General features: G+C 41.0%; 4 protein-coding genes, 3 long non-coding RNA genes and 1 pseudogene across 11 annotated transcripts; 3 read left to right on the forward strand and 5 right to left on the reverse strand.

The window, feature by feature from the left end:
- Positions 1–15851: 15851 nt before the first annotated feature.
- LOC124993126 (uncharacterized) lies at positions 15852–29008 on the reverse strand. The gene is made up of 3 exons (XR_007110253.1): positions 25934–29008; positions 25067–25217; positions 15852–18268 (listed from the first exon to the last, which is right to left on the reverse strand). It is a non-coding gene; the product is annotated as an uncharacterized LOC124993126 (long non-coding RNA).
- A 9064-nt stretch (positions 29009–38072) lies between these two features.
- Positions 38073–47335, reverse strand: Psmg1 (proteasome assembly chaperone 1). 2 transcript variants are annotated; one of them, XM_047564357.1, is made up of 8 exons: positions 47161–47284; positions 46770–46922; positions 46052–46158; positions 44802–44953; positions 44072–44134; positions 41020–41218; positions 39808–39944; positions 38073–38312 (listed from the first exon to the last, which is right to left on the reverse strand). In XM_047564357.1, the coding sequence occupies exons 4-8, from the start codon at positions 44931–44933 to the stop codon at positions 38238–38240; spliced, it is 606 nt and encodes a 201-aa protein (XP_047420313.1). In that variant the 5' UTR covers positions 44934–44953; positions 46052–46158; positions 46770–46922; positions 47161–47284; the 3' UTR covers positions 38073–38237. The 2 variants fall into 2 exon arrangements, with proteins under 2 accessions (XP_047420313.1, XP_047420312.1); XM_047564356.1 differs by lacking the exon at positions 46770–46922 and having other exon boundaries at positions 47161–47335.
- A 514-nt stretch (positions 47336–47849) lies between these two features.
- Positions 47850–167665, reverse strand: Brwd1 (bromodomain and WD repeat domain containing 1). 3 transcript variants are annotated; one of them, XM_047563871.1, is made up of 42 exons: positions 167270–167665; positions 167137–167195; positions 167022–167051; positions 166839–166898; positions 158458–158608; positions 156333–156431; positions 155634–155794; positions 153784–154005; positions 144111–144211; positions 143101–143171; positions 142172–142272; positions 140345–140385; positions 139133–139231; positions 136309–136459; positions 135925–136059; positions 133107–133235; positions 132718–132943; positions 127520–127705; positions 123417–123600; positions 118911–119004; positions 108014–108145; positions 100116–100210; positions 97689–97878; positions 96542–96667; positions 96345–96452; positions 91933–92057; positions 91005–91087; positions 87654–87765; positions 86988–87049; positions 82351–82506; positions 82058–82178; positions 81066–81191; positions 78965–79037; positions 78047–78088; positions 76784–76930; positions 76032–76184; positions 72836–73002; positions 66160–66383; positions 63510–63677; positions 62435–63316; positions 60602–61516; positions 47850–50939 (listed from the first exon to the last, which is right to left on the reverse strand). In XM_047563871.1, the coding sequence occupies exons 1-42, from the start codon at positions 167316–167318 to the stop codon at positions 50548–50550; spliced, it is 6948 nt and encodes a 2315-aa protein (XP_047419827.1). In that variant the 5' UTR covers positions 167319–167665; the 3' UTR covers positions 47850–50547. The 3 variants fall into 3 exon arrangements, with proteins under 3 accessions (XP_047419827.1, XP_047419826.1, XP_047419828.1); XM_047563870.1 differs by having other exon boundaries at positions 108005–108145; XM_047563872.1 differs by lacking the exon at positions 76784–76930 and having other exon boundaries at positions 108005–108145.
- LOC124992704 (dihydrofolate reductase-like) lies at positions 101608–102376 on the forward strand. The gene is made up of 2 exons (XM_047563873.1): positions 101608–101615; positions 101810–102376. The coding sequence occupies exon 2, from the start codon at positions 101835–101837 to the stop codon at positions 102285–102287; it is 453 nt and encodes a 150-aa protein (XP_047419829.1). The 5' UTR covers positions 101608–101615; positions 101810–101834; the 3' UTR covers positions 102288–102376.
- On the forward strand, positions 124683–125129 carry LOC124992790 (60S ribosomal protein L24-like; annotated as a pseudogene).
- Positions 167666–169456: 1791 nt separating the features above from the next.
- Positions 169457–175619, forward strand: LOC124992705 (uncharacterized). Its single transcript, XR_007110175.1, has 3 exons — positions 169457–170906; positions 174873–175020; positions 175390–175619. It is a non-coding gene; the product is annotated as an uncharacterized LOC124992705 (long non-coding RNA).
- Positions 175620–188207: 12588 nt separating this feature from the next.
- Positions 188208–193400, reverse strand: LOC124992893 (uncharacterized). Its single transcript, XR_007110208.1, has 2 exons — positions 188880–193400; positions 188208–188459 (listed from the first exon to the last, which is right to left on the reverse strand). It is a non-coding gene; the product is annotated as an uncharacterized LOC124992893 (long non-coding RNA).
- Positions 193401–198274: 4874 nt separating this feature from the next.
- On the reverse strand, positions 198275–204150 carry Hmgn1 (high mobility group nucleosome binding domain 1). 2 transcript variants are annotated; one of them, XM_047564225.1, is made up of 6 exons: positions 203901–204073; positions 203664–203696; positions 203553–203582; positions 203432–203482; positions 200765–200893; positions 198275–198661 (listed from the first exon to the last, which is right to left on the reverse strand). In XM_047564225.1, the coding sequence occupies exons 1-6, from the start codon at positions 203913–203915 to the stop codon at positions 198614–198616; spliced, it is 306 nt and encodes a 101-aa protein (XP_047420181.1). In that variant the 5' UTR covers positions 203916–204073; the 3' UTR covers positions 198275–198613. The 2 variants fall into 2 exon arrangements, 1 of the variants encoding a protein (XP_047420181.1); XR_007110207.1 differs by lacking the exon at positions 198275–198661 and adding an exon at positions 201328–201451 and having other exon boundaries at positions 200859–200893; positions 203901–204150.
- Between the last annotated feature and the right edge of the window lie 14097 nt (positions 204151–218247).

Raw genomic sequence — 218247 nt, forward strand, 5'->3', positions numbered from 1 at the left:
CGCCACTATTATCTGAATGATAAAGACAAGGACTCACTCAGCTGCTGGGTTGAGTGAGTTCCCGGGGCTCTAAACCTTGAAGACCAGAAGCTCAGGGCAAGACTCTGTGGCAGCCTCAGAGATGGCCCCACTTCTTCCCTTGACTTTGGTAGCACTGAGTTCAAGGTGCCAGTGAGACGCCCAGATCCCTTACAAGCAGCCCTGTCTTGTTGGAGATGAAGAAGCCGGAGGAGGGCTGAGGGGCAGCCTGCCCGCAGGGGTCCCTCTGTGGATGGGGAAAGACGAGGATCATCTACAAATACTCGGTGTATCCCATTTTAAGAAAGTGGAACCGACTCGTTTCCAGCACAGGTGGACGGTTCTTAATGGAGTCATCCATTCGTCTGGCAAAGCTGAAGACATCAGAGAAACATAAGACCCCAGGCGGTGCATGACGATTCAGCCTGCGTCACGTCAGTGCCATCATCAACTAAAAAGCCAGGGGCTCGGGTGGCTCAGTGGTGGAGTGCTTGCCTGATCTGCAAGAGGTCCTGGGTTCTGTCCCCAGCACTGCAGAAGAAGAATGAACTGGGGAGCGCCTTCCTTCCCTGCCCGGCCTACAGTGACTGGTTCTCAGCATCATTCCCAAAAAAGGTATCAGACCTTTAAATGCGCGCACACACGCACATGCACACACCCAGCTCTGTATTCCTGGGAGAGTTTGCTCCACTCAAGTCCCATAGGTACAGAGCTGTAAACAGAGACCTTGACTGTATAAGGGAATTCTTTTTGAAGGAATCCATCCAAATCTGTAAATAGCCAGCCCCAGAGTGAATGCCAAAGGAAACGCTCATGTGTGCGCACGCGAGCCCTTCGGTGCGTGGGGAGTGAGAGAACTGGCCTTCAGACTTCCCTCTTCCCTTCCACAGCAAGAAGAAAGCATCCCTGGCCTGAGAGGCCTGCAGGCCCAGTGAAGCCCAGCCCTGGACCCCTCTCCCCAACCAGTGACGACAAGAGAGATCACTCAAGGGCATATTCTGTCTCCCTGAGTTTTGACATTCCCACCGCAGGAAAGAAACAGAAGAAGCTGGGACAGAGTGGAAGGGACCCTTGCTTTTACACCTTGAGCTTCTTTACGCCTTTTGGATTTTGTACTTGAACGGTAAGTTTTGTCAGAGTCCTGCTGGCAAGCTAGGTCTTCTAAGAGTCCCTGGGACGACTTCCTAATGTCCAGCGAGGCCCCTCGTTCAGGAGGACAGCACGCCCTTCGCTCCCCACCCAGCCCAAGACGCACCCACACAGGTGCACGCACACACAGGTGTCAGGGAAGGTCTGTCACCACCGCACGAGCCCTAAGACACCTCAGCCCAGGCACAGGGCAGGGCTTAGTCTGCCCGGCAGCTCAGCCTCCCTCACCACAGCCCAGTGGGCACTGGAACCGCCAGGCCTCTCAACCTCAGGACTCAGCGCCACCTAGAGGCTGCTCCATGACACTACTGCTGCAGTCACATGGGGAGAGGGCCCCAGGTCAACAACGCACCAGGAAGGTGCCTATGGTGACCTGCGAGACCGTCCGGGTGCTGGCCAGGGCCCCGAGACAGATGGACACACGCAGCAGCCCTCTGCAATGTCGCTGTTCTGCCTTTTGTAGACGTCTGTGACGCCTTGCCCCCCGACACACACACACACATGCACACGCACTCTATTTCCCTCTAGTTAAAGCACTTGAAAAGATGCAGGACTCCATTAGTCATCAGAAAATGCCACTTGAGATCACACGCACGCCCCAGAATGCCAACGTCAGTCTCACGAAGCCCCCTCGGCAGGGCCCTTGGCCTCACAGGGAAAGGTCATAGGGGGTGGTTGGAGGGAGGTCCAGGAGCCCAGTGGCACTGCAGATGTGGACAGTCACCTCCTCCCTGCCCACCCTCCACACAGGTCCTTAAAGCGGTGATCCCCAGCCAGGGGCAGTTCACCCCCAGGGGGCACTTGGCACAACTGGAGGAGGAGGTGCTACTGGCATCTCGCAGGTAGAGGCCTGGAAGTTCCTCGGAGTCCTAGAGTGCCCAGGACAGCCCCCACCATAAAGGAGAGCCTGGTCCAAAGTGCCAGTAGGGGCCACATTGAGAAATCCTGCTGAGCACTCCATGATGGATTCAAAATGATCGAGCATGTTAGCTGAATATTCAGAATAGACGATTCTCTCGAAGGAGACCCCGGCTCTAAGAACACTTATGCTGTATGTATTTAAAAGAACAAAGCTGCATGGTTAAAAACAGCAACGAAGACATCAGACATCCCGTCCAGTCTCTGCACCAGCCAGGGGCTGCCCTGCCTCTGGCCAACAACAGCCGCTCCTTCTTGGACTCGTGAGACATACACAGCCAGTGTTTTTATGCAGAACCACTTGAGGAGATAAAAATACATTTCTGCTTATTCTTTCCTCTCCTGAAGGCAATAGGTTGTTTAATATTATTCTTATCTAACTGAGTAATTGAATTATTTTTAACTCTGAGATTGATGACCAAAAGGTCAGCACAGTCAAAATGAACTAGTCATGTGAGGTACAATAATCCACCCTGGCTGTGAAAATTGCTTATGAACCACGCTCTGCCCAACACCACCATTAAGATTTACTTAATAAATGCCTAGCTGAGCACAGTGGCATATGCCTGTAATCCCAGCAGCTCAGGAGGCTGAGACAGGAGGATCTTAAGTTCAGAACCGGCCTCAGCAACTCAGCAAGACCCTGTCTCTATACAGCCACATCAATGTTCATAGCTGCTCAATTCACAATAGCCAGACTGTGGAACCAACCTAGATGTCCTTCAATTGATGAATGGATAAAGAAACTGTGGTGTATATATATACAATGGAATATTACTCAGCTATAAAGAATAATAAAATTATGGCATTTGCAGGCAAATGGATGAAATTGGAGAATATCATGCTAAGTGAGATAAGCCAATCATTACCCTATGTAAATGTATGATTATGCAAGTGGTATGCCGTTACTCCACGTACAAACAGAAACAACATGTATCCCATTTGTTTACAATAAAAATAAAGTTAAAAAAAAAAAAACCCTGTCTCTAAACAAAATATTTTTAATATTTGTAAAAGGGCTGGGCATGTGGCTCAGAAGTCAAGTGCCTCTGGGTTCAACCCCTGGTACCAAAAAAATAAAATGTAAAAAAAAAAAAAAATGCCTAGACTTTCCTGGATGCCACAGGAAGCACTAAATAAGTAGAAGACACAGTCTTGTACCCCCCTGCATTTGTCATTTGCCAAGTACTCTCTAGATTGTTGCACTATTTATTATTTTAGGAAAACTGAAGACTCTTTTACTGCTTTATATACTAAAGCAAGTCATTCAACTTCAATCCAACCAAATTTTAAAATTTATCCTGGCTATTCTGCTTTTAAAGAATTAAGTATTATCCTTTAAAAAACAAAGTTTTATTAGAAGATGTCAAACCCAACAGCTCAAATCATCTCAGCAGAGGCCAACGTAAGGAATCAGTATAATCCTCAATGGCCATCCCAGAGGATTTAGGGCATCCAGGCAATTCAGGCAGGCAGAAAGACACTTGAGAGTTTGTTTGACATTTAAAAAGTAAGACCTGCACAGTGAAAAGTTCTGCTCCCTCTCATCTGACTTCCAGTCTCCCTGCTGTCGACTGTCCATACAGCAAACACATGTTCGTACAAACGGCAGTGGTTATTGTGAGCTTGGTTTCCTTCAATACCTTTACTGTGATGGACACCTAACATGTAGTTTACCATCTCGGCCATTTTCAAGTGCTCAGCTCAGTAGTATTAAGAACATTCCTATCACTGCACAGTCATCGCCACCAGCATCTCCAGAACATCCTCCTCTTGCAAAACTGGAACTCGGCTCCGATTACACAATGACTCCCCATGCCCCTCCTTCCTAGCCCCTGGCAACCAACCATCTGCTTTCTATTTTTTACTTTAAATATTTTTTTAGACGTTGATGGACCTTTTTTTTTTATTATTATTTATGTTAGCACAAAAAAGAGAGACTGGAACAAGTGCAAACTCCACGGATCAGCTCTTTTATTCAGGAACGAAGTCTCACAGAGGAACGGGGGTGCAGGGGTGAAATGGCATCATGGAACTCAGGTTCCTGGTGGAAAGTGAGCCCCTGAACAGAGAAAAGGCCTGGGTTTACATAGCTGATTTTGAGGGGTGGTCTGGTGAACATATGTCGGTTTTGCTGAGTCAGGAATGTGGCCCTTTTGGTCAAGGTCTGTGGATGGGCTAAAAAGGATCTTGCTTTGGAGAACAGCACCTCCTGGAGACTGTTTCTTTCGGGGATGATAGAGCCCCCTCTGCAGGAGAGCGCCTCCTGGAGACTGTTTCTTTCGGGGATGATAGAGCCCCCTCTGCAGGAGAGTGCCTCCTGGAGACTGTTTCTTTCGGGAATGATAGATCCCCCTCTGCAGGAGAGCGCCTCCTGGAGAATGTTTCTTTCGGGGATGAAAGAACCTCCTCTGCAGGAGAGCGCCTCCTGGAGAATGTTTCTTTTGGGGATGACAGAACCCTCTGCCTGCAGCAGCATCTGGGAACACTCGTCTTGGGAGATGAAAGCTGTCGATGCACGGCTTCATCTTTACTCCCTTTTCTTGTCCCTAGTTTCCATATCTTGGGAATTTTTATTCTCCATATCCGTTGATTTATATGTGGTGCTGAGAATTGAACCCAGTGCCTCACACATGCTGGGCAAGCGCTCTACCACTGAGCCCCAGCCCCAGCCCCCAACCTTCTGCTTTGTATCTCTACGACTCTGACAGGTCTGTGCACCTGTGTAAGTGGAATCAGACCACATGGGCCTTTCCTTCCGTGCCTGGCTTCTTTCACTTAGCACTATGACCTCGGAATGCATCCAGGTTGCAGCATATGTCTGAATTTCTTTCCTTTTTAAGGCTGAATGATATTCGTTGCATGGACATGCCACACCTTGCTCATCCACTCCTGCTTCGACACATGCTCAGATTACTTTCACCCTTTAGCCAAGGGGAGTAACGCTGCTATGAACACAGATGTACAAATGTCTCAAGACTTGGTTTTGGACCCCTCCATGCACGTGGCCCGCAGTGGACTGGATGGATTGTGTGGTCATTCACAGTTGGCATTTTGAGGAGCTATCACACTGTTTTCCACAATGGCATATCATTACCTTCCCACAACAGCGCTCAGGAGTTCCAGTTTCCTCAGATGCTCACTAATGCTTGCTGCTTTTTATTTTTGTAGGCACTGCCTGATGGGTGTAAGGAGATGTCCCACTGTGACTCTGACAGGCATTTCCCTAGTGACAAGTGATGAGCATCTTCCCATGTGCTCCTCAGCCATCCAGTACCTTCCCTGTGGATGTGTCTACTCGAGTCCTTTGTCTATTTGCGAATGCTCCTGCCGCTTGCCCCTGACCAGCAGGACAAACGACACGTACTCTTCAGAAGTTCATGAAGCAGCTTCCGCTTTATTCGGATAACACTCTCAATGTATAAGCAGTCTCATGCATAAGCAATTGTAATCAGATATGTCCATCCAATCCTATTAAAGGTCAAGCGATCACGAGCTCAAGCATACACATAAGATATATCTGTCCACCGCTAGGCGGCTGAACTAATTATCATACAGCCAATGGCAAACACTTCCTGTTTTTCTCAAGGTGCATTCAGCACGCCTTTGGCTCTCTGCCAGTGGCCATCTTTGGATGCACGTGGCGTAACCCTGGGCCCTGGTCTCGCCCGTCACAGCTCCCTTTGCTGAGTTGTAGGAGTCCTCTATACATTCTGGATATATTACTTAGCAGTTTTGCACATATTTTCTCCAATTCTGTGGGCTGCTTTCCACTGTGATGATTGTGTCTTTGGTAACACAAGCTTTTAATTTTCATAAAGCCCTATTTGTCTGTTCTCCTTTCATGGCCCATGCCTTTGTATCAGATCCAAGAACTCACTGTCAAAGCTAGTCCTGAAGCTCCGCCCTTCATTTGCTCCTGTGAGTTTTAGAGGCCAAGCTCTTGGCTCTTTAATCAGTTGGAGTCCATTTTTATGTCTCGGGTTAAGTAAGAGCCTGGCTTCATTCTCCTGCATCTAAGACCGGTGTTCCCAGCACCATTTGTTGAGAAGACCGTCCTCTCCGTTGTCCTGTTTCTCTCTGCACCAACGCAGAACCCATGGCCTCCTGCTTTCCACGGCGCCACAGGGTCCCACCACCTGGAGGGCCTTTCAACCATCTCCTGCTGCAAGACACCGAATGGGCCTCTGCTGGTCGGCGGCTGGAGTGCCCCCAGAGTGCACACTCTTACAGATGCGTGTGTAGGTGTGCACACAAGGAAGAATGGTCATGGTGCAATCCCAGCAGGAAAATCCTTTGCTCAGAAGGCAGAACCGTACAAATCACCACCGATAATCCATGTGCTTTTTTTAAATAAAAATTCACGGTCATGAAACTTGAACACTTAAGAGCCTTCACCTCAGCCCCAGTCCTTCTACCCTCTGGTTAAACAGTTCCTTGTAATTTGCATCCAGAAAAAAAAATGGTCATGCATATACTCAGAAACATGTAATCACATTATATTTGCATATGAGTGAACAGACTATAGACATTGCTATTTATTTATATACCACATATGTGTGTGTGTGTGTGTGTGTGTGTGTGTGTGTGTGTTCCAGAAGTTACACAGATTGCACTCCTAACAACAGAGGGGTGTCTAAGAGGAAACTTCCCTTACAACAATGTCAAACTCAGGAATCATCAGCATTTTAACATGGCTGCTCAGACAGGTGCAAAGCAGGTCTCAGAGAAGACAGACACTACTTACCCTAAGAATCAGGAGATCCAAGATGGTGGACTAGAGGGAGGCTGCATTCCCTGTCCCTCCATAACTCGGGTTTCAAGCAGAGGAAATCTGTTTCTCTATGAGGCAGTCTTCGCTGCTTATCGATCACCTGCTGTTTTCCCCATTTGTCCACCTCAATCATGCATCGTCCGCCAGCATATCAACTAACTTTTGAGTACAGATCGCTCACTGACTGCCACCTGTCATCCATCATTTGCCTGTATGCCTGCCTTTTGCCTGCCCATCGCCTGCCTTTCACCTACCCAGCCACCACCCGAGGTCCACCTGCCAATCATCTGCAGATAGCCTGCAGACTGCCCACAGACCACCAGCAGATTGCCAGCTGCCTGCTGTCGCCTGGAAGTCCACTGGCACAGTCCCTGCAGGTTTGTTTACATATGGCTGCTGCCATTTGGGGACAACATCCAGGACCTGCAGGAACCCTCAGCCTGACTGCACCCCGCCTCCAGGATCCCCAGCCCCACCGACCATGCCCCACCTTCAGGACCCCTGTCCTGACCAACAGCAACCCACATGACTCGGCACCCACAACCTCTGTTGCAATTCCATATTTGTCAACAAGTTTGGAAGCCAGTGCAGCCATCTTGGATTATCCTGGAAGTAGAAGCTCCCATCTATAGGCGGGGCAAATACCATCCTGCGACACCTGATGGAGACTGGAAGCTCATTGTCAGATACCTCTCTCATGCATCAGGCTATTGAACACTGGGAGGTTTCATTACTATATGACTGTTATAGTGTAGATTTTCTTTTTTCTCCTTATTGAACAATTTTAAGTTTTTATTTCTTTACTTTTCTTGCTCTCTTTTCCTTTTGTTTACCTGTTCCCTCAGAGAATCTTTCTCCTTTTTGCATGCTAACAACCAATTTCTTTTTATTACACTCTCACCCTTTCTATTATCTAGAACTTCTGTATATTCTTTTCTCATCCCATTAACAGCTACATCCTACATCCCTCTGCATCCTCTTTGTCCTCCATTAGAAACTGCAGACCTTATTGCAAATCTGTTTGTTATACTGAAGATAATAATTGAACTCATTCTGTTTATTATGACAATATTGTTAATGTCCTCATAGGAGCTATTTGGTCTAGGATTGCATAGTGTCTGAAGTTGGCACTGCTAATATTGATCTCCCCCTTAAAAAAAACATTTAGGAAACCTATAGGGCAACTATAAGCCTATAGGGGGGAATCTGCAAAACCCCAGATCTGCACTGCTAGAAGGGAAGATACATGAACAACATGAAAAAAAAAGGGAAGAAAATGATCCAAACAAATCTAGATTCTATATAAATAGAATCCAATGACAGTATGTTAGAAGAAATGTCAGAAAAGGACTTCAGATTATACATGATTAAGATGATTCACGAAGCAAAGGACAAGATAAGAGAACAAATGCAGGCAATGAATGATAATACCAATAAGCAGTTGAAAGAGCAACTGCAGGAAGCAAAAGATCATTTCAACAAAAAGATTGAGATTCTTGAAAAAAAAGCAAATGGAAATCCTTGAAATGAAGGAAACAATAAACCAAATAAAAAACTCAATGGAAAGCATCACCAACAGACTAGACCACTTGGAAGACAGAACCTCAGACAATGAAGACAAATTTTTTTTTTTTTTTTTTTTTTTTTTTTTGCAGTGCTGGGGATCGAACACAGGGCCTTGTGCTTGCAAGGCAAGCACTCTACCAACTGAGCTATCTCCCCAGCCCCTAAGACAAAATATTTAATCTTGAAAATAAAGTTGTCCAAACAGAGAAGATGGTAAGAAATCATGAACAGAATCTCCAAGAACTATGGGACATCGTGAAAAGACCAAATTTAAGAATTATTGGGATTGAGGAAGGCACAGAGATACAAACCAAAGGAATGAACAACCTATTCAATGAAATAATAGCAGAAAATTTCCCAAGCCTGAAGAATGAAATGGAAAATCAGCTACAAGAGGCTTACAGAACACCAAATGCACAATCACAACAGATCCACACCAAGGCACATTATAATGAAAATGTCTAACATTCAAAATAAAGATGGAATTTTGAAGACTGCGAGAGAAAAGCATCAGATTACATATGGGGGAAACCAATACAGATAGCAGCAGATTTCTCAGCCCAGACTCTAAAAGCTAGAAGGGCCTGGAACAACATATTTCAAGCTCTGAAAGAACATGATTGCCAACCAAGAATCTTATATCCAGAAAAACTAACCTTCAGATTTGAAGATGAAATAAAATCCTTCCATGATAAACAAAAGTTAAAAGAATTTACAAATAGAAAGCTTGCACTACTGAATGTTCTCAACAAAATATTCCATGAGGAGGAAATGAAAAACAACGATGTAGGTCAGCAAAGGGAGGAACTACCTTAGAATAAAATCCACTCAAAGGAGAAACCAAGTCAAGTTAAAAATCAAAAATAAGACCAAATGACTGGGAATACAAATCATATCTCAGTAATAACCCTGAATGTTAATGGCCTAAACTCATCAATCACAAGACATAGACTAGCAGAATGAATTAAAAAGAAAGACCCAACAATATGCTGCCTGAAAGAGACTCATCTCATAGAAAAAGACATCCACAGACTAAAGGTGAAAGGATGGGAAGAAATCTACCATGCACATGGACTCAGTAAAAAAGTGGGGGTTTCCATCCTTATATCAGATAAAGTGGACATCAAGCCAAAGTTAGAAGGAATAAAGAAGGACATTTCATACTGTTTAAGGGAACCATAAATCAGGAAGACATAATGATAGTAAATATTTATGCCCCAAACAACGGTGCATCCCTGTACATCAAACAAATCCTTCTCAATTTCAGGAATCAAATAGACCACAACACAATAATTCTGGGTGACTTTAACACACCACTGTCACCACTGGATAGATTTTCCAAACAAAAACTAAACAAAGAAACCACAGAACTCCATAATACAATCAATGATTTAGGCTCAACAGACATATATAGAATATTCCATCCATCAACAAGCGAATTCACTTTCTTCTCTGCAGCACGTGGAACCTTCTCAAATAGACCATATGTTATGCCACAAAGCAGCCCTTAAAAAATGCAAAAAAATAGAGATACTGTCTTGTGTTCTATCAGATCATAATGGAATGAGAGTAGAAATCAATGACAAAATAAAAAAGAGAAATTACTCCAACACCTGGAGACTAAATAATATGCTAGTGAATGAAAGATGGATAACAGAAAACATCAGGGAGGAGATAAAAAAAATTCTTAGAGGTCAATGAGAACGACAACACAGCATATCAAAATTTCTGGGACACTATGAAAGCAGTAGTAAGAGGAAAATTCATTGCATGGAACACATTCCAAAAGAATGAAAAGTCAACAACTAAATGACCTAACATTACAGCACAAAGTCCTAGAAAAAGAAGAACAGAATAACAGCAAAAGTAGTAGAAGACAGGAAATAATTAAAATCAGAGCTGAAATCAATGAAATTGAAACAAAAGAATTCAAAAAATTGACAAAACAAAAAGTTGGTTCTTTGAAAAAGTAAACAAAATAGACAAACCCTTAGCCACACTAACAAAGAGAAGAAGAGAAAAAACTCAAATTACCAAAATTTGTGATAAAAAAGGAAACATCACAACAGACACCACTGAGATACATAACACAATGAGAAGCTACTTTGAAAATCTGTATTCTAACAAAATAGAAACTACCAAAGACATTGAGAAATTTCTAGAGACATATGCTCCTCACAAACTGAACCAGGAGGATATACACAATTTAAACAGATCAATATCAAGCAATGAAATAGAAGAAGCCATTAAAAACCTACCATCCAAGAAAAGCCCAGGACCAGATGGATTCTCAGCCGAGTTCTACAAGACCTTCAAAGAAGAACTCATTCCAATACTTCTCAAAGTATTCCAGGAGGGTACCCTACCAATAGAAAAGGAGGGTACCCTACCAAACTCAATCTATGAAGCTAATAACACCCTCATACCCAAACCAGGCAAAGACACATCAAGGAAAGAAAATTTTAGACCAATATCCTTGATGAATATAGATGCTAGAACAAATTACTGACAAACCATATCCTAAAACATATTAAAAAAATTGTGCACTACGATCAAGTGGGGTTCATCCCTGGAATGCAAGGATGGTTTAACATCTGTAAATCAAAAAACATAATCCATCATGTCAATAGACTTAAGGATAAGAATCATATGGTTATTTCAATTGACGCAGAAAAAGTGTTCGACAAAATATAACATCCCTTCATGCTCAAAACACTAGAAAAAATAGGGATAGGAGGAACATACCTGAACATTGTAAAGGCTATTTATGCTAAGCCCATGGCCAACATCATTCTTAATGGAGAAAAACTGAAAGCATTCCCTTTAAAAACGGGAACAAGACAGGGATGCCCTCTTTCACCACTTCTAGTCAACATCATTCTTAAAATACTAGCCAGAGCAATTAGACAGACCAAAGAAATTAAAGGGATATGAATAGGAAAAGAGTCACTATTTGCTGATGACATGATTCTCTGTCAGAGTTTTTGTTTGTTTGTTTGTTTGTTGCGGTGGTAGGTATTGAACCCAGGGCCTTGTGCTTGCAAGGCAAGCACTCTACCAACTGAGCTATATCCCCAGCCCCAATTCTATATTTAGAGGATTCAAAAAACTCCTCCAGAAAACTTCTAGACCTCATCAATGAATTCAGCAAAAAGCAGGCTATAAAATCAACACACATAAATCTAAAGCATTTTTATACACAAGGGATGAAACATCTGAAAGGGAAATGAGGAAAACAACTCCATTTGCAATAGCCTCAAAAAAAAAAAAAAAATACTTGGGAATCAATCTAACCAAAGAGGTAAAAGGTCTCTACTATGAAAACTACAAAACATTGAAGAAAGAAATTGAGGAAGACCTTAGAAGATGCAAAGATCTCCCATGTTCTTGGATAGGCAGAATTAATATTGTCAAAATGGCCATACTACCAAAAGTGCTATACAGATTCAATGCAATTCCAATTAAAATTCAATGATGTACCTTACGGAAATAGAGCAAGCAATCATGAAATTCATCTGGAAGAAAAAGAAACCCAGAATAGCTAAAACAATCCTTAGCAGGAAGAATGAAGCAGGGGGTATCGCAATACCAGAACTTCAACTATACTACAAAGCAGTAGTAACAAAAACGGCATGGTATTGGCACCAAAATAGACAGGTAGATCAATGGTACAGAATAGAGGACATGGACACAAACCCAAATAAATACAATTTTCTCATACTAGACAAAGGTGCCAAAATATGCAATGGAGAAAAGATAGCCTCTTCAACAAATGATGCTGGGAAAACTGGAAATCCATATGCAGCAAAATGAAACTAAACCCCTATTTCTCACCCTGCACAAAACTCAACTCAAAATGGATCAAGGACCTTGGAATCAGATAGGAGACCCTTCATCTTATAGAAGAAAAAGTAGGTCCAAATTTTCAACATGTCAGCTTAGGACCAGACTTCTTTAACAGGACTCCCATAGCACAAGAAATAAAAGCAAGAATCAATAACTGGTATAGATTCAAACTAAAAAGCTTTCTCTCAGCAAAGGAAACTATCAGCAATGTGAAGAGAGAACCTACAGAGTGGGAGAAAAATCTTTGCCACTCATACTTCAGATAGAGCACGAATTTCCAGAATCTATAAAGACCTCAAAAAACTCTACACCAAGAATACAAATAATCCAATCAACAAATAAGCTAAGGAAATGAACAGACACTTCATAGAAGATCTACAAACAATCAACAGATACATGAAAAAATGTTCAACATCTCTAGTAATAAGAGAAATGCAAATCAAAACTACCCTAAGATTCCGTCTCACCCCAATTAGAATGGCGATTATCAAGAATACAAGCAACGATAGGTGTTGGCGAGGATGTGGGGAAAAAGGTACACTCATACATTGCTGGTGGGGTTGCAAAATTGTGCAGCCACTCTGGAAAGCAGTGTGGAGATTCCTCAGAAAGCTTGGAATGGAAACACCATTTGACCCAGCTATCCCACTCCTTGGCCTATACCCAAAGGACTTAAAATCAGCATACTACAGAGATGCAGCCACATCAATGTTCATAACTGCTCAATTCACAATAGCCAGATTGTGGAACCAACCTAGATGTCCTTCAATTGATGAAGAAACTGTGGTATATATATATAATGGAATATTACTCAGCCATAAAGAATAATAAAATTATGGCATTTGCAGGCAAATGGATGAAATTGGAGAATATGCTAAGTGAGATAAGCCAATCTCAAAAATCCAAAGGACAAATGATCTCGTTGATAAGCGGATGATGACACCTATGGGGGTTGGGGGGGGAAGAATGGAGGAAGGAGGGACTGTATAGAGGGAAAAAAGGGGTGGGAGGGGTGGGGGGAAGGAAAAATAACAGAATGAATCAAACACCATTACCCTATGTAAATGTATGATTACACAAATGGTATGCCTATACTTCATGTACAAACAGAAACAACATGTATCCTATTTGTTTACAATAAAAATAAATTAAAAAAAAAGAAAGTGTTCCAAACAAACCAAGATTCTATATTAATAGAATCTAATGATAGCTGGTAGAAAAATGTCAGAAAAGGAGTTCAGAATATACTTAATTAAAATAATTTGTGAAGCAAAGGATGAGATAAGAGAACAAATGCAGGCAATGAATGATCACTCCAATAAACAGTTGAAAGAGCAACTGCAGGGAGCAAAAGATCATTTCAACAAAGAGATTGAGATTCTGAAAAAAAAAATCAGAAATCCTTGAAATGAAGGAAACAATAAACCAAATTAAAAGCTCAATGGAAAGCATCACCAATAGACTAGATTACTTGGAAGACAGAACCTCAGACAATGAAGACAAAATACTTAATCTTGAAAATAAAGTTGACCACACAGAGAAGATGGTAAGAAATCATGAATGGAACCTGCAATAAGTATGGGACATCATGAAAAGACCAGATTTAAGAATTATCAGGATTGAGGAAGGTGTGGAGATACAAACCAAAGGGATGAACAATCTATTCAATGAAATAATATCAGAAAATTTCCCAAGCCTGAAGAACGAAATGGAAAATCAGCTACAAGAGGCTTACAGAACACCAAATGCACAAAATTACAACAGATTCACACCAAGGCACATAATAATAAAAATGCCTAATATCCAAAATAAAAATAGAATTTTAAAGGCTTAGAGAGAAAAGCATCAGATTACAAATAGGGGGAAACCAATATGGATAGCAGCAGATTTCTCCGCCCAGACCCTAAAAGTTAGAAGGGCCTGAAACAACATATTTCAAGCACTGAAAGAATATGGTTGTCAACCAAGAATCTTATATCCAGAAAAACTAACCTTCAGATTTGAAGATGAAATAAAATCCTTCCATGATAAACAAAAGTTAAAAGAATTTACAAATAGAAAGCCTACACTACACATCATTCTCAGCAAAATATTCCATGAGGAGGAAATGAAAAACGACGAGGTAGATCAGCAAAGGGAGGTACTACCTTAAAGGAAAAACCAATCAAAGGAGAAACCAAGTCAAGTTAAAAACCAAAAATAAGTCAAAATGACAAGGAATACAAATCATATCTCAATAAAAACACTGAATGTTATTGGCCTAAACTCATCAATCAAAAGACATAGACTGGCAGAATGGATTAAAAAGAAAGACCCAACAATATGCTGCCTGGAAGAGACTCATCTCATAAAAAAGGACATACACAGACTAAAAGTTAAAGGATGGGAAAAAACCTACCACACATAAGGACCCAGTAAAAAAGCAGGGGTTTCCATCCTTATATCAGATAAAGTGGACTTCAAGCCAAAGTTAGTCAGAAGGGATAAAGAAGGACATTTCATACTGCTTAAGGGAGCCATAAATCAGGAAGACATAATGATAGTAAATATTTATGCCCCAAACAACGGTGCATCCCTGTACATCAAACAAATCCTTCTCAATTCCAGGAATCAGATAGACCACAACACAATAATTCTGGGTGACTTTAACAAAACACTCCTGTCAGAATGCATGAGAAAATGCTTCCCTCTCCAGAGTCCTATCAACAGAGTATATTAACTTTGCATTTGCCAATGGAGAGAAAATGGTCTTTCATCCATAGTTTTAATTTACATTTCTCTTTTGTAATGAGTGAAGTTAACTATCTTGTTGTTTGTTAATAGCAAATTTTATTTCCTTTTTCTGTTTCAAAAGAGTTATGATTTTGTCAATTTACATGCTCTTTGTGATATGAGCTGTAAATATCTCCCTTAGTTGTCTTTTCTTAAAGTTTGTTTATGATGCTTCTTTCCATAAAAAATTGATTTTTATGTAACAAAAAGTACCAGTGAAATATAATTTATGACTTGGGGTGTTTGAGTCATGAAAGGTTAGATAGTTCTTGCTAACTACAGATTTGTAAAGAAAAAATTTCAAGTATTCTTCTTATTATTTAATGGTTGCATTATTTTTAAAATATCTTTGGTACATATGGGAGTTACCATGCTTTATGACATAAGGCAGGGATATTACTTTTCTTATCCCTAAAACGTTTCTTGACTACTTCTTTCTCCCAGTGATTTGAGATGATGTCCTCTTTACGCATTCAATTTCTATATGTACCTAAGTGTACTTACTTCTGGGCATTGTGTTTTGCTAGTAGACCAGTATGATACTCTTAAATTATTTAGGCTTCTAAAAATGCCTTCATGTGTTTGAGTGCTGGTCCCACTTCTGGGTTTTTTTTTTTTTCCCACTAAATTGAGCATCAGATAATATAGCTTAAAACTGTTTTCATTAAGATTTTGTTAAATTTACAAATTAATTTACACAAAAATATGGTCCTATTTGTAGAAAGGCTATTTTTTTGCCTTCAGTAACATTTTAATCTTTATTTTTAATAGGCCTCACATTTTTATTGACAAACATATTAATATATTTTTGCTATTGTTATATACAAAATCTTTTCTTCCATTAAACATTCCAAAAGATTAAAAACAAGAATCAGGTGGAGCAACTTTCCATCTTTTGGTAGCCTATTATATTCCTCTTCTTGTGAAGAGCCCTTGTCTTTTGCCTATTTTTCTAGTAGGCTGGTTTTTATTTTCTTCTTGAATTGTGTTTTATTTCTAAGGGAACTAGTGAGGCTAGCTGCTATAACAAAAAGCCCTAACACCCTTCCGTGTACATGACTTATATGGTTGCTCCTCTCACCTGTAACAGTCCACAGAACAGTGTGAATGTTCTGGGATACACAGTGGCCAGGCTCCTTACACATGGTCACTCCCACAGTAAACTGCAACACATCAGGGCAGTGCTGTGGTTAAAGTGTCCTCCGTAAGTTCGTGTGTTGGAAACGTGGTCCCCAATGCTGAAAGGGAGGACCTCGGGAGGCGAGTGGGTTTGAGGGCTCTGCCTTCGTGATTGGGTTCATCCATCCATGGGCAGTGGGCGACGGGTCACTGCAGGTGTGGACTTGTCATAAGGCAAGCTCGCTCCAGCACACCTGCTGTCCCCGTGGGATGCCCTCCGTCACGCTATGCTGCAGCACCACGTTTTGGGCTTCCAGCCTCCAGAACCAGGGCATGAAAAACCCTCTCCTTACAAATGACCCAGTCTGGACAATTCAGATAAAACAGTGGAACGAACTAAGGCAGAGGCCCAATTCCTTCCGGCTGGTTTCCCTGCCATGAGCTAGGACGTCGTCCTCCTCTGCAGTATCCGTGCTGGTCCACATATTCCAGCTGTGAGGATGGGGGGAGCCCAGTGGGAGGCACCCCCTCCCAGACCCTGACCTGGCTCTGTTGAACTCTGCAGATAAGAGCTGAACCCGTGGCCACGTCCAAGTGCAGCGTAGTAGAGCACGTACTAGCTCTAGGTTCTGCCCAGTGATGCTGCCACTCTCTTGATGGCTCAGGAGTAAACATTTCCTACCTCACACTTCCTGTGGGCCAAGAGCTTGGTGTGCCTTACCTTTGCCGCAGCAAGGTTATACCTAATCAAGGTGCTGGCCAGGGGCCCAGTCACGTCATCGGGTTCTGTGTCCTATTCTGGTCCTCTTGCCACATGTACCGCCTGGGCATTTCCTTCTCCACTGAAGTCCTGAACCCCAGTCACCCATGAGGGTTGGAATCAACTTCTTTTATTATTTTTTAAAAAATTTTTTAGTTGTCAACGGGCCTTTATTGTATTTATTTATGTGTGGTGCTGAGAATTGAACCCAGTGCATGCAAGGCAAGCGCTCCCCACTGAGCTACAACCCCAGCTGCTGGAATCAACTTCTTGTTAACGTTGGTACCTCGTCCTCCTCCCGTGAACCACGGATGTTCTTCCTGGCATCTAGAATGGGATCCCTCCAGCAGGGTTTCAGTTTGCCTCGCCCAGATCAGAGGACTCGCCATCAATGGCACCCATGTCCCTACAGAATGCACTTCCTAAACAACAAGACTTGAAGTCAAAACGACACCTCGGTCCTGGGGGCAGCGGGTGCTGTGCCAGCAGGCGCAGGACACCCTGGGTCCTGCGTCCACCTCCGTCAGAGCTCATGGGGATCACGTGCGCGGCCGGTGAGCAGTAAGATTTTGAAAGTGATCTTGTTTCTGAGCAGCAAATCTCAACAGTGGACTTAAAATGTGGACCCCGTCGGAAGCAGAGGCCTGTGGTCCAGGCCTTGCTGCTCCATTCCCAGAGCAAGACGTGGTGGGTCCACTGCCAACCCCAAGGGCCTCGATTTCCAGGTGGTCAGTGAGCGCTGGCCTTCAGTTACAGTCACCCACGCATCAGCCCCAACAAGAGTGGGCCTGTCCTTTGAAGCTTGGAAGCCAGGCCCAGACCCCTCCCGAGCATGGAAGTCCTCAGCAGCCTCTTCCGACCTTGGCCTGTGTGTCCACATGAGAACTGTTGTTCAGTGCGGCCACCTCGCCGCCTGGCTCAGCTGATCTGCTGGACAGTGCATTGCCTCCCCTGTGTGGGGACACTGCGCAGCCCACGTCCTTCCTCAGCCTCTGGGCAGCCTCCAGGGCCAACCCAACCTCAGTTTCCTGACCTGCATCTTCAGAGAATGGAGAGAGCTGACTATTGGCTTTCTGACCCTCCATGCCCCCTGCAGAGTGCCCTTGACTTCCCTCAAGAACGTTCCCTCCGCATTTGCAGCTTGGAGCCGTGGGGAGTGCACAAGAGACCGGGCATTCGGTGCACAGAGGCCTGGTGTCTGTCTGTCTGGCTGTCACTCACCTTCCTCTCCAGGCCTTGGCATCTCTAGCTTTTGATTTAAAGTGAAATGTGCGTGATCCTCACACCTGAATGCTTCCAGCCACTGTGGGATCATTTTCTGGCCTCGTGTGCTGTGTCTTGGGTACCTAGGAGGAGAGATGGAGAACGGCCAGTCAGTGGGGCAGTTGGGACACAAGCAACACTGGGGATTGAGCTCGCTGGTGGTCTTATGTGAGCACAGTCCGTGCACCCCAAAACAATCACAACAGCACACGACTGTCATCCTAGTAGCTCAGGAGGCTGAGGCAGGAGGATTGCAAGTTCCAGGCCAGGCTCAGCAATTTAGCGAGGTCATAAGCAATTTAGTGAGACCCTGTCTCAAAATGTTAAAAAAATAATAACAAGAAAGGCTGGGAATGTGGGGAGTGTGGCTCAGTGGCAAAGCATCCCTGGGATCAATCCCTGGTACCAAAAAGAAGGGCGGGGGATGTTCGAGCACAGTCGCCACGTCAAAGCTGCGACTACCGTAAGAATCGCGGGACCATGACGCCGACACACAGGTAAGCACGCGCTGCTGGGACGGCTGGCCGGCTTGCTCAGATCTCAGACCGGGCTCCCATCCCCTCCCGCCTGCCAAGAGGAGGCCCGCCGTACCTGGCGGTGCAGCGAGGCGAGGTCCGCTGGACGGATCGCAAGCAGGCACCACGACGCCCGCTGTCGACCAGACACCGCAGGGCAGAGGCAAGCCCGGGAGACCGCCAGGCCGCAGAGCCGCAGGGCCGGGTCCTACCTTGTCCTCCCTAAGTCCACTGCAGTTCTAGAAGCAAGCCGATGGCCGAGGAGGGCTCCGGGCCAGCTGCCCCGCAGCGTGCAGCAAACCCACCTCCCCGCAGTGGAAAGCCACCAGGTGGAAGAGGCCCGTGCTGGGGTCGCAGGCTTACGCTGGGGTTTGCACTTAGGCATGATCACGAGTGTGCCGGTGGCAGTCAGAGCATTACTCTTTCCCTTGGCAGCTACTGGGCGGTGGTGTGACTCCTGACGCTGCGAAAGACCTTCCCCTCCGGCTTACAGAGAGATCCATCCCCGTTGTCTCCCACGTAACTCGCATTAGGATGGCAAACCATTCCACCTTCCAGAACATCTTCCTCACTTCCAGGGCAATTTGTTTATATAAACTACTTTGCTGCTGACTTGCTTGAAAGCTATTTGTTTACAATTTTGCTCATCAGTGACTTTTTAAGAGGAAGAAGTGAGATTTCAGCAAATTATTTTCACCCTTTAATATGCAATTTTTAGCATGGCTCTAAGAGAAGCAATAAAATTTCATGGAAAGCTGGGTTTGGGCGCAACATCAGCATAGTTCACGGGTAGTCAATGGTACACTCTGTTCCAGCTCTTGTGGCCTTTTTCACACAGGGAATGTTGTGTGGTCTCAGGTGTTTGACCTCGGGGGTCTCTGATGTTGCCCATGCATTTGCTTCCAGATAGGAAAAACCATGGCTATGCCAAGCGATCCACTCACTTCATAAGTCACCCCTTGCAAACAAAGGCTAAGGCACTGGGAAGTCCCAAGGAAGCCTAGTGTCCTCCTTCAGCTGACATGCCATGCACCCCTACTCTGGGCACAGCACTCTGTGACAAGGGCTTGCTAGCAAAAAGCACTCAGAGATCGTGGGTGACCTGGTGAGGTCTCTACAGACTCTGCATCTGTGATGATATTGCAAGCGTCCCACATTCTTCAGACAAGCAAGCATCAGGACCTTCCAACATGGTCACTTAGGGCCCTGGTGGCAGAACCAGAGGTTACAGGATGGAAGAGGGATGAAGCTCCTGCGTCTTTGCACCTGCAACTTCTCTTTGAGTCTTCCGGTCATGGGTGTCGTGAGTGTGCACGCCACTGGGCCCAGTGTGTGACCAGGCCCAGCAGTGACATCCACAAGTGCTTGGGTAGTAGATGCAAATCTATCAATGAAGGCGACGTGTGAGAAACAGAATCCCATTCATTCCTCCGTAGCTCACCTTAATTTCCACCACTCTGTCGACAGCAGAAACCAGAGGGTAGCCCAATCCAGCCCGGCGCAGCTGAGCTCTCGAGGACTTGCCTGGCTCCTGATGCTGGGGCTGAGGGACCATCTATCCAGGATGGCCCTGTGGGGTGACCTCATCCCAACATCACCCAACACCTGCCTCCCCAGCCAGCGTCGGTGAACAGCTGACGCCCCGACTTTGAGACTCAAAGGCCAGCACTGACTCCAGCTCCTTCTCTTTCTGCCGCCCATCTCTTCTCCTAGACTATGACAGGCACCCGAGTAGCCAGAAACAATGATTTATAAGCAGTTTGCCCAAACTGGAGAGCAGCAGCTGGGTCACTCTCTTCGCGGGTCCCCGGAAGCCGCTGCAACTTCCAGAAACAAAGGCCGCCGATGCTCAAGTGCAGAAGTAACTGGTTGTGCTGGCCGGAGAACATGGCCAGCGCCACGCCAGGGCAGTGGGTAGCTGTCATTCTCAGAATGAAGAAGTTAGGAGCCACAAAAACCTACCCAAGGCAAGTGTCAGAGGACGAAAAGCATCAGTTTCCAAATACTCTCCCTTGAGAGTGTTGTCACAGAGTGCTGTACCCAGAGAAGGGGTGCATGGCTAGTAACTGATATTTAATTAATATTTCCAAATGCCATCCCACCACACAGAATTAATTAATGCTTCCAAATGCTCTCCTACCTGTCACATAGACCAGCAGGCAACAGGGAGCAAATCAGACCGTTAGTCAATCATAACACACAGAAAATGCCTCCAGAAGGAGGCGTGCCTGACTCCTGGGCCCCGCAGGGCAGGTAAGCGCAGGTCTCAACAGTGAGATGCTCAAGTTGACTGGTCACAACACAGGCTCATATTAACAAAGCTCCAACCACAGTCACAGGGGTGGGGACAAGAGTCACACCCAGGTTGGGTTCCGTCCCTACTCCCCACTGTGACTCTGCCACACAGGCAGAGTGAGGGGGCGCCCCAAGCTGCAGCAAGCTCCCTGGCCTCTCCCGCTGCACCCGGCTGCAAGGGAAGCTGTTGGGGGCTGTGCCAGCCAGAACGGCGCCTGATCACAACGGCAGCGAGGAGGTTAATTAACACAAGTGCACTCAGGTGATTTATCACTGGCCGTATTCAGTTAAGTCCACGCGCACAACACGTGCACAGGTGTTCCCGACGCGCCTGCTCGGGCCTGCTCATTTTGACCCTTGCCGTGATGGGGCAGCTGGCTCCTCGCCTGATCGCAGCTGGCGTGGCCCCACCCTCCGCCTCCTGGAGGGAATATAAGCGGGCAGTGGGTGGGGGTGCGACAGTAAGAGCAGCAGCTAGCAGAAAGAAGCGGAGTAGAAGCCACTAGCAGAAAGGAAGAAGAAGCGGCAAGCAGACAGAAGTAGCTCACAGAGAGAAGTAAAGGCAGCGGTGGAGGGCAGATCGCAGAGTGGAGAACTGGGAACACATCTTTAGGTTGCATATCACAGACAGGCAGATCGCGGTACGTGGGACGCATCACTAGGAAGCACCTTAGGTAGACGCACCCTTGGTTCACAGGATGCAGGACGCACCTTTAAGAAGAAGCAGCAGAACTAAGAAGAAATAGATCTCTGATAAGCGTAGAAGCCTCTTTCTCTAAAACGTTCTCTCTAAGCAAAGTTTCTCTTCTTCTAAGCAAAGTTTCTCTTCCTCTAAGCAAAGCCTATCTTTCTCTCAGGGTCTCTCTTCCTCTATGAATTAGTGAATATAGGAAAAATAGTTTATTTCCAGGCCCCTCCGATAAATACCTGCGCAATTGTTGCCGTGGGCGGTGACAGGAAGCTGGGAAAGGCAGGACTTGCAGCCCAAAGCCGGGGCTGCCCTTGCTCCAGAAGATGGACAGAGGGATGCTGAAGGACCATCAGACATCTCTGATGTTCTCAGATACTAACAGGGACTTAAAAATATTCCACCCCCCTCAGTGCCCAGCCACACGCGTCCTGTCATCACTTCTCAGACTCACGTGACACCTTCCCGCTCCACACCATCCAGGTGGCAAGTAACCTCCACTGGCCTCTTGCCCCAGACTGAGCCCTGGGCGGCATCTGGCATGGCCACACCCTCCTCTGCTTAGATGCCCCCAGGGCGGTGGGCCCACCTTTCCTGACCAGCCAGGTCCTCCTCTCACCAGCAAAATGGTCTTTGTATTGAGCTTCGCAGCCAATGGCCACCTTCGCTACCTACCCACCACCCGTTCAATGCACACGCATGGACACACTCACACGCACACTCACACATTTCTCTGCTAGGAGACCCGCTTTGTGTCCCAAGGCAGTCAGGGGTCAACCCCTCCCCAGAGTGAGGGAGCCACGATGGGTCCAGCAAGAGGTGGCCACTGGGATGCAAGCACACGTTCCCTGTGGGTGCCCTTTAGGAAACCTTTAGGTTTTCTGCAGCTTTGGCTGCAACACCCTGCCCTCCTCCTGTGGGACCTCAGAGTCACCCAGGGGTGGCTGCCCTGCAGCTTTCAGTGGGAAAGCAGCCTGCCGAGGAGGGTGGGCCATAGGAGCCCCTGAACCTAGAACTTGACGTCCTTGCTGGGCCCAGGTCTGCCCTGCTCTGGACTTCCTGAGAAAGAGGACTATTGAGTTATTCAATGCTACAAAAGGAAATGAACACCAAGCCATGAGAAGACACAGAGGAACCTTAAGTGCATATCGCTTAGTGAAAGAAGCCATTGGAAAAGGTCACACACTGCAGGATTCCAACCATGTGACCTTCTGGAAAAGGCAAAATTGCAGAACCAGAAAAGAGCACTGGTGACCAGCGGTTAGGAAGATGGCAAATCAATGTAGCACAGAGCGTCTGGAGGCAGTGAAGCCCCTCTGCACGACACCACAGTGGTGGGTACAAACCTCCCACATCTGTCCAACGCGCAGACGGCCAACACCAGAGTGAACCCTAAAGTGGGCTGTGCACTCCTGGTGACAGTAATGCGTCCGTGTGAGCCCATGGATGGTGGCACACGGATACTGGTGGGGACAGCGATAGTGGGGAGGCTACTGGGTAGGAGCAGGAGGTACAGAAATCTCGCGCCTTCCCCTCGGCTCTGCTGTGAGCCTAGCACTACTGAAAAACATTAAGTCATTCAGTTGAAGACATATATGCAGCTACTCATCCCTGCACTCCCAAGGGGCAACACCTGCTGAGCCTGTGCCTCTGGCAGACATGCCCTGCCCTGCATCCTCCTGCAGCAGCTCTCAGCTGTTCTGGACGTGGCGGTGCAGTTCCCGGCCAGCCGGAGGTCTAGGAAGCAGGGCCCCTGGGCCTCAAGCAGCCACGCCACCTGGGGACACAGGAGGACTTGGTGTGGTGACGCTGGGAGTCGGGCCCCCAGGCTGCGTCAGGAGCACAGCCTGTGAAGGCCCTGCTCTCTCCTCTCCAGGCCTCCTGGTCACCACCTCGGAACCCACCACACCAAGCCCAAGCGGGTGCAGCAGGCTGTCATAGGGTAGTAGGGGCCAGTCCATCTGGAGTCTCTGTGGGCCTCGGGGAATGGCACGGGCCTGGCCCCTCCTGGGAACTCCCTCAGAGAAACAGCAGGAAGCCCAGTGACCTCTTCCCATGGTCCTCCCGGCACCTTGACGTCAAGGGTCTTTCTGTGGACACTACGTCCAGCCTCTCCTGGAGTCTAGCTCCCAGCTCTCCATGGGAACCCAGGCAGCTTTGGGCCTCAGTCCAAAAAATCAGGTGCCACAGACTAAATGGAAGCACCAGAGAGAACCCTGGGCTGCCATCTCCCCGGCCACAGGCCCATCCTCTGCTGACTGGGTCACAGGCAACTGGAGAAGGGCCTGGAAGGAAATCCAGACTTGCCAGGAGCTGATGGGTCCAGCGAGGACAGCAGGAGCCAGCCTCTTCAAAGGCCCAGGGGTCACATCTGGAACCCATTTCTGTGGAGGGGAAGCGGAACTCGGCGAGTGAGGCGTCAGAGGCTCCGGCTCCCACATGAAGGAAATGTCCTTGCAGGGGACACACGGCAGACACGGCGCCGAGGCACGGAGCAAGCCCTCGCACGCCCAGGTGAGATGCCACAGAGCCGCGAGACACCCAGGCGGCCCAGGCCAATCGGCGTGACACGTGGCAGGCTCCTCCGGACCAGGCAGGCCTGTGCACCGTGCGACAGTGGGCACAGAAAATTGGTAGTGCGACCCCAAAGGGCCCCCTAACACGCAAAAGGGCCCCTTGGAAGTCACCAAGGCAGCAGCCCTGAATCCCTAATTCAACGGGCTTCCACCCGGCAATCTCCCCTCAGAGATGGAACCTCCTGGATCCGGAGAACATTCCATCTCCAGGGCGGAATGTTCCAGCACTGCTGATAAAGAGCAGCCTCTTCCAGGAAAGGGTCACTTTCTTATCCGTGGTAATAATAGGGTCTCATAAAAACCGTGGGAGAAAAAAAGGAAGTCCTTAAAAATGTATTTTTTAAAAACAATATACAGACATTTTAAAGGCCTGATGCACGCAGATCTCCAGGGCGCGTGAACAGCTTGCGGGTCTTCATAGGGAGAAGGACGCTACCATCTGTGCACATGCGCGTTTAGAAGGACCCGCCTCCTCCAGGTTCCCCCGCAGCCGCGTCTTTGTGGAGCAATACTGCCCCCTTGTGGCCATTAGATACGCTAATTAAAGCTGCCCGATGCTTCGTTCTGCAAAGGTACATGACTTGGGTATTTTGCACCCCTTTAACACTCCTGCATTCCATAATGGAACATGCACACACCACACTACTTCTAAGTGAGGATAGAAACTTGATTTAAGAACACTGTCATCAAGGGCTGGGGAGATAGCTCAGTTGGTAGAGTGCTTGCCTTGCAAGCACAAGGCCCTGGGTTCAATCCCCAGCACCACCACCAAAAAAAAAAAAAAGAACACTGTCATCAAATACTCACGATGGCGTTCACAGTGGCACTAAGGAAAATGTGGCTGGTGGATGTGAAGCCTGCTTGGAGCCATCCCGAGTTTGGCGTCCCCCGAGTCAGTGAACCGCAACATCCAAGGCAGTCAAAGTGCAAATTCTCTCCGGCTCCCATAACTTCCCTGCTGGGTTTTTTGCAGTAACAAAAGAGTCTGTTGAAAGCATGTCCAGCGACTGGCGAGGCGATTTATAAAGAGATGTTCGCACAGGTCGTTTTAACCCTGTTGATGACAGGTTATCCTATCCTTCATCCCACCTTGTCCTAATCCTCACATTCACTGAATATTCATCCAACTCAACAGCACTTACTAAGCACCTACTGTACGCCACGTGGCTAGCTGGGACCTGTCAGAATTGACTGTTCACGGAGGTCCTCTCCCCATCAGCGGAGCTGCTCCTGAGGCTTGTTAGAAATGCAGATCTCAGCCCCACTCCAGACCCACGAGGTTTGAATGTGCATTAAAGTCTGAGTTCTGTTGTGGTTCCCAGACTCACCTGGAGCAGGTGTTAAAACACATATCGATGGACCCCACCTGGAGGGTCTGATCCCCTGGATCCAAAATGAGCCCCCAAAACATGCATGTCTAACAAGTTCCCACTGGTTCTCAAACTTAGTCACACAGTGACACTATGGTTTTAATATGCCCCCCCCCCTCCTTAAGAAACCGTGTGTGCACACCTGAAATCCCAGTGGCTCGGGAGACTGAGGCAGGAGGACCACAAGGTCATGGCCAGCCTTTCAAGACCCCATCTCAAAATTAGAAAGTCTGGGGATGTAGCATTGGTAGAGCACCCCTGGATTCGATCCCCAGTACCAAAAAAGAAAAAGCATTTAAAATACCTCAAGTACGTGGCGGTGAGGATGAGCTGAGCTGCAGGCAGAGCAGAACCTTGGAAAGGCTTTGAGCCAGAAAATGGAAGGCCAGGCTCAGCCCACCTCGTTGCATGCCCATCAAGTCCCATGGAAACTTTGACTCGATGACCTGTAAAGTAGGGTCAAGAATGATGGCCTGCATCCCTGGGTAGGGGGTTGTGGAAACATGGAAATGTCCTCAGAAGCATTCTGGAAATCATAAATCTCAATAAGAGGTTTTCTTACCATCCAATGTGCACTTAAGTAAGACAAATTAGCACATGAAATAGAGCCATTTGATTAACTAAAAAAAGGGGGACGTTATAGTAAACACTACATATTTTCTTATATTTCCTTTATCTTTTTTTTTTTTTGTCCTTAAAATTTAGGACTTTTTGAGAAATCATTCAATGGTCAGGTTTTCTGAAGGTTGCCCAAGAGAATTTGCTTTACTCATTTCTTCATTCACTGAAGCTGCATTGAATGGCACAATGGCACCTAGGTGCCAGCTGAGGTGATGTTTCCTTCTTCATGACAATAAAATGTGAAATATTTGTGAATGATATAGCAAGTTCTGCAAAAAATAGAGAAAAAACATGAATGAGGAAATAAGCACAGGAGTTCTGTATAAAACAAGACAGTAGATTGAGCATGAGCTTTTTCTCTCCCTTCTAAGAATGCATTAAAGCAAAAGCAAAAACTGGGCCCTGTGGTCCCAGCTACTCGGGAGTCTGAGGCAGGAGGATGGCTTCAGCCAAACTGGGCAACAGCAAGAACCACCTCAAAAAAAAGAGAGAGAGAGAAATTAATTAATCAATTAAATGAAAACAAAAGATGGTTGAAAGCAAAAGCCTATCAAAGCAGAGGGATAAGTGTCACAAGGGAGGCTCCCTCCATGTGAAGCTGAGGCCGCTCGATGTAGGAACAGAGCAGGTGCCAACCATTTTCCTCCCCAGCAGACCCAAATTCAAAGGAATTCTTAGAAATATACATCAGGTGGAAGGAAAGTGATTTCAGACAGAAGGTCTAAGAGAGGCAGCAAGGACGCAAGAGGACGTGGGGAAATGTGTGGGCAAACTGCAATGACCGTCAGTCACAGGAGGGGCAGGGGAATGTCTCCTGGGGCTGAGTGTTCAGATCGACCTGGAGTCCCAGGCAATTCATCTAAGGCAGGAGAGTGACCAGACTGAACGTTTTCCAAATCTCGGTATTGTCCAGGAGGAGGGTAAAGGTTTCAGTTGACGGTTTCCTATGCTTTAGCTTCTGAAGGAACCCCTAAAAAGATGTAAACAGATGGTATAACTTGCAAATGTGGGAATGAGGGGGGAAATGAAATGATAGAAGGAAAAACTGAGTAGATTTCAAAAACAGACCAAAACAATAGAACATTGACAGCACGAAATAAGGTCGTAGAAATTAATCCAAACACAACAATGGCAATAAGTATAAATGGATGAAATACCTCACTAAAAAGGTAAAGATCCATTTTTTAAGTATTTTTTAGTTGTTGATGGGCCTTTATTGTATTTATTTATTTATATGTGGTGCTGAAAATCGAACCCAGTGCCTCACACATGCTAGGCAAACCCTGTACCACTGAGCTACAATCCCAGCCCAAAAAAATCCACTCTTAAAAAATCCAGTTGCAGACTGCTTACAAGAGACACAGGAAAAATAAGTACATTCAGCAAACACTAAACACAGAGCTGGTATCCCTGGCAAGGTCACTGACACCCTTTCCCTTGACTCTTATTTCTGAAATCTTCCATAGCTACCTGCTCTGTCGCTCTCCCTGAATTATGTTTGCTGTGGCCAGCCAATAAAGCTGCAGACTTTCCCCACCCAAATGGGCAGGATCAAAAGACCAAAGGAACAACAAAATCTATTTTCTCAAACTCCAAGTACTTCTGACACCAAGTATGTGGGCATTTTTCCCATACGAAGTGTCCAAGCCATGGTGGACACCAACTCTCTGTCCTACAAGATAACTCAATACTGATGCTAACTGCCTGGAGCTCGTGCAGAACCCAAGGTTGAGAGTTCAGCCCCAAAAGACCAGTCCCACTTCAGACATCGACCACAAGTGCAGCCCTCCGCAACTTCTGAGCAACTGGCTACAGAGCAGGGGCCCCCACCATCCCCTTCTTGGCTCATTCACATGATGGCTCACGAAACCCAGGGAAACATTTACTCTTGTTACACATTTATTATAAAGGATACAACCCAGAACAGCCAGAAGGAAGAGACACAAAGAGGCAGGGGTCGGGAGGGGCCCAGGCACAGGGTGCCCTGCCCTCTCCAGGTGCCCCTCGCTACCTTCTCCTCTGCAGGTCCACCACCACAAGTCCTGTGGATATTTTTTTACGGGGGCTTCACTTAAGCCTGATGGCTTATTAACCCGATCCTCATTCCTTTCTCCTTCCCTGAGCAGGGATATGGAGCTGAAATTTCCAAGCATCCCATCCTGGCATGGTCTTCTGGTGACAGCCCTCCAAGTCGCCTCATCAGAAGAAAAGGCACTCCCATCAGCAAGGGATGGAGGGGCTGTCAGGAACTGGGAGGGGGATCAAACGTGGGTCACGTCTCACACCCAAGTCTCACGGTGCCTCCTAGCACCTCCGGACACATCCCTGTGTGCTACAGTGGCAGAAGTCCTGCAGCTGGCGCTCAGAATGTGGGTCAGAAGAGAGGAGACAGAGAGGAGAAGAGAAGCTGCCTTTGCATCACCATAGGATAGTTCTCTGTGCACACCTGCCATGTGCTCTGCTCTTTCTAAGTCCACCTCACCGATAAGCTCCTGGTGATCCTGAGCTATTATGGCTGAAGTTCTGCTTCCACGTTGCAGGAAGCACACGAGCCCTGACTCACCATCCAGAGATCTCTGTTTGTTTGTTTGGTCAAGGCAAAGTCTTCCCGGGCTGAGTGTTACTCCTGTGACTCTTGCAGACTGCTGCCCAGCCAGTCCTCCGAGATCCTGACAGAGCGCCAACCACATCCTTGAGGCCACTCTGTGCAGACATCACCAGTGTCCGCCAAGGGCTGTTTCTCGGTGGACATGCACATGCCGTGTGGACCTGTGAAAATCCAAAGACAGTACAAGTTGGCCTGGGCTGAGCGGCTGAGCACTGAAGAAAGGTGGGAGCAGGGGTGAGGACAGACTAGACTTGGACCATCCAGGGCCAGAATATGGGGTTAGGTGTCTGCAGAGACAGTGGCTCTCTACAGTGTTTTTAGGGGAATTTAGTCAAGAATAAGCAGAGACGTGCACTCCACATCCTGCGTGTTGCGGTGGACGTGGGCCCGTTAGGGAGGCAAAGGAAGACACAGGTTCTTAAAGATTAAGGAAGAGGGCTGCATAAGTTGTTGTGAGACAATTATCCTTGGCTGCCGGGATCAGTAACAAGAGCGGCATCAGCTGGAGCCTGAAGAGACAGTTGCTGGGCCCACATCCTCGCAGGAGTGGCTTTACGAAGGCTGCGGTGGCTTGTGTGCACACAGCGGTGTTTGGAGTCCTGACCGGAGCTTTTCCATGGTCACGTGCCTGAGAGCCCTACCTGGGTGGTCTCCTGGCTCCACTGTTTAGGGTTGGCATAAATGGCTCCATTTTGATTCTGACAATGTTCACAACGGTTTCTGATAAGTAACAGGAATCGCATGATCACCCTGCTCTTTTGGTGAGGGTTCCACACATAGCAAAGAGGGAGAGGACCAGGAAAGACAGGCTCTGAGGCCGACGAGAAGATCCACGTGACTGAAGAAGTCAAGAAACAAGGAGGGAAGTTCATGGAGGTGAAGAACCCGCCTCTGCCCACCTGAGACCTGATTCTCCAGGACGCTGCTGATCTAGGCCACGCGAGGGGACCTGAGGAGCTGGACTCCAGTGGGCTGAAGCGCACCGTGCACCCAGGAGTGTCAGAGGAGTGCGTCCAGAGGCGGGGCGGCAGCTTCAGGGAGTAACAGGGCTGATGGGGTCAGAGATTTCTAGAACAGGAAAGAGGCCTGTTGGCTGACGCAGCACAGAATCCAATGGCAAGAAGCAGTGGGCTGGGGAGATGGCTCAGTTGGCAGAGTGCTTGCCTGTCAAAAACAAGGCCCTGGGTTCGATCCCCAGCACCGCAAAAAAAAAAAAAAAAAAAAAAAAAAAAAAGAAGCAGCAGAATGAAGACTCTGTCAGCAACCCAAACAACTGCAGCTCAAACAGTAGAGGAGCCATGGGGTTTGTGAACAGCACTCAGGTCTCCGCAGGTCATGATCGCTTCGTCCCTTGAAAGTCCAAGTGTCTCTTTGAACCTGAAACACGACCCGCATCCCCTCCCCGCTTTCCTCAGGACAGCCTTTAGAGCTCATAGCAGCTAGGAGCATTCAAATAAAACCCAAGTATTTCTTTTTAAACAGACCCACGTTGAGCTATTCTGGTCAGTCCTGTGTGGCATTGGTATCGTGATCTTTCCCATGAACGTATGAACAATCTCACATTTTAATACTGAGAGATTGGGCAGGATTACTGACATGTTTGAATCCAGCACTCCAGCTTTGGAGAACGCGCCCTGGAATTCCTGAGTAATCCGTAGCCACAGGCGGCCATGACAACCAGGAAGAATGGTGCTTGTTATTAACATCCCAGCTCCACCTTTGCCCCACGGAGACACATGTACAGCCAGCCCACCACACAGGCTCTGAGCCTAGCCCCAGGAGAGGCTTGGAGGTACATGTGCCCTGCTGGACTTGTGCCCCATAGACAGGGTGGGCAGGGGTGTCCACTCATTCTGGGGTCTCTGCTTAGGCCCACTGTCGCCTGACGTTGAAGGCATTCTGCAGCCAAAGATAGGAACTCGTCTTCTCCTGAGGTGAACCAGAAGCCAGCCTGCCTAAGCGCAGGGTTTTTCTTAGCTGGGTGGGAGCCTGGCGGGTGAAGTGGCTGGGTTCTAACATTGTGGCAGGTGCACACCACAGGCCTAGGACCACTGCCCTGGCACTCTGGCCGCTGCTGGGGGACCCTGCATGAATGTGGCTCAAGTCTCTCCTGCCATCTAAGGAGTTGCACTGCCTGCTCTCCAGCCGACAGCATCTTCTTCTTAAAGAAATATGTGCCCAGATCCTCCTCCACCTCGCTTCTGAGCCACACCAGGCCCTCAAATCTCCTTCCTAGGATGACTTGATGGTGGAAGCTTGCAGCTTGCTTTGCTGGGTCTCCTGCCCACAGCTATGGAGTCTGCACAGCAGGAAACAGGTTCTGGACAGATGCCAAACCTGCTGGCCGACCGTGGTGGGCTGGCTCCATTGTGGCCTGAGAGAGGCAGTGGTGGAAAGGACGGCAGAGGAGAGCTCCTCTGCTCCTGGTGGCCGGAAGCAGGGACAGGGGACCAGCACTGCCTTCCAGGACACATCCCAGGGGCCCACTTCCTTCCTCCAGGTCCTGCCTCCCTCAGCCTCCCCCGCCTCCCGCAGCCCACTCAGGGCTCAGTGGAGTAACCCATTGAGGAGATCAGGGTCCTCTGATCCAATCAGTTCCCAAAGCCCCACCTCTGGACATGGCTACACTGAGGACCAGCTTTCAACACAAGTCTCTGGGAGACATTCTAGATCCAAACCATAGTCAGTTTTCTATTTCTGCAAATAGATACATCGACTTAAAAGGGGGAAAGGTGCATTCTGGAGGTTTTGGCCACAGCCAGCCAACCTACTGCCCTGGGGCCTATGCTGGACAGTACATCCTGGTGGAAGCACATGGTGGGAAAGGCTCCTCACCTCACAGCAGAGGGAGAGAGGAAGCGGCCAGGGTCCCAATATCCCCTTCCAGGGCACGTCCCCAGTGACCTCATTTCCTTCCAGAAGTTTCCACCACCTCCCAATAGCATCACAGGGTGGGGACAAACCTGCAACTCATGGGCCCTCGGGGACAGTCCTCCAAACCATAACACTGCCCAGCTACCTGTCAGTTCCTGTTCCACAACGGCCTCTCTCTGGTCAGCCCAGGGTTAAGCACCAGGGTCTTGCTACCTCTCTGGGTCTCACTCTCCCATGGGGAAATGCCCAGGGCACAGGTAAAGTTCTCGGCTTTCTTCCTGCAGATCCTTCTTATGTCAATTTCATTTCCAGGCCCAGCCAAGGCCCCCAAGAGGGCAGAGCTAAAGTCAAGCCAACAAATCAAGCTGTCTGGACACCACATCTGGCACCCTGCTGTGTTGACAGTGATGGTCCCCTTCTCTGGTGCACCGCGGTGACCTCTTCAGGACGAGTACAGGTGCAAGGAGCCAACATATGGAAAGGGGCTGTGAAGATGCAGGAGGAAGGTGTTTCATGACATTTGTCCCTTTTCCAAAAGAGCCAGAGTGAAGCTCCTGGGTTCTGGGTTATCACTTCCTACAAGCAACCATACTGGTTGACTTCACTAAAAACCTTTCCCATCGCTGTCTTCTAATCTCTTGGAGAGAACCCAGAGACAGCACACGTCAGTCTTCAGGTAACCCCAGCTTGCTTCTCTGAGATGCGTTAGCAATGATCCATTGATTCCACTCACCTCTCCCTTCTTTCCTTTTCCAAGGTGCCAATGAGAAGCTACTGGTCCGAAGTTTCACTAAAAATATAATTTTCCAAGAATACTGGGACCAGCCTTCTATTTGTGGTTGTAATGGAGTTTGTTTAAGCAGCTTCAGAGAGTTCTTGAGTTAAATAGGTCACCAGAGAGGGGTGGTGACATTTTCCATCTTCAGAAGCATTGACATGACAGACGTGGACCCCAGGCTGCAGAACAGCACAGAGGTTTTCTAAAGCTGGATTATTAAATGAGAAGCTACACAGAATAGGTGGCATGGCACACAAATGAGCTGCTCCTCCTCTCATCGGAGTCTCCTGACCCAGTTCAGTCAAAGCTTTTTTGAAGCCTCAATTTATCTGGAGAGGCCCAATTAGAAATCCATCCCTCATCCCTGTAAAACTGGAATTCCGGGTAGTTATCAATGCACACCTTCACTTCCTCCTTTCATCTTTCTCTACATCCTTCTTCTTGAACACAATTCAGAAATGAGTCTCCATTAGCAAGAAAAAGAAATCAAAACTTAAAAGTCTCCATTTGTTTCGTGCTGCTATAATAAAATACCTGAGACTGGGTAATTCATAATGAATAGAAATTCGCTGGCTCATAGTTTTGGAACCTGGGAAGTTCACGGTCAAGACACCAGCAGGTTTAGCATCTGGTAACTGCTATCTCCACTTCCAAGATGGCACCTCAAACACAGCAGCCTCCAGAGGTCAGGAACACTGTTCCTCACCTGGCAGAAGAGGGGACCAAACTCGACATCAACTCCACCTAAGAGGGTACAGCTCTCGTGGCCTAACCACCTCTTAAAGAACTACCTCCTTTTTTTGAATATTTTTATTGGTGCATTATTAACTATACACAATAATGGGATTCACTGTTGTTACATATTCATACGAGCACACAATGTAACAATACAATTTGGTCAATATTATTCCCCAGCATCTCCCTCCCCACCCCCACCCCATCTCCTTTCCATTTTCACGAAATCCTCCTCTCCACCTTTCTTTACCCTTTTCCTTTCTAGCTTCCATGTGAAAAAGAACACAGGTCCCATGACTTTCTGAATTTGGCTTATTTTGCTTATCATAATGCTCTCAAGTTCCATCCATTTTCCTGCTAATGACATAGTTTTATTCTTCTTTATGGCTGAATAAAACTCCACTATTTATATATGCCACATTTTCTTCACTCACTCATCCACTGATGGACATCTAGGCTAGTTTCATAGTTTGGTTATTATGAACTGTGCTGTTATAAACATGGATGTGCATGTATATTCCAATAGTTTGATGGCTTTAGTTATTTAGGATAAATACCTAGGGGTGGTATGGCTGGGTCTTATGGTGCCTCCATTCCTAGTCTTTTGAGGAACTGCCATACCGATTTCCATAGTGGTCGTACTTGATTTACAATCCCACCAACAGTGTAATGGTGTTCCTTTTTTTCCGCATCCACTACAGTATTTATTATTGTTTGTACTTGTGATGGTTGTCCTTCTGACTAGTGTGAGATGACATCTCAGTGTAATTTTTTTGGCATTTCCCTAACTGCTAAAGATGCTGAACATTTTTTCATGTACCTGTTGGCCATTTGTATTTCTTGAGAGATATCTGTTTTGTTCATTTGCCCATTTGTTAGGGTTTTTTTTTTTTGAGGTAAATTTTTTTAATTCTTCATATATTTTGGACATTAATCCTCAATTATGGTTTGGATGTGAGGTGGCCCCCAAAAGCTCACGTGAGACAATGCAGGAAGGGACTAAATGAAATAGTAGGATGTGGCTAGAGGAGGTGGGAATTGGGGTGTGGCTTTGGGAATATACTTTGTGTCTGGAGTAAGGGATAGGTCTCCCGCTCTATCTCTGCTTCCTGATGATGTGAGCTGCTTCTCTCTGCCGTACTCTTCCTCTGTGATGTTCTGCCTCACCTGAAGCCCTGAGGAATGGAGCTGGCCTTATATGGACTAAGACCTCTGAAACCGTGAACCCCCAAATGGGTCATTTAGTCACAGTAGTGAATAAGCTAAAACATCCTCTATCAGAAAAGTAGCTAACAAAGATTTTTCTCCCATTCTAGAGGTTCCCTCTTCACATTCTTAACTGCTTCTTTTGCTCTGCAGAAGCTTTTTTGGGGGGAACTGAACCCAGGGCCTTGTGCATGCTAGGCAAGCACTCTACTGAGCTATATCCCCAGCACTCCCTGCAGGAGATTTTTAATTCCTATTTATTAATTTGTTCCCTCTTTTCATTCTTAACTGTTTCCTTTGCCCTTCAGAGGTTTCTTAATTCCCATTTACCAGTTCTTGGTATTTTCTGAGCTTTAGAGTCCTGTTGAGGAAGTCATTCCCTGCACCTCTAAGTTGCAATATTGACCCAATGTTTCCTTCCAGGAGTTGCAAGATCTCTCATTTCCTAGGTTTTTGAGTTATTTTATGAAGGGCGAGCAGATCCTCCTCTCATTTATACGAGAATAATGAGTTTTCCCGGTTGGTCTGAAAGGCTCTTTCCTCCAACATGTTTGCGATGCCTCTGTCAAGGATCAGATGCCTGTGGGAGGGGGGGTCCTCTCTCTGTCTTGTTTTGTTCCACTGAGGACTCACCTCTTAATACCATCACAATGGCAATTAAATTCCCACATGAGTTTTGGGAAGGACACACACTCAAACCACATCCCATTTCAGTTCTTTTGCTACTTTTCTTCAGAAACTACCAGCATTCAAATAAGTGATTCATTGGCATAAATAAATTACAAATTCTACGTCTCCAAATTGACCTGATACTCTTAATCTCAGCACAAGCAGGCAATATGCCACTCAACCAGCCAGCACATGTGCTAGACGGGTCAAGTCAGCACGGGTCCTCATTCTCCCTGGTGTATGAGCATCACTAAACTGGACAGGCTGTCCTTTCTGCTCCAAGGACTTTCTTTTCCAGGTGCCCAGGAAACCATGCACCCATGGGAACCACGGTTTTACCACCCCCACTTCGGGTGCTTTGCTCTGCATTCCGCCACCACCCTGGCCACTGGACATGCCAGGACCCAGGAAGCATTCTCCAGTTCCCCCTGCTTTTCCACCCGTACGCGATGCCTGATGAGCTCACCCAGGCCAAGTGCACCAGTCTCTCTGCCAATGACTCCCACCTCTCTCCGACTGGGACCTCCCTCCCAGAGGCAAGACTGTGTCCACTGCCTACTCAGTATCTCTGCTGGAATGCCTAGCTGACATCTCAAACTTGACATAGCCTAGGTTTCTCTTCACCGGCAGCATCCCCTATCTCAGCATATATAACTCTAGTTGCTCAGACCACAAACCTGAGATTCATCCTGGGCAGATCCTTCATACCTACAAGCTGTTAGCAAATCCTACTGGTCATATTTGAGTGGCTAATGATGCCATGTAGATATAGTGAATGTTATTAGATGAGTCTTCCTGAGCCTCTCGCATTTCTGTACTTAAGAGCAGAGACTCTTTTCCAGGCTGTTCATATAGCCAAAGTTTTAGAAGAGAAACATGCTACCTCTCAGAGCAAAGGGTAGATATGCTTAAAGTCTAATGAAAATACAGGCTGTTTGCTTGCAGCCCATCCTAAGATTTGAATTCCCTAAGCTCAAGGGTTCAGCTGTCCCATAATCCCACTGCATGCACAGCGCCTGCCTGGACTGCTCTGCCTCCTTCTGGTGGTACTTGGGGGACAAGGGACGCTAACAAACACCAGGTACATGCTTCTTGCTGTGCTGGAATAAGGGATCTTGTCTCTAATCCAAGAGTTTCACATCTTATACTAGGATGCAATTATGACAGGCTTACCTGCCAGGTTTTGTTTTGATACCAGAGACTGATCCCAGGGGTGCTTAACCTCCGAGTCACATCCCTACCCACTCCCCCCCCCCTTTTTTTTGATACAGGAGCCCAGTTCTCGCTAAGTTGCCGAGGCTGGTCTCAAACTTAAGATCCTCCGTCAGCCTCCTGAGTGCCTGGGATTACAGGCATGCACCACCAAGCCTGGCTGATCTGTCAGTTGTTGGACAGTTCAAACCCCAGACCCTTTAGATCTTTGACAGTGTGGCTGCTGGAGCTGGGGTGGACTAGTTAGATCTATGAAGCCCATGTGCTGTATTTCATGCTCTTTTCTATGGATTAAAAAAAAACTACCCAGTTTTTAACAAGCCATTTCTTGGTAAGTGGGCAAGACATGATTAAAATGGACAAAGGCAAGATGAAGAGCCAGCCAGAGAAGAGGCTGTGCCTGGTCAATCAAGGAATATTCCTTGCTTCCAGAGGGACTGGCAACACGTTTGATGGACTGCAGAACTGTTACAGCCCAGCTGTCCGTCCTACTCTCCCCTTCTCTGCAGAGTGTACAGGACACGTGACCTGCCCGTCTCACCATGGCACACTAGATATGAAGCAGCAGGAAACTTGTCCCTTTCATGTGTAGGTCTCTGTAACCACAGAAGCTGCATCTGGGCCTGACACAGATGACAGATGACTGGACCCTGGGCTGCCGGTCTGATGTCATGACTGTATAGCACCTGGGCTGCCCAGGGAGCACATTTTGCATGTGCAGAGGCAGCAAAGAGCAGACAGTGGCAGGGGACTTTTTAAGTGCACTGACCATGTTTCATGGCACCCTCCCATGCTGCCTCTGGAGGGGACCATGTGACCTACTTAGTCTGTTGGGATGGTGGCAAATGACGCAGATGCTTGAAAACAGCCCTGAATGCTTGGAGACAGCCATAACCAGGCCATGTTGCCTTGCGCCTGCAGAGCCCCATCCCTGCTACCCTGGCCTGTGTTCACGACAGAAGTGGCTGGGGAGAGAAGCTGGCTGACACCCACAGCTTAGCCTGTGGTTCTGTGAGGCAGTGCAGCTGCCTCAGGTTCATGATTCAATTCACATTCTGGTAACATAGAATGTGTGGAGCTGGTGATGTTCCAGAGACCAACCTTGCAAAGAGCCCTGGGAAGGTCTGGGTGAAGAGGCAATCTGTCAGGCAGCACTGAAAAGAGAGCACATACAAATTTGTTTCATTTTGAATAAATGTGACTTTGTTACTTTATCATCAATTATTATCCAAAAAACAAAAAAAACAAAAACCTAGATCTCATAAAATATCTTAGAAGTTTCCATATGTTAAGAATCACTAGCAGGCACAGTGGCACGTGACTATAATCCCAGCAGCTTGGGAGTTTGAGGCAGGAGAAAGCAAGTTTGAGGCCAGGCTCAGCAACTAAGCAAGGCCCTAAGCAACTTGGTGAGACCTGTCTTAAGAAATTAAAGAAAAAAAAAAAGGTGGGGGGGCTGGGTATGTAGCTCAGTGGTAAAGCTCCTCTGGATTCAATCCCCAGGACCCACACACCACACCACCCCCACCACAAAAAAAAATCATCACTAAGAAGTCAACTTTCAGATTTTTTGCACCCAAGTATGTGCTCAATTTAATACAACCCGCTGACTACAGTTTTTCAAAACCTTAACATTACCTTGAAGTTTCAAATAAAATACTCCCACCTGGTGGATAAAAGAATGTCTGCTCATGTCAGTTTTGAACAGTATCACCATGAAGAAGGAATTAAACCACAATAAACTTTTTAAAGTTTATTCCATTTTATCACCCTCAGAACACAGCACCTCCAGAGTAGCCCTCAAAGCAGTGCGCACTGCTCCCCTGGAAGGACTGGATGCTTCTGGAGCCTGGGGTGGCTACAGTTAGACACAGTGTAGAAGACATTACAGAACAATCTTTGGGATCACGTATAAATGTTACTCTGAATCTCATTTGTTGTCATCAATTTCTTCAGTATCTCTGTGCCCTGCGGGATATTCTGGAAGAAGAGAAAAAGCTGTCAAGGCTTCAGTGAGAGGCAACTTGCACACCCCGCCTGAGGCTCTTGAGAAGTCATAAGCAGGACCCTGAGCAGTGGCACTGCTTTCCAGCACCTCTTTCCAAGGGAACAGCTCGAGCGGAGGAAAGCTCAGTGGGTCCTTCCCCAGCCCAAACCTCAGGGTGCACCTGCCCCTTCACCCTACTCTCCCTGCCCACCGCAACCTTCATGGCACCCAGCCTTCCTCCTCCCATGCCCCACTGAGGCTCTTCCATCTTGCAAAGCCAGCCATGGGGCCGCTTCCTGCCTGCCCTTTGGCCCACCTCAGTGAGAGGCTGTCCCACCTAGTGGGACACTGGCACTGGCACCGCGCCTGCTGGGGTGGGCTCTGGAGTGGGGCTGCTAACTCCTGTTAACTACTGCTGGACAAATCCCACTCTGCGTGGACAGAAACCTTGCACTAACTCAAATGACCTCACTGGGTCATTAAGAAAACAGAACTTGGGCTGGGGCTGGGGCTCAGCTAGCAGGTGTGAGGTACTGGGTTCAAACCTCAATACCACATAAAATAAAGGTACTGTGTCCATCTACAACTAAAAAAAATTGAAAAAAAACAGCACTCTTCACAGCAACCATCTCACCCTTCCACAGATCAGTATCTTCAAAGCAAGAAATGAAAATGTTTAGATGCACGTGACACACACCAAATCAGAGCTTTACAGTTTTACTCTTCACCAATCAACAAAGGGTTACTGAAGGCTTTCTTCTACACGCCAGGTGTGTGGTAAACCAGGGACACTAAAATGAAGAAACATGCTCCCCTACCACTGGAGCTGAGGAAGAAACAATCTTAGGAGACCTGTGAAATGAGCTAACTCCAAGACAAGTGCCATGGGTTTTAACCCTGACAGCTACAGATAAGACAGGGTCATGAACAATGCTGTTACACCCCCTTTCCTCTGACGTACTCTCAACCAGGCACTGTGCACTCGTTACAAATCTCTTTAAGAGAAAGTCGGGGAGTCCCTAAGTGGCCTGAAATGCTAGGCAAATGTTGCTGTGTATGTGTTCTGGTATGTATTTTTCTAGTAAACGAACCCACAGACCTAAGGGTGGGACAAAGGTTCATTAATAATTCTTACGGGGTCCCCAGGCCAGGGCACCCTGTGTTCTGAGCTTGCATCTTCACATATCCAGTGCCCTCAAAATTAGGTGAACACATGTTGTTAAGTTGATACATACTATACTCAAAAGTTACATCCTTCCAAGTGAGTTACACACAGACACGTGGGATGTAAGGGCAACGCACTTGTCTACACATAAGTTACAGAAGTTAATCCAGAAAAGAGGGTGACAAGTTCATTCCATGGACAAACCAGGAAACTGGGCATGGAGAAGACAGGCTCTCCAAGTACTGCCTAGAGTTCACACTGACCCTGTACACTCAGGTTCATTCTAACAACTCAGCTGTTAAATTAAGTGAGTAAAACCTTACCTTAGCCAAGCCTTTCAAGCTTCTGGAAGAAAGTATAGGCTTAAAAGCTTCCACGGTAATGAGGTCTAATTTCATCACATCAGTATAACACAAATACAGAATGGCAGGGATTTTCCATACTTGACAGTAACTTAGAACTATGACCAAAGGAAAAACCATTTATGTTTTCTGTTATATGATTTCTAAATTAACCACCTTTAAATAATAAAGGTTGCTTTAAAAAGTAAGCTCTGGGGCTGGGGATATAGCTCAATTGGTAGAGTGCCTGCCTCGCAAGCACAAGGCCCTGGGTTCAATTCCCAGCACCGCAAAAAAAAAAAAAAAAAAAAAAAAAAAAAGTAAGCTCTGTTGCCTCTTTGAATCAAGACATTTACTGCTATACTAAATCAATTATAATGTGTATTTTCTTTCAAAAATCAACTTATTTTCCTAATAATCTTTTTTTTTTTTGGTGCTGGGGATTGAACCCAGAGCCTCGTGCATGCGAGACAAGCACTGTATCAACTGAGCCACATCCCCAGCCCCATTTTCCTAATAATCTTTTGCTTTTGTAAATATTATCTTTATTTTACAATTTCTAAACATTCTGCTCAATTTTAAGTAGTGTGAAAGTTAAAATTTTAGTCACTATAATAAACAAAGCAAGTTACATGTAACAAATAAATATATGATGCACACTACCAAAACTTTAGTCACTTCTTATTCTAATAAACTTAACATGGAGAAAAAAAAACTTTTTCCTTTAATACAATATATTTAACAAATAACAATCGTATACAATAAAAGATAAACTGCTGAAAAGTAAATGGCAATCTGACAACAAAATATAATTATAGTAATAAAAGATATTAAAGCAAAACACATTAAAGTAACTATCAAACTTCAATATCACTGTTTTGATAATTAAAATATACTTTACCAACTTTTCATACAATTTACAACTAACATTGACTTGCATTCTGAGTTGTCAGAGACCAAAAAGAAACTAATTCTGAAGCAGAACACTTAAGCCATCTGATCTGCTCTCATAAGATAACTGTGTCTAGAAAATTTTAAAACTCAAACCAAATATACTATACTTGTAAGTATAGATACTGAAGATTAATAGCAATATAATAGTTTTGACCATCAAAAAATTACCTCAAAAAGTTCTCTAATGTGAAAATAATAATTAGCAGTAAGATAAAATGTAAATATGAATTTTGATACCACCTGCCGCAGGAAGGCCATGCACGATGTTCGGCTGTTCTAGCAGTGAGCAACAGACAGTGTCCTTGCAATTCTGAGTTTTTAGGGCTTTCAGGAAAGGAGAAGGAAGGCTGCCAGTAGATTCTGAGGTTTTATAGTCAGTGACATGCCGACATGTGAGAATAGTTATCTGCATGTTCCTCCTTGGACAAGAGCCAAAAACCTGACACAAAATTGATTTAAAATTAAACAAGGGTAAGCATGTTAGGGAACAGAAACGCTGCTCTAGCTGTTCACCCAACAGCATGGAGGGCAGCTCCACACCTTGCAGGGGCACACTGCACCTGGAGAGCAGCGTGCAGGCTTAACTGTCCCCCTGGGTTTGACCTGCACTCTGCACTCTGCTGGGCACTCTTTCTCAAGGTGCATTCCTGTCCCTTAACTCAAGACAGTATGACCTCAGGGCAGTAAGAGACTGATGGGTAGTGAACACAACCACGGATTGACAGTGCCCAAGTAGCTGCCACAGGAGCGCTGACCTGAGAAAGCGAGTCCCAAGAGCACACCCCACCATCGGCTCATCCTCACCCACCAATAATGACACCTGGAAAATGGCTCTCACTGAACTCGCTCTTGGGTTCCTACAATTGTGGGCAAGTTTCAAGTGCTCTAGAGCTCAGTGTCCTCTTCCATAACTCGAAGAGTGGATCTGGCAGCTCTCCAAGAACCCTTCTACCTCCTAATAAAATCCATGCTGACACAAACAAAGCAAGCAACTATTTTTTAAAGAAAAAAGAATAGTTTTTATGTTACCACACTTATTTTAAAATATTCTGTGAAGAAAACAGCTATTTCCAATAATAAAAACAGAAATGAAGATTTTATATTTAGTGCCATAATTCATACAACTAATTTTATTATATCATAACTTTGTAAATAAATACAAAAAAAGTCAACACAATTCAAGTTTGTTTTCAGGTACATCTCACTTAAGAAAAAATAAAACATTACTCACAGGCTCAATTTATTTTCCTTCTTAGAACACTTAAAAGTCTGAATCTACAATAACTAAGAACTGTTAGATTGCATTTAATTATCAGGATGATTTGAAAAAAATAGTCGAGTGACCCAAAGAATACCCCTAAAGGACAAAATGATTAAAAAATTTTATTTTAGAATTGCATGATTTTGGGCTGGGAATACAGCTCAGTGAGTAGAGAGTTTGCCTTGCAAGCACATAGGCCCTGGATTCAATCCCCAGCACCACAAACAAACAAACAAAAAAAAAACAAAAAACAAAAGAAATGCATGATTTTATTTTTTTTTCAAGTCTAGAATATGTTCATCTGTTCCACAGTGCAAAATCAATTATTTTTGAAATAATAATCACCCTAAATAATAAAAAAATACAAATAAAGAATAATTTCCTAACATTCTTTGCTCTGACCCTCTTCCCCAGAAGATACACATAAGCAAAGATCTTTTTAAACAACTTTTCTTTTAATAAAATGCATTTACTAACTTTAAGCAAATTCTTCTAAGTATGCCAACTGGTTTAAAGTAAGTAGAAAAGGAAATTCTTACTTCTAATAAATTTAATTTTAATATCAAGTTAAAATACACCTGAGATTTAAGCTGAGATATTGCTAAGAAGTACACAAGGCCTGAAGGGCCTACTTCATTTACAAATACAGGGGAAACAGAAATGACAAATGCCTTTACGCCATGTACAAACAGAGAAACAACATGTATCCCATTTGTTTACAATAAAAAAAAAAAAAAGAAAGAAATGACAAATGACCAGGGTGAAGACTATACCATGGATTTCCATGTGTATACTGAAATACCACGCTGCACCCCATAAATAAGTACAATTTTGTATCTATTAAAAATAAAAATAAGGGGCTGGGATCATGGCTCAGTAGTAGAGCACTTGCCTCTCACGTGTGAGGCACAGGGTTTGATCCTCAGCACCACATAAAATGACTAAAATAAAATAAAGGTATTGTGTCCATCTACAACTAAAAATTTTTTTAATAATAAAGATAAAAATAGGCTGGGCATGGTGGTGCACACCTGTAATCCCAGCTACTCAGGAGTCTAAGGCTAGAGGATGGCAAGTTCAAGGCCAGCCTTGGAAACCTAGGGAGACCCTGGCTAACTAGGGCTGGAGATGTAGCTCAGTGTTAGAGAGCCCCTGGGTTCAATGCTCAATATCACACACACACATGAAAATAAGGATTCGTCAAGAGTTAAAAGTCAGTCTCAGCAACTCAGCAAGACCCTGTCTCTAAATAAAATATAAAAATGGGCTGGGGAGGTGATTTAGTGGTAAAGCACCCCTGGGTTCAATCCCTGGTACATTAAAAAAAAAAAAAAAAAAAAAAAAATTGAAACATAAAGATAGAAAAACAGATATATATGAAAAATATATGTACATTTAGCATCCCTAATCCAAAAACCTAAACTCTGATATGCTTAAAAATCCAAAAACTTTTGAGTACCTACATAAAAACACAAGTGGAAAATTCTACACCAAGAATTTGTTTCATACCCAAAGTCATCAAAAACTTTGTACAGTTATCTTCAGGCTATGCGAATAAGATGTATTTGAAACAACAAATCTGTGTTTATACCTGGTTCCCATCTCCAAGATATGTCATTATGTATATGCAAACATATCAAAATCTGAAAAAAATACTAGATCTGAAACACTCTGTCCCAGACATTTGAGATAAGGGATACTCAACCTATAATATAAAACTGACAAAAATTATGGTTTCCTTTAAAATTTCTAGATGAGTTCAATTCTTCACTCAAAAACTTATTTCATTGTGCACATACCATGTGCACAAATTTCCAACAAAATGAAGAAAATCTATGTACACCCTACTGCAAAGAAAAAGAGATGTCATATTTTGGAGCCTGCAGTGAATGTTTATTTATTTGAGAAAATAAAAACAAAATCCTTTCCTGTATAATATCTGACTGCATAAGTCTAAATGAAAAGATACTGAACTTAAAAAATAGCAACTTCTATAGTCTACAGATTCACAGGGTCTCATTTCTCTCTTACCTTTTCCAGCCACTGATACTGCTGATCTTCAGCAACATAGCAACTGCACTGACAGACAAACACCTGAAAAATAAAATTCCAAGTTTTTTGTCAAGGTAAATAAATTTTATACACACCCAGACTGCCACCATATAGGTATCATGTGAATATCAATGTCTACAATCTGGATCTGGAATGTCTGCAAAAGGCCCGGTATTTCTTCGTTTCTAAAACTTGTCAAAGTCTATATCACCTGGCACTATTGGGAGGTGGTAGAAACTTGAAGTGGGGGGCCTAACAGGAGGTCTTTGGGTCACTGGGGGTTGTGGCCTTGAAGGCGACATTGGGATTTGGTCTTCCTTCTCTTTTGCTTCCTGGTCATGAGGTAAGCAGTTTTGCTAGCCATGTGCTCATACCATGACATACTGTCCCCCAGAAGTCTTAAAGGAATGTGTCTGCCTGATCATGAAGGACCTCCAAAACTGTGAGCTGATTATCTCACACACTTGTTACAGTGACAGAAAGCTAACACAAACACTTAGACAAACTTGTTTTCCTGACTCTATTACGGACGCATTTACTTCTTTTAAAATTTAGTAAGAGTTAAGTTATTATTGGCAACTGGTATCAAAATAAGAACACACTGAAAGGGCAGTTCAGAGACGTGCCTGTGAGATTCTGGGGTACTAACAGAAAAGACTGTGATGCTTACAAGACTAACTTTTAAACATACAAGTCAAGTCCCACATACCAAGGGATTTGATTTTAGGTGATAAAACACACAAAAAGCCTCTGAAGGGGACAGGTGTGCAGTGTCCACTGTTCTACACCATTCATTCCAGAGTTTAGCACAACCAACTTCTTCCCAGACGCCTGAATTCATAACAAACGATGACAAAAATGCTGTAAGAGAACAATTCAAACAAGTTAGTGCTTAGAACTCTGCATGTTATATTTTCTATTCAATAAAGAATTAAAATTAAATTAAAGGGCTGGGGATATAGCTCAGTTAGTAGAGTGCCTGCCTCCTAAGCACAAGGCCCTCGGTTCAATCCCTAGCACTGCCAAAAAAAAAAAAAAGAGTTAAAATTACTCTAGAATTTCAAAGCTGAAAAAGTCATCAAGACCATCTAAGGCCACCACTTTGCAAGAGCACAACCTGGGCTTCACATGAAAGGCCACACTGACTAAGACAAGACTACAGCCAGGATGGAGAAGACAGGCTCACTGACAGACAGACTTGTTATTGTACTCTTACAGTGAAACACTCCCCTAAAAATATGAGACCAGAAATTCATACAAATGAGTCATAGTAATATATACTTAATCTGTTCTATAAGGTCTAGGAGTGCTTTATATGGCGAGGGAGCATTTTTTTAAAATAAATATATATTTTTAGGTGGACACAATTCCTATATTTTTCATTTTTATGTGGTGTTTCACATGTGCTAGGTGAGCGCTCTACTACTGAAGCCCGAGGCAAGGGATCTTAATGGGATTCCCAATGCTCCCAATACCTGTTATTCCCCTAAAATTATAAGGTCTTTGTGTGCTGTACACAGACATTGTTCAGGATGAACTCTACACTTTTCTACCTTTAACGCACCAAGTGAATCAATACAAAGACATCAGAACTAAATTGCTCAAAAATGCTAGTGATGATTCTTACTCTTAGAGTTCTCATTGTTTTCAAAAGTCTATTAACTCAAAAACATTTGCATAAACCTGACTACAACACATCAGAAATAGTTCCTTGAGTTTTAAGTTCCTGAAGACAAAAATATTTCTTTTAAATCCTATTTTTTACTTTGATTTTTAAAAAAAGAAGGTACACATGAGTAGGTGATGTATTTAATCCCCTCTCAGAAACAAAGTTACTCTACCAAGACTTTTCTTTTTTTTAAGTAACCAAAATCTGAAGTCTTTTAGGATGGAAAGAAGTAAGTAACTTCATATTTTATTCTTTCAAAAAAATCTCTAGTCGTCTGCATTTTCACTTACCTACTGCATTATTTCCTATAGCAATTATAAACTTGGAACAAGGATATTTTTCTAGCAGAGAAACTTCCAGAGATGTTTTTGTCTGTCTTCGAAGAAGCCGCACCTCCCTAACACAAGAAACAAGATAAGACCAAAACAACTTAAACACAGTATTCTACTTTGGAAAAACAACATTATAAGGTATGATTGAAGAGCCCTTCCTAATAGGTAAAACTGACACTTGCATTTTTTGAAGACCATAATTAGAATCCTAAATAAAGCACAGATTCAGGCACTGATAATCGACAGATAAAACTACTGCAAGCAAGTTTCATGTCCATCCGACCCCTGGTCAACCTTGGCATCCTTAAAGTGAGAAAACTGGGCAGTATGCAATAAGAAATAGAAAGCACCACTTCAAAGCACTCTCGTCAAAGAATGTGAATTTGACCCAAGTTTCAAAATGAAGTTCATTTGCAGGAAATGTAGGTGATGAGCACATGTGTTAAATGCCTCCAGGAGGAGCGACCAGGCAAACCCCGAGCTCTCAGCAGGAGTGACCGGGAAGGTGGACTGCTCCAAACGAAATGCACCTCCAAATGTGAGATGCGGACCTCGTCGGATCCCGATTTACCCAAGCCACCGGAAAACCTCATGTCTGATCAAACTAGGTAAATCTGACCTTGGACGATTAAACGACATGGGAAAATTACTATTAACAGCGTACGTAATAAAATACCTAAGTCGTCTGAGACGCACTCTGCCGAGGTGGAAGGCCGTACTGGGCCGTGCCTAGGGGCGGGAGGAGGGGAAACCACCGTGGCACCGTCTTCACAACTGCCGATTTACGTGGTGGGTGGGCGTCCGGGGTCACTTAACTTTTCTCCCATTTCTGTGTTAGGAAGTAACTGTCGAGAAAGCGCCCACCTGCTACCGACGCAGGCCAGCGGGGTGTGGGGCAGGGAGAGCGGCGCGGGCGCAGCGCGACCCCGCAGGGCGCGCGCAGACCCACCCCGGGCCGGGCAGCGGGGCCGGGCGGCCGGGCGGGCAGAGCCGACCGCGCCCCGCCGGCCCCTCGCGGTGCGGGCCAGCGCGCTCCCACCCCCGCGCCGCCCGCGCCGGCGCCTCACCTCTTCCGCGCCAGCTGCCGCCGGACTTCCCTGTCCTCGGGAGTCTCCCTCCTGCCCGCCTCCTCCTCCTCCTCCTCATCCTCCGTCCCGGCTCGGCACGGCGCCTTCACCACCTCTCCAAAGAAAGTGGCTGCCATGGCCTCCCCGAGACCGACCGCCGCACAACCGCGGCGCCGCGGGACGGCGCACGCGCACGTGCGCGCGACCACGCCCCCCACACGGCCCTACGCTTGGCCACGCCCCTTGCGCAGCGCTCCTCCGCCCGGCCCCGACTTCGTACCGCCCCTGAGCGTAGCCTCGCCCCCTGTGCCGCCCGCGCGCGCCGACACGCCCCTCCCGCGCCAGTGGCACTATTCGATGCTCCCCAGGCGCTTGAAGCTCCGCGCGTTTACCTTCTGCTGCCGAGCCACGCGGGGAGACCGAGACACTGGAGGACTGCGGGCTAGAGGGGCAGAAAGTGAGCCGGACGGCGGGGCCCACGGACGGCTTCCTGCCAGTCAGGTAACGGTCCCGTCCCCTGCAAAGAGCTTCACCGAGAGCGCTGCCCGCAGGCCTTTCCTTCCTCCAGACCCTTCCCCTTCCCCTCCAGTAGGCGCGACGGGGCGGAACGCTGAGCGCTGCTCCACACCTGGGCGCCCCTGTGGGCCGTGGTGAGGACGGAGGCCCGGGACGGCGGGCAGAAGAAATACAGTGCTTCGCGGTTGTAGAAATGAGACCTTTACTCTGGCTTAGGAATTCACATTTCAAAAGCTGATGATTGTCAAGCCGACCTAAAAACCGTTTTTTTATGAGAATGCAAAAATAGTTCTTAAAACTTGGCCACTTGTAAACTTTTTCATTTTAAATAGTCTTTCACTGTTAAGTATTGAAATGGTTCTTTATTAGCTTGTGCTGGAAGACAAAGCTCACAGAGCACTGTTCCACGCGAGAGAAAAAGGGGACAACTCGTGGCTGCATCTATTACTACAATGAAACGCGCAACACCGATCCTGGGTGTAGTCGTGCTGAAATGGATGTCACTGCCTGCATCTCGGAACCTTTTCAGTGAGTGGTCACAATACATTGGGGTCAGAGGGAGTCTTTTGAGATTAACCCAAAATATCCCCAAGTTGCCAGAAACATCTTAAGATGTAGGAAAATAAAAATATCATTTACATAAAATCACCGCAACAATTTTACACATCTGGGGGGAAAGAACCTGAACATTTAAGAGTAAACAGACCAAGTTGCTAGCAATAAGCGCTTAGGAAACTGGGTATCGGTATCGTCTATGAGAGAGAATATACAAGATTACCAATATAACATTTTAAAACATGAAGACTCCTAGGTTAGTTGGATAGTAAAATGAGTGAATTGCAGAATGAAAAGGCTGTTTGGGCATCACTGTCTTAGTCCTTTTGTTAAGTAATTGTCATTTTACAAGTAGAATATTCAATTTGATTTTTCAATTACATTATGAAATCTTTTCTGACAGTCTGACTAAAGTTATTGTAGAGTAATGATAATACATTTGGCTATGATTTAAATTCTGCATACATCTCAAAACAGTTTTACAAGAATGTTAAGTTTCAAACAAATGCTTATTTCATGCAGTTACAATAAACTTAGACCAAGCACTTTTAAAAAGGCAAATGTGTGTTTGAATTAAATACTAAACCAGTAAAGGAATTCCATTATGAAAGGATGACCATACAATCTCAGATACTGACAAAAACCAAAGATTACAAACTCAAAACTTAATTACATTGAATTGTTGAAAATTTTGCATAATAGTCTTCACTGAGACTTAAATATTTTATTTAGTGGCACTTTTTGAGGATATCCCAAATAAGAAATTTGAAATTAAGTGTAAATTTAGGACTAGGAAATAAGTTTTAGCATTTAATTAAAGATCAAAAGTTAAATCCCATGCACCTAAAAATAGCAGTTTATTAGGAATTCTTCCCTTTCTCAACTATTCTAAATAACAAGATATTGGAGATCATATTTAAAATTAAAGTATACTACAAAAAGAACAAAGGACACACATTGTAGGTTAGACTACTCTGGCTTACACTAAAAAAACCAAAAGCCTTTTCAAAAACAGACATGCAACCACAAGTTTCTCAAGTAAGCTAAACACTTGGTCCATCTGTACAACAACAACAACAAAAAAAAAAAAAGAAGCATTAGTCTTAAGAAGAAATAGAAACGCTTAGGTTTCTATACTTTACTTTTTCATTTATACATGCAGATCATATACTGATATTCACAGATATTTTTAAATGGGAAAACAAATTGCTTATGACAATTTTTCCAGTAACATCTTACTAAGTTAAAAAGATCTGACCATACATTCATTTAATCTGATGATCTTAATTTCAACAAATACCTACTAGTAAATGAAGCCCCATTACAAATAAATTATTTGTAGTACCATGATCAGATTTTCTTATCCTAGCAAAGGCCACAACAAATAATCCAGACGTGCTGCCGTAAGTTTCTGATGAGATTGTAATAAATTTTCCCATTGTTCAACTTCAAAGGTGCTGAAGATAAAGGTGATACTTCACTCTGTAATCTAAAACTATGACTGCTTTGATCATAAGCTCTACTTTTTATTTTCTGATTAAAACTAAGCCTGCCTCTTAATTTTTGCTGCTACATAAAACAAGGAAAAGTGAGAGTCACATTCAGAACTTTCATAGAAAAATATATATTCCCTGAATTAGTCATACCAAGTGGTCATATCATTCAGTATGAATTCCAATGTTTTAAACAAAATAAGACATCAGTGGACTTTCTCTCCCTGCCTATTTCCAACACTACTTCTGAACTCAGCAACACCAGCAGCATTGAATTCCCTGGTCCTTTTGTTTTCAACCTTTGGATGTGAATTTTAGGAATTAGATCTGGTTTAAGTTTTTGCTTCACTCAAATGTCAAATAAGCTCACCAGCACTTTACTTTGAAAATGAGCCCATTTTTTTTCCAGCTTCAGTAATGACACCATAATCATGGTGGCTTAAATTTTTATACTCAAAAGACCTTAAAATTAGCATCAGGTTGAGATGTTGAAAGTTTTTTTCAATCCTTCCTACATATCATGTACTTAGCATCTTAAGGACCTTGCTCTCTGTAAAGGAACTGCAATCTTAAAGGTCCACTATCTTTTCTTTCCACCTCTCCAACATCTACTTCCTCCTCAGAACCCCCCTGTATTGTGTTGGTTTAAGAGCTGGCTGGGAGGACACCTCCATCCCACTCTGACCCACTGAAGTATGGCTTTTAGAAAATTCCTCAGAAGATGCCAGGAAGGGATTAGGGTTGGGGCTTACAGCAGAATGTAACTGCAAGCTTCCGTGAGGTCCCTGCTTGTTTTCAGATACCACTTCTACATTCTCAGTCACTATTGTGCTTTTTCTTTCCAGGATCTGAACCGCCTAAAAAAAATCACTTTGCTATTAATATCTTCTAGCTCCTTTTCACTTTCAGAATTTATGGTTGTATCATCCTCTTTATAAACATTCAGTAATTTTTTCTTAGCCGCAGCAGAAGCATTTCGATGGGGCAGTTTTCTGCTACTCTTCCTAATCCAGACATTTTCTGGTCCTGAAATCGTTTCTTTTAGATTACTCATTATCTTTATTTTATTTGCAGCAACAGTAGCACATCTGCGGGGAACTTTCTCAGGTACCATTTTTGGTTTCAGAGTTTCACTAGGCATTTGCACTGCATCCTTCTGATTATGCATACATGCTGGCATTTTTGTTTTGGGTTCTCTGTCTCTAGGAACAGATTCTGAAAAATGAGTGAAAGTTCATGTAAATGCAAGAATCTTGTAACACAAGATTTTACTACTACATTCCTCAACAACACTCATTCCTAAACAACGAATTTAAGACTTATATTGCTTCAACAGTTAAAAAGGTAATGCCATTTTGACATGTGTAACCATATATTTTCCTTATCTACCATCTGAGTATAACTGTCAACACAATAGCAGACTTTCAAGAGGTTAAAAATACCTTTTAGCATCATAAAGCCACTCACATAAAAACCCTCTTTAAAATCCAGATTTTTAAAATAGAACCATGTGATTTTTTATTTCTTGGGGTTTTTTTTTTTTTTTTTTTGCCATCATTTCTAATCCTCCATTAAACTTCTTTAAAATACTTAATGGAAGTTCTGAAATTATTTTACTAGAACCTAAACAAGAAAAGCCATCAGGATTATATGACAGTGATGCATTTAGCGCTGTCTTCAAGAGCCTTAAGGTTTTATTTGCAGATCAGGATTTTCTTTACTCAAAAAATTAAAATTGGTAAATGGTGGATGAAAAACATCTATACACTGATCTTATGTAACTGAAGTGTGGCTTAAACCCTAGATTCATTTTTCAAATATTGAAACATTTTTACATAGATAGAATTAAATCTTATTCAAATATTGTCTCATCTAGATATGTTCCATAAGATTATGATAAAGATCCTAAAAATAATTACATATATGTAATTGCTTTAAGGAACGTCCAATGCAGGGTGCTGGTGTAAGGGGCAAAAGGCAGGCTTCCTTTTTGAGGAAGTGTTATTTTAAATGAACTTAAACTTGTGAAGGAATTGGCCAAACCCAAAATCTAAGCTCCCTGTAAAGGGAGCCCCTCACTCAGACCCCAGGAGTGTTCTGAGGGTGACTGCAGATCGTATCTGCTACTCCACACGTAGCAAAGTGAGGTGGGCTCAAACCTTATTTCTGCCAGTGTCTCAAAGTTGGATTTTTCAGACTGAAGTCTAATATTTTCCTAGGGCGGTAGTGTTTTTTGGGCATGTCTTTTGTGAATCTGATATTCATTAGCCTCTGAATTTTAGGCCTTATTTTTTGGCAAGCTAGTCAAGTTTCCAGGCTTTGAGCAGTCAAGTAAGGACAGGCTTTAAATCACTAAAATAACACAATTATCCTACATTCACACAACTTCTGGAAGGCTCTACAATATTCTGTACTACCAAATCCTAGAAAATATGCAGTTTGGTCAGGTACTTTCAAGTAACACTATTATTCTGTAGCAGTGAACTACCACCTACCACCTTCCTTAGTTTTTCCCATCAGCAAGCTGATGAAAACACCAGTGAATACAGGGGAGACCTGCTTCTCTGAATGGTCACCTTCACACTGCCAGCATTACAAGGAATAGTCCTCTGCCCTTGTAGCGAAAGCCCTTCCGTTTCCCTTAAGTCTGTGAAACGGATCTTCCCACTGTGCTTTCTCTGAGACCCCTAAGAGTTCTCCCAAACTGGGCTTGGAGATCCTGCCCTCACAGCCACCTTGAGACACTAGTCCCTTCTGCTAATGAAATTAGCAATTCTCATGGTTTTTAAGTGCAATTTTATTTGTAAAGACAGCACACTCTGTTCAGTGTAACCGTTAACAGGAAGACAACAACGTCCATATCGTCATTCCCTGAAGCAAGCGTGCCCATCTCACCTCCTCTAGGTCACTCTGCCGGAAAATAAAGCAGTGTTTTCAACCTTCAAGCAACTTTAAATGTCTACATTATGAACTGTTATTCCAGTAAATCAATCCTATGTCCAAAATGAATCCTTAACACAAATGAGTTAAATGCTAGACTATAAACAGATAACAAAAGTTTTAGATATATAGGAAAATTAAGGTGAAATGTATACTTTGACAGGATAAAGAAATACTAGTATCACTCGACTACCTGCATCCATTTGCATGTTGACAACTGGTTTATTGGTTCATTCCCAACAATATATTCAAATAGTGTAAAATTCTGTTATAACTAAAAAAATTTTTTGGTATCGGGGATTGAACCACTGACCCACATCCCCAGACCCCACCCCTTTTAAAAAAATTTTACCTGAGACAGTCTCCCTGAGTTGCTGAGGCTGGCTTTCAGCCTCCAGAGCCACTGAGATTACAGATGTGCACCACACTGGGCATTACTTTCTTTTTTGACGTGTAAGTATACCAACAATTTAGGAAACTGATAAATGCTTATTTTAATGTTTACTTCATATCAGAAGGGAAAAATTTAAAGATTGTGCAGGGAAAAACTAAAATCAGTTCTGAAAAAAACACTTCTTAAAGAAAATTTGAAGGGCTGGGGTTGTGGCTTAGTGGTGGAGCTGCTGGCCTGGCATGTGTGAGGCCCGGGGTTCTATCCTCGGCACCACATATAAATACGTAAAATAAAAACTACTAAAGAAAAATGTTTAAAAAACAAAAAGAAAATTTGAACTTGAAATAAAGAATATGCCCTATGAGTTATACTGTATAAACCAACTCCGGTTTGATGAAGCTATGTATCTAAAGTCTGAGATGACAAAAATGGGAATTTCATGAAATAATAAAAACATGAGGAAGACAGAAGAGTAACCATAGGGGAATTTTTCCCCAAAATATACTTGTGTTGATTTTATAACTGAGAATAAAGTGGTTTACTCTCCTTGAAGAAACTATTTTTAGAAATATATACAGAATAATGTAGGTTAAAGGGAAGTCAGGTCTGTGTTAGGGTACAAGCTTAAAGACTTCTGAGGATGCTGCCTGAACACCCCATTTGTAGCAGTGTCCTCTGGCACAAGGCAGTACAACCCCCAGTCCTGCTGCCCTGTTTTTGTGCCAGTCATGTGTCAGGGCTGTCTGAGTGTTTGAGGCCTTGCTGCTCTTGCTGCAGGGCCAAATCACAGTAGTACTGTGAATCCATGTCTGCAGGATCATCCACGCTTTACCCGGATGCCCCCTCTAAGTGATGACACTCAGCCCTACGTGTGTTCTAAGATGGCCCTCTGATGAACGAAAAATTGGATATAGACATGACAGGCTTATTCAAAACATTAACCTCTAGTTCCCACATTTTAAGTATTTATGTTCCAATTAATCAAATTTTCATAAGCCCAAAGTGAATGTTCAAAGATTAATAAAGAAACGTTAAAAATGTTTTATCTGTTTTGGTTGGGTTACTGGGGACTGAACCCAAGGATGATCAACCACTGAGCCACATCCCCAGGCTATTATTTTACTATTTTGAAACAGGGTCTCACAAAGTTGCCCAAGATGGACTTGAACTTGGGATCTTTCTGCCCCAGCCTCTCAAGTAGCTGGGATTACAGGTGTACACCACAATGCCCTGCCTGATTCAGCATTTTCTAATAGGAGCACTTAAAACAAGTGTGAGGGTGAAAAAAAGGGGTAACCAAAAAAAAAAAAAAAAGTCTGACTCAAAAATTACCTATTTCCGAATATACTTTTCTACAGTACTGACATTACTGGCTGGCGAATGGTGAACCTTCACCAGATGATGGTAAACCTTCTAGTTACAATCATGGCTTCCCTCAAGCCAGCCTTGAGTCAGAACTGGCTAGAAGTGTGTCCTCTTCTTTGCCCTCTACTTGTAAGCAATGAAAGACCCAAATCTCAAAAAACCAATAACACTTCCAATGACTTTCATCCTTTCCATAATCCAAGTTTCCAAAAGGATCCCATAAATTCAAGTCTATGAAAGCAAGTGTTTTCAAATAATTTGTTAATGAGGGGTCTGCTTTAACACTGCAGTATTAACTTCTACAGTGCGGCAGTGTCAGATCAAGACTCAAATAATTCAGTTAACGTGAATTGTTCATTACTAGTTTAGTCACTGTTAGGGTACAATTTACTCAACGAGGGGTAGGTACCACACAACCTTCATCTCTACCTCCCCCCCCCACCACCAGATAATTATAGCTCATCACAACGCAGTTTTCTCTTCATTCCTCAGAAAACAGCTGGTTAACATTAGTCATGATTCCTGTAAGATTTATGGTGGCTATTGTAATTGTATCAAAATCTTTAAAACTTTACGAAGTATGAGTTCAGGTGCCTTCTATCAGCTTACCTTTTTGGAATATCTCAGTATTTCAAACTAAACATAGGAGAAACTATCAAAAGTAAATACTGAGCTGGTCATGGTGACACATGCCTGTAATCCCAGTGGCTCAGGAGACTAGGCAGGAGAATCCCAAGTTCAAAGCCAGCCTCAGAAAAAGTGATGCACTAAGCAAAAAGTGACCCAGTCTCTAAATAAATACAAGATAGGGCTGGGGATGTGGCTCAGTGGTCTAGTACCCCCAAATTCAATCCCTGATACCCCCTCCCCCGCCAAAAAAAAAGTAAGTACTATGTTTTCAGTTGACCTGATTTCCTAAAGAGCAGCAGGGTCGCAAAAAATCCCACACCACATTTCTTTCAACATGGCTCCCCTCAAGTTCCCTGGGCTCAAACCTACAATTTGCAGGTGTTTAATCTGCATTAACAAGAAAGCAGCCAAAGGCTGGGAAACAACTCAGGACAAAAGGCACACATGAGCTTCAAGGGACACTGACTACACTACCACAGAACCGTCTGGCTTGGAAAAGATTCAAAATCCAAACTGCTTGTAGGGATGACAGCTACATTTGTTTTACTTTACCATTTTGGTCACTGACTAAAAACTGCTTCAATTACTTTAGAAAGAATTGCTTTAGATGGATTACTTTAGAATGATACCACCTTATGACGGAGTGGAAAAGTGAACGATTTGCTTTTTGACAGGATTTTATAACAATGTGGTTATGATTCTGCAGGTGAACCCAGGCACAGTGGCACACACGTGTAATCCCAGAGCCTTGAGAGGCACAGACAGGAGGAAGCTACGTTCCAGGTCAGCCGGAGCAAGTTAGCAAGACCCCGTCTCAAAAACATAAGTAAAAGTTTGAGGGGGTGTGCACTGGAGATGCAGCTCTGGTAAACCCCCCTGGGTCAATCCTCAGTACAGGGGGCTGGGGAAAAGGATTCTGCAGGTAAACTGAATGAGCTGATGCAGTCCAAGACTGATCCATACTTAGAAAATTAACATCGGCATATTAAAAATCAAAGATTCCTTCAGCTTTTAACCACTGATCAGAAAGGGTAATTTCTAAACCAAAGGAAAGACTGCTATAATTCATGATATTAACTCTTCCTTTGGCAGTATGGATTTCCATTTAGACGTTTTAATGATAAAACTTACCTTAAAATTAAAAATTAAAGTATGACCAGGAAGTATTGAAGCACTGGTAAATAAGTTCAATGAACTATGAATCAGTCTTGCCATACTTGAGAAAGTAGTAGTCTGTGGTTACTTACATGCTTAAAGACAAAGGCTGCAGATTTGTAGGATCCAAATATTTTGACTCCCCGCACCCCACCATCAAATCCAGAAAAACAATTCTTGAGAAGACACCAATTATGAATCTTGATATTTTGCTACCAGGTTGACAACATATTAGAAAATAGCTTGCAGATTATGAAAGACTGGTAAAAACTCTCCATTTTGAGAATACCCATGTATCCTTAAGCATTTGGAAAAGCTTTAAATTTCTTAAAATGTAAGAAAAACCAATACAGCCCTCAGAATTACATTCTTTATCCAGTCCTTTCCATTAATACATAGTTTGAGCTACTAGTAGGACTAATATTTACTAATCTAGTTGGATTCTACCTTTGTTCCCGATTGTACCATTTTCTCCCTAGCTTTGACAGTTTATTTGGTTTGGTCCTTATTCTCCAGTACGAGGATGAGAGACAGACTTAAAGGGTTTCTGCTTTATTATTTCCTGGTATCCAGAGCAGAAGTTTAGCAGTGTAATTTAAATAATAATTAACAAGTGAAAATGTCCTTCCACAATGCTACTGTGCTCAATCATACTAGAATAACTAATTTCTATACAAAACAATGATTTGACAAGTATACCAGCTATTAATGGGAAGTACGGAGCTTGTTATTTGTTATAAAAGGGCAAAGCAAAAAGACCATTTTCTAGCCATTTTAAAAAGTTACTTGAAAAAAATAGTGGAATAGAAAGGAAAAATAAAGTTCTGTGTCCCTTTAACAATGCTTTTGCATTCTCCTGATAAACCTAATTTTTTTCAGTTGACACAAATTCAACTTGTACTGACAGAAGAGATTAAAATTCTTCCAATTTTGTCCAGTGTCAGTAGAATTAAGTTGTGTTCTTATTCTAAAGAGACAATAAAAGGTTGGAAGAGAGCAGGAAGGTTGTGTGGACCCAGTGTCGTCCTGTGTGGAGTGTCACCAGCAAGTCCGGAGGGCTTCATCACGCCTCTGAACGTCGGGACAGTGCTGCCCTAGGACAGTGTTTTCAATGGTTTGTTTTATAACCCCTTTTCCCATTTGTGCTTGTAGGTTTTCAAGCTTTTTCCTAAAACTAAGTCTTTCCCTCCATTTTCTTATTAAAAACCATTTCCTTTTTAGGTACAACTCTCTATTATTTGGAAAATATACTTGTTATAACTTTTCAGCTTCTGAAAATAACTAATATCATTCTTTCCAAGGATTACTACATTAAACAAAAGATTTAATCAGATTTTTCACTTAAAAAAAAAAAATAGAACGACCACCCTAGGAATTATCTGAAAACGGGATAAATTTTCCTTTTATTCATAAGTTACTACACATTGTCAACACACCCTTTTAATGTAAGAATATGGGGGAAAACACCTTTAAACCTCACCTTTAAATGTTTGCAACTTTTTTTTCTTATTATGCTTGGTATAGTTAATCTTTCAACGGAAGTAAAAACCAAATCTCAATACTTAAAAATCCTTTTTTTAAAAAAAAATCCATAAATGAATCAAATCATATGACTTTGGACATACACAACCAGGTTTTTTAAGTTATTTTTCACATATACCATCAAGATACTTCAAGTGCAATAATGGAAAGCTACAGCACTTCTTCCTGGACCAGTTCACATTCTCTCTGTGCCTTTGTCTCTTCCTCAAGAGAAATACAGACCGATCCTAAACATTAAAGTACATCTGTGCATTAAGTCCCTGCGCATTCTGCATAAAGTAGAAAAAAGTCAAACATATTCTAGTGCTCAATGTAAACATTTTAACTATTATTTATTAATTTTCCTTAAAGGTACTTAGGAGTGTGTATGTTATGTATTTAAAGTTAACCTTAGGAATAGCACCATAACCCAAAACCCCGTAAGAACACTTTTCTCCATAAGCCCTTGGATTTACTTCAGAAGTTGAGAAGCCACCATTGTCAACCTCCCTTTTAAAGTCACCAGGTTCATTCTTGCCTTTTCTGTTAAAACAATATACTATTAAACCAAAATACTAAATCTATACCCATGGGTCTAACCATTTGGGACAAAAAGAAAAATTACATTAGTTGACCAGCCACTCGCTCAGTGATGACCAGTTAATTCGAAGAACGAAAACAGTTCTATTAATGAAGCTGAAACTGTCAATGTGTTGTTTTACCAAAAGAATTTATGTGTTTATGAATATTTAATATTTATTTATGGATCTTTTGGTACCTTTTTGCAGATGATGGTAAACATGGAGTTATAACCCTGAGAACAGATATAAAACAGGAGAGGCTTTGGAAGAGTTTAAATAAATAAATGGATCTAAGGACTATCCCAGTTCTTGAAGTTGGGGATATAAAAGGCATCCCAATAATTCTTTCATGTCAACAAAGACAACTATCCTGTCTCCTGTACACTTAACAGGAGCTCTAAGAAGAAAAGCATTATCCTTTGTGGTGACAGAGTTCTCTAAACCAAATGAAAGGCAGGTATCCACCTGTCTCAGATGTCATGTCCAAAATCATCCTTCCCCTTGCATCAGAGTAGAAAGGAAAAGTACCTCCTAACATGTCAAATGGAATAGACCAACTAAGATGTAGGAACATTTAAGAACATCCTCTAACACTGATACCAGAGTCAGATACTTTTCCTGTCTGCCACCTCAAGGAAACATAGGAGAAGGAGGTTAATTTTGTCTAAAACCAAACACAATTAGTGCCAATAAGTAACTTAAAAGGTACAATACTGTAAGAGACCTTTTAACTGCTAAAAATGTAAACCATTTCAGGCACGAGTGCTCTAGGAATGGCCGCCTACACTGTTTGGAGCAGTATAACCTATCAAGTAAAAAGTATTTGGCTCAAAAATAAGTATACTGTGGTATTTGGGATGTGATAAAAGTTTCAACTTTAAATGGATTCAAAGATCATTTCCTCGCAAAACATGACAGTTTCTTATATTCAGACTAGAGGTCACTAATAGAGACTTAGTTGCTCCAGAGAAGAACCCACAGGGTGGCACCTGGCAGCAGCCAGCGACAACAGAGCTGGAGAATGGCACTTCTGTTCTCACACAGACACCATCCGCAACTGCACTCGGCAAAACTCAGCGCTGAAGTTTTAATGTGATGGGGAGATCTCCATAGAACTTAAATACTCTTTCAGCTCTGTACACTGCTAAAGAACATACTTTCCCTAATTCTAAGGCACACAAACTCCTCTATTTCAGAGTAAGATTATGGAAGAGCAAGATTTTGGTTAAATCCCTTACAATGGAAACCAACAGATCTGGGACAGAAGACAAATTATATAAATTTTGTTAGTGCACAATTAAAAAAAAAAAAATACATCAACTATGCTCTGGCCTTAGAGGTTTAAAATATGCACTCAAAACATTAAAAAATAATTTACCAGCACTTTATAAGTTCAAGTTTATAAAAGTGATTATGCTTTCCTTAAAAAGAAAAAAAAAAAAAAAAAAAAGAATAGCATTTAAAAAGAAAACTGGAAACCATTTCAATGAAAAGGACCAAATCTGGTATAATGCATTCTACTCAAGTAGCCAGAGAAAGCGGGGAGGGGGAAAGTGGTAGGTACCTTGCCTACTAATCATGGTTATACTTTCCATGATTATAACGTCAGTATGCACATAATAATTATGAAGAATTTGTAAACATAGGTCATGTGAAATTGTTCTATAGGATGGGATAGAAACTACCACCTCTGGACAAATTTCAGAATCTAACTGCATGACACTTGCTACCATGAAAGTAATGCTCATCGGGTTTGGTGACCAGGATGTCTAGTGTTCAACGTCTTTCAGACTCTTGCTATATGTAGTCAAATACTGTCAAAGTAGATCTGCCCCCAGAATGAAGCATATCTTGGCACCTGTGCTGAATGCTGCTACAAAGACCAGCAAGTGCAAACGAAAATAACAGTCATGATTGAGTCACATTCATAACTTTTCATAGAAAAATATAAATATATTCCCTGAATTGTAAGAAAAAAATAATTTCAACAGCCAGCTTTCACCATCGATTCCAGTCCATTTCCTCCTTAAATGAACTGGTTCTCCCTCAAGGTCATAAGGTGCGATCATTGAACTCTAACACATTTTCTAAGCTTTTATCATCATCCCCATCATGGTATCTCACGGTCCTTCTACCCTGATTCCTCGTTTTTATTTTTGAACGTCGAAGAACTCTTTTAGATTTTGCATAGTCCAAATCCTCCCAGTCATTATCATCCACATTTAACCTAGGGCGTTTGCTTTGTCTTTGCCGTCTCACAGTTTTAGATACATTAGTTGTAAAAGCTTTACCTTTTCTAACTACTTTTGCTTTTCCTTTCGTTTTCCTCTTTTTGGTTTTTGTATTACCAGTACAGTCAACATCTGATTCAGTTACAGATCCCAAATCTGAGGATTTGGGACTGGTGTCAGGTCCACATTTTGTACTCCCAGTTGCTTCAGCGGTTTTCACATTTTCCGATTCAGGATGCAGTCTCTTTCTTTTTATTTCTGTCTCTGCTGTTGCATGTGAATCATGAATCACTTTTGTCTTACTGAAAGGTGCCTTTCCATATGTTCTGAGTCTTCTGCCATTCCACCTGCGTAGCCCATAATTCAATTCCTCTTCAAAGTTATTTTCTGTGGTCATTTTTTGTGCAAAAGTTGACTCAGAAGAAAAGTTTCTACTAATCTCACTCCCTGGAACGTGGTTTTTTGAATCCCCTTCCGAAGACCCTACAGAGGAATTCTTTGTCTTAGAAGGTACGCTTGTGTTGTGATTGTTGATATGTCTGCTGTGCTCTGAATTCCAAATACCTTCAGAGTCCGAGTCCCCATTTAAAGACCGACTACAACTTCCTGCACTCCCTTCTGTGTCAGGCTCAGGTGGCTCACCGCCACAAGCATACTGCTCATTTGGCACTTCACAGGGTACCTCTTCCTCACAGTCACTCGGTACCTTCCTAGCTGTGGTACAAGCTGGACGGGGAGGCTGTTTCCTTCCCCGTTTGCTTCTGGTGCACACACTTCCTGAACAGACGTCTTCTGCATCACTCCTGAGCCTGAGCGTACTGGCAGTCGTAGACATACTGCTCCGTGTAATCCTTAGGGAACCTGTTCTGGCTTTGGAGGACTTCTTAATCACCTTTGAGTTGTTCTCCGAGTCACTGGAGCAGACCCTTTTTCTGGAAACTTTTCTGCTTTGCCCATTGTCTTGTGGTGCAGAATCTAAAAATTAAAGAGTATTTGTTTCATCTTTAGTAAGAGTAAACAATTCTAAAGGAATTAAGTGTTCAGTGTTTGAAACAAATCCAGAATTCTTAATAACTTGGATGTGGGGATGTCAGTGAAAGGGATGGCCCCATACATCTTAATACTTTAAAGTGACTTTTTCAGGCTCAGCCCATTCACAAGCACAGCATAGCCCATGCCCTTGAACTTGCAGTATTAACGTGAATACAGGCTCTTTTTTTTTTTTTTCCTTTGCAGTACTGGGTGTTGAACCCAGGGTCTTGTGCTTGCAAGGCAAGCATTCTACCAATTGAGCTATAGCCCCAGTCCTAGACTAACTCTTGTTACCACTGTACAAGTTTCAATCATACTACCTTAATCTTAGCTTTAGCTGTCTTCTGCTTTTTTACTTTATCAATCCCCATTTTCTACAGGTATGATCTTTATTCAGCAGTTATTTCACTACTACCAGTTATTATCCATAAAATGAACAATGATAATAGAACCTACCTAATAGAAGATGTTAGTACTAAACATTTTTTAGTTTAATATTGAGAAGTTCTTAGGAAAATCTAGTAACTGTTTTCTTAGCTACTATCATTACTATTTACAGTTCAACCAGTCCTACCCCTTTTCTTCCTCCTCTGAGGCGGTCCCTACCATGGATTATACACAGGATAGCTCCTACTATTCTCAAGGTCTTCTCCAAAATATCTCATCAGCAACAGAAATGGTGATATCGTAACAGGTATGCAACAAACTGTTATGCAAATGCATAAAGACTATAAAGATGAACAGAATGCATGGGGTAGGCAGAAACAGCACAGAGAGGTTTCAAGAGGAAAAATAAGCAAGGTGCGCAACAGGGAAAGAAGACTAATAAATCAGTAAACCAAAACAAACATTCTCAATTACCATTTGTGACAGTGTTTGGCTTTCCCTCTGTTTGGTCATCATCAGAATCTAAATCAGTTTCAGATACATGATCAGACAAACACTGAGGCACAGCAAGAGATTCACACTTCAAGTTTCCTGAAACTGGACTCATTTCCATTTTGTGACATCTGCCATCTTCTCTATCTTTTTCTTCAGATTCTGAGTCTTCAGAATCACTTAAGATCTTTGCTTTCTTAAAGAAATTCGCATTCTTGCGAAATGCATTGTTTCCTGGTTCAGAGTCTGCTTCTTCTGAGATGCTCTCTGCCTGAAGTTTCTGCCCAGATATTGAAGGGCCAGCAGTTCTATGTCCATCATCTGAATCATGACTTTTAGAATCTTCCTCAGAAGACTCTATTTTAAGAAATTTTGTTTTAGAAGTTGCTGGAATATGGGACTTATAACCATTAGTGTGCCAATTTTTCCGGGCTACCCGCAAATCACTTTCTGACTCTGAATCTCCATTTTCAGAATCATTGACAGTATTCTTGGCAGCATGAGAACTGGACGCTGGTAATGACTGACCTTGATCTTTTAGCTCCTCCTCCTCAATTTCTGACTTGAGGCTCTGATCATCATCAGAATTATGTAGTAACTTTTTTCTAGCTACAGCAGAAGCATTGCGGTGAGGCAGCTTCCGACCAGAGCACATGCTTTCAGAACTAGAATTTTCTTCTACATCACTCATTAGCTTTATCTTATTGGCAGCCACAGCAGCACACTTCCGTAGGACTTTTCGGTTATTTCCAGCTCTGGCTTTTAGAATTTCACTGGTCTCTAATGAATTGTTATCAGAATCACTCAAATAAACTCTCTTTCGAGTGGCTTTTCTGCCACATCCATTTTCTAAATAAACAGGACCTAGAAATAAAACAATAAAATTAGAAAGGATTTCGTATTTGAACATTTTAAGTGACTATTATTTCCGTGATTTTCCTTGTTTTTTAGTGCCAAAATTGATCTTTCTGAATTCCAAAAGTCCAATGAACATTTCACAGGTAGATTCATTAAATCAATAATGCAACCACTATGCAAATCTGCTTAAATCTCTTACCAGATTTTCTTCGAGCAGCTCTATTTCTGGTCACCCTGAGATTGCTGCCTCTGGACAGTCCGCTACGCAAGGAGGATTCATGAGCTCTTGAACTCTCTTTGCTTTCCTCTGAACTATTTGAAGCTGAAGAGGATGAAGAGGTAGCTAAAGAATATTCCATTTCACTTTCTAAGAAATATAAAGTATAAATAATTAATTACATATATTCTCTTTATCTGTACACACATAAGCAAGCCATTATTCCCTAACTTACTAAAAATAGTCTCAGAATATATTTTAAGAACATTTCAAAGAGACCCTAATACAATTTTGATAACAAAAGCTTTTCTTTGAGGGGCTGGAGTTGTGGCTCAATAGTGGAGCACTTACCTAGCACATGTGAGGCACTGGGTTTGATCCTCAACACCACATAAAAATAAGTAAAATAAAGGTATTGTGTTCATCTACAACTAAAAAAATTTTTTTAAAAAGGTTTTCTTTGAAATAGTTCTTAAAAATCAGTATCCAAATCAAGTTTATGTTTGTATTTCAAAGAGATAAAACTATTTTTGTACTAGACTGAGAAATTTCTTCAGAAACACTATTTACAAACTTTAATTTAAAAACTCAATTAGTACATTAGTATAACCAATTCATTTCAGAAAATATCATTTTAAGTTCTAACGACCCTTCCTGACAACATGCCTGCACCATACATGAACTCAGATCCAAAAAGTTGGTTTTTACATGCTAGCCACAAGGTATAGGTCAAGATAAAGAACTAACTTAAACAGCATGGGCAATTCTCACCACCAGTCTACTTCATTAAGTACACACACCAGTGTGAGCACAAGACAGGAACTCCTAATTTCCTGTTCCTTCTGCCACTCATTTCTTTGATGAAATAAAAATTTCATCAATTAGCATAGTTAAAAAAACAGTATTTTGGTCCACAGTCAGCCCAACTCTATTTCAGAGAAGAAAGTGAGTATCAGAAGGATATCAGACACTAAATTGTGAAACTGCTGTTTGCCCACCTCAAATGTTTCTCCTCATCTCCACCAACAAACCACCTGCCTCCCTATGTCCAGACCCTTGCCTTCTCCAAACTGGTTATCTTCCTGAAACAATTCATCAGGCGACTCCTCACTCACAAGGGACCCAATGAAGTACGGACTGGCAGTCTCTAGAATGTGCATGAATCCCAGTATTTAATTCTACTTTCTTCCATTTCCCAAAAGGTAGTCTGTTCATATGCTCCAACTGCCTCCTCTTTTCCCTTGATGCTTTCCTCCTAATTGATCCCTGATTGAAAAGTATTCCCTTATTCTTGGTCCCATTCTCAGTTAACCCAGCACACTCTGATTGGACACTATATTCTAAATGTATTCCTTAAGATACTGTGTAGAGCCAACATGGTATATACATCAGCTTGTTTACCTGACCTTCTCCCTGAATATCACTGCCAAATTGATTAATCCATAGCATTTTACCCCAGCACAATTCCATTCCAAAATTTCATCTGTAGCTGTATTTTTTCAATACCATCAATACCACTTAATGAAATACTGGATGATATAAGATATGCAGAAGGCACTAAATTATAATAGTATCATAAGTCACCAAAATCACTCACCACAGTACACAAGTACATGAACACCACAGTCTCATTCGCACACTGTTCTTTTTCCCCTGTATTTTTTAATTGGCACATTATAATAATTGTATAAAGGTGGGATTTGTTGTTACACATTCATACATGCACACAACAATACAATTTGGCAAATATCATTCCCCAGTATTTCCCCTTTCCTTTTCCTCATCTATTGGTCTCCCTTTGATTTTCATGAGATTCCCACACATACACCTTTTTCCTTTTTCTCTTTAGTTCCCATATATGAGAAAACATCTGACCCTTGACTGAGTTTGTCTTTACACAATGCTATTAAATCACAGGCATCAGCTACAGTTACTGCTACCAAGTGGCAATGGCATAAAGGTTAGAATTTACTAGGTCAGCTTTGAAACTACATGACTATTAACACTATTTTTTAAATTAAAGATACAGAAATGTCAAGTTGGGGGCTGGGTGTGGTGGGTCACACCTGTAATCCCAGCAGCTTGGGAGGCTGAGGCAGGAGGATCATGAGTTCAAAGCTAGCCTCAGCAACTTAGTGTGACCCTGTCTCTAAATAAAACAAAAAGGGATGGAGATGTGGCTCAGTGGTAAAGTCAAATTTTGAACACGAAGTGTGAATATTTATACTGCAATATTTAAAATTTGGAGGATTCAAATTTGCATAAAATGTTGCTGCACCATTTGCAAAGCACAGTTCTCATCAAAAATTCTAATTGTGGGCTGGGGTTGTGGCTCAGTGGTGGAGCACTCACCTTGCCTGCGTAAGGCCCTGGGTATGATCCTTAGCACCACATAAAAATTTCTAAAAAAATAAAGGTATTGTGCCCTCCTACAACTAAAGTAAAAAAAAAAAAAAAAAAAAAAAAAAAAATTCTAATTGTTCCATTTATTACTTCTGTTTTGACTACTAAACTGTTAAGTACCTTCAGTTTCAAGGTCATGCTTTTATTACTTTTTCCTCTAAACCCAGAGTAACTGGCAATGTTACACTAGGTGCTCAGCAGTTGAACAACATGATGTTCTGCATCTTACCCGATAGCACAGAATTGTTTCTTAGAGATACAGGTCTACTTCTTCTCATTCTTTTCGATGATTCTGCTGAATCTGAAGAGTCTCCTGAAGTGAGACCAGAAGAGACACCAGCACTTGCCTTGTGAGCCGCAGAGTAAGCTGCCCTACTTGAGGTAGACTGAGCAGAACCTACCAACTCGGGAATTACTTTTGTCTGAGATTTTAACTGCTTCTGCTTGACATTTCTGGTGAAAGATATAAACAGAAGAAGCAATACTAATAAATCAAAAAGGAAACTGTTCAAAAAATATCTAAATAATAGTATATTATTTCTTAATCTGAGAATAATTTTATGATCAAAATATTAAAATATTTACTACTAACATCTTATTCTGTCACGAATTATTATTAGTATTTTCTTACTCTAATTCTGACAAGTTGTATTCAAATGAGTAACTGTGAACAAATAATCCAAGTAATAGTTATATAATGAATACCTTAGGTTCTCTGGATAAAATAATAACACGAACCAATATTTACATAGCAACAACAGGCATTCATTTATACTATAAATTCTGGTTTATATTTTTGGCAGGATTAGGGATTGAACCCAGGGGCACTCTCCCACTAAGTTACTTCCCCAGCCCTTTTTATTTTTCATTTTGAAACAGGGTCTTGCTAAATTGAGTTCCTCCTGTCTCAGCCTCCCAAAACTCTGGAATTACAGGGGTGCACCATTGCGCCTGGCTATAACTATGAATATAAAGCCTAAAAGCAAGACAAAACCTTCTCTCTAGTCTTATTACATGTTCTAAGGACAGTATAAAGAAAGAGCAGAAGCTAACAAAATACAAATAGATGGGAAATTGTTTTAAAAGATCAAACCAAGACAGGTTTTTATTTCCAAGACCAGACTGTTTGCAACCTAAGCACCTGTTCACCAAGGTTGCCTCCTGAGCCATGGATTATGGGGAAAAGTGAAGTTTAAGACAAGTTTCAAAGTTGGGTAATATTCACATTCAAACAGTCTTATTTTCTTTCAAATAAAAGTATTTTAAGGAAGAATCTAAATAAACAGGTGAACTTATAATCACATTTCTTTAAAGCAATGTTTCTATGATAATAAAGACATATTATAAACCTGTGTTTTGTTGTTTGGTATTGAGGATTGAACACAGGGATGTTTAACCACTGAGCTATGCCTCGCCCTCTTTTATTTTTTACTGTGAGACAGGGCAATCTTGCTGAGGGCCTTGCTAAATTGCTGAGGCTGGCCTCAAACATGCAATCCTACTGCCTCAGTCTCCCAAAGTCACACGTGAGTGCCACCATGCCCAACTAAAGATTTTTAACAAAATATCTGAGGTACAGTGGTAATACAAGAGTCAAAGCTTGCTTTCCCTTTTTGATCTTACATCCTTCTGAACTATTATACCTTTCTTTAGTATAATCAGAACATGCTTTTTCAATAAAACATATATATATATATATATAAACTATGTACAAAAACAGTCAAATCCAAATTGAGATTCACTTTATAAATGGATGACTCTTCACAAATACCTATCAAGAAAATAAAGAAATGACTGAAAACAATATTCCAGACTAAAAGACACTGAACAGATACAGCACCTAAATGTGATGTGTGCTCTTGGATTGGACCTGGAGTGGGATGGGAGAGAGAGGTGGCTACCCTAACGACATTACTGAATCAACAGTAGAAAGACAAAGTATTTGGGTTATAACTTGAATGTCATTCTTAGCAAATACACAGCAAGTACTGACAGGTAAAGGAATATGTTAAAAAGTATTTTTTAATGATTCAAAAGAAAAAATACACATACATAATAAAGAAAATACAGCACTGCACAATGACACTTCAGTCAATGATGGGTCACATATACAATGGTGATCCCGTATTACCTAAGTGATGTCACGACCATCTTAGTCTGTGTAAGCACACTGTAAAATGACAAAAATCATCCGATGATGCGTTTCTCACAATGGATCCTACAGTTAAGCAAAGCATAATTGTATTAAACCAAAAATAAAGCAAATGTGGCATAATGTGAACAACTGGTGAGTCTAAGAATATATAGAAGCTCTTTGAATTATTCTTGCCATTTTTCTGTAATTCTGAATTTCAAAATGAAAAGTTAAAAAAAAAAAAAAAACAGGTGAGTGAAGATTTACACAGTACTCCACATAGAATGTGTGTATATAAACTACAAGTTGCAAATTAGCTGAACGAGAACTGAGTCGCTGACCTAATGGGTATGCTTATGTGTCCTAATGTGCTCTGTAACTTTACACATGGAGAACCAAGGATGTATATCACCAAATCATCTCACTCAAAAAGCAAAAACTGGGCTGGGGTATAGCTCAGTTATAGAGAGGTACAGAGTAGAATGCATGCCTGCTCGTGCATGCTCGAGGCCCGGGATTCAAACCCCAAAACCACCAAAAAAAAAAAAAAAAAAAAAAAAAAAAAAAAAGGATGAGAGCAGGACATCCAGCTTCTGAGCAGGAACCTTCACTGCATAATGAAAAAGAAGAAATTAAAATTGGGCAATTTGAGAAAGGCAAGAAGAGTTTTGTTTAGAAGTATGCTCAGCACTGCAAGCACAAGACTAGGCTGAATCTCCAGGGAGTGTTTGGGCAGAAGACAGGTCAGGCTGCTGGACTCTCTTACACAGATGCCAACAAGAACAAAGGCAGAACCTGGGGAGAGGATATGCTGATGGAGTATTTGGAGAATCCCAAAAAGGACATCCCTGTCACAAAAAATGATCTTCACTGGCATTAAGAAGGGAAAAAGGCCAGACCTAATAGCATGCCTTAAAATAGCTACTAATGAGGTGTGGCCACTGCCTTATTACCAAACAGAAATGTCTTGTGGCTTTTTTATGTGCACCATAATTTAATTGATGTAATATACCAGAATTCAGATCATGAATGACTGACAGAATATTTCTATTGGATAGTCCTGATTTAAGTAAAATTGACTTATAGTTAAATATATATTTTGATTATAATCCCAGTTCATAAAGTTCTATAAATGTTTTCCCTTTTTAAAGTTATGGTTGGACTTAGTAAGTAATGTTTAATATTTCACAAAAATGGTGAATGTCATCTCAAAATTGGTTTTATGTTTAGGTTTATATAACTTATTATAAGAATACGTTTATGAGGAAAATCCCTTCACTATCTCAAAACCAAGCAAGGTTCACATGTGTTTCAATTTGTGTTCATTAGCCCATTAGAGGCAATGGCTGCAGGAAGCAGTGTCTATATTTTTGCTAACCATGGCAATTTAATTAGAATTCCCTGTATCTAAAACACTGTATTTCCTTATGGAAAGGCATTTTAGTGTGATTTGAATATTTAACACTTCTCACAAAATAAAATTTTTTTTAAATGGCTAAATTATCAGGGGGCTGGGGAGATAGCTCAGTTGGTAGAGTGCTTGCCTCGCAAGTGCAAGGCCCTGGGTTCAAATCCCCAACACCGCAAAAAAAAAAAAAAAAAAAAAAAAGGGGTTGAATTATCAAAACAACCAATTCAGAGCTCCGGAAATTAAACAAAGGCATAAAACAAAGCACTTACTCATGAAAACTTCTGAACTTAAGATTAGAGCACAGGGATCTACAGCACCAACTTGGGGCAGCGCTCCCCAACAAAAAGACACACACACACATACACCCCAATTCTCCGGGCATGAGGGCTGAGGACCAGTGAGGGAGGCCCACGCCTGATCTGGCATCTCCACAGAAAAGCCCTGTGCCTGAGAGCACTGAAAACACTCAGGCCTACGGCAAGGCAGCAGGGACCACAGCACTCTGCCTCAGGCTGCGACGCTGTCGAAGCCAGCAAGAATTCAACCAAGTGCAAAACGGAGATTGAAGAACAGCTGCCACTGCAAAAAAGTAAAAATGAAAAGAAGGGCTAGGGAATGAGATGCCAGAAGAGTCTGTGAAAAGTTTCCTCATTCCCCAATAGGATCCAGAAGAATGCACACATATGCAATAAGCCCAGTTTATTTACTCAGGTTGGCTGCTCTCGAAATCCTGGAGTCTGGAAAAACAGAAGCAGAAAGTGAAAGCCAAGGCTACCTTGGCTGACCTGTGAGGTTGGCCCTATCATGCACGTGGACCTCAGAATATTTATGGAAAATTTTCTGACCACTAAGCTAAGCTCACTGACCCAAGGAAGACATCTAAGAAGGCAAACTTGAAAAGTCAAGTCTTTCAAAGAAGGGTGGGTGGTGGCAGTTACAATGGGGAGAGTAGAGGCAGGCAACAACTTCAGCAACTGTGCCCTCCAGGGAGGACAGACTGTACAGGACAAGTCCAGGAAGTCACTGAACAAAACCATCACCACTATAATTTCTTAGCAACAGTAAAACACAGTTTTCCAGAACTGCCATATCACCTCGTTTGATATGCCCCGTTTAACAAAAAAGTGAGACATACAAATAAACAGGAAATGGCAGCCCATTCACAAGTACTAACATTTAAATCAATTACTATAAAAATATTCAAGGGGCTGGGAATATAGCTCAGTTGGTGGAGTGCCTGCCTGGCACGCATAACGCCCTGGGTTCAATACCCAGCACAGAAAAAAAAAAAAAAAAAAAAATTCAAAGAACTAAATCATGTTTACAGAAGTAAATTGTAACGACTCATCAAACACAAATTAGAGATAACAAAAAAAAAAAAAAAAAAACAAACAGAAATCCCAGAGTTGAAAAGTATAATAAATAAATGAAATAAACATTCAGAGCTGGCAGAAGCAATCAGTGAACTTGAAGACACGTAACTACATATTATCCAGTCCGAAGACGTTGGGGGGTGGGGGGGGGGGGGGGCGCCCACATGGTGAAGAGAGTCTTGGAGACCTGTGGGATACCAACATGTGTGTAATGGGACTCCCAAAAAGAGCAAAAAGAAAGAGGCAGAAAAAACTACTTAAAGCAATACTGATTAGAGCTGTGACACACGCCTGTAATCCCACCAACCTGGGAAGCTAAGACAGGAGGATGTCAAGTCTGAAGTCAACATGAGCAATTTAGTAACACCGTCTCAAAATAAATTAAAAGGGCTGGAGATGTAGCTCAGTGGTAAAGGACGCCTGAGAGTTCAATCTCCAGTACCAAAAAGGAAAAAGAAATATTGGCTGGAAAAAAAAAAAAATACATTCACAGAGCTGGAGAAATTCCAAGTAGGACATATTCAAAGACATCCAAACCTACACTATCATGGTCAGCTGAAAGAAAAGGACAAAGAGAAAATACTGACACAATATGTCAAAATACATTCTGCTATCATATTAAATAAATAACAAAGCCAAAAAGAAAAAGGAGAAAATACTGAAAATGACAAGAGAAAAACACTTCAATATGAACAGGAAGGAAAAACCTCAGTAAGATTATTACCTAACTTCTTTTTCAGAAACAACAGAGGCCAGCAGGCATTAAAATGAAACATTCGAAATGCTTACAGTAAAATGTCAAGAATTCTATATGCATCAAAACTTTTCTTCAATAATGAAGGTAAAATGAAGACACTGCCAGATATGCCAAGGCCGAGATAATTCACTGCTAGGACACCTACCTTAAGAAATTTTTAAAGGAAGTTCTTAGATCTACATTTTCATATGTGGGAAGGGTAATGACATAGGTAAATACAAAAGGCAGTATAAATGATTTTTTATTCTTGACTAAAGAGAAAACTGCATAAAACATGGCGTAAAAATGTCATCTATATGCCCACAATAGCACAAAGGAGGGAGGATGGATGGGAGCTGTACTACAGCAAAGATACTTTAAGTACCGGGATTAAAAAACAGTATTAATTTGAAATAGGACATTCTGAATTGAGATGTACAGTATAATTCTCAAAGAAATCCCATCGAGGATATACTGCATTCAAAAAATGGAAGGAAGCAAACTGAACACTGCACGACTCAACTTTCATACTGCAACACCCTAAAGTACCTGAAATTTGATCCTAATGCAGGCACTGTAGTCCAATAACCTAGAATATAAAATTACCGACAAAAGAAAAACACGCCCATTTCATTCCTTTACAACTAATCCTCCCCAATAATGAGGTGCAATATATCCAATAACATTTTCTCTTACACAATCCAATGCTCAAAGGCCATAAGTAGTCACTTCATATTAAAAAGCCATTTCTTGCTGGGGACATAGCTCAGTCGGTAAAGTGCTTGCCTTGCAAGCACAAGGCCATGGGTTCGATTCCCAGCACCCAAAAAAAAAAAAAAAAAAGTCATTTCTTATGCAAAAGACATACTTTAAACACTTGATAAAATTTTTTTTACATCTGTCATTTTCATTAAATGCTTAAAAATTTACCCAATTACAAATCAGTGTGACAACTGAATACTCACAGAAATGCTTTCAAGTTATAAAAATCTATGTCTTTTCTGAATATACAGTACTCTAAAAAATTAAAAATTTTTAGCAAAGTCAAAGAAATATCACAACTCTTAAAAATCACCTGCAGCCAGGCAGAGTGACACATGCCTATAATAATAATAATTTTAAAGGGGGGTGGGGAGGCTGGGGATGTGTCTCTGTGGTTAAGAGACCCTGGGTTCAATCCTTGGTACCAATAAATTAATTAATTAAAAAAAATAAATAAACTGCATACAAAGTTTGCTATAACTAATTCACCTGATACTTTTGTTAGCTTGAACGACACCATTAGCATTTTGTCTTTGCTTGAACCTCTGGCTTCGTCTAAGTTTTTCATTGAACTTTTGACCAATTTTAAAATCAGAAGAGATTTTCTTCATTTTTTCTTCAAACAAGGCTGACAGCCTCAAGGTCATACTATAAATCTGCAAGGATATAAAAGCAAAACTAGAATTATAAACTATTTTTAAGTATTTTTCTTTAAATATAATTATTAAAAGTATCTGTAATATCACTAAGTATAGATAATGGTTTATGTTTCCAATTTGCTCCTTCCATGACATCTAAAAGAAACAGGAAATATCAAACATATACTTCTCAGATAATAAAGTTTTAAATCAAGCAACTCTCTAGGATCTAGAATCCAAGATACGTAAAACTCTAAGAACACACAGGACAAATCTTTAGGGTGTTGTATTTGGCAATGATTTCTTAAGATATGAAAGCAAAAACATTTTGAAAATAAAGAAAAATTATACTTCACCGAAAATGAAAATTTTTGTGAATCAAAAGACATCAAACTAAGTGAAAAGACAACCTACAAAATAGAAGAAAAGGTTTGGAAATCATGTATCAAAAGGATGATCCAATTTAAACATGAGCAAGGACTTGAATAGACAGTTCTCAAACAATGACACACAGTCAATAAGAATGAGAAGAGATGCTGAACACTATTAGCTTACTGATTACACACTTTCTCATGTTCTGGATTGTTAATTCTCTGGCACTTAGGACAATGATACTACCTGCCTCCCAGAGCCAAATAATTTCTAGAGAGAACAAATGATCCCTCTGCAAGTATATTGCCTGATACATATTAGAGCCCATACCCTTGCCCCCCAACCATCACCTTCCTCTATCAAACTTTCACATAAGAAGTCAATATGTTGGGCTGGGGCTGTAGCTCAGTGGCAGAGTGCTTGCCTAACATGTATGAAGCACTAGGTTCAATCCTTAGCACTACATAAAAACAAACAAATAAAGCATTTTGTCCATCAACAACTACAAATTTTTTTTTAAAGTCAATTTTGTTACTCCTGTCTTAAATCACCTCAAAGTCAGCTATCAAAAAATTAGAGATCATCTCTGAAGCTCCAAATCCTGCTGAAATGATTACAACTAGTCATTTCTAAACTGTCTGATCTGCCCTGCCCTGCCCTACTCTGCTTCCCCATCAAGGACTCTCCTACCTCCTGAACAGCCCTGGTCTTCCCTCCAAGATCCTGCATGGTGTGCCACACCTCCTGTTTGTAGGCATCTCAGAGTATAAACATCTTCAGGACAATCATTCTGCATCTGCATCTTATTCACAAAACAAATCCTGGGTGCACTTTTTAACTTAATAAATCATATGAAAATCAAAACTACAATCAGATTACACTTTGCACACCCAAGAAACTGCCTATTGGGGGGTAGAAGAACTCCCTAAATAGTAAGCGTTGGTAAGGATTTGGAAAAATCAGAACAGACAAGTGCTAATGCCATTATGGAAGGCAGTCTAGTGGTTACTGACAGGTCACAGAATCATCCTGTAACCTATTAAGGTTACTCTTACATATACACTCAAGCGAACTGAAAGCAGGTACTCAAAACAGATATTTGTCTTTCAAATTCACTGTGGCATTATTCAAAGTGGCCAAAAAGCAGAAAGAGCCCAATTGCCCATTAATAGATGAAAGAACAAATAAAATGTGTTATTCTCATACAATTAAATTTTATTTGGCCACAAAAAGGAATAAAGTTTCAATACATGCTACAAGTCTTTAAGACATTATAGTAAGTGAAATTAGCTGGATGCAAAAGGACAAATATGATACAAGAAATGAGGTTTATATGACCATTTTGACAACCACATTTCACCACATGATCACAGTTTTCATGCCAACTTTTTCCACAAAAAAGTGGGGTGCAACCTTTATGTGAACCTTAAAAAAACATTGTACCAAGTTTTACTTACAAATCATTTATGACTGAATTGTTTCTGCTGCAAGATTAGGTTGCAAGGAACACACTAATGCGTGGCTATAATTACATGGTGAAATAAAGTAGTTAAATCCACAGAAACAAAACATAGACCAGAGGATTCCAAGGGGAGGAAGAGGACTGGTGACAGAATTTCTGCTTCAGGTGATGAAAACATTTTAGAAATACTGTGACTGTAACTAATGCCACTGAGCTGTAGACTAAAAATGATTAAAATGTCAAACTATCAATAAATATTTAACCACAATATTGAAAATTTGATTAATATACCAAAAAACTCCCAAACTATACACTTTATAATATGCATTCCTTTAAAAAGGAAAAAGGATGAAGTTTTTTTTCTTCCTGGAAAGGAATAGTCCCACATACAACGAATATGACAAAAACCCAAGCCTGAAAAAAAGATAAGACTTGCATATTTAAGTTGATCCAACAAGTAAATGGATATCAACTACAACAAAGTTCTCAAATTGAGACTAGATGCAGTAATAAAGAGAGTCTGATGTTAAGTAATGAGGGCAAAGTGGAGTTAAGGAAAAAACAGTTCATTACCAGTGATTATCACTGATTGTAGTCACAGGAATACTTAATAAATTATCAAACAAGTGTTTAAGCTTTGTTTTGTAGTATTTTTTTATTATATAGCACATTGGCTGCAAAAGTGGATATTTGTGAAAATTTACTGAGAATATGTCAACTTTTGATATTTATTAAACCTCACCAAGAACTGAAAAATTATCCAACATTTAACAAGAATGGAGGAATGTGCTATGTTCTTAAATAATGAGATGGCACAGATGTCACTTCTCTAGATTGAAAATCATAGTATTGCAAGTAGTCCCAGTCTCCACTTGGTGTTTTCTTTTTATCACCTGTAATAGACTAAGGATGTTGAAAAGCTCTAGATGATTATACAAAGTGACAAAGCAGACTGTTCTCATTCTACACGTTTGTTCACTTTCTCCTGGTATCTTCTTCTCGCCAGTCTTCATCTGGTCAGTAAACTTTAGGAAATTATGACCAACAGCAGCTGTTAGAAGGGCGGAGACTGAAGCTCTGGGCAGCAGCAGCAGCAGTCCTGTTCCTCACAGTATTCCTACTCTATTCACTTACTGTAATGCTCCAACCTCTACCAACAAGTGGGAAACACAGATCATGCATGATTTTTATAAAATACCCCATTAAAATTTACCTTTGATCTTTTGTTTGGTGTATATGCTTTTGCATTGCTAAATATCAATCGGATGTCTTTGCAAAATTCCAAAGGGCTGTCATAATTTCCAGCTTCTAGAGTTTCCCTTACTGTTCCAAAATCCATTGGAGTATCTATAATATCTCGGTAGTCCTAGGTTTTAAAAATAGTAAGTTCACAGATGCACTTTCTGCTTTTAAAAATGAAAAGTGGATTAGATATCTACAATATTCAAAATGATGAAGAGGGAGGGAATGTTAGAAGGATCTTAAGAATTTTATTAATGTTTTTTAAAAGGTCCAAACACAAAGACAAGATAGAAATAGATCAAAACATAAATGTTTCTTGCTAGTGGGTCAAGGGATGGTTTTATGTCCTACTTTACACTCTTCTGTAATTTCCAAGCTTTCTACAGTAAATCAGTTGTTTTAATCTTTTATTATTTTTTTTAGGTCATCTATCCTCCATGCATGGAGTGAAATTTTACCCAAGTTTTCCTGGGGTTTCTGTGACTCTTAGATAACACACAACCATGTAAGGATCTCCTGTTACTATATAATACTGGTTAACTAAGTCTAAATCCTTCAGTGAGTAACAAGAGTATCTCTACTACTACAGCTAACTTAGTGGTAAGAGAAAATGTTAACATGAAGCCTAGACATCTTACTCTTTAAGGTTTAATTTAAATACCCTACCCAAACCTCCTTTCCCCCAAAACAAGAAAACCCAAACATTCAAAAATGGAAACTTACTGGATACTCAACCAAATCAACAGGTTGTCTAAATGGTTCAGAATCTTCACACTGAAAAATTAAGTTCACTAGTTCCTTACACTGTTTCTTCCAGTTGCTTTCAACATAACTGGCAGCTGTGTTGCTCCTTACTTTCCAACCATGGGCCTAAAAATACATTTTATGATATTGAATTTTTTTTTTTAGTCTGAGGAAAATAATAATCACACTATGGTATATGACTGTGATAAAAATCCAACTGAGCTGTTTACTATTTTCTGTATTGTACACAAGAATTGTGGTGCAGAGAGATGCACACCTGTGATCTCAGAGACTTGGGAGGCTCAGGCAAGAAGATCCCAAGTTCAAGGCCAGTCTCAGCAATTTAGCAAGACTCTGTCTCAAAATAAAAAAATAGAAAGAGCTGGGGATGTAGCGCAGTGGTAGAGTGCCCCTAGGCTAAATCCTCAGTAATAGCAATAATAAAATTTTAAAAGCAAAAAATACTAAAAAAATACTAGCTACTAAACATCTGGGAGTCAATTGAGAAATTATAAACTATATGAAAATGACAAATCAGAAGAGACTGACAGGTCTCACATCTCAAAATTATTTGGAGCAAACATACTATAAAACAAAATAACATTTGATTTTAAGATGCTTCAATTTAAGGAGCACTTGAAATTTTAAATGATGTGGGTTAAGATGTTTTAATCATTTTTTATGAATGACTGTTACTTTTAGTTAACCTGTCACATCAAAATTTTGAGAAGTGTCTAGGTTCCTATGCTTCATGCTATAGTCTCAAAATGAACTAACTCATCTCCTTTAATGCCTATCTTATTAACCTTCAAATTCTATTCATCCATTTAGGGCTATGCAATCGATTCCCTGCTTTAAATTTAAATGAAACCCTTTGGTTTCAGTATCGCCCTTATCTGTTACTAACTAATGGGCATCCAGTCAAGTTACTCACGCCCACATTCAAACTCTATGCCAGTTAGGCAGTACCCATGAACACAGACATGTCCCAGTTTTTGTCTTCGCTCTAGCATCCTCCGTGTCTTTGACTATCCTTATCTCATTCTGAGAACAGTTCAAATCACAGCTCTTAAATTTAAGATTTCCTAACTGATGTTCAGTGACTTTTCCCATTTCTCAAAACATTCAATTTCTGTATCAATCTAACTTTTCAAAGACAAAACCTAAAATCTGAAGGTGAAAATTCAATTTTAAAGTAAAGAACAAACAAACCACAAAAGTCAATCACGCAGAGTAACTTACTCTCCTTCGTCCAGAAGACGTTTTAGGAAGATCACTATCATCCTAGGAACAAAATCAAAGCACCCTTAAGTGTTTTGATTCTAATGAAATACAAATAAAACACTGCTATAAAAAGTCACTGTGCATTTCCTAACCACAAAATGGACAAGGCAGTTTCACCCTTGCGTTTTTTTAATCTCTACCTATAAAACCCAGAAACACACAGCTTCTTACAGTTCCTGCATTTTGTTTTGAGTTTTCTTGTTCCCTAAATCACTTATTAGTAGGCCCATTTTTATTCTTATGTTACAGTAAACCATAATGAGAGTTCGTGTAGAAATTAACATTATCATTAAAGAACATCCTTCCTGGGCTGGGGATATAGCTCAGTTGGTAGAGCGTGTGTCTCGCAAGCACAAGGCCTTGGGTTTGATCCCCAGCACCGACAAAAAAAAAAAAAAAAAAAGAGCATCCTTCCTGCAACTCCACTCCGAAACTGAAATATCTATGAAGTCAAAGTACATACAGAGTTGCTATTTGTCCCCATAATTACTTTCCCATCATCTTGAGGAAATGGTGTCCAGGCACTCGAGCATGGCCACTAATTTTTAATTATGATTAAAATCAATACTCGAATAATGGTCTTATTGAAAAAGACTTCCAAGGTATTTTTTACAACATACCTTTCACTAGCTAAAATTTGCAAAGAGAAATATACACCTAAAATGACTCAATTTACATGTATTTTGACTGATATTACTCACTGGCTAACAAAATTATACCAACCGATCTTCTAGATAATTAAAATTAAATGCCCTATTTTCATAGTGTATTGGAATACAGGAAAAATCACAATTAGTAACTAACATTCTACTTCACTCATTTTTAAATTATCATTTGAAATTAATAAAACCATTATAAAATTAAAGAACTTCATACCAAATCCTCAGCATTTTGCTCATCATTTTCAGATGTGTTAGACAGTTCTGAGATATTTGTACAGTCTTGATTCCTAAAGAAAAAAAAAAAAAATCACATTAATAGTATGTACATCTAGTTACTGGTATCAAAGTTTCACACTACACATTAAATAGAAACAGCTCCCAAACTTTGTGTACCTAATTTCAAAAAGAACAATACCAGATTTTGACCCAATCCTCTGTGGAAAAAAACTTGTCATCTTAAAATCCTAATTTAGAATTGTCAAAGTGCTTCTCCTTCCATTTAAATGTGTATGTAAATTAAGCTAGTAATCCAGAAACAATATGTATGGCCTCATTTGGCAGAATGCATGGATAAGTCTTTCTAGGTATCAGCACTAGAGGTATTCACACAGTTAGTACAGGAATGTAGGTGATTTGAGGTAAAAGCTAAGGAAAAAGGAAGCAGAAAGTAAAACTATATCAAAACCTCACTAAAAAAAAAAAAAAAAAAAAAAAAAAAAAAAAAAAAAAAAAAAAAAAAAAACAGAAGAATACATTGTTAAAGCATGGTTAGGACTAGGTATGAAGACGGTAAAAATGGGTATGTTATTTTTCTTAAGCAGTAAAAGTGATCCTGAGGAAGAGTTAAGTGAGTCTGGGTACCCAAGACTCAGGACACAATTAACCCTGGAAAACTGAAAGCAGTTTGTTATCCTCTAGCTTTTAGCAATGTTGAAAATGATGGCACTGTCTATAAATTATTTTCTCCAATATCTGAATCTTCCAAAGTATTTTAATAGCTATATGAAGAAGATTAAGATCATAAGAACAATGAAGTTGACTTATTTGTCCAATGTACCAAAGAATGCACAGGAAAACATATATTAGAACCTGGGTTGCAATTTCTATTTCAGTTTTCATTCTTTCATTCCAAACTGATTTCCCAATGAAATAAAATGTATGGAAGTACACAAGTACAAACACTTTCACAGAACATAATCCCATTCAACCTAATCATTTACACACACACACACACACACACACACACACACACACACACACACACGGAGAGCAGTGACTGAGATTGGGAGTTATCTGATGAGCTCATGGCTGTGGTGTGTCCAGTGCCTGGAAATGTTCCTATGTAAGGGCTCAGGATGCCTAGCTGCTGTGGCAATGCCCTGCATGAGGTTCTGTGCAAGAGTCCAGTCAGCTCTGACCCTGATCTCAGGCACACAACTCCTGAGAAGGAAGGAACTCTTGCTAGACAATCACAGTGTTTCACCAGCTCCCTTCTATGCTTCCTGCCTGCCTTACAGAAACTTTTAACAATGGGCTTTTCTGAGAGCTACACAGAGCTCCTAACACTGCACTTTACAACTGTGGAAAAGCTATACAGATGTCCTAATTTCTGTAACTTTCCTGAATACAAAGAATAATGCTTGCATAGTCTTTAACATGATAATGAGACTTATATAAATGAAGATTGCAGGCATAACTCTTCAGGTCTGCATCGCCATCAGAGAACAGAACTCCATCTGATCCCAGCTTAATCTTCAAAATCTGTGTTTGAAAATCTTTATTTTCCAATTCCCCTTCGCCCCTCGCCAGACCTGAGAGTTTGGTCATACTGGTTTCCATACACACACACACAAACCCAAATTAAGTATACTCTATAAAGTAAGTAACCAACATTCATAAAAATGACAAGGTCATGAGAGAAAAGGGAGCAGGCTGAAGACTACTAAGAAAACATTAAATGCAAAGGGGAGTCCAAGTTGGATTGTGAAACAACAGGATATTGGTGTAATAGTAAGTAAAATCCAAATAAATTCTACATTTCATCAATACTAATGTTAACATCTTAAACATTTTATAAGTATACCATAGTTCAGTAAAATGTTAACAAAGGGGTACATGGCATCTCTCTGTGGTATAAAATTACCTCAAGATGTTTTTAAAACGTAGAAAAAAATTGCTCCATTTCTCTTTCCTTTACTGAATTTATAATGAATATATAAAGAAATGTCATCTATAACATTAAAGAAAAAATTCAGTGTTATAAAAACTAGATCACCATCTGCAGTTATTTTTACTCAACATATGAGATCACTTACTTAATAAATTTTAAAAGCTGGTCAGTTATCTTCTTAGCTGATCTTGCAATCACACTTTCAGGTTCATTAAATGTTCTGGCATTATGTTCTATATATCGAACTTCCCAAATTAATGCAGATAGCCTCCTTCAAAACAAAGTAGGCAATTTAGGGCTTAGAAAATGAAAAGACAGAAATCTAGTATAAAATATTTTGCATGTTAATTAAATTAGCATGACAAATTAATGAAATCATTAAGTGCACATTTATAATGAGTAACCTTCTAACACTACCAATTTGACCACAATGATAAGGAAATATACTAGATAACAAATTCAAAGTAATTTAGGGATCAAAAGACCACTTAATCACATAGAGAAAACCAACCCCATGTCTAGTTACCTTTTGAAGCTGTTACAAATCAATGAAGAAAATGTGTTAGAGAACACTGACAGTGTTGGTTTCACTGTAACTAGCAACATGGTTTCTTACTCAGATACACATTACAGTATATGACTACAGAAATAAATTGCACCAACTGTGGACACAAGATGACTTTTATGTAATGGTAATTCCTCAAAAAGAGGACTCCCCAAAAATAAAAATCATACAACTGCTACAAAAGTCGTTATGAAGAGAAAATCTTATAATTATCACATTATATACAAGTCAAAGATAAAAAGTTAATGCTTCCATGGAATAAGCTTTCATCAAAGATCAAAGTCTAATTAACACATTTTTAAATGAAGCAATTAAATAGGAATTTTAAAACACAGTATCTAGCTACTTAACTATTTCTAAGAAAAACACAACTAACGACTGAAGGAAACATAGTATTTAATCTTATGCCTGACCATACCCACAGCTGTCCAAAGGCAACCTCTTAGTCAAAGAGAAGAATGAAGCAAAATCATGTTAATTAGTTCTCAAAACCAAAGTCACTGTCAACTACCCACTATCTTTTTCTTAACCTCAGTGTGGCCAAAGAACTTTTAAAGTAGTTTTCAACTAACCTGTAAAATCGATTAACAAGTCTCATTCGAATTGTGTAAAGATCAGTTGGATAAGCGATTACAGTGCAGTACTTTGGGTATGTACACAGATCAACCGGGCCTGCAAAAGCTGCTGCTATATCTGTGAGGAAAGGCAGAGGAGTTTGATCATGAAGTCCATTACCCTAAGTAACATTTTTCTATAAACCAACAAGTAACAGACAGACACTAGTTTAAGAACATAACCTCAATTAGGCTGAAACACTTTCATGGTCAACTTGAAAATGAAACTTTTCATCCTACAAAAAACTTACCAAGATTCAAAAGCTGATCTATACCACTGATAATCCGATCACATTCTTCATCTCTCGATTTCTGACCCCATTCTCCAACCTGTGGTTTATACAGCAATCTCTCTAGCTCATCTGCTGTGACAGAAATACTTGCTCCTAATTCTTCAGGTGGATCAACTATGAAACCCATTAAAAGAGAGAGAAAAACAAAAAGGGGGTAGAAGTCACCCAAAAAAATGAATGCATTCCATGTTGAATTCAATTTTCGAAGTTCATAAACTAGATTACTTCCATAGTCAAAAATAAGAGTTAAAGGGTAAATACTGGGGGGTGTAACTGCAGCAAATTATACTCCTGCATTTATAATTATGTCAAAACAAATCCTAGTATTATTTATACCTACTATGAACCAGTAAAAAAATTTTTTAAAGTTCAAATTCACAACTTTTTAAAATTTATTGAGACTAGAAAGCTACTTAAATTCAGGTACACATACAACCTACCCACCCTAATGAAACTTAAAATAGAGTGCTATTATCACAGTCTCAGTCTTTTCTTCGAAGACAGATACCTGACCACTGAAAACAGAAAATGAATCTGACGACATTAAAGTCTTAAAACTTATATAGTCAAAATTTAATTTTTAAAAACAATCAAGACAAAACCAGGTTTAAGTTCAAAACAAACATGCCTCTAGTTCATCTTAAACATTCAACAAAAAAGTTTACTGTGAATTAAGAAAGAGCAAAGTGGGTAAACAATTTCAACATGACAAATGGCTAATTTCCTTAATTTAAAGGAGTACAAATGAAGCAGAGAGAGTTTTTTTAAACTCCTGGTCGGCTCATTAAACCCGTCCCCTCAGTTAAGGAGTCCCTCTCCTACTGGGTGCAGCCACTGGGTTTACTCAGAACACTTCTCCTGGCAGACAGGGGACTCTGGAAAAACACGGCAGGTTTCAAACCACACAGTGAGCAGAATGTTACAAGTTGTTTTCTAGAAATGCAGCAGTTAAAATTCCTACAAACACACTTTGTACAGCACCAGCTGCTTCATTTCTTTGTTAATACTCTTCACTTCAAAGTTTTGATCTCTAAGAATTTTTATATATTCTTACTAGTAGTAACTACAGGAAGGAAAATTTAAAATGTATAAAATTGGTAAACGATTCCTGTAAGCTTGTAATTCACGTTCTTACAATGAAAAAAAAATTGTTTTCTTCAAGAACAAGAAACAGGTTGGAATGAATATTTCAGTGATCTAAACCAAAATTTTTTGTATTTTACAATCAATTCCAGAATAATCCCTCAATATTTTATTTATGCAAAAGGAAAGCCAAAGAGGCTATATAAGCAGAAAATCTAATGAAGTGCTTAAAAAACAGTGATTCACCAAAGCCAGAATGTGAATTTGAAACACATCTATACTACCCAAAAACCATGATGCTAGGCAAGTGTTTAACCTCTATCTCAATTTACTCACTTGCTAAACAGTGACAGCAAAAAGTTGCTACCTCAGTGTTATTCAATACGATGCCTAGCATGGAGTAGGGGCTAAGGAGTTAGCTGCGTTGCTTTGGTTTTGTTTTTTGGTTTGTTTGGTTTTTGTTTTTTAATTTATATGCAGTGCTGCGAATTGAACCCAGTGCCTCACACATGCTAGGCAAGTATGCTACCACTGAGCTAAAACCAGACCCTTAGCTACAATGTTTGTGGTTTGTTTCTGGACAGATGGAATAACAGGACTGAATATATCATACACACTAAAACAAAAACCCAAGGTATTAAAAACAATGGTCTTCAAGACAAAGAACATTAGACAAAGGACAGGAATATCATGGAAAATAAAACAAAGGAGGTAAACCCTACAATTACACCATCTTGCCTTGAGAGCAAGAACCAAGGTATGGCCAGCAGGATTATCTGCAGCCAACAGACAGAACTGGGAGTCTAGAGAAAACAAGGAAGTGAGAGTTCACAGAACAGAACCAGGAGAGGAGAGATGAAAGGGTTCCCTGGCAAGTGTTCTTTTTCATACTGATCAGCCTATGTATGTACAGAGGGGGAAAAAGGGCAGGAGACCAGGAAAAGAAACAAATGAAGGAATAAGAAATAATGAGGCACGACTCTCAAAACGGCCAGAAACCACACCTGGTTCTTAAAAGCTACACTGAAAAACTTCATGATTCAGAACAATGGATTGACTACATGACAGTAGTGGGAAATAGTAAGTTCTAGGTAGAGCACTGCTCCATTCTCACCTAACAAATTTAAGAATGAAATTGTTTTCAACTAAGCTGTCACAGAACAAAATATATCTTTCTCCTTCTGTGTACTATGTGTCAAAATGCATTCTACTGTCATGTATAACCACTTAGGATAAAAAAAAATTTTTTGACAATAATTTTAGGAATACAAAAAAATACACAACTCAAAAATGTAAAATTCAAAATGTGTGGCATCAATTCAAAAATCATAAGGCACAAAAAATAAATAAATAAAATAAAAACAGGAATTATCCAGTATGAGGAGAAATACTAGTTAACCAACAGGGACTGTCAAAAATGTTAAAATAAACTTGAACACTCTTATATTTTTCATATCATAGAAAGTATGAACAACAAAAAAACCACCCAAGTCTAACTTCCAGAGATGAAAACAATATGTGACATGCAAACTACACTGGATGGTAATAAAATGAAGAAAACATTTGTAAACTTGAGGATACAGCAATAGAAACTATCCAAAATAAACAGCAAAAAGACAATACAGCAAGAAAAAAAAAGAAATCCTATAGACACAGACTATGTAGAAGAAATCATGATAAGAAAAAAAGCAATGAATAACCCAATTAAAAAGTAACCAACAGATAACAGAAATGACAAGCAAATGAAGAGACATCAAGAAATTCAAGTCAAGACTGCATTAATACCTTATACTCATTAGGCAGGTATAATTTAAAGAAGGAAAAAAAACAGAGCTGCCCAGGATGTAGAGAAATTGGAACCTACATACACTGCTGTTCAGGAATATAAAATGGTACAGCTGCTTTGGAAAACAGTTTGACAGTTCATCAAAAGGTTAAATACAGGTTAAATAGAGTTGGCACATGACTCGGTAATGCCATTCCCAAGAGATGTAAGAACTTGTACATGATATTCACAGCAGCATTATTTATAACCCAAAGTAGAAACAACCCAAATGTTCTTGAACTGAAGAATGGATAAATAAAATTGTGGTATGTCCATACAATGGAATATTATTCATCAATAAAAAGTAGTATCTTGGTTTCTACATACCATTCTTCAATAAAATGAACCACAGTACATGCAATAATGACTGACTCCACAGCTGGAACAAGGAAAGTACAAGGTGAGTCTTAAACACATCACTGTGTCAGAAAGTAAAGAAATGTTCAAAATGATGAAACAAAGGCCAAAAGACATGAGTCAAGTAGAAGACATCCCCAATGGTCAATATTTTTTAGTGTAGTGACAAAATAAATAAGGATAGCAACTGAATATAAACTTCATTTTATTTTAAAAACTATACAGTAGTATAAACAAATGGGAAAGGAGAAGATGTACCTTAGAATTTCAACTATTATTATGTAAAAGAAACAATGAAACACCATCATGATTACAACAGGCAATAATGTCAATAATGGAGGGGCTGGGGTTGTGGCTCAGTGACAGAGCGCTCACCTAGCATGAGTGAGGCCCAAGGTGAGGCCCTGGGTTCCATCCTCAGCACCACATGAAAATAAAGATACTGTGTCCATCTACAACTAAAAAATGTATACTTAAAAAAAAAAAGAAGAAGAAGAAGAAGAAGAAGAAGAATCAATGAGGGTGGGTGCAAAGGCACACACCTGTGATCCTAGTGGCTCAGGAGGCTGAGGCAGGAGAATCACAAGTTCAAAGTCAGCCTCAGGAAAAGCGAGGCACTAAGCAACTCAGTGAGACCCTGTCTCTAAATAAAATACAAAATAGCACTGAGGATGTGGCTCAGTGGTTGAGGGCACCACCACCACCAAAAAAAGAACGTGGTAGGTAAGAACATTAGATAAGAGATACACAGCACACTTCCCAAAGGTTAAGCAAGAGAGAAATAATTCGCTAGCTAAAATGTTCAATAAAGTCAAATGAAAAGTACAAGAGACATATTCAAACCAGACCAGAGAAATGAAGGAGGAAATTAAAATGACTGAAGGAAATGAGCTATGAAAAAGTACCAGGTCTTTCAGAAGGGGCAGCAGTGAGACAGCACAGCTGGAGGAAGGCTAGCTTTCACAAAGGAACACTCGATCCATAAAGGTTGAGGGAAAGCAGAAGACAGGGAAATGAAATCCGATCTTTCACTGGGCAGAGTAAGGGTCAGGAAAAGGAAGGGGAGGCTGCATGAAAGAAGTCACTGAGGTTTAAAGCAGGGCTGCATGAGCAATGACAGGAGGCTACCAAGACAGTGTCAAGCTGGAACCTGGGACCAAGGGTGAATGAGAGAGATCCACATTAATTCTATTGTCTCAGTAAAGTCTTGAGCAATAATTTGAATATACTGAAAATTAATACAGACATGCTCTACCTAGTGTGTGCATCAGCAAGATAAACTGCAGTCAATATAAAGATAAAATGCTTTCATTGTTTAATAAATATATACCATTATCAGGAATTGGTTCCATGTCCCATGGGCTAAGTTTTTCAATTTCAGTATTGTCCCACCTATTTAAAAAACAACAAAACTTTGGTTAGCCTTTCCTGAAAACAAACTGTACATAACAGCAACTGTTATAATTAACCAAAAGAATACAAAATATAAAAATTAATCTCACTGCACCATTAAGATTTTAAATACTAACATTAAATTTTTTAGTACACATTATGAAAAGAAAAAGCAAAAAAGTATGTCAGGTTAAGAAGAAAACAAGAAATCTTGTGTGGCCCATACCCAGAGTTAAGTGAAGGATAAATTAAAGAGTCAGGAATCACAGGACGAACTTGGTACCACAACCCCACAGTCTTCAAGCCATAGCCAATGGAAAGGCAAAGATGTTTTAAGAAGATTAATTATATGTATTTCTGAACATATCTACCTGACAATATTAGGTATAAAGAAAATATTAGGAGGCTACAGAAACCCTCAGGGAAGCAAGCAGAACCTAAACCAACAGGAATTTTATTAGAAACAGGTGCATGTCTGAGAGACATTTCAGAAGTCAGACTGACAAGACTCAAGGACAAAATTATAATCAACCAGAAATACATTAGTCATACAACAACCTGCCACACTCAATATTTAGATGACTGTTTTCATCAGTATACAAACCTAACAATGTAACACTGGAAATGACTATCAGGATACTGTGGTTGATATGGCTCTTGACTTAACACTGTTCCAAACCACCAAGCATCATCAATTATAGATCGGAATCTGTCACCTGTAAGAAAAAGATCTAGTCTGAGGCATCTATTTGATAACACTTATTAACACTTTTTCTCCATAAAATACCATATTTATAGATAGAACAGAAATCAAAATATACTTTTATTTTGAAATGAGCCCGCCACCCACACTCCCCAGCAATCTTCAATAGGACAGTTGTAAAAAAAGATATACCACTCTCATCAGAAAAGACAAATAGCCATACAACATAATAAAACACAACAAAATGAATTAACACTGGGTTTCATTATTTTAAGGTTTTCAAAAGTCTATTCCAAACTAAGTCATTTTATGTTTTACAACATGAAGTGAAGGACAAGGTTAACAAAATTCAAAAATCTCTTACCATAATTATGTTACCAGTATATACTTGCTTAGTAAGTGCATTAAAAACATACACTTATGGAATACATAAAATTTCCTGAAGAATAAAACGAAATTACTGTAGTAACTATGGTTACACTATTATTTTAAAAGTTGGTACTATGTAAACCATCATCACCTAAAACAGTGTTCTAACTCTTAAAATAATATGATAAAAAGTCTAAGCTACTGGTGAGGCTGAGGCAGGAGGCTCACAGGTTCAATGCAAGTCTGAACAACTTAGCAAGACATTTTCTCTAAAAAAAAAAAAAAATTTTTTTTTAAAGGCTGAAGGTGGAATATGAACATGTACAAACACCTGTGTTTAATCCCCAGTACAGGGGGAAATAATCAGGTCTAGGAACTCTCAGAAACACTTAAAATATTATTATTTAAAAGAATTAAATATCCATTTATCCTACTGTTGGCATAATACAAAAGCAGACCTGGGAGGGTTCCTAGACAAACCAAAAAAAATTAACAGACTTCATGAGTTACAGTCTATATGGGCTTTTAAATGTATCTTCCAACTGTACCTAAACTTTGACTTTAGTAGTAAAACAAATTGTATTGTTATGTGGGCTTTACATATGTTTTAAAAGAAACACAGGCTGCTATAATAACTATATCTCCTCTTCTCATTCATTTCACCATTTTCAAAAACAAACAACAAAGGAAGTTACTTAGATAGCTGACCACCCCGGTAATCAAATAAACTTCAAGGTCAGGACAAAAATACATGTAAAAGTCAGAAGTTGTGGGGGTTTTCTCTAGCCATACTGCTCAGATTATAGGCAAAAAGGTTAAGATTTTATGGGGTAATAAAAATGAGTTGAGGTTTAATATAAAGATCTGAGATAATCATTTACCAACCACAGAAACAAAATGAAAACCACTTAATTAAAAAGGACAATTGGGAATTCATCTCTAGAGTTCGGTAATAAAGATTTAAGGTTTAAGGCAGGCATAGTGGCCTATGCCTACAATCCCAGCAACCCGGGAGGCTTAGGCAGGTTTCCAAGTTCAAAACCAGCCTCAGCAACTTAGGCAAGGCTCTGAACAACTCAGTAAGACCCTGTCTCAAAATAAAAAACAGAAAAGACTGAGAATGTGGCTCCATGTTAAGCACCCATAGGTTCAATTCCTAGTAATACACCCCCCACACACAAAAAAAGAAGTTTTAAAAGATTTTTAAATAGGCATATTGGTAAAAATCAGAGTCTCTGAAATCTCATTTGAGAAAAAAAAAAAAAAAAATCACACTAACAGAAGCTTTAAAATTCTTTGGGACTTAACTTTATGACTTGGTAATTCTCACATTTTACAGTTGAGTTGTAGGTTTGTTATGCTTTTTACTTCCCCCTTCCTCTTTGGTGGCTAAATATTTTTCTTCAAGAAAAAATTCTTCTACTTCTAATCCCAAAATAATCCTGATGACTTGTGTAGGCATTACCACTAAGAACAGTCTACAGATAGGTCACAGTGTAGCAGGCCTGTAATCCCAGCAATTCAGGCAGCCAAAGTAAGAGGACTGCAAATTTGAGGCCAGTCTCAGCAACTAAGCAAGACCCTGTCTCAAAATAAAAATAAAAGGAGCTGGGGATGTAAGTCAGTGGTAAGGCACACCGTGTTAAATTCCCACTACCCAAAACAAAACAAAACAAAAAAAAAAACAACAATCAATTAAGTTGGGCACAGCAGGATAAGCCTGTAATCACAGCAACTCAGGAAGTTGAGGCAGGAGGATCTCAAGTTCAAGAACAGCCTCAGCAACATAGTAAAAAGTAGACACAAAACAAAAAATAAAAACAGGGCTGTAGATAGAGCTGAATGGTGAAGCACCCCTAGAGCACACCTAGATTCAATACTCAGGAAAACACACACACAGACCAAAGGGTCTATTAGCAGCCTTACAGAATTTATCTATGATTTATCCACTTATAGGACGTGCAGCAAAAGGCAGCAGAAACTAGATTAAAGAGGTCTTAACATCTTTATAAATGTGTACACCAGATAGTAAAACCTGGGTAAAACTTGGAATTTCTAATAAGAGACCAAGAATTGATATATGCAGAATAAGCTGCTCTTACAGATGATTAAAAGTCAAACTCTAGCTCCCAGACAAGACCCCACACTGAACAGTAATGTGAGTACACTGTAAAATAGGTACCAGAGTGGTGAGAGTGCCATCTGGTTAAATTACATTCCACAACTGTACCCTGAGACACTGGCTACGCCCGTCTGAAGAAGTATGCTAGGCGTTCCTCAAATGGCCGTCACAGGTCCCATTAAAGTAACTCAGTGCTCACTGCAGTGGTCTTATTTTTTCTGTTCACTCACATATCAAATGTTTTTAAAGCATAAAGGTAAATCAATGTTTCTTAAAGAGCTGGTTTCCTACATTTAAGACGAGGCTGTTATATCAAAGCCAAAATATTTTTTTCATACACAGAACATTTTCATTGTGAAATAAGACAGTATTTCCCAATCTCTGGATCATTTGAGATCCTAGGACAATAATGTAAATTATATCAGTGTCCCATTAAAGATAATAACATTCAATATATTATGGAAAAGTCTGAAAGGGAATAATAAGATTGCTCTGATCTATTGTCTATGGGTAAAAATGATCTTCTCCCAACAATACAAACCTTAAAAAGGAGAAAAACTTGCTTGGATTTAAAAAAGTCTGCACAGTATCGCTATAAATTAGTACTAAGCCCTCAGCAAAATATATTTAGAGATCATTTATGTTTCTATCCAGAGTTTATGTTTGTATATACCACAATTAAGAGTGCTACAACTAAAAGGTAGAGCAATGAAACGAGATTCATTTTTCAGACTATAGAGCACTGAGTAGAATAGACTTACAAGACTGCCAGTTTCTCTGCCTTGCTTCATCATAAAACTGACGCAATACAAGAAAGTCAATAACATCTGGCATATCATGATATCTAAACAGAAATAAAAATTATTACATTGTCTACACAGGTTACAGTTTGAAAGCAACATGTGCAAAAGAAATATAACAGAAGCTATATATTTGACTTAAAATTTTTCCACTAGCCATAAAAGTAAAAACAAAAAGCAATGAGTTTTTAATAGTATATTATATTGTGCCCAACACACCTAAAATACTGTAAACAATATGTAAAGAGATATTTTACATTCTCTTTTTTTTCTTTTCACTCCAAGTCTTCAAAATGCAATGTATACACTTAAAACAATTCAAATCAGCCATACTTTAAGTGTTCAAAATCCACATGATTAGTTAGCAAAATGAATGGCACAGTATAGCACATGGTTTAGCCTAATATTCTCTCAAAACATAAAGGCAATTTCTGGACAGATCCAAATTCTCCATCCAGGCAAATGGCATAAAAACCATATAAAACAGATTGCTGCTACCTGAGAGACCCATGTGACTACCAGCAGGCTTTACCATGAAAAGCTTGCCTTAGCTGGGCATGGTGGTACACACCTGTAATCCCAGTGGCTTGGGAGGCTGAGGCAGGAGGATCATGAGTTCAAAGCCAGCCTCAGCAACTTAGTGAGGCCCTAAGCAACTCAGTGAGACCCTGTCTCTAAAATAAAATACAAAAAAGGGCTGGGGATGTGGCTCAGTGGTCAAGTGCCCCTGAATTCAATCCCCAGTAACAAAAAACAAAAAAACTCGCCTTCCCCTCCAATCTGGGCTGTCCACAGGCCCTACTAGGGATCATGCAATAAAAGGGAAGGGTATGCTCATTAGCAAGACAGAGAAACCTAAATTCAAATTTCCATTAAAAATAGTACACACCTTATAGAGAAGGATTTATCCATAAGTCTTCCAGTTGCTGGATCTATAAATGCTAGTTTGAGGCAACAGAGTGTAGGAGGCCCAACCTCATACCGTATTCCAACTATTTTAACCAATTCTTGATCCTACGGCAGACATTTAAAAGAAAAAGTTGTTAAAGCAGTTCTTTCTTCCTCTGGGAATGGCCTATATTCTCCCTTGAATGTGCCTGTTTTCCTAAATAAACCTGTCTCTGCCTCTGGAGATAATAAATTAATAAATTAGTCATATTTAAATGGGCATATTTAAATGTCCCTAACAGCAATAATGAAAGATGTTTTATACAGTTTCAAATATAAGAACTTTAGAAAGTCATTATACTCACCCAAGAAAATATACTATGAAAGCATAAGAGTGAAAGCACAAATCATCTATCAGCTTAGTATTTAAAGACAACCACTGTTAACTGACTTACTTCCTTCTGGCTCTCTTCTCCTTATACACAGATTTTCTAATATAATTTTATATTAGGCATTTTCCACCAAACCAGAAAAAAAGTACTAAAATTCATATGTAACAACAAAAATAAGTTACTTTTTAAAAACCACCTGTCTGAGCATGGTGGCACATGCCTGTAATCCCAGCAGCTCAGGAGGCTGAGGCAGGAGGAGCTCGAGTTCAAAGCCAACCTCAGCAACTTAGTGAGGCCCTTTGCAACTCAGTGAGATCCTGTCTCTAAACAAAATACAAGAAGAGCCCAGGATGTGGCTCAGTGATTAAGTGGCCCCCAGTACAATCCCCAGTACCAAAAAACAAAAAGCAAAAGCACACATCTGAATAGCTAAACCATTCTTGAGCAAAAAGAAATCATTACACTACCTGAATTCAAAGCTATTATAAGCAAAACATCTTGGTATTACTATAAAAACAGATACACAGACCTATGAAACAGAGAATCTAGAAGTTAAAACCCATCTGCAGCCAACTGATCTTCAAGAAATATGTTAACATGTACTAGAGAAAAAACAGTCATGTCAATAAATGGTGCTGGGAAAACTGGTTATTCACATACAGAAGAATGAAAATAGACCATCTCTCTCACAACAAAAAAGATAAATTAAAGATTTAAATACAAGGTATGAAACAACTAGAAAGACAAAGGAGCTAATGAAAATAACAGAAGTAATGCCATTTTTGTTCTGACCTGACTCTCCTTTGTATGCTTGCTTACTCTTTTTTTTTTGGGGGGGGGGGTTGGGGCTGGGGATTGAACGCAGGGCCTTGTGCTTGCAAAGCAAGCACTCTATCAACTGAGCAACATCCCCAGCCCTGTATGCTTACTTATGTTTTCTTTTTTGCCTCCTGACAGCTGTATCTATACTGACAGTACAGTAGGACCTTCCCACGTCCCTATGGCTCTGATATATAACGAAATGTGTAATCAAAACAATTCTCTCATGTAATCAAAATATGTCTCAACAGGGTCTTTCTGACCTATTTGTGCCTCAATTATTCTTGTGATTTTTGCCTTTATAATCTCTGTACTTCCAAAATTCAGGTGCTGGGAGTTCTTTGAGGCATTAGCCTGCTCCGAGCCGCCACTCTTGCCTGGCATGCTCATTAAAGAACCAAAATCCCTTTCAATTTGGCTCAGTATGCATGGTGGTTTGTAATTCTTGTACACTCCTAACAGTTAACACTTCAGGACGACAGAATGGGCAAAGATATCTAGGAGACGACCCTGAAAGCATGGGAAAAAGAAGTATAAATAGAAAAATAAGATTACAAACAAAAAAAGCTTCTGACAGCAAAGGAAACAAACCAACAGAGCAATGAGAACCTACAGAATGGATGAAAATATCTGAAAACTGTCCAACTGCCAATAAGTTAATAATCAGAATACATAGGGAACTCAACAGCAGTAAGACAGGCAATAGACCTGAACAGACCTTTCCTAAAAGATAACACACAATGGTCAATATGTGTACAAAAAAATGTTCAGTATCTCAAGTGCCAGTAAGTGTGAAGAAATTCTTACAGCACATAGTTGGTGAAAATGTACATAAGCAGTCATTATGAAAAATATTATAGACATTCTCCCAAAAAATTGAAGCCTGAGCTACAATATGATCCAGTAATTTTACTGGATACAAATCCCAAACAAGAAAAATCAGGGTGAAGAGAGACCTGCACTCCCATGTTTATCATAGCACTATTTATTCACAGTAGCCAAGAAACAGAAATGATCTATGTTCATTGACTGCTGGGTGGATTTTTGAAAAAGCAGTACAGATACACAATGGAATACTCTTCAGCCATAAAAATGGATGAAATTCTGTCATTTACAATAGTATGTATAGAACTGGAGGACATTGCATTAAGTGAAATAAGCCAGGCACAGATGATATACCACATGATGGAATTCTTGCATGAAATCTAGAATTTACAGAAGTTCAGAGTAAAACAGTTGTTGCCAGAAGCAGAAGACAATAGGAGGTAGAAAGAGAAAAGTGGCAAATGGGTAGGTATTAACTTACACTTATGAAGGAGAAATGAGTTTTGGTGTTGCATTACACAGTAGGGTGGATAGATAGCGAGAAGAAAGCATTTTGAATGTTCACACCAGAAAGAAATAAATGAGAAGACACATGTTTATCCTGATTTCAGTGTTACTCACTGTATGTATATATTGAAACACCACACGGTACCCTGTAAATAGATACAATTTGATGCATTTTTTTTTAAATGGGGGAAAACAAACTCATGTGATTGTTATAACACACTGAAGTACTAAGTCCAGTGAATTCTCACATGCAGTAGTCATATTCCATTAAGTGCCCGACACTGAAATGGAACACTGGATCAAAATTCCAAGGGCAAACCTAGATTAGACTCCCAGGAAACTTTGGCCACCGTACTGTAGTGAGCTAATGAACGCACTGCAACTTTTTATGTGTCTATATTTAAAGGCAGGTCTTTAATACGTGTGGTTGATTCCTTAACACCAAACCTACATCGCACGATACTACAACTCACATCATCAGAATGACACCTAGCTAACACATGTTCGCCCTAAGTTATACCACAGTCTTCTTGCACTCAGTAACACTAGCCAGCACTTAAACACCATGCTCAGGGGACCTTATAAACAGTAAAATCACTGGCCCTTGCCCAGGGAGAAAAAAAAAAAAAAATTACAATACATGGGAAATGTGTGGCAGTAAACAGACCATGACATGGATACGTGCAGCAGGAGAAGGCAGAGGGCTACCTTGTTCAACCTCCGCCTGGAACATGTTCATCAGGCAATTCAAATTATTTGCCTCTCTGAACATAAATCCATGAATAATGAGGACTGACTATACTCACGTACACAGTGAAACAGACATAACCTCCAAACGCATATAAAAGCCAAATGCACAGGAATAGAGCCACTGAGTGTAACTGTGAAGAACAACCAGCTTCATTACTGACATTCTGATGTTTTCTCTTTTGGTTACAAATGTATGAAATCTTGCTTAATTAGCCACAAAACAGCATCTAACATTACAACTTTCCTCTTCATCAATACCTTGTGAAAATTCAAATATCTCACGAGCCTCAATAATAAGAAGTTGATGTGCAAATGCACCATAACTTTATTATGGTAGTGTATTTAGATTTTCTTCCAAATTTTTTGCTTTTATGAACAATAAAATGAAATGAAAAAAAAAAAAAAAAAAATCAGTCTTTCTGATTGTTTTCTAAATTACCAGAAGTAAAATCATTGATTTAAAAGGTCTTAGAATTTTTAAGCTTTAATTTCTATTGCCAAAATACTCTCTAGAATACCCATGTCATTCCACACACTCTACCAGCAATTTGAATGAATTATTAAATCAAAATCTTTGCTACTTGCTAAAATGTAGCATTTTGTTATTTAAAACAATAAAAAATAACAAAACTAAGTATCAAAAAGGGAAAAGTTACTTCCTTATTTATGCATGAAGTTAAAATTTCCAATTTTTATTTCTTCCCTTGAAACGTGCATTTATTTCTTCTTTTGAAAATCTGTCCAAGTATTCTTAATACTATTAATGTCACACCTGACTTCCTAAGAGACTATATTGTTGTGTTTAACACTGTATTTACATATGGGGAGGGGGGAGAGAGATACCATCCACCACTAAACTATAATCTCAGTCCTTTTTATTTTGAGACACAGCCTAAGTTACCCTGGCTGGCTAATGTGAATCCTCCTGCTTCACCTCCCCAGTAGCTGAGATTACAGGCGTGCACCACCAAGTCCAGCTCACTGGGTCTTAAAACTTGGCAGGTAAGAACAGAAAAGTTTTAAAGTAGGAGAAAGTAATGAAATTGCTTCCAATTTTTAAATGGATTTATAAATAATTTAACTCTGTTAATTTAATGATTTAATAATACCATCAACCTACTCTAAGATCCATTTTTCTCCATGGCTCCTTATTAGGATTCAGTTCATAAATGTTATTTCTTCTGACAGCTTCAATATAAGCTTCATGACCCTGTCGAAAATAGATTACCTACAAGAGAGAAGTATACATTTAAAAATTAACAGAACTAAAGAGAAACATAAATTTTGTTTTATGTTCTATAATTTTATTGTTCTCACCTCATCACCCATCTGAGGAACAAAGGGAGACTTTCGAAGTGTGGTGTCAGTTATCCAAACTGGAGGATGAAATTCATATAAATGTTCCAAGCTTGCAAGCTCTGCTGGAGTCATCCTCCGCAAATTCTGCCAAGGGGAAGAGAACAAAGCATGGTGGAGAAGAAGGGGCAAACGTGCACTGAGATACCAAAGAAATGTTACCATTCAGAATCATTGCTTGGCATCACCATCTCATGATTACTTCTGCAGGGCAGAGAGGAGTAATGGGGATCGAATCCAGGGGCACTTAACCACTGAGCCACATCACATGCCAGCCTTTTTATTTTTTTATTTTGAGGCATGATATCACTAAATTGCTTAGGGCCTCACTAACTTGCTGAGGTTGGCTTTGAACTTTCTATCCTCCTGCCTCAAATTCCCAAACTCCTGAGCTGCTGGGATCACAAGCATGTGCCATGTGCCCAGCCTAACAATCACAGCACTGATACCTGCTTCATCCACACACACATAAGAATGGATCACTTCTGAAACCACGGGAGATCTTCCTAGTAGTTTCTTAAAATAACCTCCTGAGTTTCTTTTAGCTTTAGAAAGGTATAAAAATCAATTTACTTCTCCGAACGGTAAAGATGGAGAAGTATTAATAACTGAGGTAGCTTTTCCTAAAATAAGTTTACTTTTTACATTTCACTCTTCCTGGCCTAACACTCTTACTAAATAAGGGCTAGTAAGGTAGCTCAATTGTAGAATGCTTGCCTAGCATTCACAAGGCCATGGATTCCATCCCCAGCACTGCAAAAAAATAAAATTAAAGGAAAAGCTTCAATTTCTCAAAAAATTTTGGTTATTATATATGGATGCCACCACCTCTATAAAAATGTAGATACATATTATTTTTAAATATATGCTTTTCTAGTCAGGCATGGTGGCAAACACCTGTGATCCCAGCAACTCAGATGGCTGAGGCAGGAGAATCAAGAGTTCGAAGTCAGTCTCAGCTGATTAGCAAGGCACTTAGCAACTCAGCAAGACCCTGTCTCTATATAAAATTTAAAAAAGGGCTATAAATGTGGCTCAGTTGTTCAGCACCCCTGGGTTCAATCCCCAGTACAATAAATAAATAAAATAAAATCTATACTTTTCTTACCTCTTTTTTAGGCTTACTTTCCTTCTTTCTCTTCCGTCTTCTTTTTGGAGGAGATAAATTCTCAGTAGATATTTCATCTTCTGAACTACTACAAAATCGAGTAATTCGACGACGGCATGACGTTCGCAAAGGAGGTTGCAAATTGATTCCTGCATCAGCTGTCCAATCAGAGTATCTAGATGAAGAGTCACTGGAGAAGAGAATGTTTTAAGTTGCATGAATCAGAATCTAAAAACTAACAGCAAGGTATCAATGAAGAGAAAAGAGCAGTAAAGAGAAAAGGAAGACCACGGTAAGATTTAACTGAGCATCCTGCCCACACTACCAACAGCTGAAATGGCCAAAGGTCATGACAAAGACAAAAATCTTCACTGATACTAGAAATCAGGAAAGAATGGTAAGTCTGAGGGACTTTTTTCCTTTTAAGTATTCTGTATTAGAGTGGTAGTGGAAGACAACTTCTATTGCCAACAATTGCCTTCCAAGAAAAACAAAGAAAGAAAAAGGTAAAATTGGGCTGGGGATATAGCTCAGTTGGTAGAGTGCTTGCCTCTCAAGCATAAGGCCCTGGATTCGATCCCCAGCACAGCACAAAAAAGAAAAGAAAAGAAAAGAAAAAGGTAAAATTATGGGAAGAATAGAATGTACAACAAAAACCTATGAGCCGGGTGAAATGATACACACCTGTAGTCTCAGTGACTCAGGAAGCTGAGGCAGGAGAAACATACGTTTGAGGTCACCCTCAACAATTCAGCAAGGCCCTAAGCAACATAGGAAGACCCTGTCTTGAAATGGAGAAAAAAAAGAAGGGCGGGGGGGGTGCTGGGGACATGGCTCAGGGATTAATCACCCCTGGGTTCAGTCTCTAGTACTAAAACAAACAAAAACCCCAAGAGAAGCCCCAGCCCCATGCTAGAGAAGGCAGAGGCATGAGATAAAGGCTAGCAATTTTAATGGGCATTGCAAGCTATTGAAGGATGCACTGAGAAATCCAAGGGAAGCATAGCCTTATACCCTGGAAGACAAGTCAAGTCAAAGAGGAAACTAGAAATAAAAAAAAACTAGCCCTTGGCCCACAATTAGCTTCACCAAATACAGAAAAGAACAAAGCCTCCTCTGGGACACTCTTGGCCTCCCTTCAACCATACACCTATCAATCTCTAAAAAACACACATTCAAAAACACAGTTCTTAAAGGTATAGTGTAAAAAAGATATTTTGTTTATAAAGATTTTAAGACCATCTGCTTTATATATAACAAATCAAGTAAAGTTGGAATAAAAAACAATGAATACGAACACACAGAGCAGTGGTTGGTTGGGGATGGGGAGAGGGTAAAGTGAAGTATTGCAGTTCCCAGGTACAGTTTCAGTGCTTCAAGATTACAGGGTTCTGGAGATTAGTGGCACAACAAAGTGAATGTTAACACCACTGAACTGCACGTTTAATACGGTTGGATTTTGCTTAGTTTAGTTTTTTGTGGGGATTGAACCAGGGCCCCAAACATGCCACTCAAGAGATCTACCGCTGAGCCCCATCACAGCCCAAGATATCATCTTCATGTTCTGTACATTCATCAACATTAAAGGAAAAAAATTAATAAGAATGATATTTATGTTCTAAAACACTGCTCCAGGCCAGGCATGGTGGCACACACCTATAATCTCAGCAGCTAGGGAGGCTGAGGCACAAGATCTTGAGTTCAAAACCAGCCTCGGCAATTTAGTGAGACACTAAGCAATTCCGCAAGACTCTGTCTCTAAATAAAATACAAAAAAGGGCTGGGGATGTGGCTCAGGTTTAAGTGTCCCTAAGTTCAATCCCCAGTACTGAACCCACCACACCCCCGGGGGGAGGGGGGGGACACTAAAACACTGCTCCAACTCCTAACCACAATGAAATAAAGTAAGCCAAGAGAGGAAGAGAGGTAAAAGACTATGGTTTGGACCAAGGAAATATCAATGAAAACAGGTAACGAAAGTATTAAGATCTAAGTCATACGCTGATGGGAAAATTTTCTAGACATGGTAATGGATAAGTTGTGTAGAGAGAAAAGGGGAGAATAATGTCCAGGTTTCTGCCTTGATCAGTTAAGAAGATAAAAGTGACATTTACCAAGATGAGAAATCAAGGTTGACAATCTGGTCCTATAAAATTGTGATCCCAAAATTAAATAAAATATAACATGTATTAATAATAAAAATACTACACATAAACTACTAGGTCAAATGTTACTGTCAATTAAATATGCTCAGAATACTTCTAAAGGAATAGCTCTTAATCCAGTATTCTTTGAAGCCTATTAAAAGCTCAATATTAATTTGTTCCAGTTGTGAAAACACTGTTGTTCCTTGAATGTCTTCAAATTGCCTTCCATCCAAGGCTGTGACTAAAATGCTTCAAAGATCAAAATAATTAAGAACAATACCTTGAACTTTCAGAATAACTTTCACTTTTTCTATCACTCTTCCATTCGTCTTCTTCTGAAGAATAAGAACCTTCACTTTGATCACAGGAAGTCTCCTAATTTCAGAGGGGAGGGAAGAAGTCTTAATCTTTTAAGTTAAATAACACATTTTAAAAACTGAACAGTCATCCCAAAAAGATTAAATTATCTAATGACTATGACAATTAGTTTTAAAAGAAAAATTATATAAACTTAAAACAAAGACTTTAAATCCTGGTTCTCATCAAGGCATACACCAAAAGAATACTCAGGAGGCTGCACACTGCTGCCATCAGGACAGAAGGAGGTGCAGCAGACAGCCTGGGGGAGTCTGCAGTCCACAAAGGCCTCTCAGTGGTCTGGCTGCAGCTGTGCTCACAGGTGTGCGGTGGCATCTGACTGCTGCTCCCTTTCAATCCCCTGGGACATGTGATGGCACTGTTTCATACAGTTATTCACCACCATGAATAACATGCTTTAGATCTTTTGCCCATTTTGAAATTGGGTTGTTTCCTTGCTACTAAGATTTTAAGAGGACTTTGTTTATCTTCAATACAAGTCTTTTATCAGATTTTAGTTTTGCAAATATTTTCTCTCAGTCTGTGGTTTGTCTTTTCTCTTAATGGTCTTTTCCTTCTCTTAATAGTATCTTTCTCAGAGCACTTTTTAATTTCAATGTAATTCAAATGATCAATTTTGGTGTTGTATTTAAGAAGTCATTACCACATCCAAGAACACCTAGATTTTATTCCTGTTTATCTACTAGAAGTATTATAACCTTGTGTTTTACATTTACATTATATTTATGATCCTTCCTGAGTTAATTTTTGTGAAAAGTCAGTGTGCACACTCACTTTTCAGTTATTCCAACACCACTCACTGAAGACCATGCTTTGTCTACTGAGTTGTCTCTACTTCTTTGCCAGAGATCAGCGGTATATACTTGTGTTGGTGTGTTTACTGAACTCCCTACATTGTTAATTAGTATTTGTCTGTTCTTGCACCAATACCATCATCTTGAAAACCATAGGTGTACAGTAACTCTTAATGGCAGACAGTGGCAGTCCTTAGATTTGTTCTTTAGAGTGTGTGTTAGCTATCCTGGGGGTATTTTTCCTGACCCCATAAACTTGAAAAATCAGTTTGTCGATATCCACGAAAAAAACTCGCTGGGATTTTGACTGGAATTCTACTGAATCTATTAGATGATGCTAGAGAAAACTAACATCTTCACAAGGGTGTGGGTCAACAGGAACTCACTTCACCAGTGATGGAAATGTAAAATGATACAGCTACTTAGGGAAACAACTTGGCAATTTCTTAAAAAGCTGAACAGAGGTTTAACACATGATCCAGCAATCACACTCCTTGGTATACCCGAATGAGCTGAAAGATTACATCCACATAAAAAATCTGCACATAAAAACCTGCACGTAGGTCCAACGGACAAGAGCATGTAGGCCCTAGGTGGCCTCCGCTGCAGCAGCACAAAACCAAACTTGATTTCCCACCAGATTCTGCTGCCCTGCCAAGGCCTTTGCTCTGCGGCGCCCTGGCCTAGAGCAAAGTCCCTCCTCTGCAGAACACTAGAACGCGAAGTGCAATATCTGTCGTGCGCATTAGAGTCTGAGCCCACCAGATAATGTTTTGAGTAACACTGTTTGTCTAACTTGCAGGAATGAATTCAAGTATTTCCAAAGAATGACCACGACCCCTTCAGTAGAAGGTAAACAGAATCTGGTGATTATGGGTAAGAAAACCTGGTTCTCTATTCCTGAGAAGAATCGACCTTTAAAGGACAGAATTAACATAGTTCTCAGTAGAGATCGCAAGGAACTTCCACAAGCAGCTCATTTTCTTGCCAACAGTCTGAACGATGCCTTAAAACTTACTGAGCAGCCAGAATTAGCAAGTAAAGTAGACATGGTTTGGATAGTAGGAGGCAGTTCTGTTTATAAGGAAGCCATGAATCAACCAGGTCATATTAAACTGTTTGTGACAAGAATCACGCAGGAATTTGAAAGTGACACATTTTTTCCAGAAATTGATTTGGAGAAATATAAACTTCTTCCAGAATACCCAGGTGTTCTTTCTGAGGTCCAGGAGGAGAAAGGCATTAAGTACAAATTTGAAGTATATGAAAAAAATGATTAATGTGAAGACGTTTTCTGATTTATTTCAAGTTATCCCTCCCTCTGAAAAATTATATATTTCTACCTTAGAATAAAAGACTTGTGTTAACTTTAAAAAAAAAAAAAAATCTGCACGTAGGCCGGCTGCAGTGGCTCTCGTCTGTAACCCAGTGCTTCAGGAGGCTGAGACAGGATGATCTCAAGTTCAAAGACAGCCTCAGCAACTTAGTGAGGCCCTAAGCAACTCAGTGAGGCCCTGTCTATAAATAAAATATAAAAAAGGGGTGGGGATGTGGCTCAGTGGTTAAATGACCCTGGCTTCAATCCCCAGTACCAAAAAAAAAAAAAAAAAAAAAAAAATCACACAGATATTTACCAACTACGTTTATAACTGACAAAACCTGGAAGCAACCAAGGTGTACCTCAGGAGGTGAATTAAAAAGCTGCTAACATCTGGGGCAATGGCATATTATATTGTGCTAAAAAGTAAACAGTTATCAAGTCATGAAAAGACATACAGGATACTTAAGAGCATACTAACAAATGAAAGAAATTAATTTTGGCAAAGGCTACATGTATTAAGACTCCAACTACATTATATTCTGAAAAAAGCAACTCTTCAGAGCCTCAAAAATTTTGTTCTGAAAGAGTTAACTATGCAAAGAATGGAGAAATGTTTCTTTAAAAAAAGGGAGGGGGGGATCCCCACTGACCAAAAGTAAGATAACTCAACACCAAAGGCAGCGGACAAGAGCGACCTGATGATCCAGTATGAGCAACGAACCTCAAGACATTAATTAATTAACACCAAAATGATGGAATTTCTTCCACATAGAATGTCAAATAATAAATGTTAAAGGAACTATGGAAGAAAAAATTCACCATTTACAGGCATAATAACAACACATTCAAACTAGAATCACCAATGGCTGCTAAACCTGAGCACACACTGGATATCACAAGAAACTTCCTAATTAAAAAGGAAAAGAAAGTAATTTTATCGTAACTAAACCTAATAAATACTACCTTAACCCAAGAGATCAAGAATGGGACAAAACAAATCACACCACTTCTGATGCCACGTGCTGAGAAGAACACGTTGCCACCCGTGGCACTAGAACAAAAAATGTACAGCTTCAATCTAAACTACTGTTGGGGGCTGGGGAGATGGCTCAGTTGGTAGACAGCTTTGCCTTGCAAGCGTAAGGCCCTGGATTCAATCCCCAGCACTGCAAAAAAAAAAAAAAAAAAAAAGAAAGAAAGAATCTATTCTTCAGAAATGTGAGCACTAAGACTGAGGAACTGTACTGGAGTGAGGGTAACTGATGAACTGAACACCAACACAGGACCTAAGGTAGTCTTTTATTATCAATATTACAGGTACCATTAGCAAAATGTGACAGAGTTGTAGAGCTACACCCAACAATAATGTATTAACATTTCCTGATTTGAATAATTATATCATGGTATTATTAAACAATATCTTATTTGGAAACACCCAGGAAATATCCAAGTGTGGAAAATCATACGCACAACTCAATGTCAAAATGATTAGAGGAAAAAGTAAATACACACAGAAGAATGACAACTTTTAGGGTGAAAAGTAGAATTTATTATTGTTAGAACTTTCCTTATATCTGAGTGTTTGCTATAATGAAAAGTTTAGTTTCCCCAAATGCTCAAATAAATTGATGCTACAGGAAGGCAGAGGCCATGTTCTGAGGTCATAGTGTCTCTGCTTGTTTGTTTCGTACTGGGGACAGAGTCCAGGGGTGCTCTAGCACTACGCTGCATCCTCAGTCCTTTCTAATCTCTTGAGACAAGGTCTCACTACTTTGCTGAGGCTGCCCAGGGAACTTGCAATGTTTCTGCCTCAGCCTCCTGAGTCCCTGGGATGGCAAGCGTGTACCACCATCCCTGGCTCACAGTGCTTCTCACACCAGTGTGGGAAAGTTACAGAAACTTCATGCCTATACCTGTTTTCTCATTTGTAAAACCAGATTTTTGGAGCACTTTATTTCCTACTTGTTGTAAGGATGAAATCATATATTATTTAAAATATTTAGAACAGTGTGCCTAGCATAATAAAATGCATTAATGTTTGTTCCTTTTTTGTAGCAACTGTCATCTTATATTTACCCTATGAATTTTATACCCTAATAGTGGTAATTCTTGTACTTCCATGCCAATCCCAGTGATCCTACTGCACCACAGGAGCCTCTCTAGAGTGATCTTACATATAAGCCTTTATGTACGCGTCCCACGCTTCCCAAAGGCAACCTCCCACAATAGCCACCCTATCATGTGAACTCAAGGCACCCGAGTAGAAGGCAATGGGACACAGCCACACAGTGAAACAGCTGTTTCCAAGACTTGTGCTTGACTCATTAGGGTACCACCTCCTACCAAACTCAAAATCTAAAACCTTTCATTTGAAACAATGTGAGTAACCTGGTGGTTCAATTCCATATCATACATTGGACTTTATAAAAGTTTTAGCTAGTGTACAGGCAAGAAAAGAGGGGGTAGAATCATCCAATATAAAGAGAAGAGAAAATAACTAAATGATTTTTTAAAAAGGAAAATTACATGTAGCCATGTCACAGCAAGACAAATCAGATCTCAGAGGAAGTAATGTTATACTAGAAAAACTGGGCCTTGAACTTGTGGTTCCACCTCCAGCACTTCCTGCTTGTGGAACTCCACAGAAGCCCTTATGGGTCTCATTCTGCTCATCTGTACAAGATAAGGCAATGTTACCTAGCCAGACAGTGGGCTGCATACATCAGATAAATCTGGATGAAATAAAATGAAGATATTTCTGCACCCTATGATGAATGTTTCATAGGCCTATAAAATGTTTCACGAGTTTCACATAAATTCTTAATAAACACACAATGCCCCTGTGAGGAAAATAATATTATCCCCTCTTCAAAACTGTGAAAAGGTTCAGAGATGTTTTTTTAAAAGTCAGTGAGAGCAGATTACAGCATCCAGAGTCAACCAAGACCTGGTTTCTACTCTTAATTTCATGCTTTTCCCAGTGAACCCTAGTAGCCAAAGGTTAAATAGATCAATCATTAAGGCTCAGATTATAAAAGTTCTAAAATCAAAGTGTGCCTTAAACAGAATATACAGATAAGCAAATTCATACATGTCCTATAATAAACCAGAAAGTGAGGAAAAGAATGACTTGAAGGCAGCAGTCGGCCACAGTGTAGAAGGAAAGGCAACTTGTGTCCTGGCTACTAGGGCTTTAGAAACACACACAAGGAATTTCATTCATGACAAAATCTTAACTGCTCTACTTCAAATCCCAACACAAAGTATACTGCAGAAAATATCTTCAGTAGATCTAAAGAAATGTTTCGAGAAGTACACGATGCCATTACCACAGAGTACAACTCAGGCACTGGTATTTGCTGGAAGCAACTGGAAGGCATGAGACACAGCAGCTGCCTGAGTGCTAATTTTATAGAATGCTCAGGGGTCACTCGGCTTTCTATCCACCTGCACAGCACCCACAACCATCTGAGTCACAGGGGCTGAGACGGAGAGCAGAAACCTACGGATGAGACTGAACTCTACGACAGTGAGCTACCAGCATTCTGACTCCCAGTCTAACTGATCCACCACCCGAGACAGTGAAGAACAGGTATCTCATGCTATTTCAAGATGCTGGTAAGGTTTATCATAAATTACCCAAACATTAAGAAATGGTTACAATATGTCAAAACACTATAAGTAAGAAACACTGTAAAAACAAACAACATAAAATAAAATCATTATAAATGAAGTTTAGGGGCTGGAGTTGTAGCTCAGTGGTAGAGCACTTGCCTAGCAGGTGTGAGGCACTGGGTTCAATCCTCAGCACCACATAAATACATAAAATAAAGGCACTGCATCCATCTACAACTAAAAATATTTTTAAAAGATAAAAAAAAAAAGTGAAGTTCTGATGACAAGAGCAGCTGACATCACTGTATATTAGGCACTATTTTAATCCTGGGACATTATGACCTACATTTACCCTCATAATCCCTTTGAGGACATCCTATTACAGCGACACAGACACAGAAAGGCTAAGAAACTTGCCTAGGTAGACGAATCTGTATTTTAACTCCAACCCCAAGCATGACTACCTTCTAAAAGGAGGTAAGTGAACTGTTTGACCATGTGGAACATGTTATTCCCCAAAATGTTACTGAATCAGAAAACACTGACAGTGGGCGGTGGTGTGACACAGAGATAGAGCACTTGCCTAGCACGTATGAGACTCTGGGTTCGATCCTCAGCACCACATATAAATAAAAAATAAAGGTCCACTGACCACTAAAAAAAAATTAAACAAAAAAAAGACACTGACATTAACCACTCTTCCCCCAAAATTGATTTCCCCCCCAAAATAACAAACAATAACTTACATATACAAACATTAAAGGTCAAGCAAAGGGGGTTAAGACAGAGTTCTCAGATACAACGTTAGAAACACAAATGATGAAAGAAAAAAACAAAATGTCGTCAAAATTTTATACTCAAAGGATACTATAAAAAAAATGAAGACAACCCACAGAATGGGAGAAAATATTTGTAAGTCATACGTCTGCGAAAGGACTTATGTCTAGAATACACATAGAACTCCTACAGCAATAAAGAGACACAAATCCAAATTGAAAAATGGGCTACCAACTTAAATAGATAGTTATCCAAACATGTAGAAATAAGCACATGAAAATGTTCAACATTCTTAGTCATTGGAGAAATGCAAATGAAACCAGAATATGCCACTTAGCTAGGTAGCTTAAATGAAAAAGAGAATTAACGAGTGTCAGCACACAGAAAACTGGAACTCTCATACATTAGTGATGGACATATAAAATAGTACAGCTGCTCTGGAAAACAGTCTGACAAATTATCAAAAAGTTAAAATGATTTCCCATATGACCCCGCAAATCAACTCTTGGGTATATACCTAAGGGCTGAATACATATGTGCATACAGACCCACAAATGAATGTTAACAGGCAGCACTGTTCAAAAAGTCAAAAAGTAGAAACACAAATGACCACAGCTAGAGAATAAATTAAAAAACAGTGGCGTAAAACTGTACAACTCAATATTACTAGGTAATAAAGAATAAAACTGATACATGCTCCACACAGCTTAGCCTTAAAAACATTAAGCCATGTGAAAGATACCACACTAGATGACACAAAATCAAACTGTACAATTCCACTTAAATGAAATGTCCAGAATAGGCAAATGACAGACAGAATATTAGGAGTTGACAAGGATTTGGGAGTAAGGAGGAAGTAACTACAAATGGGCATACAGTTTCATTAGAAGGGATGAAAATGTTTAGAAATTAAATAATGGTGACAATAATACCATTGGATCATATACATCTTTGGTGTGTGAACAACAACAAAGCTTGTTAGAAACTTTCAACTTAAAAGAAAAATTCAAATTCAAGCCACATATGATGACATGAGTTCACCACCCAAGCTACTTGGGAGAGACACTCAAGGAGAAAAAAGAAAAAAAATAAATAAATCACTGGAGTCCAGGAGCTCAAGGTCAGCCTGGGTGGTACAGCAAGATACCACTGCCTCCTCCCCAACATCGAAGCATGAAATTTAATCTTAATTCCTGGAGGATATTGCATTTTCACATAAATCTCGCATAGATTCAAAGAATTGAGGCAAATTCATTTAGAATTATCTTATGTATTTAAACTTACTGCACTCACTTGTCTTCCAGAACCTGAAGACTCATTTCCAGAGGATAACTCACAATGGCCAACATTTCTTCTACCATAATTTGGATATTTACGCCTGCATGTCCTCTGTCTAGATTGTGACACCAAAACCATTGAATCCAGCTGAAACAAAGAAATATGCAGATGAAAATCTACACCTAAATAAGGACAGTGTCAGCAAAATGTCCTCCTATCAAGTTCCCAAAATTACTTAAGGCAAAAATAAAAGATTTTAAAAAGTAAATATTCTTGAATAATAGATTTCCTTAAGCTTGGCATTTTTACTTTCAAGAGCCTTAGAAGACATGAGGAAAAGCACCTTAGATCATCATTTTTCACACTACATTCTAAGTTAACTGATTTATAATGGGTTAAAGTAACAATAACTAAAAAAGGATGATGCTTACATGTATCTCAAAAGTTATGAAAATCTTTACATGATGCAATAATCAAAATTAAGGAATGCATTACTATTTGTATACCTAGGTATAGATACGTATTTGGAATAATTCTCAAGCACTAGCTATAATTATTTACAGATTTTTAAGTTTTCAGATGAATTTTGTTAGTGCTTTTCAGTTCTTATGAAAATTTTTAATAGCATATTTCTATCGAACCAAATTTTTTTCAAAATCTGTCAAATAAAAATAACTACTATACACAATGGACTTTACTCAGTCATAAGGAGGAATGACTTTATGATATTTGCCGGTAAATGGATGAATCTGGAAACTCATGCTAGGTGAAGTAAGCCAGTTCCCCAAAAAAATTAAAAAATAAAAAATAAAGGTTGAATGTTTTCTCTGGATATGTGGAACCTAACCCACAATAAAGGGGGCAGAGAACTGAAGTTCAGTGGATTAGACAAAGGGGAATGAAAGGAAGGAAAGAAAAGGAAAGAGTGGAATGAATTTAATTTAACTTTCCTACATACATATATGTATACACCACAGTAGATCTTACCATTGCGTTTAAAAAAAAAAAAAAAAATATATATATATATATATGTATGTATATGTATATATGAGTAAATGGCAGAAAGATCAAGAGGGAAGGGAGCAGGGAGTGATGAAGGGGCAGGAGAGATACTGGGATCTGAATTAGAACAAGATATATTCCATGTGTGTATAATTATATCAAAATGAATTCTATCATCTGTAACTAAAAAGAATCAGTAAAAATGTTTAAAAAGAGTCTACTTTAAAAAATAAATTACTGATTTTAATTTTTTTAAAAAAAGACATGCCACTCCCCAAACACCAAAGTCAAATACACTATACCAAAGTCAATGCACTATACCACTTCTTGGTATTTATCCCAAAGAACTAAAGTCATCACACGACAGTGATACACGTATGCCCAAAATTCACAACATCCAAACTATGGAGCCATAATTCAGTAGCAAAATTCACAATACCAAACTATGGAACCAGCCTACAAGCCCATCAATGGATGAATGGATTTAAAAAATGAGATATAGGGCTAGGGATATAGTGCAGTTGGTAGAGTACCTGCCTCGCAAGCACAAGGCCCTGGGTTCAATCCCCAGTACCACCAAAAAAAAAAAAAGAGAGAGAGAGAGATATACACACAATAGAGTTTTATTCAATCATAAAAAGAATGAAATTTTTTTATTTGCAGGAAAATGGATGGAAACTGAAAACATTATGTTAAGCAAAATAAACCAAACTCAGAAGGTCAAGGGTCATGCTCTCTCTCTAGAGGAGGAAGGGAAGGTGGAGTATCAGGAAAACTGAAGGGACACCAATAGAGGAAAGGGACCAGGGGAGGAATGAAGGAGAGAAAGGGGAAATAGTGAGGAATGATATTAGCCAAATTAAATTTTAATACTGTGTGCATGTATGAATATGTAACAAAGAGTCCCATCATTATGTACAAATATTATGATGCCATAAAAATACAGAAAAAATTACTCAATGAAATCACCTATTCGTTGAACATAATGCAAAAATCAATTTCCACACAGGGGCAGTCTGTCTGATGAGCCCTGGTCGGTTTTAGAATTTCAATATTAACAGGAACTGATCTTAAACTCTGCTTTCCTTAATATGTCAGTCCAAATTTTTGTTAAAGCAAAAACTACTAATGAGTTCCATGACTGATAACAGGTAACATGTGGACCAGAACTTTCACTAACAAAAACAAGGAAATCTGCAAAACACTTTTTAAAAGATAATCAACCATGAAGACACTATGTATCTATAAAAAGGCTATGAAAATTTACAGAGATAAGAAAAAAAAAATTTTTAATACTCTAAAATTTCATTCTGAAAGAAGAAGCTGAAAAGTTTAGCAAGTAAACAAAAAACTGACAGACTAACTCTTAAGTTAGGCTAGCAAAATTGCAATTCACAGCCTCCTAAACGCAGGAGAATCTCCCAGGTTTAGACTGTTGGCCTACGGCTACACCTAGGTCTACAGATGACCCACAGTGAAACAGTAACCCCAAGGAACATAAGCCTACTGTTTTCTGGAAAAGGCAACACAGGCTTGGCAATGGCCCTAGATGTATGCCAGAAAGAAATCAACGGCTACACCTAGGTCTACAGATGACCCACAGTGAAACAGTAACCCCAAGGAACATAAGCCTACTGTTTTCTGGAAAAGGCAACACAGGCTTGGCAATGGCCCTAGATGTATGCCAGAAAGAAATCAAATGTTCTCTAGGGACAGAAAGACATCCTATGCTTCAAATCTCTGACACTTAACATTCCATTAAAACACACACACAAGAAAATGTCACTGTAAAAACTGAGAAAAACTAACATACGATGGGAACTGGTCCAAAGGAAAGCAAATTATTGAATAATGAAATTATCAGATCTCAGCTTTTAAAATAACTATGGCTGACTTTTCAGAACTTAAAATGAAAATTTAGAACAAAAAAATAACTAAAATTAAGAACTCAAAAGGATTAACAGTGGATTGTGCACACCTATGAGTCATAAAATAATCTAACAGTAGTAAATAGCATAAAAAAAGAAATGAACAGGAAACATCTGATATACAAGTAACTGGAAAGAAGGGAGAGAAAGTAAAGATGGAAACATACAACATACACAACAGTCAAAGAAAGCTAGCAGAGCTGTATCACCTAAATGGATTACAGGAAAAAACATCAAAGACAAAGTAATAATTCACAAAAATAAAAGGCTCAATACAGTAGGAAAAAGGAAAGTCCTAATTTGCACCAAATAACATGTCTTGGAATCAAATAAAGCAAAAATGTAAAGAACTAGCAATAAGTACCAAGAGAAATATCTACATTTTTTTTATCACATATATCACTATGGGAAGTAATACAACATTTTGAAATCATGTATGGCATTAATTAGTAAGATGAAATATATATGATCCTTATGATCCAACAATTCATTTCAAGGCCTACCTCAAACAGAAATACATATGCTATACCAAGAGACAGACATGTACAAAAATATTGAAAATAGTATTGTTCTCAACAGGGAAAATATGAAAACAAGCTAAATGTCCTTCCACAATAGACTAAGGATCAACATAGTTACTATATAACAATGAAAACAAATGACCCACAACTACTCATAACACAAATAAATCTCACAAGGTTCACCGACCCAAGCCACGCACAAAAGATTACATATTTTCTGATTCCATTTACATCGCTGCTTCCTAATTTTTTTGCCACAGTACAGAAAATAATTCACACTTTTCTTGTCCCATGAAATTTTAATTTCACAGATATAATGTATATGCTTTAAAGACCTGTGCTACAAAAACTTGACTATAACACTTAAGCCTCTTCGCTTAATAGAGGGTTAAAAATAACCAAATTTCTGGGGCTGGGGATGTGGGTCAGTGGTAAAGCACTTGCCTAGCATGTGTGAGGCCCTGACCTCAATCCTCAGCACCACAAAGAAAAAACAAAACAAAACAAAACAAAAAAACCTACAATTTTTATTAAACGTTAAATTTAAAACATGGAAGCCAGGTGCAATGTTGCACAACTGAAATCTCAGTGACTTGGGAGGCTGAGACAAGAGGATGGAAAGTTTAAAGTCAGCCTCACCAACTTAGCAAGACCCTATCTCAAAACTTAAAATAAAAAGGGCTGGGGGTATAACTCAGTGGTAGAGTATCTGTGGATTCAATTTCCAGTATCTGTATTAAAAAAAAAAAAAAAAATTATTTTTTAAAATAAAATGTGGAAACTATTCATTTTTTACTTTATACTCAGCTGTTGAATAAATTAGTGAAACAGCTAGTTCAACTTACATATGCAAATTAGAAATTTATAAATATTAAACAGCAAGGTAGTAGAGTACTTTAAAATATTTCAAAATTTATTTTCCCAAAAAAGGCAAAATATTCAAAATATGAATTTCATAAAAATAATTTTAGTGAACCTGTTAAAAATGATTGAGTTAAGAGCAGAGATGCACCCATGTAATCCCAGGGAGGCTGAGGCAGGATAACTACAAGTTCGAGACCAACCTCAGCAAGTTAGCAAGGCCCTAAGGACTTAGCAAGACCCTGTTTCAAAATGAAACATAGAAAAAGGGCTGAGAATGTGGCTCAGTGCCTCCGCAACCCTAGGTCAAACCCAGGTACAAAAAAAAAAAATTTTTTTTTGATGTACAAAAATGTCCTTAATTACAGGCATTAAGTATTCATTCAGACAGTAAACTTTTTTCTTTTCAGCACTTCACATAATGAGCTCCATCACTTTAAAATTGAACTATATATGTGTACAGATACATACAAATACAGACATGTGTGTGCATACACACGTGCCCTTTTTGTGTACACACAGTGCCTTTAGCATGCTGTGGTGTATGTACTAACAAGCTACACCCCCAGCCCCTATTTCTATTTAATTCTCAAAGTTCAACTTAAATACAAAAGTGCAGACCGTCGTGCTTCAACAGGACCCTCAATAGAAATGTACACACAAGCTTCTCCCATGACTTGAAGACAGAGCACTCAAAAAATCCTCAAATAACAACCACCTATCAGTACAGCTCCCCTGCCCCAAGGTTGTACACTGTAAATTCACACCATTCATGTAACCATACATGAATATAGGTTAATATTGTCTCATTATACTGTTTTTCCATCCCCACCCCCTCCCACCCCTTTTGCCTCTATACCATCCAAAGTTCCTTCATTATTCTCCTCCCCCCATCACCCCCTCTTGTTATATATTGTCATGCACTTATCAGAGAAAACATTTGGCCTTTGGTTTTTTGGGCTTGGCCTATTTCACTTAGCATATTTTCCAACTTCATCCAATTATAAGCAAATGCCATAATTTTATTCTTCTTTACATCTGAGTAATATTCCATTGTGTACTACAGTTTCTTTATCCATTCATCAATTGAAGGCATCTAGGTTGGTTCCACAATCTACCTACTGTGAATTGAGCTGCTATGAACACTGAAGTGACTACATCACTGTAGTATGCTGATTTTAAGTCCTCTGGGTATACACTGAGGAGTGGGATAGCTGGGTCAAATGTTGGGTCCATTCCAAGTTTTCTGAGGCATCTCCATACTGCTTTCCAGAGTGGCTGCACCAATTTGCAACTCCACCAGCAATGTATGAGTGTGCCTCTTTCCCCACATCCACGCCAACACTTACTATTGCTTGTGTTCCTGATAATAGCCATTCTAACTGCAGTTAGATGAAATCTTAGGGTGGTTTTAATTTGCATTTCTCTGATTACTAGGGATGATGAGCACTTTTTCATGTATTTGTTGATCACCTGTATATCCTCTTCTGTGTAGTGTCTGCCCATTTCCTTAGCCCATTTATTGATTGGGTTCTTTGTACTTTGGGTGTAAAGTTTTTTAAGTTTTTTATAAACTTTGGAGATGAGTGCTCTGTCTAAAGTGTGTGTGGAAAAGATTTTCTCCCTCTCTGTAGGCTCTCTTTTCACATTATTGTTTCCTGTGCTGAGAAAAAACTTTTTAGTTTGAATCTATCCCATTTATTGATTCTTGCTTTTAATTCTTGTGCTATGGGGGTCTTGTTAATGAAGTCTGGTCCTAAGTCAACATGATGGAGATTCGGGCCTACTTTTTCTCCTATTTGTTGAAGGGTCTCTGATCTAATTCCTAAATCCTTGAGCCATTTGAGCTGAGTTTTGTACAGGGCAAGAGATAGGGGTCTAATTTCATTTTACTGCATATACATCTCCAGTTTTGCCAGCAAAATTTGTTGAACAGGCTTAGTTTTTTGCCCCTTGTCTAGTACGTGGTTACTGTACTTATATGTGGATATGTCTCCGTGTCTTCTACCCTGTACCACTGATCTACCTGTCTATTTTGGTGCCAATACCATCCGTTTTTGTTACTATTGCTCTATAGTAGAGTTTAAGGTCTGGTATTGTAATACCTCCTCCATCACTCTTCCCGCCCAGGATTGCTCTGGCTATTCTGGATCATTTGTTCTTCCAGATGAATTGCATGATTGCTTTTTCTGTTTCTGTGAGAAATGTCATAGGGATTTTAATTGGAATTGCATTAAATCTGTATAGTGCCTTTGGAAGTACGGCCATTTTGATAATATTAATTCTGCCTATCCAAGAACACGGGAGATCTTTTCATATTCTAAGGTCTTCCTCAATTTCTTTCTTCAATGTTTTGTAGTTTTCACTAAAGATATCTTTCACCTCTTTGGTTAGATTGATTCCCAAGTTTGTTTTGTTTTGTTTTGTTTTGTTTTGTTTTGTTTTGTTTTTGAGGCTATTGCAAATGGAGATATTTTCCTCATTTCCCGTTCAGATTTTTCATCACTTATGTATAAAAATGCTTTAGATTTATGTGTGTTGATTTTATATCCTGCTATTTTACTGAATTCATTTATGATGTCTAAAAGTTTTCTGGAGGAGTTTTTTGGATCCTCTAAATAGATAATCATATCAGCAAATAGTGACACCTTGAGTTCCTCTTTTCCTATTCATATCCCTTTAATTTCTTTGGTCTGTCTAATTGCTCTGGATAGTATTTCAAGGACGATGTTGAATAGAAGTGGTGAAAGAGGGCATCCCTGTCTTGTTCCCATTTTAAAGGGAATGCTTTCAGTTTTTCTCCATTAAGACTGGTGTTGGGGCTGGAGATATAGCTCAGCTGGTGGATGCTTGCCTTGCAAGCATAAGGCCCTGGGTTCAATCCTCAGCACCACAAAAAAAAAAAAAAAAAAAAAAAAAAAAAATGGTGTTGGCCATGGGCTACCAAAAATAGCCTTTACAAAGTTCAGGTATGTTCCTACTTTCCCTATTTTTTCTAGTGTTTTGAGCATGAAGGGGTGTTGTATTTTGCTGAACGCTTTTTCTGCGTCAATTAAAATAACCATATGATTCTTATCCTTAAGTCTATTCACATGATGGATTACGTTTATTGATTTACAGATGTTAAACCATCTTTGCATTCCAGGGATGAACCCCACTTGATCATGGTGCACAATTTTCGTAATGTGTTTTAGGATATGGCTTGCCAGTATTTTGTTCTGGCATCTATATTCATCAAGGATATTGGTCTAAAATTTTCTTTCCTTGATGGGTCTTTGCCTGGTTTGGGTAGGAGGGTCATATTAGCTTCACAGAATGAGTCTGGTAGGGTTCCCTCCTTTTCTATTTCCTGGAATACTTTGAGAAGTATTGGAATGAGTTCTTCTTTGAAGGTCTCATAGAACTCGGCTGAGAATCCATCTGGTCCTGGGCTTTTCTTGGTTGGTAGGCTTTTGATGCCTTCTTCTATTTCACTGCTTGTTACTGATCTGTTTAAATTGTGTATGTCCTCCTGGTTCAGTTTGAGAGGAGCATGTGTCTCTACAAATTTGTCGACGTCTTCAATATTTTCTATTTTGTTGAAATACAGATTTTCAAAGTAGCTTCTCATTTATGTTCTGTATCTCAGTGGTGTCTGTCGTGGTATTTCCTTTTTCATCACGAATTTTGGTAATTTGAGTTTTCTCTCTCCTCTCTGTTAGTGTGGCTAAGGGTTTGTCTATTTTGTTTACTTTCTCAAAGAACCAACTTTTTGTTTTGTCAATTTTTTTAATTGTTTCTTTTGTTTCAATTTCATTGATTTCAGCTCTGATTTTAATTATTTCCTGTCTTCTACTACTTTTACTATTATTCTGTTCTTCTTTTTCTAGGGCTTTGAGCTGTAATGTTAGGTCATTTAGTTGTCGACTTTTCATTCTTTTGTTGAATGTGCTCCATGCAATGAATTTTCCTCTTAGTACTGCTTTCATAGTGTCCCAGAGATTTTGATACGTTGTATCATCATTCTCATTGACCTCGAAGAATTTTTTTTATCTCCTCCCTGATGTTTTCTGTTATCCGTTTCATTCAATAGCATATTATTTAGTCTCCAGGTATTGGAGTAATTTCTCTTTTTTATTTTGTCATTGATTTCGAATTTCATTCCATTTATCATATCATCTGATAAAACAATAGGCAGTATCTCTACTTTTTTGTATTTACTAAGGGCTGCTTTGTGGCATAACATATGGTCTATTTTCGAGAGGGTTCCACATGCTGCTGAGAAGAAAGTGAATTCACTCGTTGATGGATGGAATATTCTATACCTGTCTGTTAAGTCTAAGTTACTGATTGTGTTATTGAATTCTATGGTTTCTTTGTTTAGTTTTTGTTTGTAAGATCTATCCAATGGTGACAGCAGTGTGTTAAAGTCACCCAGAATTATTGTGTTGTGGTCTATCTGATTCCTGGAATTGAGGATTTGTTTGATATACATGGATGCACCATTGTTTGGGGCATAAATATTTATGATCGTTATGTCTTCCTGATTTATGGTTCCCTTAAGCAGTATGAAATGTCCTTCTTTATCCCTTCTGACTAACTTTGGCTTGAAGTCCACTTTATCTGATATAAGGATGGAAACCCCTGCTTTTTTACTGAGTCCATGTGCGTGGTAGGTTTTTTCCCATCCTTTCACCTTTAGTCTGTGAATGTCTTTTTCTATGAGATGAGTCTCTTGCAGGCAGCATATTGTTGGGTCTTTCTTTTTAATCCATTCTGCCAGTCTATGTCTTGTGATTGATGAGTTTAGGCCATTAACGTTCAGGGTTATTATTGAGATATGATTTGTATTTTCAGTCATTTGGGCTTATTTTTGCTTTTTCACTTGGCTTGGTTTCTCCTTTGAGTGGTTTTTCTCTAAGGTAGTGCCTCCCTTTGCTGACCTCTATTGTTGTTTTCATTTCTTCCCCATGGAATATTTTTTTGAGAACATTCTGTAGTGCAGGCTTTCTATTTGTAAATTCTTTTAACTTTTGTTTATCTTGGAAGGATTTTATTTCATCTTCAAATCTGAAGGTTAGTTTTGCTGGGTATAGGATTCTTGGTTGGCAACCATTTTCTTTCAGAGCTTGAAATACGTTGTTCCAGGCCCTTCTAGCTTTTAGAGTCTGGGCTGAGAAGTCGGCTGCTATCCGTACTGGTCTCCCCCCCCTCTATGTAATCTACTGCTTTTCTCTCTCGGTCTTCAAATTCCATCTTCATCATGTATGTCAGGCACTTTCACTATGATGTGCCTTGGTGTGGACCTCCTGTGATTGTGCATTGTACAGTTTTAACAGTGATCATGACTGCGTTCTGCTCCTCATCCTTCTGAACTAGGGACTAAACTAAGGGCACTTCACCATTGAGTCACAACCCCTGCCCTTTCTATTTGATTTTGAAATAGGGTGTCTCTAAGGTGTTGAGGCTGGCCTCAAACTGTGTTCTTCTACTCAACTTCTAAGCCACTGGGATTACAGGTATGTGCCACCACACCCAGCTCACACTGTTTAGCTTCACAGATTAAGTTATTGCTGGTAATATGATTCCCAAGAAAACCCAAACAGGTAGAACACTGATCAAGTAAGATGTTTTCCAGCAAAGCTGAGCTTTGGAACCCCATAAGTCATTGTAGCACACAATTTTTTTTTGGTTTTTTGGTTTATTTAATTTTCTTTTAATTGTCAATGGACCTTTATTTATTTATATGATGTGCTGAGAATTGAACCCAGTGCCTCAGGCATGCTAGGCCAGAGCTGCACCACTGAGCCGCAATTTCAGCCCCTTGGTTTCTTTTAAATGCATGATTTAGATAAACTTCAATGAAGGTCAAAGTTAATTGGCAATTTTAGAAGATAGTTGGTGACCCATGGAAGAAAGGACACAGTAGTTGACTGAGAATTCATAAAAAATTCTTATTACTGTTTGAATCTGAATGTCTCCCAAAAGCTCACATGTTGGTTTTATAAAGGCTTGGTTCCCAGATGGGTCGTTACTGGGCAGTGATGGAATTTTCTGGAGTTGGGGCCTAATGGGAAGAGAGAGGCCTAGCTAGAAGAGGTGGGTCACTGGACTAGGATCTTTGAAGGCTATGTTTTGCCCCTGACCCCATTCACTGGGACCTGGCTGCTCTGAGGTGAGTGGCTTTGCTCTGCTATGCCCTTTTGCCATTATGCAATCTCTCACCACAGGCCCAGAAATAACAGAGCCTCTGAACTAAAATGAAACCTCTGAAACCATGAACCCAGAGTTCTTTAGCACAAGTACTCTGTCACAGAAACAGAGTTGACTCACACACTGCTCTTGATGTGCTCATGCTGCTCTTAACCACAGTCATGACTAGACAATAATTTTCTATAATATTTGAACCCTCTCAGGCACTAGGCAACATTCCTCAGGATTTCAAACCATTGCTTCCCAATAACTGTACCATCTGAGTTCCACTATTTTAAATCTCAAACAGAAGGCCCCAAGCAAAAAAAAAAAAAAAAAAAGTACTTCAACAGAAATTTACTAATATTTTTAAATCAAAAAGAAAACTAAATTTCAATTGTGCTTATTCCTAAGAAAACAATTTGTTACCTTTTGTGAGAGTTGAAGAGTCTTTCGTTTTCTTCCTATTATATAAAGATTTCTTTCCTCCTCACCTTTCTCTATTCGAAAGTCTTCCAATTTCCTACAAAATTAAAATACCAAGTTATACTGGTTACTAAATTGATATAAAGACCATTCAATTCTAAGAATCATACTTTTAGGTAATCTTTAAATTTATAAACAAAAGTCAAATTTAAAAACATGCTAAAATTTTAATGCAAATATAAATAAAATGTCAGAAGCAGCTAGGAGATTCACTTTTCATATTTAACACTAAAATATTTGTTTTCTGATCGGCCCTATTGGGACCTATTCAAACATAATCTCCCATCCCAAGTGTCCCCACTATTTTCCAAGATTGCAATTCCTGTCTCTATAAAGAAAAAATGAGTCCTCCACCTTTACTCAAACTATGTATTCTACAATTTATGGTAAACAAGACAGAAGTGTCATTTGCTTTTTCATTTCACTCACAGGATACAAAAGAGATAATTGTACCACGACCAATTTCAAAATGAGGGGCTTGCCACCATGAGGAAGACACAAAACACTGTCTCTCTCCTCCGTGGAAAGACTGAAAATCCCTTTCCTGCAGTTTACACAATACTCAAACTACACGTCTATATGTTCCTGTTTACTACTCCAGTAGGGAAGTTTCCAGACCGTCTCTGGCCATGCTCTCTATGTAACAAAGTACAAGGACAAAATCTTACCTTGAGGAAACTTTTTCCCAAGGTACATGTGGCCCACACTTAGATTTCAATGCAACATTCACATAATCACAAGGGATCTCTCAATCAGATTCAGCCCTTAACAAGTTTACAATTTCACCACTTTTATGTGTTTAAGGAACATACAGTGCGGACTTTCCTTCCCAACCAATGACACTGCTACTAATATCTGTAAGCTTCCCTTTGTTCTAACAAGGAATAATACATATGCATAATTTGTTCCTATATATAATTCATTCTCAGTGAAGCAAAGGAACCTTGGAGGCACTCCTCAGGATCCATTTCAACTGTGCATAATTCCACTTTTAATAAGATCAGCTAAGAAAGTGGTGTTCATTAGAATTCATCTAGAATCCATAGTTCATTTAGTATGAATAGAATTTTTACTATTATGAGGTTAAGCAAACTACATGCCTGAACACTAGGCCTCAAATAGAATTATCTACTAGAACCTACATTATTTACTAATAGCCCTGCATAGTAGGAACCTTTCTCTTACACTTTTATCTATTACCTGTATTTCCCACAATGTACATAATACTTAGAAACCAATTTTAATTCTCTTAATCCTTCTCAAAGGAAACCCTAACAAAAAAGTTATGCAGGCCAGGGCGGTGACACATGCCTATAATCCCAGCAGCTCAGGAGGCTAAGGCAGGAGGATCTCAAATTCAAAGCCAGTCTCAGCAAAGTGAGGCCCTAAGCAACTCAGTGAGACCCGGTCTCTAAATAAAACACGAACTAGGGGCTGGGGAGATAGCTCAGTCAGTAGAGTGCTTGCCTTGTAAGCACAAGGCCCTGGGTTTGATCCCCAGCACCCAAAAAAAAAAAAAAAAAAAATACAAACTAGGGCTGGGGATGTGGCTCAGTGGTTGAGTGCCCCTGGGTTCAAACCTAGTGCCAAAAAACAAAGTTATGCAAAATCAGTAAATTCATAGTACCTATAGATTACAGTATAGGGATTGCTGCCAACAACATTAATCACTGCTGCCTCATTTAGTATCTTGTTTATAAAATCCCATGTGCTTTTTTTTTTTTTTTTTTTGGGTGCTGGGGATCGAACCCAGGGCCTTGTGCTTACAAGGCAAGCACTCTACTGACTGAGTTATCTCCCCAGTCCCTCCCATGTGCTTTTTAAGAATACAATGCTAAAAAGAGATAAGCTCTTCTTTGTAAAAATTGTATTGTGGCAAAGAGTAAGCTAACTCACAAAATCCATTCTCCTTTTCTTCCTTAGAAAAAGAATCCCAATTTTGACCTAGGTTTTTGGCTGCCTCAATTACAAACTGTACTACATCATCTTGCTTTTAGCTTAGTATGGCCAAATGACAATCTTCTCCATGAGTTAAGAGCAGCAATGTCATGTAACTATTTAAATAAGTTCTCAACTAAAAATGCCCTTTGAGTTTTCTGCTCCTCTCCCTTCCTCTGACTTAAATCTCAGACTACATCACAGATAGTAATATATGTTGGCTACAGCTTCGGCAGTTACCTTGACGATAGGTGAACTTAAAAATGGAAGCAGAGTCCCATAAAGGAGATCAAGAACAAGAGCCTGAATCCCTGACTTACTGGGGAATCCCACTTATGGCCTTAAACTATTTCCAGTCTTCCTTCAAAGAAAAGAATAAGTGCTTATATGTTTAAGGAACTAGCCTTCTGGTCTTTCACTCCCAAAGCTGCTTGTTTCCCTTGGTTTTGACAAGCAAAATTATCCCAAAATGACATTTTTGGTTCTGATGACCATGAACCTCAAGACACAAATTTAAAACTTAGAGCATACAGTAATTTTCAGTATTTCTCATCACAGAGATTTTTTGTTTCACTACTTTGTGTACTTTTAAAACTTTTTTGTACTCACTGCACAATAAGTACCTATTACATGTACTCCAATATTACTCTATCATCAGTGAAACTCTTCTGGCTACACACATGAAGAAAACACTTTCACAAAACTATTCATTAGTTATCATGAGACACAAATAAGAAGAATATGGAAACATTTTACTTACTACTATAAAAAAGTACTTGCTGTCTCCATTTCAATGACAACTCAAAAATCAACAGAAAGACTACTGCCCAGATGATAGTATGAACAATCATCACATAGTAAAAGGAAACAGGTCTGCTTAAGAGAAAAGACTGATTGTAGGTCTAAATCAAATCACTTTCAAGATGAACTGTAACATTTGTTCCATCCCTGATGGCAAAGAGGCTATGCAAGGCTACTATGTTACTTAAGACTGAGAGACTGCCTGGAACAGGCTCCTCTTGGCAGAGATGCAACAGTTGAAAAATCAGTAAAGAACATCAGAAATAAGCCGAACCCAGGACTGTTATTTATACGCTAAAACCCAATACACTCAACTCATAAGACAACTCAAATTGGTTATAAATGAAGGATGAAATGGGATACGTATTTTAAGTGTAAATAAAGAAGAACTAACCATCTCTCCTGCCTTTTATATATTAAACTTTACAACTGGATAATCAAGTATCCTTGGGTAAACTTCCTTACAGAAGTATCAAAGCAGCCAGGTATGATGGTGCACACCTATAATCCCAGCAACTAAGGAGGCTGAGGCAGGAAGATCACAAGCTCAAGGATGGCCTGGGTCGTTTAGTAAGACCATGTCCCAAAATAAAAATTTTAAAGGGATAGGGGTATTGCTCAGTAATAGAGCACCCCTGGGTTCAATTCCCAGTACTGCAAAAAAAGAAGTATCAGATAATAAATGGAACACTTGATTAATAAGAATTGAAATATCACCTAATGAATTAATAAATTTAGGCATTAGCATCAATATGTGCTAATATCACCAAAAAACCTTGATATGCATGCATTTTGATAGAATTACATACCATTTTGAAACACTTGCAAAAAACGAAACATAATTTATGACATCTGACACAATTGGAAATTTAAACTCTCCCTGGGTATCTGGTTACAATGAGAAACTGCTTTTTTTGAAGTTACGGTGGTGGCATTGTGTTGAAAGTGATGAATGAATTACAGGTTTGTTTGAACCGTCCTAGGGCAGAGGCAATGCCCTTCTGAGAACTCTGTGGTATCTTGCGGATAAGAAACTGCTCATTCACTGGTGATGCCCCACTCGAAGACTTCTGAGTCTCACGGAATCTACTGGTTCAAATAGAGACCAGCTGCCCAGAGGAGGAAGAAACATTGGCACAAGCTGACAAGCCCCAGTTGGGCTGTTTTCCTCACAACCTCACTTTTATCTTGAAGAAGCCTCCTCACAGTAAATCACTTTGATGTTTAACCTACATAATGAACGTGCGGAGCACCCTCGTGGTCGGTCAGCGCTCTCCTATCAGGAGCTCTGTGGCCCACCAGGTCCCGCTTTTTATAAGTGAGTGTGTCTATTTCCAATCCTCTCACCTGCCCTCGTTCAGGAAACTGAGGAAATGTTGCATGGGCTGCAAAAGCCTTGTGGTTATATTTTAAGAAAATTCCTCATCTTTCAGAAACATACTGAAATACTTACAGAGAAAATAACCTGTCTGGAATTTTTAAAAAATAACACTGATAGGATAACTGTGGGTGTTTGTATAGATGAAACACTGACTATGAAAAAATTGACGATAAGTAATTTTGACATTTTTCTCCCACAATTAAAACAGATTTCCAACCATTACTAAAATGTATTTATGGGATTACATATATACACAACTAATGGAATTAAGGATGTGTGAATATACTTTCACAGAGAGAAGCAATATAAATAGATTTCCTAAAACAAACCTAAATATGCCTAGTGGTACCTCTGGTACAACCACTCTTCGTTTCCAAGCCTGCAGGTCACGCTCGGTAGCAATCTGACTCCTTGGAGCATTTTGATGCATCTGACGAACACCTTCAACTTGTCCACTACGACGCAGACCAATATTTGGAGGAGACTGGATATCTAAACTTAATCTTCTAAAACCTAGAAAAAATTATTAAAAAATGATTCCAAAATAATTTCAAATTAAAATGCCTAGGGTAACAAGCATGTACTTCCTTCCCCTAAGAGATACCAAAAGCAGAGATGAAAGGACCTACTGAAAACACTTGTGTAACTAAGATCAAAATGTAGAATGCAGAGCGAACATTCACTGCTAAACCTCAATTTAAAATTTTATGAGACGGAAATTTTAAAATGTGCTGATGTTTTCCATGTTTGCCTCTCTAAAAATTCTGCTTTCAGCAAAACTCCACAATAAAATCAATCTTTGGAAAAATCCACATTGAAAACTGCTTCCTCAAATCAAAGAGGCTTTATAAGAAGCCCAATCACACCAGCAACTGAGATCCTCAGGGGACAGTGGGAACCACCAGGCAGGCGACTGCCACAGCGAGCATGAGCCTGTTATCAGAACACTGTGGGACATGCTGACTGCACTGGCAGTGGAGATTAACGCAGCAACACAGGACAGTGCAGTCTGAGTCAGTGGACTTCAGTGAAGCCAACTCAGGGGACAGGACCACATCCCAAGAGCCAGAACCCAAAGAGGCTGCCCTTGAGGACAAAGTCCCAGGCATTTTGATGGGGGTGTACGGAGGCTGAGAATTGAATTCAGGGGTGCTTTATCACTGAGCTACATCTACAGTCTTTTTTTTTTTTTTTTTTTTTTTTTTTTTTGAGGGGTTTCACTAAGTTGCTGAGGTGGATCTCAAACTTGGGATCTCTTGCCTCCACACCCAGCTAAGTGATCATTTTCTTAAAACAGGGTGAGAGGGTTCTTGATACTAACGCAGCATACAAACTGTAGGCCATTTCCTTTTCCTTCAAAGGCTACACTATTGTACTCCAGATGCGCCAGCTCCTCCTGCCTTGGCAAAACCACAAGTGAACATCACTTCTGCATTCTCCTGCGTCCCACATTCTATTCACCAATCACGTGAACAGTCTGCACTACAGAACACACTGTAGTTCACCTACCAATAAAATGCCTATATGAAATATACTGGGATGAAACTTTTTTTTCCTTTTCCCTCCCTTTTTCCTCTTTCCCAGCAGCTGTCGCCATGAAGGTCGGGCTGTGCAGTTTTAGCAGATACAAGATAAACCCCAACATAGGAGATGCTGCGCCAGGACCAACACAATGATTTTCCTATTTCTTAATACAAAATGCAAGTCAGCAATCCTTTCAAAGAGGGATCCTTGGCAGATAGACTGACTGTCCTCTACAGAAGAAAGCACAGAGGGCCAGCTGGAAGAAATTCAAAAGAAGAAAACCTGACATGCAGTCAAATCCCAGAGGGCCATCACTGGTGCATCTCTTGCAGATATAATGGCCAACAGAAAAGAGAAATCAGAAGTTAAGGCTCAACAAGACCAAGCTATCAAGGACGCCAAGAAAGCAAAAAGGCTATGCAGGCCATCTAAAAAGATGGCAATGGCCACTGCTAAGACTCCCACAGAGGGAGTACCTAAGCAAACGACTGAAGCCTGTCAAGGTTTCTGCTCTCTGAACTGGTAGAAAACACTAAATTGGCAGATCAGATTTTAAAATAAAAATGTATCCATGTGGCTGGGGAGATAGCTCAGTTGGTAGAGTGCTTGCCTCGCAAGCACAAGGCCCTGGGTTCAATCCCCAGTACCCAAAAAAAATGTATCTACAACTCTTAAAAAAAAAAAAAAAAAAAAAAAGAGAGAGAGGAAAAAAATATACTGGGCTGGGGATGGAGCTCAATAGAAGAGCACTTGCCTCGCATGTGCAAGGCCTTGGGTTCAATCCTCAACTGTTCAAAAAAAACAATTAAAAGTTAAGGGGCTAGGGTTGTGGCTCAGTGCCTAGCATGTGTGAGGCACTGGGTTCAATCTTCAGTACCACATAAAAACAAAGGTATTGTGTCAATCTACAACTACACACACACACACACACACACACACACACACACACACACACACATATATAAATACATGTAAAGTTAAATAAAGTCAACATTTTGATACTTGCCCTCTACAGTCAGTGAGGACCCACAGAAAAATGGGACCCCTCTCTGGGCCCTGCAACTCTGATGAAACCCCATCTGTGGATCAGGGAGATTGAGGACACTAGAGAACAGGAAGCCAACCAGTGCACATTCTGCAAAGAGGAAGGTCACTGGAGAAGAAAATGTCCCTGATGCTTCCAAGAGAAGCCACATATGGTCAAACCAGACCTCAACCCATCCTGGCAAGTGGCACTACTTATACAAGAAAGCTAAAGGAGCCAGGAGGCTTCACACATGTAGATTAACAGTGGGGAACTCCACCAGTGGTTCACTTTATGCTCTGAATGTAGTCCCTGCAGCTCTGCCACTGCAACTTATGTTTAAAATGGACCCGTGTTTCTTTCTCTTCCTCTCACCCTGCTCCGCCCTAATCTCTCCCCATCCCTAATCTGGGGTGGGGGGAAACAGGATTACCTTTCCTCCCCTTCCTGGAATGACCATCTCCCAAATTAACAAGTGAATTACAACTCCAGAGAACATGTGGAATGTGTAGCCTTTGAACCACCTTTTTAACGACAACCCCCCACCCCCCACCCCCACCGGGTTCCTGCTAAATCACAGCCTTCGAACAGGAGTCCCCTGTGTCTCTCCTTTGCCAGCAAAGCAAAAAACCTTTTTATCTTAAAAAAAAAAAAAAAAAAAATACACACACACACACACACACACGCACACACACACACAGATATAGTTAGATGTTGAAGAAACATTTCTTGAATTGGGAAATATAAATTCTATATTTAACCTCTTAAGTAAGAGTGTTATTCTCCAAAAGTTATTCTCCAATTTGCAAATACGCAGAAGTTTATTTACTATAACATTACTTATAATAGCAAAGCATTAGAAATAATCTAAATGCCCATGAACACATTACAAAGATTTACTATTCCACATAGCAGAGTAATATGAAACTATAAAACAGGATGAGGATGAACTCTGTCAACTGATGAAGCAGTACATGGTGATTCCTAGAACATACTGTTAAGGGGAAAAGGTGCAAAGAATGCATGTGTATCGGTGCCTCTTATGATGCACTGAAGAACAAGGTTTAACCATAACACAATTACCAGGATATGATCAGACAATCCAAACTGCAAGAAACCCTGTGAAACAACAGGACTGAACCCTTCCAAAGTACCAAGCTAAGAGGAATCTTTTCTAGATTAAAAAAGACATAATTGGCTGGACGTGTAGCTCAGTAGGACCTTGCTGGCCTAGCATGTGTGAGGCCCTGGACTAGATCCCCAGCACTTCCTCGAAATAAATAAATAAATAATAATAATTAAATGTGACAAGCAAAGCTAAACTAATTCTAAATTTTTAAAAAGCCATGAAGGATGACAACACTGAAACAGCTGGTAGAAGATAGATAGCATCACTGTAAAAACAAAATCTGCAGAGTGTAATCATTCCACCATGTTTATGTTAAGAGTATGTTACATGGGCTGAGGTTGTAGCCTGGTGATGGAGTGGTGCCTGGCATGTGTGAGGCACTGGGTTTGATTCTCAGCACCACATACATAGTATCTACCCAATTTGGTTTAAAAAAAAAAAAATTAGAAATATAAAATCAAGGGAAAGCTAGAACTATAGTTTTCCTTCAAAAAAAAAAAAAACTCTTATTATACCATTTAATACCACTTGCAAATGCCGATTTTAGAGAAAAACTTCATTAACCCTTTCAAGTACTTGAAAATAAAATGCTCAATTGTTGTTACAGCAAATTAAATTACCTCTAGACTATTAAGCTGCAAAAATATATTGCTTATTCCAAGTTTTTCACAATGCATGTAACAGAGAAGACTTCGTTTACTCTTTAATTTCAATGCAGCCATATTTAGGTAAAATACTTCTCATATATTTGTTACCTCTTCGAGGTGTTTCTTGCCCATTCGGAAATCCACTTGGAACAATATCCTGATCTGCTCCCATTCTCTGATCTTGCTGCTGCTGCAACTGCCTTATCATTCCATCAAGGATGCTGGATTCTGGGCTTCGTTCGCCATTATCATTGGTTTGTAGACTTATAATTTGTTCAATTACCTCTCCATCACCTACAAATTCAATTATGAATCATAATATATATGAGTAGGAAAAAAGAGAACTTCAGTAGCCTACAATTAAAAATACATTAACAGGTTTGGGAATGTGGCACAGTGGTCAAGGGCTTGCCTAGAATTCTTTTGGGATCCAATCCCCAACACTGCAAAAGAAAAAAAGATGACCACAATAACTGTTTTAAAAAGAAAATAACTAATTAGAAAAGATACCCTACACATTCACAACTAATTCATTCAGAGAAAAGATCCAAAACAAATCCCTTCTTTGGAGTACTGAGTACTACAAAAACCTCAACACAGCCTCTGGGACCATAGTAGGACAGGAGGAGGAGGACTATGGAAACCCACTTCTGCCAGCATTAAGCTGGGGCTACAGACGAATGCCTTCCAGCGTCAGGCTCCCACTTGGCTGGGACCACGAGCGTGCTCCACTCACTGTAGGAAGTTTACTGAAACTTCACTGATCACAGCAGGTATGCATGATATTCTAATGTGGGTGAAAACAGTGATTCTAACTTATATACTGTCTTATGGAAAAGGCAGTGGGGGTATGACTTTCAAGGTCTTCAACAAGAGACAACTATAGCTCTCTGAGCACCCCAGGAGTCCTCAGAGAACAGATACAGTTGAAGGAGGCAGTTACACCTGCCTGTTCCACTCAACATAAATGACCATATCTCTTTACTATGTTTTCAGCAGAACCAGTACCCATAATCTTCAAACATGGAATCAAATTTTTAAGTTTCTTTGCTTCTTTACATTTCAAACAGTCTTTTCAGAAACATTTAACAGGTTCATGATTAGAATTAATGAAAATAATTATTAAATGGCTGTGAGTTTACAAAAATGGTTTAGAAATATGTCTGGATATTAATATTGTCATGCAAAAATCCCTTATAAATCTTCCTATCACAGATGCATCTTTTTCTGAAACATGAACTCAATAAACACAAAACCTCCCCCCTTTTCCCACCCATCTAAAATGTAATATTAAAAGTAATGAAAAGATTAATTTGCCACCATAGTAACAGATCCAGAAACTGAAAAATCTCACATAGCATTAAAGAGCGGAAAACACACACTACTACCCAAGCTTTTATTTATATATTTTTATTTACATGTATAGAAATATGCTGGGGTTGTGGCTCGGTGGTAGAGTGCTTGCCTAGCATGTGTGAGGGACTGGGTTCAATTCTCAGCACCACATATAAATAAAGGCATTGTGCCCACCTACAACTAAAAAAATATACATATATATGTATATACACACATGCATGCACACACATATACATACACTCATGTATGACACATCTTTTACTACAGAAACTAACGAAGAACTTACAGGAGCTACATATCAGCTCAGATTTGACTTTGCCTTTAAAAGAAAAAAAAAATCACTAAATTTTTTATCACTCTCAAAACAAAATTATAAAAAATAAAATAAAATAAAAATTTAAAAAAAATTATAATTAGAACACCATGAGATCAAAGGAAAAATAGTAACAAGAAGATTTTTAATCTTGACCCCCCCCCCAAAAAAAAAGTTTCTTAGGTCTATAAAACTTCTCTTTGGTAGCACTTATCACTTAAATATTGACCTTCTCAAGAATCACAATAAATGTTTCCACCTAACGTGGTACGATCAGTACTGAAGTATCAAGGGAGGGTGGTTTTGAGCATAAAGACTGAAGTGCTTCAGGAACTGACCCTTCACCATAAACAACAGTAAATTAGGGGAAAATATTAATAAAACATGGGTTTTCAGACCCTGGACAATAGGCAGCATGGGATTGTGATCCCCAAGAGAACAAAAACCTGATTGCTCCAGGTTTCTGTGAGGAAGTAGTTTCCACATGCAGAACAAATCAGAGAACCTGAACAGTACCGAGTTCTTGAGCTGAGGAGACAAAAGTGTCGTGCTGGAGGAAGAAAGGAAATGCTAAAACATGCAAGGCTGAACCCTAGAGAAGTGAGGCACACAGAAAGCTCCAGAGACCTGCAGTAAAGTTCAATCAATTCTCTAAATACTGACATGTGTGCATGGACTCAAACTCCACCATGAGGGAGGCATGTGAAAAAGCACTGTGTTCCCAAATTCCCACAGCTCTCACAGGGCTGGAATGGCTGAAGTTTCCACCAGCCAGAAGAGTCTTCATAATCCACAGCACAACTCCTTCATGCATATTTCTGATTTTTAACACCCAGAATATTAAAAAGACTCAAGTGCAAGCCAATGAAGAAGATAATAACTGCTAGGAATTTGGTGCCTTGACCATGATTTGTACTATGGTGCCAGAATTTGTATCACCTGTGCTTCTCCACTACCTGTGCAAATGCCAGCACTATAAAAAAGGTAAATAATCTCCCAGTACTTTAATATTATGAAGACAACTGTAGGCACAGTGGGCATGCTTGTAATCCCAGAAACTTCTCGGGCTGAGGCAGGAAGATCCCAAATTCAGGGTCAGCCTGGACAACTTAGCAAGACCCTGTCACAAAATAAAAATTAAAAAGGGACAGCGAGTAAGATGAGGTTGCACACACATGTAATCCTAGTAACTCAGGGTGCTGAAGCAGAAGGGTCACAAGTTCAAGGCCAGTCTGGGAAATTTAGCAAGCACCTGTATCAAAATAAAAAATAAAAAGGACTGGGCATGTAGTTTAATGGTAGAACCCCCTAGATATTCACTTCCCAGTACCAAAAAAAATAAAGCAAAAAGGGTTGGGGATATAGCTTAATGGTAGAGCTCTCTGATGTTCAATTCCTCTGAAATATGTGACTTCTTCTGTTAGTTTTGACTAACTGAAAGAAATAAGGAAAATCCACATAATAGCTACTTCAATCCTCATTAATAGCCCCAAACTGGAATCAAGCTAAATGTCCTTGACTATCAGTGAATGGATAAACAAATGATGGTATATGCACACTTCCCCAAAGTACTCTCTCTCAATAAACAAGAACTACAGATACATGCGAGAACATGAATGAACTGGCACCACGCCACGTGAAAAGAAGCCAGGCACAAGATTCTACATATTGTATGATTCCTTTTACAATAGCCCCCCCCCCCATCTACAAGACATACATTCCAAGATCCCCACAATGGATGTATGAAAGCAAGGACAGCACTGAACTCCATATAAACTATGTCTATTTCCTGAACTGTACAAAGACAAATTTAATTCCTTTTCCATCTTAACCTAAAGCACTGCACGCTTAACCTAAATCATATTGCACACTGTGGTTATTAACATGCAGTTTGATATACAAATGGAAAACTAGCACAAATTCATTTTCCCTTCAAAATAATTTTACAGACAGAATATTCTTACCATAGCTCTTAGCATCTCGATATTCATTTTTTTTTTCCTTATTATATTCAGAACTTTCTCCTTTTCACTCCAAGAAAACACATTACAGCTTCTTTTCGAAACACCTCAACTGCCAGCATCACACTCGGCACTTTGGGCCCATTTTAAGTAAAGTAGGGTTTAACTGAACATAACCACTGTAATATTGGGATAGCTGGTCTGACAATCAAGAGAGCTAGTACTAAGGGGCGGGCAGCTTATACAACACAGTCAAAGGGATAATTTATATCCTGGGGAGGACAGCAAAAGATTCACCACACTACTCATAATGGCATGCAATTTAAAGTTTATGTATCTTTTATTTCTGGAATTTGCCATTAAATATTTTTCAATCACAGGTGGCACATAATTGAGACCATGGAATGTGAAATCACAGATATGACTACTATGTATAAAATCCCCTTAAAAGACAAAGTTAATCCCAGCAGTTCAGGAGGCTGAGGCAGGAGGACTGCAAGTTCAAATTCAGCCTCGGCAACTCAGCACGGTACTTTGCAACTCAGCAAGACCCTGTCTCTAAATAAAAAATTTAAAAAGGACGGGGGATGTGGCCCCCTGGGTTCAATCACCAGTATTCCACCTCTAGCCCCGGAAAAAAAAAAAAAAAAAAAAAGACAAAGTTAAAGTGACAGAAAACAGTGGTTATAAGGGACTAGAAAAAGGGAAAAAACTGTTTCTAAATGGATCCAAAGAACTTTGGGTCATAACAACAGGTAACAGGAAAATCATCAATGGATCCTAAAGCTTGGGTGAAGTTTGGCAAGAATAGGGTCTTTGTATATCATCTCCCCTATTAACTACAAAGAGAAAAATGGTAACTTTTGAGAAACTTGGTAAGCAACACCATAAGAGGTTAAAGGCAACATTACCAATCACTGGGAAAACCAATCATAAGCAGCCTGCCATGTGATGCTGCTCCAGGAAGACAGCATCCATGCTGTACTGTCAAAAGGGCACAACCCACACCAAAGTGGCAAGCCCAGACTGAGGCATTCAGAATTCCCAGCCTACACACTTCAAATATATCAGTACCATCCAAGTCAAGAGCTAAGACCGGGACTGGGGTTGTGGCTCAGTGGCAGAGCACTTGCCTAGCACATGTGAGGCAGTGGGTTCAATCAGCAGCACCACATAAAAATAAATAAATAAAATAAAGGTACTGTGTCCATCTTAAAAAAAAAAAAAAAAAAAAAGAGCTAAAGTCAACTCCAGATTAAAGGAAATTTAGAAAATAAGACGATTTCATGTGTAGTCCCAAAGTGAAACCAGGGAAAAACAAAAGAAGCTCCAACAGGCATTATTAGAGTAGCTAGCGGATTTAATCACAGACTATCAATTTGGTAACAACTTTGAGTGTGACATGTCCTGATTTTGACAGTTGTCTATGGTTATATAGAAGACTATCACCCTAGAATACATATTAAAATATTTGGGGGTAAATGGGCATGAAATATCCAGAACTCAAGATTCAAGCAGTTCAAAGTAATCTATATACAAAGTCAAAATACACAAAATTTTACAAACTATATATAAATGACTACTAAACTTAAAGGTATGGAAGTTCATTCTTCTTTAAATTTTCCAAATAAAAACTTTTCAAGAGGAAGGGAAAAAAAAAAAGACTTTGTACTTACTCGTGGCCACATAGCCTAGTTGTGGAACCAAATGTTCATCTGCAGAATTTTCTCGACCTGGTACTAATCTCTGATACTTCGTTGGATGAGGATTTCCATCTACATCTACCAAGAATGGTGGAGGCATAAGATGAGGAGCCTGCTGAGTTTGCTCATCTAAGACGTAATTATTAGAATCTCTAATCAGTGGTCGGTAGTCAGTATGAAAGAACATCTGATCAGGAATCTAGAAAAGTGAAGTTCACAGGATGACATTTTCAAGTATATGTATACTAAAGAAAACAAATATTCAACAGTTAATTAAAAGCACAAGGATCAAATAAATACAGCTAAATTATTTCTAATCTCGTTTAACTTTCTATATGCTACAAGAAAGCATTAAAAATGACCTTTTCATACGGTTTGCTGCATCCAAAACCAAATATCAGTAGATGCCCATGAGAATCTGTACAGGCAAAATGCTGTCCGTCCTGTGAAAACTTGCAGTCAAACACAGCTCCATGTCCTTGGCCTTCGATCTAGAAAACCCAGAGGGGGGAAAGTTAAGACCAATTCTATACCAACACTTTTGTTATATAAACTTATTTAATGTGAATAACCTGTTACAATATATCCCTTCTGGAATTCCACCCCACACCCCGCCAAGCCTGAGAGGTGGACATTGAACTCAGGCCTTGCCACATGCTGGACAAGCACACTACCACTAAGCTATAATCCCCAGTATCCTAGAAAAATAAATGTATAGTATTTTTTATTAAACACATAAATCAATTTATATATTATCAGATTCTTTTTAGACAACACTAACCTAGAAAAAAAAATTCAAAGATTTTCTAAGCATTAGTTCTCCAAATGATCAAATGAGCATTTGAACTAATCCAGACTTCTACCAGTGAATGAAAACTTAATAAACTTTTAGTAAAATATATAATAAAAGCAAATAACCTGTTAGGTAAATGATTACAGATTAACAAAGTTTCACATTTGTGAACCAAAATCAACACTTTTCTGGAATTTAAGGAGAACTTAACCTCCTCACTACTAAGATGACAACCATGCAAAACTGGGCAATGCTACCAAGTCTCAAGACATGTTAAAAGGCCTGTCGTTCCTACTTGAAACCAGGAGATGTCAGGAAAGATGCCTGAAGTGTATCATAAACATTAACAAACAGTTTCACCTTTTTTTTTTTTTTTTAAAGCAGTACTGGGGATTAAAGACCGGGGTGCTTTACCACCAAGTTACATCCCCAGTCCTTTTTTTTTTTTTTTTTTTTTGACATGGGATCTCACTAAATTGTAGAAGCTGGCCTTGAATTTGTGATCCTCCTACCACAGCATCTGTAGAGGTGCTGGGATTACAGGCATGCCCAGCTAAATAGATTTTTAAACTTCCATTCCGTCGTAAATTATATTTAGTTTAGCCTCAATTAAGACCTTTTTACCCAGTAAGTCACTCAATTTATCCTAATAATCATGTACAAAGATATTCAAAGTATTGTGTTATATATTTTAGAAACCACTTAAGTTCTCAACAAATAAGCTACTTTCTTCTGAGAAAGACTGAATTTATACTCAAAAACATTTAAGGCTTTCAAATAAGGTTTTCACATAAAATGAATTTTAAAAGTTCTTTTAGGAAATATGTGCAAGAATACCAAAATACAGACAAAATGATAGAAGATATAGACGAATGACACCATTTGAAAAAGCTCAATGAATGTGAATGTTTGTATATGAAATCTGATGAGAAACGGGCATGTGGAGTCTCAAAAAAGCTCCATTAAGCAGAATACAGCTGTAAACCCAGCTACTCTGAAAGCTGCGACAGGAAGATCACAAGCTCAAGGCCAGACTGGGCAACTTATCAAGACCCTGAATCACAGTGAAAAATTAAGAGGGCTGGGAAAAAAGCTCACAATGGTAGAGCACTTGCCTAGCATATATGAGCACCTGGTATCAATCTGCAGCACTAGAAGGAGGAAAACAGAAGCAAAAAAAAAAAAAAGCTACATTAGTTTTCTTTTTGCAGTGCTGAGGATTGAAACCTCAAGCACTCTACCAACTGAGCTATATCCCCAGCCCACTACATTAGTTTTACAGTTATAAAAAGGAAAAAAATTATTTTATAGTGGAAAAATCTGACAGAAGCCACTTTAACCTCATATTTAAAATTGTCACCATCAATAGTGGGACAAGTAAATATCATGTAACTCTGAGGGATGCATAGAGGGTACAATATCATTGTTCAATTGCATCGAAAAAATGTGTAACATGGGCTAGGGATTTAGCTCAGTTGGTAGAGTGCTTGCCTTGCAAACACGAGGCCCTGGGTTCGTTCAATCCTCAGTATCACAAAAAAAAAGAAAGAAAAAGAAAAAATGTGTAACATGAAGACATTACCAGTCAAACTGAAAGATGTTCTATAACATTACTTGTATATACTCATAAAACACTTAAGGGCAAGGAGGAGAAAATAAAAATACTGGAGGGCCATTAATGATTAAAGAAAACCAGAGATATAAAACCACTTAAGGCAATATATGATCTTGAGTTGGATCCTGGTCTAAGAAACAAAATATAGCTTGTTTAATGACACTGCTGGGCCAACTGACAAAATTATAGATCTGGATTATATAATGCTATTTTAGCAATGTTATATTTACTAATTAATAACTTGCAATATGGGTATATATGAGAAATTCTAAAGTATCCTAAAGAATTCTCATTTGATTCTAGAATATAACATATATGCAAAAAGAAAAAAGATGAAAAAAATCTAATGATGCTTGAACAACTGAAACATCTAGGGGGCATTCTGAATATTATTCAGTTACTGAGGATTATTTTACTGGCAGTTATTTATAATTTTATATGTAATTCTATTATCATATATTTCAATATTTTAACTACTGAAAAAGTTTGTATAATGACCATGAATTTGTCAATTTAGACATACTGACACACATTCATACACAAAAAGCTTAACAGATACGTTTTGAAAATTCTTCCCTTGTACACAACAATTATAAAGAGAATTTTATGTGTATATTCATATACAGCTGTCAGATACTTACCAGTTTTACATACTCTGATTTACAGAAAAATAAACCACCAAAATGCTAAAATCTATTTCTGGCTAACTCTCATAATGCAAATACTCTAAACAAACAAAAGCATGCATAAAGGTATACCTCACTTCACTTACCATATTAAAATAATGCTTCATCTTGGTTCCTTTTGTAATATCCCATATAAATATGCTGCCATCATGTCCTGCAGATAACATGATTCTGGAATCAAAGGGGTGTGTCTCCAAGACAAATACTTCATCAGCATGTCCCTTTATTCAACAAAATCATAACATTAATGAAGGTTTACAAGTTATAACTACAAAAAATTTTTTAAATACATCCTGTCATACTATATATGGGATTTTAAAACTGTATTAAGGATAATAATTTATATATTCTTATGCATAAAAAAATTTCCAATCATTTGACAAACAGAACTTATTCAGTATAGTACTTTTAGAGTTTAAAAAATAAGACTTGAAGTATTTTGATTTGTCATATTAGTAAAAACCACCTACCAGCAAATTATGAAGCAGTTGTCCAGTATAAGAATTCCAGACTTTGAGGACATGATCATTCACAGCTGTGACAACAAGGCTATCATTCTGATTCCAAGCTATCATTGTTACCTTGGGTTTCATAAACCTTTCCTCTTCTGAAGATAAGTCTCTAACAAAAAAATATACAATGTGTAAGCCTATTCTGGTGGCAGACTATACTATTTACACAATCCTTCATCAATACGGTAACTAAACAAATGCACAGCTACAAGCCTGTAATTCCAGCTACTGGAGAGGCTGAGGCAGAAAGATCCTAACTTCAAGGCCAGCCTGGGCAAAATTAGCAAAACTGTCACTCAAAATAAAAAATATAAAGGGCTGGGGATATAGATGTGATAAAACACCCTTGGGTTCAATCCCCCACACAGTATCAAAAAAACAAAAGCAGTAACTAAATGTTACTATTTTTTAAGTCCTAAAGAAGTATCGTCACATCTAACCCACAATGTCTAGAAACAGACTGGGGCAAAACCTGAGGGGTACAGAGTAACTCAGAGGCGGTTCAGAGTGAATAAAGGCAGATGGTCGGACACCACTGCTATATCCAAGGCAAAGTCCCTTTTCCCTGGCTTTTTCCATTTCCTTCTCTTAACTCCCAAGCCTATGGTTCATTCTTGCTTTCAACTGCTTCTCCAGAGAAACGAGTTTACGAAGAAGAAAATCTGCCTTCACATCCCTAATTTCTAGCCTCTATCAAAGGCAGACACTCCCAAACGCTCCAACTGTGAATGAGACCGCACTCTTTCCATCTCCCTATTTGTATGTGGCCCTTGGTAAGAGTGGCCTTGAATACACATTCACGTTTTACTGTCTTTGTTAAAGTGATATACGAAGTCTGTAAATTAGAATCAGAAACAGGAGGGAGCAGAAAGGCCTAATCGGTTCTGAAGTCATTAACATTCTAAAAATCATAATCACCTAACCTTTCAATTAAGAGACAGCTGTAAGATCAAGGAGTAAGTGCTACATCACCGCCACCTATGTAAGCATAATGGAACAGAGAAAAGAGTAAGTCTCAGCAGATCAGACAGGGGAAGAAATAACATTAGAGGTCAAACAAAAGGAGGCTAAGACTCTTGGCATTAAACTAAAAGTTTTCCCAATTAACTAGTATGAATTTACTAACAAATTCCATTTCACCCCGTTGATTAGCCAAGATTAGAACACTAAAATAATTACCCAGTTAATTCTTACAGAAGATTCTGCTCTTTAAGATGTAAAAGTAGGAGAACTTTATATGAGGAAAGTATACTGTCATCATGAAGAGATTTACAAGAAAAATTCACTCCATAAATGGGAATCTGACAGCAAGCAAATTAAGCATTTTCATTCTCAATATAGTTTTATTCAAGTTTAACATTTATGCTCTTATTCTGCCTAATAAAATAACTGCTCAGGAGTGACTATAATTTCAAATTATCTTCACTCCCATTTTCCTTCATTATTTATATTAACCAAGGACTGAATGTATTTACTTTCACACTGTTTTCAAATATCAAGATGAAATATTTAACATGAAAGTAAAATTTTTTAAACTAAAGGGCAAGAGTCTTTCCACACTCCACAACAATATCAAGATCAAATTTATTTTGAACACGCAACACAAATCTTTGGACTACATAAGTCAATTTCTACTATTGAAAATAAAGCAAGACATGATGCCTCCCTACCACCTGCCAGTACCAGGGACGGGACTCAGGGGCACACTACCACTAAGCTACACCCCCAGCCCTTTCTGTTTTTATTTTGATACTGGGATCTCACTGAGTTACCAAGGCTGGCCTCAAACTTGTGATCCTTCTGCTTTAGACTCCTCAGTCTCTGAGATTACTGGTATGCACCACCGCCTAACTAAACAGGATTTTCTAAAAGATAAATGTGGGACACAAGTTTCCACATTTTGTAGTGATAGTATAAGAAAAATTGTAAAGATAAGCTTTAGAAACGACTTAAAAACAATATTTATGACTAGACTTCTATTGCTTACAGTGTACCTACAATAATAACAGTATTTAGAAAAGATAAAAGAATATACAAATACACACTGCAAGCCAGGCAGGGTAACAGAAACTTTTGCGGTAGCACTTCAGTTTCCCAATAATACTTCAAAAGATGAGGCCTCCCTTCCCAGATAATGACTTTGCCAAAACAGGTATAAGGGGTATTTGAGTCAAGGTCTGACTACAAAATATGTATCACACTTCACCATCCATATTGCCTCCTCCAAATATACACAAAAACACTTTAGAATATGCAATATCCATCTCGAAAAGGGCTACTTATCTCAAAGTTGCTCAAACCATGTCTGAAACTTGGGTGGGGGCGAGGACCAATGAACGTGCCTTCAGAACCATTTTACTGGTCCGCTTGTTGCATGCACCACTGGAACTCAGCTTTTTTAATTTTTATTTTAACAATCAAGTATATTTGTTTTCGTAAGTCTCAAGCATAGCTCCAAATTAGCTTTTTAAAATTCGTATATAAAATTATATTTTCCACACTCGACATACTCTGAGTTAATTTTGTAATTTTTCTGTAAAATAGTAGGAGGTGTTAATTGAAATGTAAAACCTAAGGTGGTCAATGCAATAATAAACCACATGTTCCTTATGTTAATCTGGACATATGGGATTTAAGTGTTTATCAGATATACTATTCACTTAAGACTATAGCTCTTTATGAGTGGTTAAAATCTCAACAAAATAACCAATATATGGGCGAAGAAGAGGAAAGGAGAAAGGGAGGGAGGTACCCATGACACACCTTATGATAAAATACTTACCCTGAGATTCTGGTAGCCATATCCAGTAAAATACTTCTCCACTCTAACTGCTCGAATCTCCAAATTCGTGCTGTTCCATCTCTGCTACCACTTAGGAACCTTAAAATATTCAGAAAAAGAACTTCTACACACATACTTGCTACAACTAAATCAACAAACAAAGAAAACTTCAATGTAGCTGCCCTAACGAAAGGTCAATGTACAAGTGTTAATTCAAAAAACAGGTTATTTAGGGCATATCTGGGTGAGAAAAAAGAATTTGATTTGCTATGAGTTGCCTGGCCCTAGGAAACAAAACATTAAAAACTCAACTAATAGCTTTTCAAACAGATTGAGGTTTGATCATGTAAAAGTAGTAGCGGGACAAAGGAGAAAATTAAAGGTAAGGGAAAATTGTTAGCAAAAACTCCAGTTTAAGCATATTAATATTAAGCGCTAATTCATGCCGGCCACTGTAAAAATATATTAATTAACAAATGAAGGTGCAAAGACTACAATTTAGGAAAAGCACCTGGCACATAGCAGATACCAGTAAGGATATAATTTAGGTAATAATTTAAATTTAAAAAATTAAAATAGGCTGGGGATACAGCTCAGTTGGTAGAGAGCTTGCCTAGCATGCACAAGGCCCTGAGTTCAATCTCCAGCACTACCGAAAAAAATTAAAATAATTTCAATGCAGATGCAGTGACTAATAAGAAAAAAAACTTTATACTACTCAAACAAGGAATTTCATCATCACTGAATGTCTTTTTTCACCCCAGCACATCAGACATCTAGCCAAAGAACTATTCTTGGTCACAGAAAGCAATGAACACAATTCTAAAATCTTATAATGTTGTGTGTTTTCTGTAAACACAAACACTCTTAATTCAGTTAATATAGTCACTGTAGAAGAGTATCTGTAATACATAAAGTGACAGTTCTACAGTTAATAATGTATTACCTCAAAATTGCTGAGATTTTAAATCTAATCACCAGAAAAAAAAAAGAAAGTATATGAGGTGGCTGGTGTTTATTAGCTTGAGTTAATCACTCAGCGATGCAAACACCAAAACATGATATTGTACCCCATAAATATAAACAATTATGTCAATTAAAATTAAACTTAAAATGATAATATAAAAGGGAAAGTATGAAGTTATGTATCTCTATACTATTATGTAGCACACCGTATTTGCCTAAAACACACACAAATATAAACACACTTACCTATCACCATTGTTACAAAATTGGATACTATCTACTTTATCCTAAAGGGGGAAAAAAACAAATACACAAATTATTATCCACACAGCCTGCTAATTAAGAAGTTTCAGTGCCAGAAGCACCAAGCAAGAGCTCTGCACTTGTGTTGCTTAGTCCAATCATTCAAAATTATTTCATTTTTATATGCAAAGACTAAAGAGGATCCTAACAGGAGTACTAAGACACAGTTCGCATTTCCAAGAGAGGCACATCCAGTAGAAAGACAGCCCTGTATATAAAACTACTTATGTGGGTGGGCATGGTGGTACATTGTCCATAACCCAGTAACTCAGGAGGCTGAGGCAGAAGGATTTAAAGTTCAAAGCCAGCCTCAGTAATTTAGTGAAGCCCTAAGCAACTTAGTGAGACTGTCTCAAAATAAAATATTTTTTAAAAGGGCTAGAGATAAAGTTCAGTAGTTAAGGGATCCTGGGTTCCAAAATAAAAAGATTTATGTGGAAATGAAAAGGTATGTATGGAAAGTGATCACAATTTTAAGACTTTAAAAGAGTTGAAAACAAGGCATTTTCACTTAAGGCAAAGAAAAACAATTTTTATTTTATTTATTTTTTTTATACCTTTATTTTATTCATTTATTTATTTATTTAGATGTGGTGCTGAGGATCGAACCCAGTGCCTCACACATGCTAGGCAAGAGCTCTACCACTGAGCCACAACCCCAGTCCCAATTTTTATTTTAAAGTGATAAAAATCTATCTTTATGCGTCAGGGTTATAAACACTTGCCTAGCATGTGTGAGGGACTGGTTTTGATCCTTAGTGTCACAAAAAAATAAATAAAATAAAGGCATGCTGTCCATTTACAACTATAAAAATAATAAATCTATCTTTGATAAATAACCTCTGGATGGTAACTGCCCTCCCTAAATTTCCTTTAGAAGAAAAAATGACCTTACCCCTGTCCAGAAAACTGAGTTATCTATCTTACTACTTAATCACAACTTCATGAACTTGACAAGGACAAGCGAGTCACTCTAAAACTAGCCCATCCAGACCAACTGTCATAAACTAGATTTTAGACTAAAGCCAAAATAACTACTGTAAAATATTAGCCCTCTCAAGGAGCTAAAATGAGTTGCCAATGAAATTTCTTCTGTTTAAATGCAATCCTTATGTGTTAAAGATTAGAACAGAATTCACAAAAATCATCTTATACAAAGATGATTTTCTTTTTTCTTCTTTACAAAGAACATTTTCTTCTTTACAAAGATACACTCTATACACTCTATAGTTCAGTGGAAGAGCAGCTGGGGCATGTGTTAAGGTGCTAGGTTTGATACCTAGCACTACAATATATAAATTAAACAAAAAAATCTCTAAATTTTAATATTTTCACTGTTCAGTATAATTTAGCAAAATCTTCGTAGGCATATCACATCAATGACTTATCTCAAATGCAGCCATGATTTCATATTTTAAATCCAACATAACCTAATCAAAACTCTTTAAAATAGTTGGGCACAGTGTCACCTGCCTGTAATCCCAGCTATTCAGGAGTTGAGGCATGAGGATCCCAATTTCAAGGTCAAATTGAACTATATCTCAAATTTAAGAAACAGGGCTGAAAGTGCAGTTCAGTGGCAGAGTACCTGCATAGTATGCACAAGACCCATGGTTCAATCCCAGTTCCCAGGAAGAAAAAATGTTTTAAAATAAAATTCATTCGTTAAACAGGGAAAAAAGCTAAAATAAAAGTAGAACAGTAACAATTTCCCTTATCAATAATAGGAATATTAATTATTCTACATAATTTTAAAAGATGAATGCTTACAGTGTGGCTTTCAAGTTCTGCGATTTTTTCAGGTGCTTCGAAACCCAAAAAGTACATTCTGATTACATGATCAGTACTACCTGTAGCTAAAAACATGCCACCTGAAATAAAAATGTAAAGGTTTAAACATCCAGTTTATAAAAAAATCTGAATAAACCTAATTTCTACATTAAAATTTAAAAAAGCAAGATCTCTTATTCCAAAACTAAAGTTCTCTCTCTACATTTATTTTCTAACTCATTGCATAAATTTATAAAACTCTTATTTGCAACTTTCACATACAAAATGAACCCAGTCTAGAATGTCCAGTGTCCCTCTGTCCTGGATGTGGAGGCGAGGCCAGGGCCACGTCAGCACCAGTGCTCTACACTACTGGACAGGAGGGGCTGCTTTGCAAATCGTCATACACCTCAACCTAGTTTGGGAATGTAAAAGTTTCCTTCTTGACATTTTTGAAATTTTCACACTTTTGGGAGGAAAGTCTTTGACCTATTCTTAAAAAAAAAAAAAAAAACCCACAAAAGTTCATAGTATAAGAGAAAGGTGAATAATTTCACCAAGATACAGGTGTGGAAATCAAATTTAAGCTAACAAAAACATACAGTAAAACCATTCAAAGAAAATCACAAATTCTGGTTTATCACACACAGAGCACATAAGATAGGAACAGATCACATGAACACCTCAGCCCTCCTCCGTTCTCTCTGTCACTGGCCCTCATTACTGTTAGCAATTAGAGAAATGCTGAATCAGACAGTGGGACACACCAAAAACAAGGGTGATTAAATGAACATCACCAATTAAACCTAATGAAAGGACATCAGATGTCATTTACCACCTATCTGAATAAAGATTCTTAGCAGTAATGCAGAGATTTAATAAATGCTCAAGTAAAACTAAAAAAAAGATTACCGAACAAGTTACCTTACCAACACTAAAAGAAGAACAAAGCATTTGAACGCCTGGCCGAGGCTTTTCAGTGAACTTCAAGGGGCGAGGACTTAAAAAGAATAAGATGTTGCTTTAAAATACGTTCGTTCAACACATTACACATCTGAAATATTAGCTTCAATCTGGCATATCTAAGTATCATAATCTTATCTCTACAGTACCTTTACATAGGCCAAATATTTTTTACGTGGGGTGACTAGAACTCAGAGTGAATCCATTATCAACACCACAAAGAAGTATATAGAAGCACCATATTATAGCACTGGACAACAGAAGTGGAACACAAGCCACCGTTTTACTATGTAACCACACTTTAAGAAAATAAAAAGCTAAGCACAATGGCACAGGCTTGTAGTCCCAGACTCTTAAGGCTCAGGAACGATTACTGTTTGAACATGGGAGGCAGAAGTATCCACTGAACCCAGGAATGCAAAGCCAGCCTGGGCAACATAGCGAGACTCCGTCTCAAAAAAAAAAAAAAAAGACAGTAAAAGAAAATTAATTTTGTAAATTGCATTGAACTCAATACACCCCAAATATGACAACATATCATCGATATCAATATAATTTTAAATAGATACTTTATATACTAGCCACATTTGAAGTGTTTAAGTCCGTATGGTAGACTGGACAGCACAGGTCCAGATTATGAGCTAGTTCTTATGATCCTCAAATGTTCCTGCCTGAATTTTTGATTACATATATAACTGTATATTTGACATTTTAAAAAAATATTTCCCATACATATTACTTCATTTCAATTATACAAAGTGTGCTCATGAAGACAAAATCTATGGTTCTTTAACATATTCAACCATCAACAAAATAAACTGTATACAGTAAATAGTAAATGACATACTTGCTGTATGTAATAAAAATTATGTTCAAAAGTAAAAAAGCAACCATAATACATAATTTATCTTCATAATCAAACTTCATTTCATTGAACTAAATACTAACTGCATTAAAGAAGAATAAAGTCACTTACCTAAATTTCAGGGATTCCAAATCCCACTGCCAAAAGCAAACTGTTCCATCAGCACCAGTGGAAACCATATACCTTTGAGAGCCTTTGGCCATAGGGCTAAACTAAAAAGAAATAATATATATAAATTAGTTTTGAGAGCTTCTGTAGTTTTAACTTACATTTAAGTTTTCCAAAGTTAACCCCAATTGACATTTTTAAAAATATAAAACACAAGAAATTCAAAATACAGGTCATATTATAGTGAAAAATCTAACCTGTATGTTAATTTGTTATATGATCTCAATAAAGACAATATTCAAAACTAAACAAGAGGAAAAACCAGAAAATCTTTACACAATAAATTCTCAGTCTAGGATATTAAAGCACATCACAGGGTATTGGTAATTAAAACCACTGGACACAATCACCACCTTGACAGAATGACCAACAAAAAGGCTTTAAAGTTAAAGAACAGCTGCTAATACAAAATGAGGGGGCCTAGCACAGGCCTGTCATCTGAGCCACCCAGAAGGCTGAGACAGAAGGGTCACAAGCTCAAGGCAGCCTGGCAACTTAACAAGACAGTCTCAAGTTAAAAAAATTAAAACAGTTGGGGTACAGCTTACTGGTAGATTCCTCCTGGTAGAGTGCCTACCCCCTGACACACACAGGATCTGGCAAGGAAACAGTTCACTGCTTAAATGTCATGCCAACACCCAAGCAGTAATGGGGAATAAGTCTAGATCCATGCTTCACACTGTGCCATCAGGACACATTTCAAATAGATCAATGATATACAGGTTTAAAAAATAATATCACAGGGCTGGGGCTGCAGCTCAATGGTGGAGCACTTGCCTCTCACCTGTGAGGCACTGGTTTCGATCCTCGGCACCACATAAAAAAATAAAGATATTGTGTCCACCTATAACTAAAAAAATTTAATACCACAAAATATCAGAAGAAAATGCAAGATCACATTGTAATTTTACATTTGCATTTAATAAATTACCAAGTATGCTAAACAAAGGCCATACAGAAAGGAAGATCAATTTGGTTCACAGACATTCAGGAAGATTTAGAAAATGAAGGGGGAAAACAAGAAAAATCATACTTAGCAAAAGAGTAATATGAACGCAAGTAAAAAAGTCAGAGAAAATATGGTAAGTTGTAGGAACCCAAGTTTATATTCAAAGTGCTCATAAAGGCAGAAAATGGGTAAAGTGGGTAGCCAATTTGAACTTAACAGCAAAAAATAACTATGAACTTTAACAGAAAATGCCAAAAGCAGATAAAAGATCTAACAGCAAAATACTGACTAAAAAGAAACAACCAAAATATAATGAAGAGCCAATAAGCATTCCAATCAACCTAAATGTACCCAGCTCCAAATGCTCCAAATGTCAGTATTACTGACACTGCCTTGTTTTACTGCCTACAAGCTATTCTTAAATGACTGTAATATATGCTTCTGGATATTAAAAAGCAGCATCTTGTGCTGGAGATATAGCCCAACACGTAGAGTGCCTGCCTCTCAAACTCAAGACCCAGGTTTGAATCCCCAGCCCTGGTCGGTTGCCGAAATTCCAAAAAGCAGCATCTTGTTTTTCTAAAATTAGCTAACTAAATCCTAAATAAAAGCATCAGTAAGAGTGGACACAGTGGCACATAGCTATGATCCCTGAGCCTCAGGAAGCTGAGGAAGGAGAATTACAAGTTCAATGTCAATCTCAACATCTGAGTGAGGCCCTAAGCAACTTGGTGAGACTAACTCAAAAAGGGTTTGCAGGGGCTGGGGAGATAGCTCTGTTGGTAGAGTGCTTGCCTTGTAAGCACAAGGCCCTGAGTTCGATCCCCAGCACCAAAAAAAAAAAAAAAAAAAGGGGGGGGGGTTTGGGACTAGGGCTGTAGCTCAATGGTTGAGGGCTTGCCTAGCACATGTGAAGCCCTGGGTTTGATCCTCAGCACTGCATAAAAATAAATAAAACAAAATAAATAAATAAATAAAACAGGATTATGTCCATCTACAACTAAAAAGAATTTTTAAATAATAAAATTAAAAGGGCTTGGGATGTGGCCATCATGTACTTAATACCTGAAGAGGATGTTAATAATTTGTTATCATATAGTAAATTCAGTCTATAAGTTTATAATAACATTTTTTATAACTTTTTATTAGCACAATAAGGTGTCTTGAATGTATGCTAATCCTGTTTTGCTATTAAAGACTGTATTGTTCAAAGGTAGTTTGTTTTCCTATAAACTATTAAAATGCAATTCTTCCTGTGTGCTCTCACATGTGCCTTTTAGACTGAGCTAGTACTGTGTGTTGGGGGAAGGAGGTAAATTCACCTAATGTAAATCTCACCACATTAATCACTTGGAAATCAGGAAATTCAGAGGTATTCACCTATGTTCACAAAGCTACTGGGCCATCACCACTACCTAGGTCCACAGCTCTTATTTCCTAAAATAAATGTTACTTGTTGAGGAGGCATTTTCAATGGATTCTCTTAGACTTTTTAAGTAAACCATCAAACTTGAAAAATTAGAACTTTATCTCTTTCCAATAGTTACATATTTGTTTTTTCTTCCCTGCTGTGTGAACAGCTGCAGTGATACAGTGTTACTTTTCTCCATTTAATTTTGCAATATTCTTAATCTATAAAGTCATGAGAAAGTACAATGAGCACCCATAACAGTCACCAAGATTCACCAAAGCTTAACACTTAGCCACAAATCCTATCACCTCACTGAAACCCTTATCCCATCTCCAAAGATCAATGACATTGTCCCACACAATACAGCTATAAACACTCAAGAAATTTAATATTAATATATAATCCATATTCAAATTTCCCCCAATTTCTCAAAATGTACTTTATGGGATTTCTCTCCTAAGACCAGGACCCAAATCAAGGCTCACACACTGTATTTACATTTGTCACTTTCCTGAGGCTTCTTATAAACTTTTTTTTTTTTTTTTAGGGGGGGTGGTTATTTCTCTAAACTAAACTTTGAAGGATATAGATTTGTTACACAGGCCACAGACTTTCCTCAATTAATTTGTTTGACTGCTTCCAGATGAGAATCAGATAAAACATTTCTGACAAACATTCAGAGATGAAAAAGATCTTTAACTACTGAGTCAGTGCATTCAACAGTTACAGGTCTATTAAGTTTTGTTTTGTTTTTTGATGGAGTGGGGGTGAGGGGGTAAGGAGGGATGTACCAGGGATTGAGCCCAGGGGCACTTAACCACTAAGCCACATCCCCAGACTTTCCTATTTTGAGACAGGGTCTCAACTAAGCTGTTTAGGGTCTCGCTAAATAGCTAAGGCTGGCTTTGAAGTTGTGATCCTCTTGCCTGAGCTTCATGAGTCACTGGGACTACAGGCATGGACCACCATGCCTAGCTGTGTGAGTCTTGATAAGTATTTTTTTTTTTTTAGTATTTAGCTTCCATTTTTACCAAGCTATTTACAATATCCTCTCTTTTATTATATGAAGGATATGTAGTGATGACTTTTTCAAATCTGATGGTTATCTGTCACAAATTTTTATTCCATGATTAATCTAAGTATTTTACCAGCATAGTTTTTCAAAAACCATTCTACTCATATCTCTTTTCCATCTATACTTCTCTTCATAAATCCTTCCTTCTCTATTGGTTGTCTTCTAATTTCTCAAAAATACACTTGGATCTCTCTGAATTTCAACTTTTTACCTTTTTTCTTTTTTTCTTTTTTTTTTTTTTAAGAGAGAGCGTCTCTCTGCTGCCAGGCTGGTCTCAAATTCCTGGTCTCAAGCAATCCTCCTGCTTCAGCCTCCTGAGTAGCTGGGACCAGGCATGCACCACTGGGCCTTGCTTTTCTGCTTCCTTTTCAACATATGCATTGAATGCTATAAATCTCCCTTTCAGCAAAACTTCAACTATATATTAAATATATATAACTATATGGCAAATCATCCCAAAATTAAGCTGCCCAAAACATTATCTATTATCTCAGAGTCTCCATTGAGTCAAGAATCAGGAGTTCAGCTAGCTATGTCTGACTCAAGAGGCTGTAGTCAACACACTGACCTGGCTACAGTCACATGAAGACTTAACTGAGGATAGAGGATCTGCTTGCAAAATGGCTTGCTCACATGGCTGAGTGGGAGACTTCAGTTACTACCACAAAAACCTTCCCATAAGACTGCCTATCCTTATCTGACAGCTTGCTTCCCTCAAAATGAGTGATTCTCCATAGGGCAGAGGCTGTCATGTCTGTACTACCTAGCATTAAGAGTCACACTACAGGGCTGGGGAGATAGCTCAGTCGGTAAGGTGCTTGCCTTGCAAGCACAACGCCCTGGGATCCCCAGCACTGCAAAAAAAAAAAGAAAAAAGAAAAAAAAAAGAAAGAGTCACACTACATTATTTTCCCTGTACCCTTTAAGTGACACAGGTCAATCCTATTCAATAGAGGAACTACAGAGAGGTCTGAGAACCAGAGGCAAGAATCACAAAGTAACAAAACTTTGGAGGTTGAATCCCAAACAGTACCTCTCGCTAATTTTTATTTGTAATAGTTTCATTCCTAACCAGTTTAAAATATTCTTAAATGTCTACTGTTATTTCTTCATTGGTGTTTGTGTTATTTTATTACTTAACTTATAAAATTAAAGACTGCTCTGTTAACAATTCTGGCTGTTGGTAATATGTCTTCATTATAGATGTCTTCTGTCAACAGTATAATTACAGTACTTTTAAATCTGTTGAGACTGACACTTTGATGCTCAGAAAATGGGGACAATATTTACACAATAAACACCCTATTTAATGACCAAAAAGAAGTGATATAAATATTAAATGCAAGGTTCTAAATGTATAACAAGACTCTTAGTTCAAATCTATATTTTTTCTTCCTTTTTTTTATAGTTGTAAATGGACACAATAATTTTATTTTTATGTGGTGCTGAGGATCGAACCCAGTGCCTCACACACGCTAGGCAAGAGTTCTGCCTCTAAACTACAACTGCGCCCCTCGAATCTACATTCTTTTTTTTTTTTTTTTGGGTGGTGGGGATCGAACTCAGGGCCTTATGCTTACAAGACAAGCACTCCACCAACTGAGCTATCTCCCCAGCCCCTATATTCTTTTTTTTTTTTTTTTTTTTTTTTTTTTTTTGCGGTGCTGGGGATTGAACCCAGGGCCTTGTGCTCCCAAGGCAAGCACTCTACCAACTGAGCTATCTCCCCAGCCCTCCAGCCCCTATATTCTTAATAAGATTATTTCAGTCACTAAGAGACAGAGATACCTAAATTTCCCCATTACAATTATGAAAGTCTATTTCTTGCCAAAGAATCTACTTTTGTTTTACGTATTTTGAGGCTATACTACTGAAAACTCTTGTTTAATGAAATGTTTGATCACTATCGATTATCCCTTTCTTGCTAAAGATGTTATTTGCCTCAAATCTATGATATTATTATGACTGCACCAGCCTTCTGATTAATGTCTGCAAAATAATTTCTCCCATCTTCTACTTTTGACATTGTGTGTGTGTGTGTATGTGTGTGTGTGTGTTGTGTGTGGTGCTGGGAAATGAATCAAGGGCCTGGTGCTTGAGAGGCAAGCACTCTACAACTGAGTTATATTCCCAGCCCCATTGTATATTCTTATATTGAAAGTAAGGCATATAGTTGGGTTTTATTTTTTAACTAAGTTTGAAGTCTCTGCGTCTTATCTGGACCATTTAGTTCATTTACCACTAATGTAATTATGCTCATACTGACAACTTAATTTTCTCATTATATTGGTACTTCAGGGTTTTGTTCATCTCTTTCCAGAATTTTCAGTTGTCTTTAAAAAGAAAACCAGTTTGAGTCAACTATATATTAAGATGTTTCATTCCTGGGGAAAGTTCACAAACTACTGTCAGATTAACCAGAGATTCTACTTCTGGCTATAACTGGTTATGCCTTATTACTAACATCTTTCAGAATATACACTGGCTTAGCCAGGTGCAGTGGCACACGCATGTAATCCCAGCAGCTCAGGAGACTGAGGCAGGAGAATCACGAGCTCAAAGTCAGCCTCAGCAATTTAGCAAGCTCCTAAGCAATTTAGTGAGACCCTGTCTCTAAACGAAATAAAAAAGGGCTGGGAGGCTGGGACTGTAGCTCAGAGGTAGAGCACTTGCCTAGCATGTGTAAGGCACTGGGTTCGATCCTCAGCATCACATAAAAAAATAAATAAATAAAAGGCTTTCTCTGTTCATCTACAACTACAAAAAAAAAAAATTTTTTTTTTTATTTAAAAAAAAAAAAAAGAGCTGGGGATATGATTCAGTGGCTAAGCGCCCCTGGGTTCAATCCCCAGTACCCCCCCCAAAAAAACAAAACACCAAAGAATATATAGTGGGTTAAAATGAAATCTGTTGTGCTTTCCTTGAGAAAAGTACATTCTAAAATACGACCAGTGATTATTCCTATATGTTAAGATTAAGAAGTTTTATTTTATTTGCTCTTAATGTCTAATCTTTCTATAAACAGTATTACTTGCACTTTAATAAATTGGAAAAAAAAACTTTACTGAAATTAAAAAATGGCTACTATAGATACCAAGTATGGAAGCTTCAAGTAATCAGTGGCAAGTAAAACTTCTGAGAGCAAATAAAAATATACTACAGGTCCAGGTTGTGGCTCAGTGGCAGAGCACTTGCCTAGCATGTATGAGGCACTGGGTTCAATTCTCAGCAACACATAAAAATGAAGGTCCATTTACAACTAAAAATATATTTTAAACAATACTACCATCTAAGTAGATTTTTCAGGTAAATTCAGTGATAAATGAAGTAGGATAGAATAAAGAAAGTCAAGATAAAAAGGAAACTTTCAAAAAGGGGAAAAAAGACTAACTATAATCTAAGCCTGTGGTAAAGTTCCACATGCCTTCCTTCCCAGGCCAGTTCTCTGTCAGGCTTGTCACTCTCCAAGTCAGTTTTTCTCCAGATCTGTCACTCCCAAATTTCTGGGAAATGTACAAATCTGCACTAAAAAATTGAAGTTACTGAAAATTAACTTACTTATATAAAAAAAAAAAAAATGCCCTGTGCACCGTTAATTAGCCCATTAATACATTTTTAGAACAGACTACACAAAGGGAGATCAAAATAGGGTACTTTCCCCTTGTTATTTCTTTTGATCAGATAATGTAAATGTCAAAGACAGAGTAGCCAGTCCACTAAACCATCATGGGATCACCTGATACTAATACCATCCACAATACCTTTAATGACCACCTCACCAAGTTTTCTTTAAAAGAACCCAAGAACCCAAATACTCTTCTCTCAAATGATAGCCCGCATTCTCTCTTCACTGTGTAGTCCTAGCTTTCCTAAATCAATCTCATGCCTCAGTATATAACATACATGCTAAAATTCCATTCAGTCAGGTGAGGTCCTAAATTGAGATTCCCCTCTCTAGGATCTCCCTGGAACCCCTCCGGGTGACAATGAACATATGTGGGCTCCCACTACCAAACAAATGGTTTCAGGAAAGACCAGAGTTCCATTTTCACATTGAAGAATGACAAAATGGCTTGAAAACACACATCCTATCAAAGTAGCATAGGTTTTCTTATTTGCTGCTATACTGCCTACAAGTTCACATCAAATTATAAAATATAAACTGTGAAACCTATCTAGGATTTAACTTTCCAACTATAAAACCTTCCACAGAACTACTTCTTGCCTAAAATTAAATGTACATCCAAAGTTCTTCCTTAAACTTTCAAAGTAAAACACAATTTCAATATAACCTTTTCATAAAAAATAAATAACTTGTGTCTTTGAAAATACTGACCAGAAGTGTTGAAAAGTCACTTTTTTCCCTCTCTTAAAACAGGATTTCTCTTGGTGCCTAAGCTATCTCCAATTCCTGGGCTCAGGTGATCCACCTCAGTCCCCAGAGTAGCTGGGACTACAGGCACCACCCCCACGCCCAGTCAAGTCACCTTTTAGCACAGAACTTCACACCACATAAAGAGACCAATAATGTATAGCCTAGAGAAAACCACATGTAAAAATTGAAGCGCTCCCATAATTTTAACCAACTTCAAATCACAGACACGAACATGCTGCTAAAAGCCTTACAAATCATCTAACAAGTGACTTCAGTCTAACAAAATGTAATTTTCAAAAAAATGGCAGAATAGCACCATTTTCAGTCCCAAGTAAACTAATGAATCTAAGGCAGCAATCAATGAATATACTGTAGAGATATCCCCAGACATTTTGCTTCTTCTGACACAAAAATTTACATCTCAATGTGACCCATTCTCAATGAACAGTGGCATCTGGAAACATGCAATATAAATGCAAATTTTCAGGTCCCATTCCAGACATTTTAATTCAGAATCCTCACACTGGTGCCTAACAGTTGTTTTAAGCAAGCCCTCCAGGTGATTTTCATGCACATTAAAGGTAACTACTGTTCTGGATACAACCACCAAACTAAGAGAAATAGAGGACCATATTAAACCCCACAAATTCAATTGTTAACATCCAAACTCTGGGTAAACTACAACAAACAACCTAGGTTCCTTCAACAAAGAAAAACTGGCAAGGGGGATAAAATTTATGGTTTACCTTTCTTAATCTATAGCAACCAACTGTGAAGTCCAGGCTTTATTTTGCTCCTGATTCAAACTAAATAAAATCATGCCATTCACAAAGTAACTGTAAATGTGAACATAAAGAGCATGTGATAATAATTTCCTGGTTGTATTTCAAAAACAGATCCTTGGGCTGGGGAGATAGCTCAGTCAGTAGAGTGCTTGCCCTGCAAGCACAAGGCCCTGGGTTCGATTCCCAGCACAAAAAAAAAAAAAAAAAAAAAAAAAAAAAAACCAGATCCTTGTATTTTAGAAATACATACTAAAATGTCTGCAAAAGAAATAGGAAATCTAGACTTTAAGCACAAGGCAAAATGGCTGGGAAAGAATAGCCACAGGCTAATAGGTCCACAGGGGTGTGCCACACTACTCCATTTTGTAAAGGTTCAAGATAATCCTCCACTTATTATGGAAAAGACATTTTTCTTCTAATATTTCAGCAAATTTAATCAACTCATCAAAATTCACAAGTTTTAAAAATAGTTGGGTGCAGTGGCACATGCCTGTAATCCCACATACTTGTTAAGAGTTCAACCTAGACAACTTAGCAAGACTCTCTCAAAAAAAAAAATAATAATAATAATAATAATAAGGGCTGGGGATGTAGCTCAGTAGTAAAAATCCTCCGGATTCAATCTCCAGTACTGAAAATAAAATAAAAAATAAAGAGGACTGGGGATGCAGCTCAGTGGTAGAGCACGTGCCCAGCATGACTGAGGCCATGGGTTCAATCCCCAATACCACCAAAACCAGAGAAAATCTGTCACCAGTTTGTAATTGACATTCATGCAGCTCAATACTCAGTTTCAAAGAGGCAATAAGTCACTCGAAGTTTTTAAATAAGGTTCTGCTACATTTTATTTTTGTATTACCCCCTCCATGATTTTCGGAAGAAAAATGACAATTTTCTCTTGATTATATCTAATTTTAAAACACATCATATAATTATTAAGCACCCTTCATACTTTTTCTATTCCAAAGAGAAAGTTTTGAAGGCAAGGGTGATAGCACATGTGTCCACTGAGCTAGTTTACCTGTAGAGATGTAATGGATCCTGTGTGTCCTTGGAGCACTGCAACAGGGGCACAAGTTCTCAAGCACCACACTCTGATAATTTTATCACAGCTCCCTGCAGCAATCATAGTGTTCTCATAGTTTACTGCCATATCTGAAATTTCTGCAGAATGACCTCTTAATGTGGATAACAGGCGGCCATTATGTGTTGACCAAATCTTCACCAAACAATCATCTGAACCCTTAAGAAAAAATACACCAAACATAATGTCAGTACAGCCAATCTTCTAAATCACTGAAGAGAGTACTTTTTACATACTAGGCAAATCAAATATCTAACTCCTCCCTTCCTTCCAATTGTACAACACTCTGTAAATGATTCTTACGGTCAAAACATGTAAGGAGTTCTATTTTTCTTCAAAGGAAAAAAAAGTCTACATAAAGATACTGTGAAGTTACCATATCTATGAGTCAGATCACCTTATAAATACTACTTTCCCCAAAATTCTCTACCAAGTGATACACTCAACTAAAAATTCCTTCTCAACTGTATTGGTTAACAATGGCTAAATGTTAGTCCAGCTCATCAAGTTAAATAAGATGATAAATGTTAGGACAGATCTAGATTTCTTAGCCTGAGAAACATGACTCAGTGACAATCCCTCCCAACTACCACCCCTCAAAATGTGGGAAAAGTGGGCTGGGGAGATAGCTCAGTTGGTAGAGTACTTGCCCTGCAAGCATAAGGCCCTGGGTTCGATCCCCAGTACCGCCAAAAAAAAAAAAAAAAAAAAAAAAAAAGGGAAAAGCACTCTTATTTCAAATAACCAAAGTCTCACATTTACCGTACCAGCCAGCACCCATCATTCATCAGAGTATACACCTGCAGAATTAAAGTTAAGCTTCTCACACATTCTAAGTTTCCCTTAAAAACATTAAAAATATTAAATTCCAAATATTTCTGTAGAGCTTTCCAATAACTACTTGAACACAGAAATGCTCTTCTATGATCAATCCATTTTCCAGAATCGGTGATCAATCAATGTATGAATCTCTCTAACGGCTTGGCAATTTCTTGTTTTTGGACTTTGGGTTAATACAAACTTGGATTAACTACAAAGTGACAATTCAGTAAGTCCAAAATGAACAAAAAATGAATATCGTGTGTGTGTATGTGTGTTTGGGAGGGGGGGTTCCAGGGATTGAACTGAGAGGCACTTAACTACCCAGGCACAACCCCAGCCTGTTTTTTCCTTATTTTTATTATTTTTTTTTTTTTTTTTAATTTTGAGACAGGGTCTCACTAAGTTGCTTAGAGTCTTGCTAAGTTGCTGAAGCTCACTTTGAACTTGCAATCTGCCTGCCTCAGCCTCCCAAGCTATTGGGATTACAGGCAGTGGCACCCAGGGGTGTATGTATATTTTTAAAGGTGGGGAAGTATTAGGGATTAACCCAGGGGCACTCTACCACTAAGCTTCATCCCTAGCCCTTTCCATTTTTCATTTTGGTACAAGGTCTAGCTAAATTGCACAAACAGGCCTCAAACTTGCACTCCTCCTGCCTCAGGCTCCCAAGTAGCAAGGAGCCACAGCACCAGCCAGATGGGCATATTTTTAAGCATCCTTGATCATGCTTAAGAACAATAGCTCTAAGTCACAGCTCTCAAAACAGCACATAGGACTATTTGTTGCTAAATCACTTTGAGGTACTTATTTAAAACAAATTAATGGGCCCCACACCAGACGTACTTGGTTGAAATCTCTTAAGATGGGAAACAATCTACAAATTTTATAAGATTTCCTAAATGATGCTGAAGCACACACTAAAGTGCTCCAGGGACTACCCAATTTAGTTTAAAATGTTAACTCACTGTAAAGATTCTATGTCCTGTTCTATCAAATGCTACACAGTAAACAGCAGATAGATGTCCAAGAATCCTTCTGTGCATTTTTATATGCTGATACATAGCTCCTGGAAATGCTGTGCTAAAAGTGGAACACCCTGTGAGCTGTTTTCCTCGATGAATCTCCACTAGGAAATAAAAACAATGAAAATGGTTAAGGGGAAGGCCAATATTTTTGTAAAAAACCAAGAAAAACTAAATTTCTAGAGGGTCACAGAATGTTTGAGGAATTCTAAGGACACAAGTTTCTTTCCAATTCTATTCTATCATAATCACTAATACAGACTACTATTTTAATTTTTATTTTGGTACCAGGGATTGAACCCAGGGGCACTGAACCACTGAGCCATATCCCCAGTCCTTTTTTATATTTTATTTAGAGACAGGGCCTCGCTAAGTTGCTGAGGCTGGTTTTGAACTCACATTCCTCCTGCCTCAGCCTCACTGGGATTATAGGCATGCGCCACCACACCCAGTTCAGACTTCTTAACATAATGATTGCATTCGTTAATTTTATTATTTTAAGAAAATATTTGAAATTTGAAACATATTACTACTTAAAAGCAACACTTACGGTATTTCCTTTTTAAGTTTAATATAACATTTACAAATTTTGTCAAGAGATTAAAAAGAACTTCAGGTATCACACAGGCCAACCTCACTTACCAAGATTTGGTGGGGAGCCGTAATTCACGGGCATTTCAGGAGGTCTTCCTCTGTGAAGAGCAGCAAAGGCAGAGCCCTTCCAGACTGTGTGCCTGCAGTCTTTAAAATGAATTTTAGATACACATAAAATCTTGAAAGTTAACCCCAAGAAAGATTTTATAGAATACTTACGTATATTGTAATAAACTGTTTATTCAGAGTTTTACCAACTATAATATACTTTAACAGAAAAGCCCTGGTGGTTTATTAGACTATTTCTGAAGGGGGAAAAAAAAACTTAAGACATCTCAGATACAGCAGCAACAACAACTAACATTTGTGTAGCACTTTACAATCCACAAAGTGCTTTCCACATACATTATCTCATTAAACCCTCACAACAACCCTGTGAGGTAGGTATTTTCGCCAATTTACAAATGAGGTAACTGAGGCTCAAAGGTTTCAGGACCTTTAAAGAGATCCATTGATCAGAAATAATGAGCAATAAAATCAATTTTTTTTTCAAGTCCCATTTAATGCCAAATAAGTGTTTATTTTTTAATGCAGAATTACATAATATTAAAGATTAAAGATCTTAATCACAACTGATCCAACTTTTCAAAAATCAAAGATTGAGAAAAATTTTAATGTCTTTGACATATAAAAATCCTTGACTTGTTTAGTCTTAAAATTAATTTGGCCAATACTGTCATGACTTTAGTCTCTTTAGGAAGTACTGACAAATAGCTTTCCCTTTATTTTAGGATCACAGATGATCTTCAGAGAAGAGCACATATGCAGGATCTGTGAGTCTGAACACTAACTCAAAAAGTTCCATCCCCCCCTGACCTACAAGCAAATGAACTGAAGAAAAAATGTCTTCCCTCCTAGGAGACAACAGCAGGACACAGGTCATGGCGGTCTGCTGTGCTGGAGTTTACTACCTCACAACTCAAAAGACAAGGGAGGGACAGCATCACACTTAACCTCCATGAGCCTCGGGTGCCCCAAACTAACAGGCATATAGAGTTTTACATGAATGGATCCATTACCACTATCATGACCACAGAGCAGTTACAAGGCATCCTCTCATGGCACCATACAAAACAATGGAGAAACAGGGCCCTGTCCTACACACTTGACCAAGTCTCTTCTAAGGTCTGCCAGTTCTAAAGCAGTGCTCATCACAACACAACATTGAGCTTGACACAGAAGAGAAAACAGGAAAACAGGCTACCCCAGTAACTATGAAGTCACAGCCTACAACAGAGTAATTACAGGTGAATAGGGACACAGAAAAGGAGGAATACCAACCGTTTCCTGATTACAGCCACCATGTGGCATGGCTATGCAGCACTAGGAAACAGCTAACTGGACAAACCAGTCTGGCAGGGAACCAAGGGGGAGGCTGTTCTTCCTCAGTCAAGCTTTGTATCTTGATGGTGCCTCTAAAGAGGGAGCATCCCAGCGACTGCTCTTGGAGAGTCAAGGGAGGAGCCTCGGGATCAGAGGAACCAACCATCTTGCCCATTAGCAGTTTAGCCACAATATACATAGATCATATCACATACATGTACTTAGTCTAAGTCATTTATACCAAGCTAACAGAAAAATAGCAATTTCAAACATTTTGCTAGCACAAACTTTGCCAAAAAATTAGTGGAAAAAAAAAAAATGAAAAAGAACCATGCAACTTTACATTTTTGGTGCTTGTTTTCAAACCACTACCAACCTTAGAAATCACTTCCCCTTGTAACAAAGGGCTCTTGGAATCTAAATAGCAAAGGAAATACTTCTAACATTTAAAGAGTTTATTAGACACATACAATTACATTCAATAAATTATGAGTGAGCTACAAAATGGAAAATTAAGAACTCACATTGATAAAACCTCAAACACATCTCAGAATAAATTCAAGCTTTTTAGCTTAACATCTGTATCTTTAGCAATTTTTTAAATGCAGAAGACCCATTAAACACTTATGTAATAGGATTCAATGTTCTATGCTAAATGCAGAGAATTTTATAGTCCACACATGATTTAAGTTACATATCACCTTTCTTCCACAATGCTTACATTACGTCACAATTATAGTAATTATTATGCTATTAATACAAAGCAGAACACTTCTTCAAATTAAGGTACCTTTTGCTGTACGAAGCAAAGACTGCCTTCCTGCACCAAGTAAAGAAGTGACTCTTGAAATACTGGGTGGAATTTCCTTATCCAACATAGGACCGATGCGCTGGCAGATTTGCAACAGATGATCAGGAGCCACATGCTTATTGGACAAGACCTGGTTGGAGAGTTAAGTTTTAATAACACACTAAATAATATAAAAAAAAAAAACCATTAAATACTTAGGGATAAATCTGACAACACATGTGAAACACACTGAAAACTACAAAACATGCTGGGAGAAATCATGACAACTGAAACAGTGAACTGAACTACAGATACAAACCCATCCCAATCAAAATTCAAGTGGGCTTTTTGCTTTTTTGCAGTGCTGGGGATTGAACCCAGGGCCTTGTGCTTGGGAGGCAGGCACTCTATCAACTAAGCTACAGTCCCAGCCCGGTTTTTTTTTTTTTTTTTGGTAAAACTGACAATATTATTCTTAAATCTCTATAAATATAACAAAAAAGTCAAAGCAGCTTTGAAAGGGAACAAAGCGGCAGGGCTAACAATAGCGGCAAGGCTAACAATATTGTTTTTCAAGACTGGTTATAAAACCACAGAAACTAAAACAGTATATTATTATCAGTATTTAGATAAAGAGATCAATGGAACAAATTGTCCAAAACGAAACCTGCATATACTCAGACCACTGATTTTTGACTAAGGTGTAAAGGTAATTCAGTAGAGGAAAAATTAGTCTTTTCAACAAATGGTGCTGGAATAACTGGATATTCATTTGCCAAAAATTTAAAAGTAATGAGTTTGGATCCACACCTCCCAGCATCAACAAAAATTATCTCAGAATGGAACACAAATAACCTAAGGTCAAAAAAATTCGTAAAACAAAACATCAAAGAAAACCTTTATGACCTGGGGTTAGGCAATGAATTCTAATAAGACAACCAAAGCACAAATCATGAAAGAACAAAAATGATAAACCAGACTTCATCAAAACATCTTCCTTTCTTCAAAAGCACTGTTAAAAGGCTGGGGAAATAGCTCAGTTGGTAGAGTGCTCGCCTCGCAAGCACAAGGCCCTGGGTTCAATCCCCAGCACCGCAAAAAAAAAAAAAAAAAAAAAAAAAAAAACACTGTTAAGCAAATGAAGAGACTACTAAAGGCCAAGGGAAGATACTTGCCAAGTACATGTCTCATGATGGACCTATATCCAGAATAAAGAACTCAGAGTTCTCAACATTATTCAAACTCAACAATACTCAATATTCAAAATTCAACAGTGACAATCCATTTTACAGAGTAAAAGATTTGAGCAGACACATCACCAAAGAAGGTAATACACGTGGCAAATCAACATGTGAAGGTGATCGACATTATTAAGTAGTAAAATAAACACTGAAACTGCAAGGAGATACTACTGCACACCTGTGAGGATGGCTACAATTAAAAGAACTGACCAGATCACACATGGCAAAAATTTGGAGAAAACTGCTGATGGGAAAATAAACCACTACCAGGAATTTTGAAAACAGTTCAAGAGTTTCTTTAAAAATCATACATAAGCTGAGCACAGGACATACACCTCAGGACATAATCTCAGTCACTCAGGAGGTTGAGGCGGGAGCATATCCAGTTTGAGGCCAGTGCAGGCAACTGAGAGAGACCCCGTCTCAAAACAAAAATAAGGACTGGGGAATCTAGCTCAGAGGTAGAATACTCCTGGGTTCAATCCTCAGTTATCTCAAAAAAAAAAAAAAAAAAAAAAAAAAAAGTATATGCACACACATACCCCTAACATAATCCAGCTATTCCACTCCTAGATTTTTTTTTTTTTTTTTTTTATCCTGGGCATCGAGCCCAAGGGCACTTTACCACTGAGATACGTCTCCAGTCCTTTTTTATTTTGAAACAGGGTCTTGCTAAGTTGCTCAGGGTCCCACCAAATTGCTCAGTCTGGCCTTGATTTTGAGATTCTCCTGCCTCAGCCTCCAGTGTCACTGGGATTACAGGCATGTGATACCATGCTCCATTCCATTCCTAGGTATTTAAGCATGAAAAAAAGCACATGTCCACAGAGAAGTTTATATATTAATGTTGGCAGCTTTCCTTGCAATAGAAAAAGGATACAACAAAAATGTTCACTAATAGGTGAATGAATACACTGATGTATCTGCACAACAAAATACAATTTATCAATAAAAGAAATGAACTGACAGAATACATGAATCTTTGAATTATGCTGAAAGCCAGAACAAAGTACATAACTATGATTTCACTTATATTAACCTCTAGGAAATAGAAACTAAATATAGTCACAGAGGACATATCAAACATGACAAACGTGACAAGGTAGTGCATAGGTATGGGGAGGAATTTCCAAGGAACCAAAGATTTCTGGAAGAGAGACACATTCACCATCTTCAATATGGTGATGGGTTCACAGGTGTAACATATGCCAGCATTTATCAACTTGAATACTATAAAATATTCATGTGTATTTGATGTTACACTTTAAGAAAAATAAAACACAAAAACAGACTACTGTGTAGTTTTAATTCATGTATGCACGTTACCTGATACTAATGTAACTAGCATAAAATTTAAAGCTGCATCCCTAAGGGATCACAATCATAGATCGCCAGCATTCAAGGAATGACAAACATCACTGTGAAGGACTAATCCCACATGCCGACCCCAGTGTCCTTGGCCCCCAACCACTAATGCCAGCAGCACTCCCCAAGGCACTGCGATGCCAACATACTCCATGATTCAAACGGAGAAACACTGCTCTAAAGAAAAGCTCAAACTTGTAATTATAGAGCTGTATCATAGTTATAACCTGTAATAAACTATTGATAAAAATCACCTTTTGCTGTTCATCATTAACCCAAATACAAAATAATCCTGGACCCAACGTAAAGTTTTTATTCATAAGCCCTGGCAGCAGCAAGAGCTCGATAAAATACCTTTGACTTCTCAATCTGACTCATTCTCCCCACCTCCTGGCAGATATGCCAACACAAAACTGAAAAACGGGCTGGGGATATAGCTCAGTTGGTAAAGTGCTTGCCTTGCAAACAAAAGGCCCTGGGTTCAATCCCCAGCACCGCAAAAAAAAAAAAAAAAAAAAAAAAAAACTGAAAAGCAACAAAACCAGGGTAGTCCTCAGAAGTCCCTAATAGTAATTAGCACTTTGTACTTCAAATGTCAATACATAAACTTCCACACAATGCTGCAAGAAATCAGCTCAGTGCAAAAGTACAGAGATGAATGTAACTAGGAAAATAATTTCAACAATATCAAGAAAAATACAGGCTTAAAAATCTGTCAGTCAAGCCAAGAACAGTAGCACATGCCTGTAATCCCAGTGGCTCAGCAGCCTGAGGCAGAGGATGGAGCATCCAAAGCCAACCTCAGCAAAATCAAGGTGCTAAATAACTTAGTGAGACCCCATCTCTAAATAAGATACAAAACAGGGCTGGAGATGTGGCTCCATGGTCGAGTGCTCCTCCTCCCCACCAAAAAAGAGTGTCAAAGCCACACGCGGTGGTGCACACCTACAATCCCAAAAACGTTGGATGCTGAAACAGGAAGAGCCCAAGCTCAAAGCAAGCCTCAGCAACTTGGTAAGGCCCTTAGCAATTTGGTGAGACCCTGTCTCAAAATTTTTAAATGGGGGCTGGGGCTGTAGCTCAGTAGTTGAGTGCTTGCCTAGCATGTGTGGGACACTGGATTTAATCCTTAATTAACAGTGCATAAAAATAATTATTAAAAAAAATTAATAAAATAAAAAGGGCTAGGGGTGTGGCTCAGTAGTTAAACGCCCCCGCTTTCAAGTCCTGGTACAAAATAAACAAGCCCCTCCTTTACAAACCTAGTCCTTTGAAATTCTCATGCCCAATCATATAACTCTAGTTTCTTCTTCCTCTTTCCCACTTCAGAACTTAACTGAAATTTTCAGGAGATCTATGAATTATAACTGGCCCAATTGTTAAAGCAGAGTTAGGTATTAAGACAGTCAATCTTAATTCTTTTAAGCAGAAGTACCAAAGTATTCTTGCTCCCAATTGTTGGAGTTAACAGCAATCACAAATCTAAAATAAACTGGAGATTTATAAACAGTGACATTAGAACCACCTTTTAAAAAAATAATAATTATGCCCAGTATCTCCAGAAGCTAGAAATGAAGAACAAATTTAAGCTGGTCGTGTCACAAGTCTGTAATCCCAGCAGCTTGGGAGGTTGAGGCACGAGGACTGTGAGTTCAAAGCCAGTCTCAGCAACTCAGTGAGTTACTAAGCAACTCAGAGAGACCTTGTCTCTAAATAATACAGAAAAGGGCTGGGGATGTGGCTCTGTGGTTAAGTGCCCCTGGATTCAATCCCCAGTACCAAAAAAATATGATACTTTAAAAGAGCTACCGGTGTGTGGTCTTCCTCTACTAAATCTAAAGCTGCCCCCAGTTCTCTGGAAGACAGGGCCAAAATGCTAGAGCTCACATTGCCTTCCCAATACAGCTATAGCCATTAAAGGTTTGGGGGGTTTTCTTGCATTTCACCATGGGGGGAAAAAATGAATGCCCAGTCCCACCATAAAGATTCTGATTTAACTAGTTTGGGGCCCACTCTGGACATGTAGAACATACGAAGTTCCAAGATGACTCTCATCAAAAAAATCAGAACCACTGACAAAATGGAGTAACTTCATGAAGAAACAATGACAAATCCAGGATATGACAGATGTCTGTCTCTTCAGTAAATCAGTAGCATAGGAACACAATGGTTCAATTTTATATAATCAATGCAATGCGTGGACCTGAATCCTCGCCTCCTCCCACCTCGCCGCCACATACTGGGGACTGAACACAGGGACACTAAACCATTGAGCCACAATTCTAGTCCTTTATATTTTTTGAGACAGGGTCTCACTCAGTTGCTTAGGGCCTCCCAGAACTGCTGAAGGTGGCCTTGAACTTGTAATCCTCACCTCAGGCTCCAGAGCCAGTGGGATTACAGGTGTACCATACACCTGCCATGGACCTGAATTTGAAGTAATCATAAAAAAACATTCAGGGAAGCCAGACATGGTGGAGTACACCTATAATCCCAGCAACTCAGGAGGCTGAGGCAAGAGAATCTCAAATTCGAGGCCCTAAACAATAGGGCCTGATAGGCTTTCTCAAAAAATAAAAAGAACTGGGGAGGGGGAGGTGGCTCACTGATTAAGTGCCCCTGGGTTCAAGTCGCAGTTCCAAAAAAAAAAAAAAAATCCTTTTTTCATTGTGGTCCTAGAGATCCAATTCAGTCTTCATGATAAGTACATACTCTACCACTGAATAGGCCTTTATAGAGATGCAGTCTGAACAATTTAGAGATGAATTCACCACTTGGTATTTGCTTTAAAATACTCCAGCATATTAACCAATGAAATGAATGGCTACCTGAAGCCAGGCACAGTGGCACAGCCTGTAATCCCACCTCCCCCGGAAACTTAGGCAGAAGGATTACAAGTTTGAGGCCAGCCTGAGCTAGCAAGACCCTCAGCCAAAATAAAAACGTTTAAAGGGCCAGGGATGTAGCTCAGTAACAGAGTGCTTGCCTATCATGCTGAAGGTCCTGGTTCTATCCCCATACCCCCCCCCCACAAAAAAAAAAAAAAAAAAAATGAATGGTTATCTGGAAACTGCTTAAAAACAACAGTGGGACAAAGATTAGCAGATGATTAGTCACTGGATAATGGGTACCTAGTGGTGGTTTCTTTTTTTTTTTTTTTTTTTTTTTTTTTTTTTTTGGTTCTAGGGATTGAACCCCAGGGGCATTTTACCACCTAGTGACATCCCTATCCCTGACCAGGCTGTCCTCAAACATTCAGTCCTCCAGCCTCAGCCTCCCATGTCACGGAGATTATAGGCATGTGCCACCACACCCCATTATTCCATTTTTGTTTGAAAATTTAATTAACAGTTTGTATTAAAAATTACATACCTCAAATAGAAAACAAAGTAAATAGCAAATTGGCAACAAATTCAAATCTGTTAATGGCATACAGAAAATCATTACATTCTCATTTATATACATTTGAATACTTCATTTTTAAAAATATTAAAGAGCCATGTGCAGTGGCACATGCCTATAATCCCAGCAGCTCAGGAGGCTGAGGAAGGAGGGACCAATAGTTCAAAGTCAGTCTCAGCAACACTCTAAGCAACTAAGCCAGATCCTGTGTCTAAGTGAAATCAAAAAAAGGTGGGGATGTGGCTCAGTGGTTAAGTGCCCCGAGGTTCAATCCCCACTACCAAAAAAATAAATAAATAATAAAGATTGGAGACATTGGATATCTAGAACCTACACATAGGGCTGGGGATATAGCTCAGTTGGGAGAGTGCTTGTCTCGAAAGCATAAGGCCCTGGGTTCAATCCCCAGTATTGCAAAAATAAAAAAAAAAAAATTAAAAAAAAGTCTTCATTTAGAACGTACATATATGTCCATGATTTAAAAAAAAAGAGAAGTAATTATACAGGTGGTATGCCGTCCACCACTGAGTGCTGGGGTTGGGGTGGAGATAAAGAAAAAGGAGGATACCCACCCATCAGTAAATCACCCACATAATGAGCTGCAATCTGCATAACCAGATATTGGTTATGTATTACATAATTTAAATAATTTTAAACAGAATATCTCAAGGAGGATTTTAAGTAATTTTTTTTTTTTGCAAAAAACTTGTTTAAACTTAAAACTGATTTTTTAAGTAATTTTTGCAATAATTACAGCAAACAATAATTGTACTGTTTCAAAAATTAAGTAATTTTCTTTCCAAAAGCATGACCCTAGGGTCATATCAACAATGCTTTTCTGCTTCACTGAAAAAGTCATTTTATATATCAACAGGAGTAAAACATAAACCCTTTTACTGTTCCCTTGACTTAAAAAATCTTCAGCTGGGAGTGTAGTTCAGTGACAGAGCACTTGACTAGCATGCGTCAGACCCCAGTGGCAGCAATCAAAAAAAAGGAAAAAAGAAAATTGGAAATGCCAAAGTCAACAAATTTGGCCCTCAAGCAGGATTTTTTTAAATCATTCTTTTGAAAATGTTCACTTTTCAAGAGAAAAATCTAAGAAATATTTAAACTTGTTACTTTCACCAGGATTCAAATGTTACTACTTGGTGGTGTGGGGGAGGGCTGCAGGCATGGCTGCAGTAGAGAGTCTAGCTTAGAGTTCTGGAGGCCCTAGATTAAATCCCAACTGCAAAAATATATACTTACTGTTAAAATATGCATATAACAGCCATTATTTTTCCAAATGTTTTTAGTTGTAAATGGACACAACACCTTTATTTATTCATACATATGTAGTGCTGAGGAAGGAACCCAGTGCCTCACTCGTGCTAGGCAAGCACTCTACCACTGAGCTAAAAACCCAGTCCCACATCCATTTAATACTTACTGTTCATATATGTATATAACAAATCCTATGGCTAATACCTTTTTACTTTTAATACAACAATGTTAAGATTCCACCGCACCTGCTTAGAATCGTAACTGAAGTTAATTCAGAGGATTCTTCCCAATTATTTTCCTTATTCAGGACAATGAATGTGGCCTGGCAACCCCAAAAAATCTTTTCTCCCAACATACAAATTGTCGAAAATATTTTCCAAGAAAATGTTTATTTCTGTAAGGACAAATGAATCCTTGCAATTACTATAACTGTGGAGAAAACCGAATTATATTTTAAGAGTTTAAAGACATAAGGTATAAACTATCTACGTTGACAGTGCTCAGAAAAGTAAAACACTTATCAATTCAAAGCTCATGTTTTTATACACAGCAAGACCAAGCGTAAAACTCAGTAAATCAACCTCCTAAAGCATTCAACAAAAATTGTACTGTTCAGAAGAGAAGTAAGGGAGTGACATATTCAAGCAGCAGCAACAGTTTCCCCATGCTGCAGAGGAAAAGAAAAAGGAAAACCTCGATGGGAACCTTTCCCCACCTTCCGAGACCGAAGACTATTCCTAGGGAACAAGTGGTCGGAACACCTGGGCGGGGCAGAGGAGCGGCGGCCAATCAGAGCTCGCCTTACGCTCCGGGCCGAGGGAGCTGGAGATGAGAGCGCCCCGCTGAGTGGCTGGCGGGCGCACACCGCCCCCGAAGGCAGCCGCACCTGGAGGTGAGGCCCGGCCCGACCCGGCCGCGAGCCCGCAGCGCCCCCTCCACCGCCCCCCGAGCCCGCTTCCTGCCAAAACAAACCCCGCCGCCTCCAAAGCAAAACAAACCCCGGCCAGGAGCAGGCCCTCCGTCCCGGTCGCCCGCCCCGCGCGCCCGCCGCGGGGAGCCGGGGCGAGGGCCGGCGCGGAGGACGCGGGCGGAAAGCTCGGTGCTCACCAATTCCTCGTAGCTCCTGCTGTGCTCGTTGCCCTCCCAGTCCAACCTCTTCGGCAGCAGCTGGAAAGACACGAAACGCGCCCGCGTGACCACCGCTCCGGCGCGGGGCCGCGGGGGCGCGGGCGGGGGCCCTGCGGGGCCGGGGCCGGGGCGGGCGGGACGCGCGGGGACGGCGGCACCGACCTGGTACTGCTCCAGCTCCTGCACCAGCACCTGCGGCAGAGACGCGCGGTCAGCGGCCGGCCCGGCGCGCCGCCGCCGCCGCCCCCCCCCGCCCCCCGCGGCCGCCCGCGCTCACCTGGGCGGCTCTGCGGCACGGGCCGGCCGATAGGTACCGGGCGATGAGGAAGTACAGCTCTGTGGAGGGAAGACGGGAGGCGGTCAGCGCGGCGCGGGGCGCGGGGCCCGGGGGGCGCGGCGCCGCGTCTTACCCGACTCGATGAGCGGCACCGGGCGTCGGGCGGGCGCGGGCTCCGCCATGGCCGGGCGCGGGGCGGGGGACGAGCGGGCGAGCGAAGCGTGTAGGCCGCGCCGAGGCCTGACCGAGCCGGCGTCCCCTCTCCTCAGGCGCGCGCCGCCGCCGCCATGCCGTGCGCGCCGCCAGCGCCCGACGCCTCCGCGGGGGAGGAAGTAGCCCCGCCGCGGGAACGCAAAGTAGTCCCTCGGGGGGCCGCGCGAGCGAGCCTCGGGGCCGCGCCGTCAGAGCGCGCCCGCCTCGCGCGGCTCCCTGCGGCTCGGGGGCGCGGGGAGCGGGCGGGGACGGCGGGCCAGGCGGGGCGGGGCGCGCGCGTGGCCCCGGATCCCTGCGCGGTGAGGCGGCGCCGGCCTTTGTGCGGCGGCGGCGGCGGCGGCGATCGCGAACGGGCTGCGGGAGGGCGGGAGCCGGGGGCGGAGGTCGTCGGCGGGCGGGCGGGGGCGGGGCTCGGGGGGCGGGGCCCGCGGCAGACGCGGCCGCCCACCCCGCGGGTCGCCGCTCGGGAGGGGCGGGTCACGGGCGGTCACCCGAGGCCAGCGCGTCTGCCCCCCCACCGGAGAGCGGTCGCTCGAAGGACGCGAGGCTCTGCGGGCCCCCGACACTGCCTCTCTGGCCGGAGCCGCGGCCAGCTGCTCCGCGGCCTGCGTCACCACCTGCGGCGCTGCAGCAGGAGGAATCAAGGGGACCCGCGCGGCTCCGCGGCGTCCCGCAGAGCGCGTCCCGGCGGCGATGACTTAGCCGGATTCCTCTGAGGACGGAGGGGAGGGGAAAGGGCAGTGCAAACTGCAGCCGGCTCCCTGGAGGAGGAGTAGGAAGCGGGACGGAGGGTTATCTGGATCCTCTTGGAAGGCACTGATAGGATTTGAGGTCGGAGAGGTGGACAAGGGCCAGGAATTTCCTTCATTGCAGTGCTGCGCTTCCGACCTACGAGGCTCGTGCCCTGTTAGCCCTACAGCAGGGAGCGAAAGAAACATTCCTCCCGCATGGAGCGTGCGTTACGGAGAACCTGCACAGCACCCGGAGGCTAGGTGCGAGGTTACCAGCAGACCCCGGACTTACCTGAACCTTTCACTGGTCCCACCGGTTTTTAGATGTGGGGGCCTTGAGCAGGAAGCTGAACCTTTGGGTCTCAACTGTGAACAGTAGCTAGTATTTTTGTTTATATCATAGGCCTATGAGCATGTAAGGACTTGATAGTGTTTCTAGCATATAGTAAGCACCGAATAGGAGCTACCTGCCCCACGCTGGGGATTGAGCCCAGGCGTGCACTATCCCCAACCCTTTTTTATTTTGAGACTGGTTCTCACTAAATTGCCTAAGCAAACCTGGAACTTTCAATCCTCCTGCCTCAGCCTCCTGAGTAGCTGGGATTACAGGCAAGTGCAACTATGCCCAGCTGACTTGCATTACTTACACCAAATAGCTAGAGTTCTTTCCTAACAATCCAAACAGGTTTGCAGTGGTGCTCAGTTAATCCAGCAGACACTATCAAGTGATGGGTTAAAAAGATGAAGGAAAGGTCTGGGGTTGTGGCTCAGTGGTAAAGCACTTGCTTGGCATGTGTGAGGCACTGGGTTTGATCCTTAGCACTACATAAAAATAAAGATTTTTTTTAAAAATGAAGGAATACTCCACAGCTTTGCCAGGGTTTTAGAGCATTTTAGGGAAAAACATGAGCAAATAGTGACAAGGTTTTGGGCAGAAGTAGAAGAGACATATGCTTGCCTGAGGGAGAGGAAATGATAGGGAAGATTGAGTTATGCAACTACAATTCGTGGAAAAAGATTATAGGTATATGACCAACAAAGAGACAAGACATGAAATAGCATTTCAGTCAGTTCAGGTGGCCCATGCCTGTAATCCCAGTGGCTCCTCATTACAGGCTCCTTCGGAGACTGAGGCAGGAGGATCCCAACTTCAAAGCCAGCCTCAACAACTTAGGGAGACCCTGTCTCAATAAAATATGAAGAAGGGCTGAGGATGTGACTCAGTAGTTAAACCCCTCTAGGTTCAATCCCGGTACCAAAAAATAAATTTCAAGTCTAAAGAACTCCAGTTTAGGGGCTGGGGAGATAGCTCAGATGGTAGAGTGCTTGCCTCGCAAGCACAAGACCCTGGGTTCAATCCCCAGCACTGCAAAAAAAAAAAAAAAAGAACTCCAGTTTAGTATGTGACTCCTCAGGGTGCCTTTGGATTGGTCAGGACCTTTAACTCAGAAGTTGAAATTGGAAACAACTGAAGGGTTGTAAGTCAGGAAGGGATGGATTTGAGAGGGTTGAAACCAAGTGGCAAGAAAATCAAACTCCTGAAATGGAAAAGAAGTGAAGAAGCATCCGAGCAGTGGTTATAAGGAAACAGAGAAGATGGCAATGTTGAGGTAGAATGGAAAGGAAGAATCGTAGGGCTGGGGGCGCAGTCGGTGGTGGAGTATAGCATGCATGAGGCCCTGGGTTCAGTCCCATCCCGTTAAGGGTTAAAGTCGTTCCACCAACTGCAATGGGGCACTCAAGCTGCAGCTAAATTGTTAAGAAGTATAACTTCTTGGGAAGACGATTTTTTTGAAATTGTAGCTCATGTATTCCTGTGGGACAGTATGGTCTGATGCTGCACAATTACTAAAGTTTGCAAATGACTAAGACAAGGGGAGAATTTAAAACTTTCCAAGATTGACCAGGAGTTGTGTGTTTCATTTTGTAACAATATCATGAAATTTAAAAGCCCACAAAAGGTATTACAGGAATTTATATCCCAAACGCCAGTCATTGTCTGGAGTTATAATTCTGGTGTGGGCAAGCATGGTAAGTGTTAACATGAGATTAGAAACCATGACATGAATCTTCTTTCCAAGAGCTGGGGTAGTCCTTTTACAGCTTTGACACCTAGCACAAATGCTCATCCAGATTTAAAATAGGCTCAAAGAGGCACACCTCCCCTTTCAACTCCCAAGTAACAGAGACCCAGATAGGACTCACGTAGGCCTCCCAGGAGGAGGAAAAGGGAACACACTCCACCAGCAGCTAGGTAACGGGTGCCTGCCAGAAGTGCCCTCCAAACAAGGTTGGACTCGGATATGTGTCTCTCACACAATTGAGTAGCAACTCTTCCAAATGTGCAAGCTAAGGTTTACTTTTGGATAAGTGGAAATAAGTTTTGAAATAGAGAACTGAGTTATCAGAAAATTGGTTGGTAAACAGGGTTGGAAATATCTTTAACCACTGGTGATGTTAAGTTATAATATGGTCACCCCTCTCCACTGTTGGGATACATCTTCAAGGAAAAAACAGATTAAGCCTTTGGCCAGCAATCCCTCTCCTAAATAAACATACTGGTCCTGGAAACAGCTCTTAGCCTCTTAATTTGCTCCCTTTGCAGTGAGAAAGTGGACCAGAGAGATTGAGAAAGGCCTGGGCACAGAGCTAGTAAATGGCCCCCAGGCTGCCTCAGGTGAGAGCCCTGCCTCAGAACACAAGCCTGCAAAATTCTTTCTCCCCTTGCTGTTTCACAAAGGAGGGAAACCAGGTCGGGAAAGTAGGAGATTGACACCACGATGTGCAGCCAGTACCTGAAAGAGCTGGAATTTGAAAATCCATGTGGTAAGTACGTGCATGATCTCACATATCACAAACAACTCTTAGATCTGGTTCTTCTCATTTTAAGGATGAAGAAACAGGTTTGGAAAGGTTAAGAATTGGCCTAAGGATGGAAAACTTGGAGTGGGGGAGAAGTGAGGCCTTCCCTGTTATCACATAGGAGGCCCCAAAGATGAAGTGTGGAAAGCAGTACACAAACCAGTCTGGCTCCAGCGATTCACATAAGGGACGGGAAAACCGGAGAACTCAGGCAAAAATGCAGATTAGGACAATTTTGAAAGATAGAAAAATGGAGTAAGTCCAGGCCAAGTGGCACAAGCCTGTAATCCCAGCCACTCAGGAGGCTGAGGCAGGATCACAAGCTCAAGGCCAGCCTGGGTAAAGGAGCAAGGGGAGACCCTGTCTCAAAATTAAAAAGGGCCAGGGTGGAGCTCAGGGGTAGAGTGCCTGCCCAGCATGTGTGAGGGCCTGGGATCCAACACCAGCACTGCAGAACGGCAGAGATGAGGAAATCAGCAGCGGAGACCTCACGAAGAAAATGAGGTATGTGATTCGAAGTCCAGGGGTGTGCCGGTGCAGGTTGTCAGCTGGGTTCAGGTTCCTTCAGGAGGCACCAGTGTTCCTGCATCACATCGGCATAGCTTTGAGGGACATGGAGTAGATGTGATGCGGAGCCTACCTGTGGAGCAGTGGTGCCACAGGCGGATCAGTACAGGGGGAGAAGTCAGGTGCACACCATCGCATTCATCCGGCAGAACTGAAGGCAGGCTCCCGGGTTCCCCTGGGATCATCCCCGAGGCATGGAAGAGTCGACCTCCTGACAGATTTTCAGAGAACTGTGCAGGCACCATGAGGGACATCCGATCTCTGGCCCGGCCCCTCCATCACTTGGAGATCTTGCCTCTAATTCTTGAGGCCCCTTTTCCACCCACCGCGAGTGTCTTTCCCTTGAGACCTTTTCTTCCCTTCAAGTCTAACCTCGCCAGCTGTCCCCTTAACATGGCTTGTCCCTGCCTCCCTCGGCAAATTGTCTGCACATGTATCTGCTCCCTCTCCACATTCTGCCTCTCCCGTCGCTGGCTTCTGTCCCTGTTTGTTCCTGGCTGGCAGGCATGGCCCATGTCTGTCTCCAAGTCTCACCAGCTCTCACTTTGAACTGCTCGCAGCGTTCAAACAAGCACAGCGGGGCTGGGTGCAGGACGTCTGTGTTCTGATGGCGTTGAGCAACCTCTGTGGCCATCGTCTCGTTTGTTTAATGGTCTTTAAAATGAGGATAACGACGGACAGATAAGATTGCGGAATGTTTCTGCGTTGTGGACACCGCTAAGCCGTGCGGTGCTCTCCATGGCTAGAGCGCGTGGGTTGGGAGCGCCCAGAGGACGCCTGTAAAGCTGTCCCCGGTGCCTGACTCGGTGCCTGACTGGACAGGCAGCCTCACGCAGCTGCTCTGGTGCTATTCTAGGCGTTCCCGCCCGCTTAGGCCCGCAAGCTCAAAGCCAGTTCCCCCACTTCTTTCTTTTTTTTTTTTTTTTTTCCTTTTTTTTGGGGAGTTGGGGGGACTGAAGATTGAACCCAGGGCACTTTACCACTGAGCCACATCCCCCGAGTACTTTTTAATTTTTGAGACTGGGTCCCTCTAATTTGCTTAGGGCCTCACTAAATTGCTGAGGCTGGCCTCAAACGGGTGCTCCTCTGCCTCAGCCTCCCAAGTGCCGGGATCACAGGCATGTGCCACCAGGCCCAGCTCTTTGAAAATCTTAATGCTGTCTGCATTTCACAAGCAAGCCATCAGCAGCACATCTGATGAGGCCACCCTCAAAATGTGTCTGAGGGGCTAGGCTGTAGCCATAGCTCAGTGGTAGAGCCCTTCCGAGCACGTGCAAGGCCCTGGGTTCCATCCCCAGCACTGCAAGACTAAAGGTGTGTGTGTGTGTGTGTGTGTGTGTGTGTGTTCTGTCTGGAGTCTTAACTTCTCACCAGGCTGCCTTTATCCAGTTACTGTCTATTCTGAAAGGGCAGCTGCAGGGAGCTGTTGAAACCTAGATCAGCTCAGTCTCTCCTCTCTCATAATCTGCCAGTGGCTTCCAAATGAGCCCAGGTCCCACAAGGGGCCACGTGGTCTGGCCTCTCACTTTCCTGACCCCTCTCCCACCACATGCTTTACTCCAGCCACACTGGCTGTGAGGTCCCCAGGCATGCCTGGCTTGCAGCTGCCTCAGGGCCTTTGCATTCGCTGCTCCTCACAGGAATGTTCTTCTCCTAGGAATCCACATAGTTCAGTCCAGTCCCTCCCTGGCTTCAAGTCTTGGCCCAGAATCCACCTTTTCAGCGAGATCGTCCCTGCCTTACCCTAAACAGAGCAACTGCGCTCTCACTCTGCACCCCCACTTCCCGTTTCTCCTTCTGCTTTCTTTCCTCCACAGCACCTTTGACCTCACCACTGTAAACGAGCTCACCTCTCGCTTACTGCCTGTCTCCTCCCAGTCTATGAAGGCAGGCCGGTGTCCGTGCCTGTTATGCTCACCGGTACCTCTCCAGAGCTACTGCAGAGCCTGGCACACGGCGGGCACGTGGCGAAGACATATTGGATATTTAATGAAAAACCGCTCCTCTGGACAGCCCTCAAATGCGACCTTGTCCCACGGGGGTTTCCACGTCTACCATGAAAACGGAACAGTCTCAGGAGCAGTAACAAACTCCCTGTGGGAGAGGATCCCAGCGCCACAGGGACAGGCAAGCTGTCCCAGGGACTTGGCCTGGCCCCTGCCAGCGCCTGTGTCCTGGCAACCCTGCGTCACCTCCACTGCCAGCAGCTTCCTTCCCAGGTTCCATCTCCCGAGCCCCTGGCTTCCCCGCAGCCTCTCCCTTAAGCAGACCTAGTGCCCTCTGGTTTCCCCAGGGCCACTGATCCTGAAGCTTAGGAAACAGGAATCTGAGCTTCAGAGTTGCAGTGAGGAAAGGGAGAATCTCAGCAGGCCCAAAGCAGGACTGAAGAGGGAAGGACAGAGGTGAGGGCGAGAGCTAAGTGCAGAGCTGGGGAAGGAGGAGCTATGCCCCTTGTAGGGCTGGACTGTTGCCAGACACAAGCCCAGTGTCTCAGGCAGGCCTTGTCCCTATGCTGTGGTGACCAGTGAATACTGCAGAATCTTTGATGATGTTTATTTGAGTCTTTTTTATTTTTGGCACCAAGGTTTGAACCCAGGGGTGCTTAACCACTGAGCCACATCCCCAGCCCTTTTATTTTTTTATTTAGAGACAGGGTCTTGCTAAGTTGTTTAGGGCCTCACTAAATTGCTGAGGCTGGCTTTGAACTTGTGATTCTCCTGCCTCAGCCTCCAGAGACGCTGGGATGGTGGGTGTGAGCAACTTCACCCGACTTGTTTGAGCCTTTAATGGTGTTTATTTGCAGGAAGAGCTCTCCACTTGGCAACTAGAGAAAGCTGCTTCTTGGTCCCTCTTTTTCTCTTGTGGGATAGTTCTGGCCTAGAGCTGGGTAAAGAAGCCCACCATCTAACCCAGTCGCCTCAGTATTAAAGAACCAGAACCTCCCAGGGTTTGAGAAATGGATATCAGTAATGGAATGAGATTGAGATGATCTTTAACTGGAGAACCCAGAATCTCAAATATTGTCCTTAACTACCCACTTCCCAGCAAAGGTCTCCAATGGCAATACATGCACAGAAGGTACTGGTGGCAGAAAGTTCTTCACCAACCCTGAGCCTATTTTCTGGTGACCTAGACTCCATGCATGAACAATTATTTGTTCAGGCCATGCAGTCTCTGAAGACTGACCAAAACCACCCAAAAATGGCAAGCTGAGCAAGGGACTCGGGCATCTCAACAGCTGGTGTGTGCACCGAGGCTTGCGAGACCTGTCAAGGCTGGGACTTGGGGAGCCTGGCTCTCGGGCCCCACATGTCTTTTCAGATGCATAAAAGCAAAACACTTGATGAACCTCTTTTCCCACAGAACCCCACCTGTGCTCCGGAAGCACTAGACTTTGCATGTGGTTAGATATGAGTTCGTTGGTTTTCAAAACTGCAGAGTCCAGCACATTGACCATCCCATATATTCATGATAAACAAAGGAGATGAGAACAAAATTCATGCAATCATAGGTAGGTGAGAATTACCACAAAATGGGTATGTTCATTAAATTTTTTGAGTAGATTAATTTTCCCATAACAACTAAATGATACAATTTCCTACAACAGGCCTACATGACAAGCTTTGCCAAAATCTAACCTCATGAAGGTTACACATTCCACAGAGTTTAATTAAAAAGCCTTTGCAAAAAACAGATTACAATAGAACATTTTGTTCTTTGCAGTAAATAAACAAATCAGAAACTCTGTTTCATGCTCAGAAAGAAATGGAGTATACTCACCCTGGATTACATCCTGGACCCCGTGGCTCATGTTTTTCTCATTAGTATTTTCAGAATTACTAAGATACAAGTTTTTCAACATTCTTTTTTATCTCTCTAGCAAAGAGTAATGACCAGCCTGCTACACTGAGTTACCTACAATCTTATAATTCAAAGATTCTGGTTGCATGGTTGTCTCAACAAAAGCGGGATGGATAGAGAGGTAATCATGAAGTCTCTTCAACCACCGAGAACACAGATGGGAACCGACAGCTACATAAAGCAGAGGTACAGTCCGCACACTTGTTCCCAATCAAACCATTTTCCAGAGCCTCCTGGATTCCTCGAAAGACCCCCAGGCCCCCAGGCTGTAGAACACACCGCTCACTCAGGGGTGTCCTTAACAAGGGGATGGGGGCGGGCTAATGGAGCAGGGCAGTGCACCCTGGGTGGGGGTGGGATGGCAGAGTCCTGGTCACCATTGTTTCTTGACCTCCTGTAAAAGGACACCTGTGTTTGTCAATTTACACAGAAAGGGTGTACATCATTCTACCACTGGGCTTTTTCTGAGGAGCCCTTTGTCCCTTGAATGTCCTACCTCACCAAGCTTCTGCTTCTCCCTCCCTCCCTCTTTGTCTCTCTGTTCTCTCCCCCGCCCCTTTCTTCCCACCTCCCTTGGGTGCTGGGAATTGAACAAGTGGCCTTTACACTCTAAACATGCCATCTACCACTGAGCTACAGCCCCAGCCCCTCTGCTGATTGGTAATCAGCATACAGTTTGTTTGTTTTTTTTAACTTTGAATTTTGAAATAATTTTAAACTTAAAAAAAGAGTTAGTTCAAGAATAGCAAGAAGAAGCCAGGCATAGTGGCACACGCCTGTAATCCCAGCAGTTCAGGAGGCTGAGGCAGGAGGATCATGAGTTCAGAGCTAGCCTCAGCAATTTAGTGAGGCTCTGAGCAACTCAAGGAAACCCTGTTTCTAAATAAAACATTAAAAAAAGGGCTGGGATTATGACTCAGTGGTTAAGCACCCCTGGGTTCAACCTCTGGTATCAAACAAATAAAAAAAATAAAATAAAATAGCACTGAGAGGCCAGGCCTGGTGGCCAGTGTCTCTAGTCCCACCAACTCGAGAGGCCAAGGCCAGAGGATTATAATTTTGAGGCCAGCCTTGGCAACTTAGCAAGCTAACCCTAACCCTCAAACCGTCTCAAAATAAAATAAAAAGGACTGGGGATGAGCTCAGTGGTACCGTGCCCTGGTTCATTCCCCAGCATGGGGTTGGCAGGGACTAGCAGGGACTAGCAGAAAGGACCCTGTGTCCCCAACTTTTAGAAGTTCTACATATTTGCTTTAGCAGTCATTCAGGGTGTCACCTCCCCTGTGCTTCCACTGTAAAGAAGAGCTTTACCTCTCCCAATTTCCTTTTTGTTTGCTTGGGTTCCTGCTTTTCGGGGAGTCAGGGCCTAGTGCTGCTGGGCAGTCCGCCAGCAGCTGACCAGGTGCGTCCTCTGAGGCCCAGCAGGCGCACTCAGCCGCCTTGCACCTACTGCCTGTGTTCCCCAGGAGGTGTGCACAGCTCACTTCCCAGCTGGCGGCTTGCGGTAGCCCTGCGTTCGGTCATTTTCTGTTACTAATAACAGAATACCACAGACTGGGTTAAAAAGAAATGTTGTTGGGGCTGGGGAGATAGCTCAGTCGGTAGAGTGCTTGCCTTGCAAGCACAAGGCCCTGGGTTCGATCCCCAGCACCCAAAAAAAAAAAAAAAAAAAGAAATGTTGTTGTCGTTGGCAGTCCTGGGGATCGAACCCGGGAGCACTTTACCACGGAGCCCCCTCCCCAGCCCTTTTTAAATTTTTTATTTAGAGACAGGGTCTCACTGAGTTGCTTGGGGCCTCGCCGAATTGCTGCAGTCGGCTCAGCCTCCCGAGTCGCTGGGATCACAGGAGTGCGCCTCCTTCCTGGCTCAGGCAAAGTACATACTTTTTGAATCACAATTCCCCTTTTATTTTTTTTTCCAGAAGATGATTTTTCTTCACTCATTAAGGACCCTGCTCCTTACATGGGCTTTGGAGGGGGTCGTGGGGCAGCACCAGCAGGCCCAGCACGGGGTGGGGTGCTGGGTCCTGACTGGCCTCCGGGGATTGAGGCCTGACCTCCGTGCCGGGAGCGCTCAACTGCTGTGGTGGCTTCGCCTGAGCTTGGGAGGCTCGGAAGCCTTCGGAGCACCACCTCGGAAATGCCCCGGGCGGCTACGGCCTCTGCAGCGGCGTCGGACCTCTTCCTGGCCTTGTCCTCGGCCCGCACTGGCGCAGTTCCTGCAGCCGACGGGCTGCGGGTGGCCGCGCGCGTTTTGGAGCGACCATGATGCCTTCTTTTTTGGTCATCTTGGAAGCGAGGACCCGAGAGCCAGGTAAAATACTTATCAAAGAGGTTTCTGACCGAAGGTTCCGGGTCCAGGGTGGAGGGGCCCCATCTGGCGAGGGCCTTCTTGGTGACGGAGGCTCGGCGGAGTCCCAGGTGGCGCGGGGCGTCGCCGGCCGCCCCGCAAGCCGCCGCTCCCCCGCGCCTAACGGAGCCGCTGCCGCGGGCCGGCCTCCCTGCCTCTTCCGCGCGCACCTCCCAAACCAGCCTCCGGCGCCTCCTGCAGGAACTGCGATTCCCCGTGAGCGCGCGGGGCTGGCCCGCTCTGCAGAGGCCAGCGAGGGTCGGAGCCGGCCAGCCGGCAATGATCATGAACGTGGCTCTAATTAAAAGGGCCCGGGCGGGTGGGCGGCCCAGGGGTAGAGCGCTGGCCGAGCACGCGTGAGGCACTGTGTCCTCAGCACCGTAAAAAATAAATAGATGAAGGTATTGTGTCCATAAAAAGTAGAAAGGTGCTGGGATGTAGTTCAGTGGCAAGAGCGCCTTGAAGTCAGTCCTCAGGACCGGGAAAAGAAAAACCTCAACATGAAGTCCTGGGTGGCCGACCATTTCCAAACCGCAGCGAGCCCCAAGCTGGAATTTAGCAAGTGCCCGTGGCAGGGAAACAAATAGCAGTCTCCTCATGATAAGGGTGAGCTAAAGACACGCAGGGAGGAAGGTGCGGAACGCCCACAAGCATGAGGATTGAGCGAGCAACGCCAGATGCAAAGGGTGCGCACCACAGCATGCAGTTTACCAGGGGCTCCGAGGCAAGGCAAGCGCGGCGGGACTGGAAGCCAGGACCGAGCTTGACCTTCGGCTGGGGACCTAGGAGGGACGTGTCTGGAGTTCTGGTTAAGCTGTTTTGTCTTCTTTGTCTCACGTATATTAATAGCACATGAAATAATATATTACTCAGTAATGATATTCAGTACTGGGGATTTGAACCAGGAGTCCTCTACTGCCCAGCCACTTTGCATTCTTTATTTTTATCCCCAACCCTTTTAAATTTTTCACTTATTAATTTTTATTTTGAGATAGTGTCTTACTGAATTACTGAGTCTGGCCTCAAACTTGTGATCCTCCTGCCTCAGCCTCCCCAGTCACTGGGATTAAAGGTGTGCCCCACCACTCCCACTTGCTGCCTCCACCTTTGAGGATGTGGGTGTCCTGCTGCAGGAGAAGCTGATACGCTCTGTCAAAGACCTAAGTCACACCTGGCCCGGAAGTCAGAGAAGCCTCAGGGGAATCTAGAAGGAACTGCAGGAAGCTTCAGGCCAGCTGCTGGCTCAGGCCGGATGTGGGCCAGCTGACGAACACACACTTGGTGTCCACCAGCGCCTGGTTCCTGTGCTGGGATGCAGAGCACAGGAGAATGATATGCCTCTTGCTTCTCTTCTGCCTTCCCAGTCTGGGTCAGAATGTGTCCCGTAATCTGGCTCACAAGCTGACACGTCACAAAGCCCCTGTCTGACTTATTAGCTAGGCACTTTCCTTCATGTCACCTGAAAAATGTGAATGACAGTGACCCGTGAAAGTTCACAAGAATTAGATAAAATAATACGTTTTGGCCGAGAATATATCACACTCCAATTAAAAAAAAATTTTTTTTGTAGCTGTAGGTGGACAGCAAGCCTTTATTTTATTTGTTTATTTTTATGTGGTGCTAAGGATGGAACCCAGGGCCTCACATATGCTAGGCAAGCGCTCTGCCACTGGGCCACAGCCCCAGACCCTCACACTCTGATTTTATTGAGTTAGTTGATTCCTTTGCTAAATTAGATGACCAAGAATGTGCTTTTGGCTTAAACTCAACAAAGATCATTAGCTTAAGCTATAATTACAGGTTAAGAACAGTTACAAGAAAATCTAAGATTAAGTAATGAAATCATAAATCTTTTATCCATTTCTGTACATCAGAAAGCTTGTTGCTGTCTGTAAGTTCACATTCTTAAATTGCATCTTCTCATAACTGCTTGTTAAAATGCAGGTCACAAAGTGGAATTCAATATGTGGTTCTATTTTTGTAAAAAGTACACAAAATGGCCCTCTGATCAAACACCTGGCTTTCACTCTGGGCTTTTCACCTGTGGCAGTGATATGAGCAAGTTAGACGGACACAGTGACCATTTTAATAAGAGGAGAGTAACAGTTCTTACCTCCAGGACTTGGCATGAGTGTCTACTGAGAAAATACGAGTGACTTTAAAACAGAACCTGTCAGCTGGACACCATGGCGCATGCCTATAATCCCAGCTGCTTGGGAGGCTGGGGCAGGAGGACTGCAAATTCCAGGCCAGCCTCGGCAATTTAGGGAGGCCCTAAGCAACTTAGACTCTGTCTGAAAATAAATAGGAAAAAAGGGCTGGGGGTGTCTCTAAGTAGTAAAGTGCCCCTGGAGGCCATCCCCCGCCCCTACAAAAAAAAAGGAGCCTATCATGTGGTGAGTACACAAGAAATGTTTACTCATTGTTATTATTAACAGTGGGTCAAAAACAACCTTGAAGTATGTACAAACAAGGCTGTCCTGCGTGGGGGGAGGTCGGGGGGTTTATGCTCTTCCGTGCTGTTCCGTGTCTTCAACATTTTCCATTGCATTGTTCCACGTTCCATCACTGTGAAAAAATAATCAACTTCAAAGGAGGAAAGGTTTCTTAGACTCATGGTTTTGTTGCTGAAAGCTCAGTCCTTGTCCCCAGTGCCAATCCAATAAAGAGGACACGGTTTTGAGAAAAAGGGAAAAAAAAAGGTTTATTGCTTTACTGGCTAAGGAGAAACTCAGGGGACTCCTGTCCCACAGGCTGATTCTGTCCCTCAGCAGGAGCAGGGGCTTTTAAAGAGGTGACTCCGGGGCTGCATTCCACGTGTTCTCTGCTGGAGTTGTGATCCACTTGTTAATTTGGGAGACAGTCATTCCTGAGACCTTCCGGTGCCATCCCCAAAGTCTGGATTACTCTCCTGTGGCGGGTGTGTGCTCAGGGACAGACAGCTCTGCCCAGGATGGGAGGAAAGGTGATCCTGTTTCCCCTGAGATGAGGGAGGGGAGACCAGGGAGGAGCAGGGAGAGAGGAAGAGAAGAAGGGTGTCCATCTTAAACATCAGTCTCAGTGGCGGAGCAGCAGGGCTGCGTTCAGAGGTTCGGGGCGTGAAGAGACCGGCTGCAAGCTCACACCTCAGGCAGGCCCTGGACCCCGGCCGCGCCCGACCCAGCCAGCTTGCGCTTTGACTCCATTCACAGACCCCATCCCACTCCTCTGCAGGATGAACAAATATTTCATCACATCCTGTCTCTGTGTCTCACCCGCGCTGTCCTTCATTCTCTTCATCCCGTGTCCTTGGTCCCCGTGCTCCTCCATTCCAGAGCAGTGACAACCTCTGCCCTAACTCCCTTAGGTAAATGGCAAACAAACGCTCTGAGCAGTTGTTCTGTGAAATCCAAACACGATCAGCCCGGAACGCATTCTTCCAGCTGGAAGGAAGGCAGGCCCTGCCAAAACAAGCTCTGCCTCTTCAACGTCTGATTCCAGGGGCAAATGTTTCTCCATGGCTACTCCGCAATCCAAATTTGGATACCTCAGCAAACGAATCAACAATTTTTAAATACTTATTTCAAGATTCCACGTAAATTAAACAGCAATTTTAGCAAGAGTGAAGCACGGGCATGGTGGTGTCTTGGGGAGCCAGGGAGCTTTCAGTGTGGCTTTGCCCTTCTCCTCGGCTTTTTATGACTTATTTACCTATTTATTTATTTTTCTGGTATGGGGATTGAGCCCAAGGGCACTCTACCACTGGACTACATCCCCAGTTCTTTTTATGTTTTATTTTGAGACAGGGTCTTGCTAAGTTGCTTAGGGGGGCTGGCAACTTGCGATCCTCCTGCCTCAGCCTCCAGAGCCCCTGGGATTACAGGCGTGCGCCACCATGCCCGGCTTGGCTGAAGGCTCTTCACAAACACACCAGCCATGTCATCACAATGAAGACAGTTCTTCAGTCAGCCCTCAGAGGTCAACCTCTTCTGCCCTCAGCCCAAGGCAGCCCTGACCTGGTCTCTGTCCCTATAATTGTGCCTTTGTAAAAACTAACAGATACAGAAACATCAAGTGTGTAGCCGCTTGTGCCTGGTTTTCTTCTCTTGGCAGAATACTTTTGAGATTCATCCATGTTGCAAATATCCTTTTTATTATGGAGCAGTATTGTGTTATAGGGATGAACCACAATTTCTTTATCCACTGCCAAGTTGAAGGACAACTGGGATGTTCCCAGATTTGTATAATTTCATGACAAAGATCCTTATGCATATTTACATATTTTTGGTAAGAAGAAATATTTGCATTTTTCCACCTAGGCATGAAACATGGATCCTATTTCATATAGGAAATATGGGTCCACTCCTCTAGGTGGTCCCATGGGGTTTGGGTGGTTCCCAAGACATCTGAGGTGGTTCCTCAGGCCTGGTGATTTGCAGCATTCAGAAGAGCTGTCAATCTCATGAATATGGTTTATTATAGTGAATGGTACAGATTAAAATCAGCGAAGGGAAACTCTGTTGGGTGGAGTCTGGGAGACACCAGGCTCAGACTTCCAACTACCCCCTCCCAGGGGAGCCTGGCAAGTGGCCCTCTGTCCTCCTAGTGTGGCGACCCAGGTTACGCAGGTATGCAGTTCAACACAGCCTTAGTTCTGCTGCTCACAATTTGTACTGGGGTGGCGGGTCCATCAGGGATGCCTGTGGCATTCCTGTGGCTGACTGCAGTTCTCAGATGCCGAGCACAGTGGTGGAGTGCCCCTGGGTTCAAGCCCAGCACCATCCCCCAGAAGAGCAGCCACGCACTCCAAGGTCTCTCAGAAGCTGGGCCGAGGGCCGCCCTGCAGACCTGGGGAATAGGGGCATTGAGCATCCCATCCTGCACTTGAGTATGTTGAACTGCATAACAAGCTGCTTAATTGCTTTTCTTCCTTTTTTTTTTTTTTTAAACAGTTCCAAGGATTGAACCCAGGTGCTCTTTACCATCAAGCTGCGTTCCCAGTCCTTTTTGTTTTATCATTTATTTATTTAGGGACAGGCCCTCACTGCATTGCCCAGGCTGGCCTGCACCTGGCCATCACATAAGGTGGGAGGTGAAGCCAGAATTAAGGACAGGTAGTTAGTGTAGAAATGGGGGATGGGTCAAATGGAGGAAATGAAGCCATGAAGCCATCTGCCTCTGGAAGTTGGAGACCGCCCCTGGGAGAATGGAATGTCAAGGATCTCCGGAGCCCATTGATTTCCAAATTTACCTGCCTTTATCAAAGACTGCCAGTATATGGAGCTGCTAATTAATGCCCCCTGGGCCCTTACCTGCCTGAATCACCTTGGCCCTCCCCTTGCCCATGGTTTCTCACTTAATGCAAAACCAGGCCTAGTCACGTAGGCAGGAAGGAGAGAGAGATAAGGGGGGAGAGAACTAGAGAACAAAAGAGACTTCAACCTATAAAAGATGTAGGGTGTGCTCACTTCTTGGGACTTTAGAACATCAGCCATGGCCCCCTTCTTCATCCCGGGAGAAGTCTGTATTATTACCTTTAAATAAAACCTACTTAGGGGCTGGGAAGATAGCTCAGTTGGTAGAGTGCTTGCCTTGCAAGCACAAGGCCCTGGGTTCGATCCCTGCACCACAAATAAATAAATAAATGAAACCTACTTAATATGCGTGCCTTGGCTGCTTCTCTAGTGTTCAGACTTCAACATTAGAAGGAGCAGAACTCGTCACCGGTAAACGGCGGTATCAGAGATGTCCTAACCTTTTCATGACATAAAACTTACCATTTTATTTTTGTTCGTTTTAAGATCTGATACTCTACTGGGTGTTTAAAATCTCATTGGAGACGGTAAAGTTTAGCGAGAGGGTGGGATTTACTGTTCTACCCACTTTCAGCACGATTCAGTAGCACTCCAGTCTATCACTGTTCTTGTCACAGTGGGATTGCAAAATTTAGCTGGCAGAATATGTAAACCCAAGATTTCTCCTGCAAATTTTATGTACAGAATATGTTTTATTTGTCACAATTTCTTCATTCATTTAAGAGAAAGGGCCCCATCGTCGCGGGAGCTGGATGTGGTGATGCGAGCCTGCAATCCCAGCGACTCAGGAGGCTGAGGCCGGAGGAACCCAAGTTGGAAACCAGCCTTAACAACTTGGCAAGGTCTTTGGCAACTTAGGGAGACCCTGTCTCGTAATAAAAATTAAAAAGGGCTGGGGATGTATGTCTTTAAAATTAACTCACAAGTCTCTAGGTGGTCACACTAATAAAATGTTGATGTTTATAAAATGTCTAACATCAATTTTTCTAGGACTTTTCTTCAACAGGAAAGAGACGGCAAATACTGTTGGTACACTTGTCTGATATCCTGTTTTTTTTACAATAAGATGAGTGAATTAGAGTCGACAAGTATGGGATTACTCAAATGTGTTTGTTAGAGACATCTAATTAATTTACAAAGTTATTCCATGGAGTAACATACTTAAAACCATTATTCTTTGTATATTAAATGTGTTCATATTTTCCAGGTATACAAGCCTTTAAAGCAGAAAATTTATCAAGCTGCTATTCTCCAAATTAAACTTGTCTATAATAGTAATTTTAAACTCATCATTTAAGGTTCTATATAGGATCTGTCACTAATAGGGTATATATAAAATTTGTTAAATATTTCTAAAAGTTATTGAGAGCCTGATTTGTTTAAAGGTTAAGCATGAAAGCATTTTACCACTTTGCCACACAAAAGCTGTCTCAGCCTTTCTTTAATTCATGTTTTAGATATAATGTTAAATTGTGTTAACTAATGTTCATATAGACTCAGGAGTCAATATATGTAAACTTCTTAAAATGACATTTAAGAAAGAGTGTAATGCGCAGTAGCAAAAATGGGACAACAGTGACTGAGATTGGGGTCTCTGATGACCTCATGGCTGTGGCATGCCTGGTGCCTGGGAGAGCTCCTGTGCAGGGGCACAAGATGCCTAACTGCTGTGGCAGTACATTGATCTCCGCACACAGCTCTTGGGCAGGAAGGAATTCTTTTGAGATAACCAGTGTTTCATCAGCTTCCCTCTCTGGTTCCTGCCCACCTTACAGTAACTTTGGAACCTAACATTGCACATATATAAAGATTGCTGACATAACTCTTTAGATCTGCATTTCCATCAGAGAACAGCTCCATCTGATCTCAGCTTAATCTTCAAAATCTGTGTTTATAAACCTTTATTTTCTAATACTCCTTTGTCCCTCACTGAACTTGAGAATTTGGTCATGCTGGTCATGGCAAGAGGAAGCCCCGCCTTACCTGAGATAAGGCTCTGCCTCACAACCCTGCTGCATGTTAGAATGGCTCCAAAGTAAGCCAGACTTTAACTCCTTTAAAGTTGTGTTCAAAAGTTTGATGTTTGCTGTAAAGATTACTGTGATCTCAAACGGGAACTCAGCCAAAATTCAAGATAGCTATTGCACAAACAATGTTTTACTGTTGGTGATTCCATTTTTTATTTCCTTGTAAACTCTGTTGCCTGATATTTTGCAAAAGTACACCATAGAGTAACTTGAAAAGCCATCACCTATAGGACAGATAATGTAGACCCCAATTAGATAAAAGGGGGTAAATAACTGTAAAGTTATAGACATTGAAGTTAAAGCCCAGTACTCTTACTTTATGACTGGTGAGACTGACTTGCTGGATGGTTAAGATCAAACTTAGAGATCGAGATTAAATACAGAGGTCAAGAAAAGTCCATATTTGGGTCTTGCCCTCAAAGTCAGCCTGAACCCAGGGAACAAGAGGACTTCTCTAAGGAGGTTTGCAACTCTGGGTCACACAACCTCCTGATCAAGGAGATTGATGAGGCCACTAGAGGAAAAGCCACTCAGTGCACCTGCTGCAGAGGAGGGTCAAGGAAAAAGGGAGGCATCCCTGGTGCTTTCAAGGGAAGCCACCTCATCGAGGAGACCCTGCCTAACCAATGGCACTAATGGCGCTAAGAAGCTGCTCTTAAGTTCTCTATGAGTGACCCCTGTGGGAACTCAGCTGACTCTTTAACAGACAGGAACAGATCACTTTGACCAACTTGATCTTAAACACCTAGCAAAACAGTTAAAACCAAAATATAGCTGTTCTTGGGCATTTAAAAGAAATAATACTTAAATGTAACTTAAGATGTACACTTGGGTTAGCCCACTAGAATAAAGACTAAAAGCTATAAGAGAGATTCTTAGGCAAATGTGCCTGATAACTATCAAGAGAAACTGCTACAGTCAGAAGTTTTAGTCAGTTTAAGGCCTACAGACACAGGTAGGCTTAATCTATGTTTGTTAGTAACAGAAGTATAGAGATCTCTACTAAATGTTGTGTTTACATTCCTGATAACCTGGACAATGTTAAAGTTCCCAAATAAAGGCCTTGTCCTCTCAAGCCTTTGCTAGGCCTTGTTATGGGAACAACTTCTCAGTTCTTCCACCCCCTGGTGAGGAATTATTGACTTCTGTCATCTTTATGATATGCATTGGCATGTTCCAGATTCTGCAACATTTATATTGTATCAATCTCATTTCAGTACTCATGTCTTTTTGTTCTTCTCTCATAGTAGCACCCATCCCCAGATGCCTTTACAACCTGCTCTTCCCCAACCAGACTTCTACCATGGACCCCTCAATTGACCCGATTTCTAAAAAGGGAACTTCAAACTGCTTGCCCCATGCTGCCCCCTTCCAGCTTGAAGAAGCCAGATCGGTCATCACCCCCTTTTCCTATAGCAGTGAAGGAGTTCCTAAAATTAGAGGGGTGAATGAAGTCAGACTTGGGGACAGGCAGTTAGTGTAGAAATAGGGAATAAGTCAAATCGAGGAAATGAAGTCCATGAAAACCATCTGCCTTTGGAAGTCTGGAAGGAGAATGGACTTTTTACATCTTACCTGCAAAACCAACCCCAGTCACTTAGGCAGGAAGGAGAGAGAAGGCTTCAAAAAGAACTGGAGAGCAAAAGATTTTTTTATAAAAACAGAAACAGGGTAATGTTATGTACAAAGTTGCTCCCCTGCCCTTTCTGTTGCAGCCATTTTCCCCGCCTCCCAACCACTTGTCAATCTGTGAACATCCTAGCTAGCTATTGGTTCATCAGTCAGCTTGCAAGTACCCTTCTCCAATGATATTGGTCCCCTGTTAGCCCGCGGAATTCAATTGCTTTACTGTAGCTACCCTGCTATCTGTTCTCTCATCCTTCTCTCTCTCTCTCCTCCTCACTTTCTCTATCCTCCTGGCTTTCACACTCTCTCTAGCGCACACCCTTTCTCATTCTCTTTCTTTTCCTCTCATTTTCTCTCTCACCCTACAGGGAGACACTGTTTGCTTAATAAACTCCCTTATGTGATTTCCCGTGTCCAGCGTGGTTTCCCTGGGATTCCTTACAATGTATCTCAGGGTTTAATCCCCAAGTCCTCCCCACAAGAAGAAAAATCTTATTTACTTGAGAATGAGGATGCAAGTTCTTTACCACTCTTTTTTTTTTTTTTTTTGGTGGGGGTACAGGGGATGGAACTCAGGCACACTACCACGGAGCCACATCCCCAACCCTGTTTCATATTTTATTTAGAGACAGGGTCCCATGGAGTAGCTTAGTGCCTCACTTTTGCTGAGGCAGGCTTGTTTTTGTGATGCTGGGGATTGAACCCAGGGCCTTGTGTATGTAAGGCAAGCCCTCTACTCAAGAACTGAGCTACATCCCCAGCCTCCCAGGCTGGCTTTGAACTCATGATCCTCCTGCCTCAGGCTCCTGAGCCACTGGGATCACAGGCGTGGGCCACCGCACCCGGAACGATACAGGTTCTCATGTTCATGTTTTTTCCCCAAATGTGACCCAAACCGAATGGTCAGTAACACTAACGGTACACCAAAACATCAAAGGTACAGTGAACCTGAAGGTCTGAGGCCTACAAACTTGACAATGTTAATTGCAAACTGATCTCATCTCTCATTTGCTGAGCCGGCTGATCTTCAGTTTCCGCCATGGCCAGCAGTTCTGCCCCTAGCCTTTTCGTCTCTGTCTCCTTCGCTCCTGTGGACTTCCTTAGGACCGGTGCTAAAAAGCGGCACTTCAAGGACGTCCCTCTGTCCGCTCCTAAAACTTCCCAGATGGCCGCAGCAGGAGCGCAGGAGCCATCCCCAGGCGCCTCAGAGCACTGGGCTGGGTGCGCGGAGCTGAGCGCCAGGCCCCTCTCCTGCCCCGTGTCCACTCGCAGGTCTTCCCTGGACACTGTGACGCGCTGGAGCCCTCAAGCCCCACAGGGAGGGTGTGCTCCTGCTGTTGGGGACGCAGTCCCTCGCACGAGGGCCTGGCCCATGACAGGATGCCAACGCGCCTGTGGTCATGCTGGTCTGAACTCGAACCACGCGGCCTTTCTTGGTTTCCTGGTTGAAATAAACAGTTTTCCTATCAGTGGGAGCAAATGTATTAACTTTCTAAAAATGTCGTCTTCAACATAGTCCATAACTAGAGAATCACAGAAGCTCAAAATTACACCGTATTTATTGGAGATAAATGAAAGCATGTTTACAAAAAAATTTTTTTTTGCACCAGAATATTCATAGGCTTTATTTCTAGTAGCCAAGAAAAAAAAATAATAAAAAGGAATGGCCCAGATGTGCATCTCTAGAACAGATGACTCGTAGTATGTCCATACGCTGGATTCCTGCTGGACAATACAAAGGAAAGCACAAGGAGCATGGTGCAGCAGTGTGGATGAATCTCGAAACCACTAGTCTGAAAGGAAGAAGAGAACATGATCTACGACCTGTTTCTATGATATTCTAAAGCAGGCAAACTGATCTGTGGTGGGAAAGGAAAGCTGGTGGGGAGGGAAGGTCGTGCAAGGGGGCAGCAGGACCCTCTGGGGTGATGGCGGTTCTCCATTGTCTGCACGGGGCCTGGGGGACGCAGGTGCCTCATCAGACAGGAAGCTTGAGCTTTGCACATCTCATCGCTCACGAATTCTACCTCCAAAGGGAAAATATAGAACCGTAAACAAATACTGAACTTCCATAATAGGCGTGCTGAAGTTTTAGGGGGCGTGGACAGAGGCTTGCCATTTAACTTGAAATAAAGGAGAGACAAACTAGGATGGATGACAGGAGAGGGAAGGGGCAGATGGACAGGCAAAGAGCAGGTTGCAGTGCCACATACCTGCAGCCCCAGGGCGGAGGCCGAGGCAGGAGGATCACAAGTTCCAGGCCAGTCTCAGCAATTTAGCGAGACCTGTCTCAAAATAAAATGTAAAAAAGGCCGGGGCCTGATGACAGAGTGCACCTGGGTTCCATCCCCACGAAAGCAGGGAAACAAAAAGAGACACGAAATGAAACCAGTCTAGTAAAGACATGATAGAATCCAGCTGGGGGTTTATAAAAATGTTCAATTTTCTGCATATTGTGAAAGTTGGCTACAAAGATACTGAGACGAAACTGTACCAAAAATTGGAGAAACTTAACTAACCTTTTATTGGAAACAAAGTTTGGCCTGATAAAATCAAGTTCCAGTGCTAGCCTGTGGCTTTCTGCTGGTTGGTCCTAGTTTGCTATTTTTTTCATATACAACATGAAGATGCTTCTTCTCTTATGGGATTGTCTGAGCCTCAAATGAGGTAATCTACTTAAGGCACCTGCGTCCTACCAGGAATATAACAGGTAAGCAAGGAAGAGGAGCTTTCATACTCTTAGGACTATAATAATGTGAGATTAATTCAGCAGCAGACCTAGGTGTGGACCAGAAAAATCTAAGGAGGCTTCATGGAAGAGGTGTTATTTTATCTTATATATATATTTTGTTACTAGGGACTGAACCCAGGAGTGCTTAACCAGTGAGCCACAACCCCAGTCCTTTTCTGTATTTTATTTAGACACAGGGTCTGAGTTACTTAGGGTCACACTAAGTTGCTGAGGCTGACCTTGAACTTGCAATCCTCCTGCGTCAGCCTCCCAAGCCACTGGGATTATGGGCTGCTCCACGCTGCCCAGCAAGCAGTGTCATTTTAAAATATAGTTTAGACAGAACAAATCAAGAGTGTTCCTGGTGGGAGACAAGGTCAGAGGAAAGGCCTCAAAACAAGAGTGAGTACGTGTGGGTAGGTTTGGTGAAAGGAGGGGCCCTCAACGTTTTTTTTTTTTCAAGATGAAATTAGAACATCTGTGCCTTGGGACCCCACAGGGAGACCGGCCTGCAGCTCCGACATGCCCCAGTAAGCCCTTTCAGGGGCAGGTCCTTAAGTCCTATGGTGGGGACTAGTTCACTCTGTAGTCGAGTGGAGCTTCACTGTCTCATGCTTCACGACCTCATTCTTTGTCACGAGGCATGCTGGTGCTGTGGAACTGGCAGGAGGTTTCCTGTTGGAGGACTTCACTATCAGCGCAAAACCTCTCCACGCTCAGGAGGAACCCAGCATTGAGGAGCAGAACTATTCACAAGATGCCCGGAACCTGGCATCATGGAGCACACCTGTAATCCCAGTGGCTGGGAAGGCTGAGGCAGGAGGATCCCGAATTCAAAACCAGCCTCAGCAACTTAGCGAGGTGCTAAGTTGAACTTAGGGGATGTAGCTCAGTGGTTCAGCAACCTGGGTTTAATCCCAAGTAGCCCCCCCCCAAAAAAAAAAGTAAACTAGAGAACATTAATTATCTATTTGAAACCCTTAAATACTCTCCTGTCACTCCCAGAATAAAACCCAGTCTCATTGTGATGTGGTTCCTACCCACTTCTTTCTCCTCAACCCCAACTTCTTCACTAAAACTGACTCAGCTCTTCCTCAGGGCCTTTGCACATGCTGTGTCCTCAGATCAGAGTGCTTTTCTCCCAGCCTTTCCCATGGTTCCTTTCCTCTGTCTTTTCTGAAATGACATTGTCCCTGAACAGCATTCATTGAAGCATCCTAGTCAAGACGACACTACACTACTGTTTCCTAGCTCCTTAACCTCTGTTAGTTTTCTTTGTAACACCACTTCCTGAAGCTGTGCCATGTCATTTTTGACCCCCATCCAAAATCTGCTTGCTTGCCTCCTCAGCAGAACGTAAGCTCCAAGAGGGCAGGGAATCTGCCTGCTGACTGGTGTACCCTAACCCCTTGGCCAGACACATGGCCGTCCTTACACCTGCTGTGAATGAATGAACAGACTCTCCATTCTGGATGCCCACACCTGCTGTCCACGGAACCCCCATGGTGAACCTTGTTCGTGCAGTGTGAGCGGGAGCTGCAGAGTAGGCCATATTAGGTTGCTTTTATTTTATTTCCTGTGCTTTCTGGAGAACCTTGGGATAAACCAGCAAGGAGTCCCAAAGCCAAAGCCAGGCACAGCAGTACACACCTATGATCCTAGCCACTGAAAAGTTTGAGGCCAGTCTGGATGATCTGGCAAAACTCGGTCTCAAAAAAATAAAGAAGGTTGGGTGTATAGTTCAGTGGTACAGCAGCCTCGGTTCAAACCCCAGTACCAAAACAAAAGCAAAAAAAACAGTACAAGTCCCAAAGTCAGTATTGACCCCCATCCAAAATCTCTTCCCTACATAACGCAGTTGGAGACTGAGAAAATCAACAACAAACAACAAACAAAAGATCCAGATGCCTCGTGTCCTCTGCAGTCAGGCTAAGTCCTTCCCCACTTGGCCACCCCAGGTGGAGCAAAGTCCACTGTGGGAACTCTCTTCCCAGAGGGATGGTGGGAGGGGAAAGAGGGAGAGTGTAGGGCCTGAGAAGGTAGAAGCCAGCTCCTCCAGTGCCCCGCCTGAGTCCTGCAAGGGTGTGGGTGCGGGAGGGACTGTGCGGAGGGCGAGCTGTCCCTACTTTGCTGGCCACTTGCCCTTTGCCCCCGTACTGCTTCTTCATGCTGTTCCTTTGCTGGCCACGGCATGGCAGAGATCATCAAGAGCAGACTGCAGGATGTTTTCCAGAAACTACAACAGATGAGCCACGCCCCTGGAACCTTCTGCCTGCGTGCAGAGTTCCAGGTTGGGGATCCTGCTCCTCAACCTGCTACCTGATTCTTGGCCAGCTGGGGGGTTCACATTACTGCAGGAGGGTTCAGATAACCCCAGAGCAGCTCCAAACTCCAGATTTGCTCTGGGTCTCGTGCACTAAGGCGTGTGCCCAAGTGGCCCTCAGAGGGGAACACGGGTCTCTAAACTCTTGCGGTACTGGGGATAGAACCCAGGACTTTGAGATTGTCAGGCAAGCGCTCTAAATACTGAGATATGTTCCCTGCCAAGACCCTTAACTTTTTTCAAGAATCTCTGGTTCAACTCTAAATAGACATAAGCGGATCCCAGACTGGATTTTTTTCTCCCTATGGTTTTGATGCCCAGGGGATTGAATTCAGGGCCTTCCGCATGCTAGGCAAACACTCCACCAGAGTCACATTCCCAGACCTGGTTTCAAAATTTCGAACAAAGTTATATGCTTGTTTTAAAAAAAATCTCAAAAGCATACAGACATAAGTGTATTAAAAAGCTCAAATTCAGGCTGGGGAGATAGCTCAGTTGGTAGAGTGCTTGCCTCGCAAGATCAAGTCCTGGGTTCAATCCCCAGCACCCCAACAGGGGGAAAAAAAAAAGCTTAAATTCCCTTCCTAGCCTGGGAACAGTCATGGTCACCAGTGCAAGAGTGACCTCACTGAGCTTCCCAATGCTACATATATACACACAGGTTCATGTTATGCTCATTCAAATGTATTTATGACAAGGGATTCTTTAGTGGATTTTGTGAGGAGGAAGTAACATTAGGTTGAATATTTGGCTTTTTTCTTTTTGTATTGGAGATTGAACCCAGGGATGCTACACCACTGACCTACGTCCTCAGCCCTTTTCATATTTTATCTGAGACAGGGTCTTACCAAGTTGCCCAGATTTCCCTGGAACCTGTGATCCTCCTGCCTCAGACTCCCGTCACTGGGATTACAGGTGTGAACCCTGCACCTGGCTGCATTACATTTTTAGATAGAACTGACACCTTAGTGATTCTACATAGAAATGTTGTATCTCATTTACTCAGATCGCCTTTTACACAAAGATTCTAATCATGGCCTGTTTTTCTTTGTAAAGAAAAATGCTTTTTTTTTTTTTTTTTTTTTTGGTGCTGGGGATCGAGCCCAGGGCCTTGTGCTTACAAGGCAAGCACTCTACTGACTGAGCTATCTCCCCAGCCCCCAAAATGCTCATTTTTGATGGTGACCAAGAACTATGTTGAGATCTGCAGCGGGGGGGCAGCATACACTCCTTCACCAGAGCACCCGGCTCCTTCTGGAATCTATGGGACTGTTTCAGTCATATCAGCTCTATTAAGTCTATGGAATTCATCTAGTTCAGTGGTTTCAAAGATAAATGAAATAAGGAGAAGTGAAGGAGAAAGGGAGAAATCATGCAAGGTTAGGCTGTCTTTGTACGTATTTCTTTTGAAAGCCCAAATTGATGCATTAGTGGAAATGACAGTCTTGCACATTTTAATATGCAGCCACATCCTTTCACAGGCAGTCAAGCATGCAAGACTTGCAACCTTTCTTCTCTATGAATCATGCATAACAGATTAGTATATTTTAAATTTCTCATAAGTAACTTGAACTTATTGTCATTAGTCTTAACACATTTGTTTTTTGGTACCTGGGACTGAAGCCAAGGATGCCTAAGCACAGAGCCACATCCCCCAGCCCACCCCCCCGGCTTTTTTTTTTTTTTACTTTTGAGATAGGCTGTCTTCAAGTTGCCGATGCTGCCTTTGAATTTGGCAATCCTCCTGCCTCAGTCATCCGATTGGTGGGATTATGGGCATGTGCCACTGCATCTGGCTTAACTGTAATATTCCAAAGGTAAATGTTTTCAGATGTAAAATTTAATACTAGCATAATTTGCAGTTATATATCAAAGATACAACACAACAGTAACCCTTTTTTTTCTCTTTCGAAATGAGAATGTGTTCTGCTATGTTGCCCAGGATGACCTTGAACTCCTGGGCTCAAGGAATTCTGCATCAGCCTCCCTGGCGATTGGGACTACATGTGTGCAGCACAGTGCCCAGCCACAATAATCATCTCTAGTTAGATGTAGGGAAACATTTTAGGGCTTAAACAAAAACCACGTTCTAACAAGATACAACAGCCAGACTTCACGAGCAAGAGTTTTCCATTGTAACATTCAGCTTACTCTAAGTTAAACTGGGTGTATTTTCATAGGTTTCCCTTAATATTACGTATTGTTGTAAAGGAGGAAAAATCCACCAGGAGTCGAATATGCCAGGCTTTTAAAAACCCCAGGTTTTAAATACTGTGCGCCGCAGGTCAGGTACTGTGTTCTGCGCGCTGGTCCTGAGAAAGGCACGACATCATTGCTTCACTTAAATCCACTGACTATTCTCACCCCTTGCACTGTGGGGTCACTTTTATTTGGACTGAGAGGAGGTGCAGCGGGGCATGGGATAATGCCAAATCCTTAAGGCACACCTGCCTTTGCCCCATAGTGGGAGCATCTTGAACTGTGTTGTTTCTGTGCCAACTTTTTAAAAAATATTTTAGTTGTCAGTGGACTTTATATGTGGTGCTGAGGATGGAATCCAGGGCCTCACACATGCCAGACAAGTAATCTACCAGAACCACAACCCCAGCCCTCAATTTCTTACCATTACATCATTTTATATTTCCACGCCCTCAAAAAATTTCCAAATTTGCTTACCTTTTATTAAAAAATATTTTTATCTGTAGATGGAAGCAATATCCTTTATTTTTTTATGTGGTGCTGAGAATCGAACCCAGTACCTCACACATGCTAGGCCAGTGCTCTACCACTGAGCCACAAACTCAGCCCTCACTTTTTAAAGAACTGCACATTATTGTGGAAGCTGCACCTGGACAGAAATGTGTAAATCTAAAGGTGGCACTAGCCACTATATAATATATATATATATATATATATATATATATATATATATATATATATTTTTTTTTTTTTTTTTTAATAGCCTGGTGCGGTGGTGCATGCCTGTAATTCCAGTGGCTGAGGCTGAGGCAGGAGGATCGTGAGTTCAAAGCCAGCCTCTGCAAAATCAAGGGGCTAAGCAACTGAGACACTGTCTCTAAATAAAATACAAAAAGCACTGGGAATGTGGCTCAGTGGTTGAGTGCCCCCAAGTTCAATCCCCAGTGCCAAAAACAAAACAAAAAAAACACTTCCTGTTTAATCTGTTCAACATTGACAAAATGCATAAACCTTTGAAGATAAATGGACAGTTGCTCCTAACATATTTGGTTCCCATGCATTTCACTCATTCTTCAGGTTCTAGATATTTCAAATAATAAGGATGTGGCAGGACTGGCAATGTGTCAAAGGCTATCAGAACCAGTTATGTGGTACATGGGCTTCACTACACTGTGCTGCATGGGCCAAATTATTCTTAATAAAGAGTAATTTTTTAAAAAAGCTGTAATGACCAAATTAAGGCATAGTCACACAATAAACTTTAGAACTGGGGATTGAAGCCAGGGGTGCTTAACCACTGAGATAACATCCCTAGTCCTTTTTATATTTTGAGAGGGTCTGGCTAAATTGCTTAGGGTCTTGCAAAGTCACAGTCTGGCCTTGAATTTGTGATCCTCCTGCCTCACCTCCCAAGTGACTGGGAAGTCACACAAAAAACTATTAGGCAAGTATTAAAGCATTTTGCAATTAAAGAAAAACTACTAGGGTTGGGGATGTAGCTCAGTTGGTAGGGTGCTTGCCTTGCAAGCACAAGGCCCTGGGTTCAAATCCCCAGCACTGCAAAAAAGAAAAAAAAAAAGAAAGAAGTCCACTTAAGAAAAAAAAAAAAAAAAACTACTTATGTAAATTCACCATTGCTTCTAAAATAATTTTAGCCTCAGGGATTAAGCAGTATTAAAAAAAATGTAAACCTATTTTTCATTGTAATAAAACCAGCTGTTACTGAGCTGCTTTCTATCATAGTTGTTTAAAAACTTCCATTACCTTTACGTTGCATTCATGAACTGGGGACTTTAATACTCAGGTACATCCTTGGCTGTGGATTAGCAGAGGGCGGTGCTGGGGATTGAACCACAATACTTGCTTTTGTGGAGTAGGGTGCGGGGGGGGGGGGGGGGGGGCGGGGAATGTAAATGTCTGTTATACTATGTTCTTGAAGTAAATACTACCCAGCACTGGCAAATGCTACAGAAGTGTATTCATTGACAATGGGAAAGTTCACAGTATGAGAAAAAGATTACAAAATAGATGTATGACATCATTTTAATGCGATCATATAAATACAAAAATGGACTAACACATGGGTGTCAGGAACCAGCATCTGAGCCTTATATCCCCAACTAACCCACATTTGACACAGGTCAAACATAAGCCTGAGATGCCAAGAGAAATGTCCCCTATACTTTTAGGACATCCAATGGTGCCATGTTCAAACCATTCTCATCCCCATCTGTCTAGAACTGGTTTTTGGAAAGTAAGGTGCCTTTTCTAAGTATTGATCCCAAGAAATAGGACAGAAGATGACTGGTACTGGGGACTGAATACAGGGGTGCTTAACCACCAAGCTACATCTCTAGCCCCTTGCACTCAGTGTAGGGGTGGATTGGTAGTACAACTAAGCAGGGCTCACACCCCCCATACCCCTTCTTTCTGGTACCAGGGATTGACCCCAGGGGTGCTTAACCACTGAGCCACTTCTCCAGCACTTTCTGAAAGTCTTATTTAATTGCTTAGGGCCTTGCTCAATTGAGGACGGCCTTAAACTTGCAATCCTCCTGCCTCAGCCTCCTGAGCCACTGGGATTCCAGGCAGGTGCCAATGCACCTGTTTCCCTTTCTTAGATATCCCTTTAATTACTACAGTGCACACCAATCCTGGTATTAAAAACCAAGTTTTAGGGCTGGGGAGATAGGTCAGTCGGTAGAGTGCTTGCCTTGCAAGCACAAGGCCCTGAGTTTGATCCCCAGCACCCAAAAATAAATAAATAAAATAAAAAATAAAAACCAAGTTTTAGGGCTGGGGATATAGCTATAGGTAGAGTGCTTGCCTAGCATGCACAAAGCCCTGGGTTCAATCCCCAGCACTGCACACACACACACACACACACACACAAAACCCCTTAAAAACCCAAGTTTTAGGTTTCAAATTTTTACACCTCAAAGCCAACCTACCTGTATTTAGGAATCAAAGTAAATTTGTTCATCACTGTTTCTAGTCTTTACTATAGTGACCATTAAGAACTGGGAAACTTGCCTCACTCTCCCACTCAAGGGTTTACCAAAGCCCTCTGGGTGTGTTTAGCCCCAACCAAGTCCACCCTCGCAGTTCCTTTTTTCCTATAGCCTGTAACTCTGCTCAACGGTCCTTCCACAGTTCCAATGCCCTAGGAGTCCTTTTCCAAAGTTCTCTGGTCAGGTTTCCGTTTCTGCCAAGTCAGTGCAGTAGCCCCACACCACGTCCAAGTTTTGAAGGCAAACTGGTTAGTTCAGTACACATGAAACCTTGAAAGCATGCAAGTCAGGCACAGTAGTGTGTGCCTACAGTCCCAGCTAACCAGGAGGCTGAGGCAGTAAGGTCACTTGAGCCCAGCCAGAACACAATGAACTGGTTTCTAAAAAATGCACAACAGAGCTGGGGAGATAGCTCAGCTGCCTCACAAGCACAAGGCCCCGAGTTCAATCCCCAGTATCACGCAAAACAAACAAACAAACAAAAAAAACGCAACAGCTGGGCACTATGGTGCACACCTGTAAACCCAGCAGCTCAGGCAGGAGGATCACAAATTCAAAGCCAGCCTCAGAAACAGAGAGGGGCTAAAAGCAACTCTCTAAATAAAATACAGAATAGGGCTGGGGATGTGGTTCAGTGGTTGAGTGCCCCTGAGTTCAATCCCATGTAAACCCCTCACCCCACCAAAAGCACAACAGAAACCTCATTATACCTAGTTGGAGCCTGTTCTATACTTATAATCTTGCTGTACATGAAGAATCAACTGTGGACTATTTTCTATTATTAAATCAAAAGTCAAGCATCGTCAACAGATGTTCAAATACTACAGAGAAATTTAAAAATTCATTCTTAAAAACAAAAAACACTGCAAGATCAAGTATGGAAATTCTCCAATAAAATTCAAAACATTCTTTCATATTTGAGATTTTATTGGCTGTATTGAGAATCAGTACACAGACATTTCACTTTGTACACAATTCTTAACACACGTACCGAAATCTAAAAAGCCTTATACTGTGATTCTTTTTCAGTTATTCCAGTGACTTTCCAGCTTTGAATTTGGAGGCAAATTTTTCTTAATAGAGTATCAAGTACCAGTATCTTTGAATGCTGCTATTATTTAGGTCCCACTAATTCAAAACTTTGTCACACACACTACATACTTTCAATCTTTCACAGCACATTAAAAATATTAGGAAAACTAAGACTTCCACGACCAAAAATGTTACAGAGTACACACGATTCTGACAGCAATGATCCAGGAGTGGTCTTCTTCAGGAAACAATTCTACTAAAAAACACAGGAATAGAAGTAATTTAAAATATTCAAGACATTAAATGCAAGACTGTGACTCCAAACTGCCATTTAATAGGCTTTGTATTGTAGGATATAAAACTAACCCCCCATCTATGGAATGTTAAGCTGACACCCAAGACAGTCCAAGCCTCCCATATTTCAATATCCCACTATTTTCTGGTTGTACCCAAAAATAAACAACCAGTAAATGATTTCGCTTCTAAAAAAAATCATTTACACTTAAAAAATGGGATGAGGTGGGATTCCCTCCTTTTTAAAAATGTTTCTAGAGCTACTAAAAAACTTGCATTTACAAAATAGTTGATAAAAATATTCCTCTGGATTGTACAAGAAGGGAAACGGGACCACTGATATGACATGGTGTGTGATTAATCAGACTTGGCTTCTTTCTCTTCTGCTTCATCAGAGGCGGGACTCTGTAAATCAAAGAAAAGCGATCATACGCCTGACTTCTGGAGCGCTGTTATCATCTCTGGAATTCAACACACAGGTTTTAAATGACCACTATTTTGTAAAAATAGTTTATCCTCATCTGTAAACTTGACATGTGCAAATCTACCTACTCACAGCAGGCATGTTCATGGTAGACACAGGAACCAAAACCAAAACCAAAGCCGCCCACCCCCTGCAATTTAACTGCTCCACATGTACATTCCTAGCTTAGACCTCTGTCTTGTTTTAATTTGTCAAGAAAAACCCTTTTATAGTCCAGTCAGTGCCACGTACTTCACATGTGGATACTTGTCAATTTTGCTATTTAAACTGGCACCCAAACGTTGCCTAAGTTATGTCTAGTGTTGCTAAATCCAAGAAGGCTGTGATGCGCCTTACAGAGAAAATGTGTGGATAGCTTCACCATCCAGGCATAACTTACTTATGTTTAAATAAAGTGCCTCAAAACAGAAATATACATAAAACAGAATATGTAACCCTACAATTGCAGGAACCTAACCCTGTATTTCCCCCAGGTGCAATGGTCTGGCATTTGAGGCAACTTCATAAAACGTGAATACTGAAAATGAGAATCAACTATAATTTGGTAACATATACTAGAAGGTCAAATTGTTCCTTTATTTTACATCATGCAATATTTGACATGTAGTTATTAGAATCAGGAAGTTGCCTGGCAGGGTGGTGCACACCCGTAATCCCAGTGGCTTGGGAGGCTGAGACAAGATGATCTGCAGTTCAAATCCAGCCTCAGCAAAACTGAGGCACTAAAGCAACTCAATGAGACCCTATCTTTAAATAAAATACAAAAGAGGGCTGGGGATGTGGTTCAGCGGTCAAGAGCCCCTGAACTAAATCCCCCCCCCAAAAAAAGAATCAGGAAGTTAAAAATATTAACATTGTGATCATAAATATTCTAATTTAGTACTTGTCAAGATGCGTAAGCCCCTGGGTTAGATCCCCAGCACAGCAAAAAACTAAAAACCACCTAATTTAGAAATGTATGATCACTAAGAATTTATCTGTAAAAATCAGTGTAAAAACTAACAACTAAGTAACTTATCTTTTCTAATTAGCCAATATAACATAAAGATATACAAAAATAAAATGGTTTAATAAAAAGGTATTTTCTAAAACTGTACAGCGCACTTTTTTAAAAAAGGGTTTTCCCCTCATAGCCTTAAAAGAATAAAGATTAATGATATAAATATTATTTGTTTAATCTGGTTATTATCCTAGATAAGTGGCTTTTGTGTATGTATGTACACCAGGGACTGCACTCAGGGGTACTCCTATCACTGAGCTATATATTCCCAGCCCTTTTTATTTTTTAACCTGAGACATGGTATAAGTTGCTCAGTCTGGCCTAAACTTGTGATTCCCCTGCCTCAGCCTACCAAATCACTGGGATTACAGTCATACACCACAATTGGCTGTACATGGCTACTTTGAAGAAAAGTGAAAATGAAAAAAACATGTTAAAGTGCAATGCAAATAATGGATTTTTTTAAAAACTTCAAGCAACATTCAGAATATTAAAAAAGAACAGGCCCTGGCAATGCAGTTCAGGGATAGAAGTACTTGCATAGCTTGAGTCCCATCCTCAGCACTGCAAAAAGAAAACCATACCCAAGCTGGGGGCAGAGGTATGATACACTCATTTCAGCTACTTGGGAAGATGAGGCAGGAGAACTCACAAGACCTAGGCCAGCCTTGAAACTGTCTCAAGACAAATACCTAAGATTCAATTATGTCCTAGTCAATTATGACAGATCTGCACACACAATTTGAAAATAAGAAGAAACTACATGTCTACATAAAGTACACATTCATGTGGAAAGAAATTAAGCTTCACAGCATTTAATGAATTCTTTCCTAAAATTCACACCAAGAATCATGAATGAGTCCTCTGTATGATTTAGATGGTGGATAGAAAGTGCTGGGGAAACTGAGTGCATTAAAATTTTGTGTTCACCTGTTTCATAAATACTTCCAAATAATACCTAATCCATAAAGAAAAGTCTATTTTTCAGAGTCAAAATCAATGCCAAACCCAACACACTTCTGACCTCCTCGTTTTTAGTTTCTCCATTTTCGGCAGGTAAATCTTCTTTTGTTTCTTGGTTAGTCACTTCAGCCTGTTTTCCCTTTGCTCCCCTTTTCCCTTTTGTTTGAACTTTTTTGTCAGAAGATTTATCCTAAAACAGATTAGGAGAATATCTTAAGTATAACTTCACGCTTACATTATTGACAGGGATCATATCCATGGTAACTACTACAGCAATGCTATGCACATTATCAGTGGGTCAGCCTGATTTACCTTGTCCGCCTTTTCCACAGGATAACTTAAAATTCACCCCGTAATGAAGAAAAAGTATGCTGAGGAGATTTACAAGAGGGCTTGCACATCAAGTCTCATTAGCCATAAGGACTAAAATGAGAGCCTGTGCTTCATTTCTCAGGCACCATCACCCACTACTCTTTTAAGTTCCACATGACAAAACAAGGAGAAGAGCTTGAAGAGTATCTTCCCATTATAACCCTACCAAACCCACGAATTTAAGACTGAATAATAATCCAACTGCCAGATAACCACTGTCAAGACTGTTCCCCTCACATGAAGACCATTCACCTGAAAAAAGCCCCATGTTGCATGGTCATGTTGACTATTCTGCCACAGTTAATCCCTTGATATCTTTTAATGAGTAGCTATAAAAGGATCAATTTTATCTTTTTCATTTAGGTGTTTCAAGAATCTGAAAAGCACAGGTATTAGTATGATATTGTAAATTAAGCATGTAGATTTCACATCTTCAATACAAAGAGGGGGGAAAACACTGCAAGGTATTCTGTGCTGGTGGTGGCCTTTCATATGTAAACACCATACCCAACAGATATATATTCATAAACAAACATGGCTATACATTGTTACCACGAAGTGTTATAACTGCTTCTAAACTTAAAAAACTATTCTTGGGGCTGGGGAGATAGCTCAGTCGGTAGAGTGCTTGTCTTGCAAGCACAAAGCCCTGGGTTGATCCCCAGCAGCGCAAAAGAAAAAACAAACAAACAAACAAACAAAAAACTATTCTTTGCAATCTGATTTTTGCAGATGTCATTAATTTCCTAATCACTGTCCCAATAACATATCAATGTAAAGCTCTTAAAAAAAAATAAAAAAGTAAAATACACAATGGCATCAGCTTCAAATAATAACCTTTGTAACCATCAATAGCTAGTAAGTGGGGAATAAGGCTGTACCTTAGCACCAGAGAGCATGCCTGCCTAGCAATGACAAGGCCCTGGGTCCAAACCCCAGCACCACAACGAAACAAATCAATCAAGTTTTTCTAAGTACGATGTTTCAGTCTTTGAAATATTTACTCCTAAAGAAATGATACAGAGCTGGGGTAAACCACTAGCCTGGATGCGTGAGGCACTGGTTCAATCCTCAGCACCACATAAAAATAAAGTTTTATGTCCATCTACAACTAAAATAAAGTTTTTAAAAAAATGATACAAGTCAGAAACTCATACTATAAATGATTTGGAAAAGGTGTATGTTAGGCAGTTTGGTAATCAATACACCAAGTAGTGCTTACTTTGTGTTACTGAATACAGTCTGACTGTATTCAGCCTGACTATATTCAATGAAGACAAAAGTTTATTATAGAAACTAGATACAAAAACAAGCTCTTCTCCCATTTTTCCTTTGGGAAAGCTTACATCTGCTGTCCCAAACCCACTGGGGGTAAAACTGAACTGCTTGCATCTAAACTTTTTTACAGGTAGATCAAGATATAGATAAAGGGGAGAAGAAAAAATTAAGAGTGAAGCAATCAAGTATTTTAGCCAACTTGTTTATTTTAAATAGCAGATAACCAGAAAGGTGGGTAATAACGGTACATTGCTTATACTAACATTTTATAACAAGATTCACTATTTTTTTTTTTTTTTTCAGGCATTCATGAAAAGTTTCTATGGTTCTGTGTGTATGGAGCACTACTTAGTTGTCTGCAGGGGTGATGTACTCGTTTATGACTTCCTTGAACCTTTATCTTTGAAGGATCCCAGAAACATGCTTTTTATTGAAAACATAGTTAAGATTTTTACACTCATCTCTATACAATGTTTTAAAAAATTCAAACCCCCCAGAACAGCAGGCCTATTCTGACCATTAAGCAGTGCCAACCTTGCATCTAGGCTTTTGGGAATGGAGCGTAGGCATCACTTAAATGCTTCCCACTCTAAAGAAACCGATCCCATCACGAGCCCCACGCAGAGCTTGCAGAGGACGGTTTCAACGGCATATCCGATAAGAAAGTTGACGACTGGCTTCCACCCGCCGTACTTTTCGAGCTTTACAGACACGCACCCCCGGAACCACACCTACCCTACAAGCCTGCGCGCCACCTGCCGAAAAACTGCATCGCAGCTCTGCGGGGGAGCAACGACCACCACCTCGACCCAACGGTCAGGACAGACGGACGGCGTGAGCTCTGGGGTGCAACCGCAGCGGCCCCACGACGCCCCCGAGAACACCCTGCTCCACCAGGCGGGGGGAAGGGCCGGCCCCGGCTGGGCCCGACGCCGCGCGGCCGTGCCAGGCAGGTGAGGCACCTACCGTAGCGGGACGCTCTCCTCCGCCACCTGCCGTCGGGCCGGGCCAGCCGCGCTCTCCCGGGCCACACCACATCCCCTCACCCGGCGCGGCGCGCGCGGCGCCCACAACCCACCTTGCCCGCCGCCTTCCTGGGCTTGGCGTCCGCCTTGGCCGGAGCAGGCTTCTGAAAGGCAAAAGCGGCGCTCAGCGGGGCCCGCGCCCGCCACCCCCGGCCTCGGGCTGGCCATACTTACAGCCGACAGGCGCGCCGACCTGCGCTTGGGCTGCGGAGAGAGAAGGCCGTCAGCGGCGCGGCGCGCCTCCCGCCCGCCCGCCGCCCGCCCGCCCGGCCGGCCCGCGCTCACCTCCTCCCTCGCCGCGCCTTCGGCTGAGCTGACCTGCGGAGAAGCACACCGAGTGGGCGCCGCCCGCGCCGCCCCGCGCCGCCAACAAGGCCCGGCCGCGTGACGTCAGCCCCCCGCCGCCGAACCTTCCAGAACGCCCCCCAGGCCCGGCCCGGCGCGGCCGCCGTGGGTGCGGCGGGGCCGGGCCGGCGCGGACGGCGGGGCGCCAGGGGCCCCGCGCGCCGCGGCCGCACTCACCTTCCTCTTGGGCATCCTGGCGGGGCGCCTGCGGGCGCTGCGGGCCGCGGCGCGCGGGAGCCTTCCGAAGCTGCGCTGCCTGGCCGCCGCGCTGCTCCCGCCGCCCAGGCTGCTGCGACCCGCGGTGGGGGCGGTGGGAGAACCAGATGGAACCGGATTGGGAGCCCGCCCCCTCCTCCCCCCGCGCCCCCGGCGGCCGGGCCGCCCCCCGCCCCCATTGGCTGCGGCGCCTACCGCACCGTGCGCGCGCCTCGGCCCGCGCCCGGAATAGGTGCGACTGGCCGTCACTCGACCCCGCGCCCCGCCCCCGCCCCGGCGCCCCCACCCCCGCCCCGGCGCCCCCACCCCGGTCGGCGTCTCGCGGGGCCCCAGACCCAGACGGAGGGGGGCGGGCCCGTAGGCCGCGGGCCTCGCGGTAGTTTGTTTGAAGCCCAGCCGCAAAGTGCGGTCTGCGCGCCGATTGGCGAGAGCTCATCACGTGGTCGAGGGCGTCCCCACCCACAATGCCCCAGGACACCGAGCGCCCGCAGGTCCTGAAATCCGCGAGCGTGGGACCCTCGCTCTGGGGGTGGCTCGGTTTGGACTTTCATAAGTGGTATCCTTGACTGGGAAGGCAGAGGGACAACGGTTTCACGAACGAGCAAATGTCCCCCACGTTAGTCGGCACGAAAGGCTCCTGAGGCTTCGTAGGCCCCTAGGGTCGGGCCTAGTGCGCAGGCGCCGGCGGGGAGTCGTGGGAAGACCAGCGGGCGCGGGCGGTTGCGCAGGCGCGCTGCTCCGCGCCTCCCCTCCTGCGGGGTCCTGCGGTCTGCCCTTTCTGTGTGGCTGAATCCCCGGCCTTCCCCGGCCTGAGGCTGCCAGAGCGTGGTGTCTGGATGCGGAGCGGGGCAGTTCCCGGCATCTTGCTTCTGTGAGCTGGTCCCAGCTGTTCTTACGTGCGGAAGTGTGTGCTGAAGGAGCACCTCCCTCTTAAACCGGTGCTTGTCTAAGCTCCGTCAGGGAGGAAAATGGCTTCAGCCCTGGGGTCTGAGCTGGTAACTCCGGATTGCACGTTACTGTTTTTTTAATGAAGAAGCTTAAGATGCCTAAGTTAATTGGTGTCCCTGTTAAAAAGTTTTTAATTGAAAAATGGCGGGAATTTTTGGAAGGGAAGAACCTTAGAAGCGCCATGAATAAAATTTTGGAAGTAGGCTAAATGTCCATCATTTGGAGGTCATGAGGTAAGCTATGGCATGTTACTCCTCAGCAACTGCAAAAAAGAAGGGGAGGTAGTTCTGCTCTGAAGTGGATATTTTAAAATCACAAGTTAGAACTTTTGACTCCTGATCAAAAACTATGCCTTGGGCTGAGGTTGTGGCTCAGTGGTAGAGCGCTTGCCTAGCACGTGTGGGGCACTGGATTTGATTCTCAGCACTGCATATAAAGAAATAAAGGTCCATCAACAACCTAAAAACACATTTAAAAAAATAAAACAAAACTCCGTCCCTTGCTTCTTCGTGAGACTTAAGTTCTTTGAGTGGTTTATAAAGTTCTCGCAGTCTCACCCAACCTCTCTCCACGACTTTTATCCCTGCTCACTCTCTTCCATCTTCTGCCTCTCCAACAGGCCAGGCACTCCCTGCCTAAGGGCATTGTCGCCTTCCCCCTATCTGTACGTGGGATGCACTGCCTCAGACACCCCCACACTTCCAGATCTTTGCAGGATGTCAACTTGTCAGGACTTTGCTGCTACGAGTACCTCTTGCAGGTAGCATCCACCAGGGTGCAGGGGTAAGTTGGGGATGGACATGCACGTGCACACAATATATGTTCAAAGAAAGTGATCTCAGTTACTCAGGGGAGGGTGAGAGTAGAATTTACCTTTTGTCTAGTGGCTAAATTTTCAGCATCAAAGAGTGCCTGAGTTTGTGGCACAAATTTGAACCAACCACATGCCATGTGTCAAGAACTATGAAGGTCCTGAGGTCAAGAGAGACTTCAGGCCTGTATCCCAAGCACTTGGGCTGGTAATTTACATGCTCGTAATTTGCATGCAAATTAGCTAGAGCCTGGCAGCCTTCCAGGACCTTGAACGTGGCGAGAAAGATGTGGGAAATGTCCACATTAAGGTCAGGAGAAGGCTGGGGATGTAACTGGGCTAAGGTGTTTGCCTAGCATGTATGAGACTGTGTTCAATCCCCACTGCCACAAAAACAACACAAAAAGGTGAGGAAGGAGACCAGAGGAAGGCTGCCTGTGGAAGGAGTCAGGAATTCGATAGAATCCTGGACTCGGGAAGTCATTAAGGTCAGGCCATGCTGAAATTTAAACTCACCTCTTGAAGCTCTTTCTCCATAAGCTGAAGATGCACGTGGCCAGAGATGACAAACTGGTGGCCCACGTTGTTGGTTTTAGACCAGATTTTTTTTGTCGTTGTTGTTTTTTTAATTGCCAACACAGGCTCACGGAGCAACTAGAACTTAGTTGCAAAGCCATTTGGCAGTGCCTTTCAAAGCTAAATAGACTCTGTGACTCTAATTCACCTGGAAATGTACTCAACAAAAATGCTCATACCCTTTCAACGAAACCAATATGAAGTACCATATTCAGGGCTTAACTGTTTGTTAGAACCCTGACTGAGAGCAGCCTAAATACCCATCAACAGAAGGATGGATAAACCAATGGAACAGTACCAGCATTGGGAATAAATCATCTGCAACCACACTCAACAACACAGATGAATCTCACACATGCAATGTGAGCAGAAAGTCCTGGTCCAAGAGGGTATACCATGTGATTCTACTCATATAATATTCAAAAGCAGACACACCAGGCTGTTGAAAGTCAGGATAGAGATTCCTGGCTGACATGAGGTGGGAGCTAGTGACTAAACAAGAGCAATAGAGAACTTCAGGGGGCAAGTCAGGTTCTCTGTCTTGACCTAAATATTGTATTCTTTTCTTCCCCCTTATTTTTCACACTGTTCAGAATATTTCCATTCTTCACTTAACAGAAGAGAGTACTTCCTATCAGTCCTTAAAACCTTTTTGTTGGGGCTGGGGAGATAGCTCAGTTGGTAGAGTGCTTACCTTGTAAGCACAAGGCTCTGGGTTCCATCCCCAGCACCAAAAAAAAAAAAAAAAAAAAAGACCTTTTTGTTGACTGTATTGTATTCCACTGTGGAAATGTACCATTGTTTAAAACTTGTAGTAAAACATATTACATTAGCCATCTTGACCATCTTTAATGTACATAAGAAAGAATGAAAAAGTAAAGGAAGCTTATGGAATTTATAGGACCATCATGCATTTTGGGAGTTCTAAAAGGAAAAAAAGAAATGACAACCTACCCAAATATGGAAAGAGAAATAAATACCGAGATCCATAATGCTTAAAGAACTCAAAATAGTTGACTATGAAAAGATCTTCACTGATACAGGTTTAATCAATTGTCCAAAAAATATAGAGAATTTTGAAGGCAATAAGAAAAAAGTAGCTACTCAATCACAGGAGAACTGCCATTATTATTACTGTATGAATGCATTTCTCAGTAGAAAACTTGCAGGCCACAACCAAGTGGGATGATACATTCAAAGTGCTGAAAGAAAAAAAAAAAAAACTATGGATACTACACTTAACAAAACTGTTCTTCAGAAATGAAGGAGAAAGACTTCCAGAAAAACAAAAACTGAGGGAGTTTATCCATTAGACCTGCTTTACAGGAAAGGCTAGAGGGGGTTCTTTGAGCTGGAATAAAAGGACACGAGCAAAGAAAGACATATGAAGGTATTAAACTCACTGGTAAAGCTAAGTATACAGTAAAAATCAGAATAATGCTGGAATGGTGGTATGTAAATCACTTTATAGTATAAACATTAAAACACAAAGGTATGAAAATAATTTATAAGAATTTGTTAATGATCATGATATCAGCAGATGTAAACTGCGATAGCAGTGGCACAAATGGGAGGGAGAAATACTTACACCTGAACCTAAGCCGTCAGACTCTCATGACGACAGGAGGCTTTATATGCACATATGAAAATATCAAAAAAGCCCTGTAGCAGGCACATAAACGTAGAGAGGAATAAAAACATCCTACCAAAAAATATGTGCCAAAAACATGCCATCACAGAGGGTGACAGCAAGCGAGGACGACAGGAGCAGAGAAACCAAAACAAGCAGTCAACAACAAGGCGGTGACAAGTCCTTAAAAACCAGCAATTAAATCAGAGTGGCTGGATTAAAAATAATACATATCTATGTGCTCCCGATGATGTACTTTAGATTCAAGGATGTGGATAAGCTCTAAACCAAGAGGTGGAGAAATGATATTCCATGCAAAATTAATCAAAAGGGAGCATGGGTGGGTATACTTATATTAGCAAAATAGTTTGTTTTGTGTTTTGTTTTTTTGCGGTGTTGGGGATTGAACCTGGAGCCTCATGCTTACAAAGCAAGCACTCTACCAACTGAGCTATCTCCCCAGCCCCAGCAAAATAGATTTTAAGTCAAAAATGGTCCCAAGAAACAAAGGAGAAATTTTCACAATGATAAAGGCGTCGACTGATTAAGAGGATGTGAAAACTATAGATGTAGCATTCAACATCAGTGATCTAAATATAAAAGTAAATACAGAACTGAAGGGCATAGTGATAAAACAATAGGCGGGATGTTCATTACCCACTTAAAATAATGAACAGATCAGAGGGACAAATGATCAATAAGGAAGAGCAGACTCAAACAACACCCTCGCTCCTTCACTCTTCCAAAGCAGACTCTGCCAGTGATTCTCCAGGTAGTTTCCAGAAGCCTTGGTCTCAGACTAGGGTAGCACTGTTGATCCTTCTTGTTCTGGGGCTTCCGCCTCTTGGACTGCACAGCTTCTAGTTCTTCCAGCTCTCCAGCTGCAGACGGCCATTGTGGACTATCCAGCTGCTGGTCCTGTAAGCCAATCTAATAAATTGCCTTTTATATCATAGTTCCCATCGATTTTGTTCCTCTAGAGATCCCTGACTAATACAACTGTGTATTAAATATCATATATTTAGGTTCGAGTTAAAACGGGCTTTCTTATTATCTAATAAGAAAGCTGTAGGTGGGATGACACATCTTACACTTGTAGATTAGTCTATTTTACTTGTTTATCTGGAGTACTTTCAGATTCTTGGTGAAATGATGTGAAACGGTCCAGCATTCTCTCTCATTTCCTTGAGCCAACCTCAAGGGAACAGAGAATTGCCTCTTCATTGTGTCACTAGTGAGTCTCTGGCCCTGTGGGAGGCAAGAAGATCAAAAAGTTGACTTTCTTTTGGAATTTTCTTACAAAGATCCATTGAATTGGCGCAGTGTATTTTTCCATGGGAGTGAGATGAAAAGAATGGAGTATAGGAAATCCTGTCGACCCTCACACTTAACTCTCAATTTAGATCAGGCCCCTCTATATTTTATAGTGACCCATACTACTTTTTTGGAAAAAGTCTTAGATGATGCAAATGCCACCCATATTTCATGCACAACCCTCTTTTATATTATTTACTAGCGATGTAATAAGCACCTACAAACCCATCGTACAACTTGGAACCAGGACATGGACACTTTTCTAGTTAAACCTATATGTCCCTTCAGAACACTTTGCATGCTGGTAATTATTTATAGGACTTATAGTTATTTGTTTAGTTAAGTTCTCAGTGAACAAGGACTGGAGACATTTGATTCATGTGTGTGTGCGTGTGTGTGTACACATACATGTATTTTTATACTTTTTTAAAATTTTTATTTTTTGGTAGTAGGGATTGAATCCAGGGGCACTTAACCACCGAGCCACATCCCCAGCCCGTTTTCATATTTTATTTACAGACAGGATCTTACTGAGTTGCTTAGGGCCTCGCTAAATTGCTGATGCAGGCTTTGAACTTCGATCCTTCTGCCTCAGCCTCCTGAGCCACTGGGATTACAGATGTGCACCACTGTGCCCGGTTCATCATCATATCTCACCTGCAGTTGGTAAAATATCTGATACACAGAAGAATTTAATATCTTTAAGTTTTTTTCTTTTGCTGGGAATGGTGGTATTTGCCTGTAATTTCAGCCTCTTGGAAGTCTGAGGCAGGAAGATCACAAGTTTGAGGCCAACTTCAGCAACTTAGCAAGAACCTGTCTCAAAATAAATTAAGAAAGGGTTTGGAACATAGGTCAGTGTAGAATATTTGCCTCACCTGTGCTGTGCTCTGGATTCAATTCCTAGGAGCCTCCCACCTGCAATTTTTTTTTTAATTTCTGGTAAAAAAAAAAAATATATATATATATATTTTTTTTTTTTTTTTGCAAATTTATCATATAATTTTTTCCAGATTGAAATTTTAATTTCATTATTTATAAATCTTATTAAACTTATTTATCTGACATATATGTTTACATAGATGACAAACACAGGATTGCCAATAACTTATGAGCCAGTCCATTGTCCATTTAAGAATATTCTTACTTTTGCTGGGTTTGGTGGTGCATCCCTGTAATCCCAGTGACTTGGGAGCCTGAGACAGATGGATCCATATTCAAGGCCAGCCTTAGTGACTTAGCAAGACTCTCAATGATTTAGCAAGACACTGTCTCAAAATGAAAAGTACAAAGGGGACTGGGGTTGTGACTCAGTGGCAGAGTGCTTGCCTGGCACGTGTGAAGCACTGGGTTCAATCCTCACCAGCACATACAAATAAATAAATAAATAAATAAATAAAACAAAGATTCGTTGACAACAAAAAAAAAAAAAAAAAAAAAATTTTAAAACCAAAAAGGGTTGGGGATGTAGTTCAGTGGTAAGGGACCCATAGGTTCAATATCCAGTGTCCCCCAAAATCTTTTTTCCAAGTCTATTCATTGAAAGGCAAAACAAGAAAACCTCTGAAACAACAAAAACCTTTCTATTATATTGCATACATGCTAGGGGCAAACTTCTGATGTGATCAAAAGGGCTCTGGAGACAATGACATTCCATTTCTCCCAGCATGATCTCCAACTCCCCAGACACAGATGGCCTCCATTCCTCGATTTGACCAGATTCCCTATCTACACTGACTGCCTGTCCTCAATTCTGGCTTCATGGCTGGCAGGTGGGAAACACCAGAGGTTTTCCTCTTTAATATGAAAAGCAGAGGTTGGGGGTGACTTAAGGAGGGGGAGGCACTGCCATACTGTTCAGCAGGCAGCTTGCCCTTCTCCATTATCAAAATCTCCTGGGATCAGAGGACCCTGAAGCCTGGCTGCAGCTTTGGCCTGTCCAGCTGGAGGGGAAGGCTGTGGGGAGAGGCAGGCTCCAAGCTTGTTTTGCTTGTGTTTTCAGTAGTCACCTACAAGTCAGTGTCCTCTTTCATGCAAATAATTTACTCTACTGCTATTGAATAGCTGTGCTTCAGGTGTTTTCTAGAAATACATTTGTAGACTCACAGATCCTTCCATTATTTTGGATAGGAATTAGTTCTCAGAATCAAACCATGACAGAAAAGACGACTAAAGATCTTTTACTGTAAAGGCTATTTATGCTAAGCCCATGGCCAACATCATTCTTAATGGAGAAAAACTGAAAGCATTCCCTTTAAAAACTGGAACAAGAGAGGGATGTCCTCTTTCACCACTCCTATTCAACATTGTCCTTGAAATACTACCCAATTAGAGCAATTAGACAGACTAAAGAAATTAAAGGGATCTGAATAGGAAAAGAGAAACTCAAGCTGTCACTATTTGCTAATGACATGATTCTCTATTTAGAGGCTCCAAAAAACTCCACCAGAAAACTTCTAGACCTCATAAGTGAATTCAGCAAAATAGCATGTTTTAAAATCCACAAGAATATGTCTAAAGCATTTTTACACATAAGTGATGAAACATCTGAAAGGGAAATGAGGAAAATAACTCCATTCACAATAGCCTCAAAAACAACAACAACAACAACAACAACAAAAAACCCCAAAACTTGGGAATCAATCTAACCAAAGAGGTGAAAGATCTCTCCAGTGAAAACTACAAAACATTAAAGGAAGAAATTGAGGAAGACCTTAGAAGATGGAAAGATCTCCCGTGTTCTTGGATAGGCAGAATTAATATTATCAAAATGGCCATACTTCCAAAGGTGCTATACAGATTCACTGCATTTCCAATTAAAATCCCTGTGACATTTCTCACAGAAACAGAAAAAGCAATCATGCAATTCATCTGGAAGAACAAAAGACCCAGAATAGCCAAAGCAATCCTGGGCAGGAAGAGTGATACAGGAGGTATCACAATACCAGACCTTAAACTCTACTATAGAGCAATAGTAACAAAAACGGATGGTATTGGCACCAAAATAGACAGGCAGACCAATGGTACAGGATAGAAGATATGGAGACATACCCACATAAGTACAGTAACCTCATACTAGACAAAGGTGCCAAAAACTTACACTGGAGAAAAGATAGCCTGTTCAACAAATGGTGCTGGGAAAACTGGAAATCCATATGCAGTAAAATGAAATTAAACCCCATCTCTCACCCTGCACAAAACTCAACTCAAAGTGGATCAAGGGTCTAGGAATTAGACCTGAGACCCTTAACCAAATAGGAGAAAAAGTAGACCTGAACCTCCATCGTTGGCTTAGGACCAGACTTCCTTAACAAGACCCCCATGGCAGCGAGTCACAGGGTGTGGAGGGAGCGCCTGGGAGTGCCAGCACCCTCTGTGCCTGAACACTCCTGAGCCGGACGTCTAAGGCAGTGTGGAGTGAACACAATACATAAATTACATAATTTGTTGAACAGTGAGAATGCTACAGAAAATATAGAACAAAGCAAAGGAGAAGATCCAAGGTGGCAGACTAGAGGGAGGCTGCGTTCCTTGTTGCTCCATAACTCGGGTTTCAAGTAGAGGATATCTGTTTCTTGGTGAGGCAGTTTTTGCTGCTCATTGATCCCCTGCTGTTTACCCCAATCACCTGCAGTCTGCCAGCATATCGACACATATTTGAGTACATATTGCTCACTGTCAGGCGCCTATCATCTGCCATTTTCCTGTCTCTTGCCTGTCCATCACCGGCCTTACCCCTACCCATCACCCATCAACCGAGGTTCACCTACCGATCATCCCAACAGCAGTCAGCAAACTGAGCGCACACTGCCAGTGGAGCACCAGCTGCCTGCTGTTGCCTGGAGTTCACTGTCACAGTACCTGCAGGTTTGGTTATACGTAGCTACTGCCATTTTGAGATAACAGCCAGGCCCTGTAGGACCCCTGGTCGGACTGACTGAGCCCCGTCTCCAGGAGCCCTCAGCCTGACTGATCACTCCCTCCCTCTGGGACCCTCACATCGACTGACTGCTCCCTGCTGCCAGGACCCCCAGACCAACTGACTGCACCCTATCACCGGGACCCCAGACCGACTGATTGCACCCCACCTCCAGGATCCCACAACCAGACCGACCACACCCAACCTCCAGGACTCCTGCCCTTTAAACCGCATCCCACCTCCGGGACCTCTAGCCATCCCACATCCACACCCCGAGCTGCAGTTCCCCATTTATCTCCCATCTTTAGGTGGGACAAATCTCATCCTGAGACGCCTGCTGGGCACTGGAAGCTCATTGTCAGGTACCTCTCATGCATCAGGCTACTGCAGACTGGGAGGTTTGAATACTATATGACTGTTATACTGTAGATTTTCTTTTATCTCCTTATTGAAAAATTTTAAGTTTTTATTTCTTTACTTTTCTTGCTCTCTTTTCCTTTTGTTTACCTGTTCCCTCAGAGTCTCTTTCTCCCTTTTGGCATGCTAACAACCAACTTCTTTTGATTACACTCACTCCTTCTATGATCTAGAACTTCTATATATTCTTTTCTTATCCCATTAACAGCTACATCCTACAGCCCTCTGCATCTTCTTTGTCCTCCATTAGAAACTGCAGACGTGGACTGGGGATATAGCTCAGTTGGTGGAGTGCTTGCCACCCAAGCACAAGGCCCTGGGTTCAAATCTCCAGCACCGCAAAAAAAAAAAAAAAGAAAGAAAGAAAGAAACTGCAGACCTTATTGCAAATCTATCTGTTATACTGGTAGATAATAATTGAACTCATTCTGTTTATTATGACAATATTGTTAACATACTCATGTTAGGGGGCGCAACTTAAGAACAGACGGATCACCACTGAGAAGTCCAAATTTGAGAGTCTTTATTAAGCTGGCCAGCTGACTGTCTCACACAATGCCCCAAAAAATGGCTATTGGGAGAACAGCCATGACCACAGGGTTGCAGGGGTTTTTATGCCAAAAATCACATTAATCATAAGTGTCTGTTGCTATGATTTGAAATTTCAAACTAACATCATGAGATCATTGACAGAGGGGGAAGTGGGTCAAAATGACCCTTACCTAGGACAAACTAAAGAATAGTTACTAACATCCACACAATCACTGTTTACATGGTACATTGTTTAGGAGCAATAGGGATCAAAAGAGAGCAATTCTTTACTACATAGGAGTTGCCATTTTATATTATTAAACATGTCACACCAAGTAATTGGTGATGGGTACAGAGGTGGGGTGTTCCCATGGGAGAAGCTTATTTCCTACATAACATGGAGTCTCAGAGCAAAATGGAGTCTGTATAGTCATTTCCCTTAGAGTCTGGCCTATAACATTCTCATGGAGTCAAATCTGTCAGCCCATCACACTCATAGGGGCTATTTGGTCTAGGGTTGCATATTGTCTGAACTGGGCACTGCTAATATTTATCTCCCCCTTAAAGGAAAGGTTTGGAAACCTATAGGGTCACTATAAACCTATAGGGGGGAAACTGCAATACCCCAGATCTGCACTGCGAGAGGGGAAGATACATGAACAACATGAAAAAACAAGGGAAGAAAATGATCCAAACAAACCTAGATTCTATATTAATAGAATCCAGTAACAGTATGGTAGAAGAAATGTCAGAAAAGGAGTTCATATTATACATAATTAAAATGATTCATGAAGCAAAGGATGAGATAAGAGAGCAAATGCAGGCAATGAATGATCTCTCCAATAAGCAGTTGAAAGAGCAACTGCAGGAAGCAAAAGATCATTCAACAAAGAGATAGGGATTCTAAAAAAAAAAAAAAAAACCAAGTGGAAACCCTTTAAATGAAGAAAACAATAAACCAAATAAAAAACTCAATGGAAAGCATCACCAACAGACTAGACCACTTGGAAGACAGAACCCCAGACAATGAAGACAAAATATTTAATCTTGAAAATAAAGTTGCCCAAGCAGAGAAGATGGTAAGAAATAATGAACAGAATCTCCAAGAACTATGGGACATCATGAAAAGAATTTTCAAATTTAAGAATTATTGGGGGGGCTGGGAAGATAGCTCAGTCGGTAGAGTGCTTGCTTTATAAGCACAAGGCCCTGGGTTCGATCCCCAGCACCCAAAAAAATAAATAAAGAAAGAAAGAAAGAATTATTGGGATTGAGGAAGACACAGAGATACAAACCAAAGGAATGAACAACCTATTCAATGAAATAATAGCAGAAAATTTCCCAAGCCTGAAGAATGAAATGGAAAATCAGCTACAAGAGGCTTACAGAACACCAAATGCACAAAATCACAACAGGTCCACACCAAGGTACATTATAATGAAAATGCCTAACATACAAAATAAGGATAGGATTTTGAAGGCTGTGAGAGAAAAGCATCAGATTACATATGAGGGAAACCAATATGGATATCAGCAGTTTCTCAGCCCAGACTCTAAAAGCTAGAAGGGCCTGAAACAACATATTTCAAGCCAACCAAGAATCCTATACCCAGCAAAACTAACCTTCAGATTTGAAGATGATATAAAATCCTTCCATGATAAACAAAAGTTAAAAGAATTTACAAATAGAAAGCCTGTGCTACAGAATATTCTCAACAAAATATTCCATGAGGAGAAAATGAAAAGCAACAATATAGGTCAGCAAAGAAAAATCCATTCAAAGGAGAAATCAAGCCAAGTTAAAAACCAAAATAAGCCCAAATGACTAGGAATACAGATCATATATCAATAATAATCCTGAATGTTAATGGCCTAAATTCATCAATCAAAAGACATAGACTGGGGCTGGGGATATGGCTCAGTTGGTAGAGTGCCTGCCTCGCAAGCACAAGGCCTTGGGTTCAATCCCCAGCACCGCAAAAAAAAAAAAAAAAAAAAAAAAAGACAGACTGGCAGAATGGATTAAAAAGAAAAACCTAACAATATGCTGCCTTCAAGAGACTCATCTCATAGAAAAAGACATTCACAGATTAAAGGTGAAAGGATGGGAAAAAAAATCCATCATGCACACAGACTCAGTAAAAAAGCAGGTGTTTCCATCCTTATTTCATAAAGTGGACTTCAAATCAAAGTGAGTCAGAAGGGATAAAGAAGGACATTTCATACTGCTTAAGGGAACCATAAATCAGGAAGACATAACGATCGTAAATATTTATGCCCCAAACAACGGTGCATCCATGTACATCAAACAAATCCTTCTCAATTTCAGGAATCAAATAGACCACAACACAATAATTCTGGGTGACTTTAACACATTGCTGTCACCATTGGATAGATCTTCCAAATAAAATCTAATAAAAGAAACCACAAAACTCAATAACACAATCAATAACCTAGAATAAACAGACATATATAGAATATTCCCTCCATTAGTGAGCAAATTCACTTTCTTCTCAGCAGTACATGAAACCTTCTTGAAAACAGACCATATGTTATGCCACAAAACAGCCCTTAGTAAATGCAAAAAAGTAGAGATACTGCCTTGTGTTCTATCAGACCATAATGGAATGAGAGTAGAAATCAATGACAAAATAAAAAACAGAAATTACTTCAACACCTGGAGACTAAATAATATGCTAATGAATGAAGCATGGATAACAGAAAACATCAGGGAGGAGATAAAAAAATTCTTAGAGGTCAATGAGAATGACGATACAACATATCAAAATCTCTGGGACACTATGAAAGCAGTACTAAGAGAAAAATTCATTGCATGGAGCACATTCAAGAAAAGAATAAAAAGTCAACAACTAAATGACCTAACCTTACAACTCAAAGCCCTAGAAAAAGACCAGAACAACACCAAAAGTAGTAGAAGACAGGAAATAATTAAAATCAGAGCTGAAATCAATGAAATTGAAACAAAAGAAAACAATTCAAAAAGTTGACAAAACAAAAAGTTGGTTCTTTGAAAAAGTAAACAAAATAGACAAACCCTTAGCCACGCTAACAAAGAGAAGGAGAGAGAAAACTCAAATTACAAAAATTTGTGATGAAAAAGAAATATCATGACAGACACCACTGAGATACATAATGAGAAGCTACTTTGAAGATCTATATTCTAACAAAATAGAAAGTACCGAAGACATTGACAAATTTCTAGAGACATATGCTACTCCCAAACTGAACCAGGAGGACATACACAATTTAAACAGATCAATGTCAAGCAATGAAATAGAAGAAGGCATCAAAAGCCTACCAACCAAGAAAAGCCCAGGACCAGATGGATTCTCAGCCGAGTTCTATGAGACCTTCAAAGAAGAACTCATTCCAATACCTCTCAAAGTATTCCAGGAAATAGAAAAGGAGGGTACCCTACCAAACTCATTCTATGAAGCTAATATCACCCTCATACCCAAACCAGGCAAAGACCCATCAAGGAAATAAAATTATAGACCAATATCCTTGATGAATATAGATGCAAAGATCCTTAACAAAATACTAGGAGACCATATCCAAAAACATTTTTTTTTTTTTTTTTTTTTTTTTTTGCGGTACTGGGGATCGAACTCAGGGCCTTGTGCTTGCGAGGCAAGCACTCTACCAGCTGAGCTATCTCCCCAGCCCCCAAAAACATATTAAGAAAATTGTGCACCACGATCAAGTGGGGTTCATCCCTGGAATGCAAGGATGGTTTAACATCTGTAAATCAATAAATGTAATCCATCATGTTAATAGAATTAAGGATAAGTATCATATGGTTATTTCAAATTGACACAGAAAAAGCGTTCGACAAAATACAATACTCCTTCATGCTCAAAACACTAGAAAAAATAGGAATAGTAGGAACATAGCTGAACATTGTAAAGGCTATTTATGCTAAGCCCATGGCCAACATCATTCTTAATGCAGAAAAACGGAAAGCATTCCCTTTAAAAATGGGAACAAGTCAGGGATACCCTCTTTCACCACTTCTATTCAACATCGTCCTTGAAATACTACCCAGAGCAATTAGATAGACCGAAGAGATTAAAGGGATATGAATAGGAAAAGAGGATCTCAAGCTGTCACTATTTGCTAATGACATGATTATCTATTTAGAG

This window comes from Sciurus carolinensis, chromosome 9, assembly GCF_902686445.1.
Source record: "Sciurus carolinensis chromosome 9, mSciCar1.2, whole genome shotgun sequence".
NCBI classification, from domain to species: domain Eukaryota; kingdom Metazoa; phylum Chordata; class Mammalia; order Rodentia; family Sciuridae; genus Sciurus; species Sciurus carolinensis.

Excerpts from the sequence above, each read along its gene's own strand:
- Hmgn1 (XM_047564225.1), bottom strand. Across the intron at positions 203,583-203,663 it reads AAGGCGCGGCGAGGGAGGAG|CCCAAGCGCAGGTCGGCGCG; the intron begins GTGAGCGCGGGC and ends CTCTCTCCGCAG. Across the intron at positions 200,894-203,431 it reads CCAGGAAGGCGGCGGGCAAG|GATAAATCTTCTGACAAAAA; the intron begins GTGGGTTGTGGG and ends AATCTGTTTTAG.
- LOC124992704 (XM_047563873.1), top strand. The coding sequence starts at position 101,835 with ATGACCACGACCCCTTCAGTAGAAGGTAAACAGAATCTGGTGATTATG.
- Psmg1 (XM_047564356.1), bottom strand. The coding sequence starts at position 47,297 with ATGGCAGCCACTTTCTTTGGAGAGGTGGTGAAGGCGCCGTGCCGAGCC. Across the intron at positions 44,135-44,801 it reads ACCTAAAATCAAATCCCTTG|GTGTTTGTCTGTCAGTGCAG; the intron begins GTATGTGGGACT and ends TTTATTTTTCAG. Across the intron at positions 38,313-39,807 it reads GCTTGAAAGGCTTGGCTAAG|AATATCCCGCAGGGCACAGA; the intron begins GTAAGGTTTTAC and ends CTCTTCTTCCAG.
- Brwd1 (XM_047563870.1), bottom strand. The coding sequence starts at position 167,318 with ATGGCGGAGCCCGCGCCCGCCCGACGCCCGGTGCCGCTCATCGAGTCG. Across the intron at positions 133,236-135,924 it reads TGAAGCATTATTTTAATATG|ATCGAAGGCCAAGGACATGG; the intron begins GTAAGTGAAGTG and ends TGGGTTTTCTAG. Across the intron at positions 50,940-60,601 it reads AGCAAAAGTAGTTAGAAAAG|AATCTGTTCCTAGAGACAGA; the intron begins GTAAAGCTTTTA and ends CTCATTTTTCAG.